Raw genomic sequence first — 265,341 nt, forward strand, 5'->3', positions numbered from 1 at the left:
CGACGAACGGTCTCCCTAGATTAGAATCGTCGCTGACCATTGCAACACTGGTCTTGACCCACGCCCACACTATTCTGGCAAACGCGAATCTCTGTTTCTATTCATTCTCCTAATAATGCTTCCAAAAGATCATGGGTTGTTCGAACTCCCAGCTGCGTTACTCGCGCTAGCCATTACCGTCTGGCTTTGAAGATGGAGAAGAGCGAAGAGACGAGAAGACAGTTGGCAATGCAGAGAGCGATCTTCAAAATTGGGATTAGGATTTTTAACTTCAATTTAGGGACCAAATTAAATTAACAAAGTTTACTCATTCACGTCAGTTAGCCTTTAACTTCGTCAGTGTGTCAGTCTCTAGTCCAAATTAGCTTTCCGGTGACGCCAGAGGGACGGAATGTGCCGGAAGGATGAGTATGAGTCCCGGAGTGCAACTTCAGGGACAAATATGGGTAACTATTAAATTCAGGAACTATGAGGCACGAGTGTAACTTCAAGGACCACTTTAAAATTTAGCTCGTATATTCACCTTTTCTTGTTATTTTGGGTCTGGTCAATCTATTCATCTTAATTTCAACCACGTCATTATTTTTTTTCTACGGTATCCTTTAACCCGACAGGTCAATGACTAATCCGCCGCAGTACTGAGATCTATTTAAAAGTTTGTCACTGGCTAATAAGTTGCTGTATGCACAAGGCGGAATTCAAATTTCCGACACTTGCTTAAGCAAATTTATGAGATAACCACTAGACCAACCCAACTTGGTTCATTATATTTTTTTTTGGACATGAACCACAAGTCATTATGAAGCAACCACTAGAACACTAGCAACTCAAATGGCCAAATATTGGATGGAATTTTTTAACAAAAGGAGATCAATTTTTCTTTACCAGTGATTTTGGTTTTAAATTTTTGGTTTGGGTCAAAGGATATCTTTCTTTTTGGTCGGAGGTCAAAGGATATCTATCATGTTTTTGGTCATGAAAGGATATCTATCTTTACATTGCATGTTTGCTATTACATAAGATGGTCTGGGCTGGGCTCAGTGAACACTGTGCCCATATTTCCAAGTTGGAAGAACAAGGGGCTTGACCTAAATGGTTTTTGAAAAATATTAATATATCATGTATTGGCTATGGCCCATGGGTTTCCGTTCCACAAAAATAGGCCCAACGTCTAATATGAACAACATTAATATATCATGTATTGGCTATGGCCCATGGGTTTCCGTTCCACAAAGATAGGCCCAACGTCTAATATGAATAAAAATCTTAAACCATGAGGTCCAACTCTTTTTTTTTGGTGTCCTACGGTATTTCTCAGCCGACAGGCCAATGACTAATCCGTTGCGATACTAATAACCATTTAAGGACTGTCCAATGGATTGCTGTATGCACAAGTATTTAGGACAGCAAACAAACTTGGGTTGGTCAAATGTTTAGCTCACCCGTTTACTTAAATAAATATCGGAATTCGAATCTCACTTTGTATATGTCTGTTGGGGTAGAAAATAATGTAGACAAAAAAAAATTTATTAGGATAGCATGTATCTAATAATATTTCATAACTAGTTTTCTATCTACTAAAGCTATGTTTGTTTAAAGAGAAAATGAAAAGAAAGAAAAGAGAGAAAAAAATAATTATTTTTTATTGTTTAATTAAGGAGAAAAATTAAAGAAAAAAATAGTGAAACCTAATAATTTTTTCTCTTTCCAATATTAGAAAGAAAAAAGAAAAAAAACTTATTTTTTCTCTCTACTTTCAATATTATTCATTTATCTTTTTAATATATTTTATAATACAAAAATAAAATTACTTTTTTATAACATTTCTTTTTTTTATTCAAATACATTTAAAAAAAATAAAAATCCATTTATTTTTTTTCTTTCTTTTCTTTCTTTCTATTTCTTTTTTTCCAATCATACTACCCTAAAAGTTTAACTTCAACGGGACTAGAAATTAGTCATTGTTTACAGGCTAATGATATACCAGAGTTTAAGACTTGCTGAATGGTGACACAAAAAATCAATGCTTTCACAAGGAGAGATTATCTCACAGTAGCCTCTAACTCGAACCTTGATAATTGTTGTCATTAAATTTTAAGCTAGGTATATCATATAGGCTAAAATACGAAATATAAAAGAAAAATATGTAAAACACATATATGGTAGGTAATTTACATAACATTTTTCTAAATTATTTTATACTTCTAAAAAAATGCTTATATTTTTTCTATGCATGTTCGTGTATTACAAAAGGATGAGACAGAAGATATAATTTTCAAAGTTATAAAATTTAAGAAATCGAAGGCATCGATATTTTTTTGCTGTTCAATAATATCTAAAAATTATATCCATCGATTTATATTGTTTAATTTTTATTTTTAAAATTTAAAATCGAACTTTTCAATTTATTCCCTCTTCAAACAAATTGAACAATCTGATTTAATTAATATCATTTAAAAAAATAACTTCATATCAAACAAATATACCTAAGCTTTCAATAACAAATTTAATCCATAAGAAAAAAATGAGCACTAGAAAAGGAGGGAGTTTTTTTGTTACGTAGATAGCGTTAAAACTTGAAAGATTGCGGTCCGTAATATTGTGGAGGACAAATCCGTCACTGCACATATGAGATATTTTCAAGGTTGCAACTGACACCCGAGATATTTTGGATGCATTATCCTTCGTTCCGTGAATCCAGCCGCTGCAGCTTTATCACGTGATCTCGGGTCCCACCTCTTTAACCGTATTACCCTTTTAAAACACCACACGTGCACTTCCTTCACTCTCTTATCCTTACACCTGTTTGGTTACTATCCATTCCTATTCCGATCCAATCAATCATCACTCCTAATCCCAATTCCCCTCATAAAAATCTTATTAACGACTATTTTCTTTGTATGGAGTAGGACTAAAAAATCTATAGTACTCAGTCAAAACTACGAAACAGGCACAGATATTTTATAAAGTTATGGAAAAGATTAGCCATACACAATAATTAAAGAGCAGGGGTAAAATGGAAACTACGCACTATTGTTAGCTACAACCTGTAACCAATCAATCCATACCCGTCCGTCCACATAACCCTAATTTTAACCCAGATTCAACCCACAAACCCTAACCCTAGTTAACCTCACCACCTATAAAATGACCCCTTGGGTACGCTGAAATTCCTCGTGCTCACTTTTCTCCTTATTCTATCTAATATCCCATATTTTTAGGGTTTCTTTATCTAGATATTTCAATGGCTGCCGCAGATGTTGAGTTCCGGTGCTTCGTTGGTGGGCTTGCATGGGCCACCGATAACGATGCTCTAGAGAAGGCCTTCTCTGCCTACGGAGAAATCGTTGAATCGAAGGTCCGTTTATTGCAGGCATCATCGATCGGGATCTGAACACCGATTCGGATTTGGATTTGTTACCGCTATCCATCTGATCTGTGATCTGTGATCTCTCTGATCTCTGATCTGTTCTGTGATCTGTTTTCCGTTACTTGATCTCTGTGTTACTCTTGTTACTATTATGATTCTTATTATCCGCCAATAGGTACGTTCCTTCTTCATCTTTGATTCAAAGGCGAAGATCGATCGGTTTCTATTCGGTTCTCAAATATGTTAATTCTCTTTGTTTTTACCCAGATCTGATGTGAATTCTTGTGTTTGTGTTCAGGTTATCAACGATCGCGAAACTGGAAGATCCAGAGGTTTTGGATTTGTGACCTTTGCTAATGAGCAATCCATGAGGGATGCGATTGATGGCATGAACGGCTCCAACCTTGACGGCCGTAACATCACTGTCAACGAGGCTCAGTCCCGTGGAGGTGGCGGAGGTGGTGGAGGTGGCTTCAGAAGCGGAGGCGGCGGTGGATATGGTGGTGGCGGATTTAGCCGCGGCGGCGGTGGTGGTGGATACGGAGGCGGGGGCCGTCGTGAAGGTGGATACAACAGAAATGGTGGTGGCGGCGGTGGCTACGGAGGTGGCGGTTATGGCGGTGGTAGGGACCGTGGCTATGGTGATGGTGGCTCCCGTTACTCCAGAGGCGGTGGTGACTCCGATGGCAGCAGCTGGAGGAACTGATTTGTGATCTGCATGGGTTTGGGGGTTGTGTGGGGTTTATGATTGTAATCGTGTTGAGAAGTTTACTTTTTAGGTGCCTGAAATGTAGGTGGTTCTCTTTAGTTTTAGAGTGGTACTGGTATCTGGTTATGATTTCGTGGTGTTGCTATGGTTCTATCTAGTTTTTGACCTCTGAATCTGGTTGTTTGTTCATAGAACGATCGATTGTATGATAGTCAGAAATCAAGAGATTTGAAGTTTCTACATATCTTCCCGTTTTTTTTCTATTTTGCTGATTGCTTGAATTAAATTTCGCTTAAGGAACCAAATCCAAATACCATGGTAATATCGACCGAACCAATATATTGTTTGTTGTGCTAACAATTTTTTTTAATCTGGTGGTGCAATCAGAATAATTACGCGATTAAATTTAATACACGAACGATTAAATGTGATTTATTACATTATCACTTTTTGATAACCTTTGATTTTGTTGTATAGTCACCATTATTCTAACTTTGGTACTGAACACTTAAGAACCATCTGCAGCAACATACGTATATAAATAACGAATCGTTTTCAATTGGCCCTAAGCTGGCTCTAATTGTCGAGAATTTATTTATACAAATTGGATGGCAGGATCTGCTCATTTACTTGTACCAGCACCATTGCGAATAAGACAGAATTATTTGACAATTATTTACTTTTATACTTTAAAAATTAAATATTGATTTAACAAACAATATTACGTCATTCACGTGTATTTGAAAAATACTTTTGATTTTTCGATTTTTCATCGAGATTGTATTTGTGTGTAATAATATTTTCGAAGTTTTAAAGAAGTACAACAATATTTTACCTACCCTTAAATCAAAGGTGATTAAGAGTTAAAAACGTTTTATCACTTTTACTAATGAGACCGCTACAACCAGAACGGCTAACGTCAATAGCGATGTGATAAGCAAATTGGACTCTATCTAAAGTAAAAGCCCAACATGCTGCATGCAGGCACAGACAAACAAAGTAACCTACAAGAAGGGCCTAGTTCGGTACAAAAGAGAGCAAAATGGGCCGTGCCGAAATTAATAAGGCCAGTATGCTAGCCGTTTCTGGTAGTGTGTGTTGAAAATTGAAATAGTGTTCTGCATAATGTTCAGCAAAGGAAAAATATGCTGCATCCTGCATGCGTTCTATTTTTGGGTATCTATTTTCTGCTGTTGTCTCTTGTCTCCTTGGGTAGCCTCATTCTTTAGGAGAAATTATGAATAGGTTTTGTGTGAGAGATTGGAATGGGCTTGTAGTGTCTCGAAATCCATGGAGATCAATGATAAATTAATTTTCATAACAAAACATGTATGCGCTTCAGTCAAATCATGAACCTTTCAAAACTGAGTACAAAGCTCAGCATACAAAATCTTCAATAACAATAGAGATGTGCAAATTCAAGTACTTGACGTGGCATGTCACAAAGAATCTACTTGGCCTTCTTAACAAGGTTAGAGGTTCGAAATTCAGCATCGTCCCTTACGAAGCTCCACCAAATGTAGGTCAGAGGAATTGTTGTTGCATGCCAAAGAGCATGAGCATCCAGAAGTCCTTGATACGGAGGGAAATCGTATATTTCTAGGAGCATCGCAAGACCACCCGAGAAAACAACCAGCCACACCTTCCACCGTGAAGGATGGCAACTAACACCTGCCCAAACTGCCCAAATGACAAGCTGTATTACACCCATTATTACGCAAACCATCATATTCCAGCCTGTGCAATAAGAATGAAAACGCTGTCAAAATTACCAGACAAAGGGAGGGTATATATGAAGTGATAGAAAACATTACAAACATAACAAAGAGAAATATAAATAACAAGCTAAGGTCTCAAGTGCACAAGGTGGATCCAATCTATCCACTTCCGAAAACTAAGCGTCACTTCCACCACAATAAATTGACAAATACAAATTTAAGCCTAAAGAACAAGTCGGAAGTAAACTCAGAATATAAGATCACTGTCAATAATTTTGTAACAATAGCAGAAGCCACAAGAAGAAAATAGAAACATAATTATCAGCCTGTTCAAGCAACAATTTTATCAAAGAACGCATGAGTCCCACATTTGACCGCTGAGTTAACAATATAAAGATTGCATGATATAGGACATACCATAATCTAGTGTATAGAAGTTGATGTACATTACATGAGTGACTACAAAAGCTATCAACGGAGCAGAAACCATAACTCTGGTAGCTTCATCCTTAACATTGAAGCCACGTAATATGGCTAAAATGAGAGAGTATCCAAGGAGAACCACTGCAGATGAGTAGTCCAGTTTCTCTGTCAGATCAACATCTCTGCAGTTCATTGACGCCAGAAACAATGAAATATAGGCAAAAGAGAGAAAGAAAAATAGCTGTGGAATATTTAAAGAGACCTATTTTCCTATACTCAAACCGTAAGCAACACTTTTTACGATTGTAAGTCCAACCCTACCATATGCAAGCTTGGGGGGATGGGCTGGCTGACCAAGTGATTCCAAAGAAAATAATGAGCATATTCTAAAGCAACATGGAATATAACATATTACCACTGTGGTGATACCACATGCAGAACTAAACAATGTAGGGTGGCATTTACAGGAATCAGTATACGTAAATCATTATGAATCACGACAAGCTATTATGCCATCTCGGTGTTGTGGATCTATCTTCATCCTAAAATACTACACATGGAGTGGAGAGTGGAGTGTGGACAGTCAAATGACTATAGAAGCAATATTAGCATGTATTAAGCGGGATTTAGAAATAAGCGACATATTTTCTTGAAGGACAATGGGATCATCAACAAATTCAGAATGCTACTGTCAACAGCATTAATTCAACTTCATTACATATCTTATGGTATGCTCCAAATAATTTTAAGTCAGGCTTGCAATTTCACAGTTAAAACAGCCATTCATAAAATTTATGTGTCTTAATGATAGAATTTTCATATACTTTACAGAAAAAATAATATTAATATTCATATATTGTGATTGAATTTGACTTGCATCATTGACTAAGTGTCCAGGTGATTAAGAATAAGTACTGTGAAAGTATCAGAATAAGCAACTTACCGACTGTGGAAAACAGCACTCCAGAACCAAGAGTTTAGTGATAAGAGTGCATAGATATGCCACAAACCAGAATATTCATAATATGGCTTCTTTCCATATTTTAGAGGCAATTTATAGTACAGAAGAATGAAGAAGGAGATCCAACCATGAAAATGCATTGCAAGATTGAGAGCAGAGAAAGCCACAGACCCAGGCTCCTAAATAAAAAAGTGACATATCAGAGATATAAACGAGTTTTGGGGTAATCAGACACCAACTCCAATTGAAATGAAAGACACATGGCTTTTGGAAAAGAAACCTGCATCCCATAAATACGCTTGAAAGGCCATTTGCCATGATATTTGACGGGGCCGAGGCTATGTAATTCTTTTTCTTTCTCTCTCTCAAGCATGCAGTAGTACCGACAGTCACTTTGACAGTCCCATTTTTTCCATTGTATGTACCAAGGACGATCAATAAGAACTCCATCCGAAGAAAATTTACAATTTGGAAAGCATTTTTGACCCACACATCCATTTTCTTGACATTGGGTTACACAACTCCTAATATCCAAACAAAACATGGATGAAATGGTCAGGTATAATCCAATAAAATATTTAACTTCAATCATAAGCACTTAGTGACATAGAACCCTGGATGTATGGAAGATTTTCCTATGTACTACCGATAAGAAAAATAAAAGTAGAAACAAAGTACCATTTCTTACAGTTATACTCAATGAATACAAAAATGCTGAACTTATTTCCCTATGGAGAAGAAAAATAGAGAAGTTATGCAAGGATAGAATATGCACCTATAATGTGGATCAGCATCACCAAGACTTGCATCTACTACCAAGACAGACCACAGAAGCCCCAGAAGGAAAGCAACCACATAACGAACTAACATCTGGTTACAGCAATAACTGATGGTTAAACAAAATAACACAAGGTTCTGAACAAACGGACCAGCCATTGAACCGTTCAAACTACCAGGTCAAAGATTCAGACGACTAACAGATTCAACCAAAGTTCCACCAAAATAACCGAATTGTACTAAAATAAGAAAAATACAAAATCATCTAACTAAACCAAAATTTCAAGTAACTAATCTCAAGCAACAGATCCAAAACCAAATAACAAAGCTATGATTAAGTTTATTATCAATATTATCAATAACATATAACATAAGCATAGATTAAGGAAAAAAAACTAACCTAATTTGATCAAGAATTTAATCAGCAATTTCATCAACAATGAGCAACTACAATACATTGATAGCAAAATTCACTTATAGCAGCAGCAACATTAGCACTAAATCAACAATAACACATTGATCAACGATAAAAATCAAAACATAAATAGCGAAAAAAAATAGCAGAGGCAGATGCGGAGCAGACCGGAGGAGAAGAGAGGTGCAGTGGAGGAGGCAGCGGAGCAGAAAATTAAGGAGGCGGCGGCGGCGGAGTAGAAGCAGAATCAGAAAAAAGAGTAAACCGCCGCGGAGAAGAAGCAAAAGCAGAGAGAACGCCGCGGCGGAGCAGAGTCACGGCAGGTCAAACTCACAACCGACGGATCAGAGCACGCAGAAGTCAGAGAGGAGATGCAACGTGCGACAGCGGTGAGCTTCGATTGAGTCCAGTGAAGAAGAAGAAGAAGAAGAAGAAGAAGAAGACGAAAAGCAGAAGAGAAAGAAATAATGGAGCCTAGGGTTCTGTATTTGCCATTTGGATGTTTTCTATTTTTCCAGTTTCTGATCAAAAAGCAAAGGATTAAGTTGATTCTATGCAAAAACTTCTATTTTTATTATGCATAAACTCTCAGATTTAGCTAAAACATTCTTTAAAAATTGGTAAAAAGAGTGAATTTTTTAATATGTTAATGTATAACAATTTACAATTCTAACATCTATTTATCTATTATATTAATTTTATGATAAATACTTAGATACAATTGTTAAATATGTTATTTTATAATTTTTTATATAAAATTAACAATTAAAAAATATTAAATTATTTAACAGTCTTTGCATATAAATTTTTATTATTTTTATAAATTAATTTTTACAAATAAAAAAAAAGCATGAATCAAGATACTTATATATTTTAATACAAGCAATATTGTACTTATTAAGGCAAATTTAGTCAAATATAAACTTGACTATAAACAAACTCGACTCGATATATAAATATAATAAACATATGTAATTCTAGAACTAAATTATTCATAATAAATTATTGAAAAATAAAAACAATATTATGTAGTAGAAAAAAGTATTAATTAAAACATAAAAACATGATACTTTGTTACAAATTTTATTAAACGTTATATTTTTAGTTATGAGACCTGAATTAGATCTCACGAACTTCGTTGAAACATTAAATTAATTAGCACGTGCTGCACTTTGGTTACTGAACCCTAATCAGTTGAGTTCAGAATTTTTCTTTTTTTGAAAAATGGGAAAGAGCAAAATTTTGATAATTGGAGCAAGTGGGAACCTGGGTTTTCACTTAGCAGAAGCAAGCCTCAAGTTTGATCATCCAACATTTGCACTTGTTAGGGATTCTGCTTTCTCTGACCCAATCAAAGCACAGAAGCTTCACTCTCTCTCTCATGCTGGTGCCACCCTTCTCAAAGTATGCTCTTCAATTCCACCTCTCTTACATTGCAATCTCGAATCTTTGTTTTTGTGGCTCACATTTTCTTTTTCATGCTTAGGGTTCCCTCCAAGATGAAGCCAGCATTGTTGAAGCTGTCAAGTTAGTGGATGTTGTTATTTCTGCTGTTTCAGCTAAGCAAACTCTTGATCAGAAGCTTCTTATCCGAGTTATCAAACAATCTGGCTCCATTAAGGTCCATTTTAAACTTCCTGTCTTAAGAATTTGGATTTTTGGATATGATACAAGTATGGAGTACCTCATAAAATTGTCTAGGGTAGAACAATATGGTTGGTTTCACAAGTTTGAAGGAGTGGATTTGTTGAACATTGAATTGAATCAGATTGGGTATATTTTGAAATAGACTCTGTTGAAAGAGTTTGTTGCATGCATTCTACCTGTTTGCTGTTTTGTCTATTTCTGACTTTCTGTTGTTGTTGTCTCTTTGGGGTTAGCCTCATTCTTCAGGAGAAATTAGGAATAGATTTTATGTGTGTTAAAGTGGAATGGGCTTGTAGGGTCTTGAAATCCATGGAGATCAATGGTAAATTAATTTGGCATAAGAAAACATGCATGCGCTTTTCAGTCAAATAATGAGCCTTTCAACCTTCAAGTCCTTATGGTTATTTGTTAACATTCTCTTTAAATGCTGATTCTTAGGCCATTTCTAATGTTCTGCTTCAATTTCTTGTGGAATTGGTTAATTTAGTTTTGGAGCATCCGTTTCTAAAGCTGTTAACAATAGTCTTACTATTTTCATTTATTAAGATATATGCTCCCACCATTTCTGATCTGCACGTTTGTATTATTGCCAATGGTCCTTGTATTATTGAATATTTGAATTGTAAGATATGTTCAATGATGTGTTGTTTATTTTGGTCTCTTCAGAGATTTATCCCAGCTGAATTTGGAGCAGACCCTACCAAGGTTCAAATATATGACTTGGAGGATGGCCGCAATTTCTACGCACCCAAACTCGAAATTCGCCAGATGGTTGAGGCCGAAGGCATTCCATATACCTGCATTTGCTGCAATTTCTTCATGAAGATTTTGCTCCCTTCTCTTGTTCAGCCAGGCTTAAATGCTCCTCCTAGGGACAAGGTTACCATATTTGGTGATGGGAACACAAAAGGTCTGTTTGATCGAAGACGATTGCTAATTTCTTATCATGTAAATGTTATTCTCTTTGTTTGATGCTTATTCATGAAGGGTTTCTTTGCAGGCATATTTGTTAAGGAAAATGATGTTGCTGCCTTCACTATTAGCACAGTTGATGACCCCCGCACCTTGAACAAAGTGTTGTACTTGAGACCGCCAGGAAATGTTTGTTCTCTGAATGAACTAGTCGAGATGTGGGAAACTAAAATCGGGAAGAAGCTTGAGAAATCACATGTCTCAGAAGAAGAGCTGGTCAAGAAAATCAAAGGTAATACTTTGACTTCAAATTGATTGTGACTATGTTGCTGCTTCTTGTCACTTTTGTCAATTGAGCATCAAGATTCTAGACGGCATGAAAAATCATCTCATGTTAAGACTGACAGGGATATGAAGTTTCTACTCAAATAGAGAGAAATGTAAGGAAAATTTATAATTCAATGCATTAGGTGAGTGTTTGATGTGTCTTGCAACCTTAGGTCAATTTCTTTTGACTAGTTTTGCTGGTTTTATGAGTACCAACATGGCAAAATCATTGTGGTATCTATTTGGAGTATTGATTGGCTTGAACACACAATTCGCACACCTTCAATTATAAATTCTTAGACCGGCAAGTTTTATGGGAGATGATTAGATGCTTGGTATCTATTTGGTGTATAGCTCATGATCCTTTTTGAGAACTAACCTTTCTCATACATGTTAATAGATATTCTTTGATCCTAAAAAAGTAAAATCCAATTAAAAATTGTGCAAATTATTTTGTTTCGCAGGTACTTCTTATCCTGCCAACTTTGAACAGCTTTTCATATATTCTGCTTTCATAAAGAAAGATCACACCTACTTTGACATTGAGTCTTCCAATGGAGTGAATGGCACAGAACTGTATCCACAACTGAAATATACTACAGTCAGTGAATTCTTAGACACACTAGTTTAGTTTGAGGCATTTTTAAATATTGGCTGCAAAGGTGACCTAAGAAGATTCTGAATGAAGTGGTCAAGACAGATCTAAATATAAATAGACTTACAGAAGACATATATGATAGGACGTAGTGTAGCCGACTCCACCTAGTAGGACGAAGTTTTGTTGTTGTTGTATCATTTTTTGAAGGTGTAAAATAAGTAGCCTGTTAGAATTTGGTGATGCTACATTAGGGAATGAATAGTTCTGTTCAAGTAACTATTTCAAAAGTAAAAGCTACACATAAATTATATAACTATGCACTTCCCAATTTTCTATTACAAAAATTCATATTCATGACTAATACTAATTAGTAATTAGTGAATTTTAGAATGGGTTCTTTTTTTTTCCCTAAAAAATAAAGTAAGTTACAATGAGATCAAACTAAATCCGGTAGGATTTACAATTTTGTTGAAAAGGAACAAGACACAAACATGGAAGGTTAGTTTAAAAAGTCTTGCTGTTTAAGATCTGACTAATGTTTTATTCTAGATAGCTAAATGTTAGGGAATCTTATAATGGGTTGATGCCTTAATAGTTAATATCTTGGAACCAACCCCCCATGTGAGTAGTGTAAGGGATAGAGAGTGTGACTTGTGAGATAGACACAACTACACAAGTCTAATACCTCATTATCAAACTTACTTACAACAAAGTAAATTGCCTCACTTTATTTAAAATATTCTCACTTATCATGGATTTAATCAACATTTATGAGAATATATCTGACTACATGCTATAGTAAATTAGTGTTTATACTAATATATATTTTTTCCCCCACATAAGATGAAGGTGTGGGGCAATGAAAGGAAAATCCAAGATCATGTTTCATCATCAACAGAAACAAAGAGAATCAACAAGATCTTTGGCTATGGATGAGACAGGTCCACAAATCTCACCATTATATATGGCTTCAAAGTGAAGAAATTCTGAGGCTCTCATAACACCAAGATAAAATATACTACTAAACTAGCTACCCCATGCAGCCCTTGGCAAAAACCTTTCAAGTGGTCCCCTTTTTTTAACCATTGATGCAACCTAACACTGAACAGCACCTTTCATGCATATTAAGACATGATTTTATGCCAGATATAGTTATTATTTATACATATATACATACAAGATGTGTCCCTCAATTTTTTTGTTAACATATGTTGTGTATGAAAATCCAAGGGGTCTTTCTTATAAGAATGAAAAGCATAGGTACATCAAGTGACATTGATATCAATATGCGCAATGTAGCATTGTTGCTTAATTATTTGAAGATAATTATCTTTGTTAATGAGGATTAGCACATGGCATGTAATAAGATTATACCCCACATACTTCAATTTTTGCTATCAATGTGAGAAATAAATATTGATTGGTCATCTCCATCTTTTTTAATAGGTCATGTCATAAGTTTTGGCAACCAGATAACTCAAATGTAACATCTTGTTCATTTTCATGTGAGTTGTAACTGTGGTTTGTCCATATAATTCCAAACATTAATGACCATCTATCCTTTTAAGTTTTAACCACAAATGTGAGTTAGATGTCCATTTTTATTTTATTTTATTTTATTTTTGGGTATAGTAAACAGTTTAGATGTCCATTTTGATTGAACTGGATCATAACTGTTAGGGACAGAAAAATCATTCTAATTAATTGAAATGTGTGACCATCCACCTTCCTTTCCCTCCCATAATAACATAAGGCAATGTAAAGTATTCATCAATCTTAGCTTGTGGCCTAATTTATGAGTGTCTCAATCAAGAAGACTATTATTTTGTCCCCAATGGCGGCTTTGAGAAGGTCCACTATCAGGCGCATGACTACCTTTGTCTCTCTCAACCATGTTCAATGTTGTCTTCCTGTTTTCATCCACAACCAAATGGCAAAGGTTTATTAAATCCAATACAGTTTCACACATATGCTACTTCTGCATTATTAGTTACACCTTTTGTTTTATATTCATTCGTCTTTTCTGTTACAAGTTTATTATCATGTAACTTCTATTGTCACGTAATGGTAATTACTAATAGTTCATGATCGCATTAGATTAAAGAGATAAACATGCATGCAATTTACTAGTTCACTTAAGCAAGCCACCTTGTGCATGCAGCAACCCATTGTCCAACCGCAAACCCTTAAATAGAGCTTCGATTCGCGACGGATTAGTCCTTAGTTTGCCGAGTTGAAAAATATCATGGAAAACCAAAAAAAGAGATATACATGCAAAGATGATTCTCTACCTATATTTTTCAGTTTGTCATGTTATTCTTCGGTCCAATAGGTCAAGTAATTCATCGCGAATCAGAGCTCTATTTAACGATTTGTTGCTGGTAAATAGATTATTGCTGTATATACAAAACAAAATTTGAACCTCTGACACTTGTTCAAGTGAACGAGTGGATCAAAGTTCTATCCAATATCTTATTTAATTTAAGACTTTTGCTTAAGATTTTTAACGGTTTTAATTTTTATATATGATACATTTACAAGTGAAAGTACCTAAAGTCTTTAAATATAATTTTTATTTAGAAATACTAGTATATATTAATTTATGATTATATGAAGGGAAAAGAAAAAAGGCGAAAATGAAAATCAGGTTGATGAAGTAGAGAATTATTCGAAGAACACTTTTTGATCGCACGAGATTGATCAAATTCAAACAAAAATTAACTGAAAACTACAAAACCAGCAACGCTTGATGGTAGTGCATGTTGGGGTGTTAAGTATCAACCAAAGCAAAACTACAAAAGTAATCAAATGATAATTTGACTAGTGTGATTTTATATTTTTATGAGATGCTCAAGTGGATGAGAAAATGACAAGAAGCTTTAATATTTGAGGTGATTTAATCATGAAAAAAGCGATTGATAGAGACTTCAAATTTAAAAGTTTCCATTAAGATAATTAATGAGGAATAATTTTAATGCACCACCCTTACAAAATAATTTTACATTGTTATTTAATTGCGTCAATATTATTTTTACTATATACTATTTATTTTAAGGACCTTAAACATCACCCTCGTATCCTTTTGGAAAACCACTTGATGTTCGTTGTTAGGTTTGATTATGTTGCAAACTCATTAAGAACTATTAGATCCTATAAACAATTAATTGAAAATTAAGATTATAAATACTATCAATTATTGTCCTTATCATATAATTGGTATTAAGCTTTAATTTGCATCCAGCTGCTTATGTTACCTTTATTTTACTAAATAATAATCTCATCATAAAGAGAAGGGAAATTAAAAAGGAAAAAGCAGTGATAGGTTGCCATCAACTTCTTATTTTACATTGGATTAGGTGCCCAGTCACATATATGCTCAATTCAATTCAATTCTCATCGCTATCAAACTTTTTCTTTTTGGATGGTATAATAAATAATTAAATAGTACTTGAAACGTGCAAATGAAGGCGACCCAAAAGTTAACGGGGTATTAATATTAATAATAATAAATCTTATTTTTATAGTCATACTATATACTTAGAAGTATACAACCAATATTATGTTATATTTACTTCAAAAGAAAAATTAAGAATCTTCATGATAGCCATTCCCATGTGGAGTGAGCTCATCCAAAATAAATTGCAAATTTGAGATATTATCATCATCATCATCTACATATCCATCTCCATCTTTAGATTACTAGCTTCCACTAAACCTGCACATATATAAAAAAAAATTAGAAATTCAAATTAACTACTTTTTCAAAAGGGTAACTAAATCACAAGGGTAATAGTGGAGTGTTTAACAAGTCTTTAGAGAAAATGATTGATCCAAAAGCCTCATCATCCAAATTTCCTAAAAAACCTAGAATTTCAAAAAGGAAGCTTCCTACCTTGCTACACCATTTCTTTTTAACCACAATATAAATAAATCGGTAACCTCATATAAGTTATTTTTTGTGGAATTTAACTTTCAATATTATAATTTTTACACAAATATTCAATTATATTATATTATTAAATCAACAAAAATATTTGACTTAATTATTTATTATCTTAACATTTATAGATACAAAAATATTTAATAGCAAAAAATAATCAAAACTTATTTTATTTAGCATTCATTAATTATTACAATAATTAATAAAATACTAAATAAAACAAATATTTTTTTTTTTGTATTCTTAACATTACCCTTATAAATAATAACTAAACTAGAGTTCTCTCAAATGTCCCTATCATCTTTCATGATGAAAAATTATTCCACTCTGCTATGCTTCCACTTTCTGCATTTTGGAAAAATAAAAAGGTCACTAGAAAAATCATAATTTGTAGGTACCTGTAAATGGGTGAGAAGGTGGAAAAGATGATGTTCTAGGTTGATCAAAAGCCACATTGTAAAGGTTTTGGATTTGGAATTCGCCTTCCCAAATTGAAGGAGGTAAAACTTGCTGCAATGAACAACAGAAAAAGGATCAATTATAGAAAACTAAAAATCATTGAAACATAGTAACATATAGAAGGGTAATTAATTAACCATACATTGAAACAAGATGATGAGTCAAGAAATGTTTCTGGTAAAGACACAGAGAGGGGTGCAGCAATGGTTTTCCTAAGACCCATGTCTGGTGAAGGGGTCATATTCATGCCAATGTTGTTGATTAATCCATTGGAACATGATACAAGTTGTTGAACTGAATTGAAGTCAAGATATGCAGCAGGGTTATTAGTCATCTCTGATGATCCCATTCCAATGCTTTCAAAATTTGGAGCACAAGCAGGAAATACCTGTCATTATCAAATTTTAATAAGCTTTTCTTACATACATGTGGATGCTTATCTTAGATCTAAGTACATTTATTTACTTATATAAGTGAAATAACCAAAAAAAAATCTAAAATATAATTTTTAAAAAGAAAGAACACATTTTTTTATATTTTTTGTATTTTTTAAGTGTTTAATTTTTATACAGTCATGTATAGATGATTATTCACGCAGTCAATGTATAAAAATAGTTGTTTTGTTAATATGACGTTATGTGATTGAATGTACGTGTAAAATAGTTAGACTGAAAGTACATTAAAATTAATTTTTTTAATAATATAAAGGATATTTTTTTTCATCTTTTTTTATTTTGTTAAGAAATCACTATTAATGGACATAATTGAAGGACAATATGGGAATGCATGGTTGATTAATCCTTGTTGTTTAGTGTGTAATTAAGCTAAAATGAAAGATGAAGAGGGGTAAAGTTGTAATATGTGCATTTTCTTGTCTTGTTTTACCTCTTTGGCAAAGAGATCATCAACGTTGAGTTCAAGTCTTGGGTTTACAGCAGCTAATTTCATAGACAAGAACTGCAAGCAAGAAGTGATCATAACAATAATAATAAGCCACGTGTACATCTAAATACTTCAATTTCCCGTTAACAAATTAAATTAATTAATTAATTACCTCAACTTGTCGTTGAAGAGACTGAACATAGTTTATGATTTCATCAAGCATTCCAGCTTTTCCTGTAATCTTGTTGCATCCCGGAACCAAATCTTGCAAATACTTCATTCTCTCGCTAATCTTTTCCCTTCTAACCTGCATACATTAGTTAGTTAGTTACTGAAATTTGTTAAATATAAAACAGTTTAGTCAAATATGTCAAATTATTTAATGACTCACTCTTTCAGCAAGGCTGTGACTATCAGTGGCTTGGCCGCGGCGAGCTCGGACATGAATGTAGTCAGGTTTGTTATTGTGAGGCTCCGAAGTAGATCCTTTAATGGAATTCTCAGCAGAAGCTACTTCGTCCTTGTTGGTAATTTGCTCACTCATTTTGGATGAGTCTTCTTCCGCACTCACTTTGACTCTTTTGTCCTTCTTGTTATGACTTTGTTGAGCAACAACCACCTAAATAAAAGAATTGAGTAAAGAGATAAAACAAGATAAGATAGATAAGCAAAAATGTGAAAACTTGCTTGTAGTTATTTTAATGTAAAATTAATAATTAAAAATTATTAGATAATAATTTAGTCAAATTTATTAAATTATTTAATTATTGTTAGTTATTGACTTCACATACAGAAGAGTTTGAGTTTTTTTTGAAATAACGAACCTTGTGGCTTTCAGATTTTCTCTTCTTGGGAGAGACGAATGAGGAAATGGCGGAAGAAGAAGAAGGAGCAGGAGGCATGTGAATTAGGGAGGAATAATCATCAGAGAAGACGTCAAATAACGAGGATCCATTTTCTTGAAGATCTTGTTGAATGCATTTCTTGCTTCTTGCTTGCTGCCTCTCCAACACTGTCATGTTTACACAATGCAACATCTTCTTCTTCTTCTTTAAACAGAGTAGAGTATGTAGTTGTTGTTAACTGTTTTAATTTCTTAGAAAGTTGAAGAAAGAGATCGAGGATGACCATGGCAATGTGTGTGTATATATAATCAGAAAGAAAATAATATTAATATTAATATCAATTTAATTAAAATGAAAATAATTAGAACTGGGGGAGAGGAGAGTGTGCCGGCGGAGGAATATTAAGAGAGAGAGTGTGTGAGTGTGTGAGGTCCCACTGATATGACCGCCACGTGGGACTGTTTCAACACTCTTAAACGGTTAAACCCAAACGCTGTCGTTTCCGCATTACTCTTCTTTACTTCTTAATACTTATCCATCCTTTACATTACCAACACTATTAAATATTTTTATTTTAACAAAGATATTCTTATGGACTTGTATGTAATAAAAAATTTGAGGAAAAAATTATTTAATGAACCTATCTACTTGCGCCACATGAAAACTGACAAAATTTTTAAATAAAGAAAAATTGGGCGGCTTGAATATTCTGTTGAAAAACAGCTTACTATTTGTGTGTATATATCTATTTTTTCTTTCTTACTGTAATGATATTGCATTGGGGGGAGAATTAACTCTTATAGTTTGGTTGTGAATAATGAGTAGAAAAGGAGAAGATTTAAAAAAATAGAGATATGAGAAGTCCTTTTCGAATAGAGAAATTTCCTCTTCTGTACACAGTATCATCAGCATTCATTTTTCTTCAGCTTCACTATTTTAAGATCCTTTCAACTTCTTCGATTTCTGTACACATATGTTTATAATACGTATCAATTAATTATTATATTTCTTGTATGTTAAAATAGTACTACATCATTATTAATTTTCAGAAAAATTCAGTGAGCAATTTAATTTTTTTAATTTAATAATTTAATAATATATTTTTAGTTTAATTTTAAAATAATTTATTTTTACTCTTTAAACCAGATAACAACCTACCCTAATGAGTTTGTGAATAACTGAGTTCTTAAAATTAAAGGATGATCTTGCTTCTCATTAGAGTATTACTATGACCACGTGATATTTTTGGAGCACTGGATTTGATATGATATGATATCTTCTTATTTCTTATTACAATATAATGACTGTCATGTTGTGGCGTAAAGAAACCGATTGCTTGTCAATAATAATTAATGGACATGTTATACTTGTATTTATTAATTAAATTCAAAGTAAATTAATTTTAATTAGTTGTTCAAGTAATCAGTTTATTTTTCTATTTAATTAAATAAATCTTAGAGGTTGACATTTTATTTTTAAAAGGAGTGTTAGATAGTCAAAAATTAATTAGAATATAAAAATGTCATATAAAAATTTTCATTCTTTTGATAAGTAAGTGATATATATTTTTTTATCACTTATTCTCCTTATCACTTACCATTTTTTTGTATTTTTGGAATGTTCTTTTCAAAATTAATTTCAATTTCTTTTAAATTATATCCCTAAAATTCCTCACTCATATTATTACTCATTAAAATATAATTTTTCTGCAGAAAATATAGAAGTTAAATTTAAAAATTTTAACAACTTCTACTGCACAACTTATATTTTACATATAAACTATTAGAAAATAAAAAATAAAAGATAAGATATAAAAAAATTAAAAAATAAATTTCTAAAAATAATTATTAACTTCTCATATTAAAATCAATAAATAAGCATACATATGAATATTAAATAAAAAATATTAAAATAATTAAAATCATGACCTATTAGTGTACATATGAGATCATTTGAAAAATACAATAAGATGCATAGTTTAAAATTTGGTAATATTAATTATAAAAATTTATTAATTATAGACATCATAGGTATGAAATTATGAATATTATGAGTACAAAATTATGGATGTTATTAATATGAAATTATCGATGTTATGCGTAAATTTATCAATTGAATAAATTAATTTAAGAATTTGACATTTTTTCAAATTCAATTCTGAACAAATTTAAAAACATCTGTGTTAATTTAAAAACATCTGTGTTGTTAAAATTATTCTTCAACTTCTTCTTGTAAATTTTCTTGTCCTATTTCAATTGTGTTTGTAATTGAAATAGAGTTGTGATTTTTTGCTAGAAGGAATAAACAACTTTCATGATCCAAATTAACAATGAAAAACCTATTAAATCAAGCTTTCACATTTGTCAACGTTTGCCATAATAATAATTGAATTAAATGAAATAAAAATTAATTACAATTAAAATTATTTAATTAATATTATTACCATTTTTAATTGTTATTAGCAATTATTGTATTCTTAAATCTAAGATTTGAACTTCTTTTTAAATATGCTATTCTATTGGTGTCTATTTATTAAGCATGAGAGAGAGAATCATATGACAATATAACATTTAAATTATAACAATAAATATTAAATAGGAATTACAATAATGTCTAATAGTTAGAGATATGATATTATAATTAATATCATTAATAAGTGAAACTTATAAAAATATGATAAATAGATTAATAAAAAATTGAGATAGAAAATTAAAATATTATTAAATTATATAAATAAAATAAATTATAAAAAATTTCAGCTAATTATGACTGAAAATTTTTTGTTTCGAACTTTTTCTTTATTAAAGTTGGGTGAAGTTATACAAATATATAGACATAAATTAGATGAGAATATTCCTTATAGGGGGAAAATGAAAAATTGAATAAAATTGTACAGCAGATGAGAAAGTTCTAGCAATTTCCTACTGTTGAATTTTATATGGATGAAGGTCTATTTCAACGAATTATATATATGTGTGTGTTTGATTAATCAGCAAGAAAGGGATTGATGGATTAGTAGTGCAGTTGATAAGAATAAAGATAGGCTATTAGAGAATTAGATAAATATCCTAGGTTAAGAATTGACCTTCTACTTAGTTGCTAAACCTCGTTTATTTTTTTCTTCTTCTTGTTAGTTAGTTCACTTAGTTGTCATTGACTATTGTATTAGTTTAGTTTAATTAATAACGGGACAAATCAGACAGTAATAGTCAAGGGTATTAAATCAACATCTAATATACTCTTGTTAGTTATTAGTTAGTTATACTAATTTAATTTATTAATTTGTTGCATTTTAACCTTGTATAAGTTATAGGGTAATTTATATAGATAAATTGAATGAGAAAAAAATTATATAGATATTATAAAATAAATTTGGTTACATGCATGTTTTGTTTGATTTCCTATATAAATCGAATCACATAAATTTGATTTATATTTTTTTAAATATAAATCAAATTAATTTGATTCGATTTATTACTAGTACAACATATATATGTTATATATATGTAAATCAAATTAATAATTAAAAAATATAAATTAAATTTATTTAATTCGATTTATAAACAAATCAAATAAAATATGCATGTAACCAAATTTAGTTTAGAATATTTGTATTTTTTTTTTTGTTCAATTTATCCATCTAAATTACCCTAACTTATGCTTCTATTGTGATGTGATTAAAGCCTAAGTATTAATTTATTAACATGATGTTTTGATGCAAGATTATTGGTATTGTGTCACTTCCATGCAGGCACTTAGCTTGTGACTTGACATTAAAATCTGAAATTCTCAATGGTCTAAATCATGCTTTGCTTGCAAATTGGACCTGCCATTTGAAGCTTAAAGCAATATCGGAAGGTAAAAGCTTACCAAATTAAATCTAATTTCAGATTTGTAGCAAAGAGTCCAGAGAGGATGAAGGCAACTTCCATTATCACCTAATGGGCCCTCTCACATATATTATTCCTCTTTCAAAATTGTTATTATTGCTGAAAAAAAAACTTTTAAGAATTTCAATAGCAAGTAGCTCTTGTTTTAATTCATTAATTATTAATTATACGTCATATCAATCCCCAATTTTTATTTTCTTCTAAAACTAAAAAACTGAACCAATAATTAATATTTTAGATAGACAACCAAAAATTAAATTTTGACAAATTTATTATCAAAATATATAACTTACTATTTCACATACTATCCATTATTTTTGAGAAATATTCCGGTTAAAGTTTATATTTTTCCCTAGATGTATATAAAATTGTTCATTTTTTATTTCTCAAAACATCTAAAAAAGTTTCTTAGAAAAATAAAAATAAAAAATAAAAATAAAGTCTCTATCTAGTCCCCTCTTGTCTCTATAGGTCCCCTCATTCCCTAAACTAGTTGCATACACTTAAAAATGACCCCATACCACAGCTAAAGGCAAATGGGTCCTCCTTTCTCCCATCACTTTCTTTGTGGTATGCATCAACAGAAAACTACTATCATGTCAACCTCTTTAATTTATATATAAATATTTTCTTTCTTTTAGTATCTCACAAGTGCTTTCCACCTTATATATTCTCTTTGACTAACCCTCCATTTACTCACTCATTTATATATATATATATATATATATATATATATATATATATATATATATATATATATATACTCAACAATTACACCCTGTATAAACACATAAATAAATATTTTATATGTTTTTTTATATGTTTATTAGGTAATTATTAGGCAAATACCACATCCTAACATGTCTATTAATTTTTCCTCAAAATGTCTTCCATATATTTTTCATAATTTTATAGGTAAAGTTGCATTGATTAAGCTAATTGAAAAAAAAAAAAACTACCTACTATTCGTTAAAAAAATATTTAAAAAAAAAACTACAATAAGTAATTTATTAGTCATTAAATATGCATGCATGCACTTGCTACGTGCTAAACCATTATTATTATTATTGTAGATAACTAGATATAGAATATGCTATTCTTTTCTTCTCCTTTATATATATTTCATGTCCCATGCATTCAGGACTCCGAAACCAAAACTGTCCCATCCGCTAATATATATATTGGAAGAAATAAAAAAAAAAAGATTATTGGACTGCCTTCTTATCTTATCAATTTGAATAATTAAACCAAAATAATAATTTATATATATGGGATTATTATGGAAGATGAGATGGAGGAGATAATAAAGCAGCAGATCCAATGTGCAGGGTATCCTAGTTCTTGAAATTAAGGGCCCCTCTTATATATATTAGTACTTCACTTGGAACTTGCAAAGAAACACTATTGTTAATGCACAAACATGATCAAAGCCTGTATACTTGGTTGGTTTTCTATTTTTTAACAAAAAAATGTTAGAAAGTTGTCAAAATTTATTATTTTTAGTTATTAGTTAATTATTAATTAATATTTAAAAGTATAAATTAAAATATATTATTAAATTATTAGATTAAAAAGATTAAATTAATGACTAAAAATAATGATAAAAATAATAAATTTTGATGACTCTTTAATATTTATATGCTTTAATTTCTCACAATATCAAACAATAATGAAATGCAGTTTCATTTTTCACATGTTCTTATTTATGTGTGATAGATAATTAATATATAAATAAATAGAAACATTATTCTTTTTAGAATTTAATTTCTAAGATGATACCTAATTAAGTGATGCTTTATATATGTATAAAAAAATAAGAGAAAAGAATAAATAAATTCTTGACTTTTGATTCGCAGACATTTTTCGAAAATTTAAAAATACATGTAAGTTCTTGACATTTTCAAAACCTAGACATAATCAAAGGAGACTCCTGTTGTACTGACCTAGTTGATACGGATGCACACGTGAAAGAATTTTTATAAAATTAAATAAATTAGACTCAAGGAACGATATATTTTTAAATGTATTTTTAAATCCTCAGGATTTAAATGTCTACAAACAAAAAAGTCAGGGATCCATTTATCATTTTCTTAAAAAATAAAATTTCTTTTTGACATAATTAACAAATGTAAAAATTGAATTAACAATTTTTTCTCTATGTAACAAGTAGCACCACTAATTGACTTCTTTTTTCTTCCATTTATTTCATTGAAGTATTTTATATTATTAAAAAAACTAATAAATAAATAAGAGGTTATGATTAAACTTTATAATTAAAAAGGAAAGTATGTCTAATTAGATTGGTGGTAGTGAAGACAATTAAAAGACATAGATAATGGTAAAGTGAGTCTCAATCGTAAAATTTATTTGTGATGTTTAAAGATGAAGTATGAACAAACAGTGTCCCAAACTTGTACGAGCAACGAAAAAGATATAGAGAGGTATCTTTCAATTTTGTGATAACAGACATTGCAAATTTAAAGCATTAGAAAGTGAAAGCAATGTATCATCACAGACCTGGCTGGAACCGATTCTATATATATATATACTTTTTATTTCATTTTATACTTTATTTGGACCCATTACACATGGAATAATATATATATTTCTTGGATAAAGAACATCCACCAATATTAATTGATGAAAAACCCTAATTTATCAAAAAGGAAAAAGAAAAGTTGTAGCCTCATCACTCATCAATTGGATCAAATATTTTTGAAGATTTCTATGTTGGAACCTTGTAAGTTTTCAGTTGCTCCATTATATGCTTCCTTTAGCCATCTCCATAACTAATTATTATGATCTTGTGGCCATAACCATGAGGAATAAAAACAAAATTTATTTATTAAAAAATTCTGAAACAGTAATTTTTAGTATTTTTTATTATTATTTAGTGAGCATAAATGTTAAATTATCTTTAATAAATAAATTTTATTAATTTATATATGTAAATTCTAAAAAATATAAATACAAATTATATCGATTTATATGCAAAATTCAGGTAAACATAAGTATAAATTATATAATTTTTGTGTGTAAAATATCTATAATTATAAGTATAAATTATTACTAATTAAATACTGATAAAAAATAATAATATTTATTAATAATATATTTTTTTCATATTTATTTGTCCTGTTCCAGCTGCACTGCCACATTTGAGATTTGACCACTCCCCACACCTCCTCTCCTCTTCCCTTCTCCGAAAGAAATAAAGAAAAATTCCCGCATACACCATAAAGATCATTTTATGAGGAACGTAACAAACAATTTTATTTCCAAAGTTTATATTGAAAAATAGATTATTATTGTTACAGATCAACTCTTCAATTTGACCTAAAGTTGTATTCGACCCAAAAAAAAATTTTTTTTTTTTAGAGATATGTTAGTTTATAAAGAACATAATTTAGATCATATTCAAATAGAATATATATATCCTGTACGAATTTATTTGGATCATTCTTAGTTTTACCTTTTCATGCTATAAATAAAAGGCTTATGGGTCAAGGGGAGTAATAATCCCCTTAAATTTCAAATTTTCTTTTATAAATTATGTATAAATTTTAGTTTAGCCTCTTTTAAAATTTTTATTTTAATGTTGTTTATATTCAAAAATTAAATTTTATCTTTTATAAATTTTATGCTAGTTCCACCCCTATTTATTTCTACCTTCGTTCTTAAATACTTCTTAAAGTATTAATGACTTGAGCATCGAAATTTTATATATATATACTTTCACCCTTGTAAAAATACCAACTTAAATTAAGAAATTCAAAATCTATTACAATTGTATTTCAAATTTCAATTATACAAATTTATATTTTATTACTAGGGCCGGAAGTGAGTCAACCCAATTCATGAGCCAGTTTGAGTTTGATTCGTTAATAGCTCGATAAGTTAAACTCGTGAGCTGATAAGTTGAGTTTGAGACTGGAATTGAACTCATAAATTAAATGAGCCGTGTTTAAATTTGGATATAAGCTCAGCTTATTAACTCGTGAGCTGACTCGATTATATATATATATATATATATATATATATATATATATATATATTAAATTATTAATACACATATTTTATATACATTTAGTTTATATTTTTAATATTATATATATATACATATAAAAGAGTAATATTTATAATTTTATATATATTAATGTTCTTATTTGAAATTTTATAATTATTTTTTATATGATTTTGATGTAGGACATAAATATAAAATTCATAATTAATAGATTAATATTTTTTAATATATATACGTTATAATTTATTATTATAGAATTATAAATTATGTTCTTGTTATTTAATCCAATTCATGAGCTTTCGTTGAGACAATGTTGAGTTTAAGAAATAGGTTCAAATGTTCAATTGCTAATGAGTTGATGAACCGTGAGCCAACCTTAATTTTTATGAGTCAAACTTGAACTTGGTTTAGTTCGACTCAACTCGACTCACTTCTAACCCTATCTATAATAATAAAAGATAATTCTAAATTTATGAGCAGAACAAGTGCGGATAACTCTAATAAAAATGTAATTTTTTTATGTGTTAATATATGATATATTTAATAATAAGATTCACTTTTAAGAATTATTTAATTAAAGAACGTGAAAGATAATTAGTTTTATTATTAACATAATACTAAATACTTATATATCTAATATGTAAAAGTTTATTTGAATTCACAAATAAATTAGAAATTATTGTGATTTAATTAGTTGTGTAAAAAGAGGGAGGTAATAAAAGGACAAGAAAGAAAGAATAATGATAGTGAACAGTATAAAGATAAGAAGAGACATTAATGCGGCTCTAGCTAATAAGGTTTTGTTGAAGGGAATCTGCATGCATGCATTTATATTATAGTCAAAAAGGCAGAGAAATGGTCAATGAGAAATTGACAAATATTATGTGGCAGCTCTTCACCAATAACCATTATTGTTAATTCAAACTTCAAAGGTTTCAGTGAATAGAGACAATTCCCTCTATATATATGTCTCTCTATATATGCCACCTCTCTAGCTACTAAAATCACCAACTTAGGTAACTATACATAGCTTCCATATATATGCATTGCAATATTTCATTTCATTCAATTCCTTTTGCTTTCCCTTTTCATTGTGCAGTGCTTTTTAAAAATTAATTTATTTTAAAAATATAAAAAATAAAAAATTTATAAATTAAAAGCATAGCATGGTTTAATTTGTGGTGAATATATATAATGGTGATGGTGAATCGAAATTCTGACATGATACCTTTGTTGTCGTTGATAGCAATGGCATAATATTTTAGTATAAGGTGCATATATTCCTAAGTCCAATAAGAAGAGTAATTGAATTGAATTGGTGTGGCAGCTATGCAACGTGAAAAACCTGGCACAATGTCTGGAGAGAGGTTGAATTGAACTGAAAAGGGTCATTGGATATGGCAGAGTATAGTACTCACCTTTGTTTCGCAATCAATGCTCACAATATTTGTTTTGCTTATATTTATTATTATTATTATTATTATTATTATTATTATCAATATTTGTTTTAAAATTCAACTAAAATTTAAATGAAATTAAATTAATATAATAAACTAATATATTAATGTATAATATATATTTTTTAAAATAATTTTTATATTTTATTATTTTAAACTAATGAACAACTAAAAAAATATTAATTCAATCGGTTAATCATTTTTTTACTAGTTTTTTCAATTATTTAACTAATGCATTGCCAATCGATTTTTTACTTAAATTAGATAGATTTAGTAACCAATTTTCAGTTCTCATTTTTACGGCGACAGTAACTTTTTATTTATTTATTTAATACTGAATTTTTATTTTAAGATTCATAAAAATTGGATTTTAGACTATTCTATAGTAAAAGTTTGGATAATATGTTATAAAATTATTTTTTTAAAAATTTAAGTTGATATTAAGAGATACGTAAAAGATTGTCTATCTCCAACATATAATTTTTTTAAATGATTATTACAATTATTGTATTATGTTAAAAAACCAAAATGATCCTTTTTAAAATGTGTAATACTAGTTAAAATTAATTAATTAATCATGAACATAATAATAAATTGGATGCCTTTGTGTATGTCTATGATTCCAAGTCTGAATCGATCAATCTTAACAAGAAATACACTTAAGAATACGAATGAGATGCATAACATATCTATTGTACTATATATGGTCCCAAGAAATAAGAAGATATTTATTTTAGGACTTTATACCATAGAACAGATTCATATATACTTTATACTCCGATTATTCCAGCATAATCATAATCCTCCTAACATAAATCACCTTAACCTAAAATTGTCTTTAGAATAATTGATAGGTTGAGAACTGTTTCCCTAATTAACAATGTAATAATGGGAGGGATATATATATATATATATATATATATATATATATATATATATATATATATATATATATATATATATATATATATATACACACACACTGTTATCATACAAGTACAACTTTAATGAATGCTCCCAAAACAAGATACACAAATAAGGAAAAAGCTCATATAGCTTGACATGGTAATAACATGAGAGAAGTAATTAAAGATGTAAATGAATTGATGAGAGAAATCAAATTAAATAGAGACAATAACACATGAAGGTTTTGGAACCAACTACTAGGAACAAGGACATGAAAGGACTAGGATATATTTATATGTTTGAAGATATTGGATCAACAAAGTAAGGGACTCCTTGAGAAGGTTATGGAACTAGCTTGAGGGGCCATGTGATCTCAAGGTCCATTTTACAGTATCTTTGATACACTTAAAAAATTCACGAGGTAACAAATAAAACTAATTCATGTCATTGTGTTCCTACTATTATTTTATTAATGAGTAGAGAATCAACTTTTAATTAATCATATTATAATTTTTTATTGTAATCATTAACGATGAAGAATGAAATTGTGATGTTGAAAAGAAGAAGAATGAGAAATAGGTGAGAAAAGATTAAAGATGATGAATATAAAAGAAACAATGCTAGGAACCAAAAGGGTACAGCAAAAAATCACTCAAATATCTTTGGGTGAATTTAAAATCTTTACGTGGATGATGCTTATGTTAGGCATTAGAATGTTTTTTTTACTAAAAATCAGAATTTTTTTTTTCATATTAAATGGATATTCTTTTATATATTTTTTGAATTTTTTTTATATTAGCGTAATACCCAAAAGACTTCGAGTGTGAGGTGTGAAGAAACGGACTTGATTCTGCGTCGTGATCCTAGGAGCAGTTTTGAAAAGATATTACTCAAAAGTTGATTTTAATTAAACAGCAATTAATAATAAATATTGTAAATTAAAAAAATTAAATTAATTAAGAATGAAATATAAATTAATGTGGTGTTGTTTAATTTTTGTCTGGTAAACTTTTGGTTCCATATACTTTTTCATATAAAAATAAAGAGATAATTATAAAAATATTAGTTGATAATATTAGGTGAAAAATAATTAATTTTTTTTCCTATTTTATTTTCTACATCATGTTTGAGTTTCTCTGAAATAACATAAGATGAAAAAATAACACATTCAATTCAAAACTTTAAGATAATAAGTTAATAAGTCTCTCGTCTTATAAACTCCTCACTCTTCTTTATTTTTTTGATGTGGGACTACTTTATAAACTTCTCACACTTACAACATTAACACAAATAAATATATGTTCAGTTGGATTATTGAATAAATAAAACAAGAAGGTAATATAGAGCAGCATGAGATTTGTAACATATGTTGTTCTATATTGCAATAAGAAATCATGTATGTTTGAGGCAAAATCATTATTCTTCACTCGATCTCCAACTCGAAATTAAACTTGAAATATAGATGCACATGTTCACTGGCCACCCATCATAATCAAATTCCAAATTGTCAATTGACTAAGGATTCTTAAGAATGGGTGTCACTATTACAAGTCGTCATCATTCTAAGAACAATCAAAAATAATAAATCACCTTCTCTTCTTCTCTCTTCTCTCAAGTAGTAGTTAGTTTTTTCTTCTTTAACTTGGACCCCATTCCCAACAAACACACATGTAATGTTTTATTCATTTGCCTTGCAACAAACATTGTCTCAACTAAGTGTACCTTCTTAAGTAATTGGACAGTAAGAAGTTGATATAGTCCTCAGAACCAACCAAGGATAAAACCTAATCCATAATGTCACATATGTGGTCCATATTCTACCTGTTACCATCTCAGTCAAATGACATTATTACCCCACCCCCTCCTTAGGTTAATATTAAGAATAACAATACGTATTTGTATATATCTGATTAGATATTTTAGAGAAACGTTAGTAGGGCATTAAAATGGGTTAAACCTATTGGACCATTTCGTTTATCTATTTAAATAGGTGGGTTTTATCTCTAAAATTAAGTTCATTTAAATTTGGGTTAAATGGACTGAGTCCGATTAATCCGAAAAAAATGACGGGTTAAATACTAAATAGGTGGTCCGTTTATTAAAAAAAAAAAAGCAATACTTTCAGTCGATATTTCTTTCGACCCGACCAAAAAATCCGACCCATCAAATAAAAAAATTATTATATTTAAGTTTCTTTTATCTAAAAATGGTATTTTTTGTCAAAATTTTTTCAAAAAATAAAATTAAATGATAAACGGATTGACCCATTTAATTCATCGGGCTAACCATAAACAGTCCGGACTAAAAAATTCTGACCTGTGAATAAAGCGAACTTAAACGGGCCAGTCCATTTAATCCACGGGTTTAACCGGCCAGACCTAAATGGGTTGGGCTAGCCCGTTTGACAGTCCTAAATATTAGAGAACTATCAGAATTTATTATTTTTTGTCATTAGTTAATCATTAATATTTAAAAATATGGGATAAAGTATATTTATTAAATTATTAGACTAAATGATGGTAAAAAATAATAAATTCTGATAATTCTTAATATTTTTGTTATTTTAATTATTTTTACATCTTTTAAAAATGATCAATAGTTGAATATTATATTATTGCATAAACATGTAAATTAAAAAGTAAATCGTAATATTATTATTGTATATTGGTACATAATATATTCCAAAATTATTCTAAAGATTATGTAGAATTGTGATGAGCATGTCCCTCTAAGGCAAATTATTGTGGATGGGGGAAGAGAAAAAGTATTGAAGTATGTGTACTTGAAAGAAAGATGGTGGGGAATGCATAAGTCTTTCAATAATATGATTATGCCTGGTTAGGTATAAGCAAAGTCAATATGATTTTTCAGAGGGCCAGCTGTACTTTTTGTGTTTTTTTTTTATAATTAATATTAATTAATTAATTAATTAATTAATATATGTATGTATAAGTATGGGGAAGAGATAGGTTATGTACACCACTCCTATTAGTGGGAGTACATTTGATATTATTCTTATAGATGCTCATTTTCAGTTTGAAATAATAGTTAGAAAAGATTGGCCACAAAGCTTTTTGAAACTTTAAGACCATGAAATGATTAGTGCCATAGAAAAACTCTCTATCTGTTTAAGTCTACAAATATAAAAGATGAATTAATTATGTAATTAGTATATACAAATTTTGAAAATAAAAGTTTCACATTTAAAGAAAGTTCGTTATTCTGAATGAACCGGTTTATTTTTTTATCTTTGTCTAAATAATTCATTTTTTATTTAAGAAATAAAAAAATCAAATTCTGGATTAAATTATCAATTTTGGACTATTTTTTAAATTTTTAATAAGTTTTTAAGTTAGAATTTGAAATATTTATATTTGATTGTTAAAAATTTTAAAAAGAATGGAAAAAGAATAAATAAATCAAACGGGTTAAATGGATCAGCCCAAATTCGTTAGCTATGAGTCTGTTTTTGGAGTAAAATATTTGTTCATTTAAAATGATTAATTAGACTAATCCAAGGAACTCAATCCTTTTTTTTTTCACCAAAACAATCCTATTTTATTATTGCTACAAATGTTAATGGACTTCACACCTTAAAGTAAAGCCCAATTTTTATTGTTATGAGCAGATCAAAGAATCAACGCAGAGGTCCAAAAATATACATCAAAGCAAATAAATAAAAATAAATAAATAAATTACAATCACATATGTATAGTCTCGTATCTTGTTACTTACCGAAGCAATGAATACTCTTGAAAAAAAAAATGTGACAACATAATGAATCTTGTACAGTTGTACTTATACCTTACATGTACAAGAAAGAATTTGAATACCCGATATTTATTTAGCAGATGAATGAGTTAATCACTCGTCCAACTTAAAATTCTTCCTTTTTTTTGGGATTAATGTTTTTAAAAAAATTAGAATCTAAATTGGGCTCTTATCAATAGCAAGTGGCTGGACCCAAATCAAGTGGCATGACTCCTAAGCTATATTCCCATCTTGTGCAAAAGCAGCATATCTCATCTTTAGGAATCAATGTAAACCTCAAATACATTATCAATGCCAACATTCCTTTCTTTGTTTTTTCTTTTCATTTTAAAAATATATTTGACACTCCTTTAGTTCTTTTTCCTACTACCTTTTTGCATTCTACCTTTTACCCTTTTTTTATGTAAGAAATAAGAGTTATCATATTATATGATTCTAATTTGATTGGTTCCCAAATTGGAACCTTTTATCTACTTATCACCAAAGCTCTTTATGACATAAAGTAGCAAATGGGCCTGGTCTGTTTAGATTTAGCCTGCTTAAGTTTAAGAGGGGATTTTTTTTCGGTGAAAAAAAAATTAAATAGTATCAATTGTTTAATCTTATTCTTATTACTCTCTTTTATATTTGATTTTGGTTACATTTATAAAATTAATAGTGAGAGATCATATTTTATTCTCTCAAGTATTAAAAATATTGAAAAGATCCATTTTCTTTAAGTTTATAGATTAAATGGGTTAGTCCATTAAAATTTATTTTATTTATGAATGGTAAATATCCTCCGCCTTGTGCATGCAGTAACCCATTGACCAACGACAAATCTTTAAATAGAGCTAAAATTTGTGACGAGTTAGTCTTTGACCTGTCGGAATGAGAGATACCGTGGACAAAAAAAAAACTCAAATTATTTATGGTCACTTCAACAGATTAAATAAACTAATTTGTTTATTTTTTTAATATTTTAATAAAAGATATTATTTTTAGATCAAAAACATTAAATAAACGATACTTTTTAGTTGATGAATTGAATTTTCGAATAAAATCATAAAAAATGTCAACTAAAAATATTAATTTTTATTTAAAAATACAAAAAAAAATCCCCTATTTAATTTGTGAATTGACCCATTTAATCCTTTTTTTGGTAGTTAATTGAGTTTAACTTAACGAACTTAATTTTAAAGATAAAATTTATTTGAAAATGAGTAAACAAATTAGTGCGATTTACGCGGTAGCATAAAGAACACCCTTGTTCTATGTCAATTCTTAAGATTCTGTATGGCAAGAGAAGAGATTGCAATGGACCATGTTTTTGTGTGGTGAACTACAAATTAATTAATGCTATTGAAGAATCAAAGTTCCTCTTTAATGCTCCCAAGGATTTGGGACCTTGGCTCTTGGAGAGAAATAATGTATTACTTACACATATTCACAACGCAATTTAATCATATATCTTTTGGCCTTTTATTAGGACCACCTTATCATAGTTGATACTTGATAATCCCATTAAAGGGAATAACAACCAACGTAATAATTCATCCATAAAACTTTTCAAGAAAAGGATGTTTTGGTGGGTCTAGAGATATATCACATTAGCACTCACACACACATAGGAATTAAGTATTTCACTTTTTTTAATGTTATGATGAGTAATTTAACTAAATGTTACACTAATGCACTTGCCTCAGACTTGTTAAATAAAGGGTAAATAAACATCTAATATTAAGTACAGTTGAAAATTTTTTAACTAAAATTAAATTTGAGACAACATTAAAATTCGAATAAGTGTTTAGATTTTAGAATAAAGAGTACTTACTTTTAAATACATCAAATATGAGAAATAATAGAGTCAGCAATTTTTAATATTTTTAACTATTATTTAATCAACATAAATATTAAATTATTTTTAAAAAATAAATTTTATTAATTTATGTGTACAAATTCTAAAATATAGATATAAATTATAAACTACATTAATTTATATATGTAAATTTTAGTAAATATAAATATAAATATATATAGTAAAAAACAATAATATTAGTGAAAAACAATAATATTTACCGACTATATATCATTAGTCTATTAAATTAAATATATATAGTCCATTGATAGTAGTGTGTGAGATATTTATTTTGGTGAAGAGTAAAACAAGTTGCTGGGGAAAGCCTATCACTCTATCAGCTTATCTCTTTGTCATTGACTAATGAAAATGGTACTTCAGGACACTTTAGCCAATGGCCTGACACAAAATCTCTCAGGTACACAACTAGGTAAATAATTGAAGAGAAATCAAGTTTTCTTTTTTTTTTTTTTCTTATAACTTTTTGTGTATACTTTTTTAATCATGTTTCATATATATAAAAAATAGTTATTAAATAAGTTATTTATATAAAATATATATTTCAATATAAAATATATATTTAAAATAAACTAAATAACATATATATTTATATATAAATAATATTTTTCTATTTTCTGAATCTTAAGCTTTAAATATTTTTTGATTTTTTATTTTACTTCTTATTAATTATTTTTATTAAATGTGGAAGATATAAAAAAATATACATAAATATAATGTATCACTTTTTAGTCTTTTAATTTACGCTCTATCCTTTGCTAATAAATTGATAAATTACACAAATATGTTTTTTTTTTTTTCTATTTTAATGTAGTAGTAGGACACTTTGGAATCCTACAGAAACATGCACAGCAGAAACAAACAATGTGCTGTGGTGGTGATACCATGGTACTGGGTTTCAGATAGCCAGCTATAACTTTTTGGATTGTTGCTCATTACCTAGATTGGAAAAATCAAATTCCCAAAAATAACACGAGAATGGAATATTATATTATAATAATAATAATAAATAAAACAATTAATAATATAAAATTGAAAACTTACCCTCTTAAATTACTTTGGCATGTTGTTGCCAGTAGTCCAACATATTCAACATCAATGAGGACTTATTGTGACCACTACTTTTCTAGATACTTGTTGAACATACATTATATTTTTCTTTGAAGCCAAATATTTGAGTCTAACTTGGAGTCAATACCCAAATATCTGATGCCCACTGCCATGAATGAATTGCTAAGTTAAATTACCTAGGTTTCTGTTGTTTTCATATTGGCCTAACTTCACATCATATCATGCCTTTGGCTGAGTCATAATAAACTGAGAGTTTAGGCAAAAGGATCAAAATCATCTTAAGTGTCATTGAGTAATGACAAAATGGGCTGAATCTATCGAATAAGCCCATTAACTCGTTTAAACAGATCGAGTTTAATTAACTTAAAAAAATGATAGATTAAATGGAGGGTTCATTTATTTTTTTAATATTTTAAAAATAATTGGCCAATATTTTTTTTTATTTAATTCATTCACTAAAAAAATATTATTTGTTTAAAGTTTTTGATTTAAAAATGATATTTTTTGTCAAAATATTTTTTAAAAAATAAAATAAAAACATAAACAGACTAACATATTAAAAACAAAAAATAGTATGAGTGACTCATTTATCTCTCTACAATTGTATCGTGATGTACAACACAACGATCTATATAAATGTGCCAGGATGTCCCCCAATTGTATAATAAAATCCGATGGAAATCCCGAAATAAAGGCAGAAACTTTGAGTTCAATGAAGTAGTAGACTTATCCGAAAACACAACCGTTCTCAGCACGCAAAAAATGTGAGCCCGGACGTACCGCTCAATGGACTCTTGCGTATCACACGACTCGGTGTCTCTGCACCACCGGACCCATGCAAGATTCACCTTACTCAAGACGTGATCCTACAGACTGGGCTCCCGACCAAAATAAGTGATGCAGTTCTTTACCAAAAACTGGTGACTGCTGTCATTAACCGGAAGGCCAAGAATATGTGTCACGTCTTCTAACTTCACCGTCACTTCGCCGACTGGAAGATGAAACGTGTGGGTTTTCGACCTCCATCGTTCTACCAACTACCAAGATACTCAGGAGTGCAGAATGGCCTCTCATTTTACCTACTCGCAAAATGTATTGAACTCAGTAAGTGTTAGTGACGCTGCAGCTACCTCGTTAAAAGTCTTTGACAAATCTAGTTTTTTGGACAACAAATTTCCGATAACACTGTAAAAAAAAGATGATAATTATTAATATTACTTTATAATTATAATCAGTGTTAACAATAACATTAATAAAATTATTAATACTTTTCTTAATAACTAACAACAACAATAACTATCACAATAATAATCATAACAATAAATTTTAAATAATAACAGTTAATAACTTGTTCAACAACAACAACAACAACAACAACAACAACAACAACAACAACAACAACAACAACAACAACAACAACAACAACAACGTTACTCCTGATGGTAATAATAATAATAAATTATTAAATAGTATTTTTTATTTTAATTTACTACACAGTATTATTATTATCATAAAAATTAATAATAAATTATTAAAAAATAATAAAAAATTATTAAACAGTATTTTTTATTTTAATTTATTACACAGTATTATTATTATCATAAAAATTAATAATAAATTATTAAAAAATAATAAAAAATTATTAAACAGTATTATTTATTTTAATTTATTACACCGTATTGTTATTATCATAAAAATTAATAAAAAATACTAAACAGTATTATTATTTATTCTAATTTATTACACAGTATTGTTATTATCATAAAAACTAATAATAAATTATTAAAAACATAAAAATTTATTAAATAGTATTATTTATTATTAAAAAATAATAATAATTTATTATTATTATCCTCTATAGTATTTTAAAAATTAATAATATACTAATCATCATAATATTTTTTTTCGAGAGACTTAATCTTAATAATAATAACAATGTCACTAATAATAATAATAATAATAATAATAATAATAATAATAATAATAATAATAATAATAATAATGAAAATAACAATAAAATTACTAGTTAAAATACAAATACATAAAATACAAACAAATATTTATTTATTAATCATAAATTAAAAAATAATTATTGAGGATGATCCAGATATTCAATAATGTATTCTTCAGATTTAGTAAAATCACGAACTATTTTTTCTTTCTTCCTTAAACCCTAACCCTTCACTGTATTCTTCTTCCTCCCACACACTTACCCTCCCATTCAGAACTCAACACAACTCTCGCAATGTTGTTTTTCACTCTTGTTTCTTCTCTCAACACAACCCTACCTGTCTTTTGGCTTTTATAAATCGGATTCATCACCCTCGACAACACATGTCGCATATGCAAGGAGGGAGGCTGCGAATCGCAACCTGCGACTTGTCTGTCTCGCCTGACAAATTAAACGCAACTTGCATTTTGGCGAATTTCAAGCTGGTCAACGTTTGGACATGTCTGCATACAGGGAACAAAGGATTCGTTTCGAGACGTGGTTGTCCTCCTCTGTCAATCGCAGGCTGTTTTGCAGTAGGTTTTAATTTTTTTATTTTCGCCCCATCCAAAACGTAAGTTACATTTTAAAGATGTCTGATAACGACAACTTTACATTTGTGCATAACACGCCATGCATCCATTTTTCAACATATCACTATTTATTTATCCATTCTTACATTAATTTCTGTCACTAAAAATACAAGGTACTTGTGAGTAGAAGAATAAAATGTGATGCAATGAAAACAAACACAAAATGACAGCAACGATTCCCCAAGTGTTCACCCAGCAAGGCTTACTTGAGTCCTTTTTGTTTTTTCATAAATATAGAAATGTTCTGTGTCAACATCACCTTCAGATGCACCCCATTAAAGTATAACTGAAGATTAAAATTTTGCATGAGTTTCCCCCAGCTAGGTGAATTGACCAATCAGAATATACTATATCGCTTTCTCCTTTCTAAACCTAAAAATGTCTTATTATTTCTATTTATTTAATTTTATAACATACACTAAATATTTAGAAAAATATAACTCACATTTTGTCCATATTGAATTATTGATTTCAAGTAACTCATAGGTGCTATTGCCTACGGGAATAAAAGGATGATGTAAGGGACCTCTTTGCTTTATACCATAAAGTGTCTACTGTCTAGCCTTTCTTGTGGTTGTGGGTCATTAAGTAATTACCGTCAAATTTATTCTTAAAAAATTATTATTTTTTAAATTGATCTTTAATTTTTTAATTAAATTATCTTTTAAAAATTTTAAACTAATTTTATTAGTTCTTCCATTATTTTTATAGTTCATAATGTTAGAATTTATTGATATAACATGTTAAATAATATTATAACATACATGACAATTTTAATTCGGTACTAATATAATATGTTTATAAAATTAGATCAAATTAATTTTGAATTGAAAAATTTTAATGTCTCAGATTTTTTAATTTGAGATTAATTTAATCTAATTGCATAAATTTATTATACTAACAGCTAATTTGAACTGTTAAGTATGTGATATGGTCAGAACGGTGTCACTTAACAAGTTAACATATCACATCAAGAAATATTGACGCCATCAATAACGAGAACTACAAAAAGACTAACATAATTAACTTAAAATCTTTAAAAAAAATTAATTAAAAAAATTTTAAAAACCAATTTAAAAAATAAATAATATTTCAAAAACAAATTTGACAATTTATTCATATAATTAATTATATTATCTCTCATCACTTTGAATATAAGTGATGGTTATCACTTTGAATATAAGTGATGGTTATGATGCTTAAATTTTGTTACTTAATTTATCAAAAAAAAAAATAAAAGTCAATATTTAATTTAAATAATATGAAAATAACTAATTTTTAATATATTAAAAAATTTATCTTAAAAAAAATTAGGCACAACAACACTAAAATTATCGACATTTGAAAATTAGCCTTAAATATATTCCTTAATTACCTAGAATTTGAGTCATTAGAAGAATGTGGTGTTTAACTTTAAAATGAACAAGTGATATTGCTTCATCTTGAAATATATATAATAAAAATACTTATTATTATGTTAATAAGATTTAATGACATCATTTAATCTATGAAATTAATTTCATTTAGTGAGATAAGATTTTATTATTATTATTGCATGCTAAAAACTATTACAGCACACACAAATTTGGTCATATAATATCAATAATTTCTCTTAATAAATAATTTTATTTTTTATTAATTATATTATATGTATATTAAAATCAGTCATTATTATAGAATATTTATTAAAACATAAAATACATATTAAATATATATAAAAATGCATCATGACTAATTTTAATAGTTAATTTTAATGTATAAATAATATTTTTTATTTTTTAATCTATTTAAAGAGATTTTTTATTTAAATAAATAAAAAATTCAATATTTTTTAACCTATTTAAAGCGATTTTTTAACAAATTGTATTTTATATTAACGTATTATTACGATATTTGTGTTTTCTTTAATTTATTTTGTACAAGAATATTACAAAATGAATATCAATTATACTCATAAAAATAATTTTACACAAAAATGAAGTAAAATCAAATTATAATCTTTATTTAAACAAATAAGCGAGCTAACTATTTGACGAACTCAAATTATTTATAAATCCTAGTCAGCTAGCCAAATGAAAAAGTACTTAGAAGTAAAAGACACAACGCCGCAAGCTAATAAGTATGTGACGTTCTTTAGTTGTTTGTGCTCATAAGTATGTATGATTTTTTTCATTTGATGGAGTTTCACTTTGCGACACACTGTTTGAAAAAAAGAAGAGAATAACAACTGTATTTTCATTTCACATTATTCTAATGGGAAACTAATTTAGAATAGATATGGACGTAGATCCATAAATTTTAATATACAGAAGCCAAATTTTAGACAATTTTTAATTATTTTTATTATATTTTTTCACTTTATAAAAATAATTTAGACATAATATATAATTATTGAGTTAATTTTTTAAAAGGTTTATTAATATGTATTTAAAAAATGTATAATTTTTTTCACAATTTTTTTTAACATAACAGCTGAATAAAAAAACATAACAATATCAATAATAGTACATTATAAAATTATAAAATATTAATAATTTATAATATATATTTTTAAAAAATTATCACATCTTATTAATTAAAATTAATTCTTTTAAAAATTTTAAAAGCAAATTATAAACTACTAATTATGTGAAAACACAATATCTTTATAGAATATAAGATATAAAATTTTTTATAATTTTTTAACAACATAAATTTAGAAAAAAATAAATATTTTTTAATATTATATATAATAATATAAATTTTAAATATGTTAATATTAATAAAAAATAAATAAATTTTTTAAAAATAATATATAAATAATTATATAAAAATTAATTTAAAAAGTATAAAAATTTAAAAATATAATATAAAATTAATTAAGTAAAAATTATTAATAAATTAAATAATTGAGATATAAATTTCTTATATAATAAAAATAATATATATAAAATTATTAAATTATATAATATATTTTATTTTTTAAACGCATATCTCATATATCATTATAGTTAGTTTACTACCAAAAAAAAAAAATTATAGTTAGTTAAAATTTTGGAAGGTCAAAACTATTACACGTCTCCTCTAAGACTCTAAATCCGTTCCTGGCCGCATGCCTCACATGAAATGCAACCTTTTTTTATTTTTATTTTTATCGTTTGTTACAACTCAATCTAATCTAGTATAGGAGAGTCATGTTTGTCAATAGCGTTTAACAATCTACTCCTTTGATATTGTCACTAAAAACAAATCAAAGTCATAAATATAAGTACAACACATGAAACGCAATTTATTCTGTGTTTTCGTAACACCTTCTAAAATTATATATGTTTGAAAATATTAAAATTTTTTGTTTATTTAAATAAAAAAAACCACTCAAAGAATTAAAGTGTTTGCTATTATAACAAAAACTATAAATATAAAAATATAATTTTCATTTTTAAAAATCGGCATTTAGTATAATAAATTAAAAGTTTACTACCTTCCTAACATTGGTCAACACATATCATACAATAACGGTTGAATTTTTTGACTAAGAATGCATTGGTCAAATACAATGAACACATCTAATCCAACCACACTAGCATATCTTTATTGAGGAATCTCACATTTGACAACGTTTGGTTTTGATGGTAAACAACTAATTAAACATCGAATAGTACGTAGTACTACAAAAGAATATAGAATACTTAAAGTTTGATTTTATTTCTTGACTCATCAAGTGAAAAAATTATAAAAAACAATTAAGTAGGACATTAATTTTACATATACATATTACATTATAGTGATACATCAATTTTTTTTAGCAGCTACAGAATTCGACTCAAGTTGGAGGGAGAAGATTTAATTTGTGAATTATTTCTTTTGGCAATATAATCAAAGATAAACTCAAATTAAATAAAATACACGTAACGCTAAAAATGTTTGGACACTAACAACTAAAACATAACAAATCTTTAAACAAATAAATAATGAGTAACATTGTACGATAAAATATGAATAAATCTCTTTATATCTGTTATTGAACACTCTAAATATTATGTTTGTCTTGTTTTAATTTCCTTCTAAATGACTTCATTATATACTAACCACTAGTATCATTCTAATTTCGCCTACTCACTTCATTCATTTCATTTTTAATGATCATACACTTATATTTATATGGTCTACTTCACCCAATAATTATTATTTGTCATAGTCACACTCTCCTGTTCTTTTCTGTCTTAAAATTCCCAGTATACCTATATCCCATTAGTGATACATCAATTTATATCTCACTTTTAATTACTGTGTTAATATTAATTATAGTCAACATTCCTATTTTCATATAATTCAGACTCTTATTCTAACACCACTATTCCACTTATCTATTATGCATTAAGTTGGCACGGTATGCTTTTTCATACTTTTTACAAAATAAAAGAGTTATGATCTCTATAATTATAGTTTCATATTATGAAAATATGTCTTAATTAACGACAAAAAAACTTATTTTTTTAAAAAGCTATCATTTTTAAAATACTTAATTATTGTTATTACCTATATATTTGATAACATTTCTATCAAGAGTAAATTTTAATATGAATTATGTTAAGTAACCAATGACTTTTTTGAACAACACGAACAACCATCAATAGAATAAAAACATTCTATATCTCCAAATATAACAAACTAACAAGCTAACAAAAACTACTTATTACTAATTAAAAATCAAGTAAGATTATTACATTATTTGAAACAATAGGAGAAAATAAAATATATAACAAGGGTGGAATGATCTTCTTCAAGTTGGAACCAGATTCCCCTCTCTGTCTGCATGCTTAGCAGCTAATCAAATCTTCTTGTCCTTGCTTCACAATGTTTCGTGGTTCCAAAGCAAAAGATAGAGTCACAAGACTTTCCAACTTTTTTTCTTTTTTTTTTTTTCTTTTTTTCTCTATACAGATTCCATTATTATTAGCTACACCCCACTATCCTATATCCATATATATAAAGCATTGAACCCTTTGCATTTTTCTTACACAAACAACTAGACCCTTCTTCTTCCATTTGTTCTTTCTTTTTCACCTTATCCTTATAACCCTTTATTTTTCTCTACCACCCCACAAGATCATTGTCCTTGTTAGGCTCTAAAGTCTTCACCTTTTTAAAGAATAATAATAAACAAAACACAAAGCTATGGCTTCAACCACTCTTAGCAAACAAAAGAAGCCTTCTTCTGAGTCCTCATCAAGATGGACAGCAAAAGAAAATAAGCTCTTTGAGAAGGCACTTGCAGAATATGATAAAGATACTGCAGATAGGTGGCAGAATGTGGCAAAAGCAGTTGGTGGAAAATCTGTTGATGAAGTTAAGAGACATTATGAAATTCTCTTAGAAGATCTCAGACACATTGAGTCCGGCCATGTTCCAATTCCTAACTACAAGTCCACACCTTCAACCACCACCAATCTTGATGAAGAACAGAGGTATTATTATTAGGTAAACATTTTGTTTTCGTACGAAACTGTTAGATCACAATTTAGTCGTATATTTTAAATTATCTAACGATTACATGCAATATTACTAGTCACACATTTGTGTTAATCGCAATTTAAAACCATGCATAATGCTGAGTATATTATAGAAAAAATTTCAAGTATTAAAAAATATTTTAGAACTAAGATTAAAACGTTTTTTACACTAGTTTTTGTCATGTCCCTTCAAGTAGTCTTACTAGTTTTTATTTGTCATGCATGCATTATTGATTATTCTATTCTTTGTCCTTCAATTCTTTTGTAGACCTAAAGGCTAAAGCCTACTCTGTATTATTGTATAGACTATAGATTGATGTTGGTCAAAAGGGGTTGACTTAATGTAGTTTAGAATATAAAGGTTAGGAGATTAACATCATTATTCACTACTACAGAGAGAATATATAAGATAATAATATATACTCAATCATTGATGCATTGATGATGTATATTTAGATATATTATGATGTAAGAATGTGTTAAAAGAAATGATAATGACAGATAAAAGCGATTTTGAATTATCAAGAAAATACAAAAATGTACCCTCAAGATATTTGGTACAATCAATTTGATAGTTTAGTGGATAGTGGATACAATAGTTAAGTAAACTGCTTCCATTTTTTTTTTCTTTGGAAAATGTCAAATTTTTGGTGAAATTTGTAGCAAAAAGTGATAGGATGCGATGGTGCAACAAATAAATAGTTCATGTTCAACATTCTTGCACAATCACAAGACTACAAGCCACATGTATATAGAGATACTCATATTAAGATAAAGTTCTTGTGGGCTTTAGCATCCTGGTACTATTATTATCTGTTAACAAAAGTGATATTTGTATTATTTTTTTGAACATTTTTTTATATATTTATATAAAAAAATATATTTTTTATTTTTTGTCAATCACTTTCAATACGAAAAGTGAAAGATATATATAAATATTATATATGATATTTTTTATTTATTAAATGGCTCTGTTACAAAAAAACAACTCACTATTCTAATTTTTTGAATTTCAAAATTAGAAATAAAAATAAATTAGTTTAGTTGACTTATATTATAGTTGACTCCTTAGACTTTAAAAAATTAATATTTTTAATTAAAAAAAGTAAAAAATGAATAGTATATTAATTCAAATATAAAACAAAAATAAAAAAATATTCATCCCCTAATATTTTTTGTTACTTATTTATTTATTGAAAATTAGATTCTATAACCAATGAACATTACTATGCCACATTGCAATAGCATCTCCAAATAAAGAGGAATATGACAAACCATTGGATCGTGCGTGACTCGGACCTAAAGTAGTACTACTTATCCTGTCTATGATTGTGAAGAAGAAATATTTAATAAATAAAAAGATGAAAGAAATTATTTTTTGTTGTAGCATGAAGCATAATAAAAAAACGAAATATAAATAGTTTGTATTATATTTTTTATACAGTAAAAAGTAAAAACTCATGTGCAGACTTTATATGAAATTAATAGTTGAGAGTTTTTATAAGACAATTTAGTCAAACTTATTAAATTATTTAACGACTCTTAATTTTAGTTTTTTTTTTTTGTATATTAAATCCACTCGCTCTTTGTATATAGTAATGATTTTAATTGGTTTTATTTATGATTTAGTTTTTGCAGGCTTTTGAAGTATCTTAAACTGAGTTGATTTGAAACAATTATGTCTCTATAATCATCATTAGCTACTCGCAGAAGAAGGTTATGTTATGTGGCCGGTGTGGTGTGGCATGAAGCTTCAGAATTTTCTTCCTATTTAATTTGTGTCTCTTCATCTTCTCTTCCCTTAGCTTATTGTAACGTAGATTAGTTTAATGAATTATGATATTCTCTAAAACTTCCCTTAATTTTTATTATTAATTTTTAAGTGTTGATAGTTTGGAATAGTAACTAACTAGCAACTACAAAGCAAGGTAATCACTATTTATTCGTCACTATCATCAATTTTTTTTAAATTATATTTTTAACTTACACTAACATTCAAATAATATATGAAATCACAAACAAGAAAAATAAAAAAATCCACTAAAAAGGCATCTGAAAGTGAAATAAATGTCCAAAACCAGTGATAGTTTTGTTGGAAATCACAAGAATAGTGTATAATATGTGTTTGATAAACTATAATTTCATTATATAATATTTTATTACTAATAATTTTAACTATAAAAGACATAAACTAATTTAATATTTATGAAATATTGAATTATTTTAATAAAAGTACTCAAATATTTTACAAAACTATCTAACAAAATACGTATTTTGACTAGTTCATACACGCATGAATTCGCTATACTATTTTTTTTTTGGATATTTCTATACTATTTTTTGTTATAGATTTATATTATATCAAACGTTTGGTTCATAATGGATCTGAGGTACGAAGGCCCATATAGTATCGAAATTCTTATCAACTTTGGAAATAAGAAAAATTGGGCCTCACACGTAACCTCTTGGGTTAGTTTGAGCTCAAACATCCATTTTCTATGAGCCCAAACATATCCTATTTCAAAGAGATGGTGATTGTGGAGATTTGAGAGCCCAAAAATGGTTAACAGGATTTAGATGATATTTTTTTTAATAATGTTTTCTCCAAACAACTATAGGCTTTTTTTTCTTCTTTGTTAAAAAACAGGAAATATGCCCGTCATGTTCTCAAATATTATAAGAAATTTTACCACATTAAAAAAAAACCTAGTATTACCAAAAAAAAAAAAAAAAACCTAGTTTCTTCCACCTATCCGGCAGACCGTTTTCTTTTCTTATTTTTTAATTTGACTTCCTGTTCCATTATAGTATTCATTGATGAAAAGTGAGATTTTTTTATTTAAATTAAATAAATATAATATTTACTGATGTAAATAAATGTGGAAGAATTTATTAAAATATGTCATTAATCATATATCGGATACAGTGGGGTGTCTCTAAAAGGGCCACATCTCGGATGCACTGACTACGTTCTGTGAAACGGGGGTGTTCGAGTCATATTTCGGGTGCACCAGTGATATGAACAGGGGCGTATCTCGGATACACTGCATCCATGATACGGCTATTTTCTGTTTAGACCCACTGCATCCGAGATACGCACGGAGATTTTGGCCAATTTTTTAGATATAACATTACATATTTTTGTAAAAAAAAAATAACAAAATGGATAAATAAGTAGAGTCATACAGGAGTAATGCACTAAAAAGAGTCATACATGTGATGGAAATCTAAAAACAATAAGTAATAAGCAAAATACATAATAATAATGGTAACTAATGCCGTCCGGTGGTAGGATCCAAGTGGTGTTCAACCCCACATCCTCGAAGACAAGACACCCTAGGAGGATGGTACGGACGAAGACGAATAACTGGCTGGCTGGAAGTGGGTGGTGGCCGCTGGTATGGTGGCGGAAGAGGAGTTGCTACAAACATAGGAGGAGGCGTATGAGGTGGTGGCCAGACAGAACCGGACAAAGGTGGAGATGGTGGCCAAGATAAAGTCTGATAGTAGGGTGACGGACCATAACCAGACTGGTATGGTGGTGGTGGAGGAGTCTAGTAGCACCCTGGAAGAGTTGTCCCATGCTGTATGGATACACCGCTCGATGTCCCAGGTATGTCGGTATCGTCTCTCCGGTAGCGATGACGGCTGGCCAAGTCATCCATCGCATCACTTAGTCGCCCCGATGATCTAACATATCATCGATGTTTATCTCAATATCGGATCCAATGTCAAACTGGGGTTGCTCCCAAGCGGTGTCGTTAGTCGGGTGGCAACTGGGGATAGAGGTATCCGGCATAAGTCTCGTAGCCACGTCAGACTCATGGTCAGCGAAAAATGCATCAGACGGCTGCCCTGCATGAGCATCAACAATGTCAACCTCAAGTATGTCCTCCTGTCGTGCGTACTCAGCCTCCTCGTCTGACAACTGCTGGTCTCCATCACTGTCCTGAGGATTCGCGCCGTCCCTATGGGTGCGCTGACCATGTTCCTGTCGTGCTGCTCTCTGGACATCATCGCGAGGTTGCCTCCGATCTGGGGTATCCTGTGGTAACTATATCGCATCTCTGTGACCAGGGGCAGCAGGGAGGATATCAGCCAGTGGGGCTGCTGCTCTGGGATCAGCCAGGACGTCATCACCGGAGAGATGTCTCACTCTGCAGGCCTGCTGCCACCAGGTGAAGTACTCCTGTGTCGGACAAAGATTCGGATGACCGTCGATGGTAACCAAGTGTTGTACCTGGTAACGGTCCCTGAATAGGTTATACCAGTAACGGTGCTGGTCTGGCCACCAGGTGTTATCTCCCCTGGACGTCTTGAAAAGGTATTCATCGACATTCACTGGGTCTGTTCGCCTGTGCTGCTGCCCCCCTAGCTGCCTCTTCACCCTGTCAATGTGATGGAACTCGACAAAGTGAAAGCAAACGATAAGGACGACCACCCTCCATGTATAAGCTCCGCATCACTCATGAGCCAGTTCAGATCAATCTGACGTAGCTCTGCATCGTCGTATGGTGTATATTGAAACTGTGGACATAACATATAGGGACCTTCATTAATTAAACGATATACCATTGGTAGATTGAAAAAAATACATAAATCAGACTCTATCATACCTGCTCAAATGTCAGTGCATCAACACAACGATGCAAACTCAGTATCCTGCCTTCATAATGATCTCTGCTCTGCTGTCCTAACCCTGCCAACCTACGCAGATATAGTTTTACAGATTTCCATCAATTATATTCCAACATGTATTACGTGTCTACTATATGGTAAAAACAAGTTAATTACAACATACATATACCTAGATCCAAGTGGGAACCTGACGACGTCGTAACCTGCCGGACAAAAGCACGGGAACCTATAGTAGATCCACAATAGAAGAAGCGACATACACCCACAATGTCCGTCACAATGCGCGATGCCAACGTGCACAACGAGTGGTAGGTGCAGAGCAGTGCATACCTCTAGCTGCATCGACTGAAATTCTTCAACAGTGACAGCCATTTCAATGGAACAAGTGTAGCCGACTTGTCCGTGAACAGAAAGCCCCCAAACAGCATCATCAGGTAGCATCGGACATATTGACGGAAATATATGTGCCACTCGGTCCCTAAGCCACGTCATCCTGACCGCAAACACCTGCTTCCCTCCCTCCTGTTGTGGTGGCGGTCTGACGCCCAATAAATCCTCAACCCACTCTCATGTCGGGTGCTGGTGCCACCGCTAAAAGTCTCTGGTATAACCCTAACGGGCTCGCCAGTAGTGCACAGTCCAGTGTGGTAGGAAATATTCTGGAGCGTAATGCTGACCTTACCCCATGGAAGGTGGAACGTATGAGTCTCCAGCCTCCACCGCTGGACAAATGCAGAGATCAAGCAACCATTAAACATATAATCCATCAACTCTACTACATGCCCAAATCTAACCTCTCTTATATAGGGAATCAGGATGGGTGATAGCGGGAGACCAAGTGTCACACGACGTGACAAAAGTAATCGTGGTCACTACGATTCCCAAAACAGATAACTAGTGCATATTAGTTACATCTAAACCATTAATTGTCCCTAAACAATACTAAAACTTGTAACACACCTACATATGCATTTACATTAAATGTAACATATATATATATATATATATATGCTAAGTCACTAAACACTAACACCTAAACTTATTAGATGATCACTAAAAAAATCTACAAAACTAAATCTATTATTAACTAGCAACAAAAAAGGTTAAATTACTAACCTCAAAAATCCAATGCTCCAACTACGTGTCAAGTGTTATTCAATCTATTAACGTCTTTTTCGCGGACATATTCTCAGAGAGCCATATCTTACGAAGAAGCTCGTTTTCACACGTGCAGAAATTCAAAAGTTTGGAAATTTTTCTCTAGTCCATGTTCTTTCCGGATGCTGTGGTATATATACGCCCCCGGACGTATCTCGGATGTTGTGCCACCGTCCTCAATCTTCGTGTGCATCTCAGATGCAGTGGGCCTAAACAGAAAACAACCTTATCTCGGATGCAGTGTATCCGAGATACATCTCTGTTTATATCACGAGTGCACTCGAGATATGACTCAAACACCCCGTTTCACGTAATGAGATCAGTGTACTCGAGATGTGGCCATTTTTAAAAACATCCCACTGTATCTTAGATGTAACTAATGACGTATTTTGATAAATTCTTCTACATTTATTTAAATCAGTAAATATTATATTTATTTTATTTAATTAAAAAATCTGAAAAATGTAAACTGCAAAGTGAAGAGCAATAACTTTTGAATTTGGCATGTGCATATATTGGTAGGAAGATTATTCTTTAGGATAAGTGTAAAAAAATAAAAATAAAAAACCAACAAGAACAAATCAATGACAATAACAAGTCATGTAATGATGTAAGGTAGAACAATGAGTTGTATAAGTTTTGTCTTTAATACAATAATAATAGTACTTTTCATAGTTGTGTTAACCCTCAAAGCTAATAATATAGTTCTGGTCCCTCATCCCCACCCCACTCCACACAAAAAAAATATTAAAAAAAATTACTATTTCGATCATATGTGTAATAAGTTGTTGAATTGGCTTCCATTATTCTTCTATGTCTTTCACAATGCTATAATCCTAAGTTCAACTCTTGCTATAAGTCTATAACCAACTAACCATATTTTCTTCTTTTATTGTCCATTGGATATATATCTCTTTCTTTTTCTTTCAATATCATCAAATAATCATTTTTCTTTTTTTATTTATTTATATCTATATTTCATATTTTAATTATAAGCAATATTTCTTAAATTTATAACTAGAAGGATAAGCTAATTATATTAAATTATAATGATTTTATTAAATAAAATCCAACTATGAAATAATAAATAATATAAACAAATTAGTTAATACTATTTCAGTAATTTTAAGATTTTATAATACAAAATTATTCTTCAACTAAACTATAAAATAAATAAACTAATTTCACATGATTTATTAAATAAGAAATTATATATATAAAAATAAGTATGTATTGAAATAAATCTAATCTTTTAAAAAGAATCTTGTTAAACTTTAAGTTTATTATTTTATATTTTCTTTATTGATCTTCAATATTTAAAAAAAAATCGATTTGAACAAACAAAAGTATCTATTTATTATAATTTTAGATGCTATTACAATCCTATAATTATAAATTTATAATGATTGAAAAATAAAAAAATTAACACATTTAATTAAAATATAAATATTTTTACATTATTTATATATTTAATTATATATATATAGAGAGACCCCCTAAAACTATTTTTCAAGATCCGCAACTACCCTACTCAACAATATATAGATGATGATAAACATGGATTATTCCACCACAAAACAAGTATTTTGTTTCTATTTGATATTTTAATGTATCACTATTCAAATTAGAAGTGTTAATTTTTAAAACTATATCTTTCAAGGTAAATAATTATGTAATTCCAACATAAATTAGTTATTAATTACTTAATTTTTATTTGTTTATGTTACGATATCGATACAGTATCTAAACTGCACCAGAAATATTCTCTCGACCCAAACATACCACTCTAAGAGCATAATATTAGATCATAAATTACTTAATACAAATTATATCCGGTCAAATTTAATAGGAATTTAGTATAAATTTTTCTCATATCTAAACTGATATAAGGTAGAATATTCACTCTAAGATATATTATTTTTTTTCCAATTCTTATACTTTTAGACAATTACTAATTTTATTATAAAATCCCTTGTAGGTACCACACTCGTTCAACTCATGAATTGAAGATCAACCCTCCCTCAAGTAGGTTGAGGAAATTTCGTGGAAATGGTTGCTTCTAAATTTCGTGCAAGAAGCAGTCAATACAATATGGTACATGTATAACTACCTAGCTACATAGGTGCTGGCTGAATTAATAACTAAACAGTATAACACACGTCACTATAATTGTGTTTGTTTATAAGAATATGACATGAAATAAAGACTTAGAAATATAAAATTAGAGTAAATTATCGTTTTTGTATTCAGTGTTTGGAATAAGTTTTAAAGTTGTTTCTAATGTTTGAATCGTCCTATTTGAGTCCCTAACATTTTAAAATTGATTCAATATTGTCCTGTCGTTAGGGATCCATTAACAGAATTGACGGCGGGACAAAATTGAGACGATTTTAAAACGTTAGGAATTTAAATAGGACGAAAACGTTGGGGACAAAAACGATACGTAGAAATAAATTTTAATTTTATCCTTTAATAATATCAATTTTTTACTATATATAATATTCAATTATTTGTTAATCATATCTGAGTAAATTACACTTAATCACATTACTTTTGTTCTAAATAAATTAATTTCTTTTATAATTTTATTCTTAAAAATTTTTAGTTATTATGAATTTGTAGAATGACTAGTATATAAACTTGTGAAAAAGAAAGAAACAATATATATATATATATATATATATATATATATAATAAAATATAAATTATACATTTTGTCTCTAATGTATCAAAATTCTTTAAAATTATAAAAAAATAAATTTATTTAAAATGAAAGTAATGTGATTAATTATAATTTATTTAGATGTAATAAATAAAATAATTGAATACTATGTACAGTAAAAAATTAATATTATTGAATGATAAAATTAAAATAAAATTTATTTTTATGTATCATTTTTGTCTCCAACATTTTCGTCCTATTTAAGTCTCTAACGTTTCAAAATCGTCTCAATTTTGTCCTACCGTCAATTTTGTTAACGGATTCTTAACAACATGACAACATTGAGTCAATTTTGAAACGTTAGGGACTTAAATATGACGATTGAAACGTTAGGAACAACTTTGGAACTTACCTTAAACATTGGGACAAAAATAATACTTTACTCTATAAAATTTTGTTTAAAAAACAAAATAAGAGATATTATATGTAAAAATATTAAATTAATATATTTTATATCCATTCTAACATAAAAGATATTGAAATATTAATAAGAGATATAATTTATTTTTTATTTTTTTATTATTTTTATTAATTTTTTTATAATTATATTTTTTATTATATATTTTTTTAATTTTTAAATAAAAAATAAAAAATTAAATTTTTATAATTTATTTTAATTTATTACTAAACAAAATACAATCACACTCATTTTTGTATATCTCTTTTATATTTTATTCTTATTATTTTGTCTTAATGCTTACCAACATTGTCAATCTCTCTCACCAACTAACACCCATCAATTTATTGATAGTGATGCTACTTTTGCCCAAGTAATTTCATTCATTTAATTTACACGCTCTAAGCTAAGGGAATTTGTGAATTTGTATCAAGGACGTGTTGGAAATATATATAACATTCTATTTATATAGTACTTCATTTCATATATTACATATAAACTTTACCTACTCTAAGCAAATTTTTTTTTATATATAAGGTCATGATATCATGATATGAAGTCACACACCAAACTATTCTTCTTTAGTCTAAGTTTGTATTTATTATTATTATTATTATTATTATTATTATTGTTATTATTATTATTATTATTATTGGTTTTCTAGTATAAAGGATCGAAAATCCAGAAACTTTGAATACATCATATCAGCCCTTTGTATCAATCTAGAAGCATTAAAAAACTGGATGAAGATAATAAGACGAGGAACAAATTTGAATACTTAATGCACAACTTGGAAATCATGTGGTCAAAATAAGTTTTATTTCACCTGTGAAGAAATTACGTGCCAGATAAGATAACAAAGGTGTCCTTGTTGAAAGAAACGTGAGTCTTTTTGGAATTGAGAATGATAAAGAAACAAGGAAAAAATAATCAACAATTTAAATTATTTTATTTAGTATTTATTTATTATAAAATATATTAAATAAAAAAAACAACAAAATTTGATAATCTTTTATTAATATCTTTTAATTACTAAATATTTTTATATTGAAATTAGGCTAAAATTAAATGTTCAAGTGGAAACGAGGTAGAATATGCTTCAATTTAGTTCTTAACTATATTCAATAAATTTATCCGTCATCGTTTAAATTGATAAATTTGTTTTTAACCATGATATGTGTACATCAAAAATTGATCAGAAATATAAAATATATATTAAAAATAAATTAAAAATAATATATATACATAAAAAATTGATGATTATAATTATTTATTGACTAATTTTTTATATACATATACATAGTATTTTTTATTTGTTTTTTAAGAGCAATGCTAGGGGGCCAGCAACTTTTGTGATTGTTAGCCATCAACTAGCCATCAATGATGATTTGATGGTGTAAAATTGGTGTGAGATTTCATCCAATGGCGCACCTTTCTCTGCTGGTTACATGCTGGCCAAAATTCAATAGAATTGCTGGTCCCCTAGACTTTCCCAAAGTTTAATATATCCACTTTTTAAAATGATGAAAAACTAAGCTTATCCAATAAAAAATGACAAAAAGACAAATTTATTCAATAAATAACAAATTTATTCTTTTCGAACTCTAAAGAAATTTTGGGACTTTTTTTTATAATAAATTAAAAAAATTATCGAAAAAAATATTTTAACTTTAAATATTATAATATTAATAGAGTTGGCCGTAACACCGACAAATTTTACCTTAAATTTTTTATAAATAATTAACTGACTTAAATTCTTAAACTTTATAATAAATAATAAAAACTATTATTGTTATCTTCAAAGTATATAGAAGTACATAAGAGTACACAAAAATAAATTAATATTTAAAAAGATTCTAAGGCTGGATACTATAACACTACATGAGATTACTTTAAGCTGTCAATGTGCTTTGTATTTTGATTTGCAGACTAAATTCTTTTTTCTTAATACAAACCTAAATTACTAGTGATCAAAACGAACGTCGGATATCTTTTGTGATCACAATGTAAAATAGACATCATTTTTACACTAGACAATTTACATGTATAACTACAATTGAAAGGATAGTTTGGTAATTTCAATTTTACTCATTTGCTTATTAAGACCACAACAGATTATGTTATGTGTTATGATTAGCTGTTCGATAATGAGGGTCATATAATCTGCCACCTCTCACGAGGACAATTAATGGATGTAATAGTTATGCACCCCCTCTAATTCAACATACTCATCTATCTATTTATCACTGGTTAACTATGGTTATGCATGAAATTTATAATTTTTAGGATTTAATATTATATGTATTTTATTATAATATAAATTAAATTAATAAATAAAACACATGTTAAGTTATCTACTATTTTTAATTATTATTTGCGGTATTATTTTTAATAAATGAACAATTACACATGGTGCACTTTTATTTCTTTAATTTTTTTCATAATAAATTTAAAATAATATTTTAACATTAAATATCAGTATACGTTTTTTTTTGGGTAAAAAACTGAAATGAGCCAAGTAGAGCTCAAATTTACCTAAATCAGCCAAATGAAAAATCAGTACATGAATCAACCAGGACGAATTACTATATAATTCGAATCAATATGATTCGAATTTGATTTGAACGTAATTCGAATCAATATGATTCGAATTACTAGGAACGCCCAAAATCAATGAAGTTCGAAACAAGTTGTTTCGAATTACAACTATAGAATTCGAATTAAGTTAATTCGAATTACTATGAAGGCACATTGTTAAGTAATTCGAATCAAGTTGATTCGAATTACTAGGCTAGGTGGTGACATTAGATAACTCGAAACATATAGATTCGAATTATATATATATAGTGCGAGCCAGGGCTATATATATAAGGTGTGAACTCATGTTGCTCTCAACAAAGAGGGGAGATGGCTAGTGAGGAGAGTTTCCTAGTTCTGGTACATTACAGAGGGTCCGTTAAGAGAAAAACCCGGTCCGGCGTTAAGTTCACTGATAAGGATCCCCTATGTATTATCGTGACGCCGACAACCACCTACGATGCACTTGTTGGCTCTGTGCTGGAGAAGCTGGGTCTTGAAGGCGTTAAAAGGGTGAAGAAGTTTTTCTACCGCATTCCTACAGCGGTGCTCCATGACACCGTGAAGTTTGATTGTTTCACAATCGGTAGTGACGAGGACTTGCAGGTTATGTTTCTTTCTCGTAGGCAGTTTTCCGAGGTAAGGACACCGGAGCTGTTGGCTAAGTTGGTTGATGTGGTATCTAGCTCGGGTGGTTCGAACCGGAATGCCACTACTATAGCCGCGGTTGCCGGCTCGAGCTCGAGACCTGCTGTTGCTTCATCCTCTGCTCCTGTGTATGAGCCACCGATGCAGCCTGTTGCGTCCCCTTCGTTTGCCGTTGATCTGAGCAGCAATGTTGGAGATGAGGTTCGGTACGGGGAACATATTCCCACCGAGGTACATTGTTCCACACCGGCTGGTGTTGGTGATGGTTTGTTTGATGATCCAGATGACGATGAGGTGGAGCCGGATTTCATCGCTGATGAAAGCGGCGATGATGTTGGAACTACTGTTCCGACAAGGGCTATAGGTGGATCTAGTTCTGGCACACAGCAGTATCCACCCCATTTTTTCTCATTGGACCTGGATGCCATGCGGCAAGACGACAATGATCTGCAGGCCTCAGGATTTGGTGCTAGAGATACCGAGGGGTCTGCCGGTATGAACGAGTTCCAGGTTGGCCAACAATTTCAAGATAAAGATGAGGCGCTGTTGAGTGTGAAGACGTACAGTATCCGTCGAGGGGTCCAGTACAAGGTCGTTGAGTCTGACTATCGCAGATATGTGGGAAAGTGTTCTGAGTTTGGGAATGGGTGCACATGGCTAATTCGGTTGAGTCTCCGACAGCAGAAGGGTATCTGGGAAGTGAAGCGATACAATGGACCGCATACATGTCTTGCCAGCTCCATCTCCAGCGACCATAGGAGTCTGGACTACCATGTCATATCCACCTTCGTTATGCCGATGGTTAGGGCTGATGCAGGTGTGAACATCAAGGTGCTCCAAAATGCCACGGCCGCACACTTTGGGTTCAGGCCTACGTACAGGAGGGTATGGATGGCGAAGCAGAAGGCCGTTGCCGTGATATATGGGGACTGGGAGGAGTCGTACAACGAGCTCCCTAGGTGGGTTTTAGGAGTACAGCTGACGATGCCTGACACTGTAGCCGTCCTCAGGACTTGCCCTGTTCGAGTTGGGGGACAGCTTGACGATTCTCAGGTTTATTTTCATAGGCTGTTCTGGACTTTCCCCCCTTGTATCCAGGCATTCCGTCATTGCAAGCCTTTGGTGAGTATTGATGGCACCCATTTATATGGGAAGTATGGGGGAACACTGCTAGTCGCCATTGCACAAGACGGAAACTCGAACATCCTACCCGTGGCATTTGCACTAGTTGAGGGTGAGAATGCTGAGTCGTGGTCTTTCTTTCTTTCCCACCTCCGTGAGCACGTGACACCTCAGCCGGGTCTGTTAGTTATTTCAGATAGGCACAACGGCATAAAGGCAGCCCTCGAGGCTCCGGATGGGGGATGGCTACCGCCTGCTGCGTACCGGGCTTTCTGCATTCGACACGTTGCAGCGAATTTTGCCTTGACCTTCAAGGAAAAAGATGCCCGGAGGCTTCTTGTTAACGCCGCATATGCCAAGACCGAGGTGGAGTTCGACTACTGGTTTGACATTCTGCGCTCTGAGAATCCGGCAATGTGTGACTGGGCGAATCGAATCGAGAAGTCGTTGTGGACACAGCACTGTGATGAGGGTCGGAGATTCGGGCACATGACGACCAATATTTCGGAGTGTGTCAACTCAATCCTGAAGGGGCTTAGAAACCTCCCTGTATGCTCCCTGGTGAAGGCCACATACGGAAGGCTTGCTGAGCTATTTGTCCGTAAGGGGAGGGAGGCCGAGGCTCAGATGGGTACTGGACAACAATTCAGTCAATACCTAGTAAAGTGTATCGAGGCCAACCTGAGAACAGCCCGGCATTTCACGGTTACTCTTTACGACAGAGACAACTCGGAGTACACTGTTGCTGAGACGACTCCGACAGGCTCATTCTCTCTTGGTACGTACAGGGTCTCATTAGGGTCTAAGACCTGTGATTGTGGATACTTCCAAGCACTTCATTTTCCCTGTCCGCATGCACTGGCATGCTGTGCTTATTCACGGCTTACATGGCAGCCTTACGTGCACGAGGTATACCGGCTTAGCTCCGTTTTCGGCGTCTATCAGATGGTATTTGCCCCTCCCATACCGGAGGGTTTCTGGCCACCTTATGCCGGGCCTACAGTTATACCGGATCCGAGTATGAGGCGTGCGAGGGAGGGTCGTCCTAGATCCACAAGAATTCGAACCAACATGGATGAAGCAGATCCGAACCGGCCAAAGAGATGTGGCCTCTGCAGGCAGCCAGGACACACCAGGCGTAGTTGTCCACAAGCCGCAGGCCCAAGCGGGACTGCTAGTAATCAGTAGGCGATTTGCTATGTATGTGTTTCTTTGTTATTGTAGTAGCACTTGTCCTGTATTTCTTTATAACTTTTAATGAATTACTATTTGTATGGAACAACTTTGCTTCGTTTATTTAATGAAACTTGATACTGGTAGCAAATATTTCTGTTTAAAGTCTTTTACATCATTGAAATTTATAACTAGAACAAACAATATAATACCGCGGTAAAAGGATAACGAATAAGGTAACATGAAACTATAAATCATAACATAAAAGTATAATACATCGACGTAAATGAGACTTCATAACATAAACTCAAATAACATAATAAGAAAGTACATATCATAACAACTATAACAAACCAACGAAGTACAAAATATAAAAAAGACAACAAGATGTAAACCAATATCCATCAATCATCTAAACATGTGCGATCCAGTGCCGCAACGGCGTGGCACCCGTGTCCGGTAGCCCCTACGAATAAGTGGCTCCTCATCCTCAATCGACTCGTCGCTGTCATCAGGTACTGGCTGTCTCGGGGTCGTAGGCGGTACATGGACGGGTCTGGATGAGGACGGGCCGGCAACGGAGTGTGAGCCAATACTCTGTGCCGATGCTGGGGTCCCACCCATGGCAAAAGGATGCACTGGAACTACCGTGGCAGGCTCATTCAGATCAACGTCTAGTGGTGCCTGTGTCCCTGTCGTATGAACCCGTCCGGAAGCAGCCTCATCCTCCTGCATGATGGTCCGGATATCCTCAAGGAAATGTGGTCCACCAAAGTCGTGCACAATGCCATCACTAGCAAGTAAGTCTCCAAACATCGAATCAGGACTAACCCATGGAGTACTATCCTGAAGGGTATGATCATCACCGGGAACACCTACGAAGTAATCTCCAAGACCTCCACCACCAAGCCCAGCATCAATGTGACTCGTGGGGTCTCCCATACCGGCTCCAGGGAACCCACCATCATGCCCGCCCTGAGGTGTCCTAGGAACTCCCGCAACATCACCTCCCCCAGGCATCTGCGCACCATGTCTAGCAGCACCCACCCTCCTCCTGCCTCCTCGACCACGACCTCTCCCCACACCCCTAACTGGGTCATCTCCGGCATCCATAGCCTGATCTACCTAGTTCCACTCACGCTGGCTACGACGTGTCCCAACTCGTGCTCTCCTCTCAATGCGACGTCTGTCAGGAACATCCTCTACCCGGTCCATGTCTGGAAGTCGGCCAGCACCCCTCTGCGTCGCCTCATCTGGAACAGGAACACCTCTCGGATCCCCCAATAACATCTCCGGCGATAAAAACCTCTTCCCGTGCTGATACCACCATGTCAAGAACTCATGTGACGGACCAGGGTCGGGCACGATGTCAAACTGTAGAATATAATCAGCACGCTCCTGCCAGTAAAGATGCCAATCGGGGTACTGTGCCGGGAACCAACGGTCACCTCCTCTCCCGTCCTTCGACATCAGGAAGTCGATGTTCAGGGCGGGAGACGGTATGGGCTGAACGCCCCCAAACTGAGGTAAAACTCTGTCAACCTGATGCCACTCGACAACCGCAAAATAAATCAGGGCCGTCCTGCATCGCCACAACATCGTATGGCGAGGCTCCAACACCTCAGGATGAACAACCTGGATGACGTCCACTCCGCTATACGGCATCCATACAAACTGCAAAAATCAAAATCAAATCATTTGTACTTTCAGTTAAGTGATATAAAGTGAAACACTGACGTTAGATACGGAGAAGTTCTGCTTACATACCTGCCGAGGCTGTAGCAAGTCGATCTGCATGCGAGCCATCTGTACCCGAGGTCCCTTGTTGCTAATCCCAGGGTTGTAACCAGACCATCTGCGTACAAGAAAACAGAAGAATATAACAGAAGAATATAGGGGATAATTACAAAATAAGAACAAGAAGAATATGTACTACAAAACAATAACGGTACCTCGATGCAAGGGGCCAGCTGATCTCATCATACCCAGATGGTCTAAGTGTAGGAAACCGCCAGAAAATCCACGACTGTAGTAACTGTAACGGGCCAGCTAACTTAACCACATGTCTGTTGGCGACTCGGCACATGCACCTGTACAGCCATGCTAGTGCCGCCGACGCCCAACTATAGCGACCCATCTCCTCAAGCCGAGCAACATATGGTAGCCATCTGATGTGTATACGATTGCCGGACTTGTCGGCAAACAGCTGCGTACCCAGTAACATCATGATGTACGCCCGGGCAAATCGCCTAACCGTCTCCTCATCTGCCCCATCTGGACACTCCCCAAATGTCTCCTGAAACCAGGTGCAGTTGACTGCGAATTTCTGCACCTGGTTCTCCGGCGGTAAAACACCGAGCAACTCCTGGAACCACTGCCAAGCAGGTCGCCCACCCTCAATGTAAATGTGGAAGTCCGTAAGGCAACCACTAACATAATCTCCGTCGACTGGCAACCCCAGCTGGTATGCGACGTCCTGAAGCGTGATAGTGCACTCTCCAAACGGCATGTGGAAGGTGTGCGTCTCAGGCCGCCACCTCTCGACGAATGCGCTGACTAGGGGCTCGTCTAGTCGGAACCATCTGTCGTTGAGTCTCGCAAGATGGTAAAGTCCCGCCATTTGCAAGTACGGGACATACCTCTCATCAAGACGCATCCCCTGTTGCCGCCTAACACTGGATATGCAACGACGAGGCTGCCCATTACATAAAACGCATAATCAGAACAGATGCACAAACCACTAACATAAGAAAAACCATTAACAAAACCATTCACAAAACCAATAACAAAAACCATCAACGGTAAACCGCTAACAAAAACTATTAACAAAAACCATTAACAAAAACCATCAACTAAAACCATTAACAATAAACCGCTAAAACAAAACCATTCACAAAAACCATTAACAAAAACCATCAACAATAAACCATTAACAAAAACTATTAACAAAAACCATTAACAAAAACCATCATCTAAAACCATTAACAATAAACCGCTAAAACAAAACCATTCACAAAAACCATTAACAAAAACCATCAACAATAAACCATTACCAAATACCATTAACAAAAACCATCAACAATAAACCGCTAAAACAAAATCATTAACAAAAACCATCAACAAATACCACTACCCTACACTAATTTCCTAAACCACTATCCAAAAACCATTTACAATAAACCGCTAAAACAAAACCATTAACAAAAACCATTAACAAAAACCATCAACAAAAACCACTACCCTACACTACGTTCCTAAACCACTATCCTAAACCACTAACAGTAACATAAACCATTCTAAAAAACCATTAACAAATACCATTATCATAAACCGCTTTCATAAACCACTAACCTCGTCGTTGATAACACCGGCGATATGAGCTACTCCATCCAGACGATAAAGCCTTCCCGGATCGTCCCCCATCGACAGAAATAGCCGCTCTGGTCAAGCTCGTGCTGAACGCTGGTCTTTTTCTCTGGGATTTGGTGGGGTTGGAGAATGAGAAAGTGAATCGAATGAACTTGGTTCGAACTCCTTTTATAGCCGATTTCCTTGTAATTCGAATCAACTTGATTCGAATTACTATGCAAGCCCGTTTTCACCTAATTCGAATCGAATTGATTCGAACTCCTCTAACATTCGCTTCTCCTAGTAATTTGAATTAACTTAATTCGAATTCTATAGTTCTAATTCGAAACAAGTTGTTTCGAACTTCATTAGTTTTGGGCATTCCTAGTAATTCGAATCATATTGATTCGAACTACGTTCAAATCAAATTCGAATCATATTGATTCGAATTATATAGAAATTCGTCCTGGTTGATTCATGTATTGATTTTTCATTTGGCTGATTTAGGTAAATTTGAGCCCTCCTTGGCTCATTTCAGTTTTTTACCCTTTTTTTTTAATTTAAAAAAATTCGTCTCATTCCGAATTCTATAATATTAATAGAGTTCATTATAAATAACTAGTTGACTCAAACTTGTAAGTTTTACAACGAATAATGACAATTACTAGAATACATAGGAGTATATAAGAGTATACAGTAATAAGTTGTATTTTTTAGAAATAATTTTTTTTATTTATAATAAAAAATAATTCTTGATAAATATGGTTTATTGACATGCTATTCTTCTGAAGACGATGATAATAGTTATCGTTGTCGTCGACAATGTTAAAGAAGGCATGCTTGTTGTCTGTCCAGCATTTAACTCCCAAATTAAACCAAATTAGATTTTTTTTTTTAAAATTAAGGTGTTGGAGAGCACCATTTCTAATACACTATTGTTAAATACGGTTTATTTAAAAAGACTGAGATTGAAATATATCTCAGTATTCAGTTTGGTACAAAGTAGGAGACTGAAATTAAAATAAGAATAAAATTTTAATTTAATTTGTACAAAGGATAAAATTGAAATTAATTAATTGAAAGGAAGGTATTTTAGGTATAAAATGTTATTAAAGTTTCAATCTCCATCTTTAAAAATTTTAGTCCCTATGTCCTTATTTTTTGGAAGTACTAAAATACACTAAAATTTTGGGAGAGAGATTGAAATTTTAGTACCTTTAAACCAACAAACATGATACTGAGTCTCAGTCTCCCGTCTCTGTTTCAGTACCTCAAAACAAATGCTACCTTATGTACGCTGGAAACGATGAAAATTTTGGGATAGAGTCAGAAATTTTAATACCAGTGTTTGAACCAACAAACATAATATTGAGTCTCAATCTCACAGTATCAATCTCACCGTCTCTGTCTTAGTCACTACCTTATGTATGCTTGGAGACGATGATAATGGCTTAGGAATTTGGATTTCGTTCTCGTTCTCGGCCAGTATTTATGGAGAACTCAGGGTGAAATTTTCGGTGCGGTGAACTTTATAAAATTATAGAAGTGTGCTGAGAGTTATGAAAAACCCATCCTAAACAAAAAGATATATTCCAAAAATTTTATTAAAAAAATAGTAATTTTTTTAATTTATAATAAAAAAAATCCGAAATTTTGCCTATCTTTTTTTAAACTAGGATGAAATTGAGTTTTATTTGGTGACATGATGAAATTGAGCTTAGTCATGTAGAAAGGGATTTACAACTTAAACCAAGGTTTTAAAAATTAAATCGGTTATTGAACCGGCTAAATTTAATATTAAAAAATTTAAATATTTAATTAAAATTTTAATTGGAATTGAATATTTGAATATAATAAAATAATATATTTTTATATAAAATATATTTTTAAAAAATATCTTTTAAAATTTAATTTCTAAAATATTTTTAAATTAAAAAGCTGACTAATTTATTGATTTTTCATTGATTTTATCACTTCTTGAATTCAATTTTGAGTCTATGGCACCGGACCACCGGTTAATCAACCAGTTTCGGTTAACCCGGCTGAAATCTGTTTGTCAGAAGTATGAATTCAAGATGACTCAGTAAAACCAATCTGGCATAGACCAACAATTGTAGGGCCAGAGCACATTGTAGTGTGATATATATATATATATATATATATATATATATATATATATATATATATATATATATATATATATACTTTTTGTTGTCTAAAGAGAAATATAATTTGATAATAACAAAATAATTTCACTTATTCTGATAAAATAAAATACAAAAATGTTAAAATAAAAGAAAAGGTGGAAAGAGAAAGAAGGGAAGGAATGGTTTGCAAAGGCTGGCCATGTGCTGTTGCATACAGTATCTAGAGACTAGAATGCATCTATGATCTATCTGAGTAAAATCTGTTACTTTCTTTGTTACTATCACTTGCACTTTTGACAATGCTTAGCTTAATTGGAAAAAAGAGATTTTGATGCCACCCTCTATGAATTGGCAGTACTGTTCATGTGGAAAATCTTTTTCCTTGTTATCTGCAAAATGTACAGCTTTTATGTACTAAAAGTATCCCTTTTTAGAAACCAAGTCCCACAAAAGTTGTAACCAGCATGTAAAAATAAAACACTACTCTTTAACATGAGAACCATAAATATTAATTTAAGGATTAAGTAACTAAAACAGAAGCAAGAGAATAATTAAAAATAACAACAAAAATAGGCTTCTAAAGTGATGATTGAACAGCTGAGACATTGTCTATTATCTCCTTGAATAGGATTGATTATTGGCTTATGCTATGTGTACCAGAGAGGGTAGCAGAAATTAAAGCTATGTAACAACCTGCACTGGATACCTATGAATGCAATCTTCCCAAGGAGACTTAAGTGAAGGCTTGACATGCCTAAGTGCCTGCCACACTGCACTGTTACACTTAAATCCACTTCCAAATGCAATCTGCCACACCCTATTCCCCTTCCTCATTCTTCCCTTGGCTTCAGTGTATGCCAGCTCATACCAAATAGAGCTTGAAGAAGTGTTCCCAAATCTGTGAAGTGTCATTCTAGAAGCCTCAACATGCATAGGCAGAAGCTGAAGATTCTTCTCAAGCTCATCAATCACAGCTCTCCCACCAGCATGAATGCAGAAATGATCAAATGCAAGCTTGAAATCAGGTATATAAGGCTTCACTTTTGCATTCAGAAGCTTCTTAACAACCAAAGTAGCAAAGAACAGAAGCTGTTCACTTATTGGAAGAACAAGAGGCCCCAAAGTTGTGATGTTAGTCTTCAAAGCCCCACCAGCAATAGCCATAAGATCCTTTGAGAGAGAAACACCAGTTTTGCCATCATCATCTTGTTCTTGATACACACACCTGAAAGCTTTATCATCAGCACCCTTATGAGTCCTCACAACATGAACAAGCTTGTACTTTGCTCTTCTCTTATCAGAGCCTTTGTTGGACAACAAAACAGCAGAACCACCAACACGGAACAAACAATTTGGGATCAGCATAGATTTCTTGTTCCCAAAGTACCAATTCTGAGTAATGTTCTCAGTGCTAACAACAACAGCATAAGTGTTCCTATGAACTTGAAGCATGTCCTTAGCAAGATCAATGGCTATAACTCCTGCACTACAACCCATACCACCCAAATTGAAGCTTCTAATGTTACCCCTAAGCTTGTACTTGTTCACAATCATTGCAGAAAGTGAAGGAGTTGGGTTAAACAAACTGCAATTCACAACAAGAACACCAATATCCTTAGGCTTAATCTTTGTATTAGCAAAGAGATTATCCAAAGCACCAAACATAACATTCTCAGCTTCTTCTCTTGCAGCAGCCATGGAAGGAGTTGGAGGGATATGATGCATGGCTTCGGGTACATAAGTCTCCTCACCAAGACCAGAACGTTCTAGAATCTTCCTCTGGAAATCAAGAGAATCGTCAGAGAAATCACCGGTGAGCTTAGAATGTTCCATGAACTGAGTGAACTTGACGCTGAGATTAGAAGGTGGCTTGTAACACGAATAATCAACGAGGTAAATGGATCTTGGCCTTGTCATGATGTAAACGGTGGATCCAAAAACGAGGATCGCGGAGCAGATTATGACGCTGACGAGATTGTACTGAAGGTGGAGCCATAAGTGGTGAAGGTCGTTAGGGTTCATCTGAGATGCTTGGATTATAATGATTGACATGAGAGGAATCAAGCAGAGGGTTAAGAGGTGAGTGATTAGGTAGTGGTATCCAAGTTTCACGTACTTGAGATTCACGCTCTGGAGAAAATCCGGTAGAATCCGAGTTTGGTGGATCTGAACGTCTCCGCCGCCGCCGCCGGTGGTGGTGGTGCCATCGGAATTCATCGTGGGCGGTTTGGGATTCTGAAAAAGATTGAAAATTTGATGAGAAATGAAGGTGGGTATGTCAAGACGGATCTGGATTTGGGAGTCAGCAGTGAATATAAAAAAAGGTTAGATTTTTAATTTTGAAATTGTGGGGTGGAGAAAGAGAAAGAGAAGTTGTAGAAGGAGTTAATGAAAGAATGAAAGAATGGTGGGTGGTGGAGGGAGGGAGTGAGGGAGGGACACAAGACAGAAAGAAATATGAATGAAATATGTGTATTCAGCAGCTTGACTTTGTATCTGACAACAAAGCAGAAACTGGAGAGGGAGGCTGCTGAGCTGTGTAAGCTGTTTGTATTTGTGTTTACAATTTGTCAAATGGGATTTCTTAATGCCACCACCACTACCTCCTTCCTTCCTTCCTTTGTTTTTTTTATAAGAAATATTACATGTATTATTTATATATTTTTTGTACAGACTTATATATAATTATATTTATGTAAAATTAATAGTTAAAAATTATTAGATAATAATTATATATATTAAATTATTTAAGAAATTTTTATCTATTTCTTCACTTTGTTCAATTTATTTTTATAAAAGAATAAAAAATAAAAAGAGTACTCGAAAATGTCACTTTAAATTCAGATGGTATATGACATTCTTAGAAAATAAGTGTTTGAAGTATTATGTAATTTAATTGATTTAATTTAAATATCAAAATTTTAAAATTTTTTTGTATTGATTACATTCAAGTAAATCAAGTAGTTTGTAAATAAAAAATACTAAATGATTATTAGAATTTATTATTTTTAGCTATTAGTTAGTTATTAATATTTAAAAGTATCGTATAAGATAAAATATGTTATTGAATTATTAGACTAAAAAAATTATATTAAAACAATAAATTAATAATTAAATAATAATAAAAAGTAATAAATTCTGATAGCTACTATCATTACTCTTTGTAAATTCCACCCATTTAGGCGTTATTAATTATCAACCCTTCATTAAATAGTTTAAAATAAATAATTTGAAAATTTTAAATTCCTCTAAGTAAATGGAAAAACAGTGGGAATTAATTTTCTTATCTAATAATCTGTTCTTATTTCTCCTTCTCTCTCATTAACTTTTAATCATCTATATTTTTTTTTCTAGTATTGGTTAAAAGAAAATTAATTTCTAACAAAATCGTTTTATAAAAAAGAAATAGAAAAAAGTAAATTAGTTCCTAATCTTTTATCATAAACATATTCATCCATTCAATTTGGTCTTAAACAATTTTCATTTACATTTATACAATTATTTTACCATAATTTATGTATAACATTTTATTAACAAATCTAAATGAGTTAAGATGACTTGTTTAATACCACTAACCGAAAAATAAAAAGAACGATACAATTGTTTGATAATTATAAAAAAAATTCAGTCTGGAATACAAAGTAAATTATTCCACAAATTATAGTTAATTAATATATGAATTTTGTTAATTTGTGTCCTAAAAATATAGGTTAAGTATATTATAAAAAAATTATAAAAAATATTTTTTTAATATATTAAATATATTAAAATATTAAAAAATTTATTATTATATTTTAAAAATATGTTTTAATATAAATTATTGCGATGCACAACAAAAAAAATTCAAATTTTTAATATTTACTCAAGTAAACGAATGAATTGATCACTTAATCTATCTAAATTGATTAAAATTGTCCTAATTAAATCCTGAATATATTATTGAAGGCGGATGTGTCCTAAATGATATTAGTAATAGTAATCTACCAGTCAAATAATTAAATAGTGATGAAATTGAGCCAATTGGAGTTGGTATGAACAACGGTTAAGGTAGGGCAGCAAAGTTGACCGTTGACCATGGCATTCCCATTCAAGAATGGTGACACGTTAGAAATGGGGGGATGATGATATTGATGACGAATTGGTGATGGCCTTATTTATTTGTGTTTTGAGTTTTGACCACAGAAATGATGTCTGAACATAAATAATCACACGAACTTATTAATTAGCATCTGATGAATGCAAATCATTATTCTTGCAGGTCCCATTCAATACCATATTCTACTTCCCATCCCCACAACTTTAATAAGTGCTTTCCTTTTCCATTCGTTCATTCATTTCCTGCACATTACACAGTAAATTTTTGTTACTTTTTTTTTTTCCAATGTTAGGTTAATGACTAATTCTTCACGAATTTGAGTTTTATTTTGTCGTTGATCAATAAATTGCTTCAAGTATAAAGCGGAATTCGAACTCCCAACACTTATTTAAACAGACGAATAAACTGATCACTCGACCAATATAAATTGATTTATTTCTATTACTCTTTATTTTTTGCCTTTTGTTAAAATGTTTCCGTTTTCTTTCTCTATATTTAATTATTTATAGATGTTTGTTCTAAAAAATAGGTAAAGTGTGAAAAGACTCTTATTTTAAACAAAATACATTGTGAACAAGTGTTTTAAAAATTCTTTAAAAAGATATTACCAATAAAAAATATATTTTTTAAAATTTTTAACGCAGTATACATATTAATAATCAATCATACTCTTTATACATAGAAAATTAGTTACTAATCAGTCATTGCATATAAAAAATATGCATTTATTATTTCATAAAAAAATTATTATTTCATTTATTACAAGTTTGATTATCTAATTTACATATTAATTAATATATATTTTATATATAATTTTTTATTTAGAATTGTCCAAAATGTTTTATTTCGTATTAAAATCGTCATGTTAATTTTTTATGGACCAAAATACCCTCTACCACTAACAGCATTTTTACCACCACTATCAGCATCTTTACCACCACCAAATATACCAAATGAGATTCAAGAACAACACCAAATCAGATTAAACAACATAAAATTTAATAACAAAATCAACACATAACAATAATGAAATAAAAAAATAACAAATCAAAATTAGAATTAGAAATAAAGACAGAAACAGAAACAGAAGAAGCAGAATAAGCAGAAAAAGACATAAGCAGAAGCCGAAAAAGCAGGAGAAACAAAGCCGAAGAAGTAGAAACAAAAGCTCAAGCAGAAAAAAGAGAGGGGGAAGAAGGGGTGACGGCGAGCCAGTCGTCGCCGCCGTCACACGCGTCGTCGTCGCCATCATGTCGCACGCAGGGGAGGGATATATATATATATATATATATATATATATATATATATATATATATATATATATATATATATATATAAAGAGAGGGAGAGAGAGAGGATGCAGGCCAGTGACCAAGAAAGAGGAGTCACTGTCGTTACACGCGTTGCCGCCGTAGTGAGGAATGCGTCGCGCCCAACCGCCGCTCAGCCTCGTCCCGCCACGAGGTGGAAGTCGTCGTGTGCCGCCGAAGAGAGAGAGACGTAGAGAGGGAGCTCGCAACGATGGAGAAGATACAACGGTGATGGTGAGTGGTCACCGTGTTGCCGCCGCTTCTGTCTCCCCTTCCTTCTTCCCTTTTCCCTTCCCCACTTTCCTCTCTTCCTTTCCCCTTTTTCCTTTTCCCTTCCCTCCTTTCCGCGTACCCTTTTTCCTTCTTCCTCCAACACGTTCTTTCTTTTTATCTTTTAAAAATATTTATAATTTTTATTAAAATAGGAATAATTTAGTAATAAAATTTTAAATTTTATTAAAAAGAACGATTTTAATACGAAATAAAACGTTTAGGATAATTATAAATAAAAAATTACATTAGGGACAGTTTCGATTCTGACCCTCAATATTAAATACCAAAACAATACTTATCCCTATATATATATATATATATATATATATATATATATATATATATATATATATATATGCATAGAAGTTAATTTTCTTTTTAATCGCAACAGTGTCTTTTTGTACTCTTTAACTAGGCTCTTAATGTATAAAGTAAATTAATGCATATTTATTTTAGTTTTTAGTTTAACTTTATAATAAATTCCTTTCTTTTTTTTTTCTTAAACATGAAACAAAGTCCTTACGATTATTTTTAATTGTCAATGGACAGATTTTTAGTAATATTTTTTAAAAGAATTTTGAGGTATTTAATGTATTAAAATATAAAATTTTAAATTCTAAAATAATTTATGTATTAATTTTTAATATTATCCATTTTAAGATTTTATAAAGAACTATTGAAAATAGTAAAAATTGGATTTTGTTGTTCAATTATACTATGGGCCTGTTTGGGAAGCTTCAAAAGTAACTTTTTTGAGTTTTTAATTTATGAAAAATAGTAGTATTAATATCTGTTGTAATTTTCAAAATTAAATTGCAACTTTCTAAGAAGTTATTTAGGAGCTTACAAAGAAGTTAAAAAAATGACTTCTTTCATAATATTACTATACTTTTTATCACATTTCTATAAAATAAATACTTTTAGAACTAAAAATCCAAACACAAAATAACTTATTTATAAACTACTTTTAATATAATCATTTATTGTTTAAGCTATTTTTTCAAAAGTAACTTAGTTAAGTTGTTTATCCAAACTGGGCCTATATGTATAAAAAAATTAATTATCAATTAACTATCTATATAAATATATGTTAAAATGTTAAATATATATTAAAAAATATAAAAAATAAGTACATAATGTCTAATTTAATAGTCAAATTTTTGTACATATATAATATTTTTAATTATTATTTTTCAATATTTTTTAATAAATATTTTTGAAATAATAATCTTAATTAATGTCTTTAAAGCATATGTTAACAGCTCTTTACTTTAATCACAGAACACACGTGTATCTATGATGCCGATTGCTTAGCATGAACAACTTTCACACATTAATTGTTTATGGTACCACCATCACAATTTCAGTTCTTTTTTCTTAATCTATTGTATAAACTCTCCTATCAATAATTTACCTAGTTAGAGATTGGAACTTGCATTACACTGCCATTCATTGGAGAAAGGACTAATAACAGCAAGTACCAAGATACCTTAACCATGCATGAAACCAATGAATTGAAGTTTAGCATGCCATATATATATTACTCCATACCATAGGTGCACATGCCATCACATTGAAACATACATAAAAAACATGACCCTGTTTTTTTTTTTCTACCAAAAAAAAATGCTTATTCTGAATTTTTAAAATAGATAAAATAAATATATTATTTACCAATGTATGTATTTTTGGAAAAAAAAATTTGTACTATATTTTTTATTTAATGTTAAAATAATATATATTAATATCAAAAAAATTTTAACAAAAATTTTGGTAAAATCACAATTTAATAATTAAAAAATTATTGAAGAGTATTTTTAAAAAATTTAATTATTAAATTTTTTAAAAATATTTTAGTAAAAATACAATTTAATTAATAAAATAAATTTATTAAAGAGTATTTTGGTAAGAAAAAATTAATAACAAAAAAATAAAATTTGTGCTAAAGAGTATTTTTGTAAACAATAATTTATTTTTTTTTAAAAAATAATAAAGTTAATATTAATTAACACAAAAAATTTAAAATAAATTAAAGAAGAGATTTTTAAAAAATTATAAAGTAAAAAAAATGTATATTTTATAAATAAAAAAATAAAAATATCATTTTAACATCTTTAAAAAAAAAAATTTCATAAAATTGTTAGAACATCAATATACTTAGTATATTTAAAATTCTTTCATATACATTCATAATAAATAATATATTTATTTTATTTATTAAAAAACCCTGCTTATATATTATTCTTATATAGAGAGAAATTAATTAAATATTAAATTCACATGACATTCCCACGCGTAAAACGTGCAGCATTCTTATTCTATCTACTACTACAATTAGGTTGTGACAAATATATTTACTATCCTTAACAGAATAACAGTTAACATTATTAGTAGATCATCAATTCATCCACACGTATCAACTTCGTAGTGTCTTTGCCTAATGAAGTAGACCAAAATAAATCGCCTTTTTTGTTAGGACTGGCAATAGATATTCTATTTATGGATATCTAATTTAGACCAATTCATTTGAATAAAATTATCTATTTGATTTGCTGTGAATAAAATAGAGTAGAATATGAATTTATATGCAAACATAATAAAATACGAATTTAGAATATATTCTACTTTAATATCCTATTCTATCCGTACCCTTAATATATATATATATATATATATATATATATATATATATATATATATATATATAAGTTATGTATATAATAAAGAAAGTGAGTGTTGAACTCACAAATTTTTTTTTATAAAAATTTAAAATAATCACTAAATTAATTTGATGATTATATTATTTGTAATTTTATGTTAAATTTTTTTTAAAATTTTATTATTTTTAATTTTAATTTAAATTTAATATTTTATTTTCTATTTTATTAATATGTATAAAATTTAAAATGGTTAAATTTTATATTTACTTAAAAGTTTTTTTATTTTTCTTCGGATTGAATCAAGTAGAGTAAGGTTTAGAACTTTAAGATGTGTGTAGAGTTAGACTTGAGAGATTCTCAACTTGTGAGCAACATAAAGTAAAATTTTTAAAAAAATTTTAACCCACAAATAAAATTAAAATAGAGTTCAAATTCTACTCTATCTTAGCTATTGTCACACTTAGTTTTCATCAATTTTTTTTTTCTTGCTTGATATGTTTTAGATTTCCTGTAATGTGAACGAGCTGTATGATGCTACTTTTCATTGAGAATCATGCCAAATAATTAGAAAGGAGAATTTTTCTACTTGAATTTTATTGGCCACAGAAAAAAAAATAAAAAGAGAAAAAGGCAGGTACAAGAAATAAAGAGGGAAGAGAAGGGGGGAATATAAAAAGCGAATAAAGATATATCATGACAGAGAATAAATTGAAGAGAAACTTTCACGGTTAGTAATTTTTAATATTTTTACTATTATTTGATCATTAAAAATATTAAATTATCTTTAATAAATAAATTTTATTAAATTATGTACATAAATTATAAAAAATATAAGTGTAAATAATATTATGTATATAAATTTTGATAAATATATATAAAAATTATATATTTTTATGTATAAAATTTAGATAAATATAAATAAAAATTATTATTGACAAAAAATAAAAATATTTATCGGTTGTATAATATTATTCTAAATTAAAATGTTAATAATTGAGTGAAAAAGAAATCAAAACAGAAGAGAGAGAGAGGGGGGATATAATTAAGGAGAAGTGATAGGACCAGAAACATAATTGCCATTTTTGACCCAAAATTAAGTGATTTGAGATCAAAGGGAAAAAATCGATATATATTCTATATAAAATTAAAAAATAAAGTAAACATGTAAAATATAAATTTTAACAAAATATAATTATAAAATTATTTAATTTAATATTTTTTTGAAATAGATTAATATATATAATATCGTAATATTAACATTTTTTAAATGTAAAATCGGTATTCTAGCTAAAATATTATAGAGGTTTCTAGCATAAATCCAAATTAAAATTATGAAATGAAACTGGATCTGTCTGTATTCCAAAGTGAAAAACGAAGGAGGAATAAAACAAAAGGGGTGATTAATAAAAGTGGAATGGGAAGCATCTCTTTATTTAGTGGCTGTGGTGATTTGATTTGATGCCTTATACTATTGTTTTTTAATTTCCATCTTCTTTTATTTCTCTTTAAAATCTAAAGATGAATTATACTAACTCCAACAGACACCCAAAAGAAAAAAAAAAAAAAACTCAGTTTTTTTTAATATTATATACAGCACAGATCAGAGTAGTTAAAAGTACATTTTTTTTTCTAAATTAAATTTCAGCTAAATGATTAATAACACACATTTTAAAATCTTATTAACATATATTATTATACCTAACGAATTTTTACTCAAACATAACAAGAAAAAAGAAAAAAATACTCTCCAAGAACAAATAATCAACTAACTTAATGGGAATATTAGTATTATTTATCATAAAATATAAGAAACGTCAATATTCACTCTGCAGAATTTGAGTCGAACATTATTTAATATTCAAAAAGAATTTGTTTAAAGTTTTATAAATTAAGACTAACATCTATAACTCAAATGACATAATCTTTTTTTATTATCTAGAGATTTTGAATTTGAATTTCACTCTTAACTTAAAAATTTTTTTCATAAATTAAAAAAAATTTATGTATAATACTACTACCAAAACCGACTATAAAAAAAAAAATTTAAGTATAGTCAATAAAATATATATTTATTAATTTTTTTTAAATTTAATAGAACATCTTTAAATATAGAACAGACAAAAATAAAATGTCTAGATTTTTTTTTTTGTCATACAACTCATATCCACTCTACTTACAGAATTCTTAATCAATTATTTGCATTGACATTTAAATCCGAAAATATAATTTGTGATGTTTACATATTTTTCATTAGTCTCAAAATCTCACCGTGTATGAAAAGGTTCTTTTTATTTGGTTAATACCCTAATAATAAAATAGGGTACATATGTATGCTACTAGTAGAAGGAATTTTTTTTTAAATAAATTAAAAAAATATTTATTTTCTAAAACAAATAATTTTATCTTTAATTTTAGAAATATATATTTTTTTTACTGTAACAGCAAACTTCATTAATTATATAAAGTTCACCCAAAAAATTATATAGCAAATTTCATGAAGTTTACATATGCAAATAGCAAATTTTTTCTGGTGTATAATATATGTAAGGTCCCACATCGGTTAGGGAGGGGAACGAAGCATGCCTTATAAGGGTGTGGATACCTCTCCCTAACATGACGCGTTTTGACGAGTGAATGTGGAGGACTTAGACTATCATCCCTATCGTCAAAGGCAAAACTGTAAGGCCTTGTGTGCTAAAGCGGACAATATCGTGCTAGCGGGGTGGTCTGGGCTGTTATAGATGATATCAGAGTCAGAATCCGGATCGATGTGCCAAAGAGGGCGCTTGGCTCCCTTAGGGGATCGGTTGGGGGGGGGGGAGGGAGGAACGAAGCATGCCTTATAAGGGTGTGGATACCTCTTGGCTCCCTTAGGGGATCGGTTGGGGGGGGGGAGGGAGGAACGAAGCATGCCTTATAAGGGTGTGGATACCTCTCCCTAGCATGACGCGTTTTGACGAATGAGTGTAGGGGGTTTCGGCTATCATCCCTATCGTCAAAGGCAAAACCGTGAGGTTTTGTGTGCCAAAGCAGACAATATGGTGCTAGCGGGTGGTTAGGACTATTACAGATATTGTAAGGTCCCACATCGGTTGGGGAGGAGAACGAAGTATGTCTTATAAGGGTGTGGATACCTCTCCCTAGCATGACGTATTTTGACGAGTGAGTGTGGGGGGTTTCGGCCATCATCCCTATCGTCAAAGACAAAACCGTGAAACCTTGTGTGCCAAAGCAGACAATATCGTGTTAGCAGGTAGCCTGTGCCAGCGAGGGCGCTGGGCTCCCTTAGGGGGTGGATTGTAAGGTCCCACATCGGTTGGGGAGGGGAACGAAGCATGCCTTATAAGGGCGTGGATACCTCTCCCTAGCATGACGCGTTTTGACGAGTGAGTGCGGGGGGCTTCAGCCATCATCTCTATCGTCAAAGGCAAAATTGTGAGGCCTTGTGTGCCAAAGTGGACGATATCGTACTAGCGGGTGGTCTGGACTGTTACAATATATATCCAGATGCACCAATTACTTTTCTTTCATATCAACATTCAACTTTTCTCCTTTATACTTCTCATTATTATATTTCCTATAATGCTTTGGCCCCACGACCTTTACTGGTCTTTCGCCTCCTATGCCTTCTCCTCGTGATCGCACTTGAGAGAGGTAGTCATCCTCTGACTGATGTAACTTCGGTAGGGGATGAAAAGTTAACCGGCAGATCATCGGGTACATGAACAACCATAGCATCAACCTGATCTCCTTAACCAAATAATAGAACATGTGTTCACCGAAAGTACCACCGTAGATATCATTGGGATGGACAAAGATCAAATGTATACGAATAGAATATGGTTCAGTCGGACATCCCACGTCTCATACCAGCCTCCCAAATAATGGGAAAACCACTCGACCCTACCGGCCTTACCATTGTGCCCATGTAATTGTGTAATGTCTAAGGGCAAAGCTTATTTCAGACAATGGACCATGGCCTCCAAAAAATTTTATAAAAGAATGAGTAGTATTAAGATAAAGAAATAAATGTAGTTCTATTAGTTTAAGTTTCACACTTTTACATTAAATTTTTGAGATTAACTCTCATTTTCTACATTTATTCAATCATTTTTAATTTTAAATATTAACATTTTGGATTTGGATTTCAATAGACCTTCACAAATTAAAATATTTATTGATTTATTCATATATATTAAAATCTCATTCTCATTTATTATTCTCATTATTAGCAAAATTTTACAATTTTAATGTTGGAATTAGTTGTAGTAAAATTAGTTCCTTTCATCTATGTAATTATTTATTTTGCAATAACATCTTACACTTAAATTTAAATAGAATTTTACAAATTAAAAGTTTTATTGACTTATTTATACGAATTAAAATCTTATTCTTATTATCAACTAGATTTTGTAATTTTAATGTTATAATTAGTTGTAGTAAAATTAATTTTTTTATCTATATAATTATTTATTTATTGTCATATTAATAATAAATTTAAAAATAATTATATAATTTTTATTTTAATATAAATATTATTATATAATTTTTATGTTAAAATATTTTGTCCTTCAAAAAATCTTTTCAAGATCCGTCATTAGTAATATCTAATGGCCTGATAGAAATGTGCTGCAAAATGTCAATTTTTATCACACACTTCATCATGCCAATTTACTATTGCAATATATTAATTAAAAATATGAGTATATATCCATTTTGGTTCTCAAAGAATTTTAGACATAACATTTTAGTTTCCAACTAAAATTAATTACTTGATTGGTCCCTAACAGTTAACTCCGTCAATCACTTAGGTCCTTTACTCCGTTAATTCTAACATAGAACAAAATAGTCCCTAACAACTCTAACAAGAGACAAAATGGTCCCTGGTCTCCTCTATTCAAAAACGACAATGTTCTCTCCTAATTTCCATATATCTCGCATAACACTAACAGTCTAACACTGTAACTTCAAACTACACAATGCACACTCTATCAATTTAATGTTCACAAGAAAAAAAATCCTCAACTTGTTATCAACCAATTCATACTCAGAAAATTAATGCCTATGTCTCTCAACTAGTTATCGTCTTTGATGGATCCCATAAGTCCAGACAGCAAGTCTGATTTGTTAAGATTTGTCATCATCGTTGCCATCTCCCTCCTCCTCTGCCCTAACATCTCCATGACCACATTGTCCACCACTCCAATCGCTTCCTTCAGCTTCTTCTCCGAACTAATATTCAGTAATCGCTTCAGTTTTTATATGAGTGGCAACGACGACATTGCTCGTTGTAATAGCTTGAATGCGAGGTCGAAACTGTCTACCAACTTGGATTTTGGAAAAGAAGAAATGATGCACTCGGTGTCTATTTCAAATGAGAATTTGCATATGATGTTGAAGGAGAATCTTCTCATGATGTCCTAATGTCCAACAATCTATATTGCTTGCCGGAGAGTGGAGAAAGGTGTGGCCTTTGAGTAGTTGTGGAACTTGGTTTTGAGGATGTCGTGGACGTTGTCGGGGTTGGAGGTGATGTTATTAAAGACGTGGAAGTGGATGCTTTTGGTGGGTGAAGTGCAGAGGAGGTGGATGTACCAGTCACAATGATTTAGGAAGTGTGTGGTCCATGACATGTTGAAGTAGGTGCGACAATTACACCATGGCTTAATCTTGGAACTAAAGAGAAGGAAGGAAAAGATGGAAAAGAAGATTGTGAAGGTGAAGAAAGAGAGTATGAATATTAGGGCTATGCGAGATATGATAAAAATTGGGGAAGAATAGTGTCGTTTCCGAATAAAGGGGTTATAGATCATTTTGTCCCTTGTTAGAATTGTCAGAAATCATTTTGTCACATGTTAGAGTTTTCAGGGACCATTTTGTCTTACGTTAGAGTTAACGGAGTCAAAGATCTAAGTGATTGACGGAATTAATTGTTAGAGACCAATCGAATAATTAATTTTAGTTAGGGACTAAAATGTTTGGTTTGAAATTATTTGAGGACCAAAATGGGTATATACTCTAAAAATATAAAGAAGAAAAGGTGAATGTTGATGTGAATAAAAAATATTAGATACATCTAAATATATATTATGTGTCAGGGAATGTTTGCCGTATGTAGTGGGTGAACTTACTTCAAATTAAAAAAAACGTATTCTAAAAATTAAAGATAAAATTATTTGTTTTGAGAAATAAATAATTTTTTTAATTTATTTTAGAAAATTTTCTCTGGTAGAAGCCTTTCGATGCGTGTATCAGGAGTGAGTACGGGTCGGTTTGGTTCGGATTTATGGTAAAATTAGAACCGAACCGATTAAAATGTAATTGGTTCGGTTTGGTTTGGATTTGTGATTTTTTGTATATGTACACGAACCAAACTAAACCGATTAAGAACGGATTGGTTCGATTTGGGTAATTGGGTACCGATGACTTTGAAATTCATAAAAAAAAAACTAAATTTTTATCTTTAAAATTCAACAAGTACAATAAACATCTAACATCAATAGAAATAGTTCAAACATATTAAACACCAAATACATTAAAAACTAAACTCATTAAAATCCAAACATATTAATAGTGAATAATTATTGTCTAATAGAAAAGTCATATATATTTTTAATTTTTTTATTTAATTAATATATAATCGGGTTCGCAGGTTGGTTTGGGTTCCGCACTTCCAGAACCGATACCCGAACTAATTACTAACAAATGTTATCGGTTTGATTTGGGTTGAAGCCGATTACCCGTTGGTTCCAGAACCAATTTAATTAATTTGGTTCGAATTCGAACAGGGAATTAGATATCCGCTACCCATGCTCACCCCTAGCGTGTATGGAGGGTACGAATGTTGAAGTTGATCAATACAACTAAAAAAATGTAGATTTTTTGGGAACATTATAACATTATACAATATTTTGGTTTGGGTCAATACCTGGAATCATAGGCTGGACCAGATCTGGGGATCATTGGACAATAGCTGAAAGCATCGAATACCAAGACCAAAAACATAAAAGAGGATCCAATACAAAATAATGACACACCGAAGTCTGAACAACAAAATGTCTCATACGAATATGACCAAAAAACATAAAAAATGTCTTATGAATTAGGCCTACAATATTTCATGGATCAAGAATTCAAGATAAATGATACACAGTAGCACACTTTTCCAACCTAAAAACTAGTGATACATTTTTATTCACCCCAAAAGATATTACATTGCATTTTTATCTAAAACTAACTTCAGACCATAAATCTAATGAATAATGATATTGTGATTCACATACGAAAATTTAGGGTAGAAAACTCATTTAAAAATCAACCGAAAATAGTAACTCTCTAATTAAATTAAAAAAAAGACTCATATCAAACCAAGCATATTCGTTCTACTCCAATGCATAAGGAGGCTAATTCCCACTCCAAATATTATTAAGAACACTCATATCTTTATCATTTGTGGATAAAGTTATACGTATTTTAAATATTTGTAATATAAAAAAATTAAGTATTATTTAAATGTTATTAATTTATATTTTTAAAATATTTAGTTTAATTTGATATATTTTAATTTTATTTAATTAATTACTAAATTGAGTGATATATTATAAACTTATGATTTTTTTTATTTTAATTTAATAAGATATTATAAATATCTCATAAATTATGGTAATCGTCGTTCAAAGATTAGAGATGTGAAAATTTTTTTTTGGTTTCGTAATGAAATCATAATGTGGACAAGTGAGATTGAGTGAGTTCCTCTTTTATTGCATCAGGAAGTTGGGTAGAAGATTGAGAAGACTCTTCGATTCAATTTTCAAACTAGAGAAAGTATAAGGAGCCAATAAAATATTTGTACAATGTGTACAATAGAGATTTAGAGAGTATTAGAGATATAATCATTAGTGTTATCTTTTCCCATCAGTTGAAACTTTTGGAATGAGTGGTATCATGACATGGTATTAAAACTCTAAATCCAAAAGGTCAAGAATTTGATCCTTGGTGAACCTCAAAATCAGTTTAATTTTTTGGGTTTTTGGGTTTTTGGGATGAGTGGTTTCATGACATGAGATATTTATTATTCCTAGTACTCAAATGATTATTCTGGATAGTATGGATGATGTTCATTTTGTAAGACAAGTTAGGTTGAAGAGTTCCTTTCTTGCCGTGTCAAAAAATTAAATAGAAAGAAGAGTGTTTCTTTTTGTGTTCAATTTTTAATTTATCTTTTTTTTTTCTATTTCAATCTCAACGTATCTTTTTATTCCATTTGAATTCTTATATTCTTGTTTATCCTTTTTTGTATCACACAAAAGTAAGAATTTAATCTATATTTATTTTGAAATTCTTTGTGCTTTCTTTAAATTTAAAAGATTAAAACTATCATCAGCATACCTAAAATAAAATTATGTGCTTAATTATCTAACATCTTATTTGAGCTCAATAAGATACAAGTTTCTACGCTAGTATCAAACCTATGAGTGTGCATGGGTCGGGTGAAACCAAGTTTAATGTGACCCAGATCCGATCCGAAATATACACCGAACCTGCTTATTAGACTCGAACCCGGCCTTAGACCCGATGAAACCTATATACTTTTGGGTCACGATTATACTGGGTAAAAATTGGGTAAAAATCGGACCGTTAACATTACATTATCTTAATACTTTCTTATAAGCTAGCATGTGAAAATATCCAAATTTTCAAGACTCCAACCATTATTTGACATGGTAAAATTCATTTAGAAAAATATAACAAAAACCAACTCTTCTCTAAAATTAAAATATATCCATAATCAATACTAATATTGTCTAATAACACCAAATATTTAAATCAATACAAATAACACAATATTATGCATTTGTCTAAAATCTTATGCATTTTAAACATAAAACATTAACTTATAGTCTTGTAATAACTAATAAAACAAAATATTAAGGTTTACAATTCTTAAATTTCACGTAAGAATAGCTATCATCCATCACTAATAACACAAAATATTAATTGTGTATGATGATTTGGTCACCGGGCCGAGTTCGGATGACCCGAATTATGACCCATACTCGACCCAAAATAATGACCGGATCTATTTTTGAAACATTTATTCACCTCTAAATCCAGTAAAATCACACCAAATTATCTCCTAATTAAACTTGATTTGGGGAGTAAGGCAAAAATTTCTCCCACTACTTCGATTATTATTATTAAAAAATATCACACATGATCATCTAAGGTCACTCATAAGCAATGACCAAATCTCATCTATAAACTCTATAAATATTTTAACATTCAAATTTTTTTTATTTAATTTTATTCTAAATCTATTAAAATTCTCGCTAACTTAAATATCGAAATCTCTTACAAAAATCTTTATCATTGTTCAAATGAAGACATAAAAAAAATTACTGTTTCGATAAATAAATCAAAACCTTTACCCAAAATGTTTAAATCTCACGTCAAAATTCAAAATTATTATTCAGTTTCTAGTAATACTAAAAAACATAACATAAACATGCTAATTTTAAATTTTTATTAGACAAAACGACATCATATATATATATTATGATAAAGTATACATTAATTTTTTTAAATTTTTTATATTTTTAATTGCATAAAATATTTTAAATAATTTTGTTTATTAATAATTAATAGTACATGTTATTTTTAAATTTATTTCAATCATATCGATTAACAAAAAAAATCATATTTTAATGTGTTTAGATGTGTTAAAAAATATTTTTTTATTAAGACAATTGATCATAAAAAATACGTTTATACAACAAGTGTAAAACAAATGTTACCGGTAAATTATGTTATGAAAAAAAGGCAACTTAACAAAATAAATGGAATCAGGGAGTTGGATGAGCCATCCGAATGACATTGATAAGAATGTGTATTTTATGTTGATATATTTTTATTTTTGGGTGAATACTCGTATGTAATTATTTATATATAAAGTTAATAGTTAAAATACGTTAAATAATAATTTAATTAAATATATTAAATTATTTAATAATTATTAATTAATAATTTTATATAAAAACAAATGTACATAAATTTTTATATTTATTTTTGTATAATTAATTACCCTGAATGATTTCAAAAGAAAGCCACCAAAAAATAAAGCAAATGAGACTATTCTTTTGTTCAAAATGCATCAAACTATAATGATAAGAATTGAATAGGTGACTGAATCAGTTAGATTATTAGTTTATTAATTTAATCAATGAGTTATTAGTTAAATTGATAAAATTGGTTCTATGAATAAAAAATATAAAATAATAAAAAATTTAAATACATATCTTAACTAATATTTTATAAACAATTAAATTTTAACAAATTATAATCAACAAGTTATAATTCGATTATTATTAGATAAACATAAAAAAATTTAGTATTTTTGCATGATAAAGATTTTTTAATTTTATTTTTTATATTAAAATATTTTTATATTTATTATATTATTATATATTATATATATTTATTAAAAAAATATTAATAAATATCATATAATTATAAAAAAATTATATTATAATTAATAAAAATATTTGATATTTTTATTTATACATATTTAATAATATTTATATTAATAATTATAAATATTAAAAATATAATTTATTTAAATATAAATAAATATAAAATTAAAATAATATAAAAAATTATTATGCAATTTTATTATATAATTAACAATTAACATATAAAATAATAAAGAATAACATAATTTAGTAATAAGGAGAGCATGTAGTATAAAAAAAATCTAGATTTAAACTACATCTTCATCAATTTTAGAATTTTTTTTAAACGATCTAATTGGATTGGACTAATTTTTTACCGATTTTTATCAGTTTAACTAATTTTTACTAGTTTTTTACCAAAAACAAACTTTAAACTGGATTTGATCGGTTGAAAATTCAATTTATCAATTTTTCAATCAAACTGGTCTGATATGGTTTTTTACAACTATGCATCAAACATTACAATTGTTTAATGGGTTAATACTCAAATTCGTCCCCGAAAGATTATGCGATTTTCATTTTCGTCCCCGAATGATTTTTTTAATCAAATTAGTCCCTAAAAGTTAAAAAATAAGTCAAATTAGTCCTTCTGTCAGATGGGCGATGACGTGGTACGTTAAGTGCCACGTGGCATGATGACGTGGCACGCCACGTGGCAGGTCAAGGCCACAGTCAACGCCACGTGGCAGGTCAGCGATACGTGGCGCGCCACGTTGTAGGTCAGTGCCACGTGGCATGTCAGTGACACGTGGCATATCCGTGACATGCCACGTGTCACTTGACATGTACAAAAGATTTTTATAGTCAAAATAGTACTTGAAAGTCCAAATGTAAGTCATTTTCATCCCTCAAATTTTAAAAATTAGTCAAATTAGTCCTTATATAATTTTTTTTATTTTTTTCATAATATTAAATTTGAAATATTTTTTGATACTACTAATTTTAATAGAAATGTAATTGACAAACAAAACATTAGTAATTGTATCTTTTCTTCTTAAAATTTTTTTCAATAAAAGTATCTCTCTCCTTTAATTCTTCTCAAAATCTCTCTTATTCTTTTCTATTCTAAAACATTTTTCTTACATACATTTTGCTGGTATGTATATATATATATATATATATATTATATATTTTTATATTATATATATATATATATATATACTCAAAATTGAAATGTATGTATTTATTAACCTAAACAAAATTATATGCTTGAATTGGATGGGCTTGAGGCCGTAGTTGGTACGTTGAGTTCTAGTTCTATATAAAATATCTGATCGGTTCAGCATAGACTTAATGAACCTATGCTTAGAACGGAAGGATCATTTATACCGCATAGGTAACTACTTTCATGGTTGCGGTCTAGGAAAAACTTTTCAGACATCTTCTTTAAGGAAAAAGGTTTTGTTTTAGAATATTTGAGAAATTTAGCAACTCTTCAAAAAGGAATTTTCTGGATTTCGAATGTGAACATATGATTTAGAAAAATGTAAAAAATGTTTTAGAATGTAAGAAAAGAATAAGAGAGATTTTGAGAAGAATTAAAGGAGAGAGATAATTTTATTGAAAAAAATTTTTAAGAAGAAAATATACAATTACTAATGTTTTGTTTGTTAATTACATTTCTACTAAAATTAGTAGTATCAAAAAATATTTCAAATTTAATATTATGAAAAAAATAAAAAAATATATAAGGACTAGTTTGACTAATTTTTAAAATTTGAGGGATGAAAATGACTTACATTTGGATTTTCAAAGACTATTTTGACTATAAAAATCTTTTATACATGTCAAATGACACGTGGCATGTCACGGATATGCCACGTGTCATTGACATGCCACGTGGCGTTGACCTGCCACGTGGCGTGCCACGTCATCATGCCACGTGGCACTTAACGTACCACGTCATCGCCTATCTGACAGAAGGACTAATTTGACTTATTTTTTAACTTTTAGGGACTAATTTGATTAAAAAATCATTCGGAAACGAAAATGAAGATCGCGTAATCTTTCGGGGATGAATTTGAGTATTAACCCATTGTTTAATATAGCCCCTCCTTTCATTTCTACCGACCAAACTTATTCCTAGTACTCCATATGAAAAAATAATTAATTTTCTAAGAGCAAAGTTGAAAAAGAGATATGTGTAGACAGACAAGCACCTACTCCAATGTCTCACAAAAAGAAATTGTTATGATATCTTTTGAAGGCACTACTATTATATTATTGATTTATTTCCTAAATTTACGCATTCTAACTTTTATTGATAAACATTATAAAATTCATCTTAAGCGATTTAATCATATAAAAACAGAACAGATAGAACAATTTTTTTTTTTGGTGACTAGGAGGATGAATTAGATGGAATATAAACAAGTGATAAAAATAAAAAATTCTAAAATATTATAATAAAATGATAAAAACAAAATTTACGTGGATTGCACATCTATTTATATTATATAAGAATTGATGTCAATATATAATAGAATAAATCTACATCATATTATTTTTTGTATTTGTTCTACGTCAGTAATTTTGCATATAAAGTAATTTTACAATATAAAAAATATTAGATTGTTATATAGTATTAATATACTATTTATTATCAACCATTATAAAATTAAATTAATTGATATACCACTAAATAAATTTTTAAATTTCTTAATTAATTAAATTTAATAAATATTTATTTTTAAATTGAATTAAAAATAATAGTTACGTAATTATTATCTAAATTAAAATTGTTTTTTTGTATTTTTTTGTCAAATAATTATATTTAATCATATACGACCTACCAAATGAATATTTTGTACAATATTTTTTACAAATTAATTTTAAAATTTAGCATTAATTTATATATTATCTAATCTATTGCTAAAAAATACAACATTTTAAATATATATACTATATAGTCTAATTAATTTATCTCTCTATGCATTGCCCATATCTTAATCTAATTCTAACTAATTTTTGCAATTTTTTTTATTTATTTAATTAGTTTAACTATGACTATATCAACTATGCATAAAAAAACTAGTACGTAATAAAAAATAACTTTATTTCACAATTTGCACTCATATTATCTTAAGTGAAATTATACAAATTAAGTCTAATTTATTTTGCCATCAGACTTATATTATAACAAACATTTTCAACTTTTTACATTAAGAAAGAGGTAATGTCCAATTTAACTTCTAAAATTCTCAGTATTTATCAATATTTGAAAACGAATAAATTAATTCCTGAATTATAAATAATAAATCTCGTTTGTTCTTAATTAAGTATTAAAATAAAATGTTAGTTGAGGCTCTATAAAAGAACCCCTCTTCTATTCACTCTTTGGACAAACCAAACTATATAACATTCAATTCAGTTTGACTTTAATTTTTGCTGTGTTGATAATGGCTGCCGCAGACACCAAGATTCTCTTCATCGGAGGCACCGGTTACATCGGAAAGTTCATCGTGGAAGCGAGTATCAATGCCGGCCACCCAACTTTCCTCTTGGTCCGAGAGTCAAGTCTTTCCAATCCAGAAAAGGCACCACTCATTCACAAGTTCAACAACTTGGGTGCCCAACTTGTTCTTGTAAGTTTATTTTTTCATTTTTCACTGTTTCACTACTTATATTAATTTTCTAAGTTTGGGAACAGGGAGATGTATATCATCATGAGAGTTTGGTTAAAGCCATGAAGCAGGTGGATGTGGTGATTTCTACTATTGGAACCATGGAAGTAGCTAATCAAGATAAGATCATTGCTGCAATCAAAGAAGCAGGAAATGTTAAGGTAAATTACAAGCATATTCAAATTTCTTGTACCTTTTTCTTGATGCCTTACAGAAATAACTTCAAGTGAAATGATTACATATAACTGATGAGGCAACAAAAGAATATGATAGATTATTCCAATAATGATAGGTTAAGCTTGTCCCTAGAATATGATATAGAATAAATGACCATTTGTACCCATGAGAGATGAAAACGTTGATAGATGTACCCACACTAAATTAAAACTAAATTTGTACTCATCCAAGATGCCTTCTGTGTGACAAAAGTGTCCTGTCTTTGGAGGGTTGGAGTGCCACATAGGGTACTTTTGTCACACGGAGAGAATCTTGTGTGAGTACAAGTTTAGGTTCGATCTAGTATAGGTACATATGTCAGTGTTTTCATCTTTTATAGATACAAATAGTCATTTATTCATATGGAATATCATCTTCTAATTTGATCATTAACATGATGGAAGCTTGTGTATCAAGAAAACTTATCATGAGCTTGTTTTAGCAGAGATTCTTTCCTTCAGAGTTTGGAAATGATGCAGACCGTGTTCAAGCTGTAGGGCCAGCAAAGAGCGCGTATGCCGTGAAGTCCCAAATTCGCAGAGCTGTCGAAGCTGCCGGAATTCCTCACACCTTGGTGGTGTGCAACTTCTTTGCCGGCTACTTCCTACCACGTTTGTCACAACTTGAAGCCACAACTCCACCAAGAGATAAAGTTGTTATCTTAGGAGATGGAAATGTCAAATGTAAGATTAAGATCACATTTTTTTGCATCAAGACCAAGAAATATATCTAAAAACATTTTGCTTTGATTATATAGGTGTTTTCAATAAGGAAGAAGATATTGGTACTTATACTATCAAAGCTGTGAACGATCCAAGAACGTTGAACAAGATCTTGTATATAAGACCTCCAAAGAACATAGTATCCTTCAATGAATTGGTATCTCTCTGGGAGAAGAAGATTAATAAGACACTAGAACGGATTTATGTTCCGGAAGATCAAGTCCTGAAGCAAATTGAAGGTTAGTTATGATGTGTAGAATTTGTTATTATTATTTTTCCTCTGCTTCTACCAATTGTATTACAATCTTGTGAAATTTTCATGACACCAAGATTTGAGGGTAAGTTGTTGAAGAGTTCTAAATTGGGTTGTTTGCTGTTGTTGCAGATTCTCCTTTCCCAATAAGTATAGAATTGTCAATTTGTCACACAGTATATGTGAAAGGAGGTCATACTAGCTATGAAATTGACCCACAAGTTGGAGTAGAAGCTTCAGCACTATATCCTGAAGTTAAGTACACTACCGAGGATGAGTTCCTTAACCAGTTTATTTAACATGATTATGTTACTTGGAACTCAATAGTTTCAACTTTCAATGTTCACTTTGATCTTTTCTATAGACTTTGTGTTTTAAGAATACTGTGATATCATTACCAGTATTCAGTAATGTTGCACTTGTTTCTGTAAGAGAAGAAGGAGATGTTGAGTTATCAAACATCTCATTATAGAAAACTTGTGTTCTGAGATTAAAGTGTGGATGTCCTACTAATTAATGGAGCATGATGATTTTTCTAAATATGCTTTCACTAATAGCTAGTAAGTGGGTTAGATAATTCATGATCCATGTTTCCACTAATACCTAATAAGTGGGTTAGTGTTTAGATTCAATTCTCATCTATAAATGGATGCTAGCTTCAGCACAACAATAATAAGAAGCATAAGGGGACTAGTCACTTATTACGTAATGCTAGCTCATGTTTAATTCTCGTGTCTAATTTTTATGTAATACAAAATCTATTCTCTTAAAAAAAATATTATTCATATATCCATATATCAAACACTCTTGACACTCTAAAAGTATTATAAAGAAAGCAGAATTATCTCATAAATTAACAAGTATTATATTTTGTTAATATCATCAATATACAACTCTTCTATTCTTATATAAATTTGTACATTTATTTATCTACTTCCATCATATTTTTCACAACAGTTTGAAATTATTTTAGTTGTTTAAATTACATCAAATATCTTTATAAGCTTTCAGAAAGGCCAAAATCATGTCACGACTGTGACATAGATGTCATATTCAATATTCACATATTTTATTTTATTCTTTATCCAAGAGAAAATATTATGCCAGTTCAAATTGCTAATAAATCTGTTCGTAATCAAGATTTTAAATTCTTAGCAGTACGTTTAGGCAGTCATAAATTGCCCTACCAGCAGCACTAAAAAATTGATGGTCCTTACATTACAACCCGCTTTAAAGCTGACCACAAATAATAACAACTCTATTAGGCATTAGCTGCTATTTATGATAGTATTAAATTAAATCAAAGTTGGCTTTCAAGAAGGGCAGGAAAGAAAAAATGTTCTACTCGATAAACATTAATACCTATTGCACATTCCACAACAGCAACTAAAAGACAAACAATGTGAAGATCGTAACAAAACTGAGACACGAGTCAAGAAATTGCATTTCAATCTATTTTTCATTTATTCCCCTTTCTTCCCTTCTTGGCAGGGGCCTTTGCAGATCCCTTACCCTTTGGGCTCTTGCCCTTCGTCTTGGAACCCCCTTTTCCTCCCTTTCCCATTCCACGTTTCCTAGCATCCTTCTTCATTCTCCGATCAACAAGGACTTTTCCCTTCCCAGTCTTAACTTGAACACCTTTCTTTGCAACTACATACTCTTTTTTAGGTCTCTTCGGAACAGCCTTCTTATATAGTTTGTCGATTTGCTTCATCTTTGAACGATCAGATATCTCTGTCTGGTCCGATATTGCATTGGCCTTCTTCCGTACCTTCTCAAGCTTCCTCATTGCAACACGTTTCTTTCGAGCTTTGGCCTCCGCAACCTTCTTTGCAGGCCGAGCATCGATTTCTTTAAACTGTGCTCTCATTGCAGCAATTTCCTCTTTGGTGATAGGCTTTATTGGTTGCCGGTGTCTCCTTTCCTCATCTAGAAACCACTTAGGCAATCCCTCATCGTCAAACATATACTTATTATATGCATCATCCAGTATCTCCTCCCGCTTCTTTTTCCTAAGCATCTTCTTAGCATAAGCCAATATCTCAGCTTTGGTTTCAACATCTTCCTCTGATTCATCAGAAGATGAATCATCACTTGAATCAGTAGCTGGTGCGGGAACTATCTCAAAATCCTCCTTTTTCTTGGATGGTTGGGATTGTGGGGGATCTTTGGTCACAGAAGCCTTTGTTTTGTTTTCTTTATTTTTTTTTGTTAAGGGCACACTCTCTTTAGGCCCATCTATATCCATTTCATCTTCACTATCATTTTTACCGAAGTCCCCCTCCTCTACAGCTTCAGCAAATAAGTCCTGACTAAACCATTTATTTTTTATTTCCTCTTGGGTGGGCTCTGCCCCATCATTGAGTGGAACCACCAAAGGATTTGCTTCTTGATCACCCTGATCTTCATCGGAATCATATTTGGACTGAACAATATCATCATCCTCACCATCCTGCACAGTAAAATGCATAAAATTTCCTTTTGCAACCCACAATAAATATGCAACCTTCCATGGGTCTATACATGTTCTACATGACAAGCATACCAGTCCTTAACAGTTACTTGAGAGAAAGCAAGCAAATGCAACATATCAACAGGAGAACAGAACATGAAAATTATATTGCCAGTAGTATGGAGGATACGTTTGGGTCAAAGGAAGGGAGAGGACAAAGGGAAGCAATGAAAGAAAGGGGATCAAATGATTATTTTTGTTCCCTCCAGTTTAAGTAATCATATCATAATCCTCAGTCTTCGTTTCCCTTTATAGAACTCTTAAACAAGGTTGAAATCTTGAAGAGTTGAAAGTGTAAACCAAGGGGATAAAAATAATAGAAACTATATCACAGAGGGATAAAACATGGAATGATAGAAAAATCTAAAGTAGGGGACACATCCGCACATGGGCAGAGAGAAACAAGTCTCCAAAGGAAGTCTAAGGAATACGCATAATAATGAAAAATGAAAGATCCACTGTCAATACCTCCAGAAGTTGGGACTCAACATCAGCAGATTTCTTACTACGCTTCCACTGCTTTGTGCTCCCTCCCTTTTTTACCACAAACCGCTCGTAAGCTTGTTCAAGTAGATCATCCATTTGTTCATCATATCTGATATCAATTTATGTTCTTCGTTAAATATAATTACAAACCAGCAACAAGAACATAAGGGTTAGCATAATGTTAAGATCCCCGCATAAAGAACCTGTCAATCACCTTTTACGTTCTTCATCAGAATCTTCTGTGTCACCAGAAGAATGCTCCGCACCTCCATGAGTTGCTTCATCTTCACTGTCTTCTGCTTCATCCTCAGCCCCTTCATACTCAGTGGTATCAACAGCTACAAGATCCTTCTTACCCTGAAACCCCATGACAACAGATTAACAAAATCAATCCCTATTGGAAAAACTACTCTAACCTAAAGATTATTTGCAATTGAAGCACATACCATTCAGATATGGCTACACAAAATATACAAAATCAAAACAACATAAAAAATATCCAGTCCCAAAGGTAAGACTATTTAGATTTCTCATGGAGATCAAAATCATGATTCCTGTGCACATGTCCTTTTGGATTTTGATGTACTCACTAAGGGGGAATTATAAATAATTCCTAGGAATTTTAAGTTGGGAATATTATATTTTCATGTTTGATTCAAAATTTGAAAAGCTATTCCTAAGTACTTTGATTCCAGAGAATCTAAATATCATCATTTCAATTCCCATATTTCCCTTGGGTATATTTGATTCCCATGGGAATGGAATCTGAGTAACAAAATAATACTTAAACCACACACACCCTAAGTGTTGGTGTAAACCTCCTCATTATAAAGGGAAAAAAAATCAATTCTCAGGAGCATATCAACCCTATTTTCCATAGAATTTAGAGGGGAAAGAAATGCAATTCAACAGGTTTTAGATCCTTTTCTGAACTAAAAATCCAAAAGAAACGAAAATTATGAAGTCAAACCTTCATAGATGAAAGAGAAAACAACTCTTGATCAACATAACCATCTTCTATTGCATCCATTTGCATCCCTGTTGCCTTTCGTGCCTTGTCCTACAAATTAACAATAAAAGTAATAAATACGTATGATCTCATCCACTTATAAAAGGAACTAAGAAGTAATAATGAAATTTAGAATGCCATGATATATAGAATATTGATACAATGAATAAGGTTTTATCCTATTATTTTGACCAGATATCATATTCAAGGACGTTATATAATTCAGTATTATGATCTGCAAAAAATATGTCAATACTGATGTTGAATAGATCCTAAAACTATGTTCCAGTCTAAAATTAGTCAATAGTAACAGAGACACTAGATACCTTGGCTCTTCTTTTTGCAAGGAGCTTCTTTTCACGTTTCTTTTTGCGATCCATTGTATAAGTCAGCTCCTCCATTTCATTGAGTATTCTATCATCTTCATCTACCTCAGGAACATTCTTGGCTTCTGCTTTGGTAGTGGGATCAGGCTTTTCAGTGGGTGCAAGAGCTTTTCTAATGTGAATTCGCCACCTAAATGTAACCAACAGATGGAACACCGATCACACAACAGAAAGAATTGCAAATATATTGAGGATTCAGCATTGTTAAAATATGTATGCATAGTCGCCAATGGGAAAATGTATGTCAAAATCAGAGACTTGGGCCAAGCAGTTACTTTAGAAGATGCTTGAAGTCTTGCTTCCCCAAAACCCTCAAATCATCGCACAGAGATTTCACCTGACAAGAAATGACACACAATGGGTTTAAACTAAAATTATCATTTTTCAAGTATCCACTAATAACTATGAAACTAACAACCAAAAATTATACACAAGTACCTCTTCAGTTGTTAATTCATGATCCATGATTGGTTTATCAGCTGGATCGGTAAAGGTTATGCAAGTGACTGAACCAAGAATATCGAGAGGAGAATCTGACCAAATGAATTTAGCAGCTGATGACTCCTTCCTTAAAGTTGAGAGTCCATCTTCATAACTGTAAACAAAAAGAAATTATCATTCAGCAACAGCATACCATGTATTTGAACCACAAGACAGCTACATCAATGGTTTTCCAAGCACAATAAATTAGCATTTAGCAATAACAAATATGCAGTATTTACCCATCACGATGCCTCTTTTGCTTATTTTCTCTAAGTACATCCACCACCTGTATTAACAATTCACCAAACGTGAGTAAAACACAAACCCTAGCTTCGCCAATCCAGCCCAACCTTCCCGAAAATAAATTGTTACCTTAGCCTGCGGTTCAACGGACCCCTGAAAGAGATGCTTCACATCGAGAAGCCGTGGATCAATCTTAGCAGGTGCCTTGTACTTCAACCCCAAAACAAAAATCTCAGCAGACTCAGAACGACTAGCAGGTGGCTTTTCCACCTGAACCTTCTCAAACAACTGCAATCACACCAGCAAAGAAAAACCCTCAAATACAATTCTCAGTTTCTAACCCAACCACGCACAAAATAACAAACGAAATCATCACTCACCTGCTTCAAGCAAAATAGCACCGAACTATAATCCTGCGACCTAAAAACCTACCACACCAAAAAATAAAACCAAAATCAGACATAAGAAAGAAATAGCCAATAACTAATAAGTAGCAACTAATTTCGTTCTTATTTTTGAATTCGATTCTTCGCATATGAGATTGATAATTAGATATTACCTTGGTGACGAAAGTGCCCTTGGGTGCCAAGAACTGAGTTGCGAGCTTAACGGCATCGATGACAAGGGCATTCTGGGACATGGCTTCCTGCGCCCAAGCGCCTCCGATATTCGGAGAACCGTCATGGAGTATGACGTCGAATGCGGTGCAACCGTAATCGGTCATGAGCTTCTTGACGCGGCTCTTACACTCGGGCCTGGTGATATCCTCCTGGATGGCGATGGCGCCGCGGATGGGGGCGATTGGCGCAAGGTCGACGCCGATGACGAGGTGGCCAACGGGGACGTGCTTGACGGCGACCTGCATCCATCCTCCGGGGGCGGCGCAGAGGTCGAGGACGGCGGAGGCAGATTCGAGGAAGTTGTACTTGGAGTTGAGTTGGATCAACTTCCATGAAGCACGGGAACGGTAACCGTGATCTTTTGCTAAGTGGTAATACTGATCCAAACGGTGCTTCCCCTTGGCTTTCGCTTTCCCCATTGTTGCTGCTTCTCTGAGCTTCCAAGGGTTTTGGTTAGGGTTTTTGGGATCGCCCAGAAGGAAATGCCAAAGGGGCTCAGCGGTTCTTCTTCAAGTTCAAGTAAGCTATACAATTCAAGTTCGGGTCGGTTTTTTCAAACCCGTTTTCTTGGGCGTTTCTCTCTATTGGGCCTGTGCAAGAGTTTAACGGGCTCTAAGAGATCTATGTTCCGATAGGATCTTTTACATTTGAAGAAAAATAACCGACCAAAATCTGGCAACCATAATGAAAGAAACACCCGAAAAATTTTAAAAAGGAACTAAAATATAATTCAGTAATGCCATTTTTCTGATATAAAAAAACGTAGTGCTACTCTTACAGTATGTAGGATTAAGAATGTCAAACCTTGCGATGAATTGGGCATATGGTTATTTTAAGCCAATGAATGTTAACAATTTAAGTAGATCCTCTCAATTAAAATCTACACTTGATATAACCAAATGGATTTCCAATTAGTAGATCGGTTGTCTTAAATGATGGCTTGTCAAAGTAATTTGGTTCAATTTACAGTATTCGATTTCGGCTGAACGAGAATATTTGACTATTTTGTTACCTTCAAAGAGGAGGGTACGCGATGAACCTAAAATTTTGAACATCTTTTGTCTTGGTCCAATATGGTACCTGTAACATTTTTTGGTGGTCACTGTTGTGTTGAAAGTTCGAGTCTGAAATTGAGAGCAAAATAAAGTCTTATTGGAATAAAAAGTATAACCACTATTAGTTTTTGTTGCATTATCAAATATTTAAATCTTTTTTTTTTTGGTCAGAAATATTTAAATCTTGATAGCACGACAGTTTCATCTCGACACATGATGATATCAATTTGAAGCCAATGAATCGTCACCTACGTGCCGTGCCTAAACAGCTCAAAAGGAAGTCCTCTATCAAATGATGGAGCAGTGCCAAACATAGAATTAATATACCATGTTCCATAGGCTCAAAAATGTTATTTTGAAAAACTGCTGGAGGAATCCATCTCCCTTCAAATGAATGAAATTATAATAAAAGATAACACGTGGGAAAATATTACAGCATCACAATACAATACTAGATTTTGCAACAAATCTAAAACTGAACCAAATATTGATGCATATCAACAATGTTGTTCACTGCCAGCATTAGCATGTCTTCTGTTTTTCATAAAACGGGTTGGACACAAATAATATTTCTGTAACTGCAGATTGGCATCCATAATACTGACTACAAATTCCGCAAGATAAAGGAGAAAAAATAACTATCCTGAATGTTCACAAAACCTAACTTTGAGATCTGTATTCTTCAAATCGTGACATGACAAAGCTTCAGTCTGCACGACTGCCACTGCTACTAGCAGAAGATCTCTTCCCAGTGTACTTCTGTAAAAATATCAAACAAAAATAGAACATATTATTATCTCTCAGGAAAACTGATTACTGGTACAAAATAGAGCAACTATGCTTCAGCTGAACTTACTGTTAGAGCAAACAATAATCAGAAAAAGGTATACTATGAAAGGCAATACGAGCATCAAATTACCTGTTTTCCAATGTTAAATGGAATATATTTGTACTTTATCATGTGTGCAATTTGACGCCTCATTGTAAGGACAAAGAGAACAATCCAGTAACAGAGCAATATAGGCCAGAAGACAGGAACATCAAATACAGAAAAGAAAGTCATCACAAATGCTATGCAAAAAGCCTTGGTGAAAGAATACCTGCAGTCATATTCAAATAACAAATCATCAATCTCATCCATCAAAACAGATTCAATCAAACTATTCCGATACATAAACAGTACAGTTTAGCTAGTCAATTGTGCAAATTACATTATTTGTTGAACAAATATAGCACAACACTTCAATGAAACCAGGATCTTTCAGGAAAACTAAGCTAAAAAGATCAACTCATTCCACCAAAGTCAATATAGTGATTATCAAATATGATGCCATTCCAGTGATGCCTCTTATTCTCCGTTTAAAAACAGGTTTCCATAAAAGCAGTTTCCATAGTGGTTTTGAGACCAGATATCCATAGTACATTAATAAGAACAGCCCACTATAAACTTCAGTGGGTTGGATTCTTAAAAACTAAAAGTTTGGTATTGCATCGAATTTAACATGAAAATGACCAGAAAATTAACACAAATAGCTCACCAGTCCAAAAGTTATAGATAAATAAAACTTGAGAAATGACAAATTGGCAATTTGAACTAATTACAAGTATGAAATTTACTAATTTAGAGAGAAAAATTATAATATTGGGGCAATAAATTAACACAATAATCTTTATTAGACTTGATAAACCAACATAATGGAACTATACGATCCATAAGAATATTATAGCACATGTATGTCCAGAAGTTTTCAATATCCTGATACATCATCAACATAAAAAATTATACATGAATAAACATTTCTTTTCTCCTTTTTGATAAATATGGATAATTAAAATAGGATGCGAATAAATGCCAGTGGTCATAACTCAACTTAATTATTGAATGGTTAGCAGGCAGTTGCATCTACACGCACATGCGAGATGATCATATGGAAATGCAAATATACAAAAATGACAAAAAGTTACCAAAAACAAGGTGCAGCTCACAATAAGAAAAGTGCCCAATAAGAGATATAGAATCAGCAAAAACAAAATGTACTCCCAAATTCAATTAAGGTTTAGCAATGATGACAACAAAGTTATATGCAAATTAACATACTATCAATGAAACAGCAGCAAAACCCCTAAAGTTTACCAAAACTTAAACTCGGGAAGCCGTCGAATGAACGGTTTGAACTCGTCGGAACCCTTAGTGGGAAGCAAAGGTCCATCAGCATTAGGCTCCAGCTCAGGATCAACCAAAGGGGACAAGAACCCAATCAAGAGGTTCAGCAAGTAAATTCCAAGCCCATAAGACACAATGTAAAATCCCTGGACATAAAAAACCCTCAAGACATAAATCGACACGATTGCCAAAGTCCCAATCCACCTATAGGTGGCGTGAGGCGTAGATTTATCCAGGTAATACTGGAACATCTTTGAGAATTCCTGCCACCATTGGTTCACGGGTGCAGCAGCAGCAGAGGCACTGCTGCCTACAGTTCCTTCCATCCAATTCACAAACCTAAACACACAGAAAGAAAAACCAATTGAATCCATTCATTCACACATTGCGCATCAAAAAAGATATAAAAAAACAAAATAATTCACAATAAATTCGAAATTAAGCAGCGAAATAACGGATTTTAGATCATCTAATGTTCAATCTAATACAAGAACGAGGAATTAATCGAGATCTAGGGTTATGGCGACGGAACGGGAAACCCTAAGATTGTTGAAAAAATGGAATTGAAGAGAGATATTACTGTGGAAAACAAGAAATGAATTGAAGAGAAGAATAGGAGCTGACCTTAGAGGACGAGGGTTTTGGGAGGCTTCGGTGGGAACGAAGATGATTTCAATTGAGAGAAACCGAAGAGTTAGCAGATCTGCAAGGAACGGAAGATGCGAATTTGGCGTTTATTCTCTATTTTTTTTTTCTTTTCTTCTTTTTTATTCTTTCTTTCTTTTTTACTTTTCTGTGTCGTTTTATGTGTTTTACTTCGTTCGTTCGTGGGGCACTTGGGCGTGAGATTGAGTTGCGCGTTGAGACTTGAACGGCAGATCTCTCCTCTGTCGTTTGACTGTGATGGGGAATGGACTATATAGACTAGTGTGTTTGCTAACTTACTATTTCAGTATTTCCTTTCCAAGGGGGTATGGCACGTGATGTGAGATGTAATTGTGCTGTAATCTTGGGGACAATTCTGTCATATCAAATTATGGCAAAGTCTTTTTCCTTTTTATTAGAGAGAGAGAAGACTTTACTAATGCTAATTTAGGCTTAGTTTGGTAAAGTTTTTACTTCTTAAAAGTAGTTTATAAAAGTTAACTTTTAAAAGATGGCTTTTTAAAAGTTGTAGTATTTATGTTTGGTAAATCAAATCAAAAACAACTTTTAATAAACATAAGCAACATCAATTGTGTTTGGTAAAATAGCTTTTAAAATTTAAAAATACTATAATAGACATAAATGCAAACATTAAATTTGAAAATTAGTTAACATATGAGGTTATATTAGACTTTTAAATTTTGAAAAGTACAAGCCAACTTTGAAAAGCTCTATCCTAGGTGCTTTCAAAAGTACCCCGATCTTTTAAAAGCTGCAAGCACAAGCACATGATCTTTTTGATTTACCAAACACAAAATGAGAAGCTTGAGCTTTTAAAAAGCACAAGCACATCTTCAAAAAGCTTTACCAAACCAAGCCTTAGTTGTGATTAACGATTTTTATTAAGAGAGAGTGTGGAAAGAGAACTGGAGGCGTTGGATCAAGTAAGAACGACTAGGATCAGTAAATAAAATGAGGGTACCGATTTGGTGGGAGGTGAGCAGAGAGACAGGACATAGCAACCGCAAGATGGACGATCTATGGCTGGAAAGCATGAATTAAATCGGTAGTTCCGATTTGATGCTGTGTCCACGTGGCTTGCATGCGGTGAGCTCCTGTGTAGTCCGTGAGTTCTCTCTCCCATAAGCTCTCGCTCATCATTGAGAAGACCAAAATACCAAAACACAAAGTGTGTGTTAACTCTCTGCTCTCTATTTCGATTCCTTTCATTTTAAGTGCCATTGTTTCCATATGAAGGTTGCATGTGAGGTGGAACTCCAGATTTATCTTTTTTAAAATGGGAAAGAAAAAAATCTCAATGGATAAACATATTGTAAAATATCTTGATCATCCATTATATGTAAGTACTTTTTTTTCTATAAAATTATTTATAATGTTAACATCAATTATAAGCTGGTTAAATGAACTTAGCACTGTTATAGAATAAACGTTAGTTATAATAATAGATTTGAGTATAATAAGTTAATGTGAACATAATAGATTTGAGTATAATAAGTTAATGTGAACATAATAGTTAATCTAAATAAACTCATGAGTACTCTGTTTTAAGAGTTTAGTGGCTTTTTTATTTTTTTAATCATTTTTATCGATATTGAGATAGTTATTATATGTTTACATGATAATGTTTTTATATACTGATAGTATTATTATGGAGTAAAAGTTAGTTAAAATAATAAATTTGAGTGTAATTTATTAACATGAACATCATAGTTAATGCAAATAAATAAGTGAGTACCTTATTTTTAAGAGTTTAGTAGCTGTTTTAGTTTTTTAATAATAATAATAATTATTATTATTATTATTGAATTAATTATATGATTAGTGATAGTGTTATTATAGACTAAAAGTTAGTTATAATAATTGATTTGAGTATATAAAATTAATATGAACATGGTTATTAGTCCAAATAAACATGTGAATATCCTATTTCTAAGAGTTTAATGGCTATTTTATATTTTTAGTTATCAATTATTATTATTATTATTATTATTATTATTATTATTATTATTATTATTATTATTATTGATAATGTTATTATAGACCAAAAAATGAAGTTGGTTATCATAATGGATTTGAGTGTACAAATTTAATATGAACATGGTGGTTAGTCCAAATAGAGATGTGAGTACCTGTTTTTAAGAGTTTAGTGAATATTTTATCTTTTTAGTTATTATTATTATTATTATTATTATTATTATTATTATTAATGCTATTATAGGCTAAAAGTGAAGTTAGTTATCATAATTGAATTGAGTGTACAAAATTAATATGAACATGATAGTTAGTCCAAATAAACATGTGAGTACCCTGTTTTTAAGAGTTTAGTGGCTAATTTATTTTTTAATTATTATTATTGTTATTATTATTATTATTATTACTATTATTAATAGTTACAGGTTTACTGATAGTGTTATTAAGTTTTATTAGTTATTGTTATTACGGTTGTTATAAATCATTTTTAATAGTTTTACTTCCAAGTGCATTTTCATACTAATTAATATTGATATTGTTTTTATTGTTATTATCATTATTATTTTAACAGTTATAATTATGTGTTGATTATTTATATTAGGTTCTAGAGTAATTGGACTGAGACACTTATATGCTCCAGAATCATATGATCGGAGAATAGAACCCTATCTAAGAGTTGCTGGCTTTTACAATGTGTCCCAGATATCGAAAAATACGGCCCTAATAAATGCTTTGGTAGAACGGTGGAATCCAGTGACTCATACGTTCCATCTCTCTATAGGTAAATGTACTATCACTTTAGAAGATGTAGCTTTGATACTTGGTCTTCAAGGAACTGTGCTACCAGTTACAGGACCAACCAACAGTAATCACGGATCCATGGTGCAAGAATGTCTGATGAACTTTGGAGTTGCCCCAACAGCGAGTGAATGCAGAGGTAGCTTTATCAAGCTAACATGGTTGCGTAATGTTAAGCATGGCATAATTTTGAATTCTCATGAGGCTATGGAGCATTATACCAGGTGCCACATTATGTCGTCATATGACTCGATCGATGGCCACCATCATATGCCAAAGAGTGTTGCTCACGGGGAATCCGATCTAGCCAGCGAGTGTATGCCTCACCCCAACTGCGCAACCTTTGGTAACGGATTTCGTATTCATCCATCGTCTTAGAATAGCCTGGACAAAAAGATACAATGAAAACACACAACGATAACCACCATTGGAAACATAACCACAACATGCATAAAATATTATATAGAACACATTGTTAATTACCTATGTTCACCACAAGCTTTTGCATGAACGGTGCCTTGAACTTTCTCAAGAAGTTTGATGCTATGTGCCTAATGCAAAACATGTGTCTGACTCTTGGTGGCTCCCATGCTCCATCACAACGAGAAACTGCTGACCTAATAGACTCGTGTCGATCAGAGATAAGTCCCACCCCATCCTTCGTCACCACATGGGTTCGCAAATGACGAAGGAAAAAGAACCATGCATCTGATGTCTCTCCCTCTACAAGCGCAAATGCAATTGGCACAATATTGTTGTTACCATCTTGAGAAACTGCGACCAACAACGCTCCTTTATATTTTCCATACAAGTGTGTGCCATCTACCTGTACAACCGGCTTGCAGTGCCTAAATGCTCTTATACATGGGTAGAAACTCTAGAAAACTCGATTTAGAACCCTGACATCCTGAGCCAATTCATCCCCGCGATAGCAAGGTAACGTTTCACATTTGACAGCCTCTATCAATGGCTTAATTGCATCTGCAATAGTGTCTGAGTCCAACTTCGAATGATCTTGAGAAATAGTGGCTCTAGTACAAGTATGGCTGCCATTATATCGTCTAATCTCCCAACAATACTTTCTTCGCATCAAGCTAACCCTGATAAGCCAATCACAGCTTTGCCCATATTGCACACATTTCGCGTAAAATGTCGTCGGCTCAGACTCAAAAACCTGATAATCAACACCTCTGTGAATGGTATAATCTTTAACTGCCTTGATCACAGCCTCTCTAGAATTAAATTCCATCCCTCTGACAAATTCACCATCCTTGACCACAGGTGAATCTGCAATAACACCGCCAACCCATATTTACACGGTGCATAATATTAATACGCAAACATAATATTTAAAGTACTAATCCAAATACGGTGTGATGCAACGACAAACCTGCATTGGCATACTCCGGAAATTCTGGAGCATTCATGGCATCGAGATCTAAAGCGCGCATGAAAGACGGTTCTTCGAATGGATGCTCACTTGCTAGTGCATTTGGGACGTCTTCGACGTCCGACTCAATGGTGCAGTCCTCTTGTTCCTCATCTGCATTCGGATCAACGAAATCGTAATTTCCTTCATATTCCTCTTCGCTGTCACCGTTATAACTTTTCCCATCGAAATCATGATCATATTGTTCCACCGTATTCGGTAATTGGTCAAACTCCATGTACAGTTGAATAACAGATACTCGTGATTGGGCTTGATAGTAGATTGAGAACATCTCTTGCAGACTTGTGTCATCATTGATGCACATCGCATGAAATTGAACGAATCCACCAAATACTAATATAGGTCGTCTGTATAAAATATTTGTCACTCTCTTTGGCATGTGAGGATCTATATTCTGACAAATATAACTCTTAAATTCTTCGAACGACACCATAAAAGAAAGAATAGATATACAAGGATTATTACACATAAATATCACACCTTCAGCTGTTTCAGATAAAATTTGCCCATTATAATAAATTTTAAAATTAATATTATTATTCATTTTTGTGATCACGAAAATTATATTTCTATTATAATTTTTAACACGAATTAACGAAATATCACAGTATCAAAATAAAATATTTATATAACTAAAATAAAAAAAAAAAATTTACCCAATAACAAACAACAAAAAAAATTACTTGCACACAGCAAAGAAGAGAAACAACAAAAAGAAGTAGAAGTAGAAGAAGAGCATTAGAAAGAAAAAAAGAGATTGAGAATTGCAAGACATTATATTCACGTACGCATTCTATATATAGAGAAGTTAATAAATAAATCGTTAGTCACGTTTACGAATTAAATAATTTTAAAATAAAAAAAAATGAAATCGGCACTAACGATTTCAGGTTTCATAGGTTCAGAAATTACTTTTGTCCTACTTGAAATCGTAAGTCCCATTTTCTATATTTTTTGTCCTATTCAAAAATCGGTAGTCTCATTTTCACAGTTTTTTGTCCATTGTGAAATCGTTAATAACGATTTCTTGTTGTATTTATTCAACTCCCATATCAATGCATTACACTAAACTAACATAATATCTCCGTATTACACCTATGCTTTGATAATATCTAAAAAATTTAGCCTAAAAAGGGACTCCAACAAAATAATAAACATGCTAAATTAATGAATTTTTTATTGATAACATTTTTTTCAAATTTTTTTGTCTGTGCCCGATTTCTTTATACTAAATTAATAATTAATTCTATTAAAATATTTTGGACAATTTACCTATTTAAATAAACTGCTAACCAAAATTACCAGAATACACATTATGCAAACTGGATACCGAAATACATTTTTTTTCTAAACTATATAAACTGCGACAAGGGTATCGCAGTTTACAAAATGCACGTAATTCATTACAGGAGTGTCGCGGATTACGTTGGTGAAGAACCATCACATAAACCGCTACAGGAGTGTCGCGGTTAAAGTGTGTTTTTTATGCATGCATAAACCGCTGCAGGGGTGTAGCGGTTTATGCTTTATAAAGACTTAGTTCATTTTTCATGGAGGATGAGTTTTTTGGATGAAAGTTTAACTTGTGTATAGCGCAACATAGGTTGCTGCTTTGATTTAATTGAAATTAGTTTGTTGTACTCATAGAATTATCAAGAAAATTATATCCTAGAGAGAATCACTAGTATATAGAGAATCGATCAGCAAATACAACTTCACTTAACATTAAGCAAGACTAAAACAAAACAAGAACACAAACAAGGAGAGAAAAATGCAACATAATCCTGACGACCTAAAGACACCTATGTCTTGGCACTGGGGACGGATCCTCGATGAGGACAAGTCCAGCGAGTGTGTCCTGTCTGTCTGCATAGCCCACATCGCTTTGGCTGACCAGCATCGGCCTCATCCATGGTGTTACGGATTCTTGTTGGCCTCGGTCGCACTTCTTTAGCACGTCTCATGTTAGGATCAGGGATGATAGTAGGACCGGCATACGGTGGCCATAGACCCTCCAGAATAGAGGGCAAAAATCCCATCCGGTATACGCTGAATACCTTACTCATGGTATAAACATCATGGACGTACGTAGCCCAGTCTAACCGGGACTGAACACAGCATGCAATCGCATGGCAGTAAGGGTAATGGAGAGCCTGAAAGTACCCGCAGTCACAGATGCGATCTTTGAGGAAACCGATACGTCCCAAGCGAGAAGTTACCAGTATGAGTCATCTCAGCCACGGTATACTCAGACTGATGTCTGTCAAACAGAGTAACTGTGAAGCACCTCGCATCTTTCAGGTTGCGCTCTATCGCCTTGACCAGGGCCTGGCAAAACCGTTGGCCTGATCCCAACTGTGCCTCTGCCGTCTGCCCTCAGACGACAAAAAGCTCTGCTAACCTCCCATATGTGGATTTGACAAATGCAGTTACCGGAAGATTCCGTGTCCCCTTCAGTACAGAGTTAACACACTCGGATATGCTCATCGTCATGTGGCCGAACCGTCTGCCTCCATCCTAGTGTTGAGTCCACTTATTGTACTCCAGCCGGTTGGCCCAATCACACATGGCCGGATTTTCAGTCCTCATAATATCAAACCAGTAGTCAAACTCGGCCTCAGTCTTCGTATACGCCGCATTCACAAGCATCCGCCTTGCATCCTGACCCTTGAAACTGAGAGCAAAATTGGCTGCAACATGTCGAATGCAATACGCTTGATATGCATGAGGCAGTTTTCAACCACTGTCTGGTGCCTCCAGTGCATCCTTAATGCTGTTGTGTCTATCAGAAATCACCAGAATTCCTTCCTGTTGGGTCACATGTTGACGCAAGTGGGATGAGAAAAAAGCCCACGACTCAGCAGTCTCCCCCTCAACAAGTGCAAACGCAACTGGCCAGGCATGTGTGGGCTCCGTTGTACCTTCTAACCTCCCAACTACCCTTGCGATGCCGAAGTGCAACGTGGATGATCCAATTGCAACCATTTCCAAACTCCTTGCATCTCCCAACATACTTCAGATGATCAGATTCCATTACCTGATACTGAACTCCAGGACGAATGCTATAATCCTTAACACTCATCACAGCTTCCTCCTTAGTCTGGAAAGATTGACCAATTTGAAATTTTCCAGAAGCATTGCCCTCGTGTAATCCTTGGTAGCCGAAGGTGTGTGGATCATCTTGTTGTTGGCTCACTGCTTCCATATTCAGCGTCGATAAATGCGGCGGTTGTTGGTGGGACCCAAAACTGCATGGCCCCTGAGGTGCAGGTGGGGGCACTGGAGTCTCGTCCTCACTATCTCCTGATATGATCAGGCTCATTGTCCGAATCATAGTCCCGCATCGCTTCCTCAACGTGATCCGGCTCACCACTCTCAACAAGACCAGTAATCAAACCGGGTGACCTATCTGCCGGTGCTAGAACAGGTGGAGGTACAGGTAGGAGACACCTGGGTGCAACGACAGACATTGAAGTAGAAGTGCCCCCCACTGTCGTCGACTGAGAATTTGGCGCTGAAGCCTCGAAACTTTCCAAACGATCTTCCAACTTGGCAAACAACTCGTGTATTCTCACCCCCGAAAAACTCTGCCGATAATGAAATAACACCCCCATGTCTTCATCCGACCCGATGACAAATGTTTCATACTGCACACCACTGAACACAACCGCCATCGGAATCTTGTAGAACACCTTCTTCACCGATTTGGTCCCAGCTAACTTTACCTTCTGCAATATGTTCCTCTTCAGATCCGACAAAGTATCAGTCGAATGGATAAAAATGCTCAGCGATTCTTTATCCGTGAACTTAACACCATGCCTGTTACTTTTTTTTTTTTAATTTTACCAGAACAGTGGACTAAAACCATCAAACTTTCGTCTCTATCCATTTCAGAAAGTGTGAAAATGACTCTCTTCAAATAACCCACTCTTTATCTTGGTATTTATAGGCAAAGTTTAACAGCATAAACTGCTACACTCCTGGAGCGGTTTATGCATGCATCAAAAACACACATAAACTGCGATACTCTTGTAGCGATTTATGTGATGGTTTTTCGCCAACGTAATCCGTGACACTCTTATAGTAGATTACGTGCAATACTTCTGTCATAATTTACATAATTTAAAATAAATATATTTCGACATCTAATTTATATAATGTGTATTATGATAATTTTAGTCAATAATTTATTTAAATAGGTAAATTGTCCAAATATTTAGGCACAACAATGTGCAAATTGCTAAATTTGTCATAGATGTTTGGCAAACTTCAACAATTATTTTTTGGCGCTTAGTACAATAGTACCTACTGGCGACCTATCAAACGCAATAAATTAATCTTTAAAATATATAACCGTGAGTCAAAATGATTTTATAGCATGTCACTAATTGACGGTTCACTATTATATTTTCAAGGGTCAATTTAAAACATTTCATCTTCTAAAAATTAATTGAGATAGACCTTAATCATTTTCACTGTTAATCCAAATTATACATTAAAAAGAAAATGGAATGAAACAGAAATTAGTACAGTACATACTTTTTATTTTTTTCATTACATAACAAAATAGAGTGGGGCCATTCGAACCCTGTACAATAATTTTATTCATTTGGATGGAAATTATAAAGTGGCCACAATTACGACGCGTAATTTGAAACATAGGAGAAATAGAAAAAAGCAATGGATGGAAAAAGAATTAATTAAAAATAATTTGAAGAGAGAGAAGGAATTGTTGGAACTTGGAAGGAAACAAATAAAAAAGCGCAGGTGGATGGGTCCCACGGATTCATGTGGCTGAGGAAAGAACACCCAAAAGAAACTAAAGCTACGTTACAAAAATTCCGACGGCTCGGATTGATTCCACGAGCCACAGAACCAACGTACTATGAACATCTCAACCGTCGATTTCGTTTCACTAAACAGTGACAAGTTTTTAACACTGTAACGTTGCTCTTCATTTTTTGCTCCTCCTTCTTCATCTAATCATTATTATTTTTTATTTATGTTACAAAAATTTATTATTATCTCATCTTCGTGCTTCTCAGTGGTTCTTTTTTGCTTCGCCGAATTCGCTTTTCGGCGTCTCAGAATTTCGAAGGTAGCTTCGAACTTCCTCGTTCTTTTGTTCGAATGAATTTATTCTTCTAGTTGAGTTTTGTTGTTTGGTGAATTCTGTTGAAGTTCAATTTGTTTTTGCTGCTTGTTTAGGTTTGTTTCTCTTTAACGGAAATTTTCAATCGTAATGAAATCTTATACACTTGAAATTGATGCTGGAATTTGCGTTTTCTGATGTATTTTATAGGATTCAGTAGGTTTCTGGATTAGATTTAACTTTCTTCACGTGATGGTGTAGATTGAGTTTGTTTGTGTCTGCAACTCTGCATGCGTTGGTTTTCTTATTCTTTTGATGAAGTCTAGTCTGATTTGCAGGGATCATGAATCCGGATTTTGAATTCTTCTGTGGCTTGGTTGTGTTTGTGAGTTCAACATATTTTGCTGTGTTGTTCTTGTGTATGTATGTTTGTGTTACTGTGTTTTGATGAATGCTAACACGCAGGTCTCATGAATACAGGTCATGAACATTACTTCAGTTTGGCTATGTTTGTGAGTTGAAGGTAGTGTAGTGGTGGTGGTCGGTCAGTGATGACGCCTGACGATATTGGACAAGCATGTCATGAAGGTGAGGGGGTGGATGCTCATCAGGCGATAAACGGTTACCACTCAGTGTGGATGTCTCATTGGCTGCACACAGATTGTAGGTCAGCACCCACGAATCGGAACCATTCAATGTTTGGTTGTGGAGTTAAAGAAGTCAAACAAGACAGTGGCTCTGAACAGCATGGTTTAATTGGCTGTTCAGATGTTGTGGTTGATAGTTCTGTGCGTCCTGGAGCATTAGGAGAAGTAGGCAGGGGTGCAAGGGTTACTTCCATCAATGAGACTGAATATGGAAAATCAAAGAAGCCAAGCATTGATTCCAAATCATTTCCTATATTCAACGTTTCTCAAAAGACTGAAGGAATTTTGTCGTTGAAGAAGGAACATGATAGTCTTTACCATGGAGAATGTATAAAGTCTGAAACTAAATCCTGCTCTGAAGATGACAGTGTTTCTCCTAATGGAACTGGCATTCATGTGCCATCAGCATCTGCACATCATCCTCCTAGAACTGAAACATCAGTTAGAGAGCATTGGTTGTTGTCTCAAGGAAATTTACCTTCAGGTCTGTTGATGAAATCTCCAAATGCAGTTGAACAGAAGAACATAGATGTTTCAACATCACTATGGAATGAATTTGTAAAATCAGACTCTGCCGTTGTGCCAACTGTGTGTGACAAAGGAAAAGGTTTGATGCCTGCATTCACATCTGGACACCAAAAAATATACCAGTCAAGCTACAATGTAGCAACCCAGGAGCATATCACCACTACTAAATATCACAGTTTTTCTTCTCTTTTAATCCATGAGAAGAAAATGAGTAACCTGTTAGACCCGCATAGATCTTCCTTTTCAAGATGGATTCAAGATGGTATTGCTCAGTTGCCGCACAACCCCGGCGTTGATGACAATGATGATGAATTGTGTTTTGTTCGCCATGCACACCACAACATTCACAATCATGTTGCTGGTGCAAACATTACAAATCAGACTGCTTCCTTAAAGTCAACTAAACCTCAAGTTATTTGTGGTGAAAGCTCCCTGCAATTGCTTCATGATGGTGAGAGTGTGAAGACAACTCACCATTTTCTTAACTCTGAAGAGACTGATGCTAATTTATCTGGCAGAGGTCAATTCTTTAGAGAGGCAATAGTGCCTTCCAAATTCAAAGGAAATTCTGTGAAGCTGGAAACTCTGGGGGGCTCCATAAAGAGTTCAGGAAAGGAAAATGTGCGAGATCTCAGAAGTTCAACAACCCTGAAGAATGAATCATCTGCTGAAACAGATGCCATGGACATTCATGCTTTACATGAGAATCACCTTCAGGGTATATAGGCATACTCTATCCATTATTATTATTATTATTATTGAAAAAAAAGTTAGCTATTATGGACTAATTTAAGCAGAAAATGTTCTATTTTCCATATTTTGACTCAAGTTCAATTGTAACCATTTCTGGCAATTTTATAGCTTTAATACTGTTTCTGGCTAAAATGCTGAAGCTTGTTCCCTTTTGCACAGGTGATGTTCCATTGCAAACAAACAAGGTAATAATCCCATTGCTTGATCTTTTTGATACTGCGGCATCTGTTTTTCATCCATGATGCTCTTGCTTAAGCATTTAAAAATTTTATATTGTTACCCTGCTTTTCATGTTCAGCTCCACACATCATAGTCTGCCTTTCGATTGTCAATTGTAATGAATGTTGTTTGATATCATAAGGCCATGCAGCTAACAGTACTGTTCTTCATATCTAGACTTGGATACAAACACTAACTCACCCACTCACATCACATGTGATATCTGTATATAAATTTTAAACAATCAGTTCCTAAATTCAATAACTATATCATATCTCGAGATTGTTGTACCAATCTTATTGCAGGTGATTGAATCTGATACTATTTTAAACATTATTAAAATTTTGAATTTTGTAGAGTTCCAAGGATATTCAAAAGTCACCCAGTTCTCAAGTTGCAGTAACTTCAGCCAGTGAGAATAACAAAGCTAAATCAACGAATATAGAACTACTTGACATAAACCAAGAGCCTTGTGAGGATCAGACTATGGCAAATCCGATAGTTGATAGGGAGACTAGTACATCTAGAACCCACAGCCTTGGTGCGGAACATTTTCTTCCCGATGCAGACGAGCACGGAAGGTCAATATCTGGCAATAGTTCTTTGGGTCTGGATTCTAGCAGCAGATGGGTTAAACGACTCAAGTTATGCAGAATGGGTTCTGCATGTGGCACTGAAAGTGTAAACATTGGAGAATGTTCTTCACATGAAAAAGTAAATAATACTTTGGGAAAAGCTGTGGAAGGTACTGAAGCTAGCAAGGAGCCCAGAGTTGTAAATCATGCCAAAGAGCAGATGGTACCGGATCCACCTACAGCAGTATTAACAAATGGCAAGTACAGTTTTACAGAAGCGAAGAGAGATGTCGAAATCACACTTTCACATCCCTGGATTCAGAGATGGAGTCACAAACATTCTGCATCCATCAAAAAGAGGCACGAATCAGTGGATCCTCATGATCCAAAGTCTTCAAACATAGCGATAGAAGAGATTCAAAAGGAGCAGTTTCCAAGCATTGCTGCTATGGCACTAATGGGAAAGGCACTGAACTGTTTGAATCCATCCAAGGTTATGAAAAAGGGAACGGTGACAGTTTGGAATGCGAAGGGATTTTGAAGTTGTTGGCCACCAACCTCTCCTACAAAATCTGAGCAGTGCATGCATAGAAAGATATTGTATATGGGAGCATGCATTTTTCTGTTATATCTATCTTGTGTTTATGGGAAGTAAGTTGTTTTCATCCAGGGTGAGGAGAAATGTCTTTACCTCCCACGCCATATTTGGAAGCTATGCTTGCGTTGACACTTTTACCTGTGTTAAGGTTTGATAGAATATAATGCTGAAGAGTTTGAATAATAGTTTCCTCACTGTGGAATGGTTTGCAGCTTTTGGAGGTAAAAGTAATTTAAGGCTAATTACCTTTCGGATTATTTTTTTTTTCTTAAAAAGCCTTTTTCAGATATTTCAGATTGTAAATAGGTGGGTTATGCTAGGAAGGAACAATGAAAATGTAAATAAATAAAAGGTGGAAAACTGTGTGGTTTGCACAATCTGGTCCAGGATAGAAAAAGCACACTCTATATTCTTGTTACTTTATTATATCCATGAAATTGTTCCCAAGTATTTTCTGGTTTTCATATTCTTACGGAATATAACACGTATAACGAGACTTCCGTTTGCATCCCTCCTTTTCGTATCAAAGCAAAGGGGTTGATAGATGCAATGCAACCAGTGAATCATAGGAGAATCGTCGGCACTCGGCACCTTCATTATTTAGGCATCAATGTTAGTAGTAAACAGCAAAAAGCAGAGTGTCTTTTTTCTCTTTCTTTTTTCCTTCACAATTTTTTAAATTTCTTTTTTGTGGTTCAGAAAAGGTGGATCAGAGTTAACGAAAATGCTAAGTGGAATTCTTTGACCCTGACTACTTTACAGATGGGTGTGACCCCTACTCTCTTGGAGGCTGCACTAAATTAAATTGAAGTGTTATATATATATATATATATTATAAATTTTAATTGTGCACGCTGCATTATAAGAGTTTGTTTTATTTTATTCTAAACATATATATAGATATTTTGATTTTTTACTATATGTTTTAAACTGTTAAGTAAAAAAAATTTTTGCTACAAAAATGAATTTTATATTAAAAATTTATAACTGTCCAATAAATTATTGCATATACAAAATGAGATTCCTATTTTCAATATTTAAACTACCTACCAGACCAATGAAAGGCAGTGTACAAAATAACTGTATATAATATACTTAGGTATTGCAAATAATGAAATAAGTTAATACTATTTCTAGTATTAGAATCACACCACATCTACTGCACATGTCGACAAGTTGGCGGTCCAATTAGCTTAGTTTTGCCATGTGGCACTTTGCTGACCTTCCAAACTTGCTGACGGTTGGTCCTGGTCTAAGCAACCATGTATGTGATTATGGTTGCTATCATAGGATTTGACTCTTCTAAAATAAGGAATTCTACTATCAAGAGGTTTTCTGGGAAGAAAATGAAAAATAAAAATAAAAATAAAAATAAAAAATTATTAAAAATAAAATGATATATTTTCTTAGACAAATTTTTTATTATCTACAAAAATGAATCTTTATCTTTTCATAATTTTTCTTTTTCACTATAGCATGCATCTAATTAAAGATGGAAAAAGAAAACTCATTTATATTGCAATTTGTACTATTTAAAATTTGTAAATTTTGTATCTGCATTTTTTAACGGGCCTTTTAATCCATACCATTTAACTAGCTAAATCTGCAATTTGGGAGACTAATTTATTCGTATACTTTAAGTACGTATATTTTTTGTTTGGACAAAATGTATTTAGTTATTTACATACATGAACTAACAACACATGCATTTAACAAACATTTTCTAAATAATAAAAAATTAATTTTAAATAATAATATTACGTCAATTACAAAATCTAAAATAAAAGAGAAATGATTGCTCAATTTCTTAATTTCTTTTGTTTAGTTATAGCTCATAAATGAGAAATCGTAATAATAATAATAATAATAAAAAGTAAGATTATGAAAAGATAAAGAAAAACAACATAGACCTCATTTAGAGTTATTCAAAACACCAATTCAATTGTTAAAACAACATTACATTTAACTGAAAACTTAAAACATTAAATAAATGAGTCTCTCATCTTATAAATTCCTTATTCTTCCTTGTTTTCTTTGATGTGAAACTAATTTCATGTACTTCTCACACTTATAAGTTGCAACATTAACATAGAAAGCAACATTAACATAGAAAGCAGCTTCAAAATTTCCACAGATTTCATTTTATTTTACTTATATGTGCATATCGCTTCCATGATTTTATTTTAGGCATTGTTTTTGTTACAGAGTGGGAAACCTTCTATTTTACATATACATAGCCCAAAACAGGGTTCTGCACTCTGATTGCTCCTACCCTTCTCTTCTGTTCCCATGGATTGTTCCTTAGCTTGTCTCATTTTATATGACAGTTCCATCCTCTATTGTTGCCTTCTCCATTATGATGGTGATTCCTGACCTTATGTAGAATCCATCTTCTGATCTATCTGCTTCTTCAACACCCTACATTTTGACATATACATAACACAAATAATTTGAATTCGTAAGACACAATGACAACCAACAACGCCTTAGTTGGCTACATGGATTAACTGACGCTATTGACTCCTATTATGTATCGTGTCTACAGTGAGACTTTTGTGTATGGTAAGAGATAATAATATGTATGTAAAAAGAAAAGAGGTAGACATGCTCACATCTTTGTTCATGATGATCACATCTTTCCCAATCCTTGCATTCTTGTCAATTATGCAGTTCCTTCAACAACAAGTCACAACAATTTCAACAACATTAGTTTCACTAATCTCTAGATAAAAGAAAATACAGACAGTGTTAACATTCTTAAACCAAAATAAGGTTACCTAATCTTGGTGTTCTTTCCAATCCCAATGGGAACCTTCCCTTCGGCCAAAAGCGCGGCGATTTCAGATTCCGTTTGGTAATAGTCTGCTCCCATCATTACAGTGTCCTGTAAAAGTTTACTTAAGATGTAAGAAACCTTACATGGAGTGTGTGCTCTACACTCTAATGTCACCTAGAAAATTATGACTGTTTCTCTTCTTTACCAGGAGTTCAACTCCATAATCCAAACGCGATCGCTCGCCCACAATGGAATGTTGGACAGTACATTCCCTCAGGAAACATCCATGGGAGATGATTGCATCCACAATCTACAATAATAGCAGCAACTCAAACATGATAAGCAAGATATAAATGAAGTTCATCAGAGCAAGCTTCATAGTTGGATGATCATAGTCATAATCATAATCATACCCGGCATTTATCAATCTTGGTTGGTGGTAGGAATCTTGGAGATGTGTAAATAGGTGTCTTGGGGTCATAGAATTTGAACATTGGATTCTGCAAGAAAGTAGCATAAAGCATATACAATCCTTGATACTGTGACTTGTAACTAAATCATGGTGAGAATGAGAGAAATATCTTAGGCAAACCTCTTCAGTAAGAGCCATGTTAGCATCATAAAAGGATTTGATTGTTCCAATGTCTTCCCAATAGTCTCCAAAAAAATATGCCTGCACAAGATATAAAATTCTTGTTACCTTGTCACTCAAGTAATTAGCTCTTCTTATATCTGTCTCTTCGTCGATCTAGAGATATACCAAAAAGTAACATTGACAGATAAAAGAGAACGGAGAGAGTATTATTATTCGTCTTACTTGAACATCGTGCTCCCCGACAGCTGCAGGAATGATTTCGGATCCAAAGTCATTGGATGTTGGATATCTCCATTTGAGAAGCTTGAGTAAAACCTCTGTCTTGAATACATAAACCCCCATAGAGGCAATATATGGTGATTTCTTTGCATCTTGGTGTGACAACCCCATAATAGAAGTATCTACTTGCTGCATAGAAGTTATATCACAAAATCATGAATTAAAGAATTGATGTAAAGAAGAATAATATGCAACTTTTAAGGTTCAATTGCACACAAGTTTTCAAACCAAGTCTATGCTTGTTTTTAGTACACACTTTTAATTTGGGACTTACCATTGATTTCAGATCAGCACCCTTTGGTTTCTCTGAAAAATGGATGATCCTACCTCTGCCATCAACCTTGACCAACCCGTAATCCGATGCGCGGCTAAAAAGTATTCAATTGGAAATTATACTTTCATAAATTTCAAATTTATAATGTTTGAGAATATCTAATACAAGTTTGAGAACACAAACCTGTCTCCTACAGCAGCACATGAAACTGTGATATCTGCATTTCTATCTACATGACTCTGATTATTGGCAATTTGTAAAAAAATGATGTTAAAAATAGTCCAACCAACTTATACACCAAACAATCATAGAAAAATCACAAATTACTAATGTACCTGCACAAGGTCCATGTAATCCATTCTGTATAAATGATCACCAGCCAAGATCAAAACATTCTCAACATTTGTGTGCTTAGCATCCTACAATATTTAAAGTAAATCCTTAATCTCCTCCTTGACCAAAAAACATAGGAACAAATTAAAGTAGTCTCTTAGGATTGGAAAGCGACAAACTCGTCCCTCATTCGTATAAAAGGACTAATTTGTTACCACAAATTTATCAATTTTAAATCATGATAGACGACTTTATTCTCGAAAAAGACTTATTTCGCACCTCGAACACCCAAGTGAATTGCCTCACAGCATCTGCTGTTCCTTGGAACCACTTATTTCCAGCTTCACCAGCTGTTTGGGTAGCTGCCAGGACCTGTTTAGCAATCATCAACCAAAAACAAACATAATAAATACAAAATACTTCTAACCAACTTGAATTAGTCGAGTGGTCAGCAGTAGCAAACCCTTAAATGGAACTAATCCGCAACAAATTAGTCCTTGGTCTGCTAGGCCAGGAGATATCATAGAAAACTAAGAAAAATACACAACATTTCTATTATTACAATTTGTGTGAATATGATAAGATACCTCAACATATCCATCTCCAAAGTTGATGCCATTTCCAAAGTAGGTGCGAGCTATGTGCCGGTTGAGGGATGCAGAGTTGAACTGTGTTAACACAAATATCTTGTTGATGCCACTGTTGATGCAATTGCTCATTGGTATGTCTATAAGCCTGTAGCAACCACCAACAGGAACCTGAAAAAAAAAACAGAAAAATCACTCTCAGAAATTCAGAATCTTCTTCAAAGGTCTCACTCACCAAAAAGTAGTGAGGATCAAGAAAATGATTACTCACAGCAGGTGTGGCTGTTCTTTTTGTGATTGGATAAAGTTGAGCACCAGGACCACCCCCCAATATGATTGAGACTACATTTTTTGGATCAGCTTTTCTTCTCAGAAAAGATGGCATTTGAATTGTCTGAAAAAATATCGAATTTAATTTTCATGCACTCACAAACACAGTTACTAGAAAATGGAAATCATAATTGAATAATTGAAGCACATACCAAAGATTCTTTTGCAGTTTCTGATGTAAGAACAGAAGATACAACAGAAGGTTTGGCCTTATTGATCATCTTCTTCTTCTTCTCTTTGATGATCCAGGGACTGTAGTTGACACCCCCTTTGATCCTTTCACCTAAGAATCCATTTTCTTGATGAAGGCAATGAGGATTGGTTTTCATTGCCATACATGCAGATTCCATTGCTTCTTCAACTTTGATCAACTTTATTACTTCCAAAACAAAGAAACAAACACCAATAAAATCATAATCAGAATTCACTACTAAAGAGCATGAACTATTATGATCTGAAGGAAAAAAAACTTACTTAGGATTGTGATGAGGATGAATCAAAGGTTAGTGAAGTGTAGTGTAGTTTAGTGGTTGCTTTTAATTATTATGTGAGGCTCACAAGAAAGATGAGAAAGATCTTATGAATTTTTGGTATATATCAATATCAATTTCCAAAGACTATGATATAAATTATAATGTATATTAATATTGATATCTTGGTGTACTACATAGACTCATGAACCTTGTGCATGTTTTCCAAGTTTCTAGGCTTCTCTTCTTATACTTGGTGAAGCTTCATAAGGGAACAGACACCTGTCATTTTCAAAGGCACTATAGTTGTACATGAAATCAAATCAAATCAAATATTATTATTAAAATAAGTTTAGGGGGAAAATATCAATTTTACTTTTTATTTTTATTTTTATTTTTCTGCGGCTGTCATTTGATGAGTGTGTGTAGGCCACTTGACATGTTGCAACACTTTGGCTTGATAATGACTTTGGCTAATACTCTTCTTCAGTCATGATTTTTTTAGGTTCAATCTGATTTGATGTTTTTGATAATTAGTTTTTTTTTCATATACTTGCAATTTGCAAATATCATTTGAAAAAATGACTCTATTTATTTTATTTTATTTTATTCATTTTTTTTCTTTATATCTTTTCAGCCAACAAGTCAAAAATATATTTATCGTAGATTTAAATTTTATTTAAAGGTGTATTATTAGTTAATAAATTATTGTATATATAACATAAAATTTAAACATGTGATATTTAAACAGATAATTAAATTTATCATTCTACTAGTTTAAATTAAAGATTTCACTAATTAATTAGTACTAAGTATATATGTTTAAAAATTAATTTGGATTGATCGAATGGTCAGCTCACTCATCTGCTTAAATAGATACCATTGAAGATTCGAATATTATGTAATTTTAATAACACATTCATTTTATAACGGTAATGCTAGAAAATAAAAAAAATCAATTTTTTATTTAATATTTACTAATTATTACGATAATTGATAAAAATAAAAAAAAGTATAACTATTTTTTAACAAATATCACCCTTTTTTTTTTCTCTTTCAAAATGGTTTCAATATGGCAACTTTGTTCACCAATATGTGACGGAAATGGAAGCAAAGTAATGGGAGTAACAAATTATGTGGCCCCAAAAAAAATCAAATCATTAATGAAAAGAAAATATTCACATTTTTTTTCTCTTTTTCTGTCAAATATAAAAGTCATTTAAAACCTTCATTGAAGAAAAAGAAGGAAAATTATTAAAATAGCTATGCTGATTAAATTGAAGGTACATTTTGACACGTCTTGACCAATGATAGTAACAATACAAATAACGTTATATAGTTGCAACTCAATATAATATGAAGTTATGAACCTCTTTCAAAAAATAGTCCAATACAAATAAACACTTGAGAATTAAGTGTGTGAATTATTATTCTTTTATATATATGTTAGTTAAATCCATTTACTAGCCAGCTACGTTGTTTCTCTTGTCAATTTTTTGAGGACGATTATGGTAATTGGATTGTTTGTATTATGTGGAGTTCCAAATTTTCTTTATTAGCTCATGATCTCAAAACACAATATTATTTGATTTATCACCATTATTATAATTTATTAACTCAATAATATCTCATTCGATTTTACTCCATGATTCATCATTAATAATTGCAATAAGTAGTTTTCAATACTTGTTTTACTATTTAATCATGCAATAAATGTTAAATTTATTATTTATTTTATTTGTTTTTATATGTGTGTATGTATATATATGTATGTATACACACCGAATCACTTGCCTCAATATATAACATGCATACATTATTAATCTTATTAATTGAAAAGTTGATCAAATAACCGTAACTCTATATGCTTTAAAAGTTGGATTTTTTTAATCGTTTTAAAAATTAATTTTGATGTATTGTAATGAAAAATAGAATTATTAGTATCATATAGTTATATACTTCTCTTTATTTTTAAAGCCTTCAAATTAAAGCAATATATAGCTAATTGAGCTAAACACTTTTTAATTTAATATAATACTATTTGATTACTACAAAATGACTATTTTCTTAATATATAAATAATGTATATGTGTTTAAATTTGGACACGTATGCATTATTTAAATAAATCAGATTATTTTTGAAATTGAAGAGAGTATGAATATTAAATTACAGAAATGGTTGTGTTCAGTGGATTAGGGGGGACCAATAAGTTGTGTACATATAAATAGATACTTGTTCATTCTTTTTTTGGCATTTACATAATTAATTATGTATAATAAAAATCTTTATATAATACCCTAAAAATAAGTATATATATATACATTGAGTTATATATTTTTCAATAAAATAATTAAACTTATAATAACATATGAATAATAGAACTTATTTATAATAATATATAAAACAATTTATATACTATGTCAAATATATATTTTTATGTGCAATGTCTGATCAATAAGACAATAACTGATTTTTAGTAAAAATTAACTATTTCATTGGTGAATTAATCTTAAAAAAGTCTTAACTTAATCACGAAGTATTAGTTACTTAGAATGATAAATCTATCAATAAATTTTTTATGCCAAATGGAAATGAAATCTCATATTATTTTCCCTCTACCAGGTAGAGTTTCTTCCTCTCTTTTTTCTTGGGGAGATAAAAGTGGTGGCCACATGAGGATCAGTTTTATGTTCAAGCTAAGGTTTGATTAAAGAATTTAATTTTGATATATAATTCTATAATTTTAACTATTTTTTTGAATAATTATTTATACAATTAATATAAAAAATAATTATTTTTATTAATACGATATTATGTGATTAAATATACGTATAAAATAATTTTATATTGACAGTATATTAAAATTAAAAATCTTTTTTTTTTAATTAAAAAAAACTAATAAACTATATTTTGGACATTAGAAAGCAGTGATCCGAATGCACGGTTGTGGAAATTCTAAAAAGATGAAGACTTGGCCCCTGCCAATGAGCCTCGGCTCTAGTGGCATTTCTCCCCCCTCCCCACTTCAAGGTCTAGGGATCAAACTCTAGAGAATGCAATTGAGGAAAAAATATGATAAATATATGAGGAGTGTGTGGGTGTGTTGTGTACCTAGAATTGGGAGTTGTCCAATCTATTGGGGTACCTAGGATTGGGAGTTGTCCAATCTACCGACAAAAAAAAAAAAAGACTTGGCCCCTAAAAAACCATGGGTGGGTCCCACCATCCATTTGGCATTGCCCTCTCTCTGTTTGCGGTTTAATTTAAAGGGTTTAAATATGAATAATTCAATTAAACTTTGCTATCTAAGTAGTGTTCATTTAATATGTACATTGCATATATCTCTCATCTCTTATTAATGAAATTTTCGTTTTGGATGTGAAAACAATGAATGAAAGAAGACCAGTGTGGGGATCAACATAATAACAAAGGACCCATTGAAACAGAAGATAAGGATTAGGGTTCCAATGGCCTAATGAGGGAGATTGATTGAGAAATTCAGATTCGTTTATACTTTATACATTGGCCAATCAAAAATAAGTGTGGGAATGGATTGTGCAAGAAAACAACAAACACATATATACATTATGCTAATGGAGTAATGCCTTCTTTGATCAATATTCAATAAATTTAATTATTCTATTCGTGGGCATAATTTTATTAAATTTATAATTAAAATTTTATATTTTTTAATTGAATTTTATATTATTTTAAATTTTATAATAAAGTCTTTTTAATATAAAAATATTAGAGTTAATTAAATATTTTTTTATAAATTAAAGATATTTAAAGAATTTAATTAGATCTTTAATTACATATTTTTTTAAAAAAAATATTTTATTAATTTTAATAATTTTAACATAAAAAAATCAAATTATAAAATTAAAAATATATAAAAATTTAATATAAATTTAATAAAATTAAAATAACTAACAAAATAATTAAACCTATTAGATTGGTGTAAATGTGTATCTTGATGCTAGTAATGATCATGGATTGTTACCATAGAAATTTTCAATTTTTTCATAAATTTTTCACGTCCTAGTTATTATCAATAAAGTATAGGTTTTACAAATACAATAAGATGATTTTATGTAAAAATAACAATTAAAAATTATTAAATAATTTAATATGTTTAAATAAATTATTTGATACAACACGCGTCCACAATCTAATTATTATTTTCATATAAGATATTTCATCTTCACGCGAATAAAAAAATAATAGTAGTAAAAATTTATACATATATAGTTGAAAAACAAATTGCATGCACTGAGATACTGATACTGATACTTAATTAATACTTCATTTTTTTTTCTTATTTATATTGATGATACTTTACTCTTAATAGAAGACATCACTACATTTTTATAAAAGACATGCATATAATAATTAATAATATACAAAAACAAAAAAATATATATCATCTAAATCTTCTTAAAGAAAAATTCATATAATAAATACAAAAATAATATATAAATATCACTGAATTCTAAAATTGGTCCTTGTTATTTTTAGCAAGCAGCCAAGCACACCGTACCTCCACCGTACACGTGTCCAGAAAAATCTGAGCAGTCTTATATTATAATATATGATAGTTTTTATTGGTTTTTTATTTGTTGAGATGGAATGACTCAGACAAAGGGTTTTCCTCCACCGTTGAGTGCTATAGTTGCAACATTAGCAATATAATATATATATATATATAGATATATATATATATATAATCATAAGGAAAAAAACAAATAAATTTTTAATTTATAATTTGAAAACACAAAATTTTATGATTAATTAAAAATATAAAAATATTTTTTTTAAATATAAAATATTTAAATTTTTTATTTTAAAATATATAAATATATTTAGTCAAAAATTTATTTGTTTTCGAAATAAAAGATAGGATCTATTTGTAATTTTCTCAAAATCATATCATAATCTTTTGTGTGTCACATAGCTGGGAAGTGACCATAGGTGGTGCCTCTCTAGACAGACCACAATTATTTGGTGTAATAAAAGTTGCATTCAATTGATATGTGATATGAAATTGGAAGCACTTTCTGACCGCTTAATAATTGTATTTTATTTGATTATTATGTTGTAGTTTTGATGTATCTACAGTATAAAAAGTTTAATATATTTATCTAATTAAATTTATATATTTAAATAATATTTTAAATAATAAATTTAAAATTTAATTATTTTTATTGGTGTAATCATATATGATTAATTATTATTTATATAATTTTTTTACACTAAAAAATAAATTCTTCAAATATATACATAGTGGTATATATTATTAAAATTTTAAAAGTCTAATCCAAGTTGCTTTAATTTGGGGAGTTTAGGAGGTCTATCATAGACAGCGAGAGGCCAAATAAAAAGAGAAAAAAACAAATTACAAAGTGACAAAATTCACGTGGTAATTGCATGCTATAATTGTAGCAATTGGTTGACACAAATTTATAAATGCACGGTCTAAAGTTATTAACAGATCACAGATATTTACTAATAAAGCTTGACATAATATATGTACTATGCTTTTAGAGAGGAATACTTGTTTGATTATTGGAGCAAAAAAATATTAGTAGTTAGGATAATAATAATAATAAGTTTGATTATGTTCAAAGATGATAAGTCCTAGCCCTTTGTCTAATAATGAAAAAAATAATATAGACTCAAGATCATAAGAAAACATAAGCTAGCATTTTTTTCTGTTGCTTTTCTTTTCTTTTTAATCTAAATTGCTCGAAAAATAATAGCTTAAAATCATGAGGTTGATGAGAATCGTTGAAGTTGTGTTTTCAAATTATTTTATAGGCCCTTATATATATATATATATATATATATATATATATATATATATATATTAAGGTAACGTTTGTTTTGAGGTACTAGGACAGAGATTGGGAGGTTGAGACACAGTATTATGTTTGTTGGCTCAAAGATTGGTACTAAAATTTCTGTATTTCAGTACCTCCAAAAAGTAGGGACACAGGGGACTGAAATTTTTAGAGACAGAAATTGAAATTTTAATAACATTTTATACCTAAAATATCCTCATTTTAATTAATTAATTCTAATTTTATCCTTTGTGTAAATTAAATTAGAGTTTTATTCTTGTTTCAATTTTTGTCTCTCACTTTACACCAAACAGAATACTAAAATTTATTTCGGTCTCTGTCTCTTAGTCTCTGTCTCTCAATTTCAGTCTTTCAATCTCTATCTCTCTATCAAACACTACCTAAGAGATTAATCCAATTTTTTATTGGATGGTTTTTGTTGAATTTTTTGTTATCAAATACTTTGTGAGAACAAATTGCTGTGATAAATCTTATATAAAAAAGTATTTATAGCATTTAAATTTTTTATTAATGATTTGTACGTTTAACCTTATAAAAGAATTTGTAACGTTAGTTTATTCAAATAATTTAACTGCAAACATTTATATAGTTAGGGATTTAATCAAAACCTATAAACTGAAAAGACTTTTATGAAAAAAATTGTACTGATCAGCTATAGAAATTTAAATTTATTAGCTTTTTTTTTGTTTTTTAAGTAAAGGACTAATCTGTTGTGAATTTAAATTTCATTTACGAGTAGTCACAAAAAAATTTCATTTACGAGTTTGTCGCTGATCAATGAGTTATTGCATATACAAGACAATATTCAAACTCTCGACACTTGATTAAACGAACTAGAACTAATTACTAGATGGAACCCAAATTGGTTTTAGGGCCCGTTTGGAAACTTTAGAAGTAACTTATTTTAACTTTTGACTTATAAAATGTAGTAGTATAAATGTTTGGTACAATTTTCAAAATCAAATTGCAATTTTTTAAGAAGCTATTTAGGAATTTATAGAAAAGTTAAAAAAATGACTTCTCTTATAATACTTCTACTTTTCATCACATTTCTATAAAATAAACACTTTAAAAGTTAAAAATTCAAACACAAAATAACTTATTTATAAGTTACTTTTAATAGAGTTATTTATTGTTTAAGTTATTTTATCAAAAGGAGTTTAATTAAGTTAGTTACCCAAACTGGCCTTAGATATTTTTATTCTGCTTTACAATTTGGTTTGGGCTTGAAATTTAAAGATTGGCCTTTTTGTTTGGGTCTTGACATCTAGCTGTCTAAACTCAAATAAAAATGTGATGTCATGACCAAAAACAAAATGTGATGTGAGATTCCCCATTTTTACCAACAAAATTGAAATGTGATAAAGGAATTGAGCCCATGCAAGTGATGCAACTTGATAAAATTGAAATATGAGTATATGACCATATATTCGAGTTTAATTAGGAAATTAGCTATTTTTTTTCAGTTAATATCAATCAATGTTAAATATAAATATAAATTTTAAATTTTAAAAATAAACTCTCCAAAAAAAAAATTATAATAGAAAAACAATTAATTAAAATAGCTAGACTAACCCACCAGACTTGATCCAAGTCCAGTATCTAGCTTTGTGTCTGATTTTGGTAGATGAGTCTCTAATAAATAATAATTACTCTAATTAACTAATTATGCTAAGTATTTAGAGATTTGGATCGAAAAATTATAAACTGAAAAGACTTTATGAAAAAAATTGTGCTGATCAACTATAGAATTTTAAATTTATTAGCCTTTTTTTTTTCTTTTTATGTCAAGAATTAATCCGTTGCTAATTTAAATTTCATTTACAAGTTTGTTAGGTTATTGCATGCATAAGGACCTATTAGATTTAAACTGTTGAGACTTGATTAAACGGATTAATGAATTAACTATTAGATTTACTCAAATTGGTTTTAGACATTTTTATTCCGCCTTACAATTTGGTTTGGGCTTGAAATTTAAAGATTGGCCTTTTTGTTTTGGTCTTGACATCTAGCTTTCTAACTCAAAATCATCCTTTTTTTTTTCAGGAAAATCATGCTCTTGTGTTTTTCAGGCCGAAAACCAAGGGAAGATACCCATATAGAAATGTCATGTCCTGATCAAAAACAAAATGTGACGTGAGATTTTTGGGTAAATGGTCAAATTAGTTTTTAAAATTATTCGTTATTTAAATTGGTTTTTGGAAAAATTTTTTAATTAAATTTATTCTTTAAAAAATTTTAATTAATCATGTTAATCCTTCGTCACGTACCCATATAAAAATGTCATGTCCTGATCAAAAACAAAATGTGACGTGAGATTTTTGGGTAAATGGTCAAATTAGTTCTTAAAATTATTCGTTATTTAAATTGGTTTTTGGAAAAACTTTTTAATTAAATTTATTCTTTAAAAAATTTTAATTAATCATGTTAATCCTTCGTCACGTCCATTGCTAACAACGTCAGAGTTTGTTAATGTAGTAAATTAAGTAACATCATAACACACATCTAATAGTCCTAATTAATTATTAACATGATTAGTTTATGAAATTAGATAAAATTAATTCTAAATTGAGAGATTCAAATGTTTCAAGTTCTCTCCTCAATTAAATTTTGATTAGATCTAATTTTATAAATTTATATGTTAATAATCAATTAAGATTCTTAAGTATATATTGGAGTATCACTTAACGTGTTATATTAGTAAATTTTGACACCATCATTAAAGAGAGTGATAGAAAGACTAACATGACTAATTTAAAATTTTTAAAAAATAAAATTGATTAAAAATTTTGGGGACCAATTTAAAAAAGGTGGGTACTCCCATGAAGATATTATAATTGTCTTCATGTGATGATTTTTTTTTTTGACCCTTAGATGATGGAGTGTAGGGTTAGATTTTGATATGTTATAAAAGTGTTGTTTTTATTTGAAGTGTGGCCAAATCAATAAATCACACTTTTATACAAAGCATCTTCATAAAAAGATGTTTTTTGCATCTTCATTTGAGTAGCTCCCTTTAAAAAATAAATGAGCTATCAAAGACTAATTTGACCATTTATTCAAAATTCCTCATTTTTACCAACAAAATTGAAATGTGATAAAGGAATTGAGCCCATTCAACTTGATAAAATTGAAATATGAGTATATGACCATATATTCCAATTTAATTAGGAAATTAGCTATTTTAATTTTTTTTCAGTTAATAAACTTAATATTAATCAATGTTAAATATAAATTTAAATCTTAAAATTTTAAATTTAAAAAAAAACTCTCAAAAAAAAAGAAAAGAAAATTTAAAAAATAATTGATAATAGAAAAACAATTAATTAAAATAGCTAGACTAACCCAGACTTGATCCAAGTCCAGTATCTAACTTTGTATCTGATTTTGGTAGATGAGTTTCTAATAATTACTCTAATTAACTAATTATGCTAAGTATTTAGAGATTTGCATCGAAACATTATCATAAAAGCTGTTAGAGATGTGTGTCCCCCCACAAGGAAACTCTCCAACTAATGCTTGTTTCATTTTGATCTACTCTATCTCATTTTCCAATTAAAATGATTAACAACAAAAAATAAAAAATAAAAAATTTCATTAATGTAAACTAATCTGATGGCTAAACCAGTTGCTGCCAATACTTGAACAAACAATAGGCGCATTACTTGCTCCCATGCATTAAACTTAGGGCTTAAAACGTGTCACTATTTTTTTATTGCTATTATTTTCATTAATAATATAAATTATAAAACTTAAAATGTTTTATTGAATAGCTATTTCTTGTACATTTTTTCGACATTTACGTTATCACTATTGAGTTTAATATACTTAAACTCTTATTTTTTACTATTGGAATACGGTAATACTAGAAATATAAAAAAAAAACAGTAAAAATTTATTTTATTTAATATTTATTAATTATGTGAATATTAAATAACATAAATTCTGATCATTTTTAGTTATTTTTTTATTAATAAACATTATTAAATATAACTCGATTTGTAATTGTACAAGATGTCTCTGGTACGGGTTGAGAGATGGATCGGAAATTTGCGGGTTGAGGCGAATGCCGGATCACTTGACTGGAGCAATGGGGGGAGGTACCTGCAAAGACACTCCGACGCTCAAGTCAGAATGGATCTGAGAGGCATAAGGTGTGAGGAGTGAATGAATACCTGGAGGGACTTGGGTCCTCTTATTTATAGGTGATGGGGATCGTCTTATCTTATCTTGTTTGGTTAAGATAAGGGAGTGTTTGAATTCGAAAGTTGGTTAAGAGCTCCATATGGCCGGTTTTGGGCCTTCCGGAGGGGGGAGACGGGTTGGTCCGAGGAGCCGGGTTCGGGTCTGGCCTCGGGTCCGGGATCCGTGGGCCGGATCCGTAACAGTTGCCCCCGCAGCGGGAGAGCGAGCAAGGTCGGTCTGTCGCTGGGAGGTGAGGTGTTTTTATCACGAAATGGGTCTTCAGTCTTTCTTGAGTGTTCGTTTGGTTCTTTTCGCGATGAGGTCGGTGTCTCGGTTTCGTCTTGTGGAAGATTTGTCTGACCGTTTTTGGTCTTGACGTGACCCTTCCGTGCCTGCTGCGCCCGTTGCGTTTTTCGAGGCGTGATTTATTAATTATTTTTTCCAAGGGGGCATTTATTGCGAGAGGGTATTTTCCCTTTTTTGCCCTCACGTTTGTTTTGCTTTCGAGGGGTGTTTGCGTTATTTCACTTTTTCAAAACCGTTTTGGTTTTCTTCCTTTAGTTCCCTCATTCGCTTCATTTCTCTATTGCTCTCTTCTTCCGAAAGAACAGCTTCTGCTTTCCTTTCGCATTCTGTGGCTCTGGTTGGTCTTCTGCTGCAGCATTTTCTTTTTGGATTTATTTCCTTCGCATTATCAGGTTGGCGTTCTTCAGTTTCTTTTTGTTTTCTCTGTTTTTCCTTTCTCTGCATTTTGCTTTGCCTTTGCTTTGCGTGGATTTAGGGTTATTTTTATGGTATACGATGGTATTATATAGTGGTAGATGGTTTAGTTGGGGTAGTGGATTCTGTAAGGGGGGCGAGTGCCACCGTACAACTGGTGGTGTACGGTGGTGTCTATTTTTTGGTTTCATCTGCTGTTTTCTGCCGCGGTGTTTGGCTGACGGTGGTGCTCGTCACTATTTTAGGTATGGCTCGTCGACGGACTGAGGGTGTGAGGGCTCTGGTGGCCCCGGCGGGGGGTGTCCCTGGTCTTTTTTCTTGGGTTACTAGTGATGTTTGGGGGACGCCGTCGCAAATGACGGAGGCGGACCTCCAACGGCTCCGAGATGAAGGGGCTGTTTGTGGGGGTGGCGATGCTGAACGCCATTATGAGCTTCCCTTCCTGGGGTTGACGAGAGGGTTTGTTATACCAACCTCACTTCCCCGTCTGTGCCGGATTGGATGTGGGTGTATGAGGCGATGTTTACTCGGCTTGGTGTTCGGCTCCCTTTTTCTCCGTTCGTCCAGAAGTTATTGAACCGGTGTTCCGTGGCGCCGTCTCAGCTACATCCAAACAGTTGGGTGGCGATACGGTCTTTTGAACTTGTTTGTGATTTTTTAGAGCTTCCTGCTTCAGTAAACGTTTTCCTTTTCCTCTTCTTGTGTACTCTTTCGACTAAGGAGGGAAAGCACAAGAAGGGGTATGTGTCTTTTAGAGCTCAGCCTCATCGTCGGGTCTTCAGGTTATATGAAGACTCTTTTCATGGTTTTAAAAGCAGATACTTTAAGGTTCGTCCTGTAAGGGGGCATCATCCCTTTTGGTTGACGTTAGAGGGTGAGCGGCGGTTCCCCACTTACTGGAATTTCAAGGCGGGGCCGTCCGTTTTTACAAAGGTTTCTCAGGAGTTCTTGTCTTCGGAGGAGCGGGATGTCGCTCTTGTCTTATGGCAATTATTTGGGGAGCATCCTCTTAATCCTCGGGACGTGATGGGTGATCCTGTTGCTTGTCGTTCGTATGTTGGTGTGTGTATGTCCTTTACCTTGCTTTTTGTATTTGTTTCCTGTTTTTGTAACTTGGGATTTTTATTTGTTATCTTTCAGTTGAGATGGCCGGTGGTTTGACTTCCTTAGCACGGCTGAAGGCAGCGATGGCCCAGGAAGAGGGGTCGTCGTCTCCGGCTACTCCTGTTTCGAATCCGGTTGTGGGGTCCCAGGCTGTTTCTCAGGAGGTAGTTTCTTCGGGGGGCCGGGCCGTTGCTCGGGCTTCTCCTGGTCCTGCAACTTCGCCTGAAGTTGTTGTGGTGACGGCTGGTGAGGCCTCTCGGAAGAGGAAGAGGCCTGAGGAGCCGGGTAGTGAGACTTTCAAGGAGGAGGAGGGTTTGGCGCCCAGCGTGATGGACCGACGCTTCGATGCACCGGGTTTTATTGATCAGCACTTGATGCCTGGTACAGAGCCATTCTTTGATGGCTGTGATGTATCGTTTCAGGCTAAGTCGGTGTACCGTGCGCTTCTCCGATCTGCTGTCGTTGTCCGGAAAGCCGAGCCCGTAATGGCTCAGGTTGATTTGTTGGATAAGAAGCTCCGTCTTTCTCAGGCTGAGGTGGCTAAGCTAAAGGAGGAGCTTGAGGCCGCCGGGGTTGCGAAGGAGAAGGCAGTGAAGTCTTCTGAAGAAGCCGGGGCAGAGATTCTCCGACTTTCCGAGGTTGAGACTTCACTTCTTTCCCAGTTGGCGGAGGAGCGTAAGCGGGCTTCTGATGCGGGTTCCCGGGCAGCTGTGCTTCTCAGTGAGGTGGAGACCTTGAAGGCCGAGGTTGCTGCCTTGAAGAAGGAGAAGTCGGAGCTGCTGGCCAATGTGAAGGGTGCAATTGTGGCTACTGAGGAGACGATGAGGGCTCAGGCTTTGGTGCTGGCTCCGGGCGCGGACGTGTCCATGATGGGGGCCTTCAGGACTGTTCGTGATGGCCGGATCGTCGACCTTGAGTAGCTTCTATTATTTACCTTTTTTGGATTTTTTCTTTAAACTGTTTTTTTGAGTGTTTTTGGATGGCCGAGGGCTATGTACTTGATATTTTGGAACATCTTGCTATTGTTTAGTAGTGTTTGTTGGCCGTCCGGGCCTTTTTGTATGTTCCGTGTGTTCCGTTTTGAGCTATTTCGTTTGTACGCTGTTTGTTTCCTCGGACCGTTGTTTGGTCGGGTTTTGTGGATATCCGCGTGCATGGGCCTGGGGGGTGATCAGTCCCCTAGTTGTGGCCGTGTTTCTGTTCCGTATTTGGGACGTTTAGGAGAATCGAAATAGCTGTTTTAATGGAATTTTTTATTGATGGTCGGGCCTCGTTAAAACCCTCCGTTGACAGCGGGAAAGAGTACCCGATTTTGAAACTTAGAGATGAGAAAATTTAAAAAATTATAGGAATCGTGAACTGGGAGGGGGAGTACTAAAAACATAAATAAAGGAAAGATATATACGAAAATAAAGGGGGGGCGACCTGTTTAGGTCGGTCTAGGTGTAGTATCGTCGTAGTTTGGCAGCGTTCCAGGTCCTCGGGATTTCGTCGCCGTTGAGCCGTTCGAGTTTGTATGCTCCTTTTCCGATTACGGCCTTGATTCTGTATGGTCTTTCCCAGTTGGGGGTGAGTTTTCCTTCTCCTGGAGTCGGGGGACCGATATCGTTTCGTCGTAGGACGAGGTCGTCGGCCGCAAATTCTCGTCGGATAACGCCGTGATTGTATCTTAGGCTGATTCTTTGTTTGAGCGCTAACTCTTTGATGTGAGCTATGCTTCTTTCTTCGTCAATGAGGTCTCGTTCTGCTTCTTCGTCGTTACCCCCGACTGTTTTCCTGGGGCTGGGGTCCCCGATTTCTACTAGGATGACTGCTTCTACACCGTATGTTAATTGGAAAGGCGTTTCCCCCGTGGTCGTTTGGGGTGTTGTTCGGTACGACCATAGAACCGACCCTAATTCGCCTGCCCACATTCCTTTGGCTTCGTCGAGTCGTTTCTTGAGTCCTTTAACGATTATTTTGTTTGCGGATTCCACCTGTCCGTTTGTTTGGGGGTGTTCTACTAAGCTGAAGCGATGGGATATGTGTAATCCTTCTAAGAACTCTCTGAATTTTTTGTCAGAAAACTGGGTTCCGTTGTCCGAGATGACGACCTCGGGGATTCCGAATCGGGTGATGATCTGTCGCCAAACGAATTTCCGACATTGGGTCGCCGTTATGGAGGCCAGAGGTTCGGCCTCGATCCATTTGGTGTAGTAGTCTATGGCGACAATGAGATATCTGAGTTGGCCGAGTGCCGTAGGGAAGGGTTCGACGAGGTCGATCCCCCAAGTGCCGAACGGCCGTTCTGCCGATATGGTGTTGAGTTGGTGTGTGGCGGCTTGGTGGATATTGGCGTGTCTTTGGCATTTGTCACAGCTTTTTACTAGTTGTATAGAGTCTCGAATGATTGTGGGCCAGAAGTAGCCAGCCCTGATGATTTTTTGGGCTAATGTTTTTCCTCCGACATGGTGACCGCAACAGCCTTCGTGGATTTCGCGGAGTATGTACTCCGTGTCCCCGGGTTCGATACATTTGAGTAGGGGTTGCGAGAATCCACGTTTGTATAGTTGTCCTGCTACGATGGTATAGTTGGCGGCTTCCCTTTTTATTCGCTTTCCCTCTTTCGGGTCTGGCGGCAGGGTTCCGTCGAGGAGGTATTGTAAGATAGGGTGCATCCAAGACTCCCGATTTGAAGATGTTAGGTGAGTGTTGATTGTTGTTGACACAGAAGGCGATCTGACGACCTCCTGAATTAGCGATTTGTTACCGTGTCCCGGTTTGGTACTGGCTAGCTTGGAAAGTAGGTCTGCCCTGGCGTTTCGTTCCCTGGGGACATGCTGTATGGTAATGCTTTCGAACCCTTCTTTCAGTTTGTTTACCTTGGTGAGGTATTGTTAGAGCAGGGGATCTCGTGCCTGGTAGCTTCCGTTGATTTGGGAACTGACTACCTGGGAATCGGTATTTACCTTTAGGGCCTTTGCACCGACTTCCCGGGCTAGGGTCAGTCCTGCTAAGAGGGCCTCGTATTCTGCTTGGTTATTTGATACTGGAAATTCGTATCGTACTGACTGTTCAATTGTGATCCTGTTTTGGCTTTCGAGTATGATTCCGGCTCCTCCGTGAGTGGAGTTTGACGAGCCGTCGACGTGCAGTTTCCATGGTTCAGGGGCGAGCTTTCCCGGAGTCATTTCGGCGATGAAATCGGTCAAGGCTTGTGCTTTGATAGCGTTCCGGGGTTCGAACTTGATCTGGAATTGGGATAACTCGATGGACCATGCTAGCATTCTTCCTGCTAGGTCGGGTTTCTGTAATACTTATTTGACCGCCTGGTCGGTTCGGACCGTCACGGGGTGAGCTTGGAAGTATTGCCGCAGGCGCCGGGAGGCCGTAAGGAGTGCGAAAGCTAGCTTTTCTAAGCGTGAATAGCAAGCTTCTGCATCCTGTAAGACTTTGCTTATGAAGTATACGGGTTTTTGCTCCTTTTTCTCGTTTTCTCGGATGAGAGCTGCTGCGAGTGCCTTTTCCGTTATGGAGAGGTACAGGTAAAGCGTTTCCCCTATTTGGGGTTTGGCGAGGATTGGTGGTTCCGCTAGAACCCTCTTGAAGTGTTGGAATGCTTCTTCGCACTCCGTCTCCCATTTAAAAGGGAATCCTTTTTTCATTAGTTTGAAGAAAGGGATTGCTTTTTGAGCCGATGCCCCGAGAAAGCGTGATAACGCGGTCAGTCGGCCGGTAAGCCTTTGGATGTCTTTAAGGTTTTTGGGGCTTGTCACCTTGAGGACGGCACGACATTTCTCCGGGTTTGCTTCGACTCCGCGTTGCGTAATCATGAAGCCGAGGAACTTCCCTGCTTCCATTCCGAAGGTGCATTTTGCCGGGTTGAGCCGCATTTGGTGCTTTCGTAGGGTGTTCACTATGACCTTGAGGTTGTTGGTTAGTTCCTCACTGGATTCAGTCTTGGCGAGCATATCGTCTATGTAGACTTCTAATTTGTTTCCGGACAGGTCTCGAAATATCTTGTTAACAAGTCTTTGATAGGTGGCTCCAGCGTTTTTTAAGCCGAAGGGCATCACTGTGTAGAAGTAAGTTCCGTCCGGGGTGATGAACGCTGTTTTTTCTTCGTCTGGTCAGTGCATCGGGATCTGGTTGTACCCGAAATACGCGTCCATGAAGCTGAGGTACCGGTGGCCGGATGCAGCGTCTACTAATCCGTCGATATTTGGTAGGGGAAAGGCGTCTTTTGGGCAGGCTTTGTTGAGGTCCGTGTAGTCGACGCACATTCGCCATTTCCCGTTAGATTTCCTTACTAGTACGACGTTGGCTAGCCAGGTCGTGTAGGGGAGTTCCCGGATGAAGTTGGCTTCGAGTAGGGCTTTGACTTGATTTTTGACTTCGGCGGCTCGGTCTGGTGACATTTTTCGTCTCCTTTGTGCCACTGGCTTAGCTTGGGGGTCCACGGCTAGATGGTGGGACATTAGGTCGGGGTTTATCCCCGGCATATCGGCTGGTGTAAATGCGAACAGGTCTCTGTTCTGTTTCAGGAGTTGGGAGAGTTCTTCTTTAAGATCGTACGGGAGGTTTCTGTTAATGAAGGTGTATTCCTCTTTGGTTGGCCCTATTTGTAGCTTTTCCATGTCTCCTTCTGGTTCTGGCCTAGGTTGGCCGTCTTGTCGTGCATCTAGGTCGGCTAGGAATATTCCGGCCGCATCCCGAGATTTTTTCCTTAGGGCGAGGCTGGTGTTGTCGCATTCGGCTGCGACCTCTCGGTCTCCGTGAATGGTACCGACGGAGCCGTCGTCGGTTCTGAACTTCATGAGGAGGTATTTGGTGAAGATGACTGCAGAGAAGTCATTGATTGTTTTTCTTCCGAGAATCACGTTATAGGCTGTGGAGTCTTTTAGGACTATGAATTCAGATAGGATTGTCTTTTTCTGATTGCTCGTTCCTATGGTGATGGGGAGGGTAATTGAGCCATCTGGTTTGAGAAAGTTGTCACCGAGTCCCGTGACGCCGTGGCGGTGTGTTTGGAGGTTGTCGTTACGGAGCCCCAGTTTGTCGAAGGCTCCTCAGAAAAGGATGTTGGAGTCTGCGCCGGTGTCTACCAGTATTCTTCGTACTAGTCCTGTTCCGATTCTGGCTGAGATGACGAAAGGGGCATCTTCGGCCGAGGTGCCGTGTTGGCAGTCCTCTGGTAAGAATGTTATCGTATTGTCGGCCGCGGTGATTGGGGCTTGGTTTCTGACGGCCATTACCTTGAGATCTTTTTTCATTGTGAGTTTTGACTTGCTCGGTACGTCCTTGCCCGTGATGACGTTCACTATGATGGTTGGGTCTTCCTCTGGGCTCTCCCTGGGGGGTAGTTTTTGAGTTCTCGGGTTACGCCCTTCTCTTTCCGGCGACTTGTCTCTTTCCGCGCGTCTCGGTTCTCTGATGATTTTGGCAAATTCCGGAAGTTTGCCGTCTCGTATGGCCTGTTCGAGAGCGTCTTTAAGGTCGAAACAATCTTGTGTTTTGTGACCGTAACCTCGGTGGTAGTCACAGTAGAGGGTTTTGTTGCCTCCTGTCCTTTCTTTGAGTTGTCGGGCTCTGGGGATGATGCCTCGATCTGCTATTTGATGGTATATCTCTGTAATTGGTGCTGTTAGAGGCGTGTAATTAGAGAATTTGCCTATTCTCGATGGTCGGTTGGCCGGCCTGGGGTGGTCCCGTTGATTCTCTTTGGGTGTTGGGTTATGACGGGGAGCCGAATTGCTGTGTTGGGCGGTGGCGTGCTGCCGCTTGTTGGCAGCGACGATCTGGCTGACTTCTTCATCGTTGATGTAGTCCTTGGCGACGTTCTGGATTTCGTAATGAGGTGTTTGCGAAAATCTTCATTCATGAGCCCGTTAGTTAGGCAAAGGCTTGCAACGGAGTCCGTGAGTCCGTCGACCGTTAGGCATTCATCGTTGAAGCGGTCGAGGTATTTCCTCGTGGATTCTTCTTGCTTTTGTGTGACCCCTAACAAGCTGATGGGGTGTTTGGCCTTGGTGATTCTGGTCGTGAACTAGGCCATGAATTTTCGTGCTATGTCGTGGAAGCTGGCTTTGGATTCGCTCGGGAGGGCGTTGAACCATTTGATCGCCGGTCCGGCAAGGGTTACCGGGAAGGCTCTGCACCGGACTGCGTCGGCCGCTCCTTCTAGGTTCATTCTGGCCTCGAAGGCCGTTAGATGTTCCTGAGGGTCCTTGGTTCCGTCATACTTCATGTCGGTGGGTTTGTCGAAACCTTTGGGGAGTTTCGCTCTTAGGATTCTTTCTGTGAAGGATGTAGCTCCCATTATGGTGTGGTCGTTTCTCGTGCGTTTGGTGTTTCGGTATCTCCGGTCCTCGTCCGAATCGTGTTAACGACTTAGATCACGGGAAGCGCTGCGGTGGTGTTTCTTGTTGTATCGCCGTTCTGGCGACTTCTCGTGTCGGTGGTTGCGTGAGATGCTGCGACCATCTCTCCTATCGTGTTGTCGGGTTGGCGACCTGCTGCGATGGGACCTTGACCTGGAAGTTGCCTGGCTTCCGTGTTCGTTGTCGTGTTTTTCTCTGTTGGTCAGTTTGCCTTCAAGTTCCTGGACCCGGAGGCAGAGATCCTGGATGATCTGTGCCGCTTTGTCCCTGGCTTTCTCGGGATGTCGCGGGTCCGTGACGACGTGTTCGTTCGTGTGATGGATAGTACTTGCTACTCTTGCTTGGTTTGTGACTTCTTGGTGTTCTGAGGCCGGACGACGCGGTTGGGAGTCATCCTGGCTTGATGGGTTCTCCTCCAGGATGCCTTCCATCCGGTTCGACTGTCGCAAGTCCCCACAGACGGCGCCAATGTACAATATGTCTCTGGTACGGGTTGAGAGATAGATCGGGAACTTGCGGGTTGAGGCGAATGCCGGATCACTTGACTGGAGCAATGGGGGGAGGTACCTGCAAAGACACTCCGACGCTCAAGTCAGAATGGATCTGAGAGGCATAAGGTGTGAGGAGTGAATGAATACCTGGAGGGACTTGGGTCCTCTTATTTATAGGTGATGGGGATCGTCTTATCTTATCTTATTTGGTTAAGATAAGGGAGGTGTTTGAATTCGAAAGTTGGTTAAGAGCTCCATAGGACCGATTTTGGGCCTTTCGGAGGAGGGAGACGGGTTGGTCCGAGGAGCCGGGTTCGGATCTGGCCTCGGGTTTGGGATCCGTAGGCCGGATCCGTAACAGTAATGTAAACTAGAACGGTAGAAATAATATTAAATGTTTTTAACCAATTTAATTTGAGTTGATTTAAATCGTTTCTTTAATTTGACATCACAAAAGTTTAGCCCAATTAATAAAAGTTCAAGTAATAGAATTAGATATTGGATGGACACTATTTTATGCTTTTTTAAATGTTCTTCACACTTCGTAATATAACCAGCTGAATTGATTGATTCCAACGTGAGGAATATTATTCTTCATTCCCTATCCCAAAATTTAAGCCAGGTTCAAATTAAGATAAGCGGTCCAATTTAAAAAGATGGCCTTCGCTTATTGTCCGACTTTCACTAAGAATTTAAAATCCATATCAACTAAGCAGTTAATACTTACTAAGTGAATAACTGTCTTTTGAATCTCTCATTTATTTTTAAAAGAAAGATCTTAACAACTATAAGATAAAGAGACGATTATTCATTATTAGAAGTGAAACTCCTTTAATGGTGGTTATTTAATTCTCTCTATAAATACATTATCTCACTCAAGTAAACGGGGTTCCAATACATTTCTAAATCTGCTTATTACTCTTTGTTAACTTAGGCATCAGAGTGTTTTTGCAGGTACCATCGTTATTCTTTCACATACATAACTCGGACGGCGGTTTCTAAGCGTAAAGCAAGTCGAAGACCACCTTCCTCTAATGTTTGGGCCTTTCATTCAAATTCAACCATTCAGTTTTAGGTAAGCCCCGAAGCAATAATAATATCAGATCTCTTTCATTGCTAAAAGCATGTGAAATATTGAATCCAATTATTATTTTATGACCCACGTAGTTGAAATTTTAAATTTAAATTGTATGATTAATCAATAATCACACGTGTTCCACCATTATGAACCTTCATGGCAACTCATCATTACTCCAAATTGAAATACAAAACTACTTATTTTGGATGGACTTGAAATTTGATACAACCATTTGAGTTTAATAGTAATTAAATTAGCAAGGCAAAGGAATCTCTTTTTAAAAAAATGGAAGAAATAATTAGTTGACATGAGATAATTAACCAAAGTTAAAAATTATACGAGCAAAATATAAATTCAATTTTTATCATTACTGATAATTTATGATTATTTTAGTAGATATTCGATAACTATCTTAAAATGATTCGATTCAAGAAGTTTTAAAATAATGAAATTACAATTAGAATTTGAGTAAAAAGCTTGAAATATTATTCATTATAACTAGACAATTACATTTTGAATTCTATGACCAAACTAGTGATTGAGAATGTTTAGAAGAGCAACCCTAGTTTTGATCAAACGCCTAAACATAAACTCAAGTCCTTCTTCAAGATCATGGATGCACGACTCAAGTTTCTCCAATTGGTTCTGCATTTCACTCATGTTCTTATTTGATATGCATGCCAATAATGCTGCATCCACTTGGGAAAATTCACTCTCATAAGAGCAACTTCTTGTTGTCCTTTTGGTGTGGATTATTAACTTTGAAACCAAAGACAAAGTACCATGTTTTACATTTGATGATGAAGTTCCTGAGATAAAATGCAACAAGGACTCAAATATTGAAAGTGTAACAACTTCAACATCTTTCAACAAACCAACCAATGCCAATGTTTGTTGATCTTTGATGATGTTTTTGGCAATAGGCTTCAAATTCAGCAAGGCTTTGACTATGGCCTTTTTCACAACTTTCCTTGAGTTCAAGAACTTGTTAGCCTCAGCTATGATCCCTTCTTCTCCTCCTCTTTTTCTTCGAATAACCGATTGAAGCTCGCGAATGCACTCCTTTGTGTGAAGCAGAGAATCTTTTGCTGATGTGCAAACATCAAGGAGCCTCAAAGATCCATCTAAGAGCTCATCAACACAATTTTCTTGAGGTTCATGCAAAAGGGTATCTTGTGTTAGTGGAAGTTGAACCAAGTTTTCAACACATTCATGAAGATCTTGTAAGGCTCCTAGCTTGTATCTAAGAGAAGAAGAAGAAGAAGAAGAGGTTTCATTGGAAGATCTTAACCTCTCTAAATGCTCATTGCATTGTAGAATCAAAGGGTGTGGCCTTGAAGGTAAACTATTTGATCTAGCATGGAAATTGGACTTTGTCTTTGAGGCTTCCATTTAGAGAAGCTAAGAGATAGAGATCAAAAGAGAAAGCTTTGATTTTAGATGTGGAATTTGAGTTTATGGTTTATGCTTTCATTGAATTGGTTTATGATCTATATATATATTGGATGGTGGAGGAGACATAAGGAATCTTATCTTAAACAAACCTCAAAATGAGTGATAAGAGTTAACTAATTGAAATTGAATCTTATTAGACATGAACTATAAATGCTAGTGCTATGTCTCCCACATGGAATCTTCTAACTTATCACTTTATCTTGTTTACTTAATTGTTAGTTACCTAATTAATACATATTTCATTTCATATTTTCTACCCCTCGTGTGCATGTGCTAGCTAGAGTGTGTTGATGTCTTGGATGTGATCATTATTGGACCTTGCCCAATATATGATATGGGTATAGGGGACACAAGGAATCTCATGTTAACAAATTTGAAAGTCATTATGATAAAAAAATATTATTTGTATATTAATAACTAATTTATATTTTATATTTTAATATATATTTTACATTACTAATTAATTTTGATGACTAATTTTAGTGTATATTTAAAATAATTGATATGGTAATTGACCTTTACATACCTTCATAAACACAAAAAAATGGTATTAAGTTTGTATAAAATTTTCATACATTAAAAAAAAAAATTGTAAATCTAGATCTTGAAGCATGCAATAAAAGAAATGTTAGAGCTAGCATTGTCTCCTACAAGGAAGTTTTGCAACTCATACATAATTTCATTTCTTTCATAACGATCACATGTTTAATTTGTTTGGTATTAATATATATTCATCCCACGAATGGAATAATGGCATATCAATTGCTTTCTCACAATTGATTCGAAAAGATATTGGGAAGTAAGGGTGAGATATTATAGATCTCACTTAGTCATAATAATGATTAATTTATAGAATAAAGTGATCATTACAATCTTGAGGATTTCCAGCTAGAACTAAAATTAGTCCTCGAAAAAAAAAAGTATTAATTAGGTCCTTTAAAATAGTAATCAGTGGATATATTTATCTTTTTGTCAATGAATAGTGTCAAATAAAATGGAGTTGCCAATGTATTTTATTATTTTAAAAATATTTAGTAACAAAAAAAAATCAGCCAAAAACAGCCTTAACTTGTCTTATTTAACATTTATTAATTGTTGCGACAATTAATGAATGCTAAATAAAGTAAGTTCTAGCTATTTTTTTTTGTCTTCGTAGCATTGTCCATTATTTTTTTTAGTTTCTATATAACCTTTATTAATTGCTCTCTATTTATAACAAATCATACTAAAACAGATGAAGTTTTGTTCCAAAAATTATTATCTACATAACAATCTTTTATAAATAGATACATCATAGTAGTTAACAGTACATATAAGCACCACGATTAAATTTTACGTGATGAATTGATAGAAGGATATAACATGTCCACCGTTTGCTATCGTAGAGGACCAAATTTATACTTTTTTTTTCTTTAGGGACTAATTAGTTCAAAGTCAAAATCTTTAAAGACCTAATTGTCACTTTACTCTTAAAATTTTTTATTTCTACTTTTCAAGTGTCTCATTATTATAACTTAGGAATCTTTTTCATTTTTCTTCTCACTCTTGTGACATTCATTTTTCTTTAGGTTATTCTATAATTTTCATATTCGCTTACTCTTTATTTTTATATAGCATATTATATAGTTTCAATGTTAATGTTGTTTCTCTTTAATAAGTATAAATTGAATAATAAAATATAATTTATTTTCTTCTTTCATACTTACTCCTTCTTATATTTTCTATATAAATTAACATTCACTTCACATCTCTTCTTTATCTCCTTTTTTTTCATATAATATCATACCTCTTATTCTTTTTTCTCCAATCTTAGTAAGTATTTGAAAAATTCGGTTCATCATTATCACAACCTTTTTTTTTAGTTTGCTAAACATATGTATTAGATAATAAATTTCTAAAATCCTAGACTTTTATAATTTTTTAGTTTTTATTTTTTAATTTTTAATCTAATTGTATTAATCAATTATATCATTTATACACTTTTTTGTTTCTTTCAACAATTTATATTTTTTAATATTATTTAGTTGTAATATATTAAAAATATATAATACTATCGTAAATCATAAAAAAATAAAATAATTAAATATTAATTTTAATTATATATCATGTCTTGTGCAATTTTTTTAGATTTTTCTTTTTTAATCTAATTGTATTCATTAATTATATTATTTATATATTATTTTTTAATTATTTATATTTTTTAATATTGTTTAATTATAATATTATTAAAAATATATAGTATTATCATGAGTAATGAAAAAATAAAATTAGAATCCACTCCCGCTTTTTTGGATTCAAGAATGTTGAAGTTTGATAGTATATTTATATGTGCCCTATAAGTAATAATTTGTACTCATATTTATGGATATTTTATACATAATAAGCATCTATATTTATTAGATTTTTACACAAATAAATCAATATAATTTACACTCATATTTTTTAAAATTTGTACACATAAATTAATAAAATTTATTTGTTAAAGATAATTTAATATTTATGTTTACAGTTTACACACACAAAGAGAATTTGTTTCAAGGCTTGTGTTTTTTTTCTGTGACTTAAAAAGAAAATAAACAAAAATTAAGAGAGAGAAAAAAAGAAACTGCTTAAAAAAGCAGTCTTGCTGAATACTACTTTCAAATTTCTTTCAAGGCAACGGAAGCTCCACTTGAGGAGAAAGGGTCCTCATTGCAGTCTTTGCCATGTCTGCTACTGTATTTGCATCTCTCAGATCAATCGAAGATCAACACGCCATTTTCAAGACATGATATCTTGGATTTTTAACACCAAAGGATTAATAAACCTAGAGCAATTTTTTAAATTATTGACAATAATAAAAGCCTCCACACAATCTGTCTCACATATAATGTCTCTTTGTCCCGAGTCCGATGCTAAAAGAAAGCCTCTCCAAATAGCAAACAACTCTCCTTGTAAAATGCTACGACTCTCAATTGTTCCCAGACAGCCTCGTTGCCACCTTCCCTTCCAATCTCTGCTAACACAAGCAAAACCAGCTCGAGCACCACTGACAGGATAGCTAGCATCACAATTAATTTTAAAGGTATCCACTGAGAGGGAAATCCAAGAGCTACTAATGGTTGAGGGGATAGACAGTCATTACAACTTAAAAATATTTCGGAGCTCCTTTTCCAAGGACAAAGCCATACCAATCACCTTGTCTGTTGTCCAATGCTCGTGAGGATGAAAGATCTCGTTATTCTTCGAACGCCAAATCCATCAGAGACCAGAAAAGAATCTAAAGGGGCGCTGGTTGCCATTAATCTAAAGGCTTGTGTTTTAGATGTTGTTATCTGTATATAGCAAATGAATCAAAGGAGAAAAGAATAATATTTGAAAATTCTGCAGTGCCCTCCCATATTGGGAGCATGATCATATATATTTGGATCTTGGTTTCAATTCATCAAGCTTCCATGTTCCAACTCATCCTTCAATATTTTTAAATTACGAATCACACGGATGGATTGTTGAAATTTCTGATCTTTGCAGGTTGCTGATAAAAAATTGTGCATGCATGGAAATAGGATCATCTTATCATCTTGTCTGCCTCCAGCAGATCAATTAAGGACAAAAGGAATCTTCTTGTTCATGTGGATGACTATATTTTTAGGTCTCTTCAATGTAACATCTCTTAAATAGTCAATGCTAATATCACTTTCTTCATCAAGTTTTGGTATTGACAGCTATGATGGTATTAAAATTAATTTTGAATCTCATATGATCTCAGAACTTGGTTTCAAGGGGTTTGCTTTAAGATTATTATATTCTACTCTTCTCCTCCTCTTCCTCTTTCATTATTCAATTTACTTTTAACTGAAATAAGAAATGAAACTTTATTGATGTGATTATCAACATATTTATGGTTTTATTATCTTGGAACACAAAGTGAAATAGTTGAATTATTTGACTTCTTATTGATTGAAGAGGTTTTGAGGATGGAAAGGAACTGGGCAAAAGATATAGATGTAGAAGTAACTATAGTTTGTTCCTTATAAAATATATACTCAGTTACAAAAATGATTTAGTTACATTGATGTACAAAGATCATATAGGTACTATGATTAGTGGTTGAAGATGTTGAGAAGGGAAACTCTGTTCCTAATTAATTTTCTTGAGAGGTGCTCAATTCCTATTTCTAGATTTTGAATGCACATCTCCAAATTTTCCATATTGATTTGGAAATTATCTATGGATGAAGGCTTGTGACTGATGAGACTATGCAAATCTGCATCCACCTTTTCGAATTCATTCATGTCGGATTCTTGAGAGTCACAGGCTATTCTTTTAGGTTGCATCAGCTTGGATATCAATGACCATTTACTCCCTTTCGAACTTCGCCTTGGGCCGGAGATAAGCAACAACAAACATTCCAGTGAGCTCAGGGTGACATCTTCAGCTTCCTTAAAGGTGGTAAGCATGGAGGATGAGTTGTTGTCTTTGCTTGAGGAAGAAGCTTTGCCATCATTCTTCACTGTTTTCAAATTTTCCAAGGACTTTCGCATCGTCTTTTTCATTGTTTTTCTTGAAGTCAAGTACTCTGCACATGCAGCTGTGAAGTTGGATCCATCACCTCTCTTTCTTCGAATGACAGACTGAATTTCCAGCATGTTTTCCTTTGATTGGACAAGGAAATCCTTAGCTGTACTGCAGATATCCAACAACTTCAAAGATCCTTCAAGTAGTTCATCAATCTGTTTGTTGCTGCATTCTTGTGCTAAGGCTTTTTGTTCTATTGGCAATTGAATCAACTTATCGGCGCAGTCATGCAAATCCCTCAAGCCATCTAGTTTGTGCCTTACTGAAGATGATGATATGGTGGCTTCAGAAGTCTTCAATCTTTGCAGGTGCTCCTCTAATTGTGAAACAAGTGGATGAGGTGCATTGGGCAAGCTGTTATGGCGAGAGTGCTGAGAGTTCTTAGTGTTTGTTCCTATGGCTGCCATTTTCTTTTATCAGGAAACAAGAAGATCAGAAGGTGAAAATTTAGAAAGTTTGATTCAAAGTTTGAGTTTTAGAGGTTGGCTTTTGCTGCATATATAGTAAACAAGTCAAGGGAGACATGAACAATATTTTATTTCTCAATTGTCACCTTATGAGTAAGCAATTATATATCATCTTGATTTGAATCTCAACTTCCAGCTCATCTCTCATTTTCTTTCCTTAGAAGTCGCACGCGTTCTGGCGAAACAGCATCTTTATTAGTTGGTAATATAATAGTCCATCATTCGAAATGCATGCATTGCATATCGAGTTCTTGTCTGGCAGATGAGAGGAGCTGTCTTTGAGCTTGATTAACATCAATTTATGAAACTGTCTACCTACCACAAGACAGATTAAGGGCAGGATGATTCTTCATTTTCAGCATTGTTTATGCAGTGTCCCCAGCTCAATACATGTTTAATTAATGCTTTTCCCCTACCATGTTGCATATTGTTAGTTGTAATTTCTATCTCATTAGCATGTGAAACCAGTTTCTGCAAATTGGTTTATAAAAATACACATTGAAAAATAGTGGTTTTGCAGAATCTTATGTCTTTAAAGTGGGATTGATTAAAAATTTCTGGTACTCTTTTTATTTTGATTCTGTGAACTCAAAAACTAGCAATGACAGATCAGAGTTCAAATGCACAATGTTTTCTTGTCATTTTCCATCAGTCTTCAGTTGGAAAGCTCAATCCTTCTTCCTTTGGTTGCACTATTCTCTTAACATAAACTAAGACTGATTTTATAGATTAAGACAAGGTTTTATCAACTGAAATATAGTCATGGATTATTGACTTGTTGTATGCACCTGTCTGTAATCTGTGTGGCTCTGTATATCAAAAGTCAAAACCACTCTTTTGTGCAAATCTACAGGTTTGAGTTTGATTGGTGTTATCTGGTTTTCAACTTTTTCAAGGCCTAATATTGAAACAATGGATAATTTCATTCTTGAGGCACCTTCCTCGATATTTCTATGTGATTTTTTATATGGCAACATAGAAAATCTGGTCATGGGGGAATAGTATTTTTTGTGATAGAAACAAACTTTATAAGGACTTGGTTCTTGGGGGAAAAAAAGGAAATACTAGTACACACTTCAATATATAAGGTCAATTTTCCAATCCTTATTGGTACATGGATTTTATGTCATTTAACCTTGGAACTAAGCTGTAGTTTTCAAGTAAGGAAGATTATGATGAGGATTTCAATGTAAATTATTACTTGTCACATATTATATTTACCTTTTTTTACTGCCATAAACTTATGATAAAAAAATAAAATGAAAAAAGGAGGCAGAGAATGAGTATTGAGTGTATGTGCAAAGAATTGCTTTTCATTACATCTAAAACTACATATTAGAAACTCATTTCTTTCACATAATTACAAAAAATCACTTGTGCCTCATTTATACAACTAGTGATTCAGGATGTTGAGGAGGGAAACTCTAATCTTGATAAATCTTTTGAAAAGAGTTTCTAATCCTTCTCCAAAGTCTTGAATGACAGACTCCAAATTCTCCAGTTGGTTCTGCAAGTTGGAGATACTGTCTGGCTTGCTTGTAAGTAACACAAAGGATTGCAATGCAGCATCTACTTTGGAGAACTCATTCTGATCCCCCTCTTGTGTGCAAGAAATCTTCTTAGCATTGTTGAGCATTAGCTTAGAAACCAAGGACCAGTTACTTGATTTCGATTGCGTTTGTCCGGATATAAAGTTGAGCAATGACTCCAATGTGGAAAGTGTGTTAACTTGCACATCTTTCAGGAGGCTAACCAAAGACACAGTTTGCTGATCCTTGTTGCTAGGACAGAATTTTCCTTTCTTTGCCGTGGTCTTCAAATTCGACAAGGCTTTGAGGATTGCCTTTTTTACAACCTTCCTAGAAGCCAAGAATTTCCTTACCTCAGCTGCAACTTCCATCTCACCACCCCTTTTTCTTCTGATGATCGATTGAACCTCGCGTGCGCATTCCTTTGTATGTAGCAGGGCGTCCTTTGCTGCAGTGCATACATCTAAGAGCCTTAGAGATCCATCCAAGAGTTCATCAACCCATTTTTCTTGATGCTCTTGGACAAGGACTTCTTGAGTAAGTGGCAGCAAAACCAACTTTTCAACACAATCATGCAGAGTTTGCAGATCAGTTAGTTTGTGCCTTAACAAAGATGATGTAGGTGAAGATGCATCTGAAGCCTCTAGATTAGCCAAATGCTGGTTGCATTGTAGTATGATCGGATGCGGTCTGGTTGGCAAGCTTTTCGAGCGTGGTTGGTGATGAGATGTTGGGCTAAAAGGAGTTGCTGCCGCCATCTTTTCTCAGAGAGAAGAGAAAATAAGGCCTCAAAAGGTTGAATATGTACACAAGTGATGAGTTTTTTGGATATACCTTCCTTCCAATGAGATTAGTTCCATATATATTGAAAGATTAGGAGACAAAAGGAATCAAATGTGAACAAAAATAAATGAGGGCTAACTGATTTTGATTCAGATCTCTAGGAGATCTCAGTATTGTTACTGCTATGTCTCTTACATAGGAACACCCCAACTCAGCATTTGTTTTTTCTTCTTTGAACACACGCTTGCATGCATAGCTATCACATTGGAGTTCTCAAAACATATTTCAACTCAAGAGTTCTATTTGCCAAGTCACTTTTTCAAGCATTAAATGCATGTATAGATATTATTATTATTATTATTTTGGCAGATAGATACCCTTTTAAATATGAATCATTAGCTGCATAAATAGGATCAATAAAACAGTTTTTGGTTTATAAATGAACTATAATACAGAGTGAATTCGTTGTACATAAATAGGAAAATTATGAACAATATTAATGTCTTGATCATTACTACTAATTGGCTTGCTCCACACAACATGGAGACAAAAATCACGTTGTTCATTGAATTTTTGAGCACATCAAATGAGAGAAACATGTGCAAGCTAATTGCACGTGTAATCTTGACAGCAGGGCTAAGGATTCAAAATTTGATATTGACTTTGAATCCCATGTGAGGCATAATAATTGATATGTAGAAGATGAGAAATTATACTTTTATTAAGAGATATGGACAAAAACATAGGGTCTTAGAATATTGTCCTTGTTCATCTTTGGCTGGCAACCTGGCTGATGAGGCTGTTTAAATGTTATATGAAAAGCTCTTACCTTTACATTATCTTCAAAGGTCAACATGGTTCAGTACATGACAGGTGTGAGAATGAGATGATAAAATTTCAGAATAAAGATACTCTATATATGGTTAGTTATTTCAACAAAAATATGAGAATGTTGTTTTAAACCATTTCTATAGCTCTATTCTTCAATTTTACACTTTCTTATTTGTATTAAATCAAGCAAACACAATTTTGATATAGACAATTATTTCCAAAAGAGTTAATTATGTTTATATATTTAAGTGTGAGGCTCAGTGTTGAGTCACACCTCGTTACCATTAGGTCGGATGCGGACTCATTCCAAGTGGAATCCGCACACGACACAATGGCGACGAGATGTGAGTCAACACAATATTTCCATGCTTATAATATGTTTGAAATGGATGTAGGAAGAAAAGGAACAAAGACAAAATAGCTAAAGTTTGGATGGTATTATATGTAGTAACAAAACTTGGGTTGATTCATATTGATGTACAATTGTGGGACATAATTTGAATTTTGGATATCTATTTATCTACATTTTTCTTTTTCTCTCTATCTAGTGGCTGAAGATGTTAAGAAGGGAAACTCTTGTTCTAATGAGTTTCCTTGAGAGGCATTCAACTTGTACTTCCAGATCCTTAATGCAGATCTCCATATTCTCTGTGTTGCTGAGAAAGTTCTCAGTAGATAAAGGCTTCTGATGCAAAGCTGCATCCACCTTTACAAATTCATTTGTGTCACATTCTTCAGAATCACAAGTCACTCTTGTAGGCTGCATAAACTTGGATACAATAGACCATCTGCTATGTCTCTTTGAGGCAGAGATAAACCGCAACAAAGATTCTAGCAAATTCAAAGTGACTGTTTCTGCTTCTTTCAGGATGCTAAGCATTGAAAAAGTTTCATTGTCCATGTTAGAGAAAGAAACAAATGTCTCAGTTTTCATTGCTTTCAAATTGGTTAAGGCCTTATGAATAGCCTTCTTCATGTTCTTCCTAGATGCCAAGTATTTTCCACCCTTGACTGCAAATCCGGTATCAGTGCCTTTCCTTCTGATAACTGATTGGATCTCATGCAAGTTTTCTTTTGTTTGCATGAGGAAATCTTGGGCCATGTTGCAAATATCAAGAAGCCTCACTGACCCTTCTAACAAGTTGACACTGCATTCTTGCACCAAAGCCTTTTGTGTGGTTGGCAATTGAAGCAACTTATATTATTGAAGCAACTTATATTATTCTAACAAAGATCAGTTTTCGGCTTACAGAAGATGATGACAAAGAGGTAGTGGAGGCTTCAGAATCCTTCAACCTCTGCAAATGCTCTTGGAATTGTGATATAAGTGGGTGAGGTGCAGAGGGCAAACTGTTGCACCTAGTGTGAATAGAGATCTTTGAGCTTGTTTCCATTTTTTCTAAGACAAAAGAGAACTCTAGAAGTAGGAGATGATGTTACACAATTTGTTCAGATAATCTCTGAGGTCTTTGTGGTTTGCATCTGCTACATATATAGCAAATGAATTGAGGGAGAAAAAGGGAACAAGTGGAACTTTCTTTATTCCTTAGATGTTCCAAAATGAATTAGCAATTATATCACCTTGATTTGAATTTCAGATCTAAAATGGTATTGTTTATTAAGTGCTTCCTACTCACCAGGCTTCCTAACCTTTTTTTTTATAAACTTCGAAATCACATGGTTCTTGGAAAATGGTATCTTTTGTAGGTGCTGCTATATATACTTAAAGAGTAAATAAAATAAGAAAAGAATTTCAAACCTTGTTCATGCATGAGCATTGTTATGGAAACATTTTCTGCAGGTGGTGGAGCTGGTTCTTTTAATTAACAGAGATATGTCTCAAATTTGTCTTCTCAACTAAGTGCAAGAAGAATCAAATTTCAGATAAGAAACATGTATGGTTTTAAATATTGATATCATGCATTTTGACATCATAAAAAATGTGCTGAAAAGGAAATAGCATGGAAGGAAAATATGCAATTCTATGAGATGAGCATGCAACATACATATTAAAAAAAAATTCCTAAGTGGAGGAAATTAATTATTACATAGGGCCTATCATTTTCTTTTGGTCAAGCAACATTCACTTTTGGTCAAAATGCTTCTGTCTACATATTTGTGGAGCATTCAAGGATAGCAAACAATGGATGTAAGAAACCGAAAAATATAGATCAAACAGGTGCTGTGAAATTCATTATGGTCACTATAAGAAATTTGAAACTGGAAAGTTGAGATGTGGGAACATAGTAAAGGAAGAAAAGGGAGACACATAACTTAGTGACTATGACTTGATTCTCATATAGTATATATTATTATCACAGAATATGATTTAATCTCATTTTTGTACAACTGTGAGACAAGGATATGGAAAATTGTCTTTGGTTATTCACAGTTATATGGTTTTCCTATGACTAGTGATTGAAGATGATGAGAAGAGAAACTGTAATTCTAATTAGTTTTCATGAGAGGAACTCTACTGCTTCTTCAAGATCCTGAATGCATATCTCCCAATTTTGCATATCACTTTGAAAATTTTGATAGATGAAGGTTTGTGATTTAAGAGAGACTGCAAAACTGCATCCACACCTTTCAAAGTCACATTACACTCTGTTAGGCTGCATCAACTTGGAGATCATCAAGCACCTTCTTGACTTTGGTTGCGCCTTTTGGCCGGTAATAAGCAAGAACCAAGATTCTAGTGAGCTCACTGTGACTTCTTCCTGTTTCTTTTAATATTCTAAGCATTCAGTCTCTCACTGCTTCTATTTGAAGAAGTAACAATGCTCTCATTGTTGATTCCCTTCAAACTTCCTTGTGCCTTTCGAATTGCCTTCTTATCCTTGATGACAAGTATTTTCCACCTTCAACAGTGAATCCAACTTTAGCACATTTCTTTCACAGCAGGCACTCTAATAAATCTGTGTACTTCATATTCTCATGCTAAGAATTGTTGATGATTGGTAATTAAAGTAACTTACTGGTGCATTCGTGTAAATCCTGCAATCCATTGTGAGCTTTTGTCTTATTGAAGATGATGAGTTGATGACAAGTAAGGGGTGGCTTGACAAAGAAGGCAAGCTGTTGGACCGAAGATGCTGCGAGCTCTAGTATTTGTTATAATGGCTGCAATCTCTTCTCTTGCAAGTTCTGAACTCTCAAGTTGTAGAGGCTGACAATTTGGCATGCTCATACTTCATGTATATCAGAAGAATCAAGGGAGACAAGAAGAATATTTTCTCTTTGGAAATGTCACAAAGTTGGCATGCAAAGTCTGTCATGATTTTTGGATCTTGGTGCTGCCATGGCATTGTCTATACTATGCTTCCCACTAACCAAACTTACCAACTCATGCATCAAAAACATTGACTTTGGATTTGGAATCACATTGTAGCATCTTCCAAAGATGTGATACATTTACAATGTTCCCCCCATCTTTGACAATATGCATTTATAAAAGAACAAATTGCACACTTCAAGAGAGGATTCGATTGATTTGCCATAACAATTGGATCATCTGTCTGGAGGATGAGGAGCTATTCTTGTATAATTCTAGTCAGTGTCGGAATCTGCATGCCGACACAAGCTGAGAGTAAGGGAATCTTTTTTTCCATCTTCTGATGTCTGTGGCTGGTGAAGTGCATGGTGGATCACCTTATTCAACTAGTGAAGTGCTTAAATATGCATACAAGATAAGAACCCACCTAAGTACTATATTTTATGAGTGTCAATGAGTCATGCACATAGTAATTAATAGTTAATTACTTAATTTTGTACTACTGTTGCATAGTTTAATTGAGGAAAATGATGACATGATAAAAAATTAAAGTCTCTTATCAAAACTAAATTACTACTAACTCAGTTGATAGATTAGAAAAAAAAAATCAACTTAACCAGTAAACTATATCAGTAACTTGTTGTTTGTAGTGTTATCTGATATTCACGAGAACAATTAAAATATGTTTTCTTGCATCATCTTTGATTCATGTAGACATTATTCAATTCATGTAAACATCATTTATCAATCAAAGGGCAGCATATGAAAGTTGCAAGTTGCAGAAAAGAAACAGGAAAAAATGGCAATCATTTTCCTTGACCAGTTCTATCTTGCAAGTAGATTAAGCTTGTTGTATTTAGAATTATAATTTATAAGAAACTTTGGAAACAACAAATTACTTATCTAACTGAGGATGCAAATTGTGAAGCATGCAAACTAACTTTACATTGCACCAGTTCTATAAGATGAGTTAGGACTATATTCCTTACAAAGTTTGTATAAGAGAATAGTTTAAGAGAGTGATAACCAACCTTGATAATAGCAGATAAAAGCTTTATTATTTCCCTTTCTTATATAATTACATATACAACACTATGGAACTGTGAGATTCATATCAAAACAAGATTAAGTATAAAATGTACAACAAAAAAATTTAAATGAATAGAAAGCAAAAACAAAACCACTCCCCATAATCTCACTTTTCAGAAATAACTTGATTGAACTTGCAGGAGCTCCAACTCTGCCAAAACTTTTGCAACAGTTGACTTCAATCGAGAATCACACGTCTGCGCCAAATCAATAAGAAAAACCTGAGCTGATTCTCCATATTTTACTCTGTGCTCTTCAATCCTGAATATTCTGTCCAACATCCATAGTGCTTTTTCTTGAACCTTCACATCACCTGCTTCTAAAATTTTGATAATAGCTTGCACACCTGAATTCTTGGCTATCCAATTGATGCCGCCTTCACAGATTTCGTCTTGCAAAAGAGTTGAAAGGGCAATCAAAGCAGCCTCAACTGCTTCCCACTCCTTATCTTCAAGTATTTTGATAAGTGCCGGAACAGCACCAGCCTTGACCAGACAAAATGTGGAGTTCACATAGCAATAACCATCATGCACTTCACAATATGCTTCTACTGATGGATTTACACAAAACCACTTTGACTTCCTACTCCTCCTGAGGGACAGAGAATTTTGTGATAGCTGAGCCAAAGCGGTCGCAGCTCTGAATTTTGCAATTGATGAACCACTTGAGAGAAGTTTCACAAGCAAAGGAATCACCCCTTGTTCAGCTGAATAGAGCTGCAGTTTCTTGTCAGAAGGATTTGTGAACCTAACTATAACACAAGCAACAATTTCAGCTAAGGTTCTTGTCACAGGCGAGTTACTTCCAGTGCTCGAAGCCATATTGGATATTAAAATAGACAACAAATTTGCTTTCTTCAGAATATCAGTCACCTTTTTATCACTAACTGGAAGATTACTCAGTATGCCAAGAGCTGCAGCCTTTTCACTATCTGATGATGATGATGAGACAATATTAACAATGTGAATAAGATGAGCTTCATCAAGATGTTCACTCAACTCATCTGTAAGATCTTTGGAAAGAGTATAGAGCAAATTAAGGGCCTTGCTTCTTGTTGTAGTGTTAGTTTCCTTCAGAAAAGGCAAAATTAGCTGAAGTGCTCCTTTTTCTTTCATTTTTCTTCTCACTTTAGATGCGCGAGGATGCGCAGCGATGCTACTTAGAGCTTCCAAGAGATGGCCTTGAATTATTGGGCTGGAAAGGTTCAAGAGTGAGAGCATCTGCTGAGCAACATCCTGATTAACAATAATAGATTCCGACTGAGCAATTCTTGCAAGAATAGCAGATGCTGGCTCCCTAAGAGTCATTAGCACAGATGTTACTGAAAAAAGAAGCTGCAGTAATGATCCTGCAATCCCAGACCTGATTAGAAGTTGCACATTTTCTGTCACACTGGAAAGATTTTGCAGGGCATTTAGAGCAGACAACTTGGACTCAAGTTTGCCAGTGTGAAACATGTTGACAAGGGGCTCGATTGCCCCATCTTCGCCGAGGGAAAGTTTGCTGTGATCTGTTAGCACCAACCTAGAAAGTGCTGTTGCCATAAGGATCTTGTTCATGTCAGAGCCTGCAATAACATGATTTTTAAATAATTATATATATAACAAAGAGTTGTGTACTGATTAAAACAGATGTATAAAATTCAGTTATGGGAAGTTCTAAATCACCTTTCTTCAAATACTGCACTAGAGGCTTAAAGTAACCAGCCTCAGCCATGTGAAGTGCATTTTGAGTATTACTGGACAACATATCCAACAACTTGGCTGCACCTTGCGAAGCAATGGGGTCGCTTCCATTAAGGATAGAGACTAACATTACAATGCACCCCTGAATTCTTCCAATTTGCCGTCGAACTGCAGGAAGATCAGAGAGTTCTAGCAGCAGTCCCACTGCTTCCCTCCTCTCTTCTGCATCTCTTGTTAGAGACTTCACCACTGCTGATAAAAACTCGGTTTCTGCCATCTTCTCCTGCACAGTACTATTACATAAGATAACTAAGTAATTAACAACAACAAATACAGTCAATTTCACAAGAAATGTTGCCTTATTTTCAGAATTCTACCTTTGTGTCATCATTTCCCGAAGCCATATTTCGTAACAATTGAATGATGTTAAGTCTATTGTCTGCCTTACACGAACGCAGTCTATTTAACAGAACAGCAACAACAGCTTCCTCATTAACCAAACAACTTTCCAGCTTCTCATCCCTGATGAACTCCTTTAGTCTCCAAAGAGCAACTGCAAATTCTTCATCATTACCATTCTTAAGTTGCAATACAACATCTTCTATAGTAACATTGACTATTTCCTCTTCTATTTCCCCTCCACCATACACATCATTTGCAAACTCTAATGATACTGGACTTGAAGATAGGCTCATGTTCCCACCAAATCTTGCATTCATAAACTGTTTTTGCAATGTACCAACCTTTTCTCTAAAATCTGTGGACAATTCAAGGAGCAATAGGCCTAGTGATCGACCAATATCATGTGTTGTGTCCTCAATATGTTTGCTAGGGTCTTTCAAGCTAGAACTTTTTTTCAAAGCTTTAGCACGGCTAAGCGAAGTTTCAATCGATTCCAAAGATTTTCTGATGGATGGCTTGTTTTCTATAACTGTGATTTTGTCACTCAAATCACTGAAAATTGGTGCCAATTTCTCAACCAACATGGCAAACTCGGTAAAAGCATCTATCTCAACTTCAGGATTCATAGCAAATGAAGCAACCTCATCAACCAGAGCTACTAGCTCTGACATGAACTCAGAAAAGCTTCTCTTTTCCATAATCATATTCATGAAAAACTGGATTTTTTGAAGGAAAAAAGAAAAGAAAAGAATAATCAGTTACACAATTAGTAAACTGTAACTGGGAAACACATGATAAAGGAATTAACTTTATAAGAAACTAATGGGAAATTGAGAGCAAAACATAAGGGAAAATCAATCACACAGAGAAATTCAAGAAATTCCAGAGGGAAATTGAATTGAACCTGTTGAGAAAATGCAAGGGATGACTAAGAAAACTGAGTAAACACCTAGAAGTTGAGCTTAGACTTCCACATGTTAAAAGCTGAGAACTTTTCGAGAAATCCAAACCAACAAGCAAAGAATAAGACCACCCCACTTCTTAAATCTTCTTATTCTCACTATTGAAGTTGATACAGAAGGTAAAACAAGGGGTTGAAATTTGAGGTATGAATTATAATAAGAACAAGTCATTGTTTGATAGGAACTACCCATTAAATGTAAGATTGTATTATATGGTTGTCTTGTTATAATCTTCATGGACCTCACGCTGATGAAATCAAAGAAAAAAAAGACCAAGTCAAAATCTTGTAATAAAGTCTCCTCTAAACTTTTATTTTGTCCTTTTTTTATTTTTTATATCTTTGGGTTAAGCTTTGTTATTTACTCCAGTTTGCTTGGAAGCATTTATATTTTGTTTTCAGTTTACAGTTCCATAGTTCCATGTTTCAAACAGGTCATTTATAAAATGATTTGCTGTATTTTCATTCCTTAGTCAAACTTCAACTCACCTGAGACGGCTATTTCCCCATGAAACTCATGTTTGAATTTGTTAAAGTTAATGTAAAAATAACAATTAAGAAAGGCACTTTTTTTCCTTTTGGGGAATGATAATCTAGAAGAACTTTAGTTATTTGTACTATTCTGAACATATAATGATATAATACAAGTCTAAAGTGTTTCATTTCCTTTAGTAGGAAGAATATTCATTTCTTATTCTTTGTAGTACAAATTGGAATATCATGCTTCCAGCTTTTAACACTAGTATTTCAATTCTATTATAAAAAATTTGATTAATTTTGATTAATTTATAGCAACATATGTGCAACCTGGCATTATACACGTTCTTAAGAGGCTAGCTATTTATTCTCTTTTTTTTTTCTTTTCTTTCCCCCCTTATTCAGCCTATGCAGACTTATTCTAATTCTGGTAAACAATGAAGGGGGAAAAAAAGGAAAATTCTGTTTTTTTATTTTTTAAAATTGTAGCAAATAGTAGAATGTAAAATTGGAGAAGTAAGATATGGAGGATAAGAAAGGTGAAGTGACATATGATCAAAAAACTATTATTTTCAATTTTTGTTTCTTTAGTTACAATTTATGTACAAGTATCAGCAATTAGTTATTTTCCATGACTAGTAACTGAAGATATTGAGAAGGGAAACTCTAGTTCTAATTAGTTGCCTCGAAAGGCGTTCCGCGCCTGCTTCTAGATCCTGAATGCACATCACTAAATTTTCCATGTGGCTGTGAAGATTCTCAATTGAGCGAGGCTTGTGATTCATGAGAATCTTCAAAGTTGCATCAACCTTTTCAAATTCATTTGTGTCACATGATTCAACTCTATTAGACTTCAACAATTTGGGCATCACTTTCCACTTTCCCTGGCTTTCTTGTTCCTTTGGACCATTGATGAACAACAACAAAGATTCCAATGAGTTCAATGTGACTAATTCTGCTTCTTCTAAGATGGCTAAAGTCGCGTTGTCTTTGCTTGAGGAAGAAGCAACCATAATATCCTTCTTGAATCCTTTCATGTTTGTCAAGGCTTTCTGAATTATTGCCTTCTTGATCTGTTTCCTTGATGCAATGTATTTTCCAACCTCAATTGAGATTCCATTTTTGGCTTTACTTCGCCTGCGAATAACTGACTCGAGCTCACACACGCTTTCCCTTGATTGCACTAGCCAATCTTGAACCATACTAAATATTTCCAAGAGCCTTAGAGATCCATCTAATAGTTCATGGATGCATTCTCCTTCCAAATCTTGTTGTGAGTTTGGTAATTGGAGCAGATTGTTAATGCACTCATGCAGATCTTGCAAGATATCAAGATTCTTGATTATCCAAGATGATGAAGAACAAGAGGTGACCTCAGAGTCCTTCAATCTCCGGCAATGCTCCTCACATTGCGATCCAAAAGGGTGTTGCGCCGATGGCAGGCTGTTGCTGCGAAGATGAAGAGAGATCTTTGTGTTTGTTTCAAAAATTGCCATTTTTTTCATGTGATCAATAGCACAAGTTGTTGTTCTAAACACACAATATCTGACATCTATATATAGCAAAATTGTTGAGGAGACAAGAAGAATATTTTTCTTTTTAAATATCACAAAGACTCACAAACTTTGACCTTATAATCTTGAAGCTACCACAGCATTGTTTGGTAAATGCTTCCTACAAGCCAAGCTTCACAACTCATCCCTCATCAATTAATAATTTTTTGATGTTTATCTAAAATGCATGCAGGTGAAGATACTAACCATCAAGTGGATAGTTTATAATAGTGTCTATTATTAACTCATTTAAAGTGGGATAAAATATTTATTGATTTTATGCATGCGTGTTAGAAAACATAATATTTTATTAGCATACTACAATATTTGCAAGTTGTGTTTAGACCCATCTGGTTTGGCAGATTATGAGGAGATTCAGAAGATGAAGAGGACAACCACCACAATGGAGTGTAAAGCGTGTGTAGGTGTAGGTGTCCCCCCTAGAATTATTATTATTCAATCTTCAGACTTACATTACACAAGGTTTATAGCACACAACTTCTATTTCAGCTCACAGGAAATATATTTAGAGCAATCACTGGCTAAAAGATTTAGTATAAAAATGCCATGAAAACAATTGGTAACGACATTGACATAATCAAAATTGTCTTAAAAATTTAATTTTTAAAAAATAAAATGAAACATTTTTTCCATAAAATACTATAGGGAGCAGAATCCATATTTAAATGTCTAAATTTGTGTAGCATAGACGTCACTGTCATCATGGCCAAAATATGATTAAAAAAAAATACTACGTATACACAATTAACCATATCCATTTATATATAAATACATGTGCTTTTTTAACATAATATCAATATATATTTTGTATTTCAATGTGTCAGACATGAGTAACTAATTTGATATCTGATTTTTAGAGTACTTGTTGCATAATTAATTTACAGAAAAGACTGAGAAATCTGCAGCGCTGAACCAATAGAAGTTAATTGTAAATTAGGATTCAGCTTAAATATATAATCACCACATTAGAAATACAACTAAAAAAAGAGTCAAAATAAGATCATTAAAATACCAAAAATGATGAAACATAGAAGTCAAATACATTATAAATTACACAAAATAATCTCAGCACAAGGATTCAGCAATAGTCTAGTATTGAAACAATCTAGCCAGAAGTACATCAAAAACTGGAGGGGAAAAAAAACATTTCATTAATCTTGCAAAAACTATATCTAGGTGTTTGTTGCTCTTGTGTAAATCTGCTGACTTGCGTGCGCGGAGACCAGTCTAATTGACCCTCTAGCCATCAACTCTCTTATAGCCCTCCTTGCAAGCGATCCATTAATCTGTAACAAAGAAAGGAAGATGATGACTCTTTTGGGAAGAATAACACATTACTCATAGTCATAGAGTGCTTCATGAGAATCATATATCTTATTGTGCTAAGTGCAAGCAGGAAGTGTGCTGCAAAAGCTACACTTAGAACGCCTCCGACAGAAAAGGATAATGAAGTCATGATCGTAACTGTCAGAAAGAGATCATCAAGAAAGACGGGCCTTCAATTGTACATATAATTGCGAACTTTAAGCTTAGAGGTGAAGGAAATGTAACCAGAAACCAATATGGTTTTTCTAAAACAAATAAATGCTGAGGCCTCATCACCTTTACAAACTAGTGGTTTGGCAAATCATATCTACATGACGGGATAACTTTATTAACAATCAACCAAGAAGAAAATAGTTGTAAAATTCACAAATGAAGGCTGATGTTAGAGACAAAGAGTGGAGTATTGACAACCATAAATAGAAGACAAAATCAACAGTGTAGATAATGGATAAGATATAACAAGAGCATAACAAGTAACACAAGCCACAAAAACAATATAACAGAAAAAAATATATGTGCACAAAACTATAAACACAAAAGAGGGCACACAAAGCCTTTTAGAATTAGCCCCAAATAATGCAGCAGCAGAGCAGGACTGCAGGAACATATATGCAAACAGGATAAAGAGTTGAATTTATCCTAAGCTTACAAACTTAGAATGTCAATAGAATTAAAAACAAATTCAAAGACACTTCAAAAAGCAGTGACTCCAATCCTAATCACAACCTAAATCTCAGATCCTGCTATAAACACACATCAAGAAAGAACACTAATGCTTGGGAGAGTAAGAGAAAGAGGGGTACCCTCAAACGATCAGAGAGAATGGAAGGAGTGATGAGCTTGAATTTGGGAGCTTCAGAGAGGAGCTTGTCATAAGTACCCTGATCAAACAGCACCTGGTTGTTCACCTTCTCCTTTTGCTTTCCCTTGCTCCACTTCTGTTATTCACATTCACAATAACAAAAAAATCCAAACTTTAAAATCCCCAAAATTACCCAATAGGTCAACCAATAATTCATTTAGAGCCCAAAAGAAAAGTACATTTATTTTAAATATTCAAAAGAATAAAAGGGGACCTTCTTCTTCTGCTTGCCACCACCAGATTTGGCGGGTTTAGAAGATGGTGGAGGAGCCTTATCCTTCTTTGGAGCCTGCAATCAACAATCCAATGGAACCAATCAGAGTGATGTATAGTGAATTGAAAAAGAAATCAAATTTAGGAGATGCACCATGGAATGGGTTGCGAGAGAGGAAGGAGAAAGGAGTTTGGGTGCAGCGCCGGAAGTTGTGGTCTGTTCAAGTCAAGTGGCAGCAGCAGACGAAAGTGAATGTGAAACCCTAGGGTTTTCTAAGGAGGGGTTAACCTAAACATCTAAACGACGTCGTTGCACTTCTCTTCTTAAAGCATTGGACTGTTCTTCCTTTAGGCCCATCCCGTAGACTTCATTTTGGGCTTTCTAGCCCCGACCCATTACCAAAATCGTCTTCTCAATGTGAAAAATGTAAAATCAATTAAAATATATATATATATATATATATATATATATATATATATATATATATATATATATATATATATATATATATATATATCAGAAAAGCTTTACATACAAGCCCTATGGCTTGTATGCTTTACAAGTTCATTAAGCAATAAACCCACAAAACGCGCTGCATGCCCTACGTCCAATACATGCGCTATATAAAGATCCCGCGTATATGTAACTACCAAATTTAAAAGATTTGTTTCCTTCTTCGTTCTTCTTCTCGTTCTTCTTCTTCTCGTTCTTCTCTCCTTATTTCTAGATTTGTTTTCTTCTTCGTTTTTTTTCTCGTTCTTCTTCTTCTTATTCTTCTCTCTTTCTAACTCTAGTTTCGTTTTCTATCGATTTTTGTTTACTGAAATCAAAGTTTGGATTCGTTTTGAAGATAATGGATGATTCAACCTCAAATTCTCAGCTGAATTAGGGCGAAGTGGATTATGAATTTGAATCTAACGAAGTTTCTGAGGTTTGATTTACATACGTTTACTCTGAATTTTGTTGCAGTAATTTGTATAGCATTGTGTAGCTGAATAATTCGTGAACATTGACTGTGAGACTAACGCGTCAACATAAATCTGTGGATTGAATGTAATGTATTTGATTGATTATCTAGAATTTATAGCAGACGCTCAGGTGTAGATCAAAACTTGTTTGGGTGTATTTTTTCTGGAGTGTGGGTGTATTTACAGTTTATGGCTTTTTCTGTTATTTTAGCTGAGTTGTTGTCGTTCGGGTGTATTATATGAGACATGATTGGGTGTATTTTTAGTTTTCGTCATGGTGTATTCTGCGGCCTGTGTATTTACAGCTTATGGCTTTTATTGTCATTTTGGTTGAGTTGGTGCCGTTCGAGTGTATTATATTACCAATGATTGGGTGTATTTCTAGTTTTTGACATGGTGTATTCTGTAGCCTCTCTCTGTTGTTGATGACCAGTTTGTTCCAAAGGTTGGAATGACCTTTACCACCCTTGAAGATGCTGGAAAATTTTACAGAAACTAGTATTTCGGAGATGTTATTTCATTTGACACCACATACAATACAAACAGGTAATAAACTGTCCCTTTTTATGATTCTAAATTAATGTGTTTTATGAATATGCCACAGAGGTGTATATTGGGTTTTTTTGGGTGTATACAAAGCATTTGTTGGGTGTACGTAATGATTTTCTATTCTGCACTATGGTAATTGTTTCAGGTATAATTTGGTTTGTGGTTCTTTTGTCGAGGTGAATCACCACGGTCAGTCAACACTTCTTGGATGCTCTTTGATGAAAAATAAAGAAATTGAATAATTCAAATGGTTATTTCAATGTTGGCTTCGTTGCATGGGAGGAAATGCTCCAAAAGGATTTTTCGCCGATCAATGCGCATCAATGAAAAGAGCTTTAGAGGCCTGTATGCCAACAACAATTCACCGTTGGTGTATTTGGCACATCATGAAGAAGATTTCAAGCAAATTAAACGGGTACAAGGGACATGCAGAAATTGAACAAGAAATAAGCGAAGTTGTTTGGAACTCTCATAGTAAAGACTCATTTGATAGGAATTGGAATGAATTTCTGCTGAATTTTGGTCTTGTGGACAACAAGTGGCTTTCAGGTAATGTTTGTTTAAAATCTGTAGCAGAGGTGTAAATTTAATTTTCTTCGGGTGTATTTATAGTCTGTGTTTGGGTTTATTCTGCAGATCTCTATGAAGACCGTCATATATGGGTTCCAGTCTATTTGGATCACCACTTCTGGACAGGGATGAGAAGCACGCAAAGGATCTCTATGTTATAAAATACTGTTTATTTTTTTTACAATGGTTTAAGGGTTTTGGGTATTAGGGTTTAGGGTTTTATAGTTTACGGGGTACGGGTTAGGGTTTAGGTTTTAAGTGTTTCGTGTTTAGGGTTTTAGGGATAAAGCATTAGGGGGATAGATTTTTTGGTGTATATTCAACGTTCTTTGGGTGTAAAAAATGGCAAGTTATGGATGTATATTTGGTTTGATTTTTTCCTTCATATTATAGTACCTGTAATTCATACATTTTGAATACAGCAGAGAGATTTTAATTATTGAAAGAAATTTTACAATAAACAGAACTATAATTGAAAAATTTTTACAGCATGTGTTCAATTTGTTACAGGACTATATAACATTTACATTAAACAGTGTCAATATCCTCAGAATCTATCTGACAATATGGACTCAATAAAAACGAGGATGGCTTAGACAGTCTTATTGCATTACTTTTCCTAATGGCTTCAGCTTTGTCTAGATTCATGTCATGGAATAGAATCCTGGAAACATATTCCACTCTAAAGTAGTCCACCTCGTCCTACAGTTAAAAAGAATATTCTGTTTAATCAACCATGTTAATTGAGAAATGTAATACAGAGTTATTTACTTTTTAAACACATTTACCTAGCTGACATTTATTTTATCTAAGCACACTTACATTTCTTCCAACTTAGTTTCTGGCTGCCATTTTTTTCTGAAATAAAAAATACACTCATAGATATCAGCAAGATATACCCAAGGATATAAATAAGATACACCCATAGATATGAATCAGATACACCCATAGATATCAGTCAGATATCACTCAAACATGCATTAATATACAAGGGCAAGCAACATTACAAGGTCAGGCAATATACACCCATGGACAATCAAATATTAGAACAGTGAAACTGTTGAATATATATTATAGTATATCAGTTCAGAAAAATACACCCATAGATATCAGCAAGATACACCCAAGGATATAAATAAGATACACCCATAGATATGAGTCAGATACACACATAGATATCAGTCAGATATCACTCAAACATGCATTAATATACAAGGGCAAGCAACATTACAAGGTCAAGTAATATACACCCATGGACAATCAAATATTAGAACAGTGCAACTGTTGGATATATATTACAGTATATTAGTTCAGAAAAATACACCCATTGATATCAGCAAGATACACCCAAGGATATAAATAAGATACACCCATAGATATGAGTCAGATACACCCATAGATATCAGTCAGATATCACTCAAACAAGCATTAATATACAAGGACAAGCAACATTACAAGGTCAAGTAATATACACCCATGGAGAATCAAATATTAGAACAGTGCAACTGTTGAATATATTACAGTATATCAGTTCAGAAATATACACCCAACAAAGTGTGTGATATACACCCAACAAGTTACTCCATATACACCCAGCAAATTACGCATTATATTCCAAACAATCAATTACCAGAAGAACTAGAAAAATAACTACAGTAATACTTAGAACAACTAAGAAGAACACTATAACCTAGAACCAAGAATAACAGTAAAACGTAGAACAAGTAGAATATTAAAAAATGTAAAATGAGACTTAGAACAAGAACAATAAAACCTAGAAGAATGTAGAAGAACAGTAAAACCTAGTTCTTCGTTTTCGAAATCTGGAAAATATAGAATATGAGTGAAATAGTAACGTAACGTACCTTGAGTATTATAACTTCGTTTTTTCTTGAGATTCTTGATCGAGAGTTCTATGTTGTGTTGATGGAGAGTTATGATCTTCGCGACAAGTGCTATCTCTGCAGTTTGGAATGTTGCTCGAAAATGGACGGTTTGTATTTTCTTTGAACGGGTTGGAGAAGTGGAAGAGTGCGCCATTAAGGAGAGCTATTTGCGAAGAGAAACCGTTTGAGTAGGACGCGTGTAATTTATGCTCCATTCAAAGTGAGATGAGTACGCGTGTGAATGATGTATGGATTGGGAACTTGTAAAACTTGTAGGGCCTTTTTACTTGTATGTGTAGCAGGCCCGTATATATATATAATAGATTTTTATTTCTATCCATAAAAAAGATAAAAGATCATTATAACAATAAATGAATACATTTCCAAAAAAAATTGAATTAACAAAAAACCCGCAAAATTTTGTTTGACAATGACAATTTTTGTGTTTTATCAATCTTTATAAATGGTGAGATGAAGTAGTCTTTTAAAATTTATAAATGACAAATTCATTTGTGATTTTTTGTTAAATAAGTTTGTCTCTCACCATTAAAAAAAACGTTATTTTCATTTAAAATTTATAAGTGAGAATTCTTAGATGATTTAATATATTTAACTAAATTATAATTCTAAAAAATAAGTGTTCTCTTTTATTATATAGCAAAGAATTTAGAACAAAGAGCGATAAATTTATTCCTTTGTTTGCATGATTTGCATGAAAACTTCAAAGTCAATCGTAAGTTTACTCAATTTTATTTATTTATTTATTTTGGCTGAGCAAATTTAACTATATATAATTTGTAATTCCATCCTTATTAGTTAAACAATTTCATCGTTATCATAAAAATAAATATTACATTATCTGCAATAATTATATACAAGGTGCTAATTAATTAATATATTACAAAATTCAGAAGCCGTTAAGTTGGATAAACAACTACTGATCAAGAATGTTGAGAAGGGCAACCCTGATTTTGGTTAAGTGCCTAAACAATGAGTCAAGTCCTTCTTCGAGATCTTGAATGCATGACCCCAATTTTTGTTAATGTTGCAAGTGTGAGAAGTGTTGAAGTTAATCCCACATCAAAAAAAGCAAGGAAGAGTGAGGAGTTTATAAGATGAGAGACTCATTAACTTACTACCTTAAGGTTTTGAGTTGGATGTGGTGTCTTCTTATCTTATGTTATCTCACTTTATTCCTCCCCGAAGTTTTTCCGGTGGTCGAGAACTCTCCACGATTGGATGGTTAATTGGTCTGGTGGTTTTAAGGGGTATTCAAGGTGAAGCATCGAAAGTCTTCCCAGCAAAGCTGGTCCAGACGGCGTGTCCCACGGTGTTTTGAGGCAGTGTGATGGACGAATACTCATATGTGGTGGAGGAGCTAGAGGGGAGTTGATGCTTGATGTAAAGGCTCACACCCACACCCTTGAAGGGGAGATTGTTAATGTTGCAAGTGTGAGAAGTGTTGAAGTTAGACTCTTTCATACTGGCATCAGAGCTTGTTGGTATTTTTCTGGACTTGTGATTATGTGAACAATGGAAGCTAATACTAATACTAGTAGAATGATCATTCTTATTGGTTCTAATTATGATTTGTGGAAGTCAAAGATGGAAGATTTGCTTTATGTCAAAAATTTTCATCAACCAGTTTTTGGTACAAAGAGCCTAATGATAAATCTGATGATGATTGGACTTTGTTACATAGACAAGTTTGTGGATATATTAGGCAGTGGGTTGACGATAATGTGTTGAACCATATTATTAGAGAGACACATACTCGTACCCTTTGGATTAAACTTGAACAGTTGTATGCTCGAAAAATTGGGAATAACAAGATATTTTTGATCAAGCAGTTGTTAGCTTTGAAGTATACAGATGGGACATCAATGACAGATCACTTGAATAACTTCCAAGGATGAATAAGTTATCTTCCATGGGTATCAAGTTTGATGAAGAGGTTCAAAGATTGTTACTTCTTGGCTCCTTACCAGACTCGTGGGAAATTCTCAGAATGTCATTGTCTAATTCTGCTCCTGATGATGTAATCTCTATCGATCTTGCCAAGAGCAGTGTTTTGAATGAAGAAATGAGAAGAAAGTCATAAGGTACATCGACTACACATTCAGATGTTCTTGTTTGTGAGTCTAGGGGAAGAAACAAAAGTCGAGGTCCTAAAGGTAGAGATCAAAGCATAAGCAAGTCTCGAGAAAAGTATAAGAATATTAAGTGTCATCATTGTGGTCAAAAGGGGCATGTGAAAAAAATTTGTTGGTAGCTAAAGAAGGAGAAAGCCAAGACAAGTAAAGACAAGAGTAAAAATAAAGATGATGGTAGCAATGAAGACAAGGTTAATGTTACTCATGATGATTTTCTTTTTGTTGAGGAGTTTGAATCTGTTAACCTTGTTGATAATAACACTAGTTAGGTGATTGATAGTAGTGCTTCTATTCATGTTACATCAAGGAGGAATTTGTTTACCTCTTATACTCCTAGTGATTTTGGTGATGTGAAAATGGCTCATCAAGGTGTTGCAAAATGTACTGGTTTTGGACGAGTTTGCTTAGAAACCTCCAACGGTTCCAAGTTGACTTTGAAGTGTGTGAAGCATGTTCCAGATATTCGGTTGAACTTACTTTCTGTTGGTAAGTTGTGTGATGAAGACTTTGATAGCTCATTCTCTCGTGATAGTTAGAAGCTCACCAAGGGTTCCATGGTTGTTGCTAGAGGTACACGACACTCTACTTTTTATTTAAATCAAACAAAGATTGTGAAAAATATTGTTAATGCTACTGAGTTTGTTGATGAAACTGATTTATGGCATAAGAGATTATGTCATATGAGTGAGAAAGGCATGAATATGTTATCCAAGAGGAATCTTTTATCTGGTTGTAAGGTTGCTTTACAAAAGTGCATCCATTGCTTTGTTGGGAAACAAAACAGGGTTTCTTTCAAAAGCTATCCACCTTCAAGGAAGCCGGAGATACTTGACTTGGTGCATTCTGATGTATGTGAGCTGATGAAGACAATAATACTTGGAGGGTCTATCTATTTTGTAACCTTTATTGATGACTATTCTAGAAAATTATGGGTTTACACTTTGAAGACCAAAGATCAAGTTTTGAATGTGTTCAAGCAATTTCAAGCTTCTGTTAAAAGAGAAACTGAGAATAATTTGAAATACATTCGTACTGACAATGGTGGTGAGTACTCAGGTCCATTTGATGCTTATTATAAAGAGCATCGTATAAGACATCAGAAGACTCCTCCAAAGACTCCTCAGTTGAATGGCTTGCCTAAAAGGATGAGTAGAACATTGGTTGAAAGAGTTAGGTGCTTATTGTCACAATCTAGATTGGCAAAATCCTTTAGGGGTGAAGCTTTGAGCACTGTTGTTCATGTCTTGAATCAGACGCCATGTGTTCCCTTGCAATTTGAAGTTCCAGATAAGGTATGTTAGGTAAAGATGTTTCTTATGATCATTTAAAAGTCTTTGAATGTAAAACTTTTGTTCATATTCCCAAGGATGAAAGATCTAAGCTTGATGTAAAGACTAGGCAGTGTATTTTTTATTGGCTATGGCAAGGATGATTTTGGTTACAGGTTTTATGATCCTGTTAGCAAGAAGGTGATTCGGAGTAGAGATGTTGCCTTTGTTGAAGACCAAACATTGAAGGATATTGATAATACGGAGAAGCCAATGGTTCAGCCTAGTGATAATTTTTCTGACTTTGATATTACTCCCTTTATGCCTATGGTAGAAGATGGTAGAGTTGAAACTCAAAAAATGAGCATGATACAAGTGTAGGTGAAGATGGAACAATTAATCCGATACTTGATAAAGTTGGTGATGATGATCAAGATGAACAACCAACTTTGGAAATTACTGCAAATGCACTCAGAAGGACTACAAGAGAGAGGAAGCCTTCGTCAAGGTATTCTCCACATGAGTTTGTTTTGTTGACTAATGGGGGAGAACCTGAATATTTTGGAGAGGTTGTTGAAGATGAAAGCAAAGTTCAATGGCTTGAAGCTATGCAAGAAGAAATGAAGTCCTTGCTTGATAGTGATACCTATGAGTTGGTGAAACTACCGAAAGGTATGCGAGTTTTGAAGAACAAATGGGTATTCATAATCAAGAATGAAGAACACAATTCTAAGCCTCGGTATAAGGCTAGATTGGTTGTTAGAGGTTTTAGCCAGAGAAAAGGTGTTGATTATGAGGAGATCTTTTCTCCTGTTGTGAGGATGTCATCCATTCGTGCTGTGCTTGGATTAGCAGCGTCTCTTGATATGGAGATTGATCAAATGGATGTGAAGACAATTTTTCTTCATGGTGATTTAGACAAGGAGATCTACATAGAGCAACCGGAGGGCTTTGTTGTTAAAGGAAAGGAAGATTTTGTGTACAAGTTTAAGAAGAGTCTTTATGGGAGTTAAAGCAAGCTCCAAGATAGTGGTACAAGAAGTTTGAATCTGTTATGGGGGAGCATGGTTACCGTAAGACAACTTCAGATCATTGTGTATTTGTGCAAAAATTTTCTGATGATGATTTTATCATTCTTTTGCTTTATGTGGATGATATTTTGATTGTGGAAAAAAATGCTTTGAGGATTAATGAGTTGAAGAAACAGTTGAGCAAGTTCTTTGCTTTAAAGGACTTGGGTCCTGCCAAACAGATTTTGGGCATGACTATTACTCGTTATAGAGATTCTAAGAAGCTTTATTTGTCACAAGAGAAGTACATAAAGAAGGTGCTTCAAAGGTTTGGCATGAATGATGCCAAGTGTATTGCTAGTTCTTTTGCTCCTCATTTTAAGTTGAGCACCAAGCAGTGTCTAACCATTGATGAAGAGAAACAAGCAATGGATAAAATTTCTTATGCCTCAGTTGTTGGAAGCTTAATGTATGCTATGGTGTGTACTAGACCAGACATTGCCCATGCAGTTGGTACTGTGAGTCGTTTACTCTCTAATCCAGGTTAAGAATATTGGAATGCTGTTAAATGGATTATGAGATATCTCAAAGGTACAACTAACTTGAATTTGAGTTTTGGTGGTGAGAAACCTTTGCTTGTTGGCTTTACTGATGTAGACATGGAAGGAGATATTGATTCTCGAAAGTCTACTTCAAGTTATTTGGTCAAGTTTGTAGGGGGAGCTATTTCATGGCAATCAAGGCTACAGAAGTGTGTTGTACTTTCTACCACAGAGGCAGAGTTTATTGCAGCAACTGAAGCATGTAAAGAGTTGTTGTGGATGAATAAGTTTCTTGCAGCACTTGGTTTCAAACAAGACCGTTATGTATTGTTGTGTGATAGCCAAAGTGCTATTCATCTTGCAAAGAATTCTACTTTTCATGCACGATATAAACATATTGATGTTAGGTATCGTTGGATACGGGATGTGTTAGATTCCAAGTTGTTGGAACTTGAGAAAGTTCACATTGATGACAATGGTGCTGATATGATGACAAAAGCATTATCAAGAGATAAGTTTGAAACATGTTGTTTGATCGCTGGAATGGCGAGGGCCTCTACCTAGTCGAGAAAGGGGGAGATTTGTTGGGTTTTTTCTCTCCTTTGTGAGGCCCAAGCCCAAATTTTTTTGGGGTGTATTCTTGTACCCTAGTGTCATAATCCTAATTCAGATTTTGGAGTCATTGGGAGTGAGAGAGGGCAGCCACCAAAGTGAGACAGAAGAGGAAAAACAGAATTCCCGTTTTTATGCAAAGCAGTAAACTTCAAATGGCAGTTTCTCATTTGTTCACCGTTGGATCGGCTTGAAATTTAAACTGCATGTTCCTATCATCTTTTTCTTCATTATGGTCGGTGGAGATGTTGATTGGTGATTTTCAGTGGGAGAAATTGGTTTTGCAAGAGAGAAGTTATTTTTACACAGAGCAGCAATTTTTGAATGGCATTTTATCATTTTTTTTACGGTTGGATCAACGTGAAATTTGGATTGTAGATTCTTCTCATTTTGTTCTTCATTCTGAATGGTGAAGATTTTAATTGGAGGTCTGCAAAGGGAGAAATTGGCTTCAAAGTAGCTCTATTTTTTGGGTATATTTCATCTTCTTGCTTCTCATTTGTAAGATTTGGTGCTTTGATGTTTTGGCTGGTTATATGCATATTTTTGTACTTTGTTTGAGACTCTCTTGTATCTCATTTAATTATAGTGGAGCTATTTCATTGGTCTGGGTGACCCGTGATTTTTACCTCTCACATGAGAGGGTTTTCCATGTTAAAATCTCGGTGTGTTCTTGTTATTGCTTCACTTGCTATATTTGCTTGTTATAGTTGTTGCCATATTGTGTTGTGAGTGCTTCCATATTGTTCTTGTGTTGGGTATTTGTGTCATTTCCGCTGCTAGGCTCTTTTATACTGGTATCAGAGCCAATGGTTAATCGGTCTGGTGGTTTTAAGGGGTATTCAAGGTGAAGCATCGAAAGTCTTCCCAACAAAGGTGGTCCGGGCGGCGTCTCCCGTAGTGTTTTGCGGCGGTGTGATCAACGAATACTCATATGTGGTGGAGGAGGTAGAGGAGAGTTGATGCTTGATGTGGAGGTTCACACTTGAAGAGAGATTGTTAATGTTGCAAGTGTGAGGAGTGTTGAAGTTAGTCTCACATCAAAGAAAGCAAGGAAGAGTGGGAAGTTTATAAGATGAGAGACCCATTAACTTACTACCTTAAGGTTTTAAGTTGGATGTGGTATCTTCTCACCTTATGTTATCTCCCCGAAATCTCCCCGGTAGTCGAGAGCTCTCCACGATTGGTCCAACAATCTTAGTAACTTGTTCTGCAAGTCATCGATGTTTTCCATGTTGAATGCAAAGAACTGCAATGTATCATCCACTTTTGCAAATTCATTATTGTCTTCTGTGTTGGATAACATCCTTTTTTTTTGTTCATTGGTTTCGAAATCAACGACCAACCGCCACGTTTCGATTGTGTAGTTTCAAAAATAAAGTTCAAAAGGGATTCGAATATGGCAAAACTATTATTAAGTTAAGTAAGGCCGGGCTCACTCGACTTGGTCTCCACGCTACCACTGACCAGGAGTGCCAAACCACCTTAATAACAGAAAATAAAGAAAAAAATCATTATGATTTGCTTGTTCTTGAATTCTTTTTTTGCGCTAGACGTCGTAGAGAATTAAGAATTCTAATTTGTTTTAATTCAAATAATAGAAATAGTGCACATAGAAAAACAACATTTTACAATAAGAATAATAAAGTAAATAATTGCTGTAACGATTTGGCTGGAAAAAAAAAAGGATCTTGATAGAAAAAAACCTAATGAATTTCTATTTTTTTTTTTGGCCAAATTTTTTATTAGAGGATTTAGCTTGTATTTCAACAAGTTAACTATTTGATATTCTTTGTTGATCATAGAAGGGTTGCATTTATTTGCATGGTGACCCTTTAAATTTTCCAAGTCTTTGAAGATTGATTTTCTCACCACTTTCTTTGATGTCAAAGATTTTTTAACCTCTAGTGTTAGCTTAACTTGGCCCTGCCTTCTTCGCCGGACGATCGATTGAAGCTCGCGGCTGCACTCTTTCATGTGAAGCAGAGCATCTTTTGTTGCTGTGCATACATCTAGAAGCATCAAGGAACCTTCGAAGAGTTCATCCACCCATTTTTCGCGGGGTTGGTGGACTAATGCTTCTTGTGTTAGAGGTAATTGAAGCAAGTTTTTCGACACAATTGTGCAAATCAAGAAGGATACTTAGTTTTTTGGCTGAGCAATGAAGCAGAGGTGGTGGTGGAATCAGAAGAAGAACCCCCTACTCCTAATATGGCTAAGTATTCATTGCATTGCAGAATGATAGGGTGTGGCTTAGAAGGCAAACTATTAGAACGAGAATGGTTATGAGTTTTGATGTTCAATGAAGAGGCTTCCATGTTTTTCTTCTAAACAAAAGAGAAAATTTTGAGGGTCTTATTATTAAGGTGAAATATGTGGAATTGAATTTTCAATTTGCTTCCTTTTCTTAGCTATTATTGATCAATATATATGTCATAAACTCCATGATATCAACTTATATTTTTCTTTATGTACCAAAACAATCAGACACTAAATTAATTGTTATATATTTGTGTATAAATACATATATTATTTAATTTATTTTTAATATTTATTTTATATTTTTAACATATATTTTATACGAATAATTGATTTAATGTTGATCTTTTATATATACTTAATATAGTTGATATATAATTGATTGCTAAATGATCTAAGATTGATGAAGAAAAAAAAATCAAAGATTTGATATATTTCTAATGTCTCCTTATCAAATCTCGACAACTCATACTCCAATTTATTTATTTTTATATTGTAAAATCACGTTTGGCCAATATTTGTTTATGGTACATTGTATCTTTATTATACAATGCACGAGGGACATTGACATTGCAATTTAGTTGCTATTGCATAATTATAAATATCTTGTCCTTTTGTGAAGTATTAATTTCTTAGAACATGTAGATACAAACTCGTTTAATGCATGAAAATAAAAAAGTTCCATGCTACTAAGCATGCGTTTGTTTGTAAATTGTAATATATATATATATATATATATATATATATATATATATATAAGTACCTACCAATAATTATTCTATAATTCTAGTACTTTCTTCCAACATTTTAATGACAATTGACTTGAGTTTTTTTTTTTTTCCATCATCTCCTTTTGGATCCATATTAGTAGTAAACTGTAAACTTTAGTCAAATCAATATTATTTTACTATTTTTTTCTCTCTCTCTCTTTTCCTACAATGAAAGTGATGGAGTTTTGTTTTTCCCCCTTCATTGAGTTAAATTATAAGGTGCCGAAACATTATTTCCAAATATATATATAATATTTTTTTCTTTTGGCAAAATTTTGAGTTGTGGGTGATGATGCATTATAGATTATGTTGTGCTGTCTATATATAACTTAAGGAGAATCCAAAGTTATTTAATTTGTTTGATTATCCTTATAATAACAAGAAGACAATAATCAAATCATTCATTACATTCGACATGTGGAATTTAAGCTCATTACTTATAATTGATATCAATAATAGAATTTTCATCATTGTTGAACCACCAACTTGTTCAGCTTCAATATTCATTCAAAACACCATGTGGATTTAATACATGTACTAATAGTAATCAAGTTCTAAATTAACAAAAAAGAATCCTTATATAGTAACTTTAGCAGATTATGAGTAAAATGATCTGAACAGCATTGAAACATAACAGCAACAATTGAAGTCTCAAATCAAATAATGTATACTGAGTAGCCAAATTTCCATGTACAAGTTTATGAATATGATACTATTATCTACATAACTTGTTAATAATTATATATGTTGAGAAGTGAAACTCTGGTTTTAATAAGTTGCCTTTCAAGTTGCTCAATTCCTGAGTCAAGACCCTTAATACATAACTCTAAATTCTCCATAGAATTTTGGAAATTCTTAACAGACACAACACTGCTATGTTTCTGAAAGAGACACTGCAAGTCTCCATCGACCTTCTCGAATTCGTTCGTGTTTGATTGGTCTGAATCACAGCATACTCTCTTAGGCTGCATGAACTTGGAGACCACTGTCCAACTGCTCATCTTTGGTTTCGCCTTCGAGCCATAGACGAAAGATAACAAAGACTCTAATTGGATCAGTGTGAAGAGTTCTGCTTCTTTTAAGCTTCTAATCATGGACACAAATTCATCTTGAGTGTTTGAGGAAATTGGACTAATAATGAAGCCTTTCTTGAATCCCTTGAAACTCTCTAAGGCATTTTGAATTGTCTTTTTCGCCTTCTTCCTTAAGGACAAGTATTTATCACCCTCGGATTTCAATGCTGATTCGCCCCATCTCTTTCTGCGAATGGCCGATTGAAGTCCTTGTATGCTCTCTGATGATTGTAGCAGGACATCTTTGACAGTAGCACAAGTATCCAAGAGCATCAGAGACCCTTCTAGCAATTCATCCACCGAATTCTTGCAAGATTCATGCCTGAGTTCTTGCTGCACAGTTTGCAATTGAAGTACCTTATCTGTGCATTCATACAAAGCATGCAAACCATTGAGTTTAGAGCTGGTTGATGAGGAAGAGGCAGCTTCAGAAGCCTTCAACCTCTGGAAACACTCCTCATATTGTGATATCAAAGGATGTGGCGCAGAAGGCACGCTATTCGACCGGTTGTGTGAAGATGAGTTCATATTTTTATTGTAGATATTGCAGCAAGAAAAGTTTGAGATAGAGTTTTTTTCTGCTTTAGATATTGGTGTTCTGTTGCTACCATATGCTAAATGTGTGTGTATATATATACATATATATAGTTCATTAGTTGAAGGAGACAAGAGGAATATATTCCTCTAAGAAGTGTCAAAGAATATAATCTTGATATGGATGTTTAGGACAATTTGGCATTGTTTATGAAATGCTTCCCTCTCGCCATGCTTCACAGCTCATTGTTAATTTTATTATACTAAGGAGAATCTGCAATACATTGTGCTATTGTGCATGCACTAGTATTAATATATAAGCTTGAAATTGATGTGAAGGTTCTCAAATGGAGCATGTAGGTGAGGGGCAAAAGGACAATGAAATCATGCAGTTACCATTGAAATAGGATCTTTTAATTTTGTCTCTGTCTAGAGGAAATTGAACCCCTACATTCTTATATTTGATGCTGATGTTGATGTTCTATGTTTTGTTGTTTCCAAGCCGTTCAATGAAGCATCTTGTCTCACTTTAATTGAAAAAAAGAGAAGTAGCATATGAATAATCTTTTCATATTAAAGTATTGGAAAATTATCAGGTGTACTCGGGAACATTGGTATTCCAATTGTTTTAACCATTGATTTTAATTAATATATATTATATATATTTTTTATAATTCAGATCAACGGTTAAAACAACTGGAATATCGATATTCCCGGTACACCTGATAACCTTCCTAAAGTATTAAGGTTTTAGTGATGATAATTTTCACATTTGCAATGTAACAACAGGTTGGTGCAGATTCGTTATAAGGACTTATGCTTAGGTGCTCTTAAAACCCTACATATATTGTACTCACAATCAATAAGAAAATATGACTTTAGATAATAATAATTAAAATTGATGCCTGAAAACCCTTTGAAATAGACTACTAGGACTGTAGGACACATGGTATTTAGCTATAAAAAGTAGAAAAGCTGAATAGTCCCTTGTATTGATATTAACCATTAGACTAAGATTCCACAATGTAACACTAGCACACAAAAACTGTATTCTAATGTGCTGTACTTTTTTTTTCAAGTGCAAGTGAATGTCACCTTTTGGGTCAATAGATAATTTTGTTTAGCACATGTCTTAAACTCCACAATAAGACAATACGCCCTCCACAATAGGAATCTCTTTACAAGGTTGGGAAATGATCCTTATTAGCCTCCCTTGTTTGCAATCTAAGTGAGACCACAGAAAGTTATCAACTATCCTTGAGTACCTCTACACCATACTGAATATTGCACATGCAAGAATTGCTGCTTTGAAACATAGCATGTGATGTATTTTAAATAACAAATCTTGAGATAATTTAGAACAATCTCATTTAGGCACTAGAATTCAAGTTCTTGCTTTAGGATGTTACTACTTTTTACAAAAAAAGGCATACTTTTTAGTAACTTTGGTGATCCAATTGTGTGACTTTTGTCATTAAAATTTTTTATACATTATACTATATAATGTTAGTTTTGTATTAACATTATTTTAGTATATTAGTATATATGTTATGCAATATAACTATTAATATGAGTGTTTATAGGTTGGGCTGAGTTTAATTAGACCCAAATTCGGCCCTAAAAGATCAAAGTCCATTTTGACTCGAACCGAAAATGATCCAAAATAAATTGGATTAAACCGAGTCGATCCGATATAAAATTATTATATACAAACTTGTAAATTTTATACACTAAAATAACGAAACTTTACTTTTAAAAATTAAATTTAACAAATATTATATCATATTTATACCAAAATAAATTATTTTAAAACAAAAACAATACTGTATAATATAAAAATATTAATTAAAGTATAAAAATATAATATGACATTATTAATTTCACTCCAAAATATATATTTTTATCATAAAAAGAGCTTTACACTAATCACGAGGTAACCCAAACATAATTCGAATCCAATCCGAAAATAATAATATTAAAAATGACAAACTTAAACTGATAGAATATGCCTTAAAACCGGACCGGGTTTTGAACACTCTTAGCTATTACTCTTCATCACTACCATTAAAATTCCAATAGTTTGGTATGAGAACTTTTTTTATTTTTTTAATAATATTAATATTAATTTTTTTATTTTTTTAATTTTTTTTAAAAAAATATAATAAATAATATAATTTTAAATACATACCTAAATAAAAAAGTTAATATTTTCATGTATTTTATATAATTTTTTAAATAAATTTTACTTTTACAAATATTTTGATAAAAAATTATATAATATAATAATATATTTAATAAAGTAATTAGTTAATAAATTTTAAATATAATAATTTAATTATTTATCAAGTAATATAAAATAAATTTTAATTATTTTATATTTTTATATTATAACTTAAAATATTATTTTAATATTATAAAAAATTTGCATAATAATTAATCTTAATGAATAAAAAAATTTATATTTTTTAGAACAAAAAATTTTTACTTTTATATAGTAAAATATGTGATAATTTTCTTAATATATGTTAGGGGTGGCAAAACAGGTCGAGTCCGTCGGGTTGACCCGCCGAACTCGCTAAAAAATGTGGGTCGGACTAGGATTTGAAACCGGTTAAATTAAAAAAATTTGCCAAATCCACAAAATTTTTATGCATAATTTTTTTATAATATTAAAAGATTATATAAAAATGATATTTTAAATAGTTATACTGTAATAGATTTAATATGTTTTCTGATTTTAATGTTATTATATAATTATAATTATTTAATATATAAAAAATTACTAAATAGTATATATATATAGGGGTGGCAAACGGGCCTAAACCCGCCGGGTCGGCCCGCGTAACCCGCCAGAAAAGCGGGTTTGGCTGAAAAATTGGGACCGTCTAACTCGCATCGCTTAAACCACGGGTTTTGGCGGGGCGGAGTGGGGTGGATTTTTCCGCCGGGCTTATTATTTTTAGCAAGGTGTATTTTTACAATTTTTTTTGCCAAAACCCAACTTCTTCCAACCTAACTTACAAGAGAATGAAGATGAAAATTGTGTGTTTTGGATTATATTTATTTTGTTTTAAAGACAATATTTTTAATTATGTTTTAGATTATGTTTATTTTGCTTTGGGAACAATATTTATAATTATGTTTTGGATGAAAACTTGGTTTATATTTATATTTATTAGATATTTATAATTACAAAGATTTTAATATTTGTGAATATAAAAATTATAATTTGTTTATAACTTTTAGAAATTATAATAGTTAAAAGTAAAAAATAGGAGAGATTTTTTTATACCTTTATATATATTATTTAATAGTTAAAAGTAAAAAAACAAGAGGATATTTGGCGGGTTATGCCTGCCGTTAGGCGGGGAGGGCTAGGATTTTTGGACCGCCTCACTAGGCGGGGCGGGGCGGGCTTCCCCGCTTGCCACCCCTATATATATATATATATAATATATATATATATATATATATATATATATATTAGGGGTGGCAATGCGGGCCGGCTCGCCCCAACCCGCCCCGCCTCACCTAGGCCTGCACCTTAAGCGGGACGGGCTAGCCCATCCAGCCAACTAAAGTTGGTGCAAAATGTTAGTCGTTTGACTTTGTTTTTTTTTTAAATAAAATTAATTAAAATTAACTAAAAAATAATAATTAAACAATTAATTACAAATAAAAAATAGTCAAATTATAATATAACTTTTTATTGTTATTTTTAAAATTTTTAACTTCAAGAAATTTGTTTAAAATAATATTTGTCAATAGAACCATCTTTATTTTAAAAAATAAGTCACATAATTTGAACATATATACGAAATTATAAAATAAAATAAATAAAGTCACATAATTAGAAGTTAGAACATATATACATAATTTAGCGAATTTTTTTAATTTGACAGGTTTCAAATTCTAACCCAACCCACATTTTTTAGCGAGTTCGGTGGGTCGGCCCGACGAATTCGACCCGTTTTACCACCCCTAATATATAATATATATATATATATATATATATAAAAAAAAAATATATATATAAAAGAAGATTATCACTTATTTTATTATATAAAGATAAAAAAATTTTATTTTAAAAAATATAAAATATAAATACAAAAAATATAAGTTTTTTATTCATTAAGATTAATTATTATATACAAATTTTTTTATAATATTAAAATGATATTTTAAACTACAACATAAAAATATAAAATAAATAAAGTTTATTTTATATTACTTGAGAAATAATTAATTTATTATATTTAAAATTTATTAACTAATTACTTTATTAAATATATTATTATATAATATAATTTTTTTATCAAAATATTTGTAAAAGTAAAATTTATTTAAAACGTTATATATAATACATGAAAATATTAACTTTTTTATTTAGGTATGTATTTAAAATTATATTATTTATTTTATTTTTCTAAAAAAATAAAAAATAAAAAAATAATATTTTCATGTATTATATATAATATTTTAAATAAATTATTTTTTAAAAATATTTTTATAAAAAATTATATTATATAATAATATCTTTAATAAAAGTAGTTAGTTAATAAATTTTGAATATAATAATTTAATTATTTATCAAGTAATATAAAATAAATTTTAATGATTTTATAGTTTTATGTTACTATTTAAAATATTATTTTAATATATTTTTTTAATATTATAAAAAAGTTTTGCATAATAATTAATTTTATTAAATAAAAAATACTCATATATTTTATATTTATATATTTTATATTTAGTTATTTAAGAATAAAAGATTTTGTTGCCATTTAAAGTATTGTGTATTAAAATATTGTTATTTAAAGTATTTATTTATGTACTAGGATATTCTATATTTATTAGAGTCTATCAATGCTCTTGTTTTATATTAGTCTTTGATTTTCATCTAATAAAATCTAATGGTCTATATAAATGTGGCTCATTCAATAAGCATATAATGATTGAGCTCGTTTTAGACATATCCGGTAAGCATTAAGCACTCCTTGCTCACAATTTACTGCTTCCGTGCTTCTTCAATTTTTCTTTTTAAGTTAATTTTTATGATTTAAGTTTTATGTTAAAATAGTTAAGCAAAAACTAAAATTAATTTTGATGCTCAAAAGATCCTAAAATTCATTGCATGGAATCTTTTGACGGGGCAGATTCCTGCTTTAATTTGGAAATTATGTGATAGAGTTGTTTCTCTTAGGGTTTATGAAAATTTCTTTTATCAGTATATTTCAGAACCTGCATTGCCTAACTCTTCTTCTTGTAAGAGTCTTAGTTTCTTGATTTGAGTGATAACAGATTTTTTGGGGAGTTTTCTAAGTTTGTTACTAAGTTTGGTGGGTTAAAACAGTTTGATTCATAGAACAATATGTTTGTTAATTCAATTTTTCAGACTTAGTTGGAATAAAGCTTGAAAAATTGAAGTTGTTTTGACTTCTTTGTTAATTGGTTATACGCAGTAGTTGTTTTGACTTCTTTATCATTCTTATGAATTATAGATTTTAATTTTATTCTGATTTTACAATTGTCATTGAGTACTGAATGGACCCTTTAAGATTAGAATGATTTGATTTATAAAAGAAAATATGTTCATGGTGTTTTAATTATGAAGAGAATTACAAACTGTTATGTTTCTTTTGTTAAAAATAAAGACCAGAGCAATAATTTTCTGTTCTATTCTATATATCTTCTTATGTCCTAATTAACTTCCTTAATCCTAATCTGTATATAACTATATCGTTATATAGTTCATCATTTTGATAAACAACTTTAATTTTTATCTACATTTTTGAATAATTTTCGAGGGCATATAATATAAATAAATAATTGTTGTGCATTTCAGTATGAACTATGAAGAACCTTAGGAAATAATTCTCTCTTTGTTTTTCATATATTTAGCTGAAAAAGGAATTAAGATTCCTAGCTAGCTACTTGGGTGTCGTTTTATTAAGTGATAACTGATAAGATACTAATAAAAAGACATCACAAGTGGTGACGTGTATGTTCATAATATGAAAATTTTGTTGATTCAAAATTTAAATTATGGGATAAATGGAAGGTATGTATGTGAGGATGAGGACAAAAGAAATGAAATGTTGAGACAAGAAAAGATATGAAATCAAATAGTGGAGAGCTATGATGTGATGTTATAAAAGAGAAAATGGATCAACAATCTTAAAAAGATAGTAACATGGGAATTAATTATTTTGATCATGCAAAAGCCATGAAGTATCAGGAGGTTGGTGCGTGAGCTTATTATATTAGGAACAAAGAAATATTAAAAAATCGGTAGATGTATTTATTATTTTGTGCATTTCTGCTTTGAATGATCATTTTTATGCATTTATAATTTTGATTTTATTCTAATTTTGTAATTGTGCATTCTGATTTTTATGCATTTATGATATGATTTATGTTAATTTTATACCCTCGTTAATTTTAATTTTATTGATACAGGTATTTTCAAATTACTTCATGCCTAGTAATGTTAGAGAAGACACACAAAACAACAGTGTTGCTCCTAATGATAATGAAATTGAAGTTCAAAGTAATGCTAATCCAACTTCAGAAACTCCACAAGCAACGGATAATGTCTCAACTCCAGAAGGATCAACTAAGACACAATTCTATATAGTTCGAATTACCCTAATTCGAACTTCACTCTCGATGTAATTCGAATCACACTGATTCGAATTACAGACACGCGCACACACCCACTAATTCGAATCAACCTGATTCGAATTACACAGACACACTAATTCGAACCAGGCTGATTCGAATTACCAATGTTCTGAAAATCGGACCGGATCGGCCGGTTCAACCGAGTTAACTGGAAACCGGTCACCTAGCCGGTCCGATCCTCCAACAAAACCGTCCTGCAAAAAACCGGTTGAAAAATCGGTCGAACCGGTGGTTAACCGGCGAATCAGGCGAACCGGGCCGGTTTCTGCAGGTACCGGTTTTCTCTCCTTATAATGAAACGGTGCCGTTTTTCTTTTTTTTTTTAAAAAAAAAGAAAAGAAAATAAGAACACGTGATGAAGGAAATGAGCCAGCCACTTTAGCATACCCTAATCAGTAATCCCTAATCTGCTAATCCAGGAAGCCTGCCCCCAAGCCTAGCCTCCACCACCGCCTTGTGCCTCTATTGCCGCTGCGCCGTCCGTCGCACCGACCCCAGTTCGCTCTCAGACTCACCAATCGCAGGCACGCTGTTTCTTCCTCGAGCGTCCGTCGTCTTCCTCTTCCCCTGGAGCTGCTGCATGCCTGCATACGAAGGAGGGACCTGAATCGAAACCGACAACGGAGCTAGGGCCACTCACCGTCGTGGGTCACTCACCGTCGCGGGTAAGTCGGTAAGTTCTGGGTTTCTAGCATTGTTTTCAACTTTTCATATTTTTCTCTGGATTGTTTTCAACTTTTCATTTTTTTCTGGCCTTCTGTTCTTCAGATTTCAGTTCAGTTCCTCTGTTCGTCTTTTTTTTATTTTTTAATTTTGTTTTGAATAAATTTATTGTTTGTTAAATTTGTTGTATGTTGAATTTGTCTGTTCAATTCTGCTATGTTCAATTTTTTTATTTTTTCAATTATGCTCTGTTGAATGCCTGAGGAATAAATTTGTTGTATGTTGAATTTGTATGTTCAATTCTGCTATGTTCAATTTTTTTATTTTTTCAATTATGCTCTGTTGAATGCCTGTAGAATAAATTTGTTGTATGTTGAATTTGTATGTTCAATTCTGCTATGTTCAATTTTTTTTTTCAATTATGTTCTGTTGAATGCCTGAATGTTATATGAATTGTATGAACTATGAACTATGAATTGATATTTGGTCTGGATTCTGGGTTGGTGGCATTCTGAATTTAGATGGCACTCTGTCTTCGAGCCATCTCTCTCTTTTCAATTTGTTGTATGTTTAATTTTATAATGCTGAACATAATTGATATAATTTTGGATTTTGAATTGTTGTAATTCTGAATTTTGCTATAATGGCTGAGGTTTTTATTTTGCTGTAATGGCTGAAACATGAAGTTGGGTTTTAAGCATGGTTCTGAAAACGAACCGGACTGGCCGGTTCAACCGGATTAACCGGAAACCGGTCACCTAACCGGTCCGGGTAAGGTTAAAAATTGCTTAGCAAAAAATCGGTAAAAAAACCGGTCAAACTGGCGGTTAACCAATGAACCGGAAGAACCGTCCGGTTTTTTAACGGGTTTTTGGTTTGAAAATATAACCTAAACGACGTCATTTTGCTCTAAAAAAAATTAAAAAAAAGGGAAAAAAATAAAACCCAACAAATAGCACTACGTCCCTACCTCTCTCTTCTCTCTCACTCTCACATTCAAATCCCTAATTTAACCTAACTAACCTTATCAGAGCCCCCAGTCGCCGCTACCGTCAGCCCCCATTCGCCGCTACCGTCAGCCCCCAGCCGCCGCCACTCTTCTCTTCCTCAACGTCTATGTGCTCGTCGCGAAGCCACTCACCTCACCCCCTCAACCCTAATTTCCTCTTCTAACTTCCTCCAACAAACTCCACCGTCACTACCACAATTGACGCCGAATCGGAGCTTCTGTCAGCGAAACTGCCACCATCGCAGATCGAAGCAGCTGCCAGCGTCGTCGTCATCTTGAACTCTGAACTCTGAAGCTTCTGGCATCGCGAACGTCTACTCAGCCCTGTTCTTCTCGCCGTCGCCAACGTGTTTGTTCTCCTCGCCGTCGTCAACGTGCTTGTTCTCCTCGCCGTCGTTCCAGTGCCTCCAGAAGCTTCCTTCCTCCAACAACAAGTTCACCTACAACTGCGACAACCACACCTTCAACTTCCTCGTCCATAATGGCTTCATTCAGTTTCTCTGTTTTTCTCTCTAGATTTGTTTTCTCTGATTCAATTTTGTGTATATATGTATATATTTTTGTGTAAATTGTGTTGTTTTGAATTTGATTTGTTTTGTTTGAATGGTGCAGTACTGAAATTGATATGGTTTTGAAACTTTAATTAAAATAAAAAAAAGAAACTGATGATCCTCTTCTGAGCTCACTATCACCACCGTCGTTCTTCCCTTGCCGTGTCTCCAGTAAGCCGCTGCTTCTTTAGTTTCGATTTCTAAGATTCTGGCTTCTGAGTTGATTTTTTGTACTAGATTCTGAATTGGGATTGTGTTCTGAGTTGGGTTGCTCTTTAATGTGAGTCTGAATTCAATTTGAATTTTTTCACTTAGTTTTTCTGTTTCTGGATTTGGAGGTTGAGTTGTCTGTAACTCTGTATTCTGAGTTTTTGTTGTTGAAAAGCATTGAATTTGTTGAATCTAGTTAGGGTTTGGTTAGTTATAAGAGGCTTGTTGCACAATAAGAAATTTCATCAATGTGTTATTCAATTGAATTGTATATTGGTAGCTCAAAAAGGGATAATTGAATTGTATAAGAGAATTGATGTTGAATAATTAACCTTGGCTTGACAATGTTGCCTGCAAAATCTTTAATTTTTTGCAGCTTGAGTGGAAATTCTGCCTCAGTTAGTTGTTTTAAAGTTATTAATAAATTTAACTCAATCTGAATATTATCAATGAACTTTTCATCTTCAATTTTTATTATATCTTAAATTCTATTAAAATTTTTTTACTTAAAAATTCATGAATTTTAATGAATTTAAATATATAAAATTATATATTAAATTTTTAATAATTTTATTTAATATTTAATTAAACAGGTTGAATTCCGGTTGAACCCCGGTCGAACCATTGAACCAGTGAACCAGTCGCCTCACCGGTTCATTGACCGGTCCGGTTCTCGCAACCTTGGTTTTAAGGGGGCAGGGGATAGTTTGTTTTGCACATCTTGAGAAAATGTTGCTGTTGAGATGGTCCATAGCTATTTCTAATTAGTAATTTGACATTAATTGAGTGAGTTTTGTCTAATTTAAGTAATTATTGATATTATTATTGATTGTTGGTGATTGTTGATTGAATATGGATATAGTATTTTATGCCATGATTTCTTTTAGTTATAAATTTTAATCTTTGAATTTGAATGTAGAATTTTAATGTTGAGATGAGATATAGTTTAGTTAGTAGGTGGGTTATGAAATTTTAAATTTTATTATTATATGAATGATTGAAAAAATTTAGAAGAAATTATCGAATATAGAATTCACATTGTGGAACTAAATATGATGTATTCTTAAATTTATGGTTGTAGTATATTGTATTTTTAATAATTTTATTTTATATTTAACTAAATTGGTTCGACTACGGTTCGACTACGGTTGAATCATTGAACCATTAAACCAGTTATTCGACCGGTTCAATAACCGGTCCGGTTCTCGCAACCTTGCGAATTACACACACGCGCAATCCAAAGTATAATTCAGGTTCAGTGCTATATTTGACTGCTGAGTTTGATTATTTGTGTTTGCTGAGTTTGATTATGCTCAAGTTCAGTGCTATATTTGACTCTTGATTATAAATTGAGTTTGATTATACATGTTTACTAAGTTTGATTATACGCATATTAGGTGCTATATTTAATTCCCGAGTTTGATTATACGTGTTTGCTGAGTTTGATTATAGCACTGAACTTGAGCATAATCAAACTCAGCAAACACAAATAATCAAACTCAGCAGTCAAATATAGCACTGAACCTGAATTATACTTTGGATTGCACGTGTGTGTAATTCGAATCAGCCTGGTTCGAATTAGTGTGTCTGTGTAATTCGAATTAGTGGGTGTGTGCGTGTGTTTGTAATTCGAATCACTGTGATTCGAATTACATTGAGAGTGAAGTTCGAATTAGGGTAATTTGAACTATATATAATTGTGTCTTGGTTGATTCATGAACTAGTTTTAGTTTTGGCTGATTGGTGTAAATTTTCCTCCCTTTGGCTTATATCAGTGAATTGCCCAATTTTTTACATAGTACCAATTAATTTGTTAATTGTTATCTCTTTTGATTTTCAGGTTTAAATCTTGATTTGCAAACTTTTAATGATGATAAAGATGTTGAAAGTGATCAAGAATAAGGGTTGAAGATCCTTTTGTATCTAATATTGTAATTTCTTTATTATGGTGTTAAATTTGTAGTGATCTAACAATATTATTTTTAATTTCAAGTTATTTTAACTAATGACATTGTATGAATTTTATGTTTGTATTTTAATTTATTTATAAATTTAAAATTTTTGTCTTAATTTATATATGAATAGGTAAAAATTAAAATATTTAATTTTTATAGGGGCGGGTACCCACAGGGACGGATTTATGTTCTGTAATTTACTACCTGCAGGTAGTGATGGAACGGTAGTATATGAGTAACAGGACAGCAGAGCGAGATCGGATAGGGCAAAAATCCGCCCTTACCCGCCCTACTACCACCCTAGATGAGAGGACTTTTTTTGGACCCTTTTTTTTGGGTTTGACCTTCTTTTGGGCTTAAGCTGTGTCATTTCAGCATTCCCTCCTTAACGGGCCAAGCCCAACATTATACCTGCCTACCTAAAAAAGTAAATAGAAAAGCCCAAAAGTGAGGTGTACACTTTTTTCCACAAAAACCCCAACTTAGGATTAATTTGTCACACAGCAAATGAGTTGCTATATATATATATAACAAAATTTAAACTTCTAATATTTACTTAAATAGGTAAATGAATAAGCAATCGATCAACCTAAATTGATAAAGTAAAGTATTTATCTTTGTTTTGTTCTAAATTGTAATCTCTAATAAAAAAATATACTTCTATAAACAAAAGATATATATAATGACATAATAAACAAAGAAACAATTATACTTTAGTGGTTAAGTTAACGAGCTAAACTTACTGTTACAAAAGGTTATGGATTAGATATTCATTGTGCATATTTAATAGTTGACTTATTTATACATATTGTTTTTTATAGTTTTTTTAATAGTAAATTAGTCAGTAGAATAAATAAATTTGTCACAGTAAAATAATTAATTTTTTATAGTAATATAATAAAATATTTTTATGAACACTAGATATATTTTTTATATAATTGCTAATTAGTAATTAGTTTTCTTTTTTTTTTTTGTGTGTGTGTAATAGGTTGGTTCTTAAATTATACTAGGGAAACCAATTTAATGTTACTAAGATCTTGTATAAATAATAAAACGGAACTCTAACTCAAAATATCTAAAGTAAGTTGTATAAAAATAAATAAACAAGAAAAGAGAAGTAAGAACTAAGAAGAGATAATTTATGGATGTGATCTATGACTTCAATTTGAGAGATTCGATTTATTGGCTACTAGCAGCAAGACAGATAACTTATGCTTTAAAGGTGTTTTTTTTTTTTTTTTGTGAAGAAGAAGAAGAAAAAGAAAAAGAAGAAGATATTTTTAAAGATGTTATTTTGTGGGCATAATTTTAATGAGTTAATTTTTAAAAAAAAAAAATAAATAAGTGCAAGTCAATATCCTAATTCATGAATATATATGATGAATCCTACACGTTACATACACGCATAATTTTGAATTTCTTTTCAAAATATATTTATCTTTTTTGTTGTCAACATAACATGATGCATGTGTGTTCAATTATAAGGAATCCGGAACCATATCCATATAATAAAACTCAAATCTATCACAATAAACCAAGAATAATATAAAATATATACTAATGGCATCTCATTTTATATTCGACTGTTTATTATGCCTTTAAGGCATTGATTCTAGTTAGTAGTTAACACTTAACATCTACTCATCCAAACCAGATGCATCGCATAAATAATGCAACAAGAATAATATAAGTAATTATCATTCGTGAATAATTTTCTTCTTCTTGGACAATAATAATAATAATAATATATTATTATTATTATTATTATTATTATTATTATTATTATTATTATTATTATTATTATTATTATAATGTTCTTCCTGCACACTATGTTCCATCAAGAATGCAAAAGTTACATATCCCCAATGTTATATTGTATTATTGGTGGGGCCATGGGGACAAAACAAGGACTGTGGGGAGTGGAGACCATTGGAAAGTTAAATCTAAGTTCTTTAATTTCAAGCATTGGGGCCTTGAGACAATACATATATAAATACAAAAGTGTCATATGCATAAAAAAATTAACTATAAAATTAATTATTATATATATATTGGAATTAAAATATACAGTATAAATAATTAGGATATTTGATATAAATAATAGGATAAAGTATATTAAATTAGTTTCTTACGTTTGATCGTATCTGTTTTGGTTTTTAAAGTTTAAAGTGTTCTATTTAAATTTAAAAAAGTTTTATTTAGCTTCAATATAGTTATATCGTGAGGTCAAAATTAAATAATTAACGGATTGTTCTACATGACAGCAGTACAAGAACAAGATCGATAATCTGGAAAACAAATACAAATTCTATAGACACAAAATTAACCGTAGATGGATCAATACATTTATTTATCATTTTTCTTACAATTAAATAAAATATTTTCTATAGGCTAAAGAGAATAATAAATAAATGTATTGATGTATCTACAGTTGATTTTGTGTCTTTAAAACTTGTACTTATTCTTAAAATTATTGACTTTATTTTTGTACTATTATCATAAAATGTATTTAACTTTAATCTATAATTGATATTCTGTTAATTATTTAACTTTAATCTTACGGTATATTGAAGTTAAATGAAATTTTTTTGACTTTAAATAGAACCGTTTAAATTTTAAAGACTAAAATAAAATTAGTCTAAAAGATAAGAGACCAATTTAATACTTTACTCTAATAATAATTAGATATTGGGAAATTAAAGGAAGAGTGCGTGGCCTTTCTCTTAGCCATGAAGAAAATTAGTTGCGGATTCATGGGACATGTTGCTATTATTGAACAGTGATGATTATCCCACAAATTTCACTACCAAGACAAATTATTTTAGAATCTAGCTGATAAATATCCTAAAGATATTAACTAAGATATTAAATATAAAAGTTTGTAATAAAAAGGTAACAATTTCAAACTTTTAAAATATTTATCATATAAAAATGTATACATACTAAAAAAAATCTTACATATGTAATTTTAATTAGTGCTCTTAAGGCATTTGTTGCTATAAAAATCTATAATTTTGCACTTGCTGTTATGTGTTTATTTATGATATTTTTATCCTTAAATTTATGTGATGTCTCAACTAAACATTAATTTGGGATGTGTAAATAATATTAATATTTTTTATTATAGACATGTTATTAGTATATATTATAAGCCTAATCATTACTTTTGTCCTTAAGTTCATTCATCAATTTAAGCATGATCATGTTTAAGAATAAAATAACAATATATCATATATGCATATAATGATTGCTACAAAAAGCATTATAAAGTAAATTTTAAATTATTTTATACTTAGAAGGTAAATAACAAATAAATTATATAGCTTTTCCTTTTTAGTATTACTTTATTTTTGATCTTGTAACATGAAGAAATTTCAGGTGCTGTTGATAGCCCCTAATTAGGTTCAACACTTTGCAATCAAGAAAACAAAGTGCATTATTGTTCGATTAAATATTCTATACTTTTTTGCATAAATAATTTTCAGCAATCTTATTTATACAATAAAAAACACAAATATAATATGATGATAGTGGTAAACAAAATCATGATTCTGTGTCTTTAGTTGTTATAACATCTATATTGAAAACCGTACTAATTTAGTATTGAATTAATATTAGGAAAAGTCTAAGAATAATAACTTTATTAAATTTTGGTCAGTATGTAATCAACAATAAAAAATGAGCTATTGGATGAAATTTTACTTTCACACTAATCTCATACTATTAAAACTATTTTGATGACTATTTAATGGCTATAAATCACCAAAATTACTGCCCATAGCATTCTTCCTAATATTATTCTCTTTGCTATCAATCCTTTTCCACATATGCTTCATTTTTTAGAAGAATCTATCTCCATTAACTTAAAGGATACCTTTACCGAAGTAGGTGACTAACTCAATAATAGTTAATACTTAATAAAGATAATATTTTTTCTTTAAACCAAATTTTGTTTTGTTCACACTAGGTATACATTTAAACTTTTTGTTAAGAAGTGCTAAGAGCACTTGTGGATCTTTAATTGTAAAATATTTTTCTAAAAAAATAAAAAAATTTATAGTATTTTAGTCATTTTATAAATTTTAACAATTCTCTTTAATAACAACTTTAAAACTTTATTATGTGGAATGTGGATATGCCACTAATCTAGTTTAGTGCATGACTTATTGTCAAAAAAGGAGACACCTTGATAAAACAACAAAAAGTGAAACTAAAGTAGATAAAGGAATATTGAGAAGAAAAAACAAATGCCCTTCTTTTTTGAAAAGCTTAATAAGTTAGAAATAAAATGACTGATTTTTTAATGTACAAAAATATTATATTATTTTTTTTTATGAAACAAAAATATTATATTATGTGTATACTATAATACTAAAAATCATACACTAAAATAGTTATTATATATTTTTATATAAATATATGTATTAGTTTATATATTTTTACAATTTTATATTTCAATAATATTTTACACAAACGAACAGATTTAGTAATTGAATTTTTTGTATACGTAACATAATTATTTTAATATTGACTTAAAATTCTAAATTAAAACATGACTATGGTCTCATACTTCTAATAAAACCCATATTCCATCTTAAAATACTTAAGTAATGAATTGCAAAATAATTACACCAAAAAAATAATTTTTTCTGAAAAACAAAAGAAAGATAAGATTCCATTTCCACCCTATAAATAAAGAGCAAACAAGAGGAACTAAAAAAACCGTCTTCCAACAAATCAAAAAACAGAGGAGCTCTGTTTCACTCACTCATCACTCACTCACTCACTCTTCACTTTCTTTGTTTTGTTTCTATGCTTCAAAGTGCAAGAACTGCCGCAGTGATTTCTCTCTTCTATGCTTTCAAATACATGTTTAGTCTCACTGCTATTCACAAGCTTCCATCCCCTTTTGAGTGAGAATTATTTTAAAAACTAAAAAAAAAAAAGTTGCTTCTCCTTTAACCAAAAAAAGCACTTTCATAATTCACATAGCTCTTAACACCTTTGGAGCAATGGATTCATTCAGTTTCCATAATCTTCAAGCTGAGAAAGCCAACGCAACCCTTAAGAATCGCAAGCTTCGAAGGATCACAGGCATATTACGCTTCCTTGAGGTGTGTGTTGTTCTAGTTTTGATCTCAAGGCTCTCTCTACGCCTCCCGGTTGCAGTTAAGACCTCGAGCGAGTACTTTAGGGACTTGTCGATGTTTGTTAACAATCCTAGGTTCGTTTTCCTCATTGGAAACGCAATAATCATCGCTCTTTTTGCTCAGTCGGGGCAGTTTTCGGCTCAAGGCTCTAGGAGAAAAGATTCGGAGGACCATCTTTACCAAGAATTTCTCCATAATGCAACAAAGAAACAGAAAGTCCAAGAAAAAAAACTAAAAAACAGAGCAAAACAGGGGATAGAAACAGAGGATCCCATTGAAAAGGAGGGAATAAAAAGTGAGGATAGCACAAAGAATAAAAGAATCAATAGAAACATGGTGAAACACCAAGAAAACAATGGAATCTTTTTAAGAAAAGAAGCGAATTTTGGCTTAAGGAGCAAAGGAATTGATGCTGGAAATAACAAGTGTGATGTAGAGAAACAGAGCATGGAAACAGGGGAAGTGAATAATTGCTTGGAGATGAAGAAATATAGAAGGTGTCAAACAGAGATTCTCCCCCGTGCGAACCGCAACGAGCAACGAGGTGGCGATTTACGACGGTGTGAAACAGAGAAGAAAATCAAAGCTATTGTACATGCTCCCACTAAAGAGGAGGAAGAAGAAGGAGATTCATACCCTGAAGATAACATGAGCAATGAAGAATTTCGTCGCACCATTGAGGCCTTCATTGCAAGACAACAAAGGCTCCGAAGAGAAGAAGAAAATTACTCTCTAGCTTGAAACCTTTTCAATTTTGAACTTGAAAATAGGAGGGAAAGAAAGGGAATATATTGTAGAAAATATGTAAATAAAGTGCTGTATTGGGGGGGGGGGGGGGATTGTAGTGTATGAGTAGGTTGTTAATCAAGTTTAGAATAATGTCATTATTTTTACTCCACCTATTATTGTGTAAATATTGTATAAACTTAGTATAGTACAAGTATGAATAAGAGAATTAAAACATGTATTCATGATGGTAAACCATGGTCCCTTATCCAGAGATATCAATTCGAGTATTAAAATTGAAAAATTATATTATCAGTGAGAAATTACTAAATTAGATAAAAGTTTATCAACTTAGGTAGAAACTCAGTGTATTAGATTTCGCGTGAAGTTGATAACTGAGAGTTGTTAGATGATTTGACTGATTTGACTAAATTTTCATTTAACAACTCTCAGTTATCAACTTCACGTAAAGTCGACTACACCTGAATTTTTACCATCAACTTAATTTAGGTTGGTCAAATAGTTAGTTTAAGTCAGTATCAAAGTTTGAATTTTGTGTTGTATATACATCAATTTATTAATTAATAATAAATTTTTAAATAAAATCTAAATTTATAATAAATTAATTATTAATCAATCTGTTAGCGAATACCATGAAATTTTTTTTTCTATCAATTGAGTGTCATGTCATGAAGAGGGCACGCTGATTCTTTTTACGTGCAATAACGGCATGCATGTAAGAGCATTTCCCAAAGCATATGTCTTTCTCTATTTTGGGTTGAGAAGGAACTATTAATACCCGTGTCTCATATTCTTGTCTAAAAATCTTGTGTTATATTCTTAGTTGCCAAGTGGGTTAATTAAAATTCCTGACCTAAGGGGAAAGGAACAAAATTACGTGGATGAAAGCATTTTCACTTTGAACAGTCACTTCAATTGAAGTGAGGAGAATATTGGAAATAAAAAGGTATATGAGTACCGAATATTTATAATCTTATTTCTAGAATATTTTTCTTCTTGATAAGAAAGTTAATTTAATAAATGTAATGAGTGTCATATTGAGCAGATATATTATCTTAAAATAAAAGTTTATAACAATTTGCCTCTTCACCAATCAAAACACTTCATAAGTATCTAACCAACGACAATAACAAAAACAACAAAAACAAAAACAAAGTCTTATCCCACTAGATCCGATTGGTTACATGGATTAAACGATGTCATTGAACTCTATTATGTATCATATCTACAAAAGAGACCATTTACATGTAGATCTCATATTTCTCTATCTTTCACTTCTTATCTATCTTCCATCTCATCCACCCTCTTGACTGGATGCTCTATCGCTCTTCTTCTCACATGTCCAAACCACCTAAGACACAATTCTACCATCTTTTCTACAATAGATACTACTTCAACTCTCTCTCTTATATCTTTGTTTCTTATTCTATCCAATCGCATATGACCACTTATCCATCTCAACATCTTCTTCTCCACCATACTTAACTTATGTCCGTGCTCCCATTTATTCGCCCAACACTCTGTATCATATATCATAGCCGATCTGATAGTAGTGCGATAGAATTTACCTTTAAGTTTTAAAGGTACTTTTTTGTCACATATAAAATCAGACACATTCCGCTATTTTGACCAACCTGATTGGATTGCATAATTTACATCTTATTCAATCTCTTCATTATCCTGTTATAAGTATCTAACCCAACAAGGAAAAAATTATAATTAACTATTTACCATTAGTTGGATCTCAATTAAGAAAACAAAATACATAAAGTATTAGTCTTTAGAAAAATTAGATCCCGAACACTAGTGATTGGTATAAAAAATACTAGAGACCTTTATTTCAAGATAAGTTTTTAATATGAGTCTCACTATGTTAACTTATAATTAATTCAATAGTATGCCTTCGAAAATTTGTTAAGTTATTATGGGTGAATACTGAATACTGAAATACTATTTCTTACACATACTACATTTTTTCTCTCATGTTTTTCTTTTAGTTTTATTTAAGTTTTATATGGTGGTATGAGATCACGTTTTACAAGATTAATTAGGAGAAGAAAAATAATAAGAAAATTCATTATTTTTGTCACACTTAAAATTTTTATAGATAAAAAAATGTTAATGTTAATATATTTCCTTTTTTAATGAATAAGTAGTTTTATAATATTTCAAAAATTTTATGACCAAGAACAAGAAAAAGACCCTATTTAAAAAATAATATGTCTTTTAACTATAATTTTAAAATGATGAAGTGATTTCATTATACTGAAAAAGAGAGACATGCTATAACTTACCAACAAAAAAAATTGGTTTGAGTGATAACCAGTTTAATTTCGTGACCTGCATGTTGGAGCAAACAACCTTTGAGATTTGAGACCTTTCGTATACATACAAGATTTCTGAATTAATTATAGGCTGCATGCATAGCATGGAAAGTACGTATATTAATGGTTCCATTGACAATTTTTAATTTTATTTATTACGGGTGACCATAAAATTCTACTATTTATTTTGTTCAATTAAGTTTTGTCGTTGTTGATGTTGAACAATGACCATATATAGCCGAATGAAAAGAGTATATGCCTGTTACCATTAAGTTTTTGTAGACCAAGAATAAAATTGCATTGCACTTTGCATATAGATGCTACAAATACTTTGTCAAAAATTGTATGTGTAAATTAATAAATTTCATGTCAATTCTTAAGAAATGTTTGAATTAAAAAAAATGATAAGTTTAATATTCAATTTAATCATTACAATTTAGTCGTAACCAATAAAACATCTAAAAAATAGCAGTTATTCTTACGTTATAACTCTATAAAAAAGTATATTTTTCTTATAAAAACACGAAGATAAAAAAAGGTAAGCACATATTCTTTTCTATAAGAATATTTTTTTATTAACTTGAGTGTTAAAATATCTTTTTATAATATTTATATTCTATATTCTTAGTCGCTAAAATATATATTTTTCTTTTATTAACTTGAATGTTAAAATATATTTTTATAATATCTATATTCAATATTCTTTTCTTAGCAGCTAAAATATACAACCCTTAAAAAAAAAATATAACTTCATCCAAATCGAGTAATATCTATCTCAAATAACTTATTGAGGAAGTATAGGGAGTTAATGGAATATTTGTACAATGTATACAATAGAAGTTTAGATATGTCCGATTCAGTATTAGAGATATAACCATTAGTGTTACCTTTTCCCATCCGCTTAAGCTTTTGAGATGAGTGGTTTCATGACATAGTATCAGAGATCTAGATCTGAAAAATCAAGAGTTCGATCGAATTTTTTGGTGAACCCCAAAATCAACTTAAGCTTTTGGGATGAATAGCTTCATGACATAAGATGTTTATTATCCCTAGTATTCGATCAGTGATGTTCATTTTTTAACTCATATTGGACAGTAACAATATTGTTGAGAACTCTTTTAAGTTTTTAAAATTACAAAGGTGGAGCACTGAGACAATATCCCAAATGGATCAAAGGTAAAAAAGAAAATACATTAAATAAAATATTGGTGGTATGTCCTCTGTTATTGACAAATTGCAATTTTATTTATTAAGTAAGTCCTTTCATGTGTATATAATTTTAAACTTTGTCTTAAGATTAGTACTATACATATGTGGTGTATGTTTTAGACTTTGATCATAAATATTTGAAGGTGCCACCAATGGCAACAAAGAAAGCACCTCACTTAGATGGAGGAATGGATACACAGCAAGTCCTCCACATGAATGATGGCATCGGAGATAATAGCTACGCTAATAACTCTTTGTTACAGGCACATAAATATTATTATTATTATTATATATTCTCTCTATTTCTCTATAAACTTTGTTCATGTCCCAAACTATTAGGCACTTGGTTAATTACTTGAACATGCATCTTTCTTTTTTTAGTCAGCTCTAAACTGGTCTCTATTTTTAATTATAATATTTGTTTATTAGCTATTACTTTTTACCTACCCTTTTGAATTGTATTTATTTTTTAACAAGTTTAGAAACTAATCGTTCTCAAAATTTGAAAGTTTTTTATACTAACTAACCACTAACAAAAAGAAAAAATCAACTCCTAAGGTGGCTACTTTAAAAGTTTATGGTCCAATATAAAATTTTACTATTTTTTTCGTCTCTTCTTAATACGTCTCAAGTTCAAGCTTAACTTTTTTTTTAAAGAAGAAAAAGTATAGGTAGACAATGAAAATATTAAACAATATAAACAATAGATATATTGGATGTTTATTTTACTAGTGTATGAAAAGTTATTTTAATATTAAAATTTAGAGGGTTAATTTGAAAATGTAGTGTGTTTTTATTTGATTGATGATTGTTCATGTCGTTCAATATAATCATTATTCTCTTAGCATTCCCCTTTAAAAAAATGTATGATATGTTTAGTTTGTATTTTGTTATTTTTATTTTTTAGGATTTTATAAAGAATAATGAAATAGCAACAAAAACAAGCGAAGAAAAATCTATTTTTGTTTTCACTTTTTATTTTTTACATAATTTTAAAATAAAAATACTAAAATTAAAAACAGAAAATAAAAACGAAAATCATATGCACATTTTCACATAGAGCTATCTAGTTCCAGAATGATATAGTTGTAGAAGAAAAATATCTTAATTGGGAGTACTAGTCCAATCGATCATGAATGTTGGTGATATTATTATCATTGTTATGTTATTAGACACTAATATATGAATATAATGTTGACAGAAAAAGGTGATGATGAAGGCAAAACCCATATTAGAGGAGAATATGACGAGACTATAAAGTATTATTCATCCTCAGTGTTTCGTTGTGGCTGATTTAGGATGTTCTTCAGGACCCAATACTCTTTACTTGCTATCTAATGTCATCAACATTATTGATACTGTTACTTGTAAATTGAATCTTAAACTACCGGTTTTTCAGTTTTTCTTGAATGATCTATTTGGGAATGATTTCAATAGCATCATTAAATCACTCCCTCAATTCTTGGAAAGCCTAGAAGAAAATAAGGGACATAATTTTGGTCCATGTTTTATTAATGCAACTCCTGGTTCATTCTACAAGTGGTTATTTCCTGATAATTCCATACACTTGGTTCATTCCTCTTATAGTCTCCATTGGCTTTCTAAGGTAAGGCCAACATGATTTTGTAAATTGAATAATAACAAATTAAAGTTACATAATACTAGTACTTAATGGAACTAAAATCACATGCTATATAATTTTACTGTCATTAATTATCATGTTTGTTTTGAATAATAGGCTCCACAGGAGTTGGTTAATAAGGAAAATGCACACTTAACAAGCACAAGTCCTCCAGGAATGCATAAAGCATATCTTGAACAATTCCAGAAAGACTTTAAATTGTTTCTGAAATTACGTTCACAAGAAGTGGTGGCTGGAGGTGGAATGGTTCTCACGTTATTCGGAAGGGACAAAACTTGTGATATCAGAACTGCTTGGACCATAATTGGCACAACACTCAATGACATGGTCTTAGAGGTAATTTTGGTTTGTTTAAACATTATATTATAAGAAAAATTTTAAATATTTCTAGAATATTAGTATTTATGATATATGATCCCACAAATACTTAAATAGTATTATGTAGGACTCAAAAAGAAATGAAATTAAAACTAAACATTAGAGATGCTCTCGATATTTTAAAATTTTGCACTATATAATAAGATGTTGTAATGGTATTTGTTGTAGAATTTGATTGAAGAGATAAAATTGGAGTCGTTTAATTTACCATTATATGATCCAACAATAGAGGAAGCTAAAGAAGTAATTGAGGATGAAGGATCTTTCACCCTTCAAAGGTTGGAATCTGTGGTACTGGGTTGGGATGCCAACATAAATGAAGATGTTGATGATGAGAAGAATAAACTTGATCTAAATAAGAGGGCACAGTTTATAACTAAATACACTCGAGCTGCTACAGAACCCCTTTTGAAGACACAATTTGGAGAACAAGTCATGGACGAGTTCTTTCTTCGATTTAAGAACAAGATTTTCCAATTGATGATGGACGTTGAAATATTGGAATTTCCTAATCTTATAATATCACTCATAAAGAATGCTTGAAGGAATACACAAGAATATAGTCATATACTCATATTATACTCGTTATTTTTTATATGTCTTCTATTAGGATCCCGCTAGGGAGACAATGAACTATTTGTACAATGTATATAATGGATTATTGAGTTACAAAATGAATATGATATCACTCTAAAACCATGTCATGATACCACTCATCCCAAAAATTTCAGTTGATGAAAAAAGGTAACACTAATAATTATATCTCTAATATTTCATAAACCTCCATTGTACACATTGTATAAATATTTCATTGGCTCCTCGTACTTTCCCTATTATTATTAACCAAGTGTCGTAGTGCTCCCAAATTGCCACGTGTTAACATCATTCTATGCCGATAATATGGGTTAATTTCTCCTATAATCATAATTAAATTTAAATAATAAAATTTACAAATACAATTATCGCTAAATTTATTTTTTCGATATTTGTTTTTTAATAAAAATTATATTGTATTAAAATAATAAAAAGATATACTCAAATATATTTCTAAAAAATTTTGTATCGAATATTTTTGTTTTCAAGATAATTTCATTACATTGGAATTCCTAAAATTTATAAAAGTAAGATATATAGATTATTTTATCACATTTTTTATGACTTATTTGTTTAAGTAAAAACAACGAATCTAACTAAAATATAGACTTATATATCTTAATTTTATAAAATTTAAGACCTGAAAGCAATAAAAAATTTTTATTTTTTAGAAACAAAAATATCCGATGCAAAATTCATTAAGGACTTATTTAAATATATATCCAATCAAATTTAATAATTATATATTAATGTTTTTTAATATATAATAAATTGGGGACCTAACCAAGGTTCTGAAAATCGAACCGGTCATCGAACCGCTTTAGGCATTGGTTCATTGGTTCATAGGTTCAACCGATTTAACTGTGGTTGAACCGTAAAAATCGTTTTATAATAAAATAATAATTAAAATATAAATAAGCACATGAAAATATAATTATAGTCTAATCTAAACTTTAAAATATCATTCAAATTAAAAGTACTACATAAACCAAATGTTATAATCTCATTCAAATACAAATTCAAAGTTCAAAAGTCAACAAACAACCAATCAAACATAACATAGCAGCATCAAAATGATCCAACTTTGTCATCAATCATCAAAATCCTCCATAATTTGCTGCAGATTTGCCTCATTGATTTCATCACCTTCATTTCCACTACTTGGACCAGAAAAAGCAAGTGGTGCAGCATAAAATGTACTAGTACTACCACCACCACCACCTTGATCTAAATCAGCATCAATCTCATCTAAATATTATCAGGTAGGTCTTGGTTGATACTTTCTTCCATACCTAAATATTACCAGCAATCCAACCCAATAATCTCAACTCTCAAGTTCACAATAAATGAACAAACAACATCTAAATTTCAAAATCAGAGTATACAAACAACTGAACAAGTACAACATCTCAGGTTCAAAAAATTCTTATAAAAGAAATGTCACAAGTGCACATTAATTATTCTTACAAAATTCAAAACTAGTGGTACAATTTCTTATAAAAGAAATGTCACAAGTGCAAATAAATAAATGGAGATGCTCAACAACAACTGGCACACAATTAAAAAAGAATACTCAATGAATTGAAGAACTGAACATAATATAATGTAGCCATTCTTATCTTTAATTTGTCGATCCAACCACAATTTTAATTTTCTTAGTCCTCACTCTGTTGTACCCTCAGAAAATGAGAAGCATTATTTCAAAACTTGTTCTTATTATTTTTGTAACTGTAACACTTGATTATCATGTTGTGGAATGCCGCACTCTTAAGTCTTAACACTCTGAACAAGTACAACATCTCAGGTTCAAAAAATTCTTTTTTCACAAAAGCATCACAAAATTAGTTCATATTTCATCACAGTTTCATGACTTTCATCACAGTTCACAGAGTTCACAGTTTCATGACTTTCATCACAGTTCACAGTTCACAGTTCATCAGAATCAATGAAATCACAAAATCAGTTCATAACACCTTCAGAGAGTAGAGACTCAGAGTTCAGTTCATCAGAGTTCAGTTCATCGGAATCAATGAAATCACAAAATCAGTTCATAACAGTTTCAGTTTTCAGAGAGTAGAGACTCAGAGTTCAGTTCATCAGAGCACAGTTTCATCAGAATCGGATTGCATCACAAAATCATGTTCATAACTAAATTAAAAATTACCTGGAAATGAGGAAATCTGTTGCTTTCTCTCAGAGCTCGAAGGACAACGCTTCTCTACTGCTTTCTCAGAGGCAGAGCTCAACAGAGGTGACATGCGAAGTGGCTGAGGGCGCGACGGAGCTGAGCGCGCGGCGGAGCTGACGGCGGGAAGGTGCTGACTGCGCGAGGTATCGGAAGGCGCGACGGACCCACGGCGCCAGGGAGCTGACGGCGCGACGCTGGTGACGGCGTCACCGTGCTGAAAGCGTGACGGAGGTGAGTGCGTTGAGGTGAGTGCGACGGCGGTGAGTGCGTTGAGGGCCTCCTGGATTCGTGGGTAACTGGGTGGTGTTCTGTTCTGTGGGAGGCTGGAGTTGAGAACTGAGAAGATGGAGGAACGAGGAAGTGGAGGCTGCGAAGGAGAAAACTCAGAAAAGGGAATTAGGGTTCCCTCAGCACAAAACGGCAGCGTATTGAGGCAATGTTAAAAAACCGGCCGGGTCCCGATTCGGTTCGACCGACCGGTTCGTCGGTTCAAGTCCGGTTTTCAAATCTTGCGGTTTTTCTTATTATTCGAACCGCTACAGTGACCGGTTCACGGTTCGACTGGCCGGTTCGAACCGATTTTCAGAACATTGGACCTAACTCTCATATTTAAATCAAGTTTATTGTTTTCGTCATCAACACTTCGTTTATGTCGACAGTTTGGAGCCTTTGAAGAGTGAAGTCTCATTCTTCAATTGCAAATTTCATATCACCAACAAAGTTGCATTCAACTCACATGGTTAGCTTGCTCAGTAAGTAATTAGACTCTAGTTAGTTTCATCATCAACTTGCATTGCATATATATATATATATATATATATATATATATATATATATATATATATATATATATATATATATATATAATGGGGAGTGTTAGGTAAACAATGACATCTTGAACAACATGAACAACCACCAATCAAATAAAAATACACTATACTCTAATTTAATGTTACTAATTAAATTTAAAATTAATTTACTCTTTTAACTCTATTAATTCACATTATTCACACATTGTTCAAAAATATTGTTAGTTACCTATACTTTTTCATATATACAAGACTACCTAGCTACTAGCTACTACCACATCATCCCAACTCTCATAATTTTTATTTTAATTGATGTTTTTATTTCGTTACAATTTTAGAAGAAGAAAATACGAGGAGCCAATGAAATATTTATACAATGTGTACAATGGAGGTTTATGAAATATTAGAGATATAATTATTAGTTATGAGCTTATAATTTTTTTTTTTTGACCTGGTTATGAACATATGATTAATGACACTGCTAAGCAAATTTTTGGTTTATGGGCCGGTTATACCAGACTCAGTCATAATGGGTCATAGTGGATGATACTTCATATCATACCCAATAAAAAACAATTAACAAAATGTAAAAAAAAAATATTATTCTTATTAATATGTATATTATCTATTCAATTTTTATAAGTAAAAAATTTTATAAATGATTGATATGTTTTAATTCTTATACAATAAATTTAATTAATATATATAAAAATTAATAAAAAAATTTTAAACGATTCCTGACAATTGGGCTATGCTAAACATCCAAGTATTTTTTTATCCAAGTTTTATCCAAGTAGGTCCAACACCAATAAAAACTACTTTCATTAAAAGGGCGTCATTACACGCGCTTATCTTCTTCTCCTCTCCTGCGATTCTTCTTCTTCTTCTTCTTTTAAATACATGCATATGTCTTCTTCTTCTTCTTTCAAATTCATGTATACTTCCTCCTCCTCCTCCTTCTTCTTCTTCACGCTCTTCTATTTCGTTATCGTCGTCACCAACAATATCAACATTTTGCTAATGGATTATTTTTTCAATCGAGTTGAATGGAATGCAACTGTTAAATTGAATTGAATTGAATGGACACAAGTGTTCTGAATCTGAATTGAATTGAATTGATAATATCTAAATTGCAGACACAGGTGTTTCAAATTTGGTTTTATATAATGGATTATGTTTCATTCATTCAGTACAATACAATTGTTTCACCATGAGTGCATATTCTGTTCATTATACAGAAAGCTATTTGAATTTGATTTTACATAATGGATTATGTTTCGTTCATTCAGTACTATACAATTGTGTACGTATTCGGTTCATTATGCAGAAAGCTGTTTGAATTTGATTTTATATAATGGATTATGTTTCCTTCATTTAGTATTATACAATTTTTTCACTATAAGTACGTGTTCAGTTCATTATATAGAAAGAAGTTTGAATTTGATTTTATATAATGTATTATGTTTCATGCAGTCAGTACTATACAATTGTTTCACCATAAGTACGTGTTCGATTCATTATGCGGAAAGATGTTTGAATTTTTATATTATAATGTATTATGTTTCGTTCACTCAGTACTAAACAATTGTTTCACCATGAGTATGTGTTCGATTCATTATGCAGAAAGATGTTTGAATTTGATTTTATATAATGTATTATGTTTCGTTCACTCAGTACTAAACAATTGTTTCACCATAATAACATGTTCGGTTCATTTCTATTCTACACAATTCAAAACTCTTCCTTCTCACATTCTACTGCTTCTTTACCAGGGAGAGAAGGAGGAAAAGACAAAAAAATACCGCAGCAACAACAACAAAAGAATTACGATAAGAAGAAAACACGTGAAGAAGAAGGAACGCGAAAAAGAAGGAGGAGAATGAAGAGGAGGAGGAGAGCAAAGAAGAAGGCGAAGAAGAAGAAGACGTTTCGTGCGTAAATAAGCGTGAGAAGAAGAAGCGTGGGGAGAAGAGACGAAGAAGAAGAGAAGAAGTGTGAGGAAAGAAGAAAGCGAGAAAAGCTGTGACCTAAAATTGCTTGGATAAACTTGGATGCCAAAATTGCTTGAATATGGAGAATATCTGTCACAATTATCCCAAAAGATAATAAGATCTCTAACAAAAGAAATTCGTTATTCTAACTGGTATTTAATAAATAGATTAACTAATTAACATGTCGCGCACATTCCATTAACTCAAAAAAGAGATCATTCACAAAAACACTAAAGAATCTACATAGTTAAAAAAAAAAATTAAAACCTCATTATCCTTCAAAAAGGTTATCAAATGACGGGTATTCACTCTTACACTATGTTTGGTTTGATGAAAAATAAATAAAAAATGATATTTTTCTTTGTTTGGTTATTAAAGAAAATAGAAAGAAAAATTCCATCACAAGCAAGAGAATAAGAAAAAAAGTGCTATACTTTTATATTTTCAATACTACCCTTAATTATATTATTATTGACAAATATTAATATAAATTTAGTTTTAATATATTATTATAATGGAAATTTATATTTAAATATTATATGTATTAGATAAATAATTTAAATCAAATATATAAAATTATAATATTTTATAATATTTATAAAATATAATAAAATATGAATAAATAAAAATATTTATATTTTATTTTATGATAAAAGTATTAATATAATTTTATATTATTATAATTTTTTTATTTTTTTTATTCAGACAAAAAAAATTATTTTTTTTATCTATTTTTTATTCATTCAAATAACATATAAATAACTGAATTTTTTATTTTTTTTTATTTTATTTTCTTTTATTTTATTTGCCGCATTCAAACAAAATGTTAGGGAAGAAAAAAGCATTGCATCAAGTTACATTATTCCATATAATAATAATTTGCATTAAAAACAAATTTGGTATATCCGTATATGGCTTAGCTTCTATTATTGACAATTTGCAATATCATTTTAAGGAAAGTCCTTTCATATTTCATGTGTGTGCATTTTGTTTTCCAATAAGGACGCATGAGTTGACAGTTGCGTATGTGTTTGTTTAATTTCACGTGATTGGTTGATTCCTGCTAAATATACTAGAGTACCACCCGCGCTATTCACGTGGCTATGTTTTTTATTTGATATAATTTTATCGAATTTAGAGTTGATAAAAATCTCAAAAATAAACTTCGTCATTATTTTAGATTGAATCTAGGTCAAAGCGAATTTAATTTTATTCGACTCATAAATACCTTAAGAAAATTAAAAGAGATATATATGTTTTAAATTTATTTTAATATTATATTATATTAATTATAAATTTATTATTTTATTTTTAATCACACTTGTTGAAATTAAAAAATAGATCAAAGAAGTATCAAATTAAAATTTATAGACAAATTTAAATTGGATACCAATTTTTCGGTTACAAATTTTTTTTATAAATAAGTGCATCATAAATAAATTTTTTTATAAATCATTGTTCAAATTTAAAAGACCCAATTTAGACCCCGTAATGTTTATATTTCATTAGAACTAATATCGGATTAAGATCTAAAAAATAAATTTAGTGTATATTTAAGATCGAGTCTGAATAAATTCAGATTTATCCGGCCATAAACACCTCTAGGTACAACCATGAGTATTACTTCAAAATACTAAAACGTCTGAATGCTGAAGATATGCTATGGCACTCCTAACTATAAAATTCAATTTAGAAGAAGTATAGGGAGTTAATGGAGTATCTGTACAATATGTACAATGGGGATATAAGAATATTCGATTCAATAGAATATCAGATGTTTATTATTTTTAGTATCCGGATGGTTATTCTGGATAATACGAGTTTATTGTATTTGAGAAATTAGTAGTATTTTATTTTGAATGTTCATTTTTTAACTCATATTGAACTAAATAATAATCTATTGTACACATTATACAAATACTTCATTAGCTCTCTTCAATTTATTATATTTCCAAATAATATCATTGTATCGTATGTGGCCGATGGTTGGCTTACCACATGTAGGAGGCATTGACTTGTATATTTGATTATCGTGCTACTTATTCTTTTATTTAAAATTGTTATTGAATTCAATTTTTTTTTCTTTGAAACTAAATGAAACGTGTTAGAGCTAAAAAAAATTCATAACATTTCTTGTAACTGGTTGTCTTTGTTATTTGTTGTTTATACTTAAACTATAATTCATGTCCTCTACGCCGAATACCATTGAGTGTATTTATTAGTCTTATTAAACAAAATTGTTAATTGATGTTAAAGAAAAGTTTTGGGTATTTTTTTTATACCGATCTAATATTTAACACGGGTTTATCCTCCCTAATAGGATTTTTAATGATTAATGTTATATTTTGTAGCACTCGCTCTAATTGTTCCTATAATAATTCTTTTGCAAAATAAAAAAATACGATGCACAAATTCAAAGCGGTGGAAAATTTAATTATTCATGTTATAATTTCTTTATATTATGAGTCCGCCCAATTTCAATTCCTAACAATAGAGAATAAATAATGTATTTAAAGACAAGAAATGCTTCAGTTTGATCATATTGTCATTCCACAACATCAAAGAAGACAAACATTTAGGAAGAGGAGGAATATAATGGAGAGACAGCAAGTGGTCCTCCACATGAACCATGGCATGGGAGATAATAGCTATGCTCATAACTCTATCATTCAGGTACACAACATAATCCCTTTATTCTCTCAAATTAAATTTGCTTATGCCCATTCATGATTGACAATGATAAATATTAACATTCTTATATATCAATATATATAATTTTAACAGAACAAGGTGATGAGGGAGGCAAAACCCATAGTAGAAGAGAATATCATGAGGTTACATACTATTATTCCTATTCATTGTTTTAAGGTGGCTGACTTAGGTTGTTCTTCAGGACCAAATGCTCTTCAATTGGTATCTAGTGTCATCGACATTGTTGATACTACTACTTCTAACTTGAATCTCGAACCACCGGTTTTTCAGTTCTTCTTGAATGATCTATTTGGGAATGATTTCAACAGCATCTTTAAATCACTCCCTCAATTCTTGGAAAGCCTCCAAGAAAACAAGGGACACAAATTTGGTCCATGTTTTATCAATGCAACTCCAGGGACATTCTACAAGAGGCTATTTCCCAATGATTCCTTACACTTTATTCATTCTTCTTTTAGTCTTCATTGGCTTTCTCAGGTAAGAACATATGCACCAAAGCGACCTAATCCATGTTATTTACAACCAAAATATTATATAATATGTAAAATATATAGCACTTCAATTAAAAAGTTTTGTTTCCAAACATAGTTTTATCTCTCTAGAAATTTTGTAAATTCTATTTTATTTTATTTCTTTTATTTGTATTTGGTTGCATACTTACACTCCTAATTAAATATTTAAAATATTTAATTTTATATATGTTTCTATAAATTGAGGAATAATACTGAATTAAAAATCACTAAATTTTAAATTAACATAATTATTTTGTCAGCCTTTATAATTTCAGTAAAATTTCACTTAGATCTTTACAAAAGTTTAAAAATTTGTAATTGAATCTATATATATCAAATAAAAAATTTTAATTAGAAATATACACACTTTTTTTTTTACAAAATATTCTTGAAATATACACATTTTTTGTATTTAATTGATTTAGGATAATTGTATAATGTTATGAAAGTAAATATTCTAGAATTATTGTGCTCGTTTTGAAAGATATTAAGTAACTAAGTAAACATCTAATTACTTTTTCATCTAATATAAACATTTAATTAATCTTTTTGTAAAATTATAAGAAGAAATAGAGTAAGTAAGCCTTTAAAATTTTATTCGACATAAACCGCATGGCATATAAATATATAGATACTCATATATTCATGTTTTTCAACAGGCTCCTAAGGACTTGGGTAATAAGGAAAATGTACATTTAACAAGAACAAGTTCTCCAGCAATGCACAAAGCATATGGTGAACAATTCCAAAAGGACTTTAAACTATTTCTCAAATTACGTTCACAAGAACTGGTGCCTGGAGGTGGCATGGTTCTGACTCTAATTGGAAGGGACAAAACTCGTGAAATCAGAACTTCTTGGAGCCTACTTGGCACAACACTCAATGACATGGTCTTAGCGGTACATTAAATATAGGCAACTACTCCCATGAAGATGGCAAAAACATCTTCTCATGATGATCCTTGTTCAAAAAGTGTAACTTATTTATTTAGCAACATTTTAAATAAAAGTAACACTTTTACTTCAAATCAAATCAAGCCCTACAATCTATCATCCAATGGTCAAAATGATGTATCTTCACATGATGATAATCATTAAATCTTCATTGGAGTAGCCACCTTAAATATAACCTACTGTGTGTGTGTCTAATATATATATATATATATATATATATATATATAGGGTAAATCATCAGAACCGCACCTGATTTTTAAAACATTGACAAAAATATATTTTATTTTTAATAACAATAAAAATATTTTTAAATTATTTATGTATTTAGTCTAAAATTTTATAGAAATATTTAAATAACTATTTAAAAATTATATAAAAAAATTAGATAAAAATTTAATTTCTAAATTTTTTATTTTTTCTTAGCTATTAATTGAAATAAATTATAAAAAAATCTATTTAACATAAAATCATCAAATTTTAAGAATAAAAGTGTCAAAAATTTGTATCAAAATTCAATCTTTAAAGTACTTTTTGAGAATACATATTTTACGTTGGTATTTTTATCGTATTTTAAAATGGTTTGGAGACACTTTTGTTGTTAATAAAGTGGAGGATATTTTTTTAACATATTCGAAAATTGAAGACATTTTTAGTAGTTTATATATCCAAAGTATATATATTAGCCAGTAGTTAGACAATAAAATTTTAAAGTGTAGGTTAAAAATATAAAATTAGACTATTGAGCTAAAAATTTTAGATTGCTAACTAAAAATGATGGATAATATAAACTAAAATTACTACTCCTTGATATTATTCAAACTACAAATTTTGCTCTTTACAATTCGTGTTTGAAGTTTCTCTAATAGTTGTCACTATATTATTTTGGTTTGTAGAATTTGATTGAAGCTACAAAATTAGAATCCTTTAATTTACCATTGTATGACCCAACAATAGAGGAAGCTAAAGAAGTAATTGAGGATGAAGGATCTTTCACTCTTCAAAGGTTGGAATCTTTCGCATTGGATTGGGGTGCCAACATAAATGAAGATGTTGTTGATAACAACAATAAACTTGATCTCAATATGAAGGCAGAGGTTACAACTAAATTCGTTAGAGCTGCATTAGAACCTGTTTTGATAGCACAATTTGGAGAACAAGTCATGGACGAACTTTTTCGGAGATATAAGAATAAGATTGTCCAATTAATTATGGAGGTCGACATATTAGAATTTCCTACACTTATAATGTCGTTGATAAAAAATGTTTAAAGGAATGCAATAACATGTATTCTTTTTTCGTTCATTCTTATTTCTCTTCTTGAATTATATAACAAAATAATTATTGTGAAATATCTTTTGATCTTTTAAATTGAGGAGTTATTATTTGGCCTTAAAAAAATTGTGAAAAGAAAATTGGAGACACAATGTTATTGTAATTCCTCTTATTTTGAATTTCTAAGTTTTTGAGTTTGTCATTCCTATAGCGAAAAAATAAATGTACTTACAATTACAAGGATTTCAACGCTTGAATTGGCATGGATTACAAAAGGCACTAAATTAAAAATCATATTTTAATTAACATACATACGTATTTAGTGGTTAATTTTAGGGCATATCTAATATAATTATAAAATAAATTAGTGCTTGTTGTACCTAACAATGAATTAGCACTATAAGAGGAGGGCAGTTTGTGAGAACCAACAACGAATTAGTTGGAGGCGTAATTTGCCTTACCTTAACGATCTATTATTTTCAATTCTCTCTTCAGAATTTTCGAGAAATAATTTGCTCAATTATAACATGAAAGTGAGAGCATGGGTTATTTTTTTTTTTTTTTGCATATGACACTTATATTAGTGTAACGCATGGTTATGGATTTCAGAGGAATTTTACAGTGTTGTGATAGTGTTTAGGTGTTGTGAAAAAATCGAATGATCCGATTCTATGTACGTAAGAGATGACACAAATTGGACCGTTTGATTTGTGTCTAATTTTGATTCTGTTTGTAAAAAAATTGGACGGAGTGATTTCATGAAAGGAGATGAGATGATTTTGAGCCAAAGAAATCGGACCCAACGATTTTAGGATTGCCGGTGAGAAATCCAGGAAGTCGGGCCTAGAAATTTTTTGGAGATAAAAATTTTTTTTGGCGGTCAACTACAAAAGAAATGGTCCGATTTTAGTGTTCAAAAAATTTTTAAATTGGACTAAGCGGTCGAACGGTTCGATTTAAGTTTCATAAATACTCAAACCAAAATCGAGCTACCAACCAACTTTCTCATCTTCTTCTCACAATTTTGAATTCTCTGAGACTCGAAGCTTTCTTTCACATCTTTTCTATTCCATCATGGATGATAGAGTAAGATTAAAAATGTATTACCATGGCCAAATTTCATTACAAACATTTGAAAGAGTAAAATTTGTGTGTGAAAATCCATTAGATATTGTGATTCCATTCACACTGTCATTTGAAGAATTAAAAAGTATGATTTGGGAGAAGATGGATCCTCAAATACGTAGGGAAGTGTCATGTATTCTGTACAGATATCCTGTATCTATATTTGGTGGGTTTGTCCAATTTCAAACAAAATACGTAACCGATGAAGCGAGCATACAAAAAATGTTTTCAGTGTATCTTAAAAATCGGTCCCATAAACATAGTCATGATTCCACATTAAACAAATATAACCTTGTTTAATTAACAACTTAAATTTATCATACTCACATTTTCATGATCACATAACCAGTAAAATATTATCATGTTAACAACTATATTATTAACTACTCAAAATACACTAACTTTAATTTACAAAATATTCACATCTATATTTTTTACACTCTAACGGTTATCAATAAATCTTAAATATAAATCTAATTATTTTTAGATGCATTAAAAGTACCCATTCTAATGTCTAAAATAATATTATTTTATCATAACAACTCTTATTCCTTATTTTATATTTATATAGCATTAATAATAATAATAATAATAATAATAATAATAATAATAATAATAATACCTCAATTAAGTAAATATCTATTCTATTCTATTTTATATATCTTCTATATTATACTCATAATAATTATTTTATTATCATACCCAGATCTTAATAAAAATTATTACTACAATAAAATTATTTATTACAAACAATTAACACTAATAATTAATTTATTTATTATCACACGTTTAATCTTAATGAAACTTATTACTTAATATTCTTATAATAATAATTAATTTACTTCCACATGGGTATATAGTAAGAATTATTATTACAACAATCTATTAATAACAATAACTAATTTATTATCATGCATTATCATAATCTTTAAAAAAATTGTTATTATACTAATCTCTAACTAACAATATCACTAGAATTATTTTACTACTAATCTCTAATCTCATTATTATTTTAATTAAATTAAAATATTTAAAAATTATTACTACGTTATTTTCTAATACTATCAACATTAATAAACAACTAATCTAATATTATAACTGTTATTTTAGTTAAATCAAAATCATTAAAGATTATTATTATTACGCTAATCTCTAATATTATCTCTATAATAAACTATTAATTTCTAACATTGTAACTATTATTTTAATTAAATTAAAATGTTTAAAAAAATTTACGTAATTAAAATGATCAAGATAATTAGTAATGTAGAGTTTCGGACGATTAACATCTTTTATTCTCTTTTATTTTGGCATTGTTAGGCAGTGGTCCAAATTTTATTTTGAAGGTCAGATTTGAGTTAACAAGGGAGGAGAATGAATGAAAGTAAAGATGGTGGGATTGTAGTGTTGTTGAAACGAAAATAAAAGTGGAAAATGATGTATTGCTTCGAGTATTGTATACCACTAGAGAGGGGCCGCAGCTTGCATGCTTAACGTGGCTGGTGAGGCGTAAATTAGACAGTTCGATTTGTGTATCTGTCTAGCCTAAAATCAAACCGTCCGATTACTTGGTTCAAATCAGTTTGTCCGATTTCTCAATTCTAGCCATCATATTTGAGTGAAGCATCCTACACTTTTATAACCGTGTTATAGGCCTTATGTCTTCCAATATAGAAAATAAAATCGTGCATGGACGAAGTAGATCGTTTTTACAGACAAAAGGGTGTTGTTCATGCGGTTGGATACATCAATGAACAAATTAGTGCATTAATTTTTGTTTAATTTAAAAAAATTAGATTAGATTATAAATGATAGTGTTATAATTAACTAAAAATGAAATTTAAATTGTAGTGTTGTTAAATTAGAAATAATAGTGATATTAATCTAGAAATGATTTTGTAAAAAAATAGAAATGATAATGTTATTATTATTGGTCACTATTAATGATACAATTTGAAGTAGTCATTTTTTTTAAATTATTTAGTAACGTGTAATTTTTTATTTTATATTCTTTAAGTGAAACATATATATATATATATATTAAATAATAAAAAATACTTTACCAAATAAATGAAGAAAAAAATAAAAGAATTCACCTCGTAATAATTAAAATTAAATAAGAATATATTAGGATACGTGATGTACATTGAATTAGGATAAGGTTTAGGATAATGAATGTGTTCATACCTAATAGGTTTTAGATTTTTAGGATAAGGTTTGAATGATATTAATTTTTTTAAGTTATAAGAAATTTGTTAATTAATTATTGAGGAAGAAGGATATATCTTTCACTCTCTAAAGATTGAAAGCTGTCATATTGAGTCAGCATGCCAACATAAATGAACATGTTGATAATTGACAACAATAAATTTGAGGTAACTATCATCAGGGCAGAGATTTTTTTTATTATAAATTAAAAAAATACTTTTTTAAAAAAATTAATCGAATCTTAATTTTTAAAATATAATTTTTTTTTAGTTAGAGTGAATTCCACACACTTCCGACGAATCTTGTTATTTTTATAATACATTTAAGTTTTAAATAAATTTGGAAAGAAAAAAAATATTTTTTATAGAACTATATATATGCATTTGTATTCACGTGCAACAATATAATCCATAAATAGATAGAGGCTAGTAGGTTTATTTTCATTCATCAGATTACAATTTATAACACAAGCAAGCATTGACCATGTGAGCAGCTTAAGAGTATTTTTCTTTGTTCAGTCATTCAAAATTACCATATAAAATCTTTACTCTGGTACTTTCCTCCTTCTTCCTCTTTTTTTTCCTTCCTTTTTTCTTTCTTTGATTTATCTTTCTTCACCCGATTATTTTTATTATGTTTTCTCTTCTTTTTTCACAAATCTTTCATTTTTTCTGCCTTTAAAATTTTTATGTATATATTATGTTTATTAGACAAGTGTAGTGAAGAAGACATAAAAAATATATATTATTCTAGTTCAAATAATGTTATGTTATAAGGAAAAATTAAAAAATTTACGTCTTTTATCCGTTATATTTTTATTATGTTTTATATTATCAATAGTTGACTAAACTGTCAATTAATAAGTAATTGAAGAATAAAAATAATTAATTTATAATTTTTAAAAGATTAATTTAATTATTAATCTATAAAATTATATATGTTTACAAGATAAAAGTATAAAAAATTTTTAAAATGTATCGATATATTGATATTTTAATAATTTTTAACTATTAATTTTAATTATAAAAAATATATAATATATAATTAAGATTAACGATTAAAATTTTTTAAAATATTAGTACACCAGTATACTCGTATACTTAAAAATTTTCTAAAAGTATAACAGATAAAAGTCTTAAATTTCTTTTTTTAAATATCTGATTAATTTACTTGTGTGTCAATGTAGGACGAGATAGATAGTGCCAAAATCTATTGTCTCATTATCATTCCTACTTTATCTTAAAAATATATAATAATATTGATTTTTAAGGGATCGTATTATTAAATGAGAAATGTTATAGGATCAGTAAAATTTATGATGTATAATTATTAATTAGTCATCATTAATATTTTTAATAATATAAGATAATATTTAACGATATATAGAATTATTTATTTTTTTTTTATAATTAAATATTAACCAAATTTTAATAAAAATACTGATCTCCTAAACTTTTTCTTATTAAATTGTTTGTAATAATAATATTCTTATCTCTTTTTTTCGTATTTCATATAATCCTACCCCGTGTAACGATTTACATAAAATAAAAATAAGACCTGAATATAATCATTCTCCATTTGTTATATTTGTTACCATTTATTTGATCATATTATTAATTATTCCATAACATCAAAGAAGAGGAATGGATACACAGCAAGTAGTCCTCCACATGAACCATGGCACAGGAGATAATAGCTATGCTAATAACTCCATCATTCAGGTACACAAATAATAAAAATAATAACAATATTCTCTTTATTTCTCTGTAAAATTGCTCACATCTCAACACTATTAGTTAATTAGACCAATAGGCCAGTTTGAGTTCAACATACATGCCCACTTTCATGTTTCATCAATATATATATATATATATATATATATATATAATATGAAAGATAATTTGTAAAAAGAAAAGAAAACATTTTTTTAATTATTTTTTATATTTTTTATACAAAATAAAAAAAATACAAGCCGAATCCATCTTAGCTTAGTACTAAGTATGTGATATTAAAGTAGAAGAAAAATACCTTTATTAGTCCTGTGATTGATATATAAGTACTTTTTTATCCGAACAAATTTTATATATAGAGATGTTAGGTAAACAATGACTATCTTTAACAATATGAACAACTATCAATCAAATAAAAATACACTATATCTTAATTTAATGCTATTAATTAAATTTACTTTTTTAACCTTATTAATTCACATTGTTCACACATTGTTCAAAAAATTTATTAGTTACCTATACTTTTTCTTTTATATATTGTCTATTCTGTATTCTCCTGTAAAAGATATTGGTAGTTCACACAAAAATTATTATTAATTAAAGACCAAATTTGAACAAAAAGGAATTTCGCTTATGCCGTTTCATGAGTGACAACGAAATTAATTAATTAACATTATTATGTTCTATATGACACTAATATATGAATGTATTTTGACAGAAAAAGGTGATGAGGGAGGCAAAAGCCATAGTAGAAGAGAGTATCAAGAGGTTATATACTATTATTCCTATTCATTGTTTTAAGGTGGCTGATTTAGGATGTTTTTCAGGACCAAATGCTCTTCAATTGGTATCTAATGTCATGGACATTGTTGATACAACTACTTCTAACTTGAATCTCAAACCACCGGTCTTTCAATTCTTCTTGAATGATCTATATGGGAATGATTTCAATAGCATCTTTAAATCACTTCCAAAATTCTTGGAAAGCCTAGAAGAAAAGAAGGGACACAAATTGGGTCCATGTTTTATTAATGCCACTCCAGGGACATTCTACAGAAGGCTATTTCCCAATGATTCCTTGCACTTCCTTCATTCTTCTCTTAGTCTTCATTGGCTTTCTCAGGTGAAAAACCACATCACCCACAAATTAAAATTTTTATTGAATAAATAATCATTTTGGCCTCCAAAAAATTTTGATTTTATCAAAATGAATTCTAACTTTTATTTTTGACAAAATATACTCTTAGATATCGGTTTTGTTCAATAAAATAGCCTAAATATCCAGAATGATATATTAATAATTAATTTATTTTATCAAACAAAACTGATATTTGAAAAAATTTTCAGTCAAAAATAAAAATAAGAATTTGTTTTGTCAAAATTAAAATCTTTCGGGTATTAAAATGACTATTTATTCTCAGTGATTTTACTCTTATTGTATGCTTTATTTTTGTTTTCAATATATAGCCTCCAAAGGAGTTGGTTAATAAGGAAAATATACATTTAACAAGCACAAGTCCTCGAGCAATGCACAGAGCATATCTTGAACAATTCCAGAAAGACTTTAAACTATTTCTAAAATTACGTTCACAAGAAATGGTTGCTGGAGGTGGAATGGTTCTCACTTTATTGGGAAGGGACAAAACTTGTGATATCAGAACTGCTTTGACCATAATTGGCACAACACTCAATGAAATGGTCTTAGAGGTACATACTAAAGTATATTAGATGGTGAATTTTATGGTGTTTATAATTTGATGTCTAACTTTTGCCTATCTTATTTTTTAGGGTAACTTTTGAATATTTAATAATTATTTATTTTTATACTTTTAAAATTAAATATTGATTTTTAATCCTTTTTAGTAAGTTAGGCAAACACTTGTAGGCACCATAGCAATCACCTTATATAAACTGTTGTTTCCTTTATATTTTCTTGTTTTGTTAAAATTTAATTTTACGAAACATATACAAATACAGAAATATTAGGACAATTTATATAAATAAATTGTTTGTCTTTTAAATTTACACAATTGATTATTTTTAAAATGAAGACGCAAATACATTATTTCATATATTTATAGAAATCGCTACTGGCAATAGCAGTTTATGTAAATACAGAATTCGTTGTTGCCAGCCGCAGATTAAATGGAAATGAGGCAGCACAGAAACTGCTAGAGGCTGTTGTGTTTTTTGTTTGTTGGTGCTTGATCATAAACCGCTACTGCCAGTAGCGGTTTATGTGCATAGGGAGACGTGCGTAAACCGCTGGAGGCTATAGCGATTTACGTTGAGTATGTGTGAGCGTGGTTGCCTATATAAACCGTGAAAGGGGCAATGGTGGAGGAAGAGTGTTATTCCTCACAAATGGATGGTGAATAAAGTTTTGTGGCTCTGGTCCACTGCTCTGGAAAAAATCAAAAGAGCAAAAGGCATGGTGTGAAATTTACGGATAGAGAACCGCTTAGTATTTTTATCCGGTCTTCGAGTACATTGGCAGAGATTAAGCTCAGTGTATTACGGAAGCTCGGTGCGTGTGGGACGAAGTGGGTAAAAAAATTATTTTACAAGATTCTCATTGCCGTTGTGTCAACTGGTGTGAGATATGAGACCTTTGTGATAGGGTCCGATGAAGACCTGCAGGCCTTGTTTCACTGCAGAAATAGTTTTTTGGAAGTGAGAATACCGGAGCTGCTTGCGAAGTTGGAAGATGGTGTCGACAGCTCTATGACATCGGCACTGAATCCTCAGTCGACGACGGCCGGTGGTACCTCAACATCGATGCCTGTAGTAGCAGCAGCAGTTCTGATTCCTGAGCCTCAACGTGTTGGGGCTGTTCATGCTAGTGTGCCTCCTGTTGTGCCTGATTTTGAATTTGAGGCCGGAACGGATCGGGTTGAGAATGTGATGCGGGATGATGATTTGGATGAGGAGCCGGTCAATATTGGTGGGGATAGTGATGATGATATTCCGAGCGGTACACCTACATCCCATGGAGGTTCCGGTTCTGGCACACAACAGTACCTTCAGATACTTCAGATCCGCTCTCAAGTTGCTCTGACCTCTCTCTAGAATTTTCTCTCTCTAAACAACCTCAAAATGACTCCAAATGAGTAATCTGTGGCTGCCTTCCACGGTTTTTATAGCCATTCACTCTCCACGTAAACCGTTATAACCTCCAACGGTTTACGCACGTCTCCCTATATATGCACATAAACCGCTACTGCAGTAACAGTTTATGACCAACAGAAATTGCGACAACTTCTAGCGATTTCTGTACTGCCCCAATTGCATGTAATCCGCGGCTGGAAACAACAGATTTTGTGTTTACGTAAATCGCTACTACCAGTAGCGATTTCTATAGATATATGAAATAATGTATTTATGTCTTCATTTTGGAAACAATATAATTGCGTAAATTTAAAAGGTAAACAATTTATTTATATAAATTACCCAAAATATTATCATATAGATCAACTATCTAACATTCATGGAAGGCATCAGACTAGTTGGCTTACCATGGCCCTTGGACTTGGTGGCTGAAAAAATTGAGAGGAACCAATTAGAGTATTTAAGGGTCGGTTTGAATTTAGGAGAGAATGAAAGTCAAATTAATTAAATTTTAATTGTTTTAGATTAGTTTAAATTTATGATTTTTAGTAAGCAAACTCGAACTAATACGAATCGATTAAACTAGGATAGAAACGATTCGGATAACTGGATACTCGATTAAAAATGAAATTCAAAAATTTTGTAAAAAAATTAAAAAAAAATCATATAAATATTATAAATATGTGATAACAATAATAAAAAATCAATATATTATCAATTCAAATTTAAATAACTATTATAATTTGAAAGACTTTAAGATTAAATAACTATTATAATTTGAAAGACTTTAATCAGGTTATTTAATTTGAATTTCACGTTTTTAAAACTAATATTTGAACCAACTGTAAGTTCAGGCTTGATCAGAGACTAAAACCCAAAGTGGTCCCTGAGATTGGGCGAGTTACCCATAATTGTCCTTGACTTTCAAAATTTCCTAACAGCATCCCTCACATTCAGCTTCGAGACCCATAGTTGCCCTTCGACCCTTTCCGGCGCTCAGTCAGCAAACGGAGGGATGATCTGGCACCTCCAATGCCATGCTGGAGCCAGCAACGGCTAGCTGATATGACAAATCTGAATTTTGTACCCAATCTGGTCCCTAGTCCCATTAAAACCCTAAAAGCTAAGATCATCCTCTTCATTGCCTGAGCTTCAAACTGCTGCTGCTAATTCCTTCTCAGATCATCCTCTTCATCGCCTCCAGCTCCAGATAATAACACATACAGATCATATGCCTTCCATTTCGATCTGCCATTTATTTGTTTCCTGATTGCTAGCTGCTGCTACCATAATACGAATGTAACTTAGTTAAATTTCAGTTTCCTCTAAAACTGTAATCACTCAATACTCAAAACTATAAGCTGTCGCTGCTTTTGTCAGTTTGCAATTGTTTGATGTAGCATTGCATTGTGTTACTTACTGTAGACATGTGCTGCAAATGCAAATGAAAAAGGTGACAAGGCTTCCTTGATTCCTCACTCTAGACGGCCTGCACTCCCCTCTCTGCAAATACCCCCATAGTCATTAGATGCCGCATTATCTTCTTTCGCAAAGACGGATGGTCCTTCCACATCCACCTACTTCAAGGGCCCTCTCTCTTAATGGTAAAGGTTCATTCTCTCCATTGTCAAAGGTTGCCCACTCATTACCGGTTACTCCAATCGCATCTTTGGATCAAGAAAGTGTACATGGAAGACATCTGGGATGTGCTTCTGATTTAAATGTATGTCCTTTTTCTTCAATCAAGGCAACTGTTTTCATACAACACTAAAAGCTAAGAATCATGGTTATTCTAGATAGTATGAGAGATGTTCATTTTGTAATTCAATAGCCCATTGTACATATTGTACAAATAGTCCATTGTCTCCCTAACGGGACTCGAAACTAACAAACGATTCTACATTGATGTATAAATTGAGCAAGATATTTATCTTTGCCGGTTCAAAATCAGCAAGGTTGACAAATCCATGTGCATCCACCAATATATTTGAACATTTAATATCCCTTTAGATTAGAAAAATTCAAAGTATGAATGTAAAACTCAAAGTGAGATCAACCTTGCTTCTATATAAAAGGAAAAATGATGGACAATTTCTAGTGTAACCTCTGCAATAATGAAGAAACTTAAAATAATAAAGATGAGTAACTTGCTTCTCCATACAAAGAAAAATGATGCGGAGAAGAAGTGACCAACGCCTAATGATTAGACATATTGACAATAAAGAAGATGAGTTCTCTGCTTCTACGTACAAAGAAAAATTATGGCCAATTTCTATTGTAGCCCTACAAAATTACCAAGAAGTGACCAGCATCAGTAATAGAAAATGTAAATGAGAAAAGTGGTATGAAGAAAAATGTATATAATATTTTATTTAAGAAAAATATTATCTACAAAATTATAAGAAAAAGTCAAGTTTCTTATGTATATTTGATAGGGGCTGAAATATGTCTCTCTGTATACTTCAATCACAATTTCAAAAGAAGAGGGCATACCTTAAACTTCCCAGCTCAAAAGGAACCTACACATGAATAGAAAAAAAACTCAAAAAATTTAGATCCTTTTTGAAACACAAAATAGAGAAAATCCATCATAGAAGAAAGGAAAAAATCAGAATCACTTGCAACAATCTAGGCGCAAATGAAGACAAAAAATTTTCACATTTCAATCGAAAAAGATAAAAAAACAAAACGACAAACTTTTGGTTTTCGAAGAATCAAAAGAGCAATTAAAGTTACCATTTTGAACGGAATGGAGGAATGAGAAAGTTGACTAAATCAAATCAAAATCAGATCCCTAATTTATTTCATGAATCTTTTCTGTAAATAGTTAGTTTAGCTTATTTTTGGGTATTTTATGATTAGAAATTTTTTCTTATTTTAGGCTAGTATTTTTTTCATTTTCTAATTATTTCTATTTCTGTAATTCCTCTATAAAGAGGATGATTTTCTGTACATTTGAATATACATAATATTCAAACACTTCAAGTTGGTATCAGAGCAAAATCTCTGCATGCCTCTGATTTATAGATATGGCTTACAGTTCCTCAGTCATTAATCATGAACAAAAGGAGAACACCACTCCTACTCTATCAGATTTAAAATCTGAGCAACGGATACTAGTTAGTGGTGACTCCCATTCAGTTCAGATCTCCACATTTCGACTCAATGGGTCAAACTACCTTAGGTGGTCTCAATCAGTTCAGATGTACATTCGTGGAAGAGGGAAGATTGGATATCTCACCGGTGAACGAAGCTAGCCTAACGTCACTGACACACAATATAATGTATAGGATACCGAAATTTCCATGGTGATGACACGGCTGGTGATGACATGAGGTTTCTAAAATTTTTCAGTATTTTTCAAAAATGGTAGAAACTCAATTTGACACAAAAATTTCAATATTAAGAAGTGATAATGGTACTGAATTCTTTAATAAAAATCTTGGTGAATTTCTTCAAAAAAAAAAGGTATTCAACATCAATCTACATGCCCCAATACGCCCCAACAAAATGGCATTGCTGAAAGGAAGAATAAACATCTTCTTGAAGTAGCACGTGCCATTATGTTTGAGGGTAATGTTTCAAAGTATTTATGGGGAGATGTTATCCTAACAGCAGCCTATCTCATAAATCGAATGCCTACGCGTGTGTTAAATTAATGCACTCCGTTGGATACTTTCAAAAAGAATTTTTCAGCATGTAGGTTACATTCTGATTTACCTTTAAAAGTATTTGATTGTACTGTATTTTTGCATACACCTTCACCTCGAAGTAAACTTGATCCAAGGGCAGAAAAATACATCTTTATTGGCTATTCTCCAAGTCAAAAGGGTTATAAATGTTTCAATCCACACACAAAGAAATGTCATGTAAGCATGGATGTTACTTTTTTGGAACATGAAATATTTTTTCAGAAAAAAATTTTTCAGGGAGAGAGTCTAAGTGAAGAAAATTTTTTGCATGAACCTTTACCCACTCATATCTTACATATTGAGGATACAACTTTCACTGATCAAACAAATTCTAAAATAATTGCCAAAAAATGATGTGGAAACCAATCCTGAAATTGTGCCAGAATTAGTTGGAACACAAATAGAAAAAGAAATACTACAGTCAGAAAAGGAGCTTCGATATTATATTTGGAAATATCCCAAAAAAACTAGAGACCAACCCATCATCTTTGTACCATCACAATCTGAAAACCCAGAAAACGGCCCAACTGTAGTACCTGAGGATCTTCCAGGTAAATCTGAAATTGTTACTTCTAATAATAATTTGCCAATAGCCCTTAGGAAAGAAATCAGAACCTGCACCAAAAAGGTACTCAAAACCAACACCAACCATCCTATTTTCAATTATGTCTCTTACCAAAATCTCTCACAAAAATATCGAACTTTTACTTCTAAAATTACAAATCTGTTTGAGCCTAGGAATATAGAGGAAGCACTAGATGATCCCAACTGAAAATTAGCAGTGATGGAAGAGTGGCATGCACTCAAGAAGAATGAAACTTGGGAGATTGTAGATCTGCCACAGAATACAAAATTGGTTGGCTGCAGGTGGATTTTCAACATCAAGTGCAATGCTGATGGAAGCATAGAGAGGTATAAGGCTAGGTTAGTAGCTAGGGGATTTACACAAACCTATGGAGTAGATTATCGAGAGATCTTTGCTCCAGTTGCTAAACTCAACTCTGTGCGGATTCTCTTATCTCTTGCTGCGAATTACAATTGGCCTTTACGTCAATTGGATGTAAAGAATGCTTTCCTAAATGGGGAGCTAGAGGAAGAGGTGTTCATGAAACTTTCACCTAGATTTGAGGCTGAACTGGGAGGAATAAAGTGTGCAAACTAAAGAAATCTCTCTATGGATTGAAACAATCCCCAAGAGCTTGGTTTGAACGACTTAGAACGGTGGTGAAGGGACTTGGTTATACTCAAAGCCAAGTTGACCATACACTTTTCTATAAACATTCAACAGTTAATAAAATTGTCATCTTAATTGTATATGTGGATGACATTATTCTAACAGGTGATGATAGCTTGGAGCTAAAAGACTCGAAGGAAAAGCTTGCCAAAGCTTTTGAAATCAAAGAACTTGGCTCATTAAAATACTTTCTTGGAATTGAATTTGCAAGGTCTAAGGAAGACATTTTTATGAACCAACGAAAGTACATCCTAGATCTTTTAAAAGAGACAGGATTACTTGGTTGTAAAGCTGTTGAAACACCTATGGAGTCTAACTTAAAATTGAAGCCAGCTGAACCAGAAAATGTAATGGACAAAGGGAGATATCAGCGGTTAGTGGGGAGACTAATCTATTTATCCCATACATGCCCGGATATAGCCTTTGCTGTGAGCATGGTAAGCCAGTTTATGCATTCACCTGGTCCAGAACACATGGATGCTGTCTTTAGAATCCTAAGGTACTTGAAGGGATCACCTGGGAAAGGGTTACTCTACAAAAACTATGGACATCTTCAAGTAGAAGCCTATACAGATGCAGATTGAGCTGGAATGTCATGGATAGAAGGTCAACATCTGGGTATTGTACCTTTGTTGGAGGAAACTTGGTTAGTTGGAGGAGTAAAAAAGCAGAGTGTTGTGGCACGAAGTAGTGCAGAAGCTGAGTTTAGAGCAGTGACTCATGGAATATGTGAAGCACTATGGGTAGAGAAAATCCTACAAGAACTAAAGGTTCCCATTTCTCCACCAATAAGGTTGTATTGTGACAACAAATCTGCAATTTCTATTGCCCATAATCCAGTTTTGCATGATAGAACTAAACATGTTGAAGTTGACAAGCATTTTATAAAAGAAAAAATTGAGAGAGGACAGATTTGTATCCCATATGTTCTGACCACAGAACAATTGACAGATATTCTAACTAAAGGATTACCCAAGAAGACCTTTGATAGCATAATAAGTAAGTTGTCAATGAAGGATATCTTCAAGCCAGCTTGAGGGGGAGTGTTGACTAAATCAAATCAAAATCAGATCCCTAATTTATTTCATGAATCTTTTTCGTAAATAGAATTAATTATAATATCCTTTCCGGTTTTAGTTTAGCTTATTTTTAGGTATTTTATGATTAGAAATCTTTTCTTATTTTATGCTAGTATTTTTTTTCATTTTCTAATTATTTCTATTTCTGTAATTCCTTTATAAAGAGGATGATTTTCTGTACATTTGAATATACATAATATTCAAATACTTTAAGTGAATGCTTGTGTTGTTTTTGTTGTATCTGAAAAAAAAAAAAATTTTGGAGAAGGAGATATTGTTCTGTGTTATCAAGAAATCAGAATAGATAGAAAGAAACATGGCATGACTTTAAAGATGGCAGAAGAGAGAGAACAATGTGGAAAAGCAACAAAAAACAAAGAGATTTATGTCCGTAGAACAGAAAGAGGTAAAGGCGAAGACGAAGACGAAGGGGAGCAAGCTAAAGTAAAAAAAGAGAAGCACTGTGCAAAGGCGGAAAAGGACTTTGAGGAGTAATAATATACTGTTTCAAAGATGGAAGAGGTTTAATATTTTAACCATAATGTTGCAGATTTTCAGTTGAATTGAATAACATGTGTAATGTAAAACTTTTCCTTTCAAGTAATGAGAAATTGAATGGAGAGGAAGACACGTAGCAGGAAAGAGTGGCATAGTAAATAGTAAAGTAAAAAGTAATATAATAATAAAGTATATGGTGAAAATTCAGGTGAAGTCGACTTCATGTAAAGTTGATATCTGAGAGCCGTTAGATGAAAATTTAGTCAAATCAGTTAAATTATCTAATAGCTCTCAAGTATCAACTTCACGTAAAATCGACTGCACTTGAGTTTTCACCAAAGTATATAGTATACATACATAATGTAATGGTGCCTGCCACCAAACCAACCACTCCAACCACCCTCTTAGTTAATGTCATCAATAAAAAATGACTTTTACTCAAGTATTTACCGCATGAAATCAGGAAGCTATAGGATAGTGACATGTGGGTGAATCCGGATCTTAGGATATTAACTACTAAGGATGTTTTGTAAGATTATATAATTATAAAAGTACTGCTACTGTTGAAAGTCAAGTCAAGTACTCTCATTGATTCATCAACCTATTTTCCCGTTTTATCTTCCAAGAAAGTTTCATGGCTACTATCTGCGATGTATTTCTGAGTTTCAGGGGTGAAGAGACACGTCATGGATTCACAGGTCATCTCTATGATGCTCTTTGCCGCAACGGAATCAGCACCTTCATCGATGATGAGAATCTCAGAACAGGAGAAACAATTCGACCTCAACTCCTTCAATGGATTGAAGCAGCAAAGATCTCGATTATTGTTTTCTCAACAAACTATGCAGCTTCAACATGGTGCCTTGATGAACTCGTCAAGATCCTGCAATGTCGCAGGGAAAGGAACCAACTTGTGTTTCCAGTCTTCTACAAAGTAGAGCCCTCAGATGTACGGCATCAGAGGAACACTTACAAGGAAGCCGTGGATGCTCATGAAATCAGGTTTGGTTGTCACTCTCAGAAGGTGAAAGAATGGAAGGAAGCTTTGGCCGAAACATCCAACATGAAAGGATTTCATTTGAAACAAGGGTAAGTAAATACCTTCTCCCCGATTGTTTTAGTGTCTAAAGCACATTTTTAACTCTCTTATAATTGTGACGATGTGTGGTATGCTTCACTATTAATATAACTATATACCATGCTTAACTATCAAAGGATTGGAGGGATTAGTATGACGATATTACTATACTCATCGACAGTTTAAAAAAATAAATCTCGTGAATGTGAATGATAAACTAACAATAATCTCAAAAAATTGATATCCTTTATTTTCATTATTCAGTACTTCTATATTAATTTGAATCAATATATTGCGTGGTAATGTGTACATGGTCATATAAGTGAAGATTGATTCATCAATTATTTTAGTTTCAACTAAATAAAACCTTTATTAGAATCAAGTGTTTAACGCCTCAGAGTTCTTCAATACTTATAAATATTATCCTTAAAATATTGCATGATCATTCAATGCCCAATCTCAATATTTGAAAGCTGCTTGCACATCTACAGGTATGAGTTCGAGTTTATTCAAAAAATTGTAAGCAAGGCATTGACTGGTATACCTCCAAGACAATTACTTATTGGGGATCATATGGTTGGATTGCAAACTCGAGTTGTAGAAGTGGAGTCACATCTATATTCTAAGTACAGGACATTATCCAATGGCGAATCACCCAAAAGAAAGCACTACAATAACATTGCCATGTTGGGGATTGTTGGAATTGGTGGGAGTGGAAAGACGACGCTTGCCAAAGCCTTGTATAACTCCATCTGCGACCGGTTTGAATGTGCTTGTTTTCTTTTCAATGTTAGAAAAATTTCAGATCAAGAAGAGGGCCTAGTACGTCTACAGCAAACGCTCCTCTCAAAGTTGCTTGGGGAGGGGGAAATCAAGGTCCGCAGTGTTGAGGAAGGAATCAGTATGATCAAAGAGAAACTTAGCAAAAAAAGAGCTCTTATTGTTCTTGATGATGTTGATAAGATAGAAGAATTAAAAGCATTGGCAGGAGAATGTGATTGGTTTAGTGACAAGACTCGAATTATTATAACAACAAGGGATAAATATCTTCTAACAGCTCATGAAGTCGAAAAGATTTACGAGATGAAATTGCTAAGTGACCCTGAATCTCTAGAGCTCTTCTGTTGGAACGCCTTCAAAATGACAGGGCCCAAAGCAAACTATGAAGATCTATCCAATCAAGCAATATATTATGCTCAGGGCCTTCCATTAGCCTTAAAGGTTATAGGGTCTAATTTGATTAATAAAAATTTAGAAGAGTGGAAGTCTGCTTTGGACAAATATGAGAAGAATCCTCCTAAAGACATTTGAGAAGCATATATAGATTCTCCACTGAAAATAAGAAAGCTGGCATGCTCTGGTTACTATTATCTGCCAGCTAATTGTTATGACAAGAATAGAAGAGGTGATCAATTCTCTTTAGCCACCACGCCACCAAATAATTTTTAGATTTGTTCAAAACTTTGTTTTTACTTTTTGAAATTTTTATTGGTTCGTTGGATTAGTTGCATTTATTAATAAAGAAAAGTTGACTTTCTTTTATTTATTTTTCTCTCTAAGCGTTCAATACGTGTTGGTTTATACTTTATAATTGGTCCGTTTGATTAATCAATATCTCTTAACGATGTTTAATGGTGTTTTTTTCCTATATATTTTTATCATCATCATCATCATGATCATCCTACTAACAACAGTGTACCTATCTTTGCAAATTGAAATTGCATTTACGTTCGTGGTTTAACTAAATTTACCAAAAGAAATTTCGGAACGGTTAATAATACTTCCTCAATTTGAAGTTCGAATTAGTATAGGCCAGGCAGCAAGTATATCATAGATTCATAGTTGATGTGTTTGACCAGTTTATTATATTTTTCTGATAATATAGCCAAAGCCAAGGAATTTGTTATATATAGACTTACAATATTTTATTGTTCCAGCCGAAAATTGCATGGTGTGCTAATCATTTTTGCTTATTATTGTTTCGCCGAATATTCTGAAAGGGATATATAGTCACTACTCATTCAACACGACAACTAACTAACTAAATTTTGTAAATTAAATTGAGATAATTTCATGACTTGTTTATATTTCATATACGAAACATTCACACATTTTAGACATGATACTATCATTGTTATTGTTCAACGTCTATATCTTTCATATTCAGTTATATCTTGATGAAAAAACAAAAACCTTTTTACACACTTGAATACAATCATATATGTCCAACTTATTATTAATACAAGAAATTATTCAAAATACTTTATATAAAGATACTACAAATATAATAGTAGTTAATTCAGTAATTCACTTAAACAAGTGTTGAGGGTTTGCATCTCGTCCTGTGTATGCAACAATTAAAACCTAATTGAGAGAAGACTTTGAGGTATTAGAATCTTTTAATTTGTAGTTGATTTGATCTAATTTTATAAATTTATCATGTTAACTGCCAATTAAAACTATTAGGTGTGTGTTGTGATATCACTTAAAAGTAAAGAAAAAAAAAGACTAACATAATTAATTTAAAAATTTTAAAAAAAATTATTAAAAAAATCTATCCGTAACTAATTTAAAAAATAAATAATTTTTTACGGACTAATTCAATCATTTATTCTTTATAAATATGTAAACTAATTAAATAATATACTCTATTAGTTTAGTTAATTAGGTTCAGTCTTTTTGGCTCATTTTTTTAATCCTATAATTTCCTATGAAAATTAAGGCAAATCAGAACGTAGGCCATGAATCCACATACGTGTTGTGGGAGCATTTTTTATTTCAAAATGCTCCTAGCTTCTGCTGCATGCGCGTTATTATAGTCAGGAATCAATTTTGACACTCACGTGCATTATTTATTTATTTACAATAATGTGCATTATTAAAAATTAACTATTAATTAGTTATCGATATAAAAATGTATATTTGATATTTTATCATTTTTATTATATTATTATAAATAAATTTAATTATTTATTTATTATAAATTTAATTATTCTATTATATCAAATTTAATTATTTAATAACTAATTATTTAACTAGAAAAATATGTAAAACAATATGCATGTATACACACAATATATAACGACTAATTTAGTATTTGTTTTTAGTATATATGGAATATTTTGTTTATTTGTTTATTAAGATAAATAAATAAAAGAAATTTCTTTATTGATAAAGTCTTCCTCATGATATTAATTAATGAAGGCATAAAGTGGCATTTAGAGATTTAGTTGCCATTTGGAAAGAAAAGAAATTTCTCAACTCGCCTTTAAGGAACCTTTGCTACGCGTTTTAGCGGACATTAGTGACCATGACAATTTCTCACATAACCAAAGTATGTAACTATAAATACATGACCACTGACACCCACTCCTACATCATCTCTTCATTCTCATCACTAATCATTATTCTACATCTTGTTACCCATTCTTCATTCTTTAATTTCTCAATTGTTTTAACTATACTCATCATCTTCAATTATTTGTTCAAAAATAAAAATTATGGGCGGCAGAATTCAAAGTGTCACTATTACTTTTGCTATCATATTGGTTCTCTTAGGCACAGCATGTGATGCACAGTTATCTTCAACATTTTATGATACAACATGCCCCAATGCCCTTTCCACCATTCGAACCACCATTCGCACGGCGGTTTCTAAGGAGCGCCGCATGGCGGCTTCTCTTGTTCGCCTTCATTTCCATGACTGCTTTGTTCAGGTATACTTAATTACATTATTCTTCATTATTGACTACCATATTAGAGATATAATCATTAATGTTGCCTTCTCTTATTAGCTTCAACTTTTGGGATAAGTAGTTTCATGAAATGGTATCAGAACTCTATATTTAAAAATTCTAAAATTCCATCTTTTGGGAATCTCAAAAATAAAAAAAAGGCATAAAGCAAATAAAAAAAAAGGCCTATGCAAAAAAATAAAACAAACCTAAAAAAGACTCCTGTTTGAAGAAAAATATTAGAGATATAACTATTAATATTGTGTTTTCTTGTTAGCTTAAACTTTTAAGATGAACTATTTCATCTCTCATGACATACTATAAATAATGTTAATAGAATCTTAAACATTTAAATGTTTATTGATATGCAGGGTTGTGATGCATCAATTTTACTAGATGATAGCCCCCCGACAATTGTGAGCGAGAAAGGTGCATTACCTAATAATAACTCAGTTAGAGGATTTGAAGTCATAGATCAAGCTAAAGCTGCTGTAGAGAAAGTATGCCCTGGAGTCGTTTCATGCGCAGACATTGTTGCTGTAGCTGCTCGTGATGCATCATTCGCTGTAAGTATATTATGAAATCACTTCTCCTAAAAGTTTAAGTTAATCAATAAGACGACGCACATAAATAATTATATTTTTAATACGTCTCTTTTAAATTTTAGAAATTCTGATACTATCTTATAGTAAGACTCAAATTAAAAGATGCATTTTTTTTGTCTTTCTCTAACAAATTCTTGATCAGGTGGGTGGTCCATCATGGGTTGTGAAGCTTGGACGCAGAGATTCTACTACAGCAAGTATAGCTTTGGCTAATAGTGACCTTCCACTTGCCTCAGATGATCTTAACACTCTCATCTCTCGTTTCAGTAACAAAGGATTTAGTGCAAAAGAAATGGTCACTTTATCTGGTAATTCAATATTCATTGCTAATAATATGTAACATACTCTTCGCACTAAATTTAATACAGAGATAAAATGTTAATTACAAATTATATGACAATCATTAATAAATCTAATTTTTAATTTGTAGGTGCCCATACAATTGGACAAGCTCGATGTGTCACATTCAGAAATAGAATATATGGTAACACAAGTGACATTGATGCTGGTTTTGCTAGCACTCGCCAACGTGGTTGTCCATCTTTGATTAACAACGACAACAATAAAAAGTTGTCACCATTGGACTTGGTCACACCCAATTCTTTTGATAACAACTACTTCAAGAACTTGATTCAGAAGAAGGGTCTTCTTCAATCGGATCAAGTTTTGTTTAGTGGAGGATCTACAGATTCATTTGTTTCTGAGTATAGTAAGAATCCTACAACTTTTAAATCGGATTTTGCAGCTGCTATGATAAAAATGGGAGATATTTCCCCTTTGACTGGATCAGCTGGAATCATAAGAAAAATTTGCAGTGCTATCAACTAATGGCTCCAGAATCTTGGCTTCAACTTGTACTCATATTGTTTTGTTTTATACATGTTTCATAAATTCTTGTTGTTCTTGTTGTCAATAAGGTGTTCTCTAAATTCATATTGATTCTTTTAATTGTAATTTGTAACTATCTTTCTTTATTCAATGATAAAAGGAATTGTAAGTTTGGTTTTCTTTATCTAAATTTATTTGTTACTAGCAGTGTCATACTATCCAAATGACAATTTATTTGGTGATTATTTAATTATTTCACTAATATGAATCTATGATACACTTTCGTTAATCTTGAGAAAGGAATGATTTAATTGAATTGAAATTTAAGAAGATCAATTTGATTCACAATAAATTTAAGTGACCAATAATTCACGGATTTATTTGTTACAGAAATATATGCCTTAATTCATTGGTTAGCAATAAATTCTTCAATAGAACTGCGATTCATGACGGATTATCATTGAGGTGAATTATCTTTGAGGTGTCGGTCCAAAGAATATGATGAAAAACTAAAAATCAGATACTAAATTAGTTACTATATATTTTTATATAAATATATATTATTTTATTATTTTAATCTATATTTTATATTGGTTTAATTATTCTGTAAGTTCTTATCGTTTTATCAAATTTTTAATTAGGTCTCTATATTTTTTTTCTTTTTAATTGAGTTCTTATGCTATTTAATTTTTTTAATTAAGTTTTTACCGTCTAAAAAAAGTTTAAGATAACAAAATATTCTATTAAAAAAAATATTTTAAAATTAAAAATGAAAAACCTAATCTAGACTACTCAATATTTTTTGAATTCTAAAAATACCCTTAACATTTTTTCAGATTCAGAAACTCCATGCCCTCCTTCTCTAAACCCGCTCTCACCCCTTCTCATCTGAATAGAATGAACCGAAAAAGGAAAATTTATGGAAGCTATACAAGCGGTGAACCAGCGGAGGCAGCGACGAGTATGAAGCCGGCAGTGGTTCAATGACGAAGATGGAGGAACAACCGTCGTGAGGGGCGGCTGGGTGCCTCTATCTCTCCCCTTGCTATTGCCACACACCCCAGCCATCTTGCGCACCTTCGTCTTTACCTTCCCCTTCGCGATGGCGTGGCTCTCAGCGCCATTTTTGGCTGCGCGCCATCGTCACGTTGGGCAATTCTTCCGCTATGGATGTCGTCGTCTTCCTCAACTGATTTTGGGTGATTCAGGTAGGTTGGTTCCAAAATCAGCATTAATGAGGGATCTTTGGGCGGCGGGAAGTTGCAGCGGGAATGTAATTTTGATTTGAATGCTGATGAGTTTGGAAAACTCTAAACTAATACTTGTGATGACTAAACATTATTAATGTTATTAATTGCAAGAATATTAAATCATATGTGTTGAATGAATTAATTTTTGCAATGCAGGTTTTATTTGGGCCGAAACATAAAAGAAATATTGCAAGCCCAAATCAAAACTAACATTCAGCCTTGGTGTATGTTTCCTATAATATGTGGCTAAAGCAATTTGTGATTAATTGGGCCAAAACTCAAACATTGTCATAAGCCCAATTTTAATTTTGATGAATGTTCCTCATGCTTGATCCGAAATCAAGTGAAGAAGAAAGCAAGAATTGCTTCCAACGGATCCAAGCATTATACCATGTGATGGATTCCAAATTTCATTAAATTGTCATTTATTGCATGGGAAATATGAGAGAGAAATTTACAGTTGAGTTGATTGATTGTCATCGTGCTGCACGCTACCAATAGCAAAGAAAGGGAAGTAAATTAATTCACTTTAGTTTATTTGTTCAAAAACACTTGATTGCTTCTCTTTCTACATTTTCTATTCTCTCACATCTTCCTTCTTTTCGGACAATACCCAGGAAACCATGGAAGCAAAACTTAACTACCGAATTGAAGGAAGAGCACGCTACAAGACCATCACAATGATGACAAGAAAACATAAAAAATGTAGCGGCTGGGATTCTTATCACTTGTAGTAAGATTGTGTGATGAGATCTTAGCTTCTCCATACCAAAAATGGTTGAAGGAGATTCGGCCAGTAGGAAAGAAGATCTTGGAGGAGATGGCTTGTCACTACTTTTGAGTTCACTTATCACAGAAGGTAGCTAGGGTGGCTGCGTGAGAAAGGAAGCAAAAGTGGAGCAGAAGAAGTCATCATCATCATGAAGCATCAAGGGCCAGAAATCCATCTTAGAGAGCAAGCCAAGGATGGAGTGCTCGGATTGATGAAGAGTGATGACCAAGGAAGGACTAGAGGTAATTGCATGTTGGTTATTGCATGGGTTATCTCTTCTCTCTCTCTGGCCGAACCGGTTCTGTTTCTTGGAGAAGAAGAAGTTGGCTTGGTTTTTGGCTTCAAGTGTGGAGGCTTCCCTCTTCTATAAAAAGAGAGAACAGTCACGGTTTGAAGCAAGGAGAAAGTTTGAGAGTGCAAGGCACAGTGTTCTCAGAGCTACCTGAGCTAACAGTTTTCTCTTCTCCTTCAATGTATTCTGTTTTGTATTTTTCTGTTTAATTTTGTCATGTCTTGAGTCTCATGGAAAAAGGCAAACAGTAAGGTTTGTATGAAAAAGTCATAGAGCGGAAAAAGGCAGAGAGTTCAAAATTAAAAGAAAAAGCCATAGATGCCCTTAGAGTTCCTTTGTTCATCTATGTTGTGTTTCATGATTCTGTAGTAATCTCCTTGTAAGTTGGGTTAGCACTTTACAGTTTGTAATCTGGAAGATTATAGTGAAATTTCATCATGTTTTTGGTAGAGACTGGATGTAGGCTGCACTGCACTTAGCAGTTGAACCAGGATATATCTGGGTGTAATTTTCTCTCTTCTCTACTCCATTTCTGTATCTACTGCACAGGAGCAAAAACCAAAAATATCTCGTGTCAAGTGACGAGACAAAAAGAAAAGTCTTGTGGTTGGGGACGAGACAAAAGAAAAAGGCTTGTGGGTAGTCACGAGATAAAAAGACAAGAAGCTTTCAAAATTGGTTTCAAAGGTCAGCAAGTATTATCAAGCAAAAAGGGGACTAAGATTCAACCCCCCTTCTCTTAGCCACTGATAACCATCAATTGGTATCAGAGCTTGGTCTCAAAGAGATCAAGCTTTGCAGCTTGGAGTAAAGATCCTGATGGCAGAAAACAGTGGCTCAAATTTTGTGTCCTACAATCTGACCGAAGGACAATCAAGCAACAGACCCCCTCTTTTCAATGGGAAAAACTATACCTATTGGAAGGAGAGGATGAAGATATTTGTATAAGTAGTGGATTACAGACTTTGGAAGATTATCCTGGAAGGCCCTCAATATCCAACTGTTACAAGTGCTAAAGGAGTTGTCTCTCTTAAACCAGAAGCAAGTTGGACGGATGAAGATAGAAAAAAGGTGGAGCTCAACGCCAAGGCTATCAATCTGCTCAACTGTGCTATCAGCTTTGAGGAGTACCGACGGGTATCACGTTGCACAACAGCAAAAGAAATCTGGGACAAACTCCTAGTTACTCATGAAAGAACAACCATTGTGAAGAAGACCAGGATAGATATGTTAAACAGAGAGTACGAAATGTTTGCAATGAAGGAAGGAGAATCCATTGATGAGATGTTTGAACGCTTCAACACCATCATTGTTGGCTTGGATGCTATGGGAATCAAGTATCCTGAATCTGTGCTAGTGAGAAGAGTGTTGAGATGTCTCACAAAAAAGTGGGAGACAAAAGCTTTAATTATCTCTGAGAGTAGTGGTCTTGACTCTATGACTTATGATGATTTGAGAGGAAATTTACTAGCTTTTGAAAACACCTACTTGAAAAAAGATTCATAAAAGAAAGGAATAGCTTTTTCATCTCTCACTAACCCTCTGGATGGTGAATCCAATGATAACTCATCTGAAAATGAATTTGTGTTGTTTGCAAAAAAATTCAAGAAAATGGTAAAGCTCAAAGGCAAAGGCAGCAGCTCAAGGAAAATGAAGAAAGACCTTAGCAAAGTAACCTGTTACAACTGCAAGGAAATGGGGCACTTCAAATATGATTGTCCTAAATTAAAGAAGGAAGAGAAGCCAAAAAGAGGAAAGAAGAATGGACCGATGGCTTCATGGGAAGATTTGGAAAATGACTCAGATGATGATGATGAGGAATCCGAGACCAAGTCACAACCGTGTCTCATAGCAGATCACATAGATCAGGTAGTCTTTCATAACCCTAATACTGAAGATCTTCATCTTATGATAGACCACCTTTCTGAAAAAATAAGATGCTTCCTGCTGGAAAATCAAGAACTTGAGCAACAAATCACCATTCTTAAAGCTGAAAACAGTTTTCTTAAAGAAAAAGTAAGGGAGGCCGAAACTGCTTGTGATCTTGTTGAAGAAAACAAGCAGTTAAAAGCCCAAATTAAGAGCTGTGAAAGTGATCATTCTGTTCTTGCATATGTAGACTATTTTAAAAGAAATGAAGAGTTGCTTAAAGAGGTTAAGAGGCTTAAGGAAGACTTAGCCAAGTTCAACCAAAGTTCTGAAAATCTGAATCAAATCTTGGCTAGTCAAAAACCTCTTTATGATAAGGCTGGGTTGGGGTTTTATAAATCTACTGAAAAATCTCATTTTGAAAACTTTTCTTCAACATCAAATGATACAAGATTTCAAGACCCCACCTACTTTAACAAAATAGCAACTCTAAGATTTTGTAGACTATGCAATCGAAGTGGACACTTCCCTATTCAATGTTTTTTGGTGAAATAATGATTGGTGATAAAGTTTGTAAAGTTGTTTTTGATTATAATGGCTTAGGGCATAAGAGATGGTTTAACGTGAAAGGATCCAAGAAGATTTGGATACCTAATGTCACTTAAGCTTGTTTTGTAGGTGTGCCTAGCATCCAAACGGAAGAAAATATGTGGTATATGGACAGCGGATGTTCTAGGCATATGACCGGAAAGACAACCTTCTTCATAAAGCTTGATGAACATGATGGAGGACTTGTCACTTTCGGTGATAATGCGAAAGGAAAAATAGTGGCTGTTGGGAAAGTTGGTAAAAAATTTTCTTCTTGTATAAATGATGTTCTTCTTGTACATGGTTTGAAACATAATTTACTTAGTGTTAGCCAACTGTGTGATTTGGGTTTTGAAGTTATCTTTAGGAAGTTTGTTTGTTTGGTTGTTTGTGAAAAAATTGGGGATATTTTATTTGAAGCTAAAAGATGCAATAATGTGTATGGATTAACTCTTGAGGACCTAAAAAAACAAAATGTGACATGCTTTACATCTCTTGAATCTAAAAAATGGTTGTGGCATAGAAAGTTGGGTCATGCAAGCATGTACCAAATTTCTAAGTTAGTTAAGAAAAATCTGGTTAGAGGAATTCTAAAAATAAAATTTGATAAAGATCTTACTTGTGATGCTTGCCAATTGGGCAAACAAGTAAAATCTTCCTTTAAACCCAAAGATGGAATTTCAACCAAAAGGCCATTAGAGATGTTACATGTTGATCTTTTTGGACCAACAAGAACTTAAAGCTTAGGAGGTAAACACTATGATCTTGTGGTGGTAGATGATTTCTCTAGATTTGGTTGGGTACTTTTCCTTGCTCATAAAAATGATGCTTTCCATGCCTTTTCCAATCTTTGCAAGAAAATTCAAAATGAAAAGGATTTAAAGATTGCCCATTTAAGAAGTGATCACGGAAGAGAATTTAAAAACCAAGATTTTGAAAAATTCTGTGATGACTTAGGAATTTCTCATAACTTTTCATGCCTTATAACCCCCCAACAAAATGGGATGGTTGAAAGAAGGAATAGAAGCCTTCAAGAGATGACTAGGGCTATGCTATGTGAGAATGAGATTCCTAAATTTTTATGGGCTGAAGCTGTGAATACAACTTGTTATATTTTGAATAGAACAATCATTAGAAAAGGGTTAAAGAAAACCTCTTATGAGCTATGGAAAGGAACCCCTCCAAATCTTAAGTACTTTCATGTTTTTGGATGCAAATGCTTTGTACTTAACAATAAAGAAAATCTTGGAAAGTTTGATCCAAAATCCTATGAAGGAATGTTTGTTGGATATTCCACCACAAGCAAGGCCTATAGAGTTTATCTCAAGGAACATAGAACAATAGAGGAATCCATACACGTTACTTTTTGTGATTCTACTTTATTTCCCAGTACTGTGATAGATAATGATTCAGATGATGAAGAAGCCGGAACAAGTAAAGAAAATCCCAAATCTGTTCAGAATGAGGATTCTACCAGCTCAGATTTATCTCGTCAGATTGGAGGAGATATTTCCATTTTGTCTCCTGAGCAGACACGAGAAACTGAGACAGTGAGACCATCAGAAGCTCATCAAAGCTCAACACCACTCAGAAAGCCCAGAGAATGGAAGTCTATGAGGGGCTATCCTCATGACTTTATCATCGGTGATCCCTCTCAAGGAGTGACAACAAGATCTTCCACCAAAAGACAATCCGAACCAAGCAAGTTTGCTCTCTTGTCACAAATGGAGCCCAACAAAGTCAAACAAGCTCTTGAAGATCCATCATGGGTTAAAGCAATGCAAGAAGAGCTCGCCCAATTTGACAAGAATGAGGTTTGGACACTCGTACCCCATCCGGATGGTAAGAAAGTAACGGGTACTAAATGGGTTTTTAAAAATAAACTTGGTGAGGATGGACAAGTTGTTCGTAACAAGGCTAGACTAGTGGCCCAAGGTTACGATCAAGAAGAGGGTATAGATTTTGATGAGTCTTTTGCTCCGGTAGCTAGAATGGAAGCAATTAGGTTGCTTCTTGCCTATGCCGCCATAAAGGTTTCAAAATGTTTCAAATGGATGTTAAATGTGCTTTCCTTTAATGGCTTTATTGATAGAGAAGTGTATGTGGCACAACCCCCCGGTTTTGAGGATAAAGAGTTTCCAAATCATGTTTTCAAACTAACTAAGGCTCTTTATGGCCTTAGACAAGCTCCAAGAGCTTGGTATGAGAGGCTTAGTGCCTTCTTGTTGGAAAATCAATTTCAAAGGGGTACCACCGATACTACTTTATTTATTAAAGCATCTAATGATAATATACTTCTTGTTCAAGTTTATGTTGATGACATTGTATTTGGATCGGCCAATATTTCCTTGTGTGAAGAGTTTGGAAAACTTATGACTAGTGAGTTTGAGATGAGCTTAATGGGAGAGCTAACTTTCTTTCTTGGCCTCCAAATCAAACAAACTCCTAGTGGTACTTTTATCCACCAAGGAAAGTATGCAAAAGAACTTATCAAAAAGTTTGGCCTAGAAAATTCCAAACCAATGGGTACACCAATGCATCCTAACACAAAACTTGAAAAGGATGATGATGGCCAAGATGTGGATGAAACGAGGTATAGAGGAATGATAGGTTCACTCATGTACCTTACCTCCTCTAGACCAGATATTGTCCAAAGTGTGGGTGTATGCTCAAGGTTTCAATTTCACCCAAAAGAATCCCATCTTACGGCTATTAAACGCATCATTAGATACATTAAGGGGACTTGTAATTATGGGCTGTGGTATCCTAAATCTGATGACTTTTGTGCAGTAGGGTTTTGTGATGCAGATTATGCGGGAGATAGAGTGGATAGACGAAGCACATCCGGCATGTGTTGCTTCCTTGGAAGCTCAGTCAACATGTGGTCAAGCAAAAAGCAAGCCACAGTGGCTTTATCTACAGCTGAAGCTGAATACATTTCCGCATCTGCATGTTACTCTCAATTAATTTGGTTAAAAACGCAATTGGAAGATTACAAATTAAAGATCAATAGTATACCCTTATTTTGTGATAATATAAGTGCTATAAACATTTCAAAAAATCCAGTTCTGCACTCAAGAACCAAGCACATTGAGATAAAATATCATTTCATTAGAGAACATGTGCAAAAGGATACTATTGATATTCAATTTGTAAAATCTGAAGACCAAATTGCTGATATTTTTACAAAACCCCTCTGCAAAGACAGATTCTGCATCTTAAGAAAAAGTTTGGGAATGTGTGATTTAAGTGCCATTGATAACTTATGAATATTTGACTCTGTTCAGTTTTGTCTCGTAGGTTTGGACGAGATAAAAATGAGGGTGTAATGGAAGGGCTATGATCAAGGGGGAGGCAACGCAGAATTTAATTTTTCACGGGTCCTACAAAATAGCTTTGACCCCACCATGACAGTTTTGTTAGTTCCTCATTTTTTTTGAAAATAAAATCACAAAATCTCTTAGTTGTCTCATCAAATCCTATTGGAATAAGCATGTTGTCAAATCATATCTATCATTCCAACTAATCCCTTGATTCAAGGAAACTCCCTTCTTTAGTTTTTGAAACCTCCTTGGTTAATAATCGTGCCCTTAATGGTTAATAACTCCCTCCACTTTCTCTTTCCAATCAAGCATTTAATACCCCTCTAACCTCTCTCCACTCACCTCACCTTTCGGCCTTCTCGTCAACCTCCATTACCATTCATCTTCTTCATAATGAGAAAGCGCACAGCACCAAGAAAGAGCGAAAGAATTCGTCACTCTCAAAAGCCATCCACTCCCCAAACACACACACATACACATTCACTCCACTTCTTCATCTTCTCCTTCACCTCCCACCAAGAAATCCAAACCAATGAGGCGCAAAGTTATTGCCCAAAAATTTTATGGAAGGAGAAAAAGTGACAAGGCCAAGGAACCAAGCATGGAAGAAGAGGAAGAGGAATCCCATACATCACCTCCTGCTTCACCACCGAAGAAATCCACTCCCCATGCATCCGGAAAAAAAGCTCTCAAAAGACCAAGGGTTTCGTGCTTCACGAGACCAGGGAACCCGCGAACCTTGGTTCAATGGAGTTCAAGAACAAATTTCATAAATCACATTCTCATTTTGATCCTTCAAGGTTTTCTACATGTGCATTCTATGAATCTCACAAAGAAGTTTTGGAGAAGCGACATTTGTGTCCCTCATACTTGGTGAATCTTGATTCTCTGGCTGCCAAAGGGATTAATTTACACCCTTTGTTTGACAATCTCAAATGGTCACCATTGTTCCTCATTCACAAAATGGTTTACCCAGGGTTAGTGAGACAGTTTTATGCGAATCTGAGATTTATTGATGGTAGTCTTCACTCCTACGTGAAGCATGTGCATATCACTCTGAATGCTGAGACCATTGCCTCAGCCCTTGGTTACACTGATGAAGGGCCGAAGGTTTACATGACTGATAAATGGGATTCACACGTTGGGGTTGCATACAAGCAAGTTCTTCATCAAATTTGTGAAAATCTGTCTGGACTAGACGGAACTGTTCCTACTCACAAGGCTCTAGAACCAACCAACTCACTACTGCACCGCATCATAACTCACATTCTCAACCCACAAAGTGGCTCTCATAATAGAGTAACAGTATCTGATTGTCTCATAATCTTTGCTCTAGTTACTTCATCTTCCATTTCATTTAGTTACCTCATGATTAGACATATGTGAGAATCTGTAAAGAGTATAAAAAAGGCTAATTTACCTTATGGAATATTTCTCACGTGCATTTTTGAGTACTTTAAGGTAGATTTAACAAATGAGGATGTAGAAAACAAGGTCTCTATGATCAAAGGAGGCGGCGCTGCTAAAAAGGGAAAGAAGTCTATGGCTTCTGATCATGATTTCGAAAGTAGGCCAGAATCCTCCAAGGCTGCCGAATCCCTCAGAGATATTCTCACAGAATTCTCCAACATGTCCGACCTCATGGTTCAATTTCATAAATCTGCTCGCAAACTGTCATATGAAAATGAGTCGGCCTGGAAGAAATGAAAAGAGAGGGTTAGCCTGATGCTGGAAAGCCTTGATGATGAAGTGGGGAGTGAGGCAGAGGCCGAGGAATCTGACTTTAATCTCTCTGATGATTAAACTTATGTTTACTGTTTGATATTGGCACACTTAGGCTCAATTTGTTACTTTGTTTTGTTGGGTTAGATACTGCTAGTAGCATAACTCTGTGATACTTTGTGAACACTTTTGGATTATGTTTTGGGTTATATTTTGCATACTATGTTTTCTATGTTAAACATTTCTTGCAGGTGCCCCTTTGATGACAAAAGGGGGAGAAAAGCTGAAAATTAAAATCTGAAAAACAGAGGTGAAAAACAGGGGATGAAATTTTCTGTTGAAAATTCATGATCACCCTTGTTAAAAGGATATATTTTGATGCTTGATAAAGCATGTTGATAATATTGAAACTGCATTTGCTTCATTGTGATTGCTGCTGTTGACTTATGATGTTTTGGCAATGCATTTGTTTTGATTACATGAATGCCTGGCTGTTAATTAACCTTGATGAATATGCATACTTATATTGAATATTCTGATTCATCTTGGTAAAAATGCTGGCTTGACAATTTATTTTTAGCAGTTCTTTGTGATATGTAAATAAAATCTAACAGCTGCCATGGTTTGGTGTGATCATGTGTGATTCAAAAATATTTTCCTTACTTGAATAATACTGCTCTGATATCTTGACTGGAAAATATTTAAAAAAAATTTTTGAACAACATTGTTTTGTACTCAATTGATGTGTGTAAAGTTTGAGCAGAAAATCAAATTATTGATAACAACTGAGTTTTGATTATCATTCAACTATGCTCATAAATCAAGCATTCAACATTTCAGAATTTATATGTTGAATAACATAGTTGCCTCAAGCTTGATTTTTAAAAGTTACAGGTATAAAGCTTCCCTTGGTAAAATAGCATATATTAAGAGGGAGCCATGTAACAATTTGAAAGGGGAGAAATTCAAATTCAAAGGGAGTACTTTATACTCAAATCTTCAAATTTCTTTCCATTTCAATTTTAATAATGTTTGTCATCAAGGGGGAGATTGATGAGTTTGGAAAACTCTAAACTAATACTTGTGATGACTAAACATTATTAATGTTATTAATTGCAAGAATATTAAATCATATGTATTGAATGAATTAATCTTTGCAATGCAGGTTTTATTTGGGCCGAAACATAAAAGAAATATTGCAAGCCCAAATCAAAACCAACATTCAGCCTTGGTGTATGTTTCCTATAATATGTGGCTGAAGCAATTTGTGATTAATTGGGCCAGAATTCAAACATTGTCATAAGCCCAATTTTAATTTTGATGAATGTTCCTCATGCTTGATCCAAAATCAAGTGAAGAAGAAAGCAAGAATTGCTTCCAACGGATCCAAGCATTATACCATGTGATGGATTCCAAATTTCATTAAATTGTCATTTATTGCATGGGAAATATAAGAGAGAAATTTGCAGTTGAGTTGATTGATTGTCATAGTGCTGCACGCTACTAATAGCAAAGAAAGGGAAGTAAATTAATTCACTTTAGTTTATTTGTTCAAAAATACTTGATTGCTTCTCTTTCTACATTTTCTATTGTCTCACCTCTTCCTTCTTTTTGGACAATACCCAGGAAACTATGGAAGCAAAACTTAGCTACCGAATTGAAGGAAGAGCACGCTACAAGACCATCACAATGATGGCAAGAAAACATAAAAAATATAGTGGCTGAGATTCTTATCACTTGTAGTAAGATTGTGTGATGAGATCTTAGCTTCTCCATACCAAAAATGGTTGAAGGAGATTCGGCCAGCAGGAAAGAAGATCTTGGAGGAGATGGCTTGTCACTACTTTTGAGTTCACTTATCACAGAAGGTAGTTAGGGTGGCTGCGTGAGGAAGGAAGCAAAAGTGGAGCAGAAGAAGTCATCATCATCATGAAGCATCAAGGGCCAGAAATCCATCTTGGAGAGCAAGCCAAGGATGGAGTGCTCGGATTGATGAAGAGTGATGACCAAGGAAGGACTAGAGGTAATTGCATGTTGGTTATTGCATAGGTTATCTCTTCTCTCTCTCTGGCCGAACCAGTTCTGTTTCTTGGAGAAGAAGAAATTGGCTTGGTTTTTGGCTTCAAGTGTGGAGGCTTCCCTCTTCTATAAAAAGAGAGAACAGTCACAGTTTGAAGCAAGGAGAAAGTTTGAGAGTGCAAGGTACAATATTCTCAGAGCTACCTGAGCTAACAGTTTTCTCTTCTCCTTCAATGTATTCTGTTTTGTATTTTTCTGTTTAATTTTGTCATGTCTTGAGTCTCATGGAAAAAGGCAAACAGTGAGGTTTGTATGAAAAAGTCATAGAGCGAAAAAAGGCAGAGAGTGCAAAATTAAAAGAAAAAGACATAGATGTCCTTAGAGTTCCTTTGTTCATCTATGTTGTGTTTCATGATTCTGTGGGAATCTCCTTATAAGTTGGGTTAGCACTTTACAGTTTGTAATCTGGAAGATTATAGTGAAATTCCATCATGTTTTTTGTGGAGACTGGATGTAGGCTGCACTGCACTTAGCAGCTGAATCAGGATATATTTGGGTGTAATTTTCTCTCTTCTCTACTCCATTTCTGTATCTACTGCACAGGAGTAAAAACAAAAAATATTTCGTGTCAAGTGATGAGACAAAAATAAATGTCTCGTGGCTGGAGACGAGACAAAAGAAAAAGGCTCGTGGGTAGTCACGAGATAAAAAGACAAGAAGCTTTCAAAATTGGTTTCAAAGGTAAGCAAATATTATCAAGCAAAAAGGGGGCTAAGATTCAACCTCCCTTCTATTAGCCACTGATAACCATCAAATGTCGAGGTGTGCGAAGATGTCAAGGAAACCTGCGTTAATGTTGCCAATGGGAATGGTATTTATGAGGCAAATGTCATATCGGGTAAGATGGGTCAGCTCCAAAGAGACATGACAAATCTTAATCAGAGATCTATGGAAGTTGATGATGTTCGTAGTGATTTGAATGATGTTTCCAAAGATTCCACACCAAAGGATGTTCCTGTAACTGTAATATCTGGTCATGAACAGTCCAAAATTTTTCAGGCAAAGTTGCAATTACCCTCTTCTTCCCAAGATTTAAATTCAGATGATGTTCCTATTCTTGAAGTCTTTTCTATTTATGCTTGTTTAAGGTCATTCAGTACTTTATTATTTTTGAGTCCATTTACGTTGGAGGATCTTGTAGCTGCTTTGAAGTCCAAAACCCTAAGTATATTATTTGATAGCATTCATGTTTCTATTTGAAAACTCTGAAAAAGCATTTGGAATACCTTTCCAATGAAGGTATTCAATCTGCATCTGTTATCATACTTGTCAATATGCTTAATTGTGTTATCTGCATAAGTTCTTCATTTTTTCTATTTTTAATTTTTTGTATAGGAATCTTAATTGAGATTTTCTGGACATTGTCACATGACCTATTTTCATGGCCGAGTATCTTTTGATTCATGGTTTACAATTTAAAACTAGCTTTAATCTTAACTACTCAAATTTCACAGCTGAGACTACTACAACCAACCTGTGAATGGGAAGGTTGGGATTCTTCAGTACTTTAGTTCTTCAGTCTCTTTACTTTTGTCTATATTTTATTGCTATTTTTATCTTCTTTTTTTTTGTTATTTTTTATGTTTTTTTGCAGAGTTGGAGTCTGAGAGCAGAAGCCTTGTTTGTTCTTTAGAATGGAAATCCAACATTGCTCATTAGTGGCTCTCACTAATTAATGTGTTATCACTATTATTTATTTATAGGAAAAGTATAGGTAGACAATAAAAATACTAAACAATGTGAATAATAGATATATCGGATGTTTATTTTACTAGGTGTACGGATGGTTATTTTTTTATAAAGATTTAGATAGATAATTTAGAGGTGTAATGTGTTTTTATTTGATTGGTAGTTATTCATGTTGTTCAAGATAGTTATTGTTTACCTAGCACTTCCCTTATTTTTATTATTATTTTTACTCCATAGTTGTGAGAGAAAAGATTTTAAAAAGTGGCTATTAAGAGAGAATGATGAATAACTAAGGCCCAATTTGGGTAAATAACTTAAATAAGTTCTTTTGGAAAAGGAGTTTAAAGTATAAGGACTTTTATTAATAGTAGCTTATAAATAAGTTATTTTGTGTTTAGATTTTTAACTATAGAAGTACTTATTTTAAAGTTGTAGCGTTTGGATAAATAACTTAAAAAATACAATTTTTTTGACATAAGAGAATGGATATTAAATTTTTTTAAATTGTTTAGACTCATAATTTAAACCAGTCTCTTTCAAGAATTTTATTTTTAAATTTGCCCAACCAACTTTGTTAAAATGTGTTCCAGGTCTATTTCGAGCCACCATCTCTTCTTTACATATTTTTATGAATATAACAGTATTCATTCCAATCAGCTTTAAATTTTCTTCCGGACTTGCCACTTTCATGAATTTGTTGGGGAAGAACATAAAAAAAAAGAAAATTATAAAACTAATAATAAAAATAATAGCAAGTTGTATAAAAATAAAATCACATATAAAAAAATAAAATTAAAATCACATATAAAAAAATAAAATTAAAACTTAGATTTCATGGCATACAAAATATTCAATACAAATTTAATAATAAAAATAGAATGATAAAATGATAAAAAAAATACCTGGAAGGAATATATGCTAGTTCAGATGGAATAGAAGATGGTGGTGAAGGGTCAATACTTCCAACAGATGAATCATTACGTGAAAATGGTGGTGGAAGGCCAACACTTCCAGTAGATGGAACATTGCGTGTGAGGATGATGGTGGAAGGCCAGTACTTCTAAAAGATGGAACCTTGCGTGAAAATGGTAGTGGAGGGCCGGTATTTCCAGCAGAAACAGGAAACTTTTTTCCATAGAATCAAGAACGAAAGTAAATTTTTTTGTTTTGAAATCAATTTTTTTTCACGGAAGTGATAAAATGACTTATCAAAAAGGAGAAAGTCATCTATTTCTACTTCTTCCAAAAGCTATGAATTAACTTTTCGGGAAGTTAAAAGCTCTTCTTAAAAATAGTGCCAAAAACACTTATCGTAACTTTTCATAATTCAAAAGTAAAAAAAAGTAACTTTTGTGCGTTCCCAAACGAGCTCTAAAAGACGATGAAGAAGGTGGAAGACAGGGCTATACAAGTAATTTCACAATGTACTAATATTCTTTTAATGTTTAACGGACTAAATTGAAAAAAAATTGACGTATAGGGACCAATTTAAAAGAAAAAAATTATAGGGACCTAATTGAAATTCGGTAAAACTATAGGACCTGCTGAGTAATTAAATATTTTATATTTTAATATATGGGAGACACTTAAATAAAGACGGCTAAAACGTCTTTTTTTAAAGATGTTTTTTAGTAATTAAAATTTAACACATATAATCGATTAAACCGTTTTATTTTTGTCAAAATTAGGCTAAACAAATTAATTTGACCGAAAAAATGGTAAATCAAATCTTGAATTGGTCTAAATTAATATTATTTTTTTATAGAAGATTACTACAATACCCTTATTATAAAAAATGACCAGAATACTCATATTTTATATATTAATTTTGAGAATCTTAAACTCTAACTCTTTATTTCTTTGCCGTCATAGGGTTAGAATTTAAAGTTTTCAAAAAAAAAAATATATATATATATATAATAAGGATATTGTAGTTATTTTTTATAAAAAAATATTAATTTAGACCAATTCAAAAATTAATTTATTGATTTTTCGTCTAAACTGATTTATCCAATAAATTTTAATAAAAATAACACAATTTAGTCAATTATATATATTAAATTTTAATTATTAAAAAATATTTGAAAAAATATTTTTAATATCTTTATTTAAATGACACTCTTAATATATATCATTTTTGTTACATTTAGCATGTTTGTTAAAGGAAAAAACATAGAGTTAAGACACTTTATAAAGGGGCCAAAAATTTTAGATTGTAACAACAAATCTTGAAGTATCATTAAAGACGAAGAAGCTAGAGAAGAAAATTAAAGAATTCAGTTACAATTTTTCAAGTAGAAGTTTTGTTTTTATAATAAAATAAAATATTATTTATACATTAAAATTAGTTATTAATATTATTTAATTCATTTTAAATATATATTTTATATTTTAATATGTATTTTATATAAAAAATTAATTTTAATAATTAATTTTATTAGTGTATGTCAAAAATAATTTTTTTTAACTTTTAATTATTTAATAAAAATAATCTCTCATATTAAATATGTAAAAAAAATATTAAATAATAAAAATTTACACTTTACCAAATAATTGAAAAAGAAAAATTAAGAGGATCCCATGTATACCTAACATATTTCATCAGGACAACAACAAATTACGAGCTTTTAGTCATTCATTCAAAAAACATTAACATGTTTTCCTCTTTGAAAACTTTAACTAGGCAAATTAAAAAAAAAATCATCAGAAGTACGATTTTGCATAGGGGAATATCAAAGACGCAAAATATGGTGCCCCTACCTCTAACAAGTGTCTAAAATAGGCCCTTTTTTATTTAAATAAAAAATAATTATTTATTCAAATAAATCAAAATAAAAATTTTTACTATTTTAAAGATTTAGTTGTGTTTTCGATAGCACAAAAAACAAAAACCTTAAACTACAAAGATTGTGCAGGTGTTGATAGCAAAAAATTGTGTGCAAAATTTCTCTAATTTCGCTCTCTATGTCGGAGAAACTAATAACAAAATCGGTTAAACTAGGTATTTTTTAAAAATAATCTTCTATTCAGTTTTTTATTATAATAATTTAAAAAAATTAAAACAAACACATTCAAATAAATTTGGTGTCTTTTTAAAATTAAATACACATCCAAAATACAAACTAAATAAAAATAAAATTTAAAATTTAAATTTTAAAATTTTCATTTCAATTTTAAGATTTTTAATTACTAATCGATTATAATTTAAATACACATCTAAAAATAAAATTTTAGATTTATAATTTTGGATGTGTTTCAAAAATATTTTATATATAACTTAATAATTTTAGATGTATTATAATTGAAAAAAAATTTAAATTTATAATTTTGAATGTGTTGCAAAAATATTTTGCATATAACTTAATAATTTTAGATGTATTATAATTGAAAAAAAAACCAATTTTTATAAACGTACCATCTACATCTTCTTATAATAAGCACAATTATTTACTGTTGACTTACGAGTGTGTCAATTAATTATTTATTGTATAATTTTATAAATTTGGATGGATAAACAAATTATTTTAACATGTATTTTAGATGTGTTAATAAAATAATTAGCGTTCATTCTAATAATTTGGAAGTGTATTTTTGAATTTTAAATTATACTTGTATAATTTTGAATGTGTTCAAAAAGCACTTGGTGTGTAATTGTATAATTTTGAATGTTTTGAATAAGCGAAAAAAAAAATTGAAGTGAGTTTAATTTATTTTAAAAACTTCATTAATATTTTAAAAATAAGTACACAAAAAGTTGTTACAAATTTTATGGTTTAGTTTGCAAAAAATTAATGCATTATAAGTTGTTACAAATTTTACGATAACAAGTATAATAATAAATTAAATAAAAATAAAAATTATTTCTTAAAAATAGAAAATATGATTAATTAAAAAATTAAAATAATAAAATATTAAATTTAAAAGCCGAATAAAAAATAATATTTAAAGAATGAGTAGCATTTTTCTAACAAAATATGCCCCAATTGTGCTGTTATTGTCAGCAAAAACTAAAGAGAAATGTGCCCAACGTTTGCATTTCTTCTGCCAGCGAAAACAGAGGAGTTATGCTTATAAATAACACACTCCTTGCCGACGTTTTCAACAAAATTTTATTTGTGAAGTTTGCGCGTGCCAACAGTGGTATTTTATCCGACTTAATTATTCGATATTCAACATTTCTTTAAATGCTGTAATTTTTTATGGTTAGGTGCACATATTTTTGTTATAGAATATGTGTTTGAGTCGTAATTCTACATTTCTATCTAAATTATAGTTATTATGGCCTCCGGAACCAAAAGGCCATGTATCAACTTTTATTACATCAAGATCTAATGTAGAATAATAGTTTGGAACTCGCGAATGAGGAAGAAGAGAAAGTAATGGTGTCAAAATAAACCGTGATTGTATAAATTCAAAATCTTGTGTTTTTGGAATGGACTCTATCTCATCATCACTTTCGTTCTCAGAACCAATTTCAATTCAGTCATTATCTGTCTTTAAATCTTCTAAAACCTAGCATTCGGTGGTGCAAAACAAGTTTCACTCGGTCCCCAATGTTGATTCCTCGGCTATGGCTTGGTCCTGGCTTAGAACTCGAGATGCTTGATGAACATGAATATGAAGAACTTCCACCTATGTTCACGATCTCAATGTAAGGCTCCATCACTTGTTGTGCCACAATCTTCTTATGCATTTCGAACATAACACGAATATATTTGTCATCTTTAATCCAAAATACTTTATAACGTACTCTTGGACTTTCATCAACAAATAAAAATCAATATCCTATTTTTTTTATGTGTTTTCTCCCGAGTAAACTTTTGTTAACCAGAATCAAACTTTTCAGCTTAATCAATGACTGTAACTACTATATTTATATTGTAACTCAATTATTGTATTAAAAAAATGTACCATCATCATTACTTCTAATTCTTACATTCGGATAAACAACAAACAACAATATTAACTTATTCAGTTGTCATTTTGTGATAATTTTAAGAGAAAAAAGTTGAAGAATAAGAAATAGAAATAAGAAGAATGATAGATAGAGGTGTCAGATTGTGCTAGGCTATTGTGGTATTTATAAAAAAGTTTTTGCACATTAATGTTTCTATTTTCGCAAGCATCAATCAAGTCATAAAATATATATCCCATTTTTGCTATTACATGGTCTACGAAAGTAGGAGAAAATTTCTTCTCAATTTCGTTGGCTACATAGTCGAAAATGCTCTTCCATTTTTGCGAAAATGCTTCCCTGTTTTGGTAACAACAGCAGCAAAATTGTGAAATCTTTTTTGCATAGTTTTTACTGTTAACACCTGCAGAATCTTTGTACTTTAGGTTTTTGCTTTTTATACTAGTGAAAATAAAACTAAATATTTAAATTAGTAAAATTGTGTATTTTAATTTATTTAAGTAAATAATTAATTTAGTTTAGAATAAAATATATTTTTTTATCTTTAATATTTTTAAAAAATACTCATAATATTTAATTTAATTCAATTTTATTCCTAACATTTAAAATAAATATTAATTTTATCATTTCCTTAAAATTTTTTAATAGTCAAAGTTGGTCAAAATAATTCTTTCCCTAATTACCCCTGTTATTACTCCCCTTCATCATCTATCATTCTCTCTCAATCCTCCTTCATCCTCTCCCACTGTATTGCTGCCCCACCGTCTTCGTCAACATTAACTTTATCATCTCCATCTCAACATCACCTTATCTCTCCTTTGTCCCACCATTGTCACACCTATCATCTGTGAACATGTTTCATTAATTTTGTAGACATAAAATAAATATGTATCATTTTCAATTTATATGAATCTGAAAATACAATTATACACTGACAAAGTGTATTAAATATAACATTTATTGTCATTAGCTGCAGTTTTTATCATAAAATCTTTCAAAATATTTTTATATACAAATTATGATTAAGCTAAAAATTGTCAAACAAATTAATAATTAATTCAATAATAATTCATGTGATAACTTTATCCAAATTTAATACTAATTTTACATTCAAAATGTATATACAAAATAATATTTATATTGTAATTTAATTTTTCAAATGACAAGCTTAATTAATTTCAACACAAAATATTGCATCTCAATTAAATTTTTTTGTAAAATATTTAACATAAACATCATGGTGACAAATAAGTTAGTAAATAATTTAATAATTAATTTTAAAATGATTTTCAATAATTGTAAAAATGATACCATTCTAAAATCTAATATTACAAACATAATAATAATAATTTCAATAAGTTAATCTTAACATTAATTGATATAATAGAATCTATATATCCAAAAATTTCGAATTCTATCTTATTTTAATTCTAAATTTTTAGATTTATTAATACTTATAATTATAATTATGACAAAAATTAAAGATATAAATAATTATCAAATTAAAAAATTATTTTAATATTTTAATAATTAGTAATATTTGAAATAAAGGTATTTTTTTCTTTAAATTTAGGCTATTTTAACAAAATTTTGGAATAAGAACCTACATAAGCGAACACAATTGACAGGGTATAATAGAATTAAAGTAGGAAAGTAGTAGTGAAAATAATCAAAGAAAAGGGTACGAAAATTTATTTTTTTTAAGAAAGATAGCATGAGGAGGAGGAAGAGGAGGAGACATCTCTCGGTGTCGGTGAGAAAGAATTGAGTGATATAAAATGTGTGTGTGCGCGCGCTGTTGGAGTGAAAAACAAGGATTAAAGAGTTATGGACTTGGCCCACAGACTCTCCTTTTTCTTTTGTTCTGACTTCTGAGGCCCTATAATAAATTAGATACGTAAGAGCATAAACGTCTTGAGTATTTCACTAATGAAAGTGAATTATTGTTATCATGGTTTCCATCCATAATGTTTGTAAGATTATATAATTATAAAAGTTCTGCTACTGTTGAAAGTCAAGTCAACTAGTCAAGTGCTCTCATTGATTCATCAACCTTTTTCCCGTCACATGAAATTTTTACTTTTAACCATGGATAAGATTTTCCTGACAATATTAAGGATAAGGGACATATATGTAATTTAATATATATATATATATATATATATATATATATATATATTCTTATTTTTAAAAATATATTCTAGTAGATTAACCGTAAATTTTAAGGCTATTTTTTTTTAAATATGAGGTTGACATGTGAATTATGCTGAATTATGAAGTATTAGGGAGACATATATGGTTGTGACAGTGTTCAATTTTTTATTTTAGTGGGAAAAAATCGAATAGTTCGACTTCATTAAAGAGAGAGAGGGACACAAATCGAAAATCGAACCCAAAATTTTCATTACAAAATTTTATGGATACTGAAATTGGACGGATCGATTTATTTTGCGCAATCCTTATAGCCTGATAAAACACCGTATACCTTTGTATACATCAACATTCTCTCCATATTAAAATTACTAGAAAATCGATATTTTGAGTATATTTACAAATTTCCCTATAAAAGCCAGGTTGCCATTGTGATTTGTGAATCATTCTATCATTACATTGTTCTGCATTTACAGGGATGGCAAATCCAGCTTCAACTTCTGAGACCATGGCTACTAATTACGATGTCTTTCTGAGTTTTAGGGGTGAAGACACACGTCATGGATTCACAGGTCATCTCTACGATGCTCTCTGCCGCAACGGAATCAACACCTTCATCGATGATGAGAATCTCAGAACAGGAGAAACAATTCGACCTCAACTCCTTCAATCCATTGAAGCCTCAAAGATCTCCATTGTTGTTTTCTCAACAAACTATGCATCTTCAACATGGTGCCTTGATGAACTCGTCCAGATCCTTCGGTGTCACAGGGAAAGGAACCAGCTTCTGTTTCCAGTCTTCTACAAAATAAAGCCTTCCCATGTAAGGCATCAGAAGAAAACTTACAAGGAAGCCATGGATGCTCATGAAAAAAGGTTTGGTTGTCACTCTCAGAAGGTGAAAGAATGGAAGGAAGCTTTGGAGGAAGCATCCAACAGGAAAGGCTTTCATTTGAAACAAGAGTAAGTAATAAATACCTTCTCCCCCTATTGTTTGTGTCTAAACTCAATCACATTTTTAAGTCTCTTATAATTGTGACGATGTGTGGTAATGGTATGCTTGACTAGTTGACTATTAATATAACTATATACCATGCTTGACTATTAAATCTGTATCAAAGGTTTGGAGGGATTAGTATGACGATATTCCAATACTCGTCGACAGTTTAAAAAAAAATTCCCGTCTTCTGAGGATGTGAGTGATAAACTAACAATCTATTTTAGGCTTTTTTTTTTTTTTTTTTTTACAAATATTAAGAAAATTGTGTGTGCTTCAGTGTAACGCTGAATTTGTGTATTTTTTTTAAATATGAATTTTATTTTTTTAAAATTTTAAATAACAAATCAGACAATCAGATCTGAAAAATAATAAAATTTGTAGAGAAATGTAATGGTCAAATTTTACAACGCACAAATTGGATTGAAGGTTCGGTTTGTGTCGAAATAATTTTTTCAGGTCCGATTTGCACATGTAAAACATTTTTTAATACTAAAATACAAATATGACAATCTGAATATTAGATTGGTATGTTTAAAAAAATTTAAAATAATAAAAAAACAAATTTAATCCTCAGATTTACATGTTAAAAAAAATTTGAAAGTCACAAATCTAAAGGTCCCTAGATCTGTGGTTTTCACATAATAAAAAAATACACGAAGTTTCAACATTGTTGAAAAACACTATTGGAAAGGCAACACCAAAATTAAAAAGCGTTTATTTTATCTATATGAAAGTTGATACCCATATTTTCTTGCAACTAGAGAATGACATTTCTTCTGATTATTCTATTGTCACATAAATTCTTTTGCTAAATTATAACTTTTATAGAATTCTAAATTTGTTTTTTTTATTAACCTTCCTCATCTAATGACATTAACTAGAATTATGTCTTAATTAATAATGAATTTAATACCATTATTTGTTTATTCTCTAAGAAAAAAACTATCATATTATTTATTTATCATTAATTAATTCTATTTGTTAAAATATTATTCTATTCTTATATATGTTATATTATATATCAAATAATCTATACTATATATTTTTTTATAGATTTTTGAATTTCTAAGGTGAAATTATAAGTTGTGAAATTAATTGATATTCAACGATATTAAAATAAATTGTTGCAAAAATACTTGAATTTATCAAAACCAAATAAAAAAGATTGTTATTTCTTATACGTACTTATAAAAAATTATAGTTAAAAAAATACTTTAATATATATATATCGAACTAGATTTTATTATACTACAGAATCTATTATAATATAATTCTTCGTTTTAAGAGTTAAAAATACTACTTAAACAAATATTTCAATATATATATATATATATTGATCGAATTAATATTATTTTCAGTGTAATATACTAAAAAAATTATTATATTTGTTTTAACAGCTATATAGATTGTTTTATAACTAATTAACAAAGTCAAAATTCCTCTATTATCCTTTTAGTTATCCAAAAAAATTTGTAACAAAAGTTTATGGCCTGAGTATTTTTCAAATTGTACAAGTCTAAATCTAGTGATCTCTAAAATTGATATCCTTAATTTTCATTATTCAGTACTTCTATATTAATTTGAATCAATATCTTGTGTGATAATATGTACATGGTCATATAAGTGAAGATTTATTCATCAATTATTTTAGTTTCAATTAAATAACACCTTTATTAGAATCGAGTGTTTAACGCCTCAAAAAGTTCTTCAATACAATTATCCTTAAAATATTGCATGATCATTCAATGCCCAATCTCAATATTGAAAGCTGCTTGCACATCTACAGGTATGAGTTCGAGTTTATTCAAAAAATTGTAAGCAAGGCATTGACTCATATACCTCCAAGACAATTACTTATTGGGGATCATATGGTTGGAATGCAAACTCGAGTTGAAGAAGTGGAGTCACATCTATATTCTTGGTACAGGGTATTATCCAATGGCGAATCACCCAAACCAAAGCTCTACAACAACAATACCATGTTGGGGATTGTTGGAATTGGTGGGAGTGGAAAGACGACGCTTGCCAAAGCCTTGTATAACTCCATCTGCGACCGGTTTGAATGTGCTTGTTTTCTTCTCAATGTTAGAAAAATTTCAGATCAAGAAGAGGGCCTAGTACGTCTACAGCAAACGCTCCTCTCAAAGTTGCTTGGGGAGTGGGAAATCAAGGTCCGCAGTGTTGAGGAAGGAATCAGTATGATAAGAAAGAAACTTAACAAAAAAAGAGCTCTTATTGTTCTTGATGATGTCGATAAGATAGAACAATTAAAAGCATTGGCAGGAGAATGTGATTGGTTTAGTTACGAGACTCAAATTGTTATAACAACAAGGGATAAATCTCTTTTAGAAGCTCATGAAGTCGAAAAGATTTACGAGACGAAATTGCTAAGTGACCTTGAATCTCTAGAGCTCTTCTGTTGGAACGCCTTCAAAATGACAAGGCCCAAAGCAAACTATGAAGACCTATCCAATCAAGCAATACATTATGCCCAGGGCCTCCCATTAGCCTTAAAGGTTATAGGCTCTAATTTGATTAATAAAAGTTTAGAAGAGTGGAAGTCTGCTTTGGACAAATATGAGAAGAATCCTCCTAAAGACATTCAAAGTGTTCTTAGAGTAAGCTATGATAGTCTTGAAGGCAATGAAAAGGATATTTTTCTTGACATAGCATGCTTCTTCAATGGGAAGAAATGGGAATATGTAAAAAATGTATTAGATGGATGTGGTATGTTTACAGAAGTTGGTATTAGAATACTAGCTGATAAATCTCTCGTAACTATCAAAGATGGTTACTTGAGGATGCATGATCTAATACAGAATATGGGTAGAGAGATTGTGAAGCAGGAGGCACCAAGAGAAGTTAGTGACCGCAGCAGATTATGGTTTCATGAAGATGTTCTTGAACTACTACCCGATGATAAAGTGAGAACTACACAAACTTTCTTTCTTATTTAACTTTTACCTGTCAGATGCAGGATATTCTAGTTATTTGTCTTCCTCCCATCAATAGGCATTGCAAAAGTTTTGAAAAGTTTTGTTTTATTTTGTTCCCCCTTCAAGCCTTCCTCGAAAATAATAACATTTAATGTGACATATTCTTATTTCATAGGAAAATAAAAAAATTGAAGGAATAAAGCTTGTTCAATGTGAAGAAGATGATTGGACTGACACTGCCCTTGAAAAGATGAAGAAACTTAGAATTCTCATTCTTCGGAACACAAACCTTTCATGTCGAACTATTCTTCTACCTGAGCAATTAAGGCTGCTTGATTGGAAGGGGTATCCTTCAAAATCTATTCCGTCGAACTTAAAAAAAATTGTTGCCTTCAGTTTACGTCATAGTCCTCTCACGTTGGAAAACTCGTTTCAGGTACAACTAGTTGTCTGATTCCCTTATTATAAAAAGTTCACTTTTATTGTGGATACTACTTTCTGCTAAAACTTGAAATTTATACACAAGGATCCATTTAGACCATGCGTAATTCTTGTTAATTTACACCATTAGACAACTTTTTATAGATTATATTACCTTTGTGATTAATTTATCAAATTTTAGAAAATTCAAAAGGGCACCAATAATAGAAAAATAATCTAAAGACGATAATTGACTTATATTACAAAATTGTGTTATGTCAAAATAAAGTAGTGCTTAACATATTAAATCACTTCCAAATTTTATAAAATTTTACATGATTAATCTATATGGTTAAGTGTCTCAATTCAATGGTTGGATTGGTGGAATTCATATAATATATTGTTACCTTTTTTTTTAATTGATTGATTTTTGTTTGCAGAACTTTGAGCATTTGACTTACATGAATTTCTCCCATTGTGAATCCATCACTCATTTTCCTAGCGTATCTAAAACCCGAAGTTTAAGAAAATTGATACTCAATGGATGCAAAAACTTGGTTAGCTTTGATGAATCGGTTGGAGATCTCCCAAACCTTACATATTTGAGAGCTTCAAAGTGCCCTAAATTAAGAAAGTTTCTTTCAAGAATTTGTCTGCCTTCACTAGAACACCTTTCCTTTAACTGGTGTACAAGTCTTGGACTCTTCCCAGACATAGTGGGAAAGATGGATAAGCCATTAAAGATTTGTCTGAAAGCTACTGCTATTGAAGAGCTTCCAGATTCCTTTTTTGATCTTGTAGGACTTCGCTATTTAGATTTGACAAGTTGCGAGAAACTTGGTTTTCTTCCAAGCTCCTTATTTATGCTGCCAAATTTGGTCACATTGAAAGTTGGAGGATGCCCTCAACTTGGTGGAGCATTTGCAAGATTCAGAGGAAGCCTTTCAACTACTGCAGAGAGCGGTCCAAGTTTAGAAACTCTGCATTTCAGCCATGCAAGTTTATGTGACGAAGATCTTCATGTAATTATGCAGAGTTTTCCAAACTTGGAAGTCTTAAATGTTTCATCAAACAACTTTGTGTCTATTCCAGCATGCGTTCAAGAATCGTCCTACTTGACAAGTTTGGATTTGAGTTGTTGCCTAAAGCTTCAAGAAATTCCAGAACTTCCCTCTAGTGTTAGGAAAGTGGATGTGAGACACTGCAATTCCTTAAGTGCAAACACAACAAGTATGCTATGGTCACAGGTTTGTTACTTTTTATCATTTCATATCTTTTTAACCAAAATAATGATTAAAAAGAAGAGAGAGAAAAATACTGAAGCAATATCTTTTGATTTGTAGGTGCGCAGAGAGATAAATAAATTACAAGTTGTGATGCCAACTTCCAATACAAAGATTCCAGAATGGTGGGACGATCGTACAAGTTGGAAGTACTATTCACAGGACCTGAATTTCGAGGCACGTGGCAAGTTCCCAGTTGTGGCTTTGGCGTTTGTGTTTGGAGAAATGAACTATCAATCTGTTGGGCTGCACTTGTCCATTGAGTCTGGGGATGTAAACTCTGCATACCAACCATCGCATAATTTCACAGTTGCGGAAAATCATGTGTTGTTGTGCGACCTACGACTATGGTTCAGTGATGAGGAGTGGAAGAGACTTGATGCACATGTTGAGCATGGTAACACATGGAAGACAGTGAAGGTGAGGTGTGTACCAGGCATCATCCCATTTCATTGGGGAGTGTATGTTTACAAGAAAGAAACAAGCATGAAAGATATCCAATTTCAGAAAGAAGAGTGGGAAGATGTTCCATGTGGTGCAGGGAGATCCAATTGGAAGAAGAGTGCTGTGGAACTTGCCATTGCTTGCTTCTCAGAAAGCCTCAAAACTGTGGTAAAAAAATTGAAGCGGCTTATGGCTCCAAGAGAAGAAGAGCAAAGCTTTTGCTTAATGCAACAGGATGAGGATGAGGAAGAGGAAGGAGAGTCAGACATGGAAGCATAGAGGCAGCTAAGGTTCCCCATAGAAAACATGTAATGAGTTGACATTTGACAAGGTTATAGGTGACCAATTCTCACTGTACTTGGTCAGTTTAATTTTGTGCAAATAATTTGTCGTCATAAATTAGCTTTTATTCTTCACGTTGGGTTATTAATTTGCATTTTCTCTGAGAACTATATATGCAGCTCCAAAGTGGTATCTAGATGAAGGTGCCAAGATCCTCGAGTGTCAGAAGGAAAAGGGCCAGCTTGTGTTTCCCATATTCTTCTACAAAATAGAGCCATCGGATGTACGACATCAGAGAAATAGTTATAAACTTGGCATGGCTGTTACTCTGAGAAGTGCAGAGGTGTTACATATATAGATTAAATGAAACAATATGTATTAGAGACACTGAGAAGCATATATAGATTCTCCACTTAAAAGAAGAAAGCTGGCATGCTCTGGTTACTATTATCAGCCAGCTATGGCTTGATGATGATGAATTGTTATGAGAAGAATAAGAGAGTCACCGATTCTCTTATTCTCCATAAGCTAACCAGCCAGTCAGTGCAAATAGCCACCACTCCAGCAATTAATTTTTAGATTTATTCAAAATTTTCTTTCTACATTTTGAATTTTTTTTATTGGTTCGTTATGTTGGACTAGTTGCATTTGTTGTTGATTGAAGGAAAGTTGCCTTTCTCTTAGGAACTAGGAAGGTGTGGGTACGGGTAATTCGAGTCTGGGGTCAAATCGAACCCAACTCAATTATACTGGGTACGATGTATTATCAGATGGCTAATTGAGTCTAATCGGATAAAAAAATAAAAAAGATTATAGTCGACTTTAATTGAATCTATAAGTATTTAGTGATTAAGTGTATAAATTCATTGAAATTGTGAAAAAAATTCTGATATTTACATCCTTGACATCTCATTGAGATGATAGCAACTAATTTCCACTACAAAATTGTTCTCAACTAATCTATGTCAGTCTCCTTTAGAATTACTTATAGCCCATTGAAGCAAGAAGTGAGGTCCAAGAAAGCTTCCTCACTGCATGGAATAGTGAGACCACCCATTGGATGATCATATCCGAATTATTCTTCTGCTTAGCTTAGTAACTCTTGAAACGAAGTCTGGTTCAAATACGAAACGGGAATCACAAACCACTTCATTTTCTCTCCAACATAGACAGCAAGATAGCCTTTTGGGACTTCTAAAGCCTTTGAAGATGCTTGGTTCGAATTAAATGACAGCGTTCTTCTGTGTTGGTTTATGGTATAAACAGAAATATTTAGGACAGAGATATAAGAAAAATACGTAGGTGAAAGGAATGGGAATCACCCTTTTTTACTTTACTGAAGCAGTACATTTATAGGCTTTTAATCCATGACACTACCACATCACCACTAAACTAGGAAGTGGGATGAACAGAAACTACCACATACCCACTAGATAAGGAAGTGGAATAACAAAAACTACTTTTCTCCTAAAGTGCAGGAACCACTAATTGACTAAAACAACAAACTGAAACAATAATAAAAAAAACTTAATGCAGTCCAAAAGCAAATAATTAACACTCCTCCTTGCTTTAGGATCTGCAAACTCCAATTTTCTGCCTCAATAGCTCAAACTTGCTGACAGGAAGTGGCTTTGTAAACAAATCTGCCAATTGATCTTCTGACCTGCAATAAACCAAAGTTATTTCTCCATTTTGCTGCATCTCTCTTAAGAAGTAGAGCTTGATGTTAAAATGTTTAGTCTTGCCATGACACACTGGATCCTTTGAAATCGCAATTGCTGCCTGGTTGTCGATAAACACTTCTGTCTTGTGATTCTGTTGGAGATGTAAATCACATAAGATCTTTTTCAGCCACAAAACTTGATTTACAGCTGCTGTTGCTGCTATGAATTCAGATTCTGCAGTGGATTGTGCTACTGTCTCCTGCTTCTTTGTGCACCATGAAAAAACTCTTGAGCCTAAACTGAAACAATATCCGGAAGTGCTCTTCATGTCATCAATGGATCCAGCCCAGTCACTATCAGAGAATCCACACAACTTGAAATTTTGACAGCTCTCAAACTTCACACCATAATCAACAGTACCTTTAATATATCTCAATACCCTTCTTGCTGCCTTTAAATGCATTTCACTAGCACAATGCATAAATCGAGAGAGAAGACTTACAGCAAACAAAATGTCCGGTCTTGTTGCAGTGAGATACATTAAACATCCAATCAAGCTCCTGTAATAGCCTTCATCAACTTTATCAGCACCATCTTCTTTGCTCAGCTTCTCCTTTTGGTTCATTGGTGTGCTAACCGCTTTGCACTCCTCCATCTGGAATTTTTTTAAGATTTCCTTAGCATATTTTTTTTGACATATGAACACATCATCCTCATTTTGTTTGATCTCAATTCCAAGAAAATAAGACATAAGACCAAGATCAGTCATTTCAAAAACTTGCATCATTTCTTGCTTGAATTCTTCAACCAAACTTGTATCATCTCCAGTTACTAAAAGATCATCAACATAGAGGAAAACTATGAGAAAATTTTTTCCCTTATGTTTTACATAAAGAGTGGCCTCAGACAAGCTTTTTACAAAGCCTATGCTCAATAGGTGTTCATTTATCCTACTGTACCAAGCTCTTGGTGCTTGTTTTAATCCATAAAGGGCTTTTTTTAGTAGATAGACTTTATCTTCTTCTCCATGCATAACAAATCCCTCTGGCTGCTCCACATATATCTCTTCTTGTAAAACTCCATTTAAAAAAGCTGATTTGACATCTAAATGGAATACTTTCCAGCCTTGTTGAGCAGCAACTGCTAACACCAATCTAATTGTATCTAATCTGGACACTGGTGCAAACGTGTCAGAATAATCAACACCAAAAATTTGTGCATACCCTTTTACTACAAGTCTGGCCTTGTATTTATTGATAGAGCAATCCGCATTAAGCTTTGTTCTGAACACCCATTTAACTCCAATAACTTTTCTGTCTTGAGGCTCGTCAACCTTTTCCCATGTGTTGTTTTTTTGAATCATTGAAATCTCATCCTCCATTGCCTTTTTCCATTTTGGATCCTTGAGTGCTTCTTCACAGCAACTAGGTTCGCATACTGCTACATTGCATCTTTGATAAATGTCTGACAGCAGTCTTGTGCCTCTGATGGGATGATCATCTTCTAATTCATTTTGACACAACTCTGTTGTTTGGTTTCCGCCATAATCATCTTCAATATTGTTACAAGGTCCAATTGTTTTTCGTGGGTTCTTCCAATTCCATTGTTGATCTTCATTGAAATGCACATCCCTAGACACAGTCAACTTTCCAGATTGAGGATGATACACTTTGTAGGCTTTTGAAACAGAACTATAACCCACAAAAATACCCGGAATTGCTTTCTTGTCAAGCTTGTCGCGCTTAACCTGTGGAACATGTGCAAAACAAACACAACCAAACACTTTAAGAAAGGTTAGTGAAGGCTTATATCCATACCAAGCCTCAAAAGGAGTTTTGTCTTTCAAAGCCTTGGATGGAAGTCGATTTTGAAGAAAAACGGCTGTGTTGGCCGCTTCAGCCCAAAATTCTTTAGGCAATTCCTTCTCATGCAGCATGCATCTGGCCATCTCCATTACTGATCTATTTCTCCTTTCACTAACTCCATTTTGCTCTGGAGTGTATGGGGTTGTGAGTTGATGTACAATACCAGCTTCTTCACAAAATTGATCAAATTGTGTTGAGGTGTACTCCTTCCCATTATCTGATCTTAGAAATTGTATCTTGCACCCACTTTGAGTTTCCACCATATTCTTGAACTTTACAAAGACTCCAGCCACTTCATGCTTGAATTTCAAGAAAAAAATCCAGCACATTCTTGTAAAATCATCTATGAAAAGAATAAAGTATAGACTACCTTGTAACGATGGAGTTCTTTGAGGTCCTGCCACATCAGTGTGGATGAGTTGCAGCTTTTGAGAGGCTCTCCAAACTGTTTTGGGAAATGACACTCTGTTTTGTTTACCAAATTGACAGGCATTACAATTTGGCAAATGATCAGAGAGTATTGGTAGACCTTCAATCATATCTTTCCTCTTCATGTTCAGCATCCTTTGAATATGACAGTGACCAAGTCGCTTATGCCAGAGTTCAGTGGGACTGACTTGGGTGATGTAAGCTGTCTGCTCCTCCACAATTGGATCAAATGAGAAGCTTTTTCCTCTCATTTTAACCCTTAAAATCTCCCGACCGGTAGTGTCAAAGATAAGACAATGTAGATTTTCGAAAAAAACTTTAAATCCCTTTTCTAACAATTGACCCACACTAAGCAGATTTTGGTCAATGTCAGGCACATACAGAACATCTGAAATGGTTTTCATACCTGAGCTAGTTGAAATTACAATTGTTTCTTTTCCTTTTGCAGAAATATAGTCACCATTCCCAATTCTGACTTTTGAGAATTTAGCAGGCTTCAAATCCTTGAAAAGAGTTTTATCATATGTCATGTGGTTTGTACAACCACTATCAATCAGCCAGCATTCAGAACTACTCCTTGCTGAGAAGCATGTTGCCACAAAGATTTGATCTTCTTCATTTTGCTCTACAACATTGGCATTAGCTTCATGTTGTTGAAATTTGCCTTTGCAAATTACAGCTTCATGTCCAAGCTGATTGCACTTGTTGCACTTTGCGTCTGGTCTTCTCCAACATCTGAAGGGTGGGTGACCTATTTTGCCACAATGCTCACAAGGTGGGTAATTTTTCTTTTTACCTTTGTCTTTGCTTTGGCTGCTTTGACTACTTCCAACTTCATGATGCTTGGCTGGTAAAGCACCTTCAACCACGTGATCTTGTCTCATAAGCCTTCGCTGCTCTTGGGCCTGCAAGGCATGTAACACTCCTGCTAAGGTGATTTTGGACAGATCCTTCGTATTTTCCAAAGTAGTTATTGATGCTTCATATCTCTCTGGCACTGTAACTAGAATTTTTTCCACAATTCTAGAATCAGTGAATTCAGTGCCGAATAATCTAACTTTGTTTGCAATAGAAAGCAACCTGTCAGAGTATTCTTTGATTGTCTCAGAATCTTTCATTCTCTGCATCTCGAATTCCCTCATCAAGTTGAGCACTTGCATGCCTCGAATCCTCTCATCCCCTGCGTATTCTTCCTTTAAATAGTCCCAAATTGCTTTTGGTGTTTTGAGAGTCATGATTCTGGTGAAGATTATTGATGAAACACCAGTAAAGAGACATGATCTTGCCTTTGCCTTCCTTGTTTTTTTCTCCTTGTGCAATTTTATTTGAGCCATGGTAGGATTGTTTGGCAGCGGAGGAATTTCGTAATCCTCTTCCACGGCTTCCCAAAGGTCCAATGCCTCCAAATAAGACTCCATTTTAACTGCCCAAAGGTCATAGTTTTCTCCATCAAAGGTGGGCGGAGCAATTTGTGAGAGACTTGCTTCACCTTCCATTTTCACAGGCCCCGTAAGAAGAATGCTCTGATACCAGTTTGTTGGTTTATGGTATAAACAGAAATATTTAGGACAGAGATATAAGAAAAATACGTAGGTGAAAGGAATGGGAATCACCCTTTTTTACTTTACTGAAGCAGTACATTTATAGGCTTTTAATCCATGACACTACCACATCACCACTAAACTAGGAAGTGGGATGAACAGAAACTGCCACATACCCACTAGATAAGGAAGTGGAATAACAAAAACTACTTTTCTCCTAAAGTGCAGGAACCACTAATTGACTAAAACAACAAATTGAAACAATACTAAAAAAAACTTAATGCAGTCCAAAAGCAAATAATTAACATTCTGATACCAGCTAAATGAAAACCCATTTTTGTATGTGTTGATGAAAGAGTAGTCTTAGAAATGACTTGTAAATAAGATGTAAGCCTTTGAGTTTCTTATTATTTGAGGATGTGAATGAATTGTGTTAGTCCTAAATGCTTGCAACTATGAACATTTATATAGATGGAAGGATATGTTATGAATATGTAGCTACTTGAATGATTGGTGGAAGAAGGCTATGAGATGGGACCTATTAGGAAACAATGGCATGTAGGAGATCACATGGTATTGTCTTAAAGAACTTTCATGTGTACCAACTTCTTATTCTACATAATTCAAGGTCCTCATTATAGAGGGTAGGCAAAAAAAATTGTAACTTATAATCTGGTGTACTTGAAAAGTTGAGGTCCATAATGGCTTGTGAGACCAACTTTTGGTTCTCTTCTGGCCTCAGAACCCCATGTTTCGGAGCTATAAATGTCTATCTGAAGAAACATGTGAGATGTTGGAAGCATGTTTGATAATAGAGACCTAACCTTTGATATAGAAATTTCCAAGACAGTACCATGTGATCTCTTGTGATCATTTGTCACTTTGCAGACCCCATTTTACAGCTTCATCAAATTTATTTCTTTGGGATAGCAACTATATATACACTACTACTTGTGTTCTCAACCAACACAAATCAGTTGCATCTCCTCAAGTATTAGAACTCACATATTTCTCTCAAACAAATCCTTCAAGAACAATGGCTTTTCGCATTCCAAGTATTAGAAAGGCATCACTTTCTGCAGCAAAAGGGACCAATGTTCCAAAAGGCTATCTTGCAGTCTATGGGAGATAAGATGAGGCGGTTTGTGATTCCTGTATGTTACTTGAACCAACCTTCATTTCAAGAGTTACTAAACCAATCAGAAGAAGAATTCGGTTATGATCATCCGACAGGGGGTCTCACAATTCCATGCAGCGAGGATGCCTTCCTGAACCTCACTTGTCAATTAAGTGGGCAGTAAATTTTGCTCATAGAGACTGACATAGATTAGCTGAGACAAATTTTGTAAAGAAGGATCCTTTTTTTTGCTTTGAAGATTGTCCATTTTGGTCTCTTCCTTATATCATTCCTTTGAAAGTGTAAAAATTTAGATGAATGAAAGAAAGTTATTGCATCTCATTTGTTGACTAATTTTATTTTTTATTTTTGGCTTTTGCTGTATCTGAATGATCTCTTATATTTATGCAGCAAATCAAAATTAAGTTCAACTTTGTTTTGAAGAAATTCACTGAAGTTGATGATTTATTTCATTTCAATTAGAATTTTGAATAGCGGGTTGCAACTACAATTGTAAATCTGTTAAGAACTGTTAGGATTTGGTTGAATTAGTCCCACATTGCTTAGAATAGCAAATGGAGTGGGTGGCTTAGGCTATAAATATGAGGCTAAGTTCTCCATTTGTTTTTGCACCAGTCAGAAACACTTTAAGCTTGTATCTGATTTTTCTTTTCCTCTGTACTCTTTGATTAGAGAGTGTTGTGAGGTGTAGTTAGATATTTGCTTTGAAAGAGTGTGGGTGTACTGGGGTGCCGGTGAGAGAAAGAAGTCTATGTGTTGTAACAATTTTCACATAGTGATATTCTCTGGTTGTCATTTGACAACGGCCGTGGTTTTTTCTCCGGTAATTGGAGTTTCCACGTTAAATTCTTGTGTTGTGATTGTGTCTATTTTATTTCTCTGTCAAAGGTGTTTTCTCAAGGGGGAATTGTGTCTTATTCCCAACAAGTGGTATCAGAGCTTCGGTTCGGTGGGATTTATTCTTAGTATGCTCTGTGGTTGCAGCCTAGTCTAATCTCTTTGGTTGCTGTTGTTGTTGCTGGAAGGCAGTGTGACTCTGTGAGAGTGCAGTTTGGAAAAGGTTCTGGCTAAGGAAAGACTTGGTATTTAAGTGTGTCCATTGTGACCCACCTCTCTTTCCTGGGGACCCTTCCTAGTGCACGGTCTACAGTTGAGTTATACTATTCCAGTATACGGTTGCAACAATGTCAGGATATTCAAGTGCTGTGAAGCTTGAAATAGAGAAATTTGATGGAAGAATCAATTTTGGCTTGTGGCAAGTACAAGTCAAGGATGTGTTGATACAATCAGGTTTGCACAAGGCGTTGAAGGAGAAGATCTCTGGTTGCTCTCTCTATGAGAGAAGATGATGTTCTCTAGAAGACGAGAAGTATCCTCATGGTATTGCCGCAGTGCCATGGATAAGGATAAGTGGTGGCAATCGGGTCCACAATTGCACACGGGCATTGGTTGGCGTTGAGATGGAAGGTGTGTGGCGGAGTTAGGTCGATGGCTGAAGAACTTCCAGGAAAAGCCAATTTGGAAGTTTCACCATGAATTTTCAGCAAGGTTTCGATCTGTACCAAGGTGAAATGCTTGGAATGGTCTAATTCCAAGTGAGTATACTTTCATAGTGGAGTATGATAGTTCTCTGAACTATGATTGTCGGTATAGACAATGGCAGCAAAGAATTGTCGGTGTTGACAATGGAAGCTGAAGATGTGTGACTATTTCAATCAAGGTGGAGATTGTTAGGATTTGGTTGAATTAGTCCCACATTGCTTAGAATAGCAAATGGAGTGGGTGGCTTAGGCTATAAATATGAGGCTAAGTTCTCCATTTGTTTTTGCACCAGTCAGAAACACTTTAAGCTTGTATCTGATTTTTCTTTTCCTCTGTACTCTTTGATTAGAGAGTGTTGTGAGGTGTAGTTAGATATTTGCTTTGAAAGAGTGTGGGTGTACTGGGGTGCCGGTGAGAGAAAGAAGTCTATGTGTTGTAACAATTTTCACATAGTGATATTCTCTGGTTGTCATTTGACAACGGCCGTGGTTTTTTCTCCGGTAATTGGAGTTTCCACGTTAAATTCTTGTGTTGTGATTGTGTCTATTTTATTTCTCTGTCAAAGGTGTTTTCTCAAGGAGGAATTGTGTCTTATTCCCAACAAGAACTCACAATTTTCTTATATTATAAGTAAAGGAAGAGGCATTCCATGTCATTATAAAAAGTAACACAAGCTGGAGACATGCCTTGATTGAATGTCACAAACTTCAATTTTCACAGTGATTCTAATTTTGTAGAGGGCAGTGTTATAGAACTGCAAATTCATATCTTAACCTTTTACATCTCCATTTGATTCTTTTTTGGACACATGATTGCTCATAATTTCAGAATGCTGAAAAAAAAGGCGAAGGGAACATTTGATTATCCAAACTTGAATCCAATTTTGATTTGCTGCATAAACAAGAGATCGTTCAGAAAATTTAACCAAAATTTAACCATATATTGAGTAAAATTGCAGTTGGCTTTGGACAAAAATAGAACATAAATCAGTTAAATTCAAGACTGATCTTTGCTTTTTGAAAATGTTAAGGCATGGCTAAAACTTCAATAAAGAAACAAGAGAGAACATACATATATAAATAGATAAGCCATACATCCCATGTTAGAAATTTCTTTAGCTATAGAGGAGATGTTATCAGTTGAAATTCACCCTCTGTTAGTGTAAAACTTGCATTGGCAGTTGGCAGAAACAGTATCTTGTGTATCATTGGTGCCATGAATTAAAGTTTTCCATGCATGTTCTTTTATTTAAAACATTCATAATGAACAAATGAACAATGAAGTATGGCTTTTCTTACACCAGCCAGCATTGTCACTACTAGATACTGCATAATGTTCTGTTTGTAGAGAGAAGATAAAATATTTAAAAAAAAGAAAGAAAGAAAGATGAAATACTAGAGTAGTTGAATTCTTTCCTTGTCATTAAACAAAAAACAAAGGAAACACTTAGAACTTGTCATAGTAATGATCATTCTTCTTTCATTTACTTAGAAAAATGTGTAATCTTTACAAGTTGCCTATTCTACAAAATTTGTATACTAATCTATGTCAGTCTCCTACAGCGTGAGATTCATCGTCAATTCAAGCGAAAAGTGATTTGTTGGAAAACATCTTCACTGCAAGGAATTGTTAGGCCTCCCATAGGATGATCATATCCGAACTCTTCCTCAGCTTGGCTCAACAAGTCTTGGATTGAAGGTTGGTTCAAATATGAAATGGGGATCACAAACCGTTTCTGTTTCTCTCCGACATACACTGCTAGATGCCCCTTTGGGACTTCCACAGATTTTGAAGCTGCTTGGCTAGCTGAGAATGATGATGTCCTTCGAATAACAGGTAAACGGAAACCCATTTTTTAGTATATATGTAAGAAACACAGCAAGGAGAAGTTCCCAAGTTTCAAAGAAGAATGTGTTTTTTAAGTGTTTGACACTTAAGATTGCCAATGAGTTATGTTGTTTTTGAAGGCAAGAGCAAGTGTATTTATAGATTTTAAGATTCTTCAGAAAACTATTTCTATGATAAAAGATTGTTGAAAATGATAGGAATGCATACACATCACTACATGAGAGATCACATAGTCTTGTCCTAGAGGCCTCTATCAAGGATTAAGCAGTTGTTTGAGAATGCATACCCCACCTTGTCAAGGAATGGCTAATAAAGCAGCCACTTGCAATCAAATGCTAGGTGCTCAAGTGAAACTTAAATGTCAATTCATAGTAGATAATACAAGGCCCACCAAATATATGCAAGAGGAAGTATAATTGGAACATGTTTGCCCATGGTTTTCAAATTCCAGTTGGTAATGCTTATAATCTGATGTACTTGAAAAAGCTGAGGTTCATATTGGCTCATTACAAATAGTTTCAAAGCTAACAGATAAGGTCATGGTCAAGGTTCACAAGTTCATTCTTAGAATCAATCTCAATTTAAATAAACATTTGATATGTCTAAAGCATGTCTACTAACTAATGGAGTAGCTGTAGTACAATGCATGAAAGAAGCATTATGTAAGGTCTTCACTGTGTTATAATAATGTAGATCTCATTAATTTCAAGTGGCTAATATGTTGGCCATTATATGAAGAAGTGGGGTATGCACTCTCAATGAACTTCCTAACACCTTCAAGACAATATCATGTGATTTCTTGTGATGCATCATTGTCACTTGGTAGATCCTATCTTATTCAAAATTATCTCTTCAGGAAATTGGTTTGTAGAAGATCCTAGCAACTATATATACACTACTTGTGTTCTTAAGCAACACCAGTCATTAGCATACTCTCAAGTTTTAGAAGTTTAGGAAAACTCAAATATTTCTTTCTCATATTAGTCCTTTACCAAGAAGCATAAAAAAACAATGGCTTTCCGCATACCAGGTATTAGAAGAGCAACAAAGAGCAATGATGTCCCAAAAGGATATCTTGCAGTTTATGTTGGAGATAAAATGAGGAGGTTTGTAATTCCTGTATCATACTTGAACCAAACTTTGTTTCAAGAATTACTAAACCAAACAGAAGAAGAATTCGGTTATGATTATCCGAATGGTGGTCTCACAATTCCATGCAGGGAGGATGAGTTCTTAAACCTCGCTTCTCAGTTGAGTAGGCTGTAAATCATGCTAATGGAGAATAGATTAGTTGAGAGTAACTTGTACAGAAGGCATTTTCTTTTTGAGATTTTATATTTTGTTTTCTTCCTTGTATCAATCATTTGATAAATGAGAAATTCATGACAAGATATTGTTTAAACAAATTTAGCTTGTGTCAAATCTGAATGAAATCAAATTTATGCATCAGTAGAATTTTCATGTTTCAGTTCATATATATCAGATAGGGATTATGATTCCTTATTTGTCCTTGAGCTGATCATGGAACAAAATAGTGTTATATTAAAAACTAGACACATAATACTTCATACTATTGTCACATAATCATAATCTTGCCATTGTCAATCTTGCATTCACTCATTTTCACTCTATGTTGTCATACCAATGAGGACTATGTAAATCAATAGAGTTCGATAATTAAATAGCATATTAAAAATAAACATTAATTCTTAAGTTATAACAAATTTATTTAAGAAATAGAAATTGACTACACTTAAATATAATTAAAAAATTATTCAATTGATTTTGATTATTGTCATAATATTTCTTTATCAAAGGCAATTGCACAAACACATTCCAAACAATTCTTTATCATACATTGTTACCATCACATTATGTAATACAACTGGATTAATGTTTCTATTTTATTTTATCTTCTTAACATATGGATAAGCTTCAATCTCATTGTCATTTCAGAGGCCACATTTTAGTGACCACCATGTACAAACTGGGAAGGGGTCCACAGAGATTTCAAAGACAGATAAAAGCAAAGTGGGACATGGTAAATACAGAGACTAGTCCTTGAAGATGTTTAATCATCCTATCGTGATAATTGGATAATTGAATTGACCAAAAATGTTATCATTATTGAGACTAATATTATGCAAATTCATATTAGTTACTGCTTTTTATTTTCCCTCATAACTTTTTTTTACTATCATCATAAGAGTTACCTGCTAGTTCCTTTTCAATTGATTTTATGAACAACACTTTCTGCTTATTATTGCCTTTGAACTTAACAATACATTTAGATTTAAGGAGAAAATGGGAAACAAATGTTTATGTGCATAAATTTCTCATTGAGGTGAAGAGTAGGATAACAAAAATTGGAGAAAATCTTTCTCAGGGTAAGAATTGTTACAAGAATTGTGCTAAGTAATCTATTTCTAAGTCAGCCTAGTCTTGATGGTGCTTGCATCAACTCAAGCAAGAAGTGATATCTAAAAACATATTTTCTTCACAAGGAATTGTGAGGCCACCCATTGGATGATCATACCCAAATTCTTCCTCAGCTTGACTTAGCAATCTTGAAATGAAGGCTGGTTCAAGTATGATAAAGGGATCACAAACCGCTTCATTTTCTCCCCAACATAAACTGCAAGATAACCCTTTGGCACTTCCATAGCTTTTGAAGATGAAGTAAATGATGCCTTTCTTACAATACTAGATAACCGAAAACCCATTTTTGTATGTGTTGAAGAAAGACTAGTTTTACAAATGACTTGTAAATAAGATGCAAGTATTTGAGTTTCTTGTGATTTAGGATGTGAATGAATTGTGCTGCTGCTAAATGTTTGCAACCATGAACATATATATAGATAAAAGGATATGCTATAAACATAATGCCACTTGAATGATTGGTGGAGAAAGCGTATGAGATGGTAGCCATGGGACTTATCAGGAGACATGGTCATAAAAGAGATCACATGGTGTTGTCTTAGATAATTCAAGGTCCATTTATGTATACAACTGCAAGTTTGATCCTATCATGTTGCCTATGGTTTTGCAAATTCCAAGGGATATGCTAAGAATCTGGTGTACTTAAAAATGAGGTTCATGTTGGATCATTATCATGTGTCCAATTTTGGTTCTCTTCTGGCCTCAGAACACTTTGTTTCAGAGATATAAATCAGGTTGTGGACAAGGTTTACTGAAGAAACATGTGAGATGTCCAAAGCATGTCTAATTCAGTATCTTTGGTACAACTACATTGCTTTAATTTACATGTCTTTGATTTGACATATGTAGTTTCTTGGCAATTATGTCAGGAAGTTGGGTATGAATATGATGTATTAACTCCAAGACAATACCATGTGATCTCTTGTGATCATTTCAATTTGTAGACCCTATTTACAGCTTCACTAGAATTATTTCTTAAAGGTAGCAACTATATATACACTACTTCTTGTGTTTTCAACCAGCACAACTCATTTGCATCTCCCCAAGTATCAAAGCTCACATATTTCTCTCATACAAATCCTTCAACAACAATATATTACTTTTTCTTTCGAGCAACAAGAATATGGCTTTCCGCATTCCAGGTATTAGACGGGCCACATCATTTTCTGCATCAAAGGGAACTAATGTTCCAAAAGGCTAATCTTGCAGTCTATGTAGGAGATAAGATGAAGCGGTTTGTGATTCCGGTATCATACTTGAATCAACCTTCATTCCAAGAATTACTATGCCAGGCCGAAGAGGAATTCGGATATGATCATCCAACTGGTGGTCTCACAATTCCATGCAGTGAGGATGAGTTCCAAAACCTTACTTCTGAATTCAGTGG

The 265,341-nt window shown here is 32.3% G+C and overlaps 27 protein-coding genes, 1 long non-coding RNA gene and 1 pseudogene across 40 annotated transcripts; 13 read left to right on the plus strand and 16 right to left on the minus strand.

The window, feature by feature from the left end:
* The first annotated feature begins 2,819 nt into the window (after positions 1 to 2,819).
* LOC112788986 (glycine-rich RNA-binding, abscisic acid-inducible protein) lies at positions 2,820 to 4,321 on the plus strand. Its single transcript, XM_025830678.2, has 2 exons — positions 2,820 to 3,358; positions 3,669 to 4,321. Exons 1-2 carry the CDS (start codon positions 3,245 to 3,247, stop codon positions 4,074 to 4,076), a joined length of 522 nt encoding a protein of 173 aa, XP_025686463.1. The 5' UTR covers positions 2,820 to 3,244; the 3' UTR covers positions 4,077 to 4,321.
* A 1,035-nt stretch (positions 4,322 to 5,356) lies between these two features.
* On the minus strand, positions 5,357 to 9,036 carry LOC112788982 (uncharacterized). Of its 2 annotated transcripts, XM_025830671.3 has the most exons (7): positions 8,542 to 9,028; positions 8,359 to 8,405; positions 7,957 to 8,051; positions 7,462 to 7,705; positions 7,164 to 7,360; positions 6,215 to 6,402; positions 5,357 to 5,816 (listed from the first exon to the last, which is right to left on the minus strand). In XM_025830671.3, exons 3-7 carry the CDS (start codon positions 8,049 to 8,051, stop codon positions 5,530 to 5,532), a joined length of 1,011 nt encoding a protein of 336 aa, XP_025686456.1. In that variant the 5' UTR covers positions 8,359 to 8,405; positions 8,542 to 9,028; the 3' UTR covers positions 5,357 to 5,529. The 2 variants fall into 2 exon arrangements, with proteins under 2 accessions (XP_025686456.1, XP_025686455.1); XM_025830670.3 differs by lacking the exon at positions 8,359 to 8,405 and having other exon boundaries at positions 8,542 to 9,036.
* Positions 9,037 to 9,352: 316 nt separating this feature from the next.
* LOC112788985 (probable pinoresinol-lariciresinol reductase 3) lies at positions 9,353 to 12,201 on the plus strand. Its single transcript, XM_025830676.3, has 5 exons — positions 9,353 to 9,777; positions 9,860 to 9,994; positions 10,687 to 10,930; positions 11,021 to 11,224; positions 11,724 to 12,201. Exons 1-5 carry the CDS (start codon positions 9,598 to 9,600, stop codon positions 11,888 to 11,890), a joined length of 930 nt encoding a protein of 309 aa, XP_025686461.1. The 5' UTR covers positions 9,353 to 9,597; the 3' UTR covers positions 11,891 to 12,201.
* Positions 12,202 to 15,319: 3,118 nt separating this feature from the next.
* Positions 15,320 to 18,481, minus strand: LOC112788981 (transcription factor bHLH49). The gene is made up of 7 exons (XM_025830669.3): positions 17,963 to 18,481; positions 17,530 to 17,757; positions 17,311 to 17,445; positions 17,142 to 17,213; positions 16,399 to 16,644; positions 16,196 to 16,307; positions 15,320 to 15,572 (listed from the first exon to the last, which is right to left on the minus strand). The coding sequence occupies exons 1-7, from the start codon at positions 18,173 to 18,175 to the stop codon at positions 15,529 to 15,531; spliced, it is 1,050 nt and encodes a 349-aa protein (XP_025686454.1). The 5' UTR covers positions 18,176 to 18,481; the 3' UTR covers positions 15,320 to 15,528.
* Positions 18,482 to 42,545: 24,064 nt separating this feature from the next.
* On the plus strand, positions 42,546 to 44,907 carry LOC112788989 (protein RADIALIS-like 4). 2 transcript variants are annotated; one of them, XM_025830682.3, is made up of 2 exons: positions 42,546 to 42,987; positions 44,662 to 44,907. In XM_025830682.3, the coding sequence occupies exons 1-2, from the start codon at positions 42,698 to 42,700 to the stop codon at positions 44,696 to 44,698; spliced, it is 327 nt and encodes a 108-aa protein (XP_025686467.1). In that variant the 5' UTR covers positions 42,546 to 42,697; the 3' UTR covers positions 44,699 to 44,907. The 2 variants fall into 2 exon arrangements, with proteins under 2 accessions (XP_025686467.1, XP_025686468.1); XM_025830683.3 differs by having other exon boundaries at positions 44,671 to 44,907.
* Positions 44,908 to 58,592: 13,685 nt separating this feature from the next.
* On the minus strand, positions 58,593 to 60,890 carry LOC112788991 (protein MAIN-LIKE 1-like). Its single transcript, XM_072230474.1, has 6 exons — positions 60,819 to 60,890; positions 60,447 to 60,462; positions 60,213 to 60,286; positions 59,420 to 60,162; positions 59,235 to 59,322; positions 58,593 to 59,141 (listed from the first exon to the last, which is right to left on the minus strand). Exons 1-6 carry the CDS (start codon positions 60,888 to 60,890, stop codon positions 58,593 to 58,595), a joined length of 1,542 nt encoding a protein of 513 aa, XP_072086575.1.
* Positions 60,891 to 63,448: 2,558 nt separating this feature from the next.
* On the minus strand, positions 63,449 to 65,653 carry LOC112788990 (3-ketoacyl-CoA synthase 4). Its single transcript, XM_025830684.3, has one exon. It carries the CDS (start codon positions 65,177 to 65,179, stop codon positions 63,644 to 63,646), a length of 1,536 nt encoding a protein of 511 aa, XP_025686469.1. The 5' UTR covers positions 65,180 to 65,653; the 3' UTR covers positions 63,449 to 63,643.
* A 19,432-nt stretch (positions 65,654 to 85,085) lies between these two features.
* LOC112788992 (phenylcoumaran benzylic ether reductase POP1) lies at positions 85,086 to 87,163 on the plus strand. Its single transcript, XM_025830686.2, has 5 exons — positions 85,086 to 85,393; positions 85,459 to 85,593; positions 86,094 to 86,331; positions 86,406 to 86,609; positions 86,756 to 87,163. Exons 1-5 carry the CDS (start codon positions 85,208 to 85,210, stop codon positions 86,920 to 86,922), a joined length of 930 nt encoding a protein of 309 aa, XP_025686471.1. The 5' UTR covers positions 85,086 to 85,207; the 3' UTR covers positions 86,923 to 87,163.
* Positions 87,164 to 87,736: 573 nt separating this feature from the next.
* On the minus strand, positions 87,737 to 94,176 carry LOC112788993 (adoMet-dependent rRNA methyltransferase spb1). Of its 2 annotated transcripts, none has more exons than XM_072226219.1 (12): positions 93,375 to 94,176; positions 92,302 to 93,034; positions 92,123 to 92,170; positions 91,872 to 92,030; positions 91,739 to 91,785; positions 91,455 to 91,611; positions 91,292 to 91,353; positions 90,957 to 91,146; positions 90,592 to 90,681; positions 89,836 to 89,978; positions 89,604 to 89,730; positions 87,737 to 89,075 (listed from the first exon to the last, which is right to left on the minus strand). In XM_072226219.1, exons 2-12 carry the CDS (start codon positions 92,779 to 92,781, stop codon positions 88,083 to 88,085), a joined length of 2,496 nt encoding a protein of 831 aa, XP_072082320.1. In that variant the 5' UTR covers positions 92,782 to 93,034; positions 93,375 to 94,176; the 3' UTR covers positions 87,737 to 88,082. The 2 variants fall into 2 exon arrangements, with proteins under 2 accessions (XP_072082320.1, XP_025686472.1); XM_025830687.3 differs by having other exon boundaries at positions 92,302 to 92,952; positions 93,375 to 93,486.
* Positions 93,771 to 96,512, minus strand: LOC112788994 (protein RER1A). The gene is made up of 4 exons (XM_025830689.2): positions 96,206 to 96,512; positions 95,552 to 95,920; positions 94,337 to 94,517; positions 93,771 to 94,176 (listed from the first exon to the last, which is right to left on the minus strand). Exons 2-4 carry the CDS (start codon positions 95,905 to 95,907, stop codon positions 94,123 to 94,125), a joined length of 591 nt encoding a protein of 196 aa, XP_025686474.1. The 5' UTR covers positions 95,908 to 95,920; positions 96,206 to 96,512; the 3' UTR covers positions 93,771 to 94,122.
* Positions 96,513 to 99,491: 2,979 nt separating this feature from the next.
* LOC140182864 (uncharacterized) lies at positions 99,492 to 100,770 on the minus strand. The gene is made up of 3 exons (XM_072230476.1): positions 100,407 to 100,770; positions 99,915 to 100,303; positions 99,492 to 99,842 (listed from the first exon to the last, which is right to left on the minus strand). The coding sequence occupies exons 1-3, from the start codon at positions 100,768 to 100,770 to the stop codon at positions 99,492 to 99,494; spliced, it is 1,104 nt and encodes a 367-aa protein (XP_072086577.1).
* A 4,610-nt stretch (positions 100,771 to 105,380) lies between these two features.
* Positions 105,381 to 109,255, plus strand: LOC112788995 (uncharacterized). Of its 4 annotated transcripts, none has more exons than XM_025830691.3 (5): positions 105,388 to 105,564; positions 105,897 to 105,943; positions 106,039 to 107,451; positions 107,646 to 107,671; positions 108,063 to 109,255. In XM_025830691.3, exons 3-5 carry the CDS (start codon positions 106,110 to 106,112, stop codon positions 108,819 to 108,821), a joined length of 2,127 nt encoding a protein of 708 aa, XP_025686476.1. In that variant the 5' UTR covers positions 105,388 to 105,564; positions 105,897 to 105,943; positions 106,039 to 106,109; the 3' UTR covers positions 108,822 to 109,255. The 4 variants fall into 4 exon arrangements, with proteins under 4 accessions (XP_025686475.1, XP_025686476.1, XP_025686477.1 ...); XM_072226231.1 differs by having other exon boundaries at positions 105,430 to 105,564; positions 106,024 to 107,451; XM_025830690.3 differs by lacking the exon at positions 105,897 to 105,943 and having other exon boundaries at positions 105,381 to 105,564.
* A 1,533-nt stretch (positions 109,256 to 110,788) lies between these two features.
* Positions 110,789 to 114,842, minus strand: LOC112788996 (glucose-1-phosphate adenylyltransferase large subunit 1). Its single transcript, XM_025830693.3, has 15 exons — positions 114,527 to 114,842; positions 114,205 to 114,431; positions 113,994 to 114,116; positions 113,723 to 113,893; positions 113,415 to 113,507; positions 113,138 to 113,221; positions 112,986 to 113,041; positions 112,803 to 112,896; positions 112,472 to 112,657; positions 112,247 to 112,327; positions 112,068 to 112,154; positions 111,860 to 111,964; positions 111,656 to 111,762; positions 111,491 to 111,551; positions 110,789 to 111,296 (listed from the first exon to the last, which is right to left on the minus strand). The coding sequence occupies exons 2-15, from the start codon at positions 114,400 to 114,402 to the stop codon at positions 111,195 to 111,197; spliced, it is 1,548 nt and encodes a 515-aa protein (XP_025686478.1). The 5' UTR covers positions 114,403 to 114,431; positions 114,527 to 114,842; the 3' UTR covers positions 110,789 to 111,194.
* A 19,962-nt stretch (positions 114,843 to 134,804) lies between these two features.
* Positions 134,805 to 140,794, minus strand: LOC112771862 (uncharacterized). Its single transcript, XM_072230491.1, has 2 exons — positions 139,950 to 140,794; positions 134,805 to 135,714 (listed from the first exon to the last, which is right to left on the minus strand). Exons 1-2 carry the CDS (start codon positions 140,738 to 140,740, stop codon positions 134,853 to 134,855), a joined length of 1,653 nt encoding a protein of 550 aa, XP_072086592.1. The 5' UTR covers positions 140,741 to 140,794; the 3' UTR covers positions 134,805 to 134,852.
* A 1,297-nt stretch (positions 140,795 to 142,091) lies between these two features.
* On the minus strand, positions 142,092 to 143,220 carry LOC112788997 (uncharacterized). The gene has a single exon (XM_025830694.3). It carries the CDS (start codon positions 143,085 to 143,087, stop codon positions 142,194 to 142,196), a length of 894 nt encoding a protein of 297 aa, XP_025686479.1. The 5' UTR covers positions 143,088 to 143,220; the 3' UTR covers positions 142,092 to 142,193.
* Positions 143,221 to 144,487: 1,267 nt separating this feature from the next.
* On the minus strand, positions 144,488 to 145,337 carry LOC112769367 (uncharacterized). The gene is made up of 2 exons (XM_072230495.1): positions 145,194 to 145,337; positions 144,488 to 145,111 (listed from the first exon to the last, which is right to left on the minus strand). Exons 1-2 carry the CDS (start codon positions 145,335 to 145,337, stop codon positions 144,488 to 144,490), a joined length of 768 nt encoding a protein of 255 aa, XP_072086596.1.
* Positions 145,338 to 148,249: 2,912 nt separating this feature from the next.
* Positions 148,250 to 151,713, minus strand: LOC112788998 (U-box domain-containing protein 44). Its single transcript, XM_025830695.3, has 4 exons — positions 151,298 to 151,713; positions 150,369 to 151,109; positions 149,974 to 150,274; positions 148,250 to 149,873 (listed from the first exon to the last, which is right to left on the minus strand). The coding sequence occupies exons 2-4, from the start codon at positions 151,101 to 151,103 to the stop codon at positions 148,420 to 148,422; spliced, it is 2,490 nt and encodes an 829-aa protein (XP_025686480.1). The 5' UTR covers positions 151,104 to 151,109; positions 151,298 to 151,713; the 3' UTR covers positions 148,250 to 148,419.
* Positions 151,714 to 152,466: 753 nt separating this feature from the next.
* LOC112771870 (uncharacterized) lies at positions 152,467 to 153,327 on the minus strand. The gene has a single exon (XM_025816699.1). The coding sequence runs from the start codon at positions 153,325 to 153,327 to the stop codon at positions 152,467 to 152,469; it is 861 nt and encodes a 286-aa protein (XP_025672484.1).
* A 1,064-nt stretch (positions 153,328 to 154,391) lies between these two features.
* LOC112788999 (small ribosomal subunit protein eS25y) lies at positions 154,392 to 156,219 on the minus strand. Its single transcript, XM_025830697.3, has 4 exons — positions 155,961 to 156,219; positions 155,808 to 155,882; positions 155,535 to 155,669; positions 154,392 to 154,691 (listed from the first exon to the last, which is right to left on the minus strand). Exons 1-4 carry the CDS (start codon positions 155,961 to 155,963, stop codon positions 154,578 to 154,580), a joined length of 327 nt encoding a protein of 108 aa, XP_025686482.1. The 5' UTR covers positions 155,964 to 156,219; the 3' UTR covers positions 154,392 to 154,577.
* Positions 156,220 to 166,949: 10,730 nt separating this feature from the next.
* LOC112771875 (uncharacterized) lies at positions 166,950 to 167,732 on the minus strand (annotated as a pseudogene).
* Positions 167,733 to 169,125: 1,393 nt separating this feature from the next.
* Positions 169,126 to 169,995, minus strand: LOC112771884 (uncharacterized). The gene has a single exon (XM_025816720.1). The coding sequence runs from the start codon at positions 169,993 to 169,995 to the stop codon at positions 169,126 to 169,128; it is 870 nt and encodes a 289-aa protein (XP_025672505.1).
* A 7,044-nt stretch (positions 169,996 to 177,039) lies between these two features.
* On the plus strand, positions 177,040 to 181,188 carry LOC140181743 (uncharacterized). Its single transcript, XR_011876887.1, has 2 exons — positions 177,040 to 177,358; positions 180,959 to 181,188. It is a non-coding gene; the product is annotated as an uncharacterized lncRNA (long non-coding RNA).
* Positions 181,189 to 185,794: 4,606 nt separating this feature from the next.
* LOC112789000 (uncharacterized) lies at positions 185,795 to 187,204 on the plus strand. Its single transcript, XM_025830698.3, has one exon. It carries the CDS (start codon positions 186,086 to 186,088, stop codon positions 186,962 to 186,964), a length of 879 nt encoding a protein of 292 aa, XP_025686483.1. The 5' UTR covers positions 185,795 to 186,085; the 3' UTR covers positions 186,965 to 187,204.
* A 3,451-nt stretch (positions 187,205 to 190,655) lies between these two features.
* On the plus strand, positions 190,656 to 193,066 carry LOC112771893 (probable caffeine synthase MTL2). The gene is made up of 4 exons (XM_025816731.1): positions 190,656 to 190,766; positions 191,903 to 192,109; positions 192,242 to 192,481; positions 192,692 to 193,066. The coding sequence occupies exons 1-4, from the start codon at positions 190,656 to 190,658 to the stop codon at positions 193,064 to 193,066; spliced, it is 933 nt and encodes a 310-aa protein (XP_025672516.1).
* A 7,088-nt stretch (positions 193,067 to 200,154) lies between these two features.
* LOC112789001 (S-adenosyl-L-methionine:benzoic acid/salicylic acid carboxyl methyltransferase 1) lies at positions 200,155 to 203,584 on the plus strand. Its single transcript, XM_025830699.3, has 4 exons — positions 200,155 to 200,778; positions 200,890 to 201,294; positions 201,989 to 202,228; positions 203,176 to 203,584. The coding sequence occupies exons 1-4, from the start codon at positions 200,629 to 200,631 to the stop codon at positions 203,548 to 203,550; spliced, it is 1,170 nt and encodes a 389-aa protein (XP_025686484.1). The 5' UTR covers positions 200,155 to 200,628; the 3' UTR covers positions 203,551 to 203,584.
* A 3,703-nt stretch (positions 203,585 to 207,287) lies between these two features.
* On the plus strand, positions 207,288 to 213,816 carry LOC112789004 (probable jasmonic acid carboxyl methyltransferase 1). Of its 4 annotated transcripts, none has more exons than XM_025830703.3 (5): positions 207,288 to 207,439; positions 208,527 to 208,608; positions 209,336 to 209,740; positions 210,085 to 210,324; positions 213,151 to 213,686. In XM_025830703.3, exons 2-5 carry the CDS (start codon positions 208,531 to 208,533, stop codon positions 213,244 to 213,246), a joined length of 819 nt encoding a protein of 272 aa, XP_025686488.1. In that variant the 5' UTR covers positions 207,288 to 207,439; positions 208,527 to 208,530; the 3' UTR covers positions 213,247 to 213,686. The 4 variants fall into 4 exon arrangements, with proteins under 4 accessions (XP_025686488.1, XP_025686487.1, XP_072082468.1 ...); XM_025830702.3 differs by having other exon boundaries at positions 207,300 to 207,439; positions 208,524 to 208,608; positions 213,151 to 213,816; XM_072226367.1 differs by lacking the exon at positions 213,151 to 213,686 and adding an exon at positions 210,752 to 212,081 and having other exon boundaries at positions 207,300 to 207,439; positions 208,524 to 208,608.
* A 3,425-nt stretch (positions 213,817 to 217,241) lies between these two features.
* LOC112789002 (disease resistance protein RPV1) lies at positions 217,242 to 220,852 on the plus strand. Its single transcript, XM_025830700.3, has 4 exons — positions 217,242 to 217,444; positions 218,202 to 218,252; positions 218,898 to 219,317; positions 219,798 to 220,852. Exons 1-4 carry the CDS (start codon positions 217,242 to 217,244, stop codon positions 220,615 to 220,617), a joined length of 1,494 nt encoding a protein of 497 aa, XP_025686485.2. The 3' UTR covers positions 220,618 to 220,852.
* Positions 220,853 to 222,680: 1,828 nt separating this feature from the next.
* LOC112789003 (lignin-forming anionic peroxidase) lies at positions 222,681 to 224,663 on the plus strand. Its single transcript, XM_025830701.2, has 4 exons — positions 222,681 to 223,022; positions 223,412 to 223,606; positions 223,788 to 223,953; positions 224,076 to 224,663. Exons 1-4 carry the CDS (start codon positions 222,807 to 222,809, stop codon positions 224,471 to 224,473), a joined length of 975 nt encoding a protein of 324 aa, XP_025686486.1. The 5' UTR covers positions 222,681 to 222,806; the 3' UTR covers positions 224,474 to 224,663.
* A 20,577-nt stretch (positions 224,664 to 245,240) lies between these two features.
* On the plus strand, positions 245,241 to 252,171 carry LOC112789006 (disease resistance protein Roq1). 4 transcript variants are annotated; one of them, XR_003196147.3, is made up of 6 exons: positions 245,241 to 246,086; positions 247,910 to 249,047; positions 249,235 to 249,495; positions 249,920 to 250,726; positions 250,823 to 251,567; positions 251,668 to 252,171. XR_003196147.3 is itself a non-coding variant. In XM_072226217.1 (6 exons), exons 1-5 carry the CDS (start codon positions 245,602 to 245,604, stop codon positions 251,483 to 251,485), a joined length of 3,354 nt encoding a protein of 1,117 aa, XP_072082318.1. In that variant the 5' UTR covers positions 245,241 to 245,601; the 3' UTR covers positions 251,486 to 251,514; positions 251,668 to 252,171. The 4 variants fall into 4 exon arrangements, 2 of the variants coding, with proteins under 2 accessions (XP_072082318.1, XP_025686489.1); XR_003196146.3 differs by having other exon boundaries at positions 250,823 to 251,544; XM_072226217.1 differs by having other exon boundaries at positions 250,823 to 251,514.
* The last annotated feature ends 13,170 nt before the right edge of the window (positions 252,172 to 265,341 follow it).

Source organism: Arachis hypogaea, chromosome 3 (assembly GCF_003086295.3).
Source record: "Arachis hypogaea cultivar Tifrunner chromosome 3, arahy.Tifrunner.gnm2.J5K5, whole genome shotgun sequence".
In the NCBI taxonomy this organism is placed as follows: Eukaryota; Viridiplantae; Streptophyta; class Magnoliopsida; order Fabales; family Fabaceae; genus Arachis; species Arachis hypogaea.

What these genes read in the sequence shown, in the direction of transcription:
- LOC112789002 (XM_025830700.3), top strand. Translation starts at nt 217,242, where the DNA reads ATGTCATGGATAGAAGGTCAACATCTGGGTATTGTACCTTTGTTGGAG. An exon ending in CTGTTTCAAAGATGGAAGAG is followed by an intron (nt 218,253 to 218,897) that starts GTTTAATATTTT and finishes TCTGAGTTTCAG; the next exon opens with GGGTGAAGAGACACGTCATG. An exon ending in GGATTTCATTTGAAACAAGG is followed by an intron (nt 219,318 to 219,797) that starts GTAAGTAAATAC and finishes GCACATCTACAG; the next exon opens with GTATGAGTTCGAGTTTATTC.
- LOC112769367 (XM_072230495.1), bottom strand. Translation starts at nt 145,337, where the DNA reads ATGGAAACAAGCTCAAAGATCTCTATTCACACTAGGTGCAACAGTTTG. An exon ending in CCTCTTTGTCATCATCTTCT is followed by an intron (nt 145,112 to 145,193) that starts GTAAGCCGAAAA and finishes ACCACACAAAAG; the next exon opens with GCTTTGGTGCAAGAATGCAG.
- LOC112788995 (XM_025830690.3), top strand. Translation starts at nt 106,110, where the DNA reads ATGACGCCTGACGATATTGGACAAGCATGTCATGAAGGTGAGGGGGTG. An exon ending in ACATGAGAATCACCTTCAGG is followed by an intron (nt 107,452 to 107,645) that starts GTATATAGGCAT and finishes CCTTTTGCACAG; the next exon opens with GTGATGTTCCATTGCAAACA. An exon ending in TTCCATTGCAAACAAACAAG is followed by an intron (nt 107,672 to 108,062) that starts GTAATAATCCCA and finishes TGAATTTTGTAG; the next exon opens with AGTTCCAAGGATATTCAAAA.
- LOC112788996 (XM_025830693.3), bottom strand. Translation starts at nt 114,402, where the DNA reads ATGGAATCTGCATGTATGGCAATGAAAACCAATCCTCATTGCCTTCAT. An exon ending in TGTGCTGCTGTAGGAGACAG is followed by an intron (nt 112,897 to 112,985) that starts GTTTGTGTTCTC and finishes AATACTTTTTAG; the next exon opens with CCGCGCATCGGATTACGGGT. An exon ending in GTGCTGATCTGAAATCAATG is followed by an intron (nt 112,658 to 112,802) that starts GTAAGTCCCAAA and finishes ACTTCTATGCAG; the next exon opens with CAAGTAGATACTTCTATTAT.
- LOC112788989 (XM_025830682.3), top strand. Translation starts at nt 42,698, where the DNA reads ATGGCTTCAACCACTCTTAGCAAACAAAAGAAGCCTTCTTCTGAGTCC. An exon ending in AATCTTGATGAAGAACAGAG is followed by an intron (nt 42,988 to 44,661) that starts GTATTATTATTA and finishes TTTATGATTTAG; the next exon opens with TTTTTGCAGGCTTTTGAAGT.
- LOC112788992 (XM_025830686.2), top strand. Translation starts at nt 85,208, where the DNA reads ATGGCTGCCGCAGACACCAAGATTCTCTTCATCGGAGGCACCGGTTAC. An exon ending in AAGAAGCAGGAAATGTTAAG is followed by an intron (nt 85,594 to 86,093) that starts GTAAATTACAAG and finishes TTGTTTTAGCAG; the next exon opens with AGATTCTTTCCTTCAGAGTT. An exon ending in AGTCCTGAAGCAAATTGAAG is followed by an intron (nt 86,610 to 86,755) that starts GTTAGTTATGAT and finishes CTGTTGTTGCAG; the next exon opens with ATTCTCCTTTCCCAATAAGT.
- LOC112789006 (XM_025830704.3), top strand. Translation starts at nt 245,602, where the DNA reads ATGGCAAATCCAGCTTCAACTTCTGAGACCATGGCTACTAATTACGAT. An exon ending in AACTACTACCCGATGATAAA is followed by an intron (nt 249,048 to 249,234) that starts GTGAGAACTACA and finishes CTTATTTCATAG; the next exon opens with GAAAATAAAAAAATTGAAGG. An exon ending in CGTTGGAAAACTCGTTTCAG is followed by an intron (nt 249,496 to 249,919) that starts GTACAACTAGTT and finishes TTTTGTTTGCAG; the next exon opens with AACTTTGAGCATTTGACTTA.
- LOC112788998 (XM_025830695.3), bottom strand. Translation starts at nt 151,103, where the DNA reads ATGAATATGATTATGGAAAAGAGAAGCTTTTCTGAGTTCATGTCAGAG. An exon ending in CGGGAAATGATGACACAAAG is followed by an intron (nt 150,275 to 150,368) that starts GTAGAATTCTGA and finishes AGTACTGTGCAG; the next exon opens with GAGAAGATGGCAGAAACCGA. An exon ending in AGTGCAGTATTTGAAGAAAG is followed by an intron (nt 149,874 to 149,973) that starts GTGATTTAGAAC and finishes ATGTTATTGCAG; the next exon opens with GCTCTGACATGAACAAGATC.
- LOC140182864 (XM_072230476.1), bottom strand. Translation starts at nt 100,770, where the DNA reads ATGTGCATCAATGATGACACAAGTCTGCAAGAGATGTTCTCAATCTAC. An exon ending in TCCGGAGTATGCCAATGCAG is followed by an intron (nt 100,304 to 100,406) that starts GTTTGTCGTTGC and finishes GTGTTATTGCAG; the next exon opens with ATTCACCTGTGGTCAAGGAT. An exon ending in AATTGGCTCAGGATGTCAGG is followed by an intron (nt 99,843 to 99,914) that starts GTTCTAAATCGA and finishes CCGGTTGTACAG; the next exon opens with GTAGATGGCACACACTTGTA.
- LOC112788986 (XM_025830678.2), top strand. Translation starts at nt 3,245, where the DNA reads ATGGCTGCCGCAGATGTTGAGTTCCGGTGCTTCGTTGGTGGGCTTGCA. An exon ending in GAGAAATCGTTGAATCGAAG is followed by an intron (nt 3,359 to 3,668) that starts GTCCGTTTATTG and finishes GTTTGTGTTCAG; the next exon opens with GTTATCAACGATCGCGAAAC.
- LOC112789004 (XM_025830703.3), top strand. Translation starts at nt 208,531, where the DNA reads ATGGATACACAGCAAGTAGTCCTCCACATGAACCATGGCACAGGAGAT. An exon ending in CTAATAACTCCATCATTCAG is followed by an intron (nt 208,609 to 209,335) that starts GTACACAAATAA and finishes GTATTTTGACAG; the next exon opens with AAAAAGGTGATGAGGGAGGC. An exon ending in TCAATGAAATGGTCTTAGAG is followed by an intron (nt 210,325 to 213,150) that starts GTACATACTAAA and finishes TACTTACTGTAG; the next exon opens with ACATGTGCTGCAAATGCAAA.
- LOC112771884 (XM_025816720.1), bottom strand. Translation starts at nt 169,995, where the DNA reads ATGAACTCATCTTCACACAACCGGTCGAATAGCGTGCCTTCTGCGCCA.
- LOC112788990 (XM_025830684.3), bottom strand. Translation starts at nt 65,179, where the DNA reads ATGAATTCCGATGGCACCACCACCACCGGCGGCGGCGGCGGAGACGTT.
- LOC112771862 (XM_072230491.1), bottom strand. Translation starts at nt 140,740, where the DNA reads ATGGCAGCCATAGGAACAAACACTAAGAACTCTCAGCACTCTCGCCAT. An exon ending in AATATGGAAAATTTGGAGAT is followed by an intron (nt 135,715 to 139,949) that starts GTGCATTCAAAA and finishes TTAGCTTCTCTA; the next exon opens with AATGGAAGCCTCAAAGACAA.
- LOC112771870 (XM_025816699.1), bottom strand. Translation starts at nt 153,327, where the DNA reads ATGGCAATTTTTGAAACAAACACAAAGATCTCTCTTCATCTTCGCAGC.
- LOC112789003 (XM_025830701.2), top strand. Translation starts at nt 222,807, where the DNA reads ATGGGCGGCAGAATTCAAAGTGTCACTATTACTTTTGCTATCATATTG. An exon ending in TCCATGACTGCTTTGTTCAG is followed by an intron (nt 223,023 to 223,411) that starts GTATACTTAATT and finishes ATTGATATGCAG; the next exon opens with GGTTGTGATGCATCAATTTT. An exon ending in AGAAATGGTCACTTTATCTG is followed by an intron (nt 223,954 to 224,075) that starts GTAATTCAATAT and finishes TTTAATTTGTAG; the next exon opens with GTGCCCATACAATTGGACAA.
- LOC112788981 (XM_025830669.3), bottom strand. Translation starts at nt 18,175, where the DNA reads ATGTTGCATTGTGTAAACATGACAGTGTTGGAGAGGCAGCAAGCAAGA. An exon ending in GTCACAGCCTTGCTGAAAGA is followed by an intron (nt 17,446 to 17,529) that starts GTGAGTCATTAA and finishes TAATGTATGCAG; the next exon opens with GTTAGAAGGGAAAAGATTAG. An exon ending in CTCTTCAACGACAAGTTGAG is followed by an intron (nt 17,214 to 17,310) that starts GTAATTAATTAA and finishes TCTTGCTTGCAG; the next exon opens with TTCTTGTCTATGAAATTAGC.
- LOC112788994 (XM_025830689.2), bottom strand. Translation starts at nt 95,907, where the DNA reads ATGGAAGGAACTGTAGGCAGCAGTGCCTCTGCTGCTGCTGCACCCGTG. An exon ending in CTTCCCGAGTTTAAGTTTTG is followed by an intron (nt 94,518 to 95,551) that starts GTAAACTTTAGG and finishes ATATGACTGCAG; the next exon opens with GTATTCTTTCACCAAGGCTT. An exon ending in CATTTAACATTGGAAAACAG is followed by an intron (nt 94,177 to 94,336) that starts GTAATTTGATGC and finishes ATATTTTTACAG; the next exon opens with AAGTACACTGGGAAGAGATC.
- LOC112788999 (XM_025830697.3), bottom strand. An exon ending in GTGGCAAGCAGAAGAAGAAG is followed by an intron (nt 155,670 to 155,807) that starts GTCCCCTTTTAT and finishes TGTGAATAACAG; the next exon opens with AAGTGGAGCAAGGGAAAGCA. An exon ending in TTCTCTCTGATCGTTTGAGG is followed by an intron (nt 154,692 to 155,534) that starts GTACCCCTCTTT and finishes TCTTTGTTACAG; the next exon opens with ATTAATGGATCGCTTGCAAG.
- LOC112788991 (XM_072230474.1), bottom strand. Translation starts at nt 60,890, where the DNA reads ATGGGGGACGATCCGGGAAGGCTTTATCGTCTGGATGGAGTAGCTCAT. An exon ending in TTGTTAATGGTTTTTCTTAT is followed by an intron (nt 60,163 to 60,212) that starts GTTAGTGGTTTG and finishes TGTAATGGGCAG; the next exon opens with CCTCGTCGTTGCATATCCAG. An exon ending in ACTTGCTACAGCCTCGGCAG is followed by an intron (nt 59,142 to 59,234) that starts GTATGTAAGCAG and finishes TGATTTTTGCAG; the next exon opens with TTTGTATGGATGCCGTATAG.
- LOC112788982 (XM_025830670.3), bottom strand. Translation starts at nt 8,051, where the DNA reads ATGTTAGTTCGTTATGTGGTTGCTTTCCTTCTGGGGCTTCTGTGGTCT. An exon ending in GATGCTGATCCACATTATAG is followed by an intron (nt 7,706 to 7,956) that starts GTGCATATTCTA and finishes TTTGGATATTAG; the next exon opens with GAGTTGTGTAACCCAATGTC. An exon ending in CTTCTATACACTAGATTATG is followed by an intron (nt 5,817 to 6,214) that starts GTATGTCCTATA and finishes CTTATTGCACAG; the next exon opens with GCTGGAATATGATGGTTTGC.
- LOC112771893 (XM_025816731.1), top strand. Translation starts at nt 190,656, where the DNA reads ATGGCAACAAAGAAAGCACCTCACTTAGATGGAGGAATGGATACACAG. An exon ending in CTAATAACTCTTTGTTACAG is followed by an intron (nt 190,767 to 191,902) that starts GCACATAAATAT and finishes CCGGTTTTTCAG; the next exon opens with TTTTTCTTGAATGATCTATT. An exon ending in TCAATGACATGGTCTTAGAG is followed by an intron (nt 192,482 to 192,691) that starts GTAATTTTGGTT and finishes TATTTGTTGTAG; the next exon opens with AATTTGATTGAAGAGATAAA.
- LOC112789000 (XM_025830698.3), top strand. Translation starts at nt 186,086, where the DNA reads ATGGATTCATTCAGTTTCCATAATCTTCAAGCTGAGAAAGCCAACGCA.
- LOC112788997 (XM_025830694.3), bottom strand. Translation starts at nt 143,087, where the DNA reads ATGGCGGCAGCAACTCCTTTTAGCCCAACATCTCATCACCAACCACGC.
- LOC112789001 (XM_025830699.3), top strand. Translation starts at nt 200,629, where the DNA reads ATGCTTCAGTTTGATCATATTGTCATTCCACAACATCAAAGAAGACAA. An exon ending in CTCATAACTCTATCATTCAG is followed by an intron (nt 200,779 to 200,889) that starts GTACACAACATA and finishes TAATTTTAACAG; the next exon opens with AACAAGGTGATGAGGGAGGC. An exon ending in GTCTTCATTGGCTTTCTCAG is followed by an intron (nt 201,295 to 201,988) that starts GTAAGAACATAT and finishes GTTTTTCAACAG; the next exon opens with GCTCCTAAGGACTTGGGTAA.
- LOC112788985 (XM_025830676.3), top strand. Translation starts at nt 9,598, where the DNA reads ATGGGAAAGAGCAAAATTTTGATAATTGGAGCAAGTGGGAACCTGGGT. An exon ending in AACAATCTGGCTCCATTAAG is followed by an intron (nt 9,995 to 10,686) that starts GTCCATTTTAAA and finishes TGGTCTCTTCAG; the next exon opens with AGATTTATCCCAGCTGAATT. An exon ending in TGGTGATGGGAACACAAAAG is followed by an intron (nt 10,931 to 11,020) that starts GTCTGTTTGATC and finishes GTTTCTTTGCAG; the next exon opens with GCATATTTGTTAAGGAAAAT.
- LOC112788993 (XM_072226219.1), bottom strand. Translation starts at nt 92,781, where the DNA reads ATGGGGAAAGCGAAAGCCAAGGGGAAGCACCGTTTGGATCAGTATTAC. An exon ending in AGGGCACTTTCGTCACCAAG is followed by an intron (nt 92,171 to 92,301) that starts GTAATATCTAAT and finishes TTGGTGTGGTAG; the next exon opens with GTTTTTAGGTCGCAGGATTA. An exon ending in TCTGATGAAGAACGTAAAAG is followed by an intron (nt 89,731 to 89,835) that starts GTGATTGACAGG and finishes AATTGATATCAG; the next exon opens with ATATGATGAACAAATGGATG.